Source organism: Sarcophilus harrisii, chromosome 2 (genome assembly GCF_902635505.1).
Source record: "Sarcophilus harrisii chromosome 2, mSarHar1.11, whole genome shotgun sequence".
Classification (NCBI taxonomy): domain Eukaryota; kingdom Metazoa; phylum Chordata; class Mammalia; order Dasyuromorphia; family Dasyuridae; genus Sarcophilus; species Sarcophilus harrisii.
The window spans coordinates 125438520-125715959 of record NC_045427.1 but is presented as its reverse complement, the minus strand read 5'-3'; the positions used below and the strand labels follow the sequence as shown (position 1 = coordinate 125715959).

Here is a 277440-nt window from a genome sequence, read left to right as displayed (position 1 = left end):
TTACAGGTCTATGCAAAATATTATATATCTATATCTATATATAGAGACATATATATAGATATAGATATACATAAATATATTACAAAAAAACAAAAACAACTTTTAATAGTTATTTATTGCTTACTGAATAAAGTAGACATACTTGATCCTGATATTCAGAGCCATCTACAGTTTATCTCCACTTCTTATCCAGATGTATACCTCTCTATTTGTGTAATAGATAGTCTGGACAAAATAGTTTTTTCTTGTTCCCCACCTCATTTGTCACAGGATAAGATTAGAGTCTGAAAAAAAAAAAAGATTAGAGTCTGTACTACATCTATATTTACATGCTTATTTTAATATACCAATGAATCTTCAATTTCATCAATGTAGGAACTTCCTTCAGTGGTTTAAATAGCATCCCATCTATACTTTCTCATCCTGTGCAAACCTTGTCCATGTCCTTCCAAAGCAGAAGTCCCTTCAGTATGCTAGAGACCTCCTTTTGATAGCTCTCTTGACATTTCCTATTTACCAACAAAACAATAGTTTTCCACTGGGAACCAAATCCTTCTGATGCAGTGCTAGCCTTCTCATTTACCTTAACCAAGTAAAGGATTTTATACTTATAAAAAGAAGTGGATTGGTTGGAGTTGGCGTTTACCCAGGCAGTGATCCTTCTAAAAAAAAACAATTTGAAACTCATGGTGTTGACACAGAAGGATGGGGGCTGAAAGATGGCAGGAACACAGGTGAGACTGAACACGACTGACTGACTAACTGTAACATCTACTCATACCTGGAGAGCATCTGAGCAGGAAAAACACCAGAAACCAAGCTTGTGTACTTTCAAACCAACTTATACTTGTGGTAAATAAGGAGAATGTTTGGATAAAGTACAGCAGCAGTCTAGGACTTATAGGAGTGGCACAAGGATAACAGGCAAGAAGCTTCTTGGTATTTCTTTAGCTCTCTGTGTATGGTCAATTGCTGATCCCTGAGCACAGGGGTATATGGAGGTGGAGGAGATAGAGGGAGCATATTTTCTGAATTGTGAATATCATCAGGGTTCCACACCTTTATTTTATATTTTGTAAGATATTAGTATATATTTATTTTATATATTTTATTATATATTTAGATTCTGTTATATATTTTCAACTTTTGTTTTATATTTGTCAGTATGTTGAAGCTTATTTTCCCTTCTCAAAATGTTTTAAAATTCATAAATATATAGGATTATGAAGGAAATTAAATATATTGAAATAAAGATTAATTATTCCCCAAAGTTTATGAAAATTTCAGGAGTATCCATGGATCCCAAGTTAAGAACTCTTTGTTCAGAAGTAAGTCACAAAATGCTAAACAGAACAGGATCCAGGAAAGATCCCTCAGGCCCTTCACTAGAGAACTCCCTCCAATAATATTGCTATTCTTTGAGTCTATTTAATTAGTTCTAATACAATATAATACTAAATTGTTGTCTAGCTCATATTCCTTGACCTGATGTTTAAGGTACTGAATATAGTTTGGAAGACCCACAAAAATTATCTCTAGTACACTTTTTCTTTCTTTTTTTCTTTCTTTGCTGAGGCAATTGGGGTTAAGTGACTTGCCCTGGATTACACAGCTGGGACGTGTTGTTGAGTACTGTTTTTCAAGTGCTAAGAAATGCATTTAGGATTTATATTTAATCTCTGTCTTTTTGACAGTAGAAAAATGTGTGATAAAACTGACTCAGAGTAAGTAACATAGTGATAGCATGATTTGATGAACCATGGAAAATATTGAATTGATTTAAATATAGACTGCTCCTGAGTATAGGCAGCACCTTTAAAATAAAATTTCTCTAACAGGAAAAAAAGAAACCAAACTAAAACTAAACTAAAAACAAAAATAAATATATAAAATTATAGTTAACTAAAAAAAATTATTGTGGAATTAAAAAAAAAAAAAACCAACCTAATACATCAATAGATCTCCTTTCTCACCAAGTGGATATTACTTCCAACAATGCATCTCTCATCTCATATAGAGTTACCCATTCTTTGCAAGCTTCATTGTGTCCCTCTATAAATCCATGAAAAAGAGTTTACTTATTTTGCTGGGGAATCTTCCTCAAGGATTTTCAATATTGTGAAGATATCAATGAGGCACATGGGCTGTCCACCAATCATCTCTCACTCTCAACATATGAACAGTCTCTTCTTTTTCACCCATATGTCTTTGAAGACATACTTTATACTACTTTTGCCTTATTGGGAATGCACTACAGCTTACTTACAACTATATTGAATTTCTGCCTGGTCTTTTGGGTGATCCTTAGCTTCCATTCTTGACAGACTGTAATTTTTAATGACTCATAGCCATGCAACTTTTCTAAAAGAATATTGGTAGGCCTTTGTTTCATGAAAAAGCTTAAAGTTATTAAAAGAACTTTGCAATTTCCCAAAAACCAATTCATCCCACTCATCTCCATTTCAGTTCTCAACCCAAATCATTGTCCATTTGCAGTTTCTGCCATTTACATATACACGTATACACACATATACACATGTATAGGTATATATATACACACATGTATATAGTTGTCCTTTCAGACAATTCTTCACTTACTTGGTTTTTCCTGTGTGGATAGTCAGACCCAACTCTTTAAGTGATTATGACTCACATTTGGGAATCACTTCAATATCCAGAGGCTTACTGTAATCATTATACAGTCATCTGAATAGAAAAGAATCTGGGATTCCTTTGCTTCTTCATGGACTTTCTCAATTCAGCAGTGAATATCTTCAGTGACCATATCTCTTCCTATCAATACCTCCATTCAGGTTAATAATCAGAGGTTTTGGGGCAGCTAGGTGGTATAGTGGATAGAGCACTAATAATAATAATAATAATAATAATAATAATCAGAGGTTTGTTGAACAATGTTGTCTTTATTGTTTTTCTTTCAAGGATTCATAATTTTTACATATGAATAAGAGATGCCTTGTTGGAAGAAGCCTTTAAAGTAGTTTGTTCTACTAAATAAAGGTTATTGTTGTTATTTTAATATATTAAACAAATAACAAACAGATTTTAGATTCTCTTTCAGTAAATTGCATTAAGGTAAAGAAGTGATTTATCATGGAATAATGTTTGCAAAAGCCTGCCTTTTCCTTTCTGATACCCTTATTAAGGATGCCCTCAATGTGAATGTACATTATTCTCATAAAATTTTAATCTATTTCTATTCTAATGAGAAAATTTTTCATTCATATTCATCATCATTGCTCTTTCTACCTGTACCAGAAACAGAGCAATGGTTATTAAAATAAATTAAATGAAGACTGACATTATAGGCCACATTTTGGTTTTATATCAGATGTAGAAGAAAATGCAGCCTCTATTCACACCATCATACCAAGTGGCACGAATGTTGTGTGTTTCTGCCAGACTGTTTCCAAAAACTTGTTGTCAATGTGATCATCTTTTAAATGATTCGTGTTTGAAAAAACATGAGATGCAGAATGCAAATGCTTTCTTAGCAAAGAAACTAATGCAAGAAAATCTTCAACAGCAAAGGGAGCTTATGAATGTATTGGACCATAAGAACACTACTTAGTCTGGGAGAGACACAGACAGACAGATGGACGGACAGACAGACACAGAGACACAAAAAGACAGACTGAGACAGAAAACAGACAAACATAAAGATAGAGAAAAGCACACAGAGAGAGACACAGACAGACACAAAGAGAAAAAACAGAGAAAGACAGAGAGACAGACACAGAGACATAAAGAAGGGAAGACAGAGAAAGACATACAGCGACAGACAGACAGAAACAGAGAAAACAAATATTAAGTGCCTATTATGTGACAGGCACTGTGTTAAGCACTTTAAAAATGTTATCTCATTTAATCATTACAATAGCCCTATGAAGTGGGCACCTGGGCCATATTTACAAATGAAAAAGTTTATTTTGTGTTCAACAAGACAAAGTATTCAAATCAGAAGAACATGGATAAAATGAAAATTTTGTTAAAACGTAAACCATGTTATTGATTATTGTCAGAGCTGGGCTGGAAGGAAGGGTTAATACTCAATTCAAGAACTGATTAGGGAGAAATGTTAAGGGAAGGAGATGAGATTGAGAAATACTATAAGCAACAAAACAACCAACCATGGTTCCAGAGGACCAATGATGAAGCATGTTATCCATCTTCCACAGAGAGATGATAGTCACAGAGTCCAGAATGAGATTTACATTTTTGGGGACATAGCTGATATGTGAATTTGTTTTCCTTGACTAAGCATATTTATTACAAGGGTTTTCTTTTTCTTTTTCCAGTTGTTGGGGGAGGAGGGGAAGAAAAAAATTAATTTTTGTTCTTTGAAAAAAATTTAATTTAAAAAAGAGTGCAAGAAATCTCATAAAAAATCGTTAAATAGAACTATTTACCATATGCAATGGCTCCTTTTAGGAGTCATTCTATATGGTATTTGGTGACACACGGACTGAAATGAAGAAACATATGTGTAAAGTACCAAATAGTGAAGAAGCACCATGGAATTCATTGGGTTCTGGATAGTCCAGGGCTTCTAGCTCAGGTAAAACACACACACACACACACACACACACACACACACACACACCCCATGGGAAGTTAGCAGTTGCAGCAATGACATAATTGCCAGATGGTCCTGCCCTTGTTCTTTGATTAGCTGTTGACATTAGCCAAACCCTTTGGACTAACTTCAATGTTAGCCAGATAACATTGATTTGGGAGGGACCTATCTTTGAATCGTGACACACAAAGTATCCATTAGAAGAGACCAGCAGACTCAGGACCTAAAGCCAAAATTAGTCACACTAGAGTCTAAAAAGATGTGTTCAGATTCCAAATTTATGAGTTGATAGCTCCCACCCCCAAGCTCCCTTTTTTAGAGGGATTTAGGAAGAAGGGGAGATTAGAGTGTATACCAAATGATTCATCCATGTGTCTCTGGAATTTGCCTCTATCAGTGACAGTAAAATTAATCCACCCCCTGTCCTCCCTTCTGTCTGGTTAAAATGCAGAAACCCAACTCAGATGAACATTATTTGTGTGACTATGCTAACACCACACTCCACCTCCTCCTTTATTTAGACATGCAGCTGTTAAGCAACATTGTTCTCACACTAAGTATTATTGTCTTTTCTTAATTATTTGTCAAAAAAAAATTATTTGTCAATTATTTTTTCTTGTCTAGTACCTATGTGCTGGACAGTGCGTAGGATCTCACAGCGGTTAGTATCTAATGATATATATATATATATATATATATATATATATATATATACATATATATATATTAGGGAAATTAGTATCTAATGATATAGATAGATAGATATTAGGGAAAGAGGAAAGTCTCCACTTGGAACAAAGGACCCCTTAAGAAAAGATACTCCGCCCCAAAAAAATTTTAAAATTAAAAAAAAGAAAAAATTCTCCCCCTATCTAACAATTTATCACAAGATATAGTGGAAAGAAGCATCTGACTTAAGTCAAAGGATTCTGTTTCAGATTTAATGCTTCCTAGTCAGATGATCTTGGCTAAGTCATCTCTCCTTCCTCAGTTTCTTCATCCATAAAATTAGATGGATCTCTAATGTCTTTCCAAGCTCCAATTTTTTGTGATTCTTACAATCATTTCCTTATCCTCTTGGTCAAGCTAATATAATCGAATTGTGTAATGAGATACTAAGTATCCTTATTGAAGTAAGCAGGAAGGAACCAGTTTCTTTGTCTGGTAGATGAACCCTGATTTTTAAAAATTTATATTCATGAGATATATGATAAGAGATCTTTCTTTTTTAAGTTTTCATCATCTGTGGTTTTAATTCTGCATTCACTAAGAGACTTGTGAATTTGAGATTTGGTGAGAAATCAATGGAAGAGAGAGAATTGAAGCTGCTCAAAGCTTGAGAGGGATATATGGGGCTACTTGGGCCACCAAATCACAAACACAAGCATAAATGAGTTGTTTGGTGATTCTTTTCACCAAACCCAACAAACATATATTAATTACCAACAGTATTATGTGCCATGCACTGTGCTAAATGCTAGAGATACAAACAAAAATAAAATAGTCCCTGTCCTTAAGGAACTTATATTCTATGAGATTGTTGAGGTCAGGAACCAAATGTTGAGGTGTAGACCACATGTTGAGGTCTACATTTGGGGTACCTAAATGAAATTAGGGTTTAGTTAAGGTCCAGTGGCAGGTTTGGGGTACAGAGAGTCAAACAGAGTTCCCCTGCAACCCCCTTGGATTCGGCGCAAGGATATGGCGGTATAAGGTCTAGTAGCGGATCGGAATTCCCAATAAAAGTATTTATTGGCCCGGAGAGCTAGATTAATAAAAGAGGTTTATTACTGAGTTTAGAAGTAGGAGATAGGTGAAGGTAGAGATAAGGAGGGCACTGGACAGAGGGTCCAGTGGACAGAGGGTCCTCACATGGCAACCACGTTTGGAATCTCTGCAAAGAGGGGGTCCCAGTGTGGTCCTTTTAAGTCGGAGACTTAGCTGGAGGGGCTTTCCCCCAAAGTTGGCTCAGATCCGGTGGGGCTGGGACAGGTCCGGATCTTCTATTGGAATTCAAAGGGACCAGGATTTGTGAGTCAAAGGGTAATTTACATTAGCTGGGGGGGGGGGGGGGGGGGGTGGGGAATCAAAGATTGGAATCTTTCTCGCATCAAGATGGCACAACAAATACACAGATAAAGATATAAAAAGTAATTTCAAGAGTTGTTCTTTACTAACAACAGAAGAATTTCTTTTTTTTTTTTTAAGAGGAGGACACACCTGTGGCACTCCAAGGTTCAATTAATAACGATTCTACAATGCATTAATCTTTGTAAAATATGTTTCCCATAAGTTCCCTGTAAATAAGATCAATGGTTTCATTTTAAAGAAAAAAAAAGCTGGGCTCAAAAAGGTTCTGTTATTAGCCTAGAGCCTCTAGTTTGTATGATTCCAGATTCATAACTCCTTCCACAGTGTCACCACTTATTTACGTTTACCTCAGGTACCTTTTCAATAGGTTTTTCTCTCAAATCTTTTTAATAGGAAATAAGAAAATGAGCTTTCTTTCCCTTCCCCTTTTTCTTTACTGGAGAAGTCCCTTATCAGAGTCTGCTTGTTTCCTTCCTTCCTTCCTTCCTTCCTTCCTTCCTTCCTTCCTTCCTTCCTTCCTTCCTTCCTTCCTTCCTTCCTTCCTTCTTTCCTTCCTTCTTTCCTTCTCTCCTTCTCTTTCCTTCTTTCCTTCATTCCTTTCTTCTCCTTCCTTCCTTTCTTCCTTCCTTCTCTTTCCTTCCTTCCTTCCTTCTCCTTCCTTCCTTCCTTCCTCTCTGTTCTTCTTTTTCCTTTATTCCCTTTCACTCTCCTTGTCAATGACTAAAACATGAAAAAATTTAAGGGTTAGGAAATCTATTATAGGCCTTGTAACTGAGCTGAGTCCTTGGCCTGTAGTGCTCTGCTTCCTCTCAGTTGAGTTGTGTGTATGAAGGGGTAGGAGGAGGGAAAGATGAGGAGAGTGTATCACAGACGAGTGTTTGATTTATTTATAGAATGTGGGCCTCTTGATCTATTTTATTTTTCCTATAGTTGTGTATTTGTGCAGCTGTTGTCACTGTTCTCTGAAATGTCCCCTGGGAAGACACATAATAACCCCGGAAATATTCATATTCATTGGGCACTCACTGCTCCAGGGTCATAAGACCAAAGGGTTGATAGATGGAAGGGACATTAAAAATAGTCCAGTCCACTTCTCTCATTATGTAGTTGAGAGGGGAGAAGCCTAAAAAGGGGATGTATTTTGTTCCCAGATCACCCAAGTAGTTAAATTTCAGAATCAGAATTTGAATTCAGATCTCCCTAATCCAAAGCACAAAAGGTCTGCAAATAAGGTTCCTTCACAAAGGGATGAACTTTAAAGAACAGAGGTTGTTAGACATAATTGAAGCCAAATATGTGACTAAAGCAGCCCTAAAGGGTCAACTAATTTCTCATTCCTGGAGATGTGAGACTCAGACCTAGAAGTTGTGAATTAGGCTTCCCTAAAACCTTGGCTACAGCTCATTAGTACTTGAGATTAAGTGCAGCCTGGCCCAACTTTCCTAAAGGTGAATCCTACCCCAGAGGAAGGTTTGGGGTAGTCATTAAAAAGAAAGCGGCTGTTTCTGGCCAAATTGCAAGAGGACTAGTTACTTTGTACAACTCAGAAATTAATCCCCTCTTTCTGAGAGAAGGAAGGGAGGAAGAGAGAGAAGAAAGAAGAGAATAATAGGGGAAGGAGAGGGACAGTCAAGTCAACAAGCATTTATGAAACACCTATTATGTGTCAGTTACTATGTACTAAGTTCCTGAGGATGCAAAAACATAATACCTTATTTTCAAGGAATTTACAGTCTAATGGTAAAGACAAAATGCAAGTAACAATGTACAAAAAAGTTACATACAAGATAAACTGGAGATAACTGAGGGAAGGAATTAGCATTCAGAGTCATTCTTGTAGAAGGGGGGATTTTAGATGAGATCTGAAGGAAACCAGGGAAGCCAGGTGGTAGAGATAAGAAGGAGAGAATTTCAGGAATGGGGAACTACGAGTGAAAATGCATGGAGGTAGAAAAGGGAGGGTTATGTCTTAGAAGTAATCCACAGGCCAATGTCACTGAACCACAGAATACGTGGAGGCAAGTAAAGTGTAAAAAGACTAGAAAGGTCAGAAGGTGGCAAGTTACATGGGGCTTTATATGCCAAAGAAAAAAATTTATATTTGCTCCTGGAGGCAAAAAGGAGCTACAGTGATTTGCTGAATAGGGAGGTGATGAAACAACTTATATATGATATATATGTCAGTCTTGGATGAGAAGAGCTTGAGTCCATTCTCTCAAAAGTATGAACTTTCATGCTTCACCATAATGCTACCAGGCAGGAGGAAGTCAAATCAGGAGAAAAGACAGGTTCTGATTAACTATTAGTCAGCAACTGATCAACCGTTACTGTATCCCTTATTTGTCTACACAGCTAGTCAAAGAGTTTCGTCACCCCATGATTAATAGTCCGAAAGTGATCACACAGTGTTTGCATGTGTTCCAAAGTTGATATAAGAATTACATCAGCTGAGTATTCTGCTCTTTTTCAGAAAGAGTGAACTCAATGACTAATCAAGAAGGAAGAAAGGAAGGAAAAAAAGAAAAAAGAAAGGAAAAGAAGGAAGGAGGGCAGAAGAGAAGGAAGGAAAGAAATCAGGGATTTAAAAAAATAAAGAAAGTAAAGGCCTCCTGAAATATGAGAGGAATATGCCATATTCTACATGGTCTGTTTAAATGAAGAGAAAGTTTCATCTTTTAAGGGCTGGCCACTTTAGCAATCATCATCATCATAATCGTCATCTTCTTTCTTCTTTTTTCTTTCTTCTCCCTTCTTCTTCATATTCTTTTTCTCTGTCTTCTTTTTCTTTTCTTTCTTCTTTCTTTTTCTTCCTTCTTTCTTCCTCTTCTTTCTTCTTTTCTCTTCCTCTTCTTCTGTCATAGCAATTCATGAAGTCTATTTACTAATATGCAGAGGTATTATGATCTGTGTTGGCATAGACAATACCGACACCGATAAAATCAGAAAGTAATAAAAATCCTCTTTATCATCATTTGTAAGCAGATGAGAAGGAGGTCTCTGTCTCTCCTTTCTGTGGAGGAGACTCAGTAGAATACAATAAAAAGGGTGCTCATGGTTTTGGAAACAGATCTGAGAATATTATATTTACTAGTTGTGTGACTGGGGAAGTCCCTTAAATTGTCTCTGCTTCCTTTGCCTGTTTAATCATTTGAAGAAGTTTGTAAGCAAGTTTAGCCATTGTTTGTATCCCTAGAATGCAATGGTAACATTATTATGCCAATCACACATGTCCATCTGAAACCTTCCAGCTCTACTACTTTTATGGAGTTTTTACAACCCTTTTAAAGATTAGCTTTGGAAACATGTACAGAAAAATTCTAAGTCCCTTAGTGAAGCTGCCAAAGCTTTCTTTTTCCTCCACGGGCCATCTCTTCTATCTGTCCATTGCTCTTACCAAAAAAAGGGATCTAAAGATATCTTTGAGCTTTTTTCCCCCTTGAATTATAAAACTTAACAGCTAACTCCCTCTTTTGGGAGGTAAAGGGAGGGGGAAGACAAGTACACAAAATAACAAAGGTTACCAGAGAGAGTAAAAGAAGAGCAAGAATGATAAATGTGAAAATATGTATAGAAGAATTGCACATGTTTAACATGAATTGGATTACTTGTTGTCTAGGGGAGGAGGCAGAAGGAAGGGAGGGGAAAAATATGTAACACAAGGTTTTGCAAGGGTGAATGTGGAAAACTATGTTTGCATATATTTTGAAAATAAAAAGCTTATTAAAAAAAAAAAAGAAGAGCAAGAGAGACACATAGCAAGGTACTATGCAAAATTTGAGGAAAGAGGCATCATTTTTCTAGTACAGCAGGAACAAAAAAATACTGCTTCCTCAGGGGCTTTAAGTTTTATATTGTTGTTTACTTAGATATATTCATACTTCATGGATGCCTGTGCTACTAACTAGGTAGTGCAAACAGCTTCTTCAAACTACTATCAAACTACTACCCGAGACCTTTTTTCTCAAGTCAAATCATTAGAAAATATCATCCCTCAACATTTCTCTGCCTCCTATCAGCCAGTAAGATATAACAACCAATTAAAACCATAAATGAGTTTTTTTATGCTGATTGGTAGTTCTACCAAACAGTGATATAGATTGAAAGAAAGAAAATTTCTATAATTTTATGTGCCCCAGAAGAACAAAATTTTTGAATAAGTTTCTGATAAAAGCAGTTGGTAAATGGTACAATTTCCTGAATGTATAACATATTGTTGATGATGAAAATTCCAAATTGATGAAAGCATCAATAACTGGAATTTTATATCCCCTCAAATCATAAACTCATATAATCTTAGTACTCAAAGATTTGTTAGAGGTTATGTAGTCCAGTCCTTCATTTGATTTCATAATGTCTCATAGCCAACCAGGGGCAAATCCTGAGGTCATCTGAGTTCCAGATTAAGGCTCTTTCTACATTACACCATACTGCTTCCCATCTTGCTTTATATCATTTTTCTAATAAATATGTTGTTTGTCAAGTGTAAATTTTGGTGTCAAGGATGATGTTATTGATGATAAACACTAATAATAATTTCTGCTGTTTATATAATAGCACCTTCTGACTTTCAGAATGCCTTAGATCCATTATCTCATTTGTGTGCACAGGTGTGAGTGGAATGACAAATGAGCATCATAAAGAAGTGGGAAACCAAGTAAAGCTGGAGTTGCTTCTGGCAAGACAGCAAGTTCTCTCTGGACCTTCAGCTCTCCCCTCTGCCCTCCAGGGACTGCTTGTTTGTTTGGAGTAGCCTCTCTTGCCTCTTGAGTTGGTCATCATTTTGACAGGCATATTTCTGAAGACAGACCTCTTGGGGTTTATTTATGGCATTCTGCAACTGTCCAGGATGGCTGTTTTCCGTTTCTAAGATTGCTGCTCCAAAAACCTTGGAACGACTTACCAAGTTCTTCCAATGATGTCACTCCCTTGTGACCTCAAATGGCTAGTGTGACCCTGTATGTCCCTCCCTTCCCCGACTATGTCTCTCACCTTTCCAACCTTGCCCAATTTCTATGGTGGCCATAGCTATACAACTAATACAACACCTCTTAAAGTTTTTCGGTCCATGGTGACCTCTTCCATTTCTTCTCTGGGCATTTAGCTTTTCAGGTCTTCTAGTAACATCTGCTGAGAATCCTCTCCTGGGACAAGTGCCTGTCCTTTTCCTGGAACCAATTTAAAAATACATTTAATAGTTGGAGAGGATTTCTCTCCTTTTAACTTCTGAGATCATTCCCCTGGGGAACTGAATGACTTTCAGATTCTAGTGTGTAAGTTGTTTTCTTTAGATTAGTTTTTGTGTAAATGTTCTGCTACAAAATTGTTTCCATCCTTTAAGCAAACTTTCTTTAAGTATTCAGTCAAAACGATTTCTACCCACAGTTACCATTACTAACTGTAACCCGACCCTCTTCATACTGTCATCAACTTACTTTCTTCTCAAGAAATCTAATTCAAAATGACTCTCTTGCTCTTAAAATCATTTCCCAACTTTCTGTGAGTCTTCCATTTCCCACCATCTCCCCAGGGCTGAAAGCTAAGCCAACATACCTGGATGGAACCCAGGCAATAATTTTTCTGGGTAGAATTGGATGAGCCAGATGGCACCAAGAGAATGGTGGAAGATAAACAATGCAAAAGAAAGAGGGTGGGTGCTTTAGAAACATTTTAACACTGTGTGATACAATAGCATGGTAATATTTTTATTTTCAGTTTCAAATTCTCTTCTTTACTCTCTTCCTCCCAGACCCATTGAGAAGGAAAGACATTTGATACCCTTAATCTATATGAAGTCAATAGCATAGAATTCTTGTGAGAAGATGATGCAGCTTTTTGTCTTAAATTGAGTTCTCAAGCACTTTTGGTAATAGTACCACATTATTATTTCTCTCTCATTGGTTCACCTCTTCTTTTTGTTCCAAAAACTTGAAAAGATTTCATAGATAATCTAGTACAAGCCTTTCATTGCACAGATGAATTCTAATCCTGTTTCTGTGACTAAGAAACTTTAAGTCTATACCCTTCTTTAGATTGAATTGCCTTACCTCTAAAGTGAGAGGATTGGACAAGATAATATCTAGAGTTTAATGGTAACCTTTCTATTTTATATTGGTGTGTAAACTTCATGCTATCTCTACATCTCTAGGTTATGAAAACTTACCCTAAAGCCTTTAGAGTAAGAGTGAAGCTTATAGACCTTTTCTCAAAATAATGCACAAAATAAAATATGTAAGGTTATTAATAGAAACCAATTATATTGAGATATACTTATCAAAATGTTAAAAACAACAATTTTATAGACCCCAGGTAAAGAACCATTGTTTTACACTAATGCATTGTTGGTAGAGTTGTGAATTAATCCAACTAATCTGAAGAGCAATTTGGAACTAAGCCCAAAGGTCTATAGAACTATGCATATTTTTTTGATCCTGCAATACCACTAGTAGGGCTGTATCCCAAAGAAGTCATAAAAGAGGGAAAAGGACCTAGAGGTGCAAATGTTTGTTGTAACTCTTTTTTGTGATGGCAAAAAAGTGGAAAATGAGTAAATATCTATCAATTGAGGTACAGTTGAATAAGTTATGGTATATGAATGTAATGGAATACTATTATGCTAGAAGAAATGATGAGTAGGTGGATTTCAGAAAATCTTGGGATGACTTACATCTACTGATGTTGAGTGAGATAAGCAGAATCAGTAGAGTTCTGTACACAGTACCAGAAACATTATGTAATGATCTACTCTGATAGACTTAATTCTCCTCAACAATTCAATGATAAAAGATAATTCCAAAAGACCTATGATGGAAAATGTTATCCACATCCAGAGAAAGAGCTTTGTGGAATCTGAATGCAAATTGAAGCATTTTCACTTTTTTTCTTTCTTATTCCTTTTGTTCTGATTCTTCTTTTATAATATTACTAATGTGGAAACATGTTTAAGATGATTATACATGTATAACCTATATCACATTGCTTGCTATCTTGGGAAGGAGCAGGGAAAGAAAGAGGGAGAAAAAACATTGGAACTCAAAATCTCATAAAAATAAAAATTTTTTTTTAAATTTTTAATTATTTTATTTTCCAAATACATGTAAAAATACTTTTCAACATTTAGTTTTGTAAGACTTTGTGTTCCAGGTTTTCTCCCTTCCTCTCTTATCTCTCCCTTCCCCAAGACAGCAAGCAATCTGATATAGGTTAAATATGTGCAATTCTATAAAAGTAAATGTTGAAAATTGTCTTTCCATGTAATTGGAAAAAAAGTAAAATACTATCAAGTGGGGGATGGGGAAAGAATTCCTGTTCTAGATTATGAACCATGACACCTTATTAAATCTTACCTCACACTTTCATCTTTCAACACGTTCTAGTGTTGAAAGCCTGGTTTACAGGACAGAGCACTAGATTAGGACTCAGAAAACTTGGATTCAAGTCATTTCTGATACTTAATAGCTATGTGTTGGTGAGCATGTCAAATCATGATTCTCAGCTCCGTTTCCTTACCTGTAAAAAGAGATAAAAATGTTTGGAATGCCTACCTCATAGGAAAGTTGTTACGAATGCCTTTTGTAAACTGTAATGCACTCTATCAATGTGAGTTACCATTAATCCTTCTCTGACTGTTCCTGGGGCCCCATCCCATCATTTTGTTTTTATTTTGCACATATTCCCTATTTCCAAAGAGTATCCACTCACAAACAGATTTTGAAGGCTTTCTAATCCAATACTTTCATTTTACAGGGATACAGGGTTTGGTAAATGTGCCAAGTGTCTCAGATGGCAACTCTATGTGAAGGATGCTAAAGAGCTTCTTCCAGGAGAATCATGACAATGTGTAAAGGAACTCACTTGGAGAGGCTGATTATGGATAGACACTCCAACACTTGTTCTGGCCCACTAACCACATTTTGAAGAAGAGGCTATTTGATTGTTTTGGGAGGCAATTAAGGTCTGTAAACTTCAGCAATTTTCCCCTTGCTGCCTTCAATTCTAAAGGATCTTGGTGACTCATTAATGACATGTAGTGAAGGGAATGGCATCTTAGCCCTTGGGATTTTGGAAAGGTCAGAAATGCAAATCACAGACATTAGGGAAGAGGAGCCCAAGTCAAGGGCTGCAGCCAGGTTAACATTACTGCCTCAAGGATCATGAAATAGTTTTAAGGAGAAACTTTGGGTTTCTTGCCTACTGGAATCTGAGACAAGGACTCATCCAGTAGAGATGCCATTTTTGCAAATGAACTAGTTTGGACCAACCCTATGTAAGAATTTAGCTAAGCTGAGCATACTGCTCTTGCCATCCCCACTTCAAAACTTTTGCCGGTCTCACCAACTTAGCAAGACTTTGATTATGTGTCCTGTGATTGAATGTCTCTCCTCCAGGAACCAGCCTAGTTAATGTGGAAAGGATCATTTCCAGAAGGTTGGACACTAGCACGTGAATCTCTTTTAGTCACAACAAATATTATGCAACTGTCTCCTAAGAGGTAAAAAAAAAAAGCATAATTTGACTAATATGAAAATATGTTTAACAAGATTGTACATATACAACCTATATCAGATTGATGGCCATTGGGGAGAGGGAAAAGAAGGGAGGAAGGGAAGAAGAAAAGTTTGGAACTCAAAATTTTATAAAAAATGAATGTTGAAAACTAAGAAAAAGAAAAAAGATCATGATCTGTGTTGATGGAGGAAGCCTCTGCAATGATGAAATCATGAATCATTCAAAGCAATACTATAATTAAAAGTAATATGGTATGGTAGAAAGGTCACCAAATCTGAAGTCAAGAGGTCATTCTAATCTTGCTTTTGTCATTAACTAAAGGCAACTGGGTGACGGTGGATAGAGCACTGGAGCTGGAATCAGGAAGACTCATCTTGAATTCAAATCTGGCTTCAGATCCTTCTTAGCTGTGTGATCCTGGGCAAGTTTCTTTACTCTGTTTGACTCAGTTTCCTCATTTGTAAAATGAGCTAGTGGTGATTTACTTCAGTATCTTTGCCAAGAAAACCCCAAATGGGGTCACAAAGAGTTAGACATAACCAAAATAACACAACCACCAAGGTGTAACCTTGGACAGGCACTTTTTTCTCTCAGGATCTTAGTTGATTACATCTATAAAATGAAGGGATTTGACTAATTGTTCTCTGAGGTTCTTTCCAAATGTATCACATTATTTTCTTCATTTAATGGTCTCTTTACCACTCTGATATTCCATGTCCTAAGTTCTTTTGCAGTTCTGAAATCCCATGTTCTCTATTTTAATGTCCATCTTAGCTCTCGCCATTCTATATTCCAAGATCCTAGATCTACCATTCTGTGGTCTGGGGAATCTATAAGAGGAAGTACCTCCTGTCAATAAGTCAGAAATAGGCTCTGTTAACAGAAATAAATTGCCTTATTTTCTGGAGGGAATCTTTTGTCAACATTTCCCTCCTTTCCACTTCTGTGATTTTCACACACTACAACCCCATGTTTTTCCTTAGCTGGGGAGGTGCTAGAGCCATTTCAATTATCTCAGTAGAACTAGCATTAAATTGTCAGTGTGATCATTTGTACCTTAGAAATAGGATTTGAGTTATTTATTGTCTAGATTACAAAAAATGATGTAGAAAAAGTTAATAATACAGATTAAACTTAAAAGTGTATAGTTGGAATATCCCCTCCCAACCCTCCACACCAAGTTGGTTGTTAAATATTTCACGCATTTTGCCCTATTTCTATGACATTCACCAATACCAACAGCAGATATAATTATTTATTCATTCATTTGCTATTTCTATTTATTTAAATTTCATATTTAAATTTATTTTCAACTAATAAAAAAACTCTTTTCCTCCTTCCTATCTTCTCCTCATTAAAAAAGAAAAAGACCTTGTAACAAATATGCACAATCAAAAAAAATTAATTCCTGCATTGTCCATGTCTGAAATATATGTCTACACTCTTGAGTTTACCATCTCTTGCATGAGATGAGGAGAAGCAAATATATTTAAAAGAGAAGTGGTTCTCTTTACTAAAGCCCATTTCACCCATCTTCAATTTTTTTCCTTTCCTTCAACATTAGTGGCAGTAGAACTCATTTGGTCCAGGGACATATGAAGCTTATGTGATGACAACAGCCCCTGAGCCTAGAAGAACAATGTTGTCCAGGAAAAAATTTCCTGTCTGAGTCATGGCACCAATACTATCAACCCTTTTTCAGTGTTCAGTCTAAGAAAGACAGAATTAAGTCAAATGCATATGTTGCAGGCAGACACACATGAGAGCAATAGTTAGAACTGAGTTTGGGGTAGGCTTAGACAGCAGGATTTATAAAGACAAAAACCATAAGTCAGGGGGTTGGGGATAATCACAGAGTGGTTTGATCAGATATGACCATTGGTTCCTTGGGTGTGGTTGTTTCTCAGAAGACACACTGTGACCACTGTACTGGAATGAACAAGAGCAAATTTGAGTTGGTTCTATTGCACATCAAAAAAACTTCCAGATTCAATAACAAAGCACTGCAAAAGATTTCTGACATGTCCAGTTTAAGGGATACTCAGTTTGCCTCCTGCTTAGCTGATTCTGATTCCCAGGTCTTTCTGATCTCTGGATGGTAAGAGAACTTGAGCAAATCAAGGTAGTTAGTAAAGTCATGTACCATTCCATTTTTACAATATCCTACTATGCAACAGGCACTATACTAAGTGCTTTTTTCCCCAAAAAATATTAATTCTAAGCAGGCATTTAACAAATCCTGACTGATGATGACTTCTTCCAAGGGCTGAGGATGTACTAGTTACCTCATTTATGTAAAGACAATATTACTACTTCCATTATCTGCCATGCCATATATTTATGAGGAAAGTGCTTTGTAAGCTTTGAAGTGCTTTAGCAATATGAGTCGGTCAAAAGTATCTAGTCAAGAGATGAGCCCAATTAAGGAGAAGGGATGGAAACAGTAATGAGAAACAAGATGGTATAGGTTAGACAAAAAGAAATTATACAGCCCCTTGAAGGTTAGAGAGAGAAAAATTGGGTTAGATTCAGCAGGTCCTAAATGTTATTGCAGGTTTTTCTTTTCTTTTTTTTTTTTTTTAAATAGATAAGCAACACATTAATTTCAATGAGCTTGTATTTCATTTGTATAATGACTGGAAGGAAAGCTGGTCTCAATCAGGAAATCAGGTCTGAGTACTGTTTCTGACAAATCTTATTGGGTCACCCTTGGCACGTTGCTTAATCTATAAATTGCTGAGAAATTTGCTGAGAAATAACAGCATTGCATTGGAAAGAGAAGGTATAGTCCCGATACCAGTAAAACCTTAGTCCAATCCCTGTTCTCACAAGATGCTTGGGCTATTCTAGATGCTGAGATATTTCTTCAATAGTTAAACATTCTTTGATTCCTTTGGTGTGGGCATCCCTTCTACTGACATAGATTTCAATAGAGTTCGTCTTGATTTAGCAGATGGTATTTGAAAGGGGTTGCGGTTAAAAAAAAAAATCATGACTTTGAGCCCAAGCTAGTGGTGAGCCTCTCCAAACCTAGCTCCATTAGTTCTAGGAACTCTGAAGGCCTATGCAAAAGTTGATCTTTTTGTAATCAGAAATTTTCCTATCCATGAGGAAATGAGCAAACTGCTCCCCCTCAAAAATGCTGAGGAATCAGATTTTTACTGTACAACTGAAAAAGTAGAACTGAGAGATTTGCCACCAAAATTCTACATTGTAGGAAGACCAGAGTTGCTACCAGTAGGGCCTTAAGCTAGAAAAATTCTCTCTTCCCTTCTCTCTCCACCCCCACCCCAAACACACACCCTCCAGGCACTTTCACTCTGAGATGTGAGGCAGGAAGTGCTCTGGAGCGGTTTTGGGTGGGGATTGTGGGCGGTAGACAAACCCAGTCTTTGATCCACCTAAAGAATTTGCATTGGCCTAAAATGAAATCTACCCAAGTCATCTATCTCCTCTCCAACCCAAGAAGTCACTTCCTCTCAGTGGAATATCGCTGGCTAGGAGAAAGAAGAATAGGTTCCCATAAGCATAGATAATAACTGGAGCTCTTAAATGTTCCAAAAATTCTGAAAGCTTTCACCTCCATTATTTCATTCTAGTCTCACAACCATCCTTTGAAGTAGATTATGCAATTATTATGTCTATTTTACAAATTAAGAAAATGGCACTCAAAGGTGAACTGAGTCTTTTTAAATCACATAGCAAGGGCAGCAATATGGCATAAGGGTTTGAGAGCTAGCCCTGAAGTTAGAAAGAGCTGAGTTCAAACTTGACCTTAGACACTTACTAGCTTTATAACTCTGAGCAAGTCACCATAATGGGGTATAGCTTCTAGGAGAGAGGTAGCAATAACCCTAAGGCCCTTTTCCCTCTTATCATTTCTCATATCTCTCTCTTTTTTAAATTTCATTTATTTTTCAAAATACATATTGCTTTATAAATCATATTGGGAGAAAGAAATCAGAATAAAATGGAAAAACCGTGGGAGAGAAAAAAAACAGAAAAAAGAAATTAATATAGCATGTGTTGATTTATATTCAATCTTCATAATTCTTGATGAAGATGAATTTTCTGTCCAAAGTTTATTGGGATTGCTTTGGAGCACTGAACCACTTGAGAAGAACCAAGTCTTTCATAGTTGATCATCACACATTCTTGTTGTTACTATGTATAATGCATTCCTGGTTCTATTTATTTCATTCAGCATTAATTCATGTAAATCTTTCCAGGACTTTCTATAATCGGCTTATTCATCATTATTATAGAATATTAATATTCCATTACCTCCATATACCACAACTTGTTCGGCCATTCCCCAATTGAGGGGCATCTACTCATTTTCCAATTCTTTGCTATCATAAAAAGAAAACACATGGGTCCTTTTCCCTCCTTAATTTCCTTGGGATACAGACCCAGTAATGGCACTGCTGATTCAAAGGGAATGTACAGTTTTATAGCCCTTTGTGCATAGTTCCAGACTGATGAGGGCAGGGTACAGAAGGAGAGGTGTAGCAGGAATAGGTGAGGGTTCCCTTGTTCTCCAAGGTGTGTTTGCAGCCTTCTCTGAACTCAAAGGCTGTGATAAAAAAGCTTTTATTGTTGAAGAGACACCAAGAGAAAGACTCCTTGGTGGGCAATATCATTCTCAAGAGAGAAGTGATTTGCAAAGAGACATTTTCTGAAGACCTATTTTAACAGGAGTCTAAGAATCGACAGTCTGTATGCAAGACTATTTGAATTTGTATATGAAAGGAGACATTTTCTGAAGACTCATCTTCCTGTCTCCAGAGGACGTAAGACCATTTGAGTTTGTATAACTTTTTGTTGGTGATTTTACATAACTTTTCAGGGCTGTCTCAGCTAGTTTTACTCTCATCAAGATTGCTCTCCAGAATGATTGGATCATTTTGTGTGGGACAGGAGCTAGACCCCTTTCTCAAATTAACTAATCAGAGACATCTTCAGGTACAGAGAAAGCATTTATTTAGTCCCTGCAAGGAGAAACCCAGACACACCCACACCTGGGAGCCATCCCAACTCTTCCACATGCTCCTGGAACCTGGAACCAAGTTCTGGCTTGTCTAGGGTTTAAAAGATAGCCAGCGGAGCCTTTTCACTGGATAGACTAACAGGATATAACCATCCTTGACCAATGGTCACCAATGTTGGCTGCCTCCCACAGGTCACGTTACTTCCAGCAACTTCTCTAACTTCCTGCATTCCAGGATTCAAGGTTCATCCCTCCAGAGATCATGTGACACCCTCCTCCACTCAAGATCCCTCTCAGACCCAGAGTCCAAAGCCCAATCTCCTAGCTCTGGGAACAGGAATCATGTGACTTAATACTGAGAAATACTTCATCCAATCAGTCCCATTCAATTTCACAACTCCACCAACAATGCATTAGTGGCCCAGTTTTCCCACATCACCTCCAAAAGTTATTGTTATCTTTTCCTGAAATCTTAGCAAATCTGAGAAATGTGAGATGGTACCTTAGAGTTGTTTTATTTTGCATTTCTCTAATCAACAGTGATGTAGAGCATTTTTTTGGTATGACTACAGATGGCTTTAATTTTGTCATCTGAAAATTGTTCACATACTTTGACCATTTATCAAATGGCATTCCCCATATCCCTTATCTTTTCTTCTCCTATTTCCTATTGAATCAATTAGATTTTTATACCCAACAGAGCGTGTATATATATTCTTCTGTCTTTGAACCAATTGTAATGAGAGGAAGATTTAAATATTTTCTGCCATTCCTCCTCCCCTCTTCCTTGCGGCCTCTTTTATGTGAGAAAAATTCCCCATTCTCTCTCTCCCTTTCCTCTTCTCTCAGTGCATCCCTTTTTCTTGCACTTTTTTTTTGGAAATCATCCCAATATAATCAATTCACACTTATGTCCTTCTGTCCCACCTCTGTCCTTCTGTCCCAATAATGACAAAGTTCTTAGAAGTTACAAGTGTCATCTTCCCAAATAGAAATGTAAATAGTTTAAACATATTAAATCCCTGTGATTTCTCTTTCATGTTTACTTTTTTATGATTTACTTTAATCTTGGGTTTGAAAATCAAATTTTCTATTCAGCTCTAGTCTTTTCATCAGGAATGCTTGAAAATACTCTATTTATTAAATATCAGGTTTTTTCCCCTGAAGGATTATACTCAATTTTGCTGGATGGATTATTCTTAGTTATAATCTAATTACTTTGCCTTACAGATTATCATATTCCAAGCCCTCTGATTCTTTAATGTAGACACTACTAAATCTTATGTGATGCTGACTGTAGCTCCACAATACATTAATTGTTTCCTTGTTACTGCTTGCAATATTTTCTCCTTGACTTGGGAGGGTTGAGATTTGGTTACAATATTCTTGGGAATTTCCATTTTGAGATTTCTTTCAGAAGGTAATTGGTAGATTCTATCTATTTCTATTTTGCCTTTTGGATCTAAGATATAAGGGCAGTTTTCCTTGATAATTTCTTGAATGATAATTTCTTGATAATCTCAGGGTTTTGGTTTGATCATGGCTATTGTGTAGTCCAGTAATTCTAAAATTATCTCTCTTTCCAAACCAGTTGTTTTTGCAATGAGATATTTTTTTCTTCTATATTTTTCATCCTTCAGATTTTAATTGTTTCTTGATATCTTATAAAAATCATTACATTTTACATGCCCAATTCTAATTTTTAAAGAATTATTATCTTATTAAAATCATTTCTAGCCATATGAAAAAATGCTCTAAATTATTATTGATCAGAGAAATGCAAATTAAGACAACTCTGAATTACCACTACACACCTCTCAGATTGGCTAAGATGAAGGAAAAGATAATGATGAATGTTGGAGGGGAAAGTGGGAAAACTGGAATACTAATACATTGTTGGTGGAGTTGTGAAAGGATCCAACGATTCCAGAAGGTAATTTGGAACTATGCCCAAAGAGCTATTAAAATGTGTATACCCTTTGATCCAGCAGTGTGTCTATGGGCTTATATCCTAAAGAGATCTTAAAGAGGGAAAGGGACCCACATGTACAAAAATGTTTGTGGCAGCCCTTTTTGTAGTGGCAAGAAACTAGAAACTGAGTGGATGCCCATCAATTGGAGAATGGCTGAATAAATTGTGGTATATGAATGTTATGGGATATTATTATTCTATAAGAAACTACCAACAGAATGATTTCAGAGAGGCCTGAAGAGACTAACATGAACTGATGCTGAGTGAAATGAGGAGAACCAGGAGATCATTGTACGTGACAACAGCAATATTATATGATGATCAATTCTGATGGACATGGCTCTTTTCAACAGTGGGATAACTGAGGCCAGTTCCAATGATCTTGTGATAAAGAGAGTCATCTGCACTCAGAGAGAGGACTGTGGGAACTGGAAGAGCATTTTCGCTCTTTTTGTTTGTAAAGAACAGAATCATAACCAGAGACCTCTGAAGACCTCAGTATGAAGTAAACTGGGTTAAAGTTTGTTTATACACTGCAAAGGTCAGTGGCCAGAGCATTCTCTAAAGCCCTGGAAATTAGGAGAGACTGGCAATATAAAGAGCTGCAGAGTAAGACTAGGGCATTCACAAATGAAGTGACTGCCCAGGGTTAAGCATTTTGTTCTTTACATTGTTGTTATTTGCTTACATTTTGTTTTCTTTCTCATTTTTTCCCCTTCTTGATTTTATTTTTCTTGTGCAGTAGGATAATTATATAAATATGTAAACATATATTGTATTTAACATATATTTTAATATATTTAATATATATTGGATTACTTGCCATCTAGGGGAGGTGATGGAGGAAGGGAGGGAAAATTTTTAACACAAGGTTTTGCAAATGTCAATGTTGAAAAATTATCCATGCACATATTTTGAAAATAAAAAGCTTTAATTTAAATAAATAAATAAATGTTTTGTTACAGGAGCCACCTGTTAGTGGCTGCTGGGAATCTAATTCTTACCATCATAATAGATCCCTTCATGTGAAAGAATGATAACAATACAAAGAGACTGAGAGGAAGTTGCATTCTCTGACCTCTCTCCTCTTCTTTCTTGCTTCCAATTTATTTCATTCCCAATTCACAAGCAACATCTGGGTCAGTAAAGGTTGATTTGCAATAATTCACATTTGTGGGAGCTTTGGGAGAACCAATCCACCCCTTAATAGTACAGTCCCCTTTAACCCTTTACAGGATTTCTGGGTTTCACACTTAGGTATGGGTCTTAATAATATTTAAATAAACAAAATAAAATAAAATAAAAGAGGAAAAAAAAAAGAATTGTTTTTTCATTGAGTTTATGTACTACCTTTTCCATTTGGCCAATTCTGCTTCATTAAGGAGTTTTTCCCTTCAAAGAATTTTTGTATATCTTTTTCCATTTGGCCTATTTTGTCTTTTAAGGAATTCTTTTCTTCATCAAATATTTGTACTTTTTTTTTTATTATTTTGACTAATTCTATTTTTTTAGATAATAGTTTGTTATTTTCAAAATATACGCAATTTTCAACATTCACTCTTATAAAACCTTGTGTTCCAAATTTTTTCTCCCTTTCTTTCTCCCATACTATCCCCTAGACAGAAAATAATTCAATATATGTTAAATATGTGCAATTCCTCTATACAATTCTTTTTCAAAAAGAGAAAAAAATGAGAAAGAAAACAAAAAGCAAGCAAACAACAAAAAAAGTGAAAATACTATGTTGTGATCCACATCTAGTCCCCACAGTCCTCTCTTTGGATGCAGAAGGCTCTTTCCAGACCAAGTCCATTACAATTGATCTGAGATACCCCATTGTTGAAAAGAGTCACACCCATCAGAATTGATCATCACAAAATCTTCTGGCTGTGTACAATGTTCTCTCACTTCTACTTACTCACTTCCCTTAGCATCAGTCTATATAAATCTCACCAGGCCTCTCTGAAATCATTCTGCTGATCATTTCTTATAGAATATTCCATAACACTCATATAACTTATTCAGCCATTCTCCAACTGATGGGCATCCACCCAATTTCCAGTTTCTTGCCACCACAAAAATACCTGCTACAAACATTTTTGCACATGTGGGTCCTTTCCCCTTTTTTATGATCTCTTTGGGATACAAGTCCAGTAGAGACACTGTTGGATCAAAGGGTATGCACTGTTTGAATTCTATTTTTAAAGATATTTTCTTCATTATTTTTGTATGTATCTCTAACAAAGCTGTGAATTCTCTTTTCACAATTTTCTTGTATCACTCTCATTTCTTTTTAATAATTTTCCCTCTATCACTCATCTCTTTCTTTAACTCTTCTGAGAATTCTTGTTGGGCTTGAAATTCAATTAGCTTTTTTTGGTTTGGTTTTGGTTTTGAGGCTTTGGTTGTAAGGCTTTTTACGTTGTTGTCTTCTTCTAAATTTGTCTTGTTCTTCTCTGCCACCATAATAGTTTTTTATGGCCATTTTCTTTTGTTGTTGTTGTTTGCTCATTTTCCCATCCTATTTCTTGGAGTGGAGATGCAGTGTCCCAAATTCAGGCTTTTTCATGCTACTGTTTCCAAAGCTAATTTGGGAGAACTACAATTTTTCAAGGCTTCCAAAGTGGTGTGATGCAGGGAAAGGTGGGATTACTACTCTCCCAGTCTGAGTTTTAGTCTTTACTCAGGAAGGCCCCCATTCCCTCACAGCAACAAGAGCTAGCTTTCTTCTTAGCCCCACTGACCAGACTGCCATGTGAGTGAGTAGAAACCCTGGCAGTGTGACCCAGAACTGCATGGAAAACAATGCTCCCACTCAGTGCCAGCTGCACCCAATGCAAACAAAAGGTCCCCTGTAATTTCTTTCTGACCATCTGTCTGCCCCCCTTACCATTTCTTGGCTAAAAGCTCCTGAAACTGGCCTGCTGCTGGTGCTGCTGCCATATGCATAGGCTAGGAAGGAACAACCCTCCATGCAGTTGTTACAGATCTCACCTACCAATGTCCTAAGTTGTCTTAGGCTGGAAAAATGTCTCACCTAGATCTTGTTGCCTCTATCACTTCAAAATTAGATTTTAGATAATTTAAAGTTGCTTGGAGGGGAATATGGGGAGAGTTTAATTGGGTTTCTCCCTCTCTTCTGCCATCTTCATTCTACCTCCAAGAAAGTGTTAATAACATAATTTAAATTAAAAATGAGTGTGCACACATTTCCCTTCCCATCTTCTTCCTACTCCCAACCAACTAGTTAAATATTTACCAACATACCCAAACATTTATCAGCACATCCCTTGGATCCCTAAGTTGTAGAGTATTTAATACAAATCATCCAATGTTGGGTTGTCCTGATGGGAGGTAGAATTTTAACTAGAGAGGATTAAAGAACCAAGTAAGAGAAGGAGGAATTTTCCCATCTTCTTCACTCTCCATCTATCTGCCCAACTGTCTCTCCACTTTTCATCATAGAGGCAGAATGAATTTCTAGAAATTAAAGCACATAAGACCTGAAGACCTTAGTTACCATCTAATCATGTTACATACAAATTTACAGAGGGAGAAGAAATGTGTCCACAATTACACAGTTCTTTAGGAAAGAACTATCTTTAAATTATTCATTATTGAATATAGTTTAGGTTTTAATTTTTTTATTTACTTTTTAAAATGACTTTGCACAACTAAATACTCTTGCACTAGCTGCCTGAAAGAAAAAAAAAGATGCTCCACTTCTTTGTGCCTTCTTTTTTCATATGGCTGCTACTAAAAAAAGAAAGAAACAGCAACAAAAAAGTTGCTTTTATTTGCATATGGCCCTAGACTGTTAGCCCTTCAGCACTACCCCCTACTTCATACCCACACACACCCACATGCACATCTCAGTCTCCCTTGACAAAAAGTTATCCTAATCTGTCTGAGCGTCCAGTGTTTATGTTCTGTATAAATTCCTTTCATTAGAACCTGAGACCTGACTGGTCATGAGAGCCCTCTAGTGACTAGCCAGACACTTGTGTTGCAGTGTGTGTTACAGGCAGAGCAATCCCATTTTAACTGTTTTGTTTGCACTTTTTATTTTTTGCTGGAAATTGGTGATGATGCGTTACAAAATCCAGCTGAAAAGAAGGGAGGAAATGAGTGTCTGGAAAAAATCAGAGTTTATTAGGACTAATTACCATCCTTGTCAAGCAATCATGGAACTAGATGGTCAAGTCTCTTCTGCAGTTAGCAGCTTGCTTATATGGGAGCAGGAACTACACTGAAGTCCTAATGATTTTATGGGTGCCCCTGAGTCATCAAAGAAGTCTTGCTGTCAGCATAACTATCTGACCACAAGATCACAACAAGGTATTGAAGACCCAATGATGACTACACTTAAATAAAATCCGCTTTTTCATTATCACAGTATGGCAGTAGCTTAGGGCTCTTAGGACTATAACAGCAGCAGGTCCCAGGGATCTGGCGTATCCTATGAAAATAGACAATCCATGAGTCTGGACTGTCATCAGATTATGTGTTTGTTACCCAGAGATCCCCTCTCTGGAATAAGAAAGGGTTCTCTGCCAGAAGATTGGTCATCATGAAATGAATTTTTTACTCATGTAGACCAGCTATCAAGGCAAAAATGGAGAAATACACACCTGAGTCTGATGGGAGGTAGCAGAGGAAGTGGAAGTCCATTGAGGAGATGGAAATATAGTTTTTGTGGACCAGTCCCTCTGATAGTTTCAGTTTGATAATGAAATGACTCTTATGTTATTCAACAGTGAACAAAAGAAGATTTGTATAGACATAGTAGCAGGATATTTTATTTTAAGACTCCTTGAGTAGATTGACTGAGTGAAGCTCTCTTGCCTAGGTAGCCCATCTTGATTCTTCAGTAATACATCAGAAGATGTTTGAAATTCCTTTTGGCTATTTTGACCTCATATGACCAGGAAGGGATATCAATTTTTTAAAATGTCTTCTGTACCTCAAGCCAATTAAGTCTCAAGGTCAGTGGTTCTCAAAGTCTCATCCAGAGCATCCTGGGAATCTCTGAAATCCTTTCAGAGAGTCTACAAATTCATAATTAGTTTTTATTTTTAATGTGATCAATATCTATAACTATAAACCACATAAACAAAAACTCTTTGGACAGATAATCATTTTAATAGGATAAAGATATTGAGAACAAAAGTCTGAGGACCACTGCATCTAGGATGTTTTTAATACCTTTTATGGGGGAAGGGGAGAGTGCCAGGTCTGGAGTCAGGAGGGCTTGACTTCAAATCTGGTCTCAGATACTTAGTTGTGTGATCCTGGGCAAGTCACTCAGTTTCCTCATCTGTAAAATGTGTTGGATAAGGAAATGACAAACTACTCCATTTTCTTTGCCAAGAAAATCCCTAAGTGGGCTCACAGGAAGTCTGTGAGCTCAACACTAGTAACAACAACATGGAAAAACCAGCCTACTTTGCCTGGGGAGCAGGGATTGCTACATATGGGTAAGCATCAAGAGCTACAGCAGAGCTAGGGTCTCTAAGGTTCCTTCCAGTTGGAGATCCATGATTTTTTTTTTTCTGGTGGTAACTAAAAAATAAATCATAATATCACGAAATTCACCATCTCCTCCTAAACTAACATGAAATAAGTTGGGATTTACGCCAAGAGTTAACATCAGTAGAAGTATCTCTCCCTTGAAACCCCCAATTCAGATTCATTCTCTTCTTTCAAGATGGATCTATCCACCAGAGAGGAGCTGCCTGGTCCAGGGCGGGCATCTCAGGGGAGATGACTTAGACCAGTACCGGGAAGGCAGCATGGATTCCTGTTGCCTCATCCCACAACTAAAAATGGAAATATATTTTTTTTAAAAGTAAATTCAACACTAGCCCTCCCCAGTGTTCCTCCGCACTCCCTTTGCACTGTTCCCTTTAGAACCCTTCTCCGCTGTTCAGTTCTTTTTTCTCAGATGCTCATTGAAACCAACTTTCTCCTGAACACATTCCATCTTTTGCCATTCTTTCTAAGTCTGCTGCTCTTTTTCCCCCCACAGCCACTGATACACAGGGTCAGAAGATGAGTCTACACATCCTAGCTTCCTAATGCTACTTTCAGATCCTCCCTCTATCACTATCACTCAGTAGCAATTGTCTTTCTTTCTTTAAGATTCATTTTTTTCCTCTCAATATTTTAACAATAACAACAAAAGCCAGCATTTATTTAAGGATTGTAAAATGCTTCCATATTTAAGGATTGTAAAATCATTTAACCCTCACAACAACATTGTTGTCTGCTTCTTCATGATTCCATTTGGGGTTTTCCTGGCAAAGATCCTGGATTGATTTGCCATTTTCTTTTCCAACTCATTTTACAGATGAGGAAACTAAGGCAAATAGAGTGAAGTAACTTGCCCAGGGTCATGCAGCTAGGAAGTATCTGAGGCAAGATTTGAACTTTTATCTTTCTGACTTCAAGAATGGTGCTGTATCCTAAATATCATTTGTGGATATTTAGGACATCTAGCTGTTATTTATGCTTTCATCATGGACTTTCAGGTCACTCTTTCTCCTTCCTAATAAGTTCAATACCTGGCTCACAGTATTTACCACAAATCTTATCTTTTTCCATAATTCTAGGCTCCTACTTTGTCAGTTTTTTTTTTCTCTAGGCAAACTTGAGTCTTACATAGGAATGATCCCATGCCTTCTTCACCCTACTATCTTGGGTGCTAGAATACAAACAAGAATTTTAGAAAAGATTCTGGCATAGAACCACAGGGCTCTCCACTTAGAGACCTTTGTACAAGTTGCTGTTGAATTTTAATGACAAAACCACTTGTCATTGGAGTATTGAAATAACCAATATAATTTGTGATGTTATGTGGAAATCCAAACATTATCTGACAGACTGTTAACACTGAAAGAGACTTGGCCTTCAACTAGTCACTTTCATTAAATGATATACTAGCATTTATATAACATTTTAAGTTTGTAAAATACTTTATGTATATAATCTCACAATTATCCTGGGAAGTAAGAGCTATTATCCTCCTTTTACACATGAGGAAATTAAAGTTTTGTGCAACTTGACCAAAATCACATTGCTAGTATCTTAGGCAGGATTTGAACTGAGATTTATTCTTGATTCTAAGTCTAGCACTCTATCCACTGAGCTAAATGACTTGCCCAAAATTTTCCAATGAGTCAAGGGAATCAGTATCTCCTAATTTCCAGACATTTCAGTGCTTCTCTGATTGACTAATCTCTAACTGACTTTCATTTTACGAGAGACCCTAAGCATGCTGACTTGACTTCCAGGTCAATTCACTCTCCTGACTTCTCCAGGCCCTGAATAGCATCCTTACTATTCATTACCCTTTGAGTTCTCCTTTATGTGTGGTCTTCTCCTGTTTGAACATCAGCTTTTGGATTTTACACATAGTAGGTAATAACAATAGTCAACATTTATAATTATGTGTATATACTAGGCAATGTGCTGAATGTTTTACAGTTATTATCTCATACTTAATGAAGATTTATTGATTCACTGTTCAATGAATTTACAGGCATATGCCTTTGTCATTTCTATTAGCGTTCTTTGCCTAAAACAGTATTTTGGCGTTTGTTTTCTTTTTTCGGTTCGGGCCTGTGATTTCATCAATGTGGTGAAGAGGAGGCAATGTGGTTTGATAGTAAGGGCTTTGCAGTAGGAGTCAGGAGATATCGGCTAACTGCTTACTATGAGAACTTGGGAAAATCAATCAATAAACAAGCATGAGACTTGGTTTTATAAACTGAAAGAGTGGACTAAATGAAGATTAAATCCCTTCTAATCTTCAATCTGACAGGTGATATTTGTCATTTGAGCAAATCCATTGTTAAGATCTAATTATCTTGTTGGGTTTTTTAATAAATTTTTCAATCATCAAAAATCTGCTTTTTTGCTTTACTATCCTCCATCATTGGGAAAGAATGAAAAACAAAAGCTTGCAACAAATATGTATAATTGTTTAGTCAAGCAAAGTGAACCCCTGATTGATCTTGTCTGTCTATACACACATATATATGTATGTATATGTATATACCCACACATACATTCATATATATGTGTATGTTGTATGTATATGTATATATTTGAATGCCTGATTTCTGAGTCTATCACATCTCTGTCAGGAGGAAGATAGTATTTTCATCATGAGTCCTCTAGAATCCTGACTAGTCTTTGCACTGATCAGAATTCTTAACTGTTTTCACAAAATTATTGTCATATAAATTATTCTGGTTCTGCTCTCTTTACTCATCCAAGTCTTCTCAGGTTTTTCTATAACTGTCAGAGAACAAATATGCTTCATTTTGAATTCTAAAAACATCAGCTGTCTATGTAAAAGTGAATCACTATCTATCATGAGTTCTTTGGAACTGTTTTTGTCAGTTATTTTTTACATTGATTATCTTTCCAATATTGCTGTTACTGTATAAATTGTTCTCCTGGTTCTGCTCACTTTATTTTGCATCGGTTCAGACAAGTCCTCCTAGACTTTTCTAAAACTATCCCCTTCATCTTTTCTAATAGATCAATAGTATGCCATCACAATCATGTACTATAACTTGTTTAATCATTCCACAATTAATAGGCATCCTTTCAATTTCCATTTCCTTGCTACCACAAAAATAACTGCTTTAACTATTTTTGTACATGAGTCTTTTCCCATTTTCACTGATTTCTTTAGCATATAGAATTATAGCTAGTTCAAAGCATTATATGCTTTGGGGGTACAGTTCTAAATTGCTTTCTAAATAGTTGTGATGCTGTTCTAGTGGTAGAGAACTGAGAATCCCCTCTTTGGTTGGAGGTGCAGGTCCAATGTGAAAAGAATTCATGAACCCAAAAAGTGTGAATGGCAAAAAGGAAGTTTATTGGCACTGAGAAGTCAGCTTTGCTAGGAAGGCAGACCTCTGAGGGCAAAGTCCTGTTAGGGAAATAGAGGTTAGCGCTGAGAAAAGAATGTCTTCACAGTGGGCAAGAGTCCTGGCAGGCAGCTGGGCCAAAAGGAGAGAGCGGTCCCTTGGCAAAAGCATAATTCTACTTCAGACTTCTGCAAGATATGAGTTTAAAATTGTCTTTTTATAACAGTCTGAGGCAAAGGCTCCCAGCTGAAAAGAGAGCCAATGCCTCCAGGCCTAGATACTTATCTTGGTGGGTTCAAGCTACTCAGTATCAGGCTGGGGTCTCCAATTGAATGGAATTCATGAAGATCCGGCTACTCAAAAGATCAGTGGGGGGTGATTTGCCCGAGATCTCCAGTTGAATGAAGCCACTTTTCTTAAGAAAAGGTTTGTCTGAAACAAAACTAATGCAGACAAGATTAGAAGGGAAGCAATAAACTGGGAAAATATTTTTACAGTCAAAGGTTCTGATAAAGGCCTCATTTCCAAAATATATAGAGAATTAACTCTAATTTATAAAAAATCAAGCCATTCTCCAATTGAAAAATGGTCAAAGGATATGAACAGACAATTCTCAGATGAAGAAATTGAAACTATTTCTAGTCATATGAAAAGATGCTCCAAGTCATTATTAATCAGAGAAATGCAAATTAAGACAACTCTAAGATACCACTACACACCTGTCAGATTGGCTAAGATGACAGGAAAAAATAATGATGATTGTTGGAGGGGATGCGGGAAAACTGGGACATTGATGCATTGTTGGTGGAGTTGTGAACGAATCCAACCATTTTGGAGAGTAGTTTGGAACTATGCTCAAAAAGTTATCAAACTGTGCATACCCTTTGATCCAGCAGTGTTACTACTGGGATTATATCCCAAAGAGATTATAAAGAAGGGAAAGGGACCTGTATGTGCACGAATGTTTGTGGCAGCCCTTTTTGTAGTGGCTAGAAACTGGAAACTGAATGGATGTCCATCAGTTGGAGAATGGCTGAATAAATTGTGGTATATGAATATTATGGAATATTACTGTTCTGTAAGAAATGACCAACAGGATGATTTCAGAAAGGCCTGGAGAGACTTACCCGAACTGATGCTGAGTGAAATGAGCAGGACCAGGAGATCATTATATACTTCAACAACAATACTATATGATGACCAGTTCTGATGGACCAGGCCATCCTCAGCAACGAGATCAACCAAATCATTTCCAATGGAGCAGTAATGAACTGAACCAGCTATGCCCAGAAAAAGAACTCTGGGAGATGACTAAAAACCATTACATTGAATTCCCAATCCCTATATTTATGCACACCTGCATTTTTGATTTCCTTCACAAGCTAATTGTACAATATTTCAGAGTCTGATTCTTTTTGTACAGCAAAATAACATTTTGGTCATGTATACTTATTGTGTATCTAATTTATATTTTAATATATTTAACATCTACTGGTCATCCTGCCATCTAGGGGAGGGGGTGGGAGGGTAAGAGGTGAAAAAATTGGAACAAGAGGTTTGGCAATTGTTAATGCTGTAAAGTTACCCATGCATATATCCTGTAAATAAAAGGCTATTAAATAAAAAAAAAAATAAAAAAAAGAAAAGGTTTGTCTGGAAAATATACCTTTTCCTACACTCTCTGGAGTCTGGGAGACCCTGAATCTCCCTTCTTTTACAAATCAAAGAGGACACAATTTCAGAGTGATTCTTTTACAGATTAAAGGGGACACAGTTTTCAGAGTTCATCCTCATCAGTTGGATTAGTTCACAACTCCACCAAAAGCGCACTAATGTTTTGTTTTCCCACAATTCTTTTGGCATTTATCATTTTCCTTTTTTTTGTCATCTTAGCCAATCTAATGGGTGTGAGGTGGTAATGTGAGAGCATGGGGGTGCAGAAGTGCCGAATCCCCAAATAGATGGGGTTCCAGGACTCTTCCACCAAATATTAGAGTGCAGGGTTAAATCCAAAATATATATTGGGGTTTGGGGCCAGTGTCATAAGATGTCTCAAAAGATTTTATAGGTTTACACCATCCACAAATCAAGAGGCAAAGATTTTATTATGCTGTTTAGTGACTAACAAGAGGAAAGATTCGGGCCATTTCCTAGTGGAACTCTCCCTTAACAAGGGGGAAGATGTCATAAAATGGGATTAAGTTTCTAATGAACTAGCAACCATAAGGTGGGCTAAATTCCTAAAGGAGTTAGGGAAGAACTAGGGACTCAGTAGGTTCTTTTGTAGGAGAAAAATAACCTCAGGGATTGATATCTATAACTTGACCTTCTGATTAGATACAATAGCAAAGGGATGTCAATGCAAGGAATTGGACTAGGTCTCCAAGGCCCACTTAAGGATAACAAAGGGACCCACCTAAGGACAAGCTAATCCTGTCCTAAGGGAGTTTGCCTCAGGGAGTAGCTTGGAAATTCAACTAGGACCCACTGCAACAAAGGCCCACTTAAATTCAACAAACCATCTCCAGTCAATTGCCCCTCCTTTTGGCCCACCTAGCTACCAAGAACCAAGGAACCTATCAGTACTATATGAAACTTTAAAGTTATTTTTTGAAGCAATCTTTCATATATTTGCTAATAATTTGAAATTTTTCTTTTGAGACTTGTTCATTCATTCCTTTGGACCTCTTACTGTTGTTCCATAGTTCCCTTTAATTATCCTGCCTCACTTGCCCTGAATTGTCCTGCCTCAGTTTCCTTGAATTGTTCTGCCTTAACCCCCCTGGTTTACAATCCCACCTCCTGATCATTAGGATTGATATAGTTTAAGGCTAGTTAGTCTAAGGTTACAAATTGTAAATGTATAAACTCAAGATAAGGGGGAGTTCAGACTTCCTGGCTCCTAACTCTTCCTAAGTCATCAAGAATTTATGGTCCTATCCCCCTCAACCTGTTAGAACTGGATTGATGGTCCCTGCCTGGAGATTCTGGCTCACCAGAGTTTGGACTCCACCCTACTTTGTGTACCTGAGCTTGGAGCTTGTATATATTTCATTGAGAACTCACATTTGCAGCTGAATGCTTTGGACATCAGCCCCGGGGGTGGCATGCCCCCAGCACACTCTCTCCCCCTCAGAAATCCAAATAAAGTATTAAAAACTCTCTAATCTCTATCTTGCCTCAGTTTCTCCAGTATTACATTACTACTGGGGAATAGCTCTTTCTCTTAGATGTGGTAATTTTCTACATATCTTAGATATCAGACTCTTACATGAGATACTGAAATATGAATTTTTCCCCTTCTAATTTGGTTTTCCTTTTTGCCTTCCCTGTTTTGTTTTACTTCATGCAAGTGTTTTAATTTCATATAGTTTTAATTGTCTATTTTGTCCTCTGTGATTTAATGAAGTTAATATTTTGAAACCAAGCATATTATACTTTAGTTTCATCCTTATTAAGCTAAATAAAGCATCATATTAAGATAGAATTTGGTTTTTCACTGTTTTTTCCAGAATTTCAGTGACTCTGCCTAGCAAGGACCTTTGATATTCAAATCAACTTAGTAGTAGAACTAGAAAAGTAAATCCAGAGATTAGCTTAAGCAGATACTTTAAATATGGAAATCAACTGAATTTCAGGTAAAGGCCCAGAAGGCTTTAAAAGTGAATTGCTAAATGTTGATTAAATGTAAATGCTACTTGGGTGAGGTTGGTTAAGGGAAATTACTAGGGAAACTCTGAAGGAAGCATAGAAATTGACAAAGTTGTTAAAGGTAAGTACTTTCCCCTTAGGAATTCAGGTAAAGCATGAGAGAACTTTCAAATCTTGAATCAATGTTACAAGGAAAAATAATTAGGCTATCCTGTCTTTGAAGATAAGATGATGGCTTTAGGTCACCCGATGGGAGTGGGTAGGAGAACAGGCTTTAGAGTCACTCAGTAAAAACTGAAACAATGATTAAGCTCTTTATTTGTGCCAGGCAATATGCAAGATGCTGTTCTCCAGGAGCTTACTGTCTAATGGGGCAGAAAACATTAAAAAAAAAAAAAGTCCAAACATGATGTGTATACATACATGTATGTGCATGTATCATGTATGTACACACATATACATTCATATATGTCCACATATAATTGGAAATAATCGACAGAAGTAAGACACTAAAAATTAAGGAGGCTGGGAAAAAGGTTTCCTAACTGCTGAGAATTGAAGCCAGGAGACAGAGATGAGAAAGGAGGGAATTCAGGAAGACTTGGATTCAGATTCTGCTCTGACACATATTGAAAGGGACCTCAGAGATCACTTAGTCCATTCTTCTCATTTTACAGATGAAGAAACAAGACCAGAAGGATGAAGTGACTTTGTCCACCGTAACATATGTACTGTCAGAGACAGAATTTAAACCAAAAAGTACTCTGAATCCCTCTCTGAAATCAAGATCATTCTAAAAATTCTTAAGTTTCAGTCTGGTTGTAGAAAACAGTTTCCATATCATAGAGTATGAGAAAACTGAATATTGTCACCTTATTTAATTTATATGCTGTGGACATCATGCAAAAAATGCCAGACTGGTTGAATCGGAATTAAGGCTTCCAAGAGAGAAATAATCTCAGATAAACAGATGAAATAGGAGAGTGTAAAAACTAGTTTGAAGCTTAACAAACAAAACAAGACAAAAAATCCCTCAGAACCTGGCAATTGGTCCCATTAATTCCTGGTAAATAAGAGCAAAAGAAATAGAAGCAGGGTCAGATTTTATATTCTTGGGCTCAAAGATCTTTGCAGATGGCAACTATAGCCATAAAACTTAAAGGTGCTTGCTAGTTGGAAAGACAGCTATGGCAAATTTGGACAGCATACTAAAAAGTAGAAGTATCACGTTGCTGACAAAGGTCCATATACTCAAACCTATGGTTTTTCCAATAGCAATTTACAGCTGTGAGAGTTGGACCATAAGGAAAGCTGAGCATTTCAGAATCAACATTTTTGAATTTGAACTCTGGTACTGGAGAATTTTTTTGAGGGTCCCTTGGACAGCAAGGAAATCAAATCGGTCCTTATTTTAAAAAATTAATATAGGCTATTCATTGAAAGGTCAAATACCGAAGCTGAAGCTTAAGATGGAATTTGAGAAGTTGGAACTCATTGGAAAAGACCCTGATGCTGGGAAATGACTGAAGGCAAAAGGAAAAGGAAATGGCAGAGGATGAGATAGAGTTTCATGGAAACAGTGGACATGAATTTGGACAGATATCAAGAAAACAGTAAAAGACAAAATTGGAGTGCTATGGTCTTCTCATTGCTATCTGTAGCCTCATAGAGCTCAGCACCTTCTCTGATGAAGGTATGCCATGCTGGGCGGTCCTGTGCCAGTGTTCACAAAACCTGACTGAATAGTAGAAAAGTAGTTGAGAAATTTATGACAAGAGACAGGTCAGTGATCATGACTAATGTGAGAATTTCTTCAGAGGTTCTTCTTTTTTTTTTCTTTGAAATACATTTATTTTTTGCATTCCTTTTCTAAAAAAAAATTGATTTTCCCCAGTTATGTGTAAAAAGATTGGGGGGGGGGGGGAAGTTTATACATGTATATTCATTTGTTTTTATATGTTTCCTTATGAATCAGGTTGGGAGAGAAAAATCAGAATAAAAAGGAAAAACCATGAAAAAACAACAACAACATAGGATGTGCTGATTTACATTCAGTCCCCATATTTCTCTCTCGGGATGTGAATGGAATTTTCCATTCAAAGTTTATTGGGACTGCCTTGGATCACTGAACCACTGAAAAGAACCAAGTCTGTCATATTTGATCATCACACAATGTTGCTGTTAATGTGTACAATATTTTCCTGATTCTGCTCACTTCATTCTGCATCAGTTCATGTAAATCTTTCCAGGTCTTTCTAATTTTATAATATCCCATTATTTTCATATACCAGAACTTATTCAGCCATTCTCCAATTGATGGGCATCTACTCATTTTCCATTTTTTTTGTTACCACAAAAAGGGCTGCTACAAACATTTTTGGACATGTGGGTCCTTTCCCTTCTTTTATAATCTCTTTGGAATAGATGTTTGAATTTGAATTCTGGTACTGGAGGTTTTAAAGATTTTTAAGTCCCTTGGACAGCCAAGGGATCTCATTAGTGACACTGTTGAATCAAAAGAATACAGTGTGATAGCCCTTTGGGCATAGTTCCAGATTGTTCTCCAAAATGGGTGGATCAGTTCCCAACTCCACCAACAATGCATCAGTATCCCAATTTTCCCACGTCCCTCCAACATTTATCATTCTTTTCCCATCATAGCCATGGGTGTGAGGTGATATCTCTGAGTTGTTTAAATCTGCATTTCTCTAATTAATAGCGATTCAGAGCATTTTTTCATGACTATAGATGGTTTTAATTTTGTCTGTGCATATCCTTTCACCATTTGTCAATTGGGGAATGATCAAATGAGGTTCTGGGGAGGAACTCGCCTATCAAAGGAGGCAAGCATCAGAAAGTTGGTGGGGCCGAGATGGCCTCTGAGATAAATATAAATCATTTGGCATTTAAAACTCTTTACAATCTGGCTCCAACCCTTCTAAACCCCAAACCCATTATTTCCCTTCACACATTCTATAGTCCAGTCAAACTTGTTGTTCAACCATGTGCGACTCTTTGTGACCCCACTTTCTTGACAAAGAGTGGTTTGCTATTTCCTTCCCTGGCAGACAGAGGTTAAATGACTGCACATGGTCACCCACCCAGTGATTGTCTGAGGCTGGGCTGACCTCGTCTTCCTGACTCTGGGCCCAGTGCTTTCTGCGCTGAGCCATGCATCAGGTAGCCCATCTCCTTAGAACATTTACTCACCATCTCCTGGATTTATGCTGTTCCCAGGCCTGGAATACTTTGTCTTCACCTCTACTACTTGGAACCCCTGGCTCCCTCTAAGGCTCAGAGTAAGCACATTATATTGTGTAGTCTTTCCTGATAACCCAGTCACAAATGCCCTCCCCATCCTCCAACAGCCTTATATTATTTGGTATCTACTTATATATGTACTCTTCTATAGGAGCTCCTAAAGAAACTGGCTCACTTTGTATCTTTAGGGCCTACCCTAGTAGGTTTAATACATTCCTGTGGTTTGGTTTAGCATTTAGGCCAGTCATTTAAACTCTGAACCTGTTTTCCCGCCTCAAAATTCTCTCAGTACTCCAGTTACTTCACAATATGGATTCAGTCTAATTGCATATAAAACTTCCCTTCCCCCGCCTCCAATACAGATTATTACTTTTCCTCTGATGGCTGGTCCTCTCATCTCTGCTTCATCTTGTGCCTTCCCCAAAACCCTTACCTTCTCCACCTCAGTATCCTTCCTTCCTTTCTGCTGGGGCTGTCTCCTTTCTCATGACACATTGCCAGTTCTCTACTTTGCATAGATTACATTTCACCCTCCATTATCCTTTTCTTATTTGAATATGTGTCTCATCTCCCTAGTTTGGCCTCCCACACAGAACTCTGAAGGTGGGAGTAGCCAGAAGAGACTGGTCTTTTCCAGATAGTTAATGAGGGATTTTCCAAACACTCATAAAGTATGAATGTTTCCCTAAATACTATCTTGTGCCATATTCTTCACTGGAAGTTGGGCGCAAAAGCCCTGCAGTAACTGACATTTTTCAGACTTGCCAGCATCTTCAACCAGGATAACCAAAGGCTGCCTTTCCACAGGATAGACAAAAAAGTTTTATTTTTAATATACACTTTATCAGTTAAATATAAAATTCCACAAACTGATGAGAAATAATTCTTCTTTTCATGAAAAGTAGAGTGATATAAGGTAAAAAAAAAACTTACTTTAGAGACATAAAGCATGTGGGTAGGTCACTCAGCAAACTAGTAAGAGCTTACTACATAGGCCAACACTGTGCTAAGTGATGGGGCTACAAAGAAAAACAAAAACAAAAAAAAGGTCTTTTGTAGAAAGTGGTTTATGAAAGTGGACTGTTTCCAGAATAATGGAACTGAAAAGAGCCTTAGAAATTCAGTGAAATTATCTGCTTACAAATGAGCCACATGAGACCAACATCCACCAGTATTTCCTTCACAACATGGATTAAGCCAACTGCCCTTCCTTCTTCCAACATTAATGGCCTTCCTGGGTTATTAATTTTCTTTAAAGGCAACAAAACTGTCCCTGCACCTGGACTGGGCCCTATTCTTTCTGTGAGAGAGCTTCCTGCTGAACTCAGGGAGTTAAGAAATCTTGCTCACGTGAAATGTGGGCCTCTTAGATGTGGTGCATTTCTGGAAACCATACCTGTCATTATACTCTGTCTCTGATGACTCAATTCAGCATCCAAGAAGTGAAGTAGTATGTCTGTTATAAATCTCCTCAGTTAGGGCAAAGTAAACTACCACATTTTGTCTCAACATTGCACCTTAGCTATAAAGTTCTGCTTTTGCCCCACCACTAATAGAACTAAACATATTCCCCAAAGTGAATTAGTCTCAGAGTTAGGCTCTGAACACAGAGGTCTTCTAAATCCAAGATTATTTAAGCCATATGACCCTGAAATCTTTAAAGATCTGAATTTCAGTCTTTTTATTATTTAGCAAAACAGAATAGTGTTATCTAAACTACCTTACCTTTCTGGATATTTGGGAGGAAAGTAGCAATTTATAGTTTTACAGAAATGTGACTTTTGGTGTTCTAATTGGAACTGGAAAACAGAGCTAATTAAAAAATAGAACTACTAACTTTTGTCATATTCTGAGATAAAACAACTTGTAAGCAAAGAAACGACTTTCAACAGTGATAAACAGTTTTTATTCAGGCAATGAAACATGAAAAAAATATATTAGTACTTATTATAATAATTTCATTTGTGTAAGTATAACTCTTACAAATATTTACCTGACATATAAAAAGGGAAATTATTGTACATATAAAATTTATGTAGATGATCATTACATATACAATGCAATCTTGGTAGGAGTCAAGCAGCTTTCACTCCTCCCTATGGGAGGGTAATCAATCACTCACTGTATGGCAGTCACAGGGGCACAGCGGAAGCAGGTGTGCAATTAGGATGGTCACTTATTGGCACATGTTACTATATATGGAAATCTATTGGCAATGTACTCGTGCTGACAGCAACACTGAGGAACATACTGGCACCTTTGAGAATTAAAAGGGGCATCTGTATTCTACCACAAGGAATAAAAGACTCCAGGTTAAATTTAGTTAAGACCTGGGGGTTGGTTTAGAGTTCCAATTCTTAAGTCTACAAGATCATTTGAGTTATCAAATAAATACAGAAGATTACAGTTATTAGCCTGGGAGCTCCATGAGAGCAGGAACTATCTGAATTTTGGATCTTCCCCAGCACTAACACACACTTCATGTTTGTCAAACTGATTTAACGATTTGATGGGCAGAGAACTTTAAACAGATTTTAGATACCACTTCAGGCAGAGGGCAATGCAATCTTTAATAGCTCTAAAAAATAAACACTAATTCAAAATAGAAGAATGGCTTAGCTGCATGCTGGTCTCCATTTACATTTAGATTGTAGGATGCCACAGGTCTAAAATGGTACACTTAGCATCCGTGAGATGAAATGCCCATATAAGCCTGTCAACTTATAGTCACTAAACCATATTATAGATAATAAATCATTCCATAGGAGTCTTGCTTGTCCAAGTCTGACTGCAGGCTGACAAGGTAAAGCAAAAAAGGAATTGCCTCTGGATGACAAGTTATAAACACATAAGACACTGTGATTGGCAGGGAGAGTGCTCACCCATTGCTCAAGGACAATGTCCCTAAAAAGGTCTTTACCAATTCTAGAATATCATTTCTCAAAGCAGACCCTGCAGAAGGGATGGAATTCAACAACAGACTCAGGAAGGGGATTAACCTAAAACTAAAAAACAAAAACAAAAACCAGCATTGTTCCGGGGGACTAGCAAACCTGCCTATACCCAGACTGATCAGAACAGTCATGTGACTGAAGTTGTGTCTGTTAGTGCAGATTCTCCTAGATAGGTGATTATTGCTCTGCTTCTGCAGAGGATGTGAGGTTCTGCTAGATGTGGAAGCCTGTAATTCTGTGACTATTTACTTGTATACAAAGAGAATGGCAAAGTATGTTACTGCCTTTAAGGAAACAATTAAGCTTCAGAACCTATTGTGTATGCATCTTTCTAACCCTGTTAATGGACCCACAGAACAGGCCTTCTACACTCCTTCCTGTAATTACCTGAGGTGGATGTTTGATCCACAAAACATAAAATTGTTACATTGTCAGTTTGAGACAGTCAATGAAAATTTTCTTAATACTGTGAAGGTAAGAGTAATTCTTCAAAAAAAGCTTAAAATTTCATTTTTTAAAAATAAAAAACAAAGAAAAATAGGAAAGGTGAGAAACTTAAATATATGGCACAATCCTGGGTAAGACAAGAGCTATCTCTAGAATCCAGAGGTCACTGTAACCTGCAGCTATTTTAAGGACTTTGTCTTGTGAACCAGTGAAAAGAGAAGAAATGGAAATGTGCTGGGATTCTCTACTCCCCCCCCCCCCCCCCCCCCTCGGGTCACAATGAGTCTAAAGGCCAACTATTCTATTTAAGAGACCTATTCATCAAAACTGAAGATTTGGGCTTAGATTCTGCTATGGGATTTACTTGCACTGTGTCTCAAAAATCTTTATGTCATTCTAAGTTTAAATCAAAGCTTTAATTTAATAGCTATAAAAATATCTAAATATGATTTCATAGCTATTAAAACTTAAAACTGCACTAAGACTTTTGCAACAGCCTGGATTTTCAAAGCAAATGGGAAAGTTTAATACTATTTTTAAGGAAATCATTCAACCCAGTATACCTTTGTGCATCATTTTGAGCCTGTGGATGAACTCAAATCATTAGTATTGGGAATATATAGTTTCTAAATGTCAATGTGGGGGATGAATGACAAAGGTAGGATGGACTAGATGGGAAGGAGACTAGGTTGAATTGAGGAAAAACTCAACCCGAGCCTTCACCCAAAAATAAAATTGAATTCTGCCACACTTTGGGATGCTTCCAAAACCCTCATCATTTTTCACTGTCATGTGTTTCTGAACTTCCTAATTTGGGCCAGGGTTGAAGAGAGCTAGCAATGCATCTCTCAATATTTCCAGGCCAATAGTGCAGAACAAGGAGTTTGAGTACAGGTCAGTCATGCAGCCAGATTTCAAGGCATTTCTCCAAATAAAGCAAAACTCTGGAAAGTTCACCATCACTGACAGCTACTGTCCAAGCTTGACCCCATGGGCAGAAAAAGGCTAATTCCTACCATGAGGCATCAGTTACTCCAACGAAAATAATTTTAGACAAAAATAGCTACACTTTGGCAAAGTCAACTATATATTTCTTAAGAACCAAAGGACAAAGTCCTGCTCCTACTTCCCAAGCATTCTCCAAAACATTCTCAAAGTCTACTGCAAAAGTGTCTCAGGGTGACAGAATAGAGGGGCCTCAGCACTTTTTTTTTCCAACTGGACATTTAAATACTTACAAGAGTATAATTTCTTGAGCTCTCAACTATGCTTAAGGTGAGAGATAGGCTGTTATTACCCTAGGGAGTACACGAGTTGTTTTATGCTCCCAAACTCAATGTACTTCACTTTGCCCAGGCTATCATTTCAAGTTTGGGCAGATGCCTAGGGTACTTAAAGGATTGTCCTACCAAATGTTAACTTTCAGTGCTATTGGGGCATTGGTGAGTATTAGTCAACGGTTGAAATATGACGTCTTTAAGAAAATGGGGCCCTTTCACATTTTCTGCACTGCACCTCTATTTGCTAGAATCTATATACAATGGCAACCAGAGCTGCCTGCTAATTTGTGTCCCAAAAGGGGATTGTCATCATCAATATAACACATAGCACTAGTGCTCTTTGGCTACTAAAAGACCGTGAATACACGATCCAGTTGAAACTGCTACGTGTGCTTCATGTGTAGGACAGACTGAGAGCAAACAAACAGACATAGACACTTTCTATCTACACTTCCTATCTATGTTGGCTAGCAGCAGAAAGGTTCTGTAAACTTTCCCTTTTCCTAAATGCCTAGATTATTTTCACAGAAGGTTTTAGAATAATAGTTCAAAGAAGAAACCACTGCTTGTAATGTGCAACAAAAATCCCTTTAAGCCTCAATAATTGTTTTCAAAAGACTAAATGATTGTCCTAAATTGAGTGATCCAAAATTATTTTTTTCTTTTGTTGTTGTTTTTGTTCTTTAATTTTTTTCCCCTTATTGCTGCACAAAGTGTTATCCTAAAAGCTTTCAAAAGCAACCAATTCCGGGAGTTTTATTAGATTCTCAGTTTTCAAAGAAATATTGAGTTGTGACTGAAGAGTATGGAATTCATGTGAAAGGTGTGTGATAAATAGATATGTAAATTTTGGATTTATGGAAGGCCTCCACTGCTCACTGCAAAAGTTGGATCATGCAACAGCATTAAAATTACAGTATAACAATCACCATATATTCAAAATACTGCACATTATCACTATGAAGTCCTTGAAGGTAATAGGTTCAAGCAAAAACAAGTAATTCCAAAGGGCTACATGGATTTGGCTTAGCTATAAGGAGGAGAATTCACTGGCATTGGATTAAACACTCCCATCCAGCAGCCAATAGGATGAATGGATGTTGACCCTCCTCTTTATATAAAAGGCAATAATAATAATAATAATAATAATTGTCAATACAGATTTTCCCTCTATAATTTTAAAAGTAACATAGAAGTAGTTTTTTTTTCTTCAAACAGTAATACAAAGGGTGCCGAGTCTCAGAGCACTTTATGTATAATTTCTTTTTAACTTCTCTAGTTTTGCTAAAAATCTAGTAATGGAAGTTGTTTGGAACCAGGCATGTCAAATAAAGCAAAACATGCTTGATCCTTCAAGCTACTCTTCAATTCTGGTCTTTCCAGTGTTAAAATTTGGTACAGGGTTTTAGAGAAGAATGTTATATAGATTCTGAAATATTAAAAAATTAGAATGCATTTTTTTCCCCTAATTTCTCTTATGCTTTCCCACAAGATAGTGGTGGTAAGGGAGAGGCTGTAATTATTTTCTAATTGGATTATCTAAATCTTTTCTAAGGGAATTCTATTTGCACAATTCAAGTGAAAATATAATTTCTTTAAATTAAAAAATTAATTTAAAAAAATTAATCATATTTTTATTTCCAGAAAAGGGCCACCCAAGCCTGCACCATGTATATCTATTAAGAAAAACTGGTACCAACTCAAACTAGTACAGTTACTTTGGAAAGAGTAAATCTTCACTCCCGGCAAATCACTGATAGAAGATAGCAATAAAGTAGAATGGTAACAGAAACTACCAAAGAAGGGATTCTGTTCTTAACAGAGCATCTCCTTCCTGCTTCAGTGTGAACTTGAGAAAAGAAAGGAACAGAAGCAACCCAAAAGAAGCCTGTCCCTGCTACAAGACCCTCCCAGGACATCTCCTAGACTCAAAACTTTGTTCTATGGTGTCCCTGAAGTGGGAGCAACTCTAAATCCTTCAGAATATTCAGGTGTACCCTCAGAAAGCAATGAACCAAAACTCTCCTCCTCCTGACCTGAACAACAGATTAGATTTTCCCTTCAAATAAAAAACAATTTCAAAAGAACAAAGCTATGTTATCTTTAAAAAAAAAAAAAAGAAAAGAAAAAAAGAAAAGAATTAATTAGAAGATAATTCCAACTGGAGGCTGCAGAGGTCGTGAAGTCAGGAAATAATACAGACCACAATCACCCACAAACTGGAAAGCCAAACCTACCAGCCAGCCTCCTGGTTTGCTGAACCTGACTACCAACAACTGAAAAAGGACTCCAGGGGTTGTCCTTCTGCCTTTTTTGTCTTTTGAAGGGGCTGTTGGGAGTCTGCAGCAAAGCTGAACAGGGAGCAGTAAGCATGTGCCCTTCTCTGCTATGGGGAGATTAATCTTGGATAAGGCAAAAATACTTGGGAGTCACAAAAAAGCAGCTGAGCGAGGACATGCTGGACTAACAGCCAGTCTTTCCCAGTTTTGCGATCAGCTCATCACAGATCTTTGTCAGTTCTTCAATTTCTTGGTTCTGGAAAAAAAAAAAAAAAAAAAAAAAAAAAGACGGGTATCAGAATATATAGTTGTATGGCTGCTAGGTTGGCTAGGTGGTCCTAGAGAGCCAAACAGGCAGGAGTCAGCAGCAGCCCACCTCTGCAGGCTTCTGGTGAGAGGAAGGGCCTCCCAGATCACCTCCTAGATAATTAGGTGACCGTCATATTTTCATTTAGAGGAAATAGAGGAGGTCTTTTCATTTTTTCTCCCAAATTTAATCTTGGTATCTTCCACAGATGTCCTCCTGCAGTGACCTGCTCTGGGGAGACTGCCAGGGGAAGACAAGCTTTGAGAAGCCCCGCAGGAAAAGTTCCAAGAAAGGAATGATGATGGATCATCTGCCACCCAAGGACCAGCCGAATTAGGTTTGAGAGAAGCTCATCACTAGTACACTGACCACCAAGCACTTAATTTTTTTGTCTTTCTACAGAAACTATTTATCATGGTTTGGTGGGACTGGGAGGTGTGCTGTGATATGCACTGGTAAAGACAAAACACATATAGAAGAAATCTCAGATTCCTGAAATAGTGACATAATTGATACAAAATGGTTAAAGGCGAAGGGTATCTTAACATTATGACTGATCTTTCTTTTAGAAAGAAATTCTAGAATGCATTTGAGAAAATACTTTGAAAACTGTATTTCAACATATTTATTGATTTCCTTTATAATACTATGTATTCTGTATATTTAAAAATATCATCTTGATAATGGGGCATCAGGTTCACTCCTGCTCTAGAACTCCTGGTCTAGACTCTGTATATGCTGAACTGCTAGGGGCCCTACCCAAACCACTGGAAAGGAAACTCCCCCGTCTTGCCAGCAACCCAAAAGAAACCTTTACCTTCTGCTGAAGGGCTCTTTCTAGAGACTCCACTTTCATTTGCTCTTTTCTGAGGCCAGCGTGGAGAGCTGCACTCTCAGCTTTGGCTTTTGTCCGAACCTGAGCGATCTCTTCGTTGGCTCTATGGTGTGGAAATTGAATGAAAAGGGAAAAGAGGGCACAGGGATTAGGCACCAGGGACAGTCAAAGGGCCTCTGTATTAGAAATCAGCCAGCACTCACAGGATATGGAAGAGAACAGACCGAAAACACCAAAACCGAAGCCCTCCTCACTTGGTAAATTCCTACCATAAAATCCCAATTCAAATGCTACCTCCTCCAGTATGATGTCCCTGATTTCCCTGAGGACTTAAAAGTTCAGCATTAAAAGCCATGACCAATCCAAAAATCAATCATAAAAAAAGTGTCCTTGAAATGATAATCTGAGCCAAGGGAAAAATGATTTATATTAAAAAAAATCAATTAATGTACAGCTTCCTTCAAGTAATGATGATTCTATATAAAGCAATAGGCATGGGGACAACAAGAGGGAAGGCTTAGTCATACCCAAAGTTAAATTCTTCCTAATTCACTCTTACTTGTGTGGCCAGAAACTTTTGTAAAGGAGATACTTAGACTGTACTCAGGATGACAGTTATGCTGATGGGACAAAAGAATTCACAACTTAAACCCTTCAGCTACAAAACATTCTTGCTCCTGCCCACCTTTCCCATAACATTCCAAACAAGGAAAGTCATGTTGACAGATTCTCACTTGTCTAGTTTTTCTTCCGCATGGAGTTTCAAGGCCTGATAGCGTTGCTCCTCTTGTCTGACTCGAGTTAAGTAGTCTTGAGCACATTTTTTCAAAGCCTCTTCATTCTGTTCCAAGGTGGGAATTTGAAATCAAAAGAACATGTTACAGCTTCTCTTAGAACCCATAACAGGTTCTTCTTTAAAACTCAGGTAAATGTATAGGACTGCTTGCCATCTGGGGGAGGGGAAAAATCGGAACAGAAGTGAGTGCAAGGGATAATGTAAAAAAATTACCCTGGCATGGGTTCTGTCAATAAAAAGTTATTTAAAAAAAAAATAATAAAAAAAAAAATAAAACTGAGGTGAGTGCCTGGCACTAGGTAAGCATTTAAGAAGTACTTTTTCATTTATTGGGTTAAACTTTATGAATTAAACAAAACTAAGACAAAAGACATTTGAGTGGTCTGTATGTTCAAGATACTTATTCAGTCTCATCACAGATGAGATACATTAGACAAGGCCTCTCTTAAAAGCGTATATACATTTAGTTTTGCTACAGCACAAACTCCGGGATAAGAACTGGAAATCTTAATTTATAATTTATAATATGGTCTTAATTTTTAATTTATAAAGTAATTAAATTTTATTCCGCCTAAAAATATCATACAACATACCCACACACACACTTAAGTACTCCTCTAGCATCTACCTGAGGTGTGGCAATGACTTTGGCCAAGAATATGCCGTAGAATGCCAGTTGTGGTAAGATGGCACAAACCCATAACAAACATGTATTATTTATTATGAACACATACAGTCATTGATGCAAAACAAATTTCCTCATTAGTCATGTCAAAAAAAAAAAAAAACACATCTTGATCTAAGTCAATCACCTCTCAATCAGGCAGTAGGTGGTATGTTTTATCACAAATTCTCTGGAACTGTGGTTGGTTGTTGTACTAATAGTATTCTTAATGCTCAGGAAATATAGAAATTGCTGTTTCTTTTACTAGTAACCAGACTAAATAGGCTCTTGCTCTCATTAGAGATGTTGGTCAGGCATACTCCAAAGAGCATCAAACATCTTTTATTAACTATCCAGGAAGTATTTGTAGTTGCAAACTTGGCCACAACAATGATAGAATAAACGAAAAAAGAACTTAAAGGAAGATTAGAAAAGGCAATTCAAAGACCCAAGTGGATAATCCATCTAAGAGGTTGACCACTTCAAATGGGAAATGAAGGAAACATGAAGGAATAACCAAATAACCCTCCAGGTGTGACAAGGAAGCAGAAAGGAAAAGGCACAGCACCTTCTTAAACCCTTCAAGGACACCCTTGAGGTTCTCATATCTCCGGAATAGATCAGACAGGGATCTCTCCACAGAGTTCAGGTCTGCCAGGGCCTGCTCTTTCTCCATGGTCAGCTGCTGGAGACTCTTTTGAGAGGTCATATTCGTCCTCTGCTCATCCTCTGTAAACATAAAGCAACAAAGTGAGGATGTTGGTGTGACCTCTTGCTTCAAATTAGTCTATAAATCTGATTAACAGGGAAGAAGCACTTCCCACAACTTTTCACAACTGTCAAAAGAGCCATCATGGACTTCCAAGGAAATCATGTAAAACCCTATGTTGGAGTAGGAATCCCTGCTACAATATCCCAACAGACATGGTTATCTCAGACTCCTACTTTACTTGGGGGCAGTTCTAATTGTTTCAAGTTGACTTTTTTCCCCTATGACTTTCACCCTACTGCATATTCTCGCTGGACAAGCTTTTGGAGGCAAGTTCTCAAACTTTTTGTTTCAGGACCACTTTACACTCTTAAAAATGATTGAGGATTGCCACTCCCTGAAAAAAAAAAAGATTTTTGTTTATATGGGTTATGTTATGAATATCATATTGGAAGTCAAATATGTGAATATGACAAAAAAAGTTTTGACTTCTACCTTGTGAAAGTTGTCTCAGGGACCTTTAAGGGGTCCTTAGACCTCACTCTGAGAATTGTTGCCTAAAAACAAGACTAGATGTCTTATCCACATGATAAACACACTGGCAAAAACAGGATGGGAACCATCATTTTTTTTCCTCCAGAAGTCCCTGTTTGCTTTATCTGAGAGCTATGATCTCTTACAACAAGGGCTGAAAGGGGATAAAAGTACAGTACTACTGTTCTTTTGGAGAGCATCAATGAGTTAGGGAAAGGACTTTTTTTTTAAAACTCAATATAAATATTTCAAGTTATTCTTTTTTTTTTTTTTTCTAATTATAGGTTTTTATTTATGAGTTCTATACATGGGTAATTTTAGAGCATTGACAATTGCCAAACCTTTTGTTCCAATTTTTCCCCTCCTTCCCCTCCTCTCCTCCCCCAGATGGCAGATTAATCAATACATGTTAAATATGTTAAAGTATAAATTAAATACAAGTATACATGTCCAAACAGTTATTTTGCTGTACAAAAAGAATCGGACTTTGAAATAGTTTACTATTAGCCTGTGAAAGAAATCAAAAATGCAGGCGGACAAAAATAGAGGGATGGGAAATTGTATGTAATGGTTCATAATCATCTCCCAGAGTTCTTTTGCTGGGTGTAGCTGGTTTAATTCATTACTGCTCTATTGGAACTGATTTGGTTCATCTCATTGCTGGAGACGGCCACTGCATCAGAATTGATCATCATATAGTATTGTTGTTGAAGTATATAATGATCTCCTGGCCCTGCTTGTTTCACTCAGCATCAGTTCATGTAGGTCTCTCCAGGCTTTTCTGAAATCATCCTATTGGTCATTTCTTACCAAACAATAATATTCCATAATATTCAAATACCACAATTTATTCAGCCATTCTCCAATTAATGGGCATCTACTCAGTTTCCAATTTCTGGCCACTACAAAGAGGGCTGCCACAAACATTCTTGCACATACAGGTCCCTTTCCCTTCTTTAAGATCTCTTTGGGATATAAGCCCAGTAGTAACACTGCTGGATCAAAGGGTATGCACAGTTTGATAATTTTTGGGCATAATTCCAGATTGCTCTCCAGAATGGTTGGATGTATTCACAATTCCACCAACAATGTATCAGTGTCCCTGTTTTCCCACATTCTCTCCAACATTCTGCATTATCTTTCCCTGTCATTTTAGCCAGTCTGACAGGTATATAGTGGTATCTCAGAGTTGTCTTAATTTGCATTTCTCCAATTAATAATGACTTGGAGCATCTTTTCATATGGCTAGAAAGTTTCAATTTCTTTGTCTGAGAATTGTCTGTTTATATCCTTTGACCATTTATCAATTGGAGAATAGCTTGATTTCTTATAAATTAGAGTCAATTCTCTATATATTTTGGAAATGAGGCCTTTATCAGAACCTTTGACTGTAAAAATGTTTTCTCAGTTTATTGCTTCTCTTCTAATCTCGTCTGCACTAGTTTTGTTTGTATAAAAGCTTTTCAATTTGATATAATCAAATTTTTCTATTTTGTGATCAATAATGATCTCTAGTTCTTCTTTGGTCATAAATTCCTTCCTCTTCCACAGGTCTGAGAGGTAAACTATCCTGTGTTCCTCTAATTTATTTATAATCTCATTCTTTATGCCTAGGTCATGAACTCATTTTGCCTTTATCTTGGTATAGTGTTAAGTGTGGGTCAATGCCTATTTTCTGCTATCCTAATGGGAAAGGACTTTTGAAAATGTTAATGTAGTGATGAAAAATGTTATTCACCATCAGAGAAAGAACTGACACTGTCTGATTAGAGTGAAGCATGTTATTTTTTCTTTGTTTCAAGTCTTTCTTATTTAAAATGACATGTTTTATATAATTGTACATGTATAACCTATATCAGATTATTTACTTGTCTCAGGGAGATGGAAAGAAGGGAAGGATAGAATTTGGAACTCAACCCCCCCCCCCCCAACAAATGTTTAAAATTGTTTTAACATGTAATTGGGGAAATGTGATATTATTTTTTTAAAAAGAAAAGAAAGAAAACATTTGACAAATGGAACATTTAGTGAAAGGTCACTGTGGAATTAGGTAGTTTCTGTCTCACTTAGCATTCTGGCCTGAAATCCATCCCTGATAGGCTAATGGCTCATATTTGGAAAGCAACTTCCTTCTTACCAATCATTTGGGCAATTGTTTTTTCATATTCAGCCACAATTTTCCTAAATAAAAAGAAAACAGAAATTTATTAGGCGAGTTTTATGTTTCCAAATGTACATTATGTACATCATTCCTAGCACATAATACTCCGTTGTTCCCCATGCCTAGAATCTCTTCCCCTTCTTTATTTCTGCTTTCTGGCTTCCTTCAAGTCTTAGTTAAAATCCTAACTTTCAAGAAATCTTTGCCATTCATCCTTAAGGTGAATGTCTTCTGTCTGACACTATCTTTCATCTATCCTGTATGTAGTTTAACTGTACTTTTTTCAAGCTGTCTCATCTATCTGGATGTGACCCCCCCCCTTGAGAGCAGTCTGTTTTTGTCTTTGAATCCCCACCTCTGCCAACACTTAGCACAAAGTCAGGCACATAGGAAGAATAAATGGTTTTTGAACTGAAATAGTAATCTGCAGATATTGAGTTTCAACTAAGTCACCAGTATGAACCTAATATGATACAAGGTGATTTCAGATTTATGCTGTCAATGTATAACAGCCTTGGTTACAATTTCAGAGTATCACAGAATTTTTTTTACTTATCCATGTTTTCCTCATTGTTGCAAATGGTCTTTCAGTTCTCATTGCACCTTTTCCAGAAAGTGAGGAGATAACAGAAATCAACCTGTTTTGCCCTTTCTTAGCACTTATAGTCAAACTGACTCATGGGGAAGGGATTTGAAGTTAAAGTGAATTCTGAAAATGTTTTTTATGGATTTGATTTATGTTCTCTCTCCCCCACAAGCACAGACATAATAGAGTAGGTCTTATCCTAACAGTTTTCCCTTAGTCTGCATGTCTTTTGCATATGTTTGTATGTAGTGATTCCATTCTGTTTGTACAGAGCTGACTTAACACAAATCACATAGTGCTCCTTGACTACATAATCACCAACTGATGACCAAATGCCATGACAGCCAAGCTCTCATTTTGGAGACAAGGATACAGAGACCCAGGGGCCTAGGAGAGGGAACGAGTCCTCACCAGCTAGTGAATGGCTGAGCCAGGCTGCCTGTCTAGTGTTCTCTTGCTTAATAGAAGCAAAGTTCTTTCCAGCTAGAGTCTAAGCATGGCCCTGAATTTCAGTATATGGCTGTGTATGTAGTAAGGTGAAAAGAAAACTGGCTCTGGCAGCAATATGACTTGGGGTCCCTTGATGCCTCTGGGCAAACTACTTACCTACCACATGCCTTATTATTCTCATATGTATTCTCATTTAAAAATAAGATGTAAAAACATCTTTTCCACTTTTATGTCTAGGAATCTCTTTCTTTTCAAAGAAATTCTAGGAGTGTGGCAGATATTCAGACCAATCCAGCACAGCATCCAGAACCAGAGCTGGCATTCATATCATACACAGCCTTAGGGATTTATATACATTACCTTCTGTGATCTTTGTGACAACTCTAGGAGACAGTTGCTCTATCATCCCCATTTTTATAGATGAGGAAATTAAGACAGAAGATGAGTGACTTACCCAGAATCATGGAGTGCATAAGGTCCACAGTCTCCATTGAGTCCCCCATATCAGAAAAAAAAATCTAAGTGTGTCTAAGACCCTGAGCCACTCATGTGGCCAGATGTATCAGGATCTGAAATTAGATTTAAATTCAGGACTTCCTGACTCTTGGCCATATCCACCGTGCCAGCTGGCAAAAAGCCAGGTTCCTCAATGTTCAAAAAGCACAAAGTCAAGAATTTCAAAGATAAAAGAAACTTCATACAGTGATAGGCCATTCCAATTCACACCTCCAAAAGAATCTCCACTTTGATATACCTAGGCAAGTGGTTATGCAGCCCTCACCTGAAAAGCTCCAGTAAAAGGGCAAACACCCCATTCCATTCTACTTTGGGAGAGGTTTGTTATGGAGCTTTTCCTTATAAACTAATTTAAATCTGCAAATCTCTAGTTCTCGTCAGAAAAACCTGTTAACCTGGGAATTACTAATCCATAAATATGTCCAAAAGTGGTATTACAGAATAGTCTTCCCTAAGAATTCTGCTGAAACTAACCTCATTTCCAAGACTTCTTGTCGGGTCTCTTCATATTTTTTCTTCCATTCATTTGCTTCAATTTCTTTAGTGATTATCTAGAACATTAAAAAACAAAATAAAACGAACAAACAACAAAAAAAAACAAGGCTCTTCTGAGACAACATACTGATAATTTGGGTTTTCAGATTAAAAAGAATGTAAATGGACATAGAGAAATCAAACCCCTTCTGAATTTTTTATCTGTATTAAGAAAAACTCCTCACATTGATAGTGCTTTCTGAAATCTAATATTAAATATTAGTTTTATGGTTATTAATAGTACATGGGGTATGGGTCTACAGAAGCACCGACAACAGACTTCATTAATTACTCTTCTATCTGCCAGAACAATATATGGCCACCAATCAGAATCACTCTCATGAGGAAGTAATCAAAAGATGTCCTGGAATAGAGGACATCTTTGGATGGAATAGAAAATAGCTCTAGTCTTTAAGCTGGGACAGGGGCAAGTAGAAATAATATCACTAAATCGGGTTAAGGCATCAAGGGATACTCTTCTCCTTGGGGAAAATGGAATATGCAGGGATCCAGAGTCAACATCAAGCAAACTACCTCAGTCTCTGTCTCTGAAATGGTCACTGAGCTACTCGTGCCATCAGATGTGAGCTCCACCTATTTTATAATTCAGTCAGACCTATCTTTTGTGCAGCTGGAGGCACACTTGCACTCACTATCTGTCCTCCTAGGTGCCAAAAGGCTGGGGCTTTGAGGGATGTGGATGTCTCGACCTGACTTGGGGCATGGAATGGTCCTATCCTCAGGGCTATGTCTGCCACTGCCAAAAATTGTCAAGGACCATGAACTCATGAACCCAGAGTACTGGGTAGAAAGAAACAGATAGGAAAGGATTAGGTGAAACCCGGGACTAAGATGGATCTTAGGCAGCAAACCCAAGAATAACAAGGTGGGGTTTTAGGGAAATGGGGGGAAGGAAAGCCAAAAGGTTTCCTAACACCTTGGAGGGTAAAGGTTTTTGACAGTCAGGTCTAATCTGGAACCTAAAAGCAACTTTTCTTGGATCAGGTAGTAATTGGTCATCCATTTATATGTTACATATGGACTATTTGTGCCCAACCTGTGATAGAATCTTTCAAGTTATAGTAGTCTCACAAGCCACAGTTGGACATGCTGTAATTTGACCCCAAGATAGTAATGTCATTTTGGTCCTCTTCAAGAACAAGGGACAACAAGCATCCCTGATAATCTTCAGTATGGCCTGTGGCTAAGTTTCTTGTTTTTGCTGAGTTGTTTCACTAATGGATGACTTCATGAGCTTATTTTTCTTGAAAAGCAGTTAAATTTAGGCAGTTTCTAGTTTCCTCAACTAATCATTTATAACAAGACCATGGTTCCCGTGATGGAAGATGAGAACAGAGGACAGATTCAGAAGTTAACAGAAAAGGGAATGTTCCTGTTGGATGAATTAATAAAAAACAGGCGAGAGCATAGTGTGGTCTACTTGTGCTAATAATTTGAATTAATGGCTTTAGAACTAAAGTCTTAGGTTACAATACGTATGTTCCACTTGCCCTCAGACAGGAGGTGGCAGGTGTTGGACAAATGAAATTTAATTTGGATGTGAAAGGAAGAGAATGGTCTGTCCATAAATGCAGTGGCAATTCTCAGTCTGGGTTGATGTGTTAGTCCATGAAGCCAGAATGTCTCTTGTAGGAATAATAAAAAATTATATGATCTCCAGTATGATATCCTGGCCCAACAAGGATGGAAGGTGTGTAGGGGCAGCTAGATGGCACAGTGGATAGAGCTGGTGCCCAGGAGTCAGGTAGATCCGAGTTGAAAATCAGCCTCAGACACTTAACACTTCTTGGCTGTGTGACCCTGGGTAAATCACTTAACTCCAATTGCCTCATCCAAAAAACAAAAACGAGGGAGGAAAAAGAATCTAGAAGGTGTGTGATAAAATACATTGAGAAGGATGATCAGGGACTCAGGTTAAAAGGTAACATACAGTATATAATGGAAGTCCTACTAGTTTTTCAACCCTCCTTTGGCTTGTATTGAAGATACGCACAAACCAAATTATGGCAGACTTCCGGCCACCAAAAGTAGTGGGTAAGCAACTGTAGAATCTTCAACATTCCAACATGCCTGATTATCTACCTGTTGGAGCAGCTTTAGGAGAGCTGAATACTCATTACCTAAAGGGCTAAGTGATGCATGAACAGAAGTTCATCTGAAATGAAGTTTGCAAGGGGAAGTATTGTTGGTATGTAGTAAAATGAACTTGGGTATACAAGTTTTACTCCTTCTTAATGGATAATCTTGATGAGTTCAAGAGGAGGCTGGGACCTTTCATTTCTTGGCTAAACAAAGGTTTGTGAGGATTGTTCTTTTTTAGGGTGCCTGTATTTTGGCTCAAAAATGGAGCACAGTTCACTTCTTTAGGAAAACATTGAATTTTAAAGGGGCTTAAAAGTCCTGGTTTGTTCATGTGATTAGTAGTCCCTTTCAGGTATAACCACATCACTTGCCTATAATATTAGGAGGTTCCCCCCGCCCCCCAAATAACTGATACTGTGGTGTAATGGGCTGAAGCTCGAGTTGATGCACTAAGGTCCCAAGCATGTGAGGCTAAATAGTAATTGAACCATACTCTATTAATATATATGCTTGAAGAAAGAATGGCCCCGCCCACTCTTTGAGCAAGTCCTGATGTGTTGTATAGGAAATGACGATTTTGGTGGGTGGTGGCAGAGGGGTGGAGAGAGGAGCAAATAGAGAAGGCTGGCTGGCTTCTTGTTGCAGCTGCACACATTGCGTGATCCCCCCTTCACCTCTGATCCTTCTTCACCTCTACTGAGAATAAAGATTGAAGATTTTCCCTTAACCTGAATTCCTGACTCCAGCTGATTTTAAAATACGCAGTCATCACACTTGGCACCCAAGCATGGGAACCAAGGACCCTACTTTCACTGAAGAAATCTCCGGTAACCAGGAACTTGGGTGAGTATTTTTAATAGACAAACAGGGAACTTATTTTCTTAAAGACTAAACTAGTAATCTTTTTTGGCTGAAATGGGACAGATGCTAGCTAAAGATTCCCCATCCCCCCCAACCTCTCCATCCCCACCCAGGAGTGGCGCTATAGAAAGCGTGCTTAAGCTGATAGAAGAACAAGGGTTACTTATAATTTGGGAACAGACAGCTAGACTTCTGGGTACATTAAACTGCACCTCCCCTTGGTTCTTAGAGGAAGAGCAAATCTCTCGAGATAATTGGTCTTTGGTTGGACAGCAGCTCTCCACATATTACAGCAAAAACGGTCCTCATTCAATTTCCATCAAGGTATTCTATTTATACAATATAATACAATTAGCACTAAGAAATCCAATAATTAATAAAAGAAAGAAAAAAACTGCTAAAATTGCTAGGCAGATGAGGAAGCCTGATATTAAGGAGGAAGACAATGAAGAGATTAATGACCATATCCCCACAGGGCATGGAGACTTAAGTGAGCTTCAAGGGCTTGGTGAATTTGAGGCAGCTTCAGCTCCACCTGAGGAGCAAGTAATTGACTCTCCTTCATTAACTCTACCCTCCGGGATGGAGGGAGGAGGGGTAGTGGGGGGAGCAGTGACAGCACCAGCACTTCCCCCAGCATCCAACTACTCCTATGACTAGATTGCAACAGGGACTAATTAAGGCCAAAGCAGAAGGGATTGATGTAGCAGAACTCCAACCCCACATTTCCCCCTTAATACAACAGTTTAATTCCTCAGGTCAAGAAAGTAGAAGATATGCTTCTTTTAACATAGAAATCCTCAGAGACCTGAAAAAGGCTTGCACTCTTTATGGGGCTACATCAGCTTATGTTAAGATGTTATTACAGAATTTGGCTTTTAAAATCTTGGCCCCTAATGACTGGAAATCTATAGCAAGGGTATGCCTAGAACCTGGACAAAACTACATGTGGCTTTCTGAATATAGTGAGCTCTGTAGGATACAAGCCCAACAAAACAGTCAAAGTGCAGATCATGCTGCAATCACCTATGACCTACTAACAGGTGTAGGTCCTTATGCAGTCACAGTACAGATTAATTATTCCATAGCAGCATATGAGCAAATTGCTGCTAATGCTATCAAAGTGTGGGCTTTTCTCCACAATAAAGATGACAAGGGTGAGGCCTTCACAAACATAACATAAGGGCCAAATGAACCCTTTGCTGACTTTGTGGGACTTTTACAGACTGCTATCACAAGAACTAATGGTGAAAATGCATCAACAGACGTTTTGATGAGGCAACTTGCTAAGGAAAATGCTAATGAGGTTTGCAGAAGAATTATACTAAGACTGTGCAAGGATGCTCCTTTAGAGGAGTTCATAAGACACTGTGCCACAGTGGGCAAAAATGCCTTTTATAGCCAGGCTATGATGCAGACTTCCCAAGATCCCAACATGGGAAGACAGGGTCTCTTCTGGCAAGGGACTTCCAGAGATACTCGTCAATGCTTTCAGTGTGGTAAAGTAGGGCATCTGAAAGCTCAGTGTTGGTATAGAGACAGAGTGAGAAAATAGGGTGGGAGAACAAGACCCAATACCCCATGTCCAAAATGCAACAGAGCCTTCCATTGGGCCTCCGAATGTAGACAGGTTCAGGGAAACGGGGTGAGGGGCCTAGCCCCAGGGCCCCAGGCAAAAAACACTTGGGGCAAGATGGTAGTCAATGGTGCACCCAGAGAGTGCCTAGAAGTCCAATACCCTGATATGATCAATCAGCCAGGAAGCCATATGATAGGAGAAAAGGATTACACAATCAATCAGCCAGGAAGCAACCTGATGGGAGAAAGGGATTACAATTGGGGAGAATAGAGTTATATGCAGCTGGGACAATCGAGATACCCCCTGGAGAGGTGAAATCTGTTTCTCTCCAGCCTATGGATCCCTTGCCTCCAGGCACAGTAGGCTTGACCATTTCACCTCCTTTTTGTAAGTACAAAACAGCGTCCATCCACATACTGATGTGGGAAACTGGGGAATGTGTAGATGGTATCCCAGTCACTAATACAAAGAGACAATGTGTGACTTATCACCCAGGAGAAGTAGTAGCATCAGGTTTACTCATACAGAATCCTAATAAGCAGCCTGGTGATAGTCACCCAGATTCTGACTCCAAGCAACAAAATCCAGGAATATACTGGATAGCAGCTGTAACAGCTGACTGACCTATGCTCATGATCTATATAAATGGCCTACCATTAGAAGGATTAGACACAGGTGCAGATTGTACAGTCATTAGAGGTGCCGACTGGCCTAGTCAAACACTTACATGTCTGGTGTAGGATGATCAATAGCAGCTGAAGTTAGTGTTGCCCCTATGAGATGGACTTTTGAAGGCAAAACAGGAGTTTTTACTCCTTTTATAGTTGAAAAAATCCCCATCAATCTGTGGGGAAGAGCCGTTTTATAGCAATTAGGGTTAAAAATGAGTACTTCAGTTTTTTAGGCAGAGCTGCTGTTGAAAGCCTACCAACATTTTCACCTGTTCCTATCCAATGGAAAACTGATACACCAGTGTGGATAGAACAGTGGCCTTTAGGTAGCAATAAAATTCAGGCCTTATTAGATATAGTACAGGAGCAGCTTGACCAAGGACACTTACAACCTTCTCTAAGTCCTTGGAATTCCCTTGTATTTGTTGTAAAAAAAAAAAAAAAAAAAAAAAAAAGAAATCTGGAAAATGGAGGATGCTGACAGATTTAAGGAAGGTGAATGAACAGATGGAAATCCAGGCTGAAGAGTTCCCATAGTTTCCATCTCCTACTCAATTGCCTAGAGAATGGCCTCTTTGGGGCATAGATATTAAGGATTGTTTCTATTCTATCCCTCTGGATAAGGAGGATATGAAAAGATATGCCTTTTCATTGCCCAGCGTTAACTTAGCTGAGCCTTATAAAAAGATATGAATGGACAGTTCTGCTACAGGGAATGAAAAACAGCCCCACTATGTGTCAAATGTATGTTGCTGCTGCTCTTGCTGGTCCAGTAAGAAAAGCATTTCCAAAAGTAATGTTATTACATTATATGGATGATATATTGGGATGTGCACCTGAGGAATAAATATTAGAAGCATGTCTACAAAAGATCATAGAAACACTAAGGAATTACAAATTATACATAGTGCCAGAAAAAATTCAAAGATATGCTCCTTTTCAATATTTAGGATATGAAGTATACCCTAAGATGCTTACAGTACAAAAAGTGTTCTTAAGAACAGAGAAGCTAAACACCTTGAACGATTTTCAGAAATTGATAGGAAATATCCAATGGATGTGTCCAGTACTAGGCCCAACTACCTATCAATTGCAACCATTATATGACATTTTAAGGGGAGACAGTGCTTTAAATTCCCCACGCCAGTTTACAAAAGAAGCTCAAGAGGATTTGAGAGAAGTTGAACTGGCTTTATCCAATGTGGTTGAGTCACTCAAAAACCCTTGGAAATATCAGTTTTTGCCACACAAGAGGCACCCATAGCAGTCCTTCATCAAGGAGACAGTGTCATAGAGTGGGTGAACCTCCCAGCACAACCAGAACAAAGCCTTACTCCTTACCCAGTGCTTGAGGCTAGAATTTTATTAAAGGCCATTAAGCGAGCAGTACAATTATCTGGGACAAGACCTGACAAGATATACACCTTTTATACCAATACATAAATTAATGTGTGCTGTGAGACCATCCCAGAGTGGCAAATTTTATTAGCCATAGCTCCAAATTTTATGCATGGGTCTCCATTAAAGATAACCAGACTATTAAATAATTGGCGATGGATTCTTGAAGAAAAAGTTTCTAAAGTTCCTCTTAAAGGACCAATTATCTTCACAATTGCATACAAACATAATATTTGTGCTGTATACTCTCATGATGTAAATATAAAGAGAGTAGTCAGAACTCCCTTTTCAGTCCACTCAGCAGAATGAATTCTATGCGATCATTCTAGCTCTTACTTATTATCCAGGAGACATAAATATAATATCTGATTCGGCCTATTCAGTAGGTGTGGTACAAAGAATTGCCACAGCCCAAATAAAATTTGCAGCCTCTAATATATATATCAGCTCTTTAAGAAACTTCAAGAGCAAGTGAGAAAGCATCCAGGTAAGATTTATATCTTGCATGTCCACTCTCATAGTGGACTTCCAGGTCCCATTTTTGATGGTAATTCAAAAGGCAGATAGCCTTCTAACTATGTTGGTCAATGCTCCTTTATTCCAAGAAGCCCAGGCATCTCATTCTAAATATCATCAGGCTGCTCGAGCTTTACGTTTACAATTTGGAATAACAAGAGAGGAAGCTAGGAGCATAGTAAAAGCCTGTACGGCTTGCCTTCCTTTCCATGCTCCTACACTGCCTCCAGGGAAGAACCCTTGTGGTTTGAGACTCAATGAAATCTGGCAAATGGATGTGACCCATTATAAATCTTTTGGTTGTCTGTCTTTTATCCACGTTGTGGTAGACACCTTTTCAGGATTCACTTTTGCAATACTAGCAGCAAAAGAGACAGCCCGAGTGGTCACTGAATTCCTCACACAAGCATTTGCCATTATGGGTGTGCCACAAGCAATAAAAACAGACAATGGCCCTGCATATACTTCCAAGCATTTTGAACACTTTTGTGCACAGTATAAGATTTTACACACCACTGACATACCTTTTAATCCTCAAGGACAGACAATAGTAGAGAGGAGAAACAGAGACATTAAGATGCTCCTCCAAAAACAAAAGAAAGGGGGAGCCACAGGTAACCCTAGAGAACTTCTAAATCTAGCTCTTTATACTATTAACTTCTTGATTTTTGACAAAGATGCACTGGCTCCGGCAGACAGGTTTTATAACCCATCGGAAGGGCAGTGTCCAGTGCGAGCAGCTCCACTATCTTTAGATAATCGCCAGGTGATGTGGAGAGACCCAGAAAGTGGTGAATGGAAGGGACCATATAGGCTAACTGCTTGGGGGAGAGGGTTTGCTTGTATCCCTATAGGTGGAGAAGGAATCAGATGGGTGCCAATGAGCCGTATCCGCCTTGCCCATCACAGAGAGACAGAGCAGACCACTCTTGAAATGAAGGAGAAGACCCAAGAAATATCGGGTGGTTCTGTTGCTGATTGTGTTCACCATTGAAAGAACGTGGCAGTTATGGCGTTTGACTCATGGACATCGAAAATTGTTGGACTTGAAAACCCTCAGAAATCACTAGATTCTCTGAGAAATGATAAGACTGTTACAGGACTTCAAAATTTGCTGGAATCATTGGATTCCCTAACACATAAAAAGACTTTTGTAGAACTTCAAAAACTTAGGGGGATCAATGGTTCCCTAACATGTGAAGCAATGGACAATAGATTGGTTTTGGACTATCTCTTGGCTGCTGAAAAAGGCGTATGTATGACTGTTGTTTACATACCCTCCTTCTAGGACTTCTGGCGATTTTTTACAACACTATGTTGATTTATATTGTTTGTTATTCCGCTACTTGCGTGTACAATTAATGTTTGTTACACCACTTCGAGCCTGCACTGACTGAGGAGAGGGTCATCACTAATAGCCTCTGTGTTATTGCTATGTGCTTGTGTATAATAAAACCCTTCAGCCCAGCAACCCGCTAGCAACCCCCACTTCCCTTTGGTACTTTTCATCTCCCTTCCTGAGATGTCAGGGAGGGCATGATCATCTCCTTTTTAGTCCTTTCACCTCCCTTCCTGAGAAGTCAGGGAGAGTGTGATCACCTCCCCTTGGGGGCTCTGACCTCCCTGAGGAGTCAGGGATGGCACAACCACCTGTGTTCTAAAACAAAAGAAAGCGGGACTGTGGCATTCTGTTCTCTTAATTCCAGAGAGATGGCGGTTTAGCTTCCAATAGGTTGACTAGTGGATCATTACTGCTACCTCAGAAATGAATTTTCATCAAAAAAATGTATTAAGGGCTGCAGCAAGACAGATGTGCTGAGGAAGTTAATCCTATTTTCTTTCCGTAAATTGGGCAATTAGAGATTCATTATTTAAGTGCTGTAGGACTCTGGACTTGGAAAGCGCCATGTCAGACAGTATGTCTAGTTTCCAAAGTCCATTATGAATACCTTTCAACCCATTAATTTCTCATGGAAATAGTATTTGTGAAGAAGTGTCCAGTGCTATTTGGACATGGTACTTTGGTACCATGGTACATTGGTACTTACCAGTACATTAGCCTGGTAGAACATCACTCTATGAATCTTACAAGTCTTGGAAAGTGGAAGGGACATTATAGAGTCCCAATATATGTCCATATATTCAGACTGACTAAATTTAGTCTATAAGGCCAACTTTCTTTCAAACAATTAACTTTTGCTTTTTATCACCTATATTTCTTAATAAATGCTTTCCTTCTTCTTCCAGAGAAATCAACCTTTGTAACAATGAAGAAAGAGAAGAAAAACTGTTCACCAAAACTAATAAATGCAAGATCTTGAGATCATATGCAACATCATACACCCATAAACCCCATTTCTGCAAAGGTAAAAAAAAATGTAGAAGACTCATTCATTTATCTATAATCACCTTTTATACTCCTTGGAACTGCAGTCTTGGCTACCCCAACTGGGCTACAAAGTAGACAATGACATAGACAATGGTCCCTGGTTATGATGCTGTTGAGCATTGTTATTTGACTGTAAAATCCTCCATTATACCTTGAAAGAGCAGTGAACTAACTCAAAACTGTTAGACAAGATGGCTACCTACGAGTAAAATGTGAATTCTCTTGAGGGCAGGAATTAATTTTTCAGTTTTGTTTTCATATAAGAAATTAGCTCGAAAAAGCTTGTTGAATATAGGATATATAGGAATATAGCTTGTTCACCCAGGAGTTAGCCAGAAAAGCTTACTGAACTAATTCAGATGGTCAGGAAGGAGTACAAGATGGTAGTTGTGGTAAAATAATTTTCAGGCTGTGACTCGTGCTTTAGAACAAGCATGATTATTGATAAAGCTTTAATCATAGACAAAGTAGAAAAAATCAGGATGAAGTAACCTGATTGAAGCAAGATAAGTATGTTGAAAATGCAGTTTGAGTGCTGAACTTTACATTTTATGGGCCAGTTAGGCTGACCTTTTGTTGAGTCGGAGGTACACAGTGATGTGCCTTGCTACAAATATGCTCACTTGCTAAATGAATGGATGGTGTCAGTAAAACAAACAAAAAAATCCCCAGGACAAAAGCACACTAGAGAGAGTAAGAGTGGGTGGTATGAATTACAGCACAGGGCACAAAGCTTGCAATGCCTAACCTTCTCCACTTCCTCTCCTCCAAAAAAGGAAATTTAGGAGCCATGCAGAAACTCTGTTAAGCAGAAAATGTAACATACCATAATTAGCATTTTACATGAGTAATTTTGGTTATTATCCACCTGAGAAAGCAAAAACCTAATCCTTTATCATCTAAAGCCTGGAATTAAAGAAGTCTGTTGCTTCTATTTGTGTTTATGTTTCTATATGTACATGTTCTATATATGTTTCTATATATGCATAAAGCATGTATATATGAATATATATGCTGCTATATAGATATGGATGTGCAATAAAGAATAAACACTGGCTAATGTCCAAAATAACAAAGAAGAATTAGTAAATTGATTGATTGTACTTATAATGTCATACCCATGATTGCGATCAATGGTTCATCTATCTAGAAAGATCTTGGAGATCATCTTGTACAACATTTTCATATTATAAATGAGGGGGAGAGGAGTCACATAGGTAGAAGTAAAGTTTGAACTCCAGTCCTCTGGTAACAGTCACTGTTATTTCTTCTGTATTTTAGTGATTAAAATAGATTATTGGTGGCCAATGATACATGAAAATGTGCTTACAATTTCCAACGTATCTGACGATAACCTAGACAGAATGCTGTGGTACTACAAAAATGGAGAGTTAAGGCAAAGAGGTTATATCATTTTCCCCCAAAGACACAAGGGAATTTCAATTCCAGGAATTTAAACCCATGTGCACTGTTTTTGAATTCAGCATTCTATTGTATTACACAGCAGTTCTTTACAAGTCTAGAGCTTCCACGCACATGTGATTCTGGTCAAAGGGGATGACATTCACCAGCTAGGGATTTTGTGAAGAAAGAGGTCAAAACCCAACCCATTACCTCTTCTCTTATTAAAGTCAGGACGGCGGTCTTATCGGATTCACTGAGACAGATGCTATCCAGGGGACTTTCATCCCCACATGCCACAGACACAGGGGCTTTCTCTGTTGGGCAAAGGTCAAACACACCCTGTGGAAAGAAAAACACTATGATTAAAAGCCCTCGAGCCACTGGCTTCTAGGCAGCAAGCTGCCTCAAAAACTGCCCCATGTTGAGGTTTTCCACCTAATTATGCCTCCCTTTATGAAATTACTAGCAAGGCAACGAGAACACATGGTACAGCCGGTTTTTGACGTAATCTCTCCTTAGAAATAGATACATCAGATGCCAAGAGGATCAGTTCAGATGTTCCCAGCATGTGTGGGCTCAAAGTGCTTAACAAGATGTTCTTCCCCTTGTCTCAATTTTTAGAAAAGTTGTGAAGTCATTTTTAAAGTCACTGAAGGACCAATTCCCAACCACAGCCATGACAACAATGATATATGTTTACCAAAGGTTTTTTTTTATCCATACATGGTGTTATCTGAGCCACACAACAGTACTGCATTATATAATCCTTACTAATTAGATGAGAAAATTCAAGCACAGATTAAGTAACCTGAGCAAAGTTACTGAAATAATAACAATTAAGTTTTTTTATACATACATACATAAATGTATATAAAACTTTACAATTTAAAAATTTTTAAAAATTGTTTTTACATGTAACTGGGGGGGGGGAAAGCAAATATAAATTCTTTTTAAAAAAGCATCTAAATCTCACAACAACCATGAGAAATAATACTAAGGAGATTCTTCTCACATAGAATGTCAGGGATAGTGTAAGAAGCCTTATTTTCCCTAATTCTAAATCCCATAATCCAACTGTTACATCAAGCTGTAATTAAAACACTTAAAATTTTTTCGGACATTGGGGATCCTCTCACTCAGTCAATTATGGGTTCAACCTCACTGATGATCAACATGGAAGCTTTAACCCACTCCTATTTCCAAGCTGGGTTTCAGATTCACCAGCTCTCAGAAACTTACAAGATTGGTGCACTCAGTTCTTTTTAGTGTTTTTGCAATTCAGAGCACTTGAACTCAATCTACCAACCTCAAAATTATACTCATGCACTATTACTCTATAGTCTGGAACATACTTATCAGTCATCATTGAATAATTAACTTTTTTCTGCTTAAATAACTAGATAATAAAAGTTTATTCCTTTAGAGATTAAATGAAAAAATTTGGATAGGAATCTAAAACACAGTGCAATCCAATTATTTATACTAGCTCTACCAAGACCCAGTTCCAGAGTCACCTCCTTCATGAAGATTTCTCTGATCACTTTTCTCTTTGATTTCTCATGTCATTCTGTTTGTATTCAGAACCATAAGATTTTATGAGGATTGTAAAGGACTGGAAACCGTTTAGTCCACTTCTCAGTCCAATTTTACAGACAAAAGGAAATGGCCAACCATTAGCAATCTTTGCTAAGAAAGCCCTACACATGGACAATATGGTCCATGATATCATGAAGAATCAGACATGACTGCATGATTAAACAACTTATGCTGGTTTGGAAGTCCAAGCTTTAATAAGTACTAGAGTGTAAAAAAGGGCAAAAATTAACAACACACACACATTCCTAAAAAGAAACCAAACAAACCCAGTACCTGTCCTGAAGAGGACATACATCGTAAAGAGAGAAACAAGTTGATATCTAGGTACACAGAAGATAGAAAGTTGATGACAGCAGGATGAAATGGACCAGGAAAGTCTCCTGCACAAGGTGACAGGATCGGAGCTGATCCTGAAGGAAGGAGGAAAACTAAGAAATTGAGTGAAATGGAGGAAACATTCTAGGAATTGATTGCAGCCAAGGCAGGCAGTCAAAAAGCATTTATTACTTTTATAGATTATTATTTTTCATTATTATCTTCCATTATTTTAAAAGGAATTTCACTTTTTATGTCTTGCTGCTGGACTTTGTTGCAACAGAAATGTTGATGATTTACATGGGTTTATTTTATATTTTGCTAAAATAAACTGTTTCTAGTAGTTTTTAGTTGATTCTCTAGGATTTTCTCTAGGATCATCTGCAAAGAGTGATAATTTTGTTTCCTAATTACCTACTCTAATTCCTTCAATTTCTTTTCCTTTTCTTTCAATAAGCATCTACTATGTGCTAGGCAGTGTACCACAGTACAAAGACATGGAAAATGAGTATGAGGAACTGAAAGCAAAGAACTGTTATTGAATTATATGGACCATAAAGAAGCAAATAAGGTGCAAAGTAGGGGAGGGAAGGTTCAAGTTGTGAAGGTCTTTAAATGTTAGACAAAATTGCTTATAATTATTCTGACAGTAACAAGAAACCACTGCAGCTCACTAAGAGGTGATATGAGGCTGGGGAGAATGTGGTCTGATATGCTTTAGAATAATCACCTTAGTGGAAAATGGACCTGAGCAGGGAGAGACTTGTGGCAGGCAGACCCACCATCAAGTTACTGCAGCTTCCCAGGCATGAGGTGATAAGGGTTCAAAGGAGGCTTGTAGCTGAGTATAGATAAAGGAGATGCTGTGAATGCAGAAATGACAACACTTGGCAACAGACTGGATGTATGGGGTGAGTTAGGAGTCAAAGATGATGCTGAGATTTTCAGGCTGGGTAACTGGGAAGATAAGCAAAGAAGTTTAGAAGGGGAAAGTCCATGTGTGTGGGAGGCTGCAGAGGAAAAGGAGTTCTGGTTTGGAAGTCCAAGCTTAAGCATCTAGTTTGCAATGTCCAGGAGATTTTTGGAGAGGTGTGACTTATAGCTCACCAGAGAAATCAGGGCCAGTTATATGGAAGTGAGAAACATCTGCACAGAGATGGCAAGCTGGTGGTCATCAGGTGAAACAGTATAGAGGGAAGAGAGGGACTCAGAGCAGAGCCTGGGGGATACCCAAAGTTGGTGAGCATATAACCTATAGTTAGGGATGTGTATGAAAAACCAGCAAAGGAGGTGGAGGAAGAGAGACTGGATAGGCAAGAGAAGAATCAGGAGAGAGGATTGCCAAGAAAACCCAAGGATAGAGGATTCAGAAGGGGCTCATTGACACCAATTGATACAGAGAAGTCAGAGGCTTGGGACTGAGCAAAAGTCTTCAGATTTGGCAATAAATGATTGCCAGTAACCTTTGTGGTGCAGTGGATGGAGTGCCAGGTCTGAAGTCAGGAAGCCCTGAATTCAAACTGAATCTGGGACACCTACAAATGTGACTCTGGACAAGTCGCTTAACTCTGTTTCCCTTAGTTTTATCAACTGGGAAATGAGGAAACCAACAGAACCCACTTCACAGGAAGGATCAAATGAGATCATATTGCCAGTGAAAGGCATGTAGCAGGCCTTATAGAAATACTTTTCCCCTTCCCTTTCTCCCAGTTGCTTTAACCAATTCTTATGGGACAGGAACATCACCATTCCAGTTGCCTGCCTATGAACCCTAGTTTATCAAGACCTTTTTCTAAACTGTGGCAGCTGGGCCTGAAGAACACAGAGAACTGAATTCCTAAGTCAAACCCCACAACCAGGATAATCATCAAGGCCAAATAAATCTCTTTTACAAGACAGACAGAACTGTGTGCAGCTGCTAAAGAAGCAGGGTGAGAATGCTAGCCTAGTCTGTTTTGTTAATGTCCCTAGAGGGAGAAGAATGACGGTCACTCAGTCTGTCCAAGTTCATTCTGCTGACAATGTTTATACTACTGTCAGTTGCCCTTGTGACAAGGGCAGTAGAGATGACTTCAAGCCCCACCCCTCAGCTGTTTTTTTTTCCCCCCTAAACTAGATCATCTGAACCAGCTCCAACCTCAAGAGGGTAAAGAAATTATTGAATACACTTTGCTTCCATAAGGCTAAATGCTAAGAGAGGGCAATGTTGCAATCAAAATGGAAATTGAAAGACAGTACATCCAGCTCAGGCCTATTAATTTTTTTCCACAATCTCTTCTCCATCCCCGAAGTGCTTGCTGGCACTGATCTAAATGTATTTAAAACTGCCATACAGGAAGCTGGGAGAGGAATGAATTTTGCTAGAGACAGAGGTTTTAAAAAAGAGGGGAATGAGTGGGGGAAGGAGCAAATTTTATCTGGGCAAAGCTTTATATGTTGGACTTAAGCCTAAATTTTGTTCTCTTCCACATTCTAGGAACATGGGAATAAACTTCCTTCATGAAATTCATCTCAGGTTTTTTTCCTAAGTTAGTCTGTTCTCAATCACAAATTTAAATTATTCAACAAGCCCCTGTTAAGTGCCATGTGCCAACCACTAATGATAACAAAGACAAAATGTCCCTGTCCACAAGAAACTTGCATTTTATTAACCCCTTTCTCTACATTTCTTTTTCCTTAGGGTCATAACAGGAGTAACCATATGGTGCCTCTGTCTAATCTTTTTTCCAATATAACACATATAGGAACTGCCTGTCTTATAGTATACTAATTAATAATATGACTATCTCTAGAGTGAACATGACCACCGGGATATACTATATTTAGGACTAGCCTGGAAGTGGGGCAAGAAAGAAGCTGAATAATAGCTTCAAAGAAGCATGAAAGGAGACTTACATTTAACACTCATATCAGACTAATCCAGGAACACAAGGAAATTACAGAAATAATTAACTGTCAAGGTCAGTTAATTTGGCCAAGAAAGGCCAAGGAGGGGCTGTGTTCTCAGTTGTGCTGACCAAGCTGTACCATCAGGAGAATTTCTAGCACTGTACACATATGCAGAGAGCACTAGTCTCAGAACAGATGGATTATTAAGTAAAATGTTTTGGGGAAACAGGGTCACAAAATGATCTTGGAGTCAGGAGACCTGGGTTTGAATCCTGTCCCTTCTTCTTATTAGCTGTTGTGGTCTTGGACAAATATGCCACTCTGGGTCTGTATTCCCATCTATAAAAAGGGACAATAATGCTTGTACTCCTGATTGCAATGGAGGTAAAGAAAGTATTTTGTGAGGCAGGTAGAGCCCTGGGCCTAGAGATCAAATCCAACCTCAGGCACTGACTAGCCATGTGACCCTGGGCAAGTCACTTAACTCATCTCAGTTTTTTCATCTGTAAAACGGGGAACAACAGTACCTACTCATACAGCTGTTGCAAAGAACAGATACAATCATATATGAAGCACTCTGTCTTAAAGTACTATATAAATATTGGCTTTTGCTATCAATGAAATGATTATTCTACTGTGGGACACAATAGGTTCTAACATAAATTCATGATATTTGCAAAATAAACAATTGTTGCCTTTTGAGATGGGGATTAAAGGGACTAGGAAAGGTCTCTTGAAGGTGGCCCTTCATCCAGCTAATCTCTAAAGGGTTCTTTCTCTAAAAGAACCTTGGGGTTTCACAAAGCAGAGCTAAGGAAGGAAGGCAAAGAATTTTAGACATGAGAAGGCACAGAGGTGGGAGGGAGCAGAGATAATACATTTGGAGAGACCTCCTTCTCCAGGAGGGAAACACATAACCCTGTCAGAGCTAAGCACACAATGGTTTGGTACCTTAAATCAGTCATACCAAGTGAGTACAAGGCAGTGTCTACTAACCAGTTCTGGAGTTTTGTGGGGAAGTAGGAAGAGCAAAAGATATGACCTCAAACATTGCACTGGATGCTAAGTAGTATTGAGCCCACAAGCAAATTATTTCAGCTTTTAGGGTCTCAGTTTCATCAGTAAGTCAATGGGAAAATAAGAATCACTCAACAACAACAAAAGTGTCTTAACAAATGCTGACATATGACTATTCTGTAATGAAATGCTGCGATTCCCTTTAATTTGGCCATTCTTTCTTCAGCCATCCTGGTTACACATGCCATTAGATTTTGCTTATAAACTGGGCCTAATATTTACTTATTTAATTTACCTCCCACCTTTAAATAATCACTCAACATGTATGACAATAGTAAATTTAGGATAATTATCCCTTGTGTCTCTGTAGAACTCTATGGTTTCTAACAGTCCTCCCCCCAGGGTTACATTTTAGGAAGGACAGAAGGCTTTAAATTATGCTACATGAAGATTGGCCCAAGGAAACAAGAATGAGATAGGTTGAAAATGATGAGGTGACAGCTGTTTTTAAAGTATTTAAAGTAGTGACATGGAAAAAAGGCTCAGACTCATTCTGTTCCTTGTCATTGGATATTTTTAGTTAAAGATGGCTAACCAATGTCAAGTACATTTTGTAGGAGATTCTCAGATATAGGTTGGTTTAAGTGCATTGAGATCCTTTCCAACTCTGACATTCTATGATTCAATGATCCTTGTGAGGACAGCACTGGGCAATCCCTACAACACTACACAAATGTGCACTATTACTGTTATAATGAAAGCTGCCAGAAGGCACTATTCCATTCAAATCGGATGGATATGACTCTTTTCAACAGTAAAGTGATCCAGGCCAAGTCCAATGAAATTGTGGTAGAGAGAGCCATCTGTATCCAGAGAGAGGATGTGGAGACTCGATGTGGATTCACAATATAATTTCAATTTTTTGTTGTTGTTTGCTTGATTTTTTTTCTCATTTTTTCCTTTTGATCTGATTTTTCTTGTGCAGCATAAATATGGAAATATGTATAGAAAAATTGCACATGTTTAAAATATACCGGATTACTTGCTTAGTCTAAGGGAAAGGGAAGGAGAAAAATTTGGAACATAAGGTTTTACAAAAGTGAATGCTGAAAACTATCACTGCATGTATTTTGAAAATAAAAGGCTATTATTAAAAAAAAAAAAAATTCTCTAGCAGTGTTTGTGAAAGGTATTTCCATGCCTATCCTTGAAATATCAGAGTAAAATACATTTTTGTGTTTAAAAAAGGTGGGGGTGGGGGGAAGAAAGAAGGCACTATCCCTCTGGCTCACTTTGCTTGACTTCCAGTTGCATATCATGGGTGAGGGGTGGGGGATTCATCCTGTATGAATATTTTGATTTTGTTCAAGTGTCACAGAGACAGTGGTTTCTTGGCAGGATTCTGTGATTTGGTGAATTCTTTCTTTGGATTTGTCTAGGATGTGTCCTATATGACAAAGATAGCTGGTTCTTTCATTGTATTTCTGTCTATTGTTTAGTAAAAGTGGTCTTTCTTTTACATCATTCTGATTCAGTCAAAAGTCCTAAAGCCACAATGCAACACAGACTACTAACCTATTAATGGCTCTGCTACTAAAAGGAATAGCTATTATTGAAATGATTATTCAAACATAGCAATTAGAAAATGAAAGTAAAGCTATAGTTCTTTGTATTCAGTTAGGGTGCTTAGTGCCACATTCAGTGGCAGACTGATATAATGGCAGTGGGCTAGTGTAAATGCATAAAAACAATTAACTATTTACAAAGTCACAATAAGCTTTCCTCACAATAACTCACTGAGACAGCTAGTGTAAGTATTTTGATTATCATATTATAGATGAGTAAATTGAGGTTTATGGAAAACACAGCAAATAAATTCAGAGCTGAGATTTGAATCCAAGTGTTCCGACATTAAGTTCAGTACCTTCTCCATGTAAATAAGCCAGCTTTTCTAAGATCTCATATCATAAAGCCCACATACTATATCAGCTTTGTTCTGAACCAATTAACCAATCAATAAGCATTTATTAAGTGACTATTGTGTGTTAGGTACTGAAGATACAAATGAAAAGAATAAAAAGATTCCTATTCTGGTACATGATAAAAAACTTCAACCTCCCTTACAAGGGAAGATAGAGCAGGTCCCCCATAACTCTGGAAGGAGCATCCTTTGGGACCTTCAGTTATACAAGACTACTCTACAAAAATAAAAACAAAAGTCTTATTATAATAATAAAAATATGACTCATATGTGCCTGGGGATACTGAGACAGCGAAGTCCAACCTCTTGCTGGATATTCTGCAGTTTGTCTTTCTCTAATAATTATTCCCATTAATGAAACTAATTAGCACAAGCCGTTGTTGATAAGACTTGACTCATTTATGACAGACACATGTGGAATTTGAAATCATAGTTCAAAATACTGTATCTGCCAACTTACTTCAGAATTCGGAGAGTTGCTTAATTCCTGTGTTTCTCAGCTTCTCATCTATAAAATTAAGGGATTGGAATAGACAGACTCTGAAGTCCCTTTCAGGTCTCAATTTAGGGACTGGCAATCTCAGATCTCCATCTCCCAGGTAACTGTCAATAGCAGGGTGGTTACTGGAAGTGTTTTTCTCCACTGAGATGTTTTTGAGGGCCTTCTTAGACAGGATACTGTTAAGATTCTTATAAGGTACTAAGACAGTGGAATTGATAGAGACAATAATTATCGAATTTAGCATGGTTCAATATGATTGATCTGATCCTACAAGGCGATGTTATGGGCCAGAACTTGAAACAAGATACTAAATGGAATTGAGACAATGTTTTAAATCTAGTTTAGAATTGATTTAATCCTACAACAAATAATGGTTTCCTAGTGATATAATGATTGATATATACTCAGTGTACAGCATATAAGTAAGAAGTTCTCAGGGCCAGACACACAAGCCCACTAGAAGCTCATTTAGAGGGAGCTAGAAGCAGAAGCTGGCAGAGGCAAAGGAGCTCTCGGAACCAAGACTACAGAAGGCCTCTAAGAAAGCTAACCAGGCCACAAGAAAGGAGACACGACTTTAAGGAGACAGTAAAGGATTTGGACTTTAATACCTGGCTGCATTCGGGGTGATTACCCTGAAATGAAATGAAGGCTGCCTCCAGAAGCCCCCCAAGAAACTTGCTCCCAGAGAACATTATATTTTAAAGAAGAACATTACATTTTGGTGCCCAAACGTGGGATAGACACAATCCTGATTCCAGTGGAAAAGTCTCCAATCCTAATTTCAGTGGAAAACTCTCCTCGACCCAGGAATTAGGGTGAGTACAAAAATAAACAAGGAAACTTTGTTAAAGGCTTAAAATTGTATTTCAGCTAAAATGAGACAGATGTTTATAAAACAGCCTGCTTTTCCTCTTCAAGGAAAATGTGTAGAGAGCATTGTCAGGCTTATGAAAAGCCAAGGTTTGATTATAATTTGGGAACAGATCACTGAACTTTTAGAAACTGTACAGTACACATCTCCTTGGTTCTCTAAGGAAAAATAATTGAATCTAGACGAGTGGAAATTAGTAGGAGAGCAACTAGGTGAATCCTACAATTCCAATCCAAACTCAATTTCCAAAAATACATTTTATACATATAATTTAATACAACTGGTTTTAAGAAATTATATAAGTATTAGAATAAGGAAAAAGAAGAAAGAGCAGGAGGGGGAAGTGCCAACTAAACTAGGTGAAAAGGATGAAGAATCAGATAAGAATGGAGTTAAGTACAATTTTGAATGTGAAGCTTCACAGCAGGAGAAATTAGGTCATTCCCCATCCCCTGACCTACTTCCCTCAATTAACCCTTCATGGGTGGAAGGAGAAGGAGGAGGGGGAGAGGCAGAAACACAATCAGCAGCACTTATGAAGCAGCCTATGACAACATTACAAAAGGCATTGGTTAAGGCAAAATAAATGCATACCCTGTTATTGAAGAGCTTGACTCTTCAGGTCAACAAAGGAGAAGATACACTCCTTTTGATCTAGAAAAAATTAAGGATTTGAAAAAGGGATGCACTCTTTATGAAGCTACATCATCTTATGTTAAGATGTTACTAGATAATTTGGCTTATGAAATCTTAACCCCGAGTGATTGGAAATCCATAGATGTTTAGAACCTGGACAAAACTTCTTATGGCTTTCGGAGTATCATGAATTATGTAGGATTCAAGCTAGAAGCACACAGGCACACACGAGTTAATGTACAAGTCAATTTTGACCAACTAGCAGGTGAAGGTCAGTATGGAGAGAATTCAAAACAGATTTATTATCCCATAATAGTGTATGAGCAAATTTCTAAGGCTGCTACAAAAGCTTGGGATTCTCTCCCAGAGAAAGATGGAGGTAAAGCCTTTACAAAAATAGAGCAAGGTCCCAATGAACCCTTTGCTGATTTTGTGGGATGTTTGCAAACAGTTGTCACAAGAACTATTGGAGAAAATGCAGCTACAAGAATTATGATAAGACAGTAACTAGCTAAGGAAAATGCCAATGAGGTCTGCAAAAGAATTATATGGGGACTACACAAAGATGCTCCTTTAGAGGAGATCATAAGATGCTGTGCCACAGTGGGCACAAATGCTTATTATGCCCAGACTATGATGAACATGGGAAGACAGGATTCCTCTTGGCAAGGGACTTCTAGAGAAAATTGTCGATGTTTTCAGTGTAGAAAAATAGGACATCTGAGAGCCCAGTGTAAATATAGAGATAAAGTGAGAGGACAAGGGTGAGAGATAACTCAAAACCTCATGTCCAAAATGCAACAGAGGCTTTCACTGGGCCTCAGAATGTAGATTGACCCAGAGAAATGAGAGGCAGGGCCCAGCTCCAAGATATCATACAAAAGACAGGTGGGGCATGATGGCAGCTGAGTTTACACCCAGAGAGTCTTTAGAAGGTCAGGACTCTGATGTGATCTATCAGCCAAAAAGCAATCACATGGCAGAAAGGGATTACATGATCAGTCAGCTAAAAAGCAATCAGATAGCAGAAAGGGATTACAACTGGGGAGAATACAGGCTTTTTAAACCAAAGGACGGTGCTCAGTACAAACAGCTCCAGTGTAATTGCCAGATGATGAGGAGACATCTAGAAAGTGGTAAATGGAAGGGACTAGATAGGTTAACTACCTGGGAGAGAGGGTTTGCTTGTATTCCCACAGATGGAGAAGGAAACAGATGGGTGGCAATGAGCACCTGGAGAGAGACAGAAAAGGAGAAAAACCTCAAAATAAAGGAGAAGACCTAAGAAACATCTGACACTGAAAGAGCATAGCTGATAATGAGACTGTTGCAGGACTTGAAAACCAGCAGGAATCATTGGATTCCCTAACACAAGATGAGACTATTGCAGGACTCCAAAACTTACAGGAATTATTGGATTCCTGGCACATGAACTAATGGACAATAGATTCCTTTTGGACTATTTCTAGGACTTACGGACATGTATAATTCCTCATGCTGATTCATGTTATTTGTTACATCACTACCAGCCTGTGTTACATTACTATGTGCTTATATAATTTATGTAATTATGTGTGATACCTCCCATATTGATGGATTTATGTATACCTTTTTAAGAGTGAGCCCCTTCAGAAATCCACTAATCTAATTTGATTTCCCATTTCCTCTGGTGTTTTCATCTCCCTTCCTGAAATGTCAGGGAGGGCATGACCACCTATGTTCTAAATCAAAAGAAAGTGGGAGATGTTAGGATTTTTACAAGGTGCTAAGTCAGTTATCTAATTTAGCATGGTACTTAACAGTTCTCTAGTTCACTAATGCACTTAGTACTTATTAGAGTTCCACAAGATTCACACCTTTAAGAGAGGATATATAAGGAGGAGCCCACTAAAAGACAAACCCACTCTGGGAGGACAGATTCATTCCATTTTCCACCTTTGTGCTGACTGGAGAGATTTGGAGGGAGCTAGAGGCAGAAGCTGGAAGAGACAAAGGACTAGCAGCAAGAGCTCTTAGAACTAAGAAGAGAGACAGGCCTCTAAGAAAGCTAACTGGGCTATTTTGAAGGAGACAATAAAGGATCTGGACTTAAACTCCTGGGTGCATTTGGGTTGATTACTGAAACTGAAAGGAAGGCTGCTCCCAGAAGCCCCCAAGAAACCTGCTCCCAGAGAACATTCTATTTTAGAGAAGAACATTACAGGATACCTCAAAACATGAGGGTTATTTCTAATCAAGAGGTCATAAATCATCTAGGCCTGAGAGAATTATGTATCTCTATATTAGGAGCACTCTTGTGCTTCTGAGGAATATTTATCTTTCCATCCTCACCTGCCTATACAGAAAAAACTCTGAAAGCTTCCCTCAGGTCTATCTTTCTGCCTTCATTCAGGAAAAAAGTTAAGGACTCCTCTCCCTAACTCATTGTTGTCTGAAAATCTAATATAAGTTTTCAAAATGAAAACAAAAACATGACACAATTCTGAACATACCGGTGCACTGGATCCATCCTTCTCCATCTTCTGGCAGGTATCCTTTTCTAAGCCTAAAACCACAGAAAATCAATGTTATAAATATTTCAGGGAATCTATTCTTTCCATCTTTAAGGGGAATTGCCTTTAAAAATGGGCATTCTAAACATGAGGATTGTTAATTTTAATTGAATTTACTTAATTTAAGAACTCCGCTTTATAAGTATCCCTGATGAAATTCAACAGTTTCATCGGGGTCAGGATATAGTATGATAATATAAAATAAAAAAAATTTGGCTTATAATTGAGTTGTTGATATCTTCCCTCACTACTTTCACAAGCTGAAGGAGGGTAGATATATGTGCCCACAAACGTGTAACACTGTATATATAAAGAGTTCTTGCTTTATCTAGATCTACATAAAGTAATTCTTATATAATACAAATTTGGGAAGAGAGAGAGTCAGTACACAGTTCAAGGAACGTGTTAGCCAGAAACAAAGAAGCAAGAAGGAACACTGGGGAGGCCAGGGGCAGCCACATAGGGAGTAGATGCTCACAGATAGAAGAGGAAGGATAACACATGGGGGTCAAAGACAGATGATATGTGGTACTGAAGGATGAACAGATGGAAGACAGACACTGGATGGAGAAAAGGAGGGGAAGGACACTGAAAATGTAGGGATGGGTAGAATAGGGCAAAGATCTCCTCTGACAGAAGTTTCAAGCCCAGTCTCCAATCCATGCTGGTAGTCTCTCTGTAGTCTGTTCTTCTGCTTTAGCTTGAAGGGGTTTTTGATTTTTTCCAAGTTTGGCAGGGGGTAGGAGGCCTGGAGTGAAGAGCCAAGGGGGGCAGTCATGGAGAGAGAAATTAGAGTACTACAAGCCAACACTGGAGGTTTTTCTTGGAATGCTGATTTCTTTTAGAGTTGTTTATATGAAATTAAATTTGCACAGTGCAAATTTCCATAGTGACAACTGGTCTGTATTATCAATTTTTCTTCTGATGAATCAGTTTTTCTTTTCTCTTTTTGTTTAAAAAAATCTGTTATATGGGATGGCTCTTTGGGAGGATGAGGAAAAGAAAACTTAGGCTAACTAATAACAAAATATGCAAATAATATTTATTTCTAAAAATATGAAGACAGAAAATTGAGTTGTCATCTATTTACAATCCTGCTATTCAGAATGAAAAGTCCAAAAAATTGGTTGCATTGGTTAGCTGAAAACCTTCAGAAGCATCTGCAATGGGGAAAGGCAAGGCTGCCACCTATTGTTGGTCAGGGAAGGTGCATCTTGAGTGTTCACAGCATCAAAAACTGACACAAGCTCAAGAAGAGAGAGGGATGAGTAATTATTGGGTCACTAGCCTCGGTGAATTTTCTAATCTAGGCAGGTCCCCAGAAGTAATGTGAATATAGCTGATCTTGAAAGGAGTCTATATCTAATGAAGAAATAAACACATACAGAAAATATGGTTAAATATTCTCTATTATCCCTCTATTAATATCTAACAGGATGGTATATCCAAGTCTTTTTGGTTTAGGCCTGGGTGGAAACCTATTGCACTGATGTAGATCACTATAGCCTGGGGTTCTGAGAGATTGAGTCAGGAAGCACTGGAGTCCTGGGCTTCTGTAGTCAGTTTGCTCTCTATGCACCATATGCCTGTAACTGCCTCTCGGTTCTCTCTCTAGAAGTCAATGAAGTATGTATAGATATATGGATGTATATTGTATAATTAATTATAACTGCTTCAGGCCTTATGTCTTATAAAGGTAGTCCAGACCTTTCCACAAATACCCCATGAAGAACTGACTCAACTACTGCAGGCTGGCCTTCTGAGGTTTTTTCACCCACATTTCATATCTATTTGTCTACTTATTTAGGACTAAGAAATGAAGAACTTCTATTCTAACACTAACAACAGCTTTCGAAGTGACTCAATCTTAGTGAATGGTCTAAGATGTTGAGAGGTAAGGGACTTACATATCCAGGGTATGTGTTTAAAGACAGGGTTTGAACTTGGGTATTCCTGGTCTATTCAATGGGCTAAAGCTCTCTCTATTCATAGGAAAGAAAAATATTTTTATCTAATACCTATGTGTTTGTGGACATAAAAGTTGCAAAGCAAAGTTATGTTGCTAAATAGGAAATGTGATTTATGCTTATTTCAGTATACAAATAAACAGTTCCAAACTTCATCTGAGAAATGGAATGTAGAATTTTCCTACTAACTTTAAGTAGCAAACAAGTAATAGTGGCTTGAGCTTGATGTGTTTTCTGTAGTACACAAACAAAAGAAGATTTTTAAGATTTTGTACTGAATTACTAAGGCAGTGGACAATTTGGTTCTCCAATGTCTGAAGCAGAACTATTTATAGAAGCCTAGGATCATACCTACCTCCTCCTACACTCACACCAAGATTCAGATGTTTAATGTCAATGCACAGAAGGTGGGAAACAGAACTAGCAGCTTTACTAAGGAGGCAAATGAGATCTCCCATCAGTAAGCTAAGCTTTTAAAGAAACACTTATACAGTATAGGCAAGGGCATGCAACTGAGAATGATATAGAGCAGAACAAAAGAGGTCATGGTTCCCTGGTCAGAAATCTGAATTATTACATCTAATTCTGGGTCCTGCACTTTAAGATATTGACAAATAAACTGTTCCAGAGAAGCAAAACCCAAAAGAGGCAATAGCTATGCCCCATGATAAAAAACTACAAAGTTACTCTAGAGAAGAGAAATTGTGGGGAGAAAGTAGGATATGATCATTGTCTTCAAATATTTGAAGGGGTAATGAATGGAAGAAAGATTAGATTTGTTTTGCTTAACCCTAGAGAGCAGAACCAAGATCAACACATAGTTACAGAGAGGCAGCTCTAACAGTTAGAGCTAGAAATACTTGTGCCTTGGGTAGCATGAGAGAGTGTTATCACCTTTTTTCTACCTCCTCTCCATGCCTATAGAAAGTGGACTGGGAGGGATGGGGAAATCTGTGGTGGTTCCCTTTCCCTTGTAGTTGACTACTGAGTGGACATGTCCATCAGTGTCACAACAGAGGGCCATCCACTTGGAGCTATTCAACACCTACTTCTAAGATTCACATTTTAGCTGAAGGTCCCATCCCTTTAACATCCTCCCATCATTTACATGGAGTGATGAGTGCCAGGGACTGTCCTATGCAAGTGTATGGGAAGTAATGAAAGGTGATGAAGAGATCTCCTTCTTCCTTGACACTCAGGTTTCACCACTATTCCTACAATACAGGACAGATACTATATTTCATTTCTTTCTCTCTTTGCAAAAAAAAAAAAAAAAAACTATGACAAAAATGGGATCAAGAATGGAAGAAGGACAGAATAGGAGGGAAGAAAGCTCACTTGTGTCTAGTGCTAAGTCATATGGTGTCTATGTTGCAGAAGGACCACAATTACTTTTCAACACCCTACAAATTCGGTGACCTAGGACAAAGCTCCAGCTGCCTTATCTCAGTTATGACTTTGAAATTAAGGCTTCGAATAAGGGGGAAATATTTGTTTAGCTCTACAAGAGCCATCCCAAAGTAGGGTGGGCAGGCTTGGGTGGTTGTGAGCTTCTTGTCACCGGTGGTCTAGAAGCAGTAGCTAGATGATCATCACTGCTTGGAATCTTATAAAGGGGATCCATGCCTTGTGTAGGGCCAGATGCACGTGCTTTCTGATATCTCTTCCAATTTTGAGATTCCAAGACCTCTTCTTTACGATAAGAGTCCAGAAGAAAGAGCTGGCCCAAGTGCTCTGGTCCTGTTGTCTCTTCCCCTCACCCCCTCACTTCAATGACTCAATTCTTCTAGCTTTCTCATGAGGCAGCTATTGCGTCAGGCTTTCAGATTGCTCTAAATTATTAAATGTATGAGATAAAAGATATGCTCCCATACCTGCTTCTGAGGATGAAAACGCATGATTTATGGCAGACACAGGAACATTGGAACATTCAAAGTACTCCAGGTCTTCTTCTGGCTCACCTTTCACCTCTGTCTCAGATGGTTTCTGGCTGGATGATGTAGAAGCCAATTTCTCTTCATCAGTGGCATGGCCATCTCTATTTGAAATGTCTGGAATCTGGGAGATAATTGCTCCTTTATCCTATAGAAAGAACAGATGCTTAGCCAGTAATGGCTGATTGTAGAGAACTCAGAAGGACATATTCAGAAAAATGCACACTTCGAGGGGTCTTCCTCAACTAGTGAGAATCATGGTGACGAACCATTTTATACAGGACCTACCCAATTCATCTACATGAATTTTCCTTCACTAGAGACCTTCCTACAACTCTTAAGCCTGTGAGTACCAAACTATTATCCCTTACACTCCCTATATTACCTGCCCACCTCTTCTTTTCCAGTCTATACCTGTACTTGATTATGGCTTATAGGTCACTTTTCTGGTACAAACCATCCTTATTGATAATAGTGCTTAGCATAGTGCCTAGCATCTATCTGATGGCAAATACTTTACGAATGCTTATTGAGAGAAAGGCAGCCTATTTATACCTAATCTGAGTCTTCCAATTCATTACCCTTTGTAGATACTTCAAGTAATGCAGATATCAACTTCAATATTTTGAAAGAATAGGCATATTCTGTATTCTGCCTCAGACCCCAGAATCCTAACTATTACTCCTTAACCACACAAGTTACAAAACAAACAGATTAAATTGGAAAGAATATTCTATTCTGAAAATGAAATGTCTTTTAACTAATTTGTTTCCTTGCTTTCTCCATGTGAAGAGTTGAGGAGGGCAGTAGCAAAAATCAATTTTTTCAATTACGCAGAAAAATATAAACATACACACATACAAAAAAAATAAACACACATATACATATGTGTTTGTTTATATAGAATTTTCTATGTATATATTATATATTTCTATGTATTTATACCTTTTTGAAGACCCAGTTTTCATGACTTAAGTAATTGAAGATAGCAAAAAAATTGCCAATTTTTCCTAATCCCACAATCACAAATAAAAAATTTATGTTCTGTGAACCTCATAAAAAACAGAATTAGACCTACCTGAGAACACATATCCAAAGCAAGGGACTGAGTTTCATACTTCTTTCCTTTACAGCCACTCCTGGAAAGAAAAATAGGCCTATTTAGAATCACCTTCCTAGATTCCTAGGGTGTGAGATAGGGAAGAAAGTGTGTGCAGCAGACACAGGCTAAAGCATATGAGACTGCACAAAGAAAGGTCAGAGATGGAAAACACCTGATTGTTCACAAACTCTGTGTTCTCTCATAGAGAAAGAACAAGAGGCAGAAATTACCAGTGGGTTCATTCTCAAACTCAAAGCATTCTCATGCTTCCATAAACTACAACAAAGACTGAACTCTCAAATGGTGGTAGACTCTGTACTTCATTGGTACATTTCTTAACAGTATAATCTCAGGCCTGGAGAAATTAATTTTTCTAGCTTCTAACATAAGATTTTGACACTGATCAGAAAATATGGCTCTTGAACAAGTTCTATATAAACTACAGTTTAGCAAATTCCTTAGAAGTTAAGTTGAATAAGAAAATTAAGCAGATTTTCACTTTATGATCAAAAAAGGAGAATTATAGTCAACAGACGGCATAACAGCAAAAATATTGGAGTAGCCCGATATAATACTATTCACATTCTATTAGTAACAACAAGACAGATGATGAACACTATGTCCTGTGTACAGCCAGAACTGGGGAAACAAAACAATTTAATATGGCACTTGCTATTCTGAGAAAGCACAGGATTGTGCTGTTGGACAATCTCATTATGTTTCTGTGTTTTTATTTCAGAGGGGAAAAAAGATGCATTTGATTTTTTAAAAAAATGTTATTTCACTTAAGTGATATATCCAATATATACATAATTATTGGAATGTACTTGATTGATGTACAAAATCTGTATTTTCAAAGTTCTGCTCTCATAGTTACTTCAGGTACTGCCTGAAATTGTGAGAGATGTTAAGTTGACTCAGCAGAAATGCATACTTTTAAGATCCAGGACTTTGTTCTCTCACATAAATGCTAGACGGACTCCCAATGTCAGGTAGCAGGTGAGAGGGCCAAACAATGGTCGTTTTTTTCCATCTCAAGGCTAAACGAGAAGCTTTCTGGACCACTTTCTTTACCAATGTCAGGACATATTACAAGGGCCATGCCATGGAAGCAAGCTCACACAGCTAAGGCTAGAAGGTCAAGTTTCCATTCCTTTACATACAGACAATTGCAAGGCTCGGCTTTTTAATGAGGCAGAGTTTGAAATGCAAAGGACACAGTATCAAACTAAAATCAGAGGCGAAAGCCAACATGCTGCAGAAGGACAATGGGAGGAGGGATAAGAGCCAACCCACCCCAGGACCAAAAGAAACCATGGAAGAGTACTTACAACAGAAAACAGAGAAATTTCACTTGTTCAGTAGTCCTGATGCACCAAAAATTTAAATAAAAAAGAAATAGAGATAGGAAAGAGACAGACAGATGGAGAAAAAAAAATCGTGTAAAGACTGGGATATTCTCTCTCGTTTGGTAGATGTAATTCCCTCTATAACAGATATATAGTACAGATAAATAATGCCCAATTTCACAGATGTTAGTTACCACTGGAGAATGATTGAACAAACCTCAATTCTACAAAAACAGAATTGGATGCTGCACAGAAAAATATTAAGAGAGTGTTAGAAAAATCAGGATGTCCACTCTAAAAATGAGTCTAACAAAGATATGAAAATTATTCTGAAAGCTGTGTAACAATAAAGTGACCACTCAAATGACCACACATATTTGAATGCATAGAGCACTGTTAAAAGCCACACTTACATTTCTCAGCTTTGCAGTGCTATATACAATCTCACTGGCTTCTGGTGACAACTCAGTGAGATAGGGTTATTATCACTTCCATTTGCAAATGAAAAACCCAAGATAAGTGACCAGCCCAGGCTCACTCTTCCTGACTCCCAAGTCCAGTGCTCTGTGTACGTGTAGCTATCTTTAACCCTCAGGACCTCAAATAGTGTCACACTGTAGTCCAAGTTTAGATTTGAACCTAAATAACAATACACAAAAATCTAAAATATAATTTCACCTAGCTTATTAAATATCATATCGCAAATGGTCGAAATCTGTAACAAGATGATAATTCACTGTAAACCAGAGAAACAACATAGAAACAAAGATCTTTGTAAACCAGCTCTTTCAGAACAATGTGTGTGTGTGTGTGTGTGTGTGAAGTGAAACATTATGTAAAGGTATGTGAAGACAAATATGATTGTGCCTCAGTCCTTTTACAGATGAGCAAAACTGAGACTATGAGAGGCTAACTCCCATCGACTGTCAAACAGATCTTAAATATCAGAACCGGGACCACCAATTTAACCATTTTTCTAGCAGACTATACTAAGCAAGTACAAAGGTCCCAGACTTGGTGACTGCTCAGGATGTGGAGGAAGGTTTTCTCTACCAGAAATCTCCATGATTATCCACAGAACATGACACTGTCTTTTGCAGAACATGCCAGGAGACTATTAAATAGGATTAATTTCTAAGAAATGATTACTAAGTGTCCTGGATGGGAGAACCATCAGTCAGGAGAGTCGATGAAGAGGTTTATCCACAAAAATAGCCATGGGAAAGCCAATCTAGTGAGTGCAAGAACACAATGACAAGTACTTCTCACTACCTGAAAGTGTATCCTGACTTTTTGAAGAAATACACAGGAAAATGTATGAAGTTTTTTCTCCAATTGGCACAGATCTTTTTGGACTGACCACTCTGAACCAGATATGAAGATTCTTATCTTCCTATCTTTCCTCCTCTTCAGCATAACAATAAATCTTAATAATGCTGACCAACCACTTCTCCACCATTTATTATGGGAATACATATACATATATATATATACATATATTTTTCCTTTCATTCCAGATCTATGATTTCATTAATCTGGAGAAACTCGCAATATAGAAATTCCTTCAACCAATGGATATCAGCAATTCATCAGTAATTTTTGGTACCTGAGAGTTGTCTGGTACCTGAAAAATTTAAGTTTGTGACCTACCCAAGGTCAAAAAGCAAGTAATGTCAGAGACTAGAAGAACACAGATATCCTCATTAACTGACATTTAATAGTTAAAAAAGCACTTTATATACACAGCTTCATTTTGCCTTTGCAAAGATATTGGTACCAGAATTAGAATTCAGAGAAAAGAACTTGCCCAATCCCATCCATGATCACAAAACTAATTAATGTCAGTCAAGAACTCAACCTGTCTCTCCTCTATCTCCTAAGGCCACTGAAATGTCTATTGCATCATCCACTGGAAATAATATCACAAAAGAACCCAAGAAACTAGGCAGATATTTCTAGACATTCAGTTCACTTTTAGCCTAAGTCAGGGTATTTGATCACGTCACTGATTAATTTAGGGAACTCTGGGACTTTTGGACATTTATATGGTTTCTCAGGTTGACTAGCCTTTGTGATTCCTGGACATTGCCACACCCTTCTGCCCTCTTCAAAGCTCTGGAAGCCCATAGAAGTATGGGAATTAGAAGGAATCTTATAGCTCATCTAACTCCAACTCCATACAAATAAGGAAACTGAGACCCATAGAGCTGAAATGTCAAGGTCATACAGCACATCAGTGGGCAAAACCACCCAGTTTTCCCTATTCATTTTCTTATCACGACCACCAACATGAAGTGACTCCTCACTTGATTTCTAATTCTGTTATCCACTTTCTATTTCTTGACTCAAGGGACCAATATATTATCCCTGAAAAACACAACGAAGGCACAAAATGTTGAATTTTTAACCATTACTGGATTTGGACACTGGATATGGCCAGAAATTACATATGCAAAGACTTTAATAATTCAAAAGGTACTTGAAAGGAAGATCCAAGATTCAATAAAGGGGAAAATATACAAGCAAATAAGTTGTAGATCTTTCTGATTTAGATGTAATGATTCATTTTCTAAACTGCTACCTTATAAATCACAAAAATTACAAATTATGGAAGACCACCACGTTACTAATTTTAGCCAGACTTCTATATGGGGTTAATGTAGTACTCTATATTAAGCCAAATGATCTAACTGATGACTTAAGGTTTTGGAGGCCTATCATTGGGGGTTGTTGTTCAATCTCTTAAAAGAATCAAACATATGAGACAAAAAAGTTCATGTAGAACATTCACCAATTTGCCTTTGGTGACTTAATTGTGTACAATAGCTAATCTGTTATATTAGGCAAAATAATGAAAACTTTAGGTTAAAGCTCTATAAGCATCCATCTTTGTTCCTTCTGTATCTCCTCTAAGTTAAATAGGCACCAAGTTATGGCTGTCAGGCCCCACAAACAGAGTGAAGAACAGAACTATCCCAGCATCCACCCTCACTCACGTTATCAAACGCGACTTTGCCTTCTTGGGGGAAGCTGTCCCTTTCTTCACCTCCTCACCCTGTACTTCATACAGCTGAGATTCTAAGATTTCAATAGCTTCATTACCATCTTCTGGTCCACAATTGCTCAGGGTCTTTGTAGGCTTAAAGGGATCCATGGAGTCATCAAAGTTATCTGGATCAAAGTGATAGGACCCCTTGGAGAGGGGTGGGGAGTTCTGCAGAGTAGAGCTGCCCCCAAAGGGGTTAAAGTTGGAGCTGTCTCCCTGATTGGGCTCTAGTTTAGAGGTGGCTTTTTGGAGGGGAATTTCTTCATCTGTGGGGTGTGAAGGCTTTTCCAAGCCTTTGGCAATAACTGGTTTGCTGATTCCATCTTTCTGTGCCCTGATAGCCAGCTTGCTAACCATCTTCCTGCCTCCATGTGCAGGTTTCCTAAGAGGGGGTTTCTTGACACCTGTGCTTTCCATGCCATCTGTGAAATCAAATTCCAGTTTCAGAGATGAGCCCCTGGATTCCTCCAGCAGCTCTACCCCTGAATCACTGGCATCTCCACTGGAAGAACTTAAGGTTTGCTTCACTGCAGGAGGAGAATTGAGGATCTTGGAACCTCCTATCATGAAAGGGTTTGTATTTTCATCAAACTCATCTGGATTGAATTGATAGGATGCTTTGGGGATAGGGTGGTCCTCCACAATGGTATCGGTTTCTGAGAATTCTCCTCCAGTTGCCCTCATCTTTAGAGACACTGGCTTGGGTTTTCTAAGCTTGCTTCTGCTGGACATAGATTCTGGCAGCAAGGTTTTGGCCTTCAACTCAGCATCACTGGAAGCCTCAAGTGTCACTCCCATGTTGTCTTTTGTCACTGAGTCTTCTTGTGGGGCTGATGATTCATTGGAGGACAAATCCTGATCAGCAATCAGCGTAGGGCTCTCCTCAGGCTTCTTGGCCTCCAGCAGCAATGGCATCACTGAGGGAAGCTGACCAGCTTCAAGGTCTTTCTTGTCCGCCGGAGGGGCCAGGAGGTACGATGGCGCCTCATTCTCAGATGACCCAGGACATGCTTCTTGCAGATGTTTTTCAGACACTTCTGCTACCAGCTGTTCATCAAATTCCTGCAATCCTAAAACAAAAATACAAAAGACAGCTTTTTAAATGTGTATCTGCTATCAGCAGAGGTTTTGTGTCATACATGTCATGTATAAAAAGAGACAGGCTCCACCTCCCCACTCTCATCCCCACCCCGTTCTTTTACCTTAGAAAGCAATATCAGGAATATTTCTGTGTGGTGAATGTTATGTTATGGAGGTTGTCATATGCTATCCCAAATGGGGACTGCAGTGTTATAGACACAGAACTGGAAGGGATCTTACAAGGCAACCCAGTCCTACTTACTCCTTTGGCAAGGGAGGCCCAGAGAAATGAAGCAAACCTTTGCCTAAAGCACAGCCTGCAGTTGCTCTAGAATTAATGTTTTTGCACCAAGTGCCCAAATTATATGAATAGTTAAGAAAACGTATCAAGAGTACACTGAAGAGTTCAACAGCAAAGACCATCAAGCATAATGTGAACATTTCCTCCAGCCCTAAAAGTCCTTTAAAAATCATTCTTTCCTTTCTTTAAGAAGCTAATGGCACATAACTGTCAAAGAGAGTTTGCAGGACCTGCTCAAGAATTTTAGGGTCACCAAGTTTTGTCTGAACAGATTTGGAATAATGGATGTTAAAAAACACCAGCATTATATGCTCTACCTACTTTCCTATCCCATATTCTATGTGTTAGCCCAGAGATAATGGGAGCTTCAAAAACTGAAAAGCATACTGATTGCCCTTTCCAATTTAAACATCCCAGAAATTTTTAGGAAATAGATTAAAGGTCATCCCAATAGACTTTGGATAGAAAACGTCATCTGCATCTAGGAAAAAAAAAAAAAAAAACTAAGGAGATTTAATGTAAATCAACACATTCTATGTTCACTTCTGTTTTTTTTCCCTCTCTCCCATGGTTTTCCCCTTTTGTTCTGATTTTTTTCTCCCAACATGATTCATAAAGCAATGTATACTAAAAATAAATTTAAAAAATCAAAGTGTAAAAAAATTTACATTGGGGGCTGAGAGAAGAGGAGGAGCCAATAACAAATGACATAAACAAGAAATATTGATCTATATTTCAGTATATCTTGTGAATTCTATTTTTATTTTAGGACATCTCTGAACTAGGTCAAGGTAACTGATTAATATGTACTCTTATTTATTGGTAATAATTTACAAAAAATCAGATCTTTTTTCTGAGTTCTTATTGTAGCAATGCTGCATATTCTGATGTGTCAACTGAAGGAAATTTAATAAGGAAAACATTTATTATAACCAATACAACATTTCTCTTTGAAATAAATAATGACAAAGAAGAAGAGTATAAGCCATGGCTTAGTAAAAAGGTGAATTTTCTCAATCCAGCTGGATACTGCTTTCTTCCTTCCTGTTAGCTTGGCCATTATTACAGAAGATATCTTTAAGGGGATTAAAAACACAGCAACTCATTAACATCTTTCTAGGGATGGGAGATCTTTTTCTTGAACATATAATCAAGTCCCAGATAGAGAATGGGGCAGAATTTGGGAGGCAAAGGAGTATGATATAAATAGGACTGGAGTGGAGTACCAGATTCCAATTCAAGTATTTACTAGTACTACTTGTGTAAGAGCGGGTTAAACTTATCATCTCAGTTAACCAATGTGTAAAATAGTGACAATAATACACTCCCTACTTGATAAGCTTGTGAAGTGATTGTGCTGTGAATCTGCAAAGCCATGCATAAATGAAAGCTTCTCTTATCTAAGAAACTCATGTTTACAATTTAAGGAAGGCCTCTACACCAAATTCCAGGACTTCTTGTGGTCTTAAAGAACTTTAAGTCAAAATACAAGCTGAACATTCACAAGAACCTTAAACTTCTCCAATTACACACAAACCTTCCTCTGAGACAGCCTCCTTCCCAAATACTCTATTCTAATATTTCAGAAAAGAGAGCAATGTATTAAAATATAAAAAGAGAGCAATTCATTAAACTTGGGTAGAAGAGGTAGAAGAAGATGGTCAAATTTCCATTGTCATAACCAACCTAGATACCTGATCCTGCATCACTGGAGACACTTAACTCCTTCCTGGAAGCCAGATGCTGGTGCCCATGCAAGATAAACAGGAGGATACAAGAATTCATTGTTTAGCTAAACTCAACAGAAAGCTATTTTTACCGTGAGGATCATTTTTTGACCATCACAAAATCATTAATTCTCAGAGCTGGAGATATCTCAGATTGTCTACCCTAGCATAAGTGAGATGTTGTCTTGCTGCTTATAACTATTCGGCTAGAGTCAAAGAGCAAGTCAGTCATTCATGTTTCAATTTCAGCTTGGAAGCATGTATCTAGGGGAGTGCCCTAAGGATCTGTCCTTAGCTCTGTGGGGTTTTTTTTTTTAAACATTTTTTGTTGATTGGATTGAAGGTATATTTAACATCATTATGAAATGTGCAGATGACAGAAAGTTAGAAGGAAATGGTAATAGATAATAGAATCTAAAACAATCTTTGGATCAAAATGGAATTTATTAGATTTAAATGTAAGTTTTAAATGTGGGAGACTAGGAAATTATGGTGCCATTAAAAGAAAAAGGGAAGTTTCTCCAACTGATTAAATGCTCAAAGAATATGATCAGACAGGAAGAATTCAACCTAACAATAGCCATGTGAAAAAAATACCACAAATCTCTATTAGAGAAATGCAAGTAAGACTTCTTTGACATTCTACTTTGCCCTCATTAGATTGACAAAGTTGCCCCAAAAAGAGATAATGATAAACACTGGAGGGACTATAGGAAATCAAAGGTACTAACACAACGCATTGTGAAGCTGTCACTGATTGGTCCAGCCACTCTGGAAAGCAATTTAGAACAACCTTGGCTGTTGTCCTAAAGTCTTGAAGAGGACCAAAATGACATCACTATATTACAGTCAAATTACAGTGTGTCTGACTGACTGATCAGACCAATATGAGCGTAGAGTGCTTTACCATAGTCAGACACAAAATAGTCCCTATGAACATCTGGGGTGAATTCTCTAACTATGCATGTCTCGAGCTTCTTCTGGGCTAATTCACTTGTGCTTTGCTCATGGAGCACCTTCTCTGATGAGGACACGCCATGCTGGGTGGTCCTATGCCAGTGTCTCCCATGTCTTACAATTGATACTAAAGTTAAATGAGACCTTGAACATGTCCTTGTGTCGCTTTTCCTGACCACCTTGTGAGCGCTTGCCCTGTGTGAATTCTCCATAAAATAGTCTTCTTGGCAAGCGTACATTTGGCATTAGAACAATGTGGCCAGGCCAACAGAGCTATCCTCTCTGCAGCAGAGTTGAATGTTTGGCAATTTAGTTCAAGAAAGGACCTCGGTGTCTGGTATCTCATCCTGCTGGTGATCTTCAGAATCTTCCTAAAACATTCAAATGTTAGTGATTCCTGGTAGAGCCTGGTAGACTGTCCAGGTTTCACAGACAATGAGGTCAGCACAATGGTTCTGTAGACTGACCTCAATTCGGTGCTCAGTCTAACACCTCTCCATTTTCCTTTGGAATCTCCCCAACACTGAGACGTGTGTGTCAACCTCATTTTCAGTGTGGACATCCCTGGAAAGTATTCTGCCAAGCTAATCCACAACATTCAAAACTTCTCCATTTGCTGTAACCAAGTGGTTTCACATATGGATGATACGGGACAGGTTGATGGAGGACCTATATCTTCTTCATGTTAACTGCTAGACCAAAATTAGCATAAGCAATAGAGATTTGATCCATACTTTTTTTTTGCATCTCAGCTTCTGAGACTGAGTGGAGTACACAATCGTCTCTAAATAAAAAAATTTAGTTCTGGCTTGCAGCCTTTTCAAGACAAAGAACTTATCAGCATTGTGGTACCTCTGTTCTGTTTCTGGAATTTTTCCTAGAATTGTTGAGCAGCAAATGCCATATCTACTATCCTCAGCCCCTTCTGAAGCCGCACTTGCTCTCAGATGACTTTCTTCCAAATGTAGGATCAGTCTATTAAGGAGGACTCTGACAAGAATCTTGCCACTAATAACTAAGATACCCTTCTGTAATTGTCACAAGACAATCTATTCATTTTACTTTCATATCCCAAAGACATCAAAGCAAGAGGAAAAAGATTTATCTATCTTATCTATAATACACATAAAGCAGCTTTTTGTGATAACAAAGAACTAGAAGGTGTCCATCAACTGGGGAATGGCTAAACAAATTATGGTATAAGAATATTTTGGAATGTTATTGTACTATATGAAATGATAAAAAGGGGAGACAGAAATTTGGGGAGACTTCTATGAATTGAACAGAGTAAAATGAGCACACCCAGAACAACTTATTCCATAACGTAATTTGTTAATATTCTAATCTACCATAAAATTGTAAATTCAAACAACTTTGAAAGACTCGATAACTCTAATCAACACAATGACTAATGACAATTCCATGGTACTGATGAAGCAAATTAACTAAGCAGAGAGGTGATGGACTTAGGGTTCAGAGAGACACAAAGTGTTTGGCTATGGCCAATTTGGGAATTTATTTTGCCTAACTATTTGTTACAAGGGTTTTATTTTATGTTTTTTCCCTTCAATCCCCTCAAAACAGATTTTTATTCATTGAAAAAAAAAATAGATAAAAAAACAGAGGAGTCTGGAAGAATACATTTGGGAAAAAAGATGACTTCTGTTTTTAACATGTTAAATTGGAGGGCATCCACGTGGAAAATGTTCAATCAGCAGTTAAAAAGATGCTGAGCCTGAAGGCCCTGAGAGAGGTCAGTACAACTCAGTAAAATTAAAAGTCATAGAAATACACAAAGTGAATCCTCTGGATTTTCAAAGAGAAGAGCTCTGGTAGAGGGGATAGAAGAATGATCTTAAGAATTAGGAAGATCTGGGTTTATCTGCCTTTGATACATACTAGTGTTGTAAATATCTGTCAGTCATTTTATATCTCAATGTCCCAAATAACTATTTTTCTCCCAGATAGTTTTCAATATGAGTTCTTGAGTTTCTCCCCACATTAAGTTCTTTGTTCATGTGGAATCACAGATTAAGACCAAAAAATAAAAATGTTTAGACTCTATCTCAGGCCTTCTTCTAAATAGATCATAAACAGATGGTTGAGGGCAGAAGGGGCCAATTGGTGTAAACAATTGTCCTATTTACTCTGATTTGGCATTTTAATTGTTAAAAGTATCTCCTGTGACTAATAACTTCACTTACAGTACCACTGAAATTCAAGGCCCATAAAGTCAGGAAGGAAGAGAGAAAATTTAGATGTGAGCCAGAAACCTCAAAACTTTTGGAAAACACATTTACTTTAGGAGATGGAGAAGGGAAATTTGGGTGCTTTGGTTTGCTTGAACATAATTTGTGAAAACTGGTAGAGATTCTGGGCAAAAACAATACAATAACAGCAAGTATATTGCTAAAGCACAGTGTGACTTATGTCTGTCAGAAAACAGCTTTTCCTTTAGTTAGGTTAACTCGCCCTTTTTTGGGCCCTGATGCTTCCTTTATCCAGAAATGCCTGTGTTTACAGGGAGGAAATGCTATAAAATTTGCTTGTTTCTCTAACCAAACATGTTTGTCATAATACTTCTAAGATGTTTTTAATAGTCTTGTATGTTTCAAAACTGTTAATTATGCAAGTACAAAAGTGAAAAATTCTTAAATGTTAAGTTACTACAAGCTCTTATAGGACTTATAGCGCTTATAAGGACTTACATATTGATTATAACAATCCTGAGGTATATGGTGTCTAAGTTACTATTATATCACCATCTAATAGAGAAGGAAGGTGAGTTTCTCTGAAACTCACTGAAAGTGAATTGCTGAAGTTTATACAGCTCAAAAATGTCAGGGCTAGGATTTAAGATGAATCAGCAATTCAACTAAAATTTGATGAAGTCTGAGGCCACATTAAAAGAATCAGCATTTGTGTAATTATGTTAAGCAAACTTAGCCCTGAAAAACATATGAGAACACAATTTTTCTTTTCTTCAATAAAAATGGGGAAACACTAAATATATCTGTTAGACTTGATTCATTTACTGTTTAGTTCAGATGAACTGGGTTTTTAATTCTTTGTTTAAAAAAATAGCTCCCTGGATGGGAGAGAAGAAATACATAGCAAATTCTGTGGTGCAAAAATGAAAGGTATCAATAAAAATTTTTTTAAAATGAGAAAAATAGAATCGGTATTCAAAAGGGAAGTAACTACTTCATTATCTTCTGTTGGCTAGATCACAATACCGCTGGAGTATTGTGTTCAGTTCTGGGAACCTTATTTTAAGAAGACCAGTGAAATATTCCATGTAATAATGTTCCATGCCAATAGTTGCCTCTCCCCCAATTGTCAAAGAAGTAGTGATTGGGAGGAGATGCCTTTTTGTGTCTTGAATGCCTTCCTAGCCTTCTAGTTTTTTTTTTTTTTTTTTTTTAATTTCCAAGTTTGCATTTCATATGAACATAGTTCAGGGCAAGCAGGGGACTATAAAGGGAAACAGAATCAAGAGTCTAAAATTCTGTCCTATAAACAATGGCTGAAGGATTTGGGGAATGTTTAATCTGAAGAAGGGCAGGTTTACTAAGGGCCATGATACTTGAAGTCCTATAATTTGGAAGATGATAGAGTGAAGACCAATGGGTAGAAATCACAAGGATTTAGATTTCAGTTCCAATTCTTTGTAACAATTAGAGTTGTACAAATCCCTTCCCCCCAAAATGGGCTGCCTTGGGGGTGCTTTGAGCTAGTTGTCAATGGAAGTATTCAAACATAAACTGAAGTACCAGTTGTTAAGAGATGTAGGAGAGGAGTCTGATATATGAGTGGGAGATTAGCTTAGATAATTAATTCCCTTTTGGCTTTAAGACATAATGATAATAATAAAAAACCAAAAACTAACAAACAAAATCAAACTTGAAGACTTGCAAAGGGTTTTCCATAAAGGAGGCAAAGTAACTTATCCAAGGTTAGACACAACTAATAATGATAAAGAGCATGTAGTTTTGTCATTGTTCAGTTGTTTCAGACTCTTCACAACTCAATTTGAGGTTTTCTTGGCAAAAAAATCTAGTGGAGTGTTTTGTGATATTCTTTTCCAGCTTATCTAATAGATGAGGAAACTGAGACAAATAGGGTTAAAATTACTTGCCCAGTAAGTGGCCGAGGCTTGCTTTGAATCCATGAAGATGAGTCTTCTGGTTCCATTTTTAACTACTTTAAACTATTCCAACCACAATGCCAATATCTTTTTCCCTTTGTAGTCTCACACTTATCCTGAATTATGTTCATAGGAAATGTAAGCTTAAAATAAAAAAAAACAAGAAGTATGGGAAGGCTTCTAAGACATAAAAAGGCACCTCCTTCCAACCACTACTTCTGTGCACAAGTAGGAGAGGCAACTATTGGCATGGAACATTACATGTACTGTCTGACTTTTTAAATATACTGGTTCAATTTTACTAATTTTAAAAAATATTTTGTTAAAAAAGATGGCACTCTGAGGGGAGATATATTAGGAAATGTATTTTTAAAAATACAAAGAAAAATGGTGGTTACCAGTCAAAAGCCTTTAGAGAATTTACTGCCTTTGGACAAGACTATGGTTTAAAGGATCATAGATTCAGAGACAAAGGGGAATTCAGAAGTTATCCAATTCAACTCTTTGTTTCATAGATGAGGTTGAGTTCCAATAGTAATAGTAGCAAAAAATGGTTAGCTCAAAAGGTCTTTCAAAATGAAAACCCTGAGACAATTTATTCCACCCCACCCCAGGCCAAAGTAAGTGTCTCTAAAGAAGGAAACCTATATTGGTATTCTGAGAATTAGGAGTTGAGTGTTATGGTGATAATCTAGTGGAATGATTTAGGCCTACTGGACACCCAGACTTTAAGGAAAGCTACTATTCATAGTGTAAATGTAAATATATGGATATTTACATGGCTTTGAGAATGAGTGAGACTTCTTTAATCTCCTCTTTCTCCATTCTTAAATTTTGGGAGGAAGTGAGTTAGATGGAAGAATTAATCTAGGATGCTTATAAAGTGATCTTCATTATATATATTTTGCTAATGAGTCCTTGGCAGGTTAATCTCAGCCCCTCAGGCAACTATCTAAGATTTTAAATTGCAAAGCAGGCATAGATCTGCATTGGGAGAAGTCCTTAAACACATTTGGTCCAAAAATAAATAAATAAATAAAAGTAAACATTCCTATATTCAACCGGAGAAGCCATATATACAGTTTTATGAAAAGAAATACTTTCAAGAAAGTTTTAAAGGAAATACAAATTTCTATTTTAAAAACAACAACAAAAAACAACAGAAGATGCTCCTTCTGATGTCAATGAGACCCCTATTTGCCCCTCTCCACCATCATCTTCCTATATACATCTCCCAGGCATGGTCAGAAAACTGCAGTGTCAGTTACCAGAGCCGTTATTTGTCAAACTACTGACATTATCCATTGCTTACATGGTTTCAGCTGGACCAGGAGTCAGCAGACCTGGCTTTGAATCCTTCTCATGTTATTCTTTAGATGAATCAGTGAACTTCTCAGAATCTCCATTTCCTCTATTTACTTCCCTGGGTTGTTGGGAGACTCAAATGAGATCAAGGGGGAAGCAGATCAAGTGGGAACCCATAACAGATCAACATAAAGCATTAGGAGGTACTGAGACCCTTTCTCCTGGAGCTCCCTAGTAAATTAGTAAGCGAAAAGAAAAGGGGATAGTAGATAGGGGTGTTCAGCTTATGGAATATTAATTCATTTATTCACCATTAATTCAAAGGGAATTAAAGAAAAAAGAGTTAAATTGTTATCACCTAAGACCCAATCAGGTATTTAATTAAGCACACTCTACTGCCTCTACCTGTTGGTATGTCCAGGATTGTGCAAAGCAGTGAATCACAAATTTGGTACATCCAGGTATGTTAGGGCTAAAAGGGAGCTTAAGAAGCTAACTAGTTAGTACAGCTTTTATCTCAAAAAAGAAACTGAAGGCGAGAGAAAAGCTCATTCATATAAGTAATATAATCCAGCTAGGTTATAAACCTTGCTTCTGATTCCAAATTCTTCCTTTCAATACACCTGAATGACATCACACAGCAGACATTGGTGTAGTAAGAATCCAAATACAGAAAAAGCTCAGCTTTGCCTTTTTTCCTCACTCCCAATTTTAAGGAGAATTTAAAGCCTCCTACTTTGCAGCTGTAAACTCTTTTTAAAGGTCTGAAAACACCATTATGCAACTCATCCAACTTGATTTCTCCCAGTCTGTCTTGCTCATTCTTAGCCCTTCTCCCTAACACACAGATTTCTTAATTTCCTAAAGGTCCTCTCCCTGAGAATTGTGAAGGACTGAAAATAATGTGATGATTCTCCTGGCTTTGGCAAAATTCTGATAAACTCACCAGTACCTGTAATAATCTTAGCAGAAAGATAATTCTCCCTACCCCCACACTACCCTCCAACTCAGGTGGTTATATTCCTAAGACAAGAAAAAACAGAAATAAAAAAAAAAAGATTAACCTTTCCCATTTGTCCACTATTCTGCTGGTTGTTAAAATATCTTACTTCTGCTTTCAATAAAAGCCTCCCCAAAAGTCAGTGAATAGACAGCAGGGATGTTACCCAATCAATGGCTTTTATTTTCAAAATGGCCACAGTTAATTAATGTATCATCTTATTTCCTGTCTTCAGATAAGATTATTCTCATTATGAAGAATAAAAAGCTCAGGATAACCAAAATCTGTGGCTTTACGTAGTACTCCTAACATTTTTCAATGAGAGAAGACAAACTTGGATAGCCTTAAAATTATCTAAAGACTTGCATTGGCTTCAAATGGAAGTTTATGCAAGCCTTTTCCAGCTTCATTAAAAGCAGGTCACATTTCAGCAAAAAATTCAGGACCTCCTTGGCCTAGTGGCAAACCAAAACTATTTACAGAGGAAGACTGAACACCAGTCACAGGTAAAACAAGATATTTTGCATGTTTTTCAAGTATTTGCACTCTTTCAAAGAATGAATGATCTCTCATCCACATCCAGTACTTGCTGCTTCAGCTATTGGAAGTTCTCTTTTCTTTTTTGGGTCACAGAGAACAAGATTTTAGTGACAAAGGATCAGAGGTAGAGCTGGCAGGAACACTAGGTGAGGAATCAGGCCAGGATATGTCTTGCTCAGAGCCCTACAGTAGTCGTTCTTATATCTCCTTCTTTCCCTATTGTGTCAAGTTGCTTCCAGACAGAATATCTGGCATTCTTTTCTCAGCTCACCTCTCAGCCTCAGTTTCCTTATCTTTAAGATAAGAATGACAATAATAACCTGCACTAGTTGCTTCATATGGTTATTGTGGGTAAAGATAGCATACAAAATTTATTTGGACCTGCTTCATGATTTCACAGGTTATATTAAATTCCTATATTAAAGAAATCCCCTCAACCAACAGAGATCAGCACGGTTCCTATTATTTACAGTCTTAGAAAATTGCCTACGGGCATTAGGCTCACCCAGTCTAGTATATATCACAGACAGAACTTGAATCCAGATCATCCTAATCCCAAGCTGGCCTTCTATCCATTGTCCTTTGCCAATGAAAGTTATTCATTTCATTGAAAGAGTTTTTATTTCTACCTTTAGAGAAAGTGTAGAGAAAGTTAGCACACTTTAAATGAGACTGCTGGTTCTCCATATTTTGCATTGCCACACACTCTCTGTTTATGTGCACTTCTGTCTCTGACCTCAAGATGCAAGAACCGCATTTCATCTTTGAACTAATGGCCATACATTCGCCCAGATACTGTCCCCTGATATTACTCTCTTCTTATTCTCATCTGTAAAATGATGGGGTTGGACTAGATTTGCTTGTAAGATCTGTCAAGTTCCACATCTATGATCCTAAATTCCTTCTACTTTCTGATCACTCTTACTAGATCTGCTCTAATAATGAGTATCTGCTCCCTCAGTGTGGGTATCGCTGAAGGTTTGATCCTCTCCTTTTCTTCTGTTTCATGGCTGCAATTACTATCTCTAGGCATGTGATATATTCTTTCTCTTGAGCAGCAGATACAAATTAACTACTGTCTATTGGACATACTCTTCCTGCCTCCTAAACTTAAGGTTTCAAGTCATCTGGACTATTTTGATAGTCTAAAAATGGGTCTCCTTGCTTCTAGTCTCTTTCCCTTTCCTATTTTTCCTCCTCCCACTGCCATAATAGCCTTCCTCCCTTCTTGAGAATGTCTAATGGCTCCTAACTAGCTCTTAGGTTAAAATGCAAATTCTTTGGTTTAGCAATTAGGAACCATTAACAGTCTCCTCTCAACCTCCCTGTTTGGATTTATTTCATACAATTTCCCCCACTCTTCATTTCAGCCAAACTGGCTTCCTTGCTCTTCTGCTAAGATAGCAGTCTAGCTCTTGACTCCTCATCTTGGAATACACCCTAATGCCAGGAATGCATTTTCTCTTCACCTTTTTCTCTTAAATTTTCAGCTGCCTTAAAGGCTCAGCTCAGGTACCAACTCCTCTGAAGAAACTTTCCTGATACCTCGGCTGTCAGAGCAACCCCCTCCTCAAATTATATTTTATTTACTTACTGTTGTATTCTTCCCATTCAAAATGTAAACTCCCTGAAGACAAGGGCTCCCGAAGATAGCCTTGCCTATAAAACACACTCAACAAATGTTTGTTTATTCTAAGGATCCTGAATTTTTTCCCCTTTGGGTCTACGTTCCCAGAAATTAGTATAATGCCTGGCACATAGTAAGCACTTACTAAATAAATGCTTGTTGATTTGCAGGAATTTAAGATAAAACATCAGATGATATCCTGAATATTTTCAGTGAGGAGGGAAAGCTTGAACATACTAAGTTAAGAATAGGAGAAAGGGATAGAGGCTGAGATTTCTGACCTCATTCACTTAAACAGTTTTTCCTAAGGGGCTCCGAGCTTTCCCTTGTGTTTATATCAAACTTGTAGCTGGGTACAGGTATCAAAACCAGAAAAAGCAAGAATTCTGGTAACAGATGGCTAAGCACCTGATCAATCAATTGGCCTTTATTAACCAGCTACTACTGCCAAGCACTGGGTTAGGAACTATATATGTAAAAATGCCCTCAAGGAGCTTACCATTCCGCAGAGGAAACATATCTCAGGATAGACAAATGCAAAATAGCTAGAGAGTAGATATAACAACTGCAGAGAGCAACAAACTCCTCAAATACAAGGTGGCTCCTGACCTGTGCTCTGAAAGAAACTACAATTTCTAAGAGGCAGAAATAAAGAGGAAGGGCATTCCAAGTTGAAAAGAATAAACACAAATAACACCTTCCTGTTGCCACCATCAAAAGATCTAAATGATAGTCTCTCCTTTAGGCCCCAGGTTACTATGTATTTAGCTGGCCATTTCATTAGTATTATAAAATAATATTGTATTAATTATTAATGATGCCATCATAGTATACATCATTAATTATAGCCATTTGCATATAACTTTATGATTCATAAAACATTTGTTATTTGATGTAAACATAATACTGAGTAAGACCAGCTTAACAATAATGGGAAGGCTCTCAGAGCAGATTATTAGAATTTATATGCCTTCAAGTTTGGGAAGTGCCTTACAAATATTATCCCATTTACTCTAAAACTTAGGAGGTGGGCACTATGATTATCACATTTTACACACAAGTACTACACTACAGAATCCTAAGTCTGACTTCTCTCTATTTCACCTGACTCTATCACTGCACCAAGTAGTGTATCGCTTTTTCTACTCCTATCTGGAGCCCAGGCTGAGATGACATGAGGCCCTTTTGGGCAGGCTCCAAGCAGGTCTGGGCAGATTGCTCTCCCTGCAACCTCCTGACTCTCCAAACTGGTTGTTCTACCACCTCTGGCACCCATCACTGTAAATTCTTTTAACTAGGCTCTATCCCTAGGCATCTGGAGGGAAGAAGGGGGTTTGATTCCCACAGGTGTCCTAGTCAGTGGTCTTATTTAAATACAAATTCACTAGGTTCTCCTTTCTCTTCCCACCTTATCCCTTTGTTAATAGTTCCTTTTTTTCTTATCCTTGTATCCAACCACTAAGTTCAGGTATTTTAGTTTCCCATCAGATCATCTTATCCACCATCACAGAATTTTATGTTGGAGAATGGTTGCTCTAGTTAACAAAAAAGGAGTCTGATACTAATTGGGAAGAGGGATTAGTCATGATAAGGTAAAGGTTCTCAGATCTATTGCTTATATTGCATTTCTGGGGCACTCGTGATAACCTCCATGAAGTGTAGTACAAGTATCATGCCAACTGTAAAGACTATGGGCCACAAAGAAAAGAGCCAAAAAGAGAGGGGCAGATTACATCTTTTTCCTAATGAACTAATTCATATACTGACTGGCAGCTAGTTGATACAGTATAGATAGCTGGACCTAGTCAGGAAGACCTAGATTTAAAAATGTGATCCTTTAAAAAAATGACCTGAGCAAGTCATATAACCTGTTTATCTTGGTTTGCTCTGTAAAATGAGGATAATAACAACAACTACCTCCTAAGATTGTTGTGAGAATAAATGAGAAAAATATTTGTAAAATGCTCACATATCTTAGAAAAATGACATAAATAATAGCTATCATCATTATGTCTCTATATCTCAAAGATATCTTATATAGAGTCTGAATTTATTTCTTAAACCTAAAAGTGTTATTTGATATGATCGCGCAAGTATCATTCACCAGTTGATTTTGTCAGATTGCTTTCCTTTGCTACATGGGAGGCTGGAAGAAGGGAGTGGCTAAGTCTATATAAGCCATGTAGAGATGGACACATCATATATGTAGCTGTATAAGAGGCATATAGGAGATAAAAGGAATCAATAAAAGCCTTAAAAAATATATGTACCAGAAATTCTCCCATATTTCTCTAAGAAATCCCAATTCTTCCTTTCTATTACCTGCCCCACAATTGGCTCTTTTTCTCAACAATTCAATCTTACCTCTAACAAACCGAGGTGTATGATTGTTAAAACAACTGGGAAGTTCATGTCCCAGAAAAGCAAACTGCCAAGAGAGGAGTGGAGTCAACAATCCTAAGGGCAATCCTGCCCTAAATCTGGGTCTGGGAATCCCTTTGAACTACTGGTATGAGGAGAGAGCTTCTCAGGCTGCCACATCTTCTCTGTCTTGTTTCTTCTGAGATGAGTCATTTACTGGCACTAACTTGCTCTGCAACCAAGGAGGTTCCCCAGAAGTGTGCCATGAAGATTTCTGTGCTCCAAAAGACTGAACTCATCATGCTATACTTGAAAGAGAACTTTCTAGAAAAGACCAAGGAGTCACTGAGGAGGTGAGGATGAAGAAGAACTGTTTAAATAGTGGATGGAGCCTGGGAAATGGTCAGTACTAGAGAAAGGCTGGTATTTAATAACCCTCTCAGGAAAATTTCAGCTCTAAGCAGGCAGCATATGAGATCAAAGTCCCAAACAATCTCTCAAATGTACAAGGTCTTCTTGTATCTCTACAGAATGAATGGTAGAGGCAAGAGAGACATGAAATCAATTTAAATTTTCCCACCAAACTGCATTCTATCTTCTTCTGTCAAAGAAGGGAAAAATTTCCTAGCAATACAAGAGAAATAGGAGTTGTTGACTTTTTTTTTTTTAATCAGAAAATACAATTTGGAAAAAGCTAAGCTCCTGCAGGTCTAAGATCAAGCTGACCAGAGAAATAACTTGGATGGGGCAATCTGGATTTTGCTGCAGGGTGCCAAAATTTAGAAGGCTCTGATTATTTGCTATCCATCAATAGCTAGAAATAGATGAATTTTGCACCTAGTTTGCAAGAATAATTATAAGAGGAAGCAAACACCCCCCCATATCTCCCCACCCTTTAAAAATTAATTTGAGAGTATATTTTATGATGCTTGTCCCAGATTCAAAAACTGTTAGTGACAGGTTTGATACTAAGTTTCTATGAAAAAGACGGAGGCAAGAATGGGGAGGCTAATTTTAAGGTCCTTTCTAGCACAAGGAATCTATGATTTTTTTCCCCAGCAAAAAGAATTTTTATTTTGTAATGTGCTTTATATATAGCATTTTTGGTGTGTCACTCTTTAACTATCGAGGGAGGTGTTAGATCTCATTTAGATCCATTTTGGGTTTTTCAGTTTTGTATAAAAGCCCACAACATGCTTAAATAAGTACTGTATGGAAAAGGACTGGCTAATGACATCACCTCTATTTTCTCTCTCTAATAAGGGTGGACAAATGCACTAGCCACATCAACTACATTATTGATCTTCAGATCCCAAATGACTTAATTCCTTTCTTCTTCTATAAACAGAAGGCCAAAGGAAAAGAATTTAACCATTCCTGGTTCTCGGTGTCCACTATCTATTATACCTTTACTTAACTATTCTGAAGAAGCCTCAGATAGAGAACCAACATTCCTTCGAGGTTTCTGAGATTGAGGAGAAGGGGAAGTGGTAAGCTCTGTAAGATAGGGCTAAGAATTAAATCAGAAAATTTAATAAAATAAAATCACAAAATGAGGATTGGAAGGGACCTCATAACACATACCTCCACCCACAGAAAAAGGAATCCTGTCTATCACATCCCCTGTCAAATGGTCACTAGCCACTGCTAGAAGACTCCAACGATAAAGACTTGACTACCTACATGAAAGCAGCTTATGGGATAGATTCCACTTGGCGACCACTCTTATCTAGAGTAACTAGGCAATGCAATAAAGAGATCACTGGACCTACTCACTTACTAGCTGTGACTGTGCCTCAATTTTCTCATCTTTAAAATGGGGATAGTAACCCCTAACTCCTGGGAATTGTTGTGAGGATCAAATGAGACAATGTTTTTTTAAGTGATAAATACAATGCTGGCATATAGTAGATGCTTAATAAATGCTTGTTCCCTCTCTCCCTCCCTCCCCTCTCCTTTTTTATCTATTAGGATTTCTTTTTTTTATATTAAAGCCAAAATTTCTTCTGGATTTAGTACAACAACTTCTTCCTCCTATAGGATCCAAGAGGCAGGTAGGTACCAGTCAGGAAAACCCGAGTTCAAATTTGGCTTCAGACACTGGCTCCACAATCTTGAGCTGGGCATTTAATCTGTGTGTCTCAGCTTCCTCATTTGAAAACTGGGGAGAATAACCTCTCAAGGCTGTTGTGAAAATAAAATGAGATGATATTTATAAAGTGCCTTTGCAAACCTTAAGGTGTTCTATGGATGCTATTATTATTATTAGGTATATCCTCTAGAACTACTCTATTTTGTCTACAATGTCTTTCCTCAAAGAAAGTTTCCTTATATGGACCTGCCTCACCCCACCCTTTCTAACTGCCTCTCAGTGTATATCATCTCCCCATTATAATGTCTTCATTTGCCTCCATTTTCTCATGGGGTATAAGTAACCTCCATGAAGGAAGAGGCTGCTTTACTTGCTTTCAGCCTCCAGGGCTCAGCAGAGCCTGAATAATTTTAAGTGCCATTCAGAGTTCATTCATTCATTCAAGAACTTTTTAACAAGAGATCGGGTTTCCTTGGACCTTTTTGGGTTAAGTCAGTCTGGTTCCACAACCAACAGATGCTACTATGTGCTCTGTGTGTGTATGGCTAGATCAAGTGACAAAACTGAGCCACTATCACAGTTCTCTCAAGGTACTCTTCCTCCTTTGAAACCCTTCCTTCGTCCTCTAGGGGAAGGCTCTTGACTTCTCTTCCTCATTCGAAGGCTGGGTTATCAGAGGGCATTTAGAATGCACATCTATCTGGCTGACCTGCCCGTCTTTCCTGCTAATGTTGTGTATATTAGGGAATAAGCATTTATATAGCACCCATCATGTGCCAGGAATAGTGTACAATATTTTTAAACCAAATTTTATTTTATTATTATTTTAAAATTTCTCATTTTATGAGCAATGAAAGAGGTCTTCAAACTTTTTTTTTCAGGGGGCAGGAGAGGGTTGGAGAGGAGCTTTTGTTCAGGTCAATCAATGGCTTAGACTTTCTGGTGGTTGTGATTCAGCAAAGTCAGGACATATTCCTCAGAAGAAAGGACCAAAAAGAGAAATGGATTTAAAGGCAGAAGCTCTGGTGGCTGGGTTTGAATACAGGCTCTGCTACCCTACTGTATGGTAGTTCCTGTCTCTGTGCCTCAAGTTCCTCATTTGTAAGAGAGGGAGGACCAAGGAGGTAGAGGCCAGACCAAGACCTGTCTAAAGTTTTGTCATTTCATTTCCTCCTGGGTGTCCCTGTAGCTATCTCAGACTCAGCATGTCCAAAACAGAACTTAGATTCTCTTTCCATCTAGACCTTCTTCCTAAATTCCCAGCTTCTGTCAAGGACACCAAATTCCTTCCAGTCACTCCGGGTCCCAATCGAGGTGTCATTCTTGACTCAATCTACCAATACCTGAGCCACTTTATCATTTTATCCCTTCATAATTATTTCTCTTCTGTGCTCTCTTTCTTTCCACTTCCGCAGACACCAGTGCAGATCCTTGTCACCTCCTGTATGGCCTACTGTAATTAGTCAGAGCCAACTAGCATTTGTCAAGCACCCACCAGGTCTGCCAGGCTCTGTGCTAAGCAGAGACAAAGCATAAAACAGCACCTGGCCTCCAGGAGCTCACAGGTGGAGAGGGAGGTGAGGATACATGGGCAGCAAGCTCAGAGAGAGGGCACTAGGGCTAAGGAAGACTGGCAAAGGGTTCTTGTAGAAGGCAGGATGTCAGCCAAGCTGGGAAGGAAGCCAGAGACTCAGGAGGCAGAGAGGAGATGGGGAGAGTCCTGGGCATAGAGGACAGTCTGAAAATGCTCAGAGCTACTAAGCTAGTCTCTCCGACTCGAATCTCTCTTTGTCCAGGTCCATCACGCCACTATCTAAAAGATCTTCCTTAAACCAAAAGTCTAACCAGATCACTGTTCTCCCCTGATGAATAAATTTCAGGAGCTCCCTGTTTCCTCTAAGATCAAGTACTAGGGGCACTTAGGAGGGCACAATGGACAGAGGGCCAGCCCTAGAGTCAGGAGAACCTGAGTTCAAATACAACCTCAGACACTGGATACTTACTGGTTATATGACCCCAGACAAGTCACTTAATTCTGATTGCCTCCCTCACCTCTTTCCCCAAAAGTTAAAATTCCTGTTTGGTCACAACCTGACTCCTTCCTACCTCTTCATTCTTCTTTGCCATCCCTCTTCCCTAATGGACTCCTAAAGCCCTTTTTTGCCAGTTCATTTTCTGCATCTTTGCAATAGATTTCTACCATGCCCTCAACATGCTCCCCTTCACTTCTACCTCCTGGATTAAGCTTCAAGACTCAATCCAAAGCCCTGAAACCTACCTCTCCAGGAGGTTTTTCTTAGTTCTTTCTCCCCCAACCCACCTGCTGCCATCACTAGAGCCTTCCCTCAGAGACTCTCACCCTGTCTCTCTACTCTAGATCTTTAATGTACAGTTATCTGCATGTAGCCTTCCCCTTGAATACAAGGTCCTTGGGGGAAGGAACCCGTTTCTTCCTTTCTTTGTATCCCCAGCACTTAGCACAATGCCAGGCACAGAGTACAATGTTTTATCAGGGACAAGTCCATCCCAGCTCTAAATCTCAGGAAGACTCTCAATGGCGAGCTAGAATGGGCAAGAGCTGCCGCCCTGAGCACGACCCAGCCCAAACTACTCTGGGGCCTTTTCGGCCTAGCCAGGCAGACCCCGTGGGGTGCTGGCTGCGTAGTTAACATTCCCCAGGAGACAACTACTTTAGTGCTTTCCAGGGCACCCTGGGGAGCTCACCTCACCCGGAAAGCAAGGATTTCCAACTAGTACATAGAGGTGGAGGTGACAGTACGGAGAGAAAACCATCTCCAAAGCATTCCAGTATTTCATGTAAGTACTTCAAAAAAAGATGCTCCAGACATCACAGCAGTAAAAAATATATAGGCACAGAGATGTGAGCCTATTGTAAACAATCCTGTAAAAAAAACCTTAAAAAAAAAAAAAAAAAAAAAAAAAAAAAAAAAGACCTCCAAACACCTCTCCTGGGGTCCTTTACCTAATATCAGCTTCCCTGAGTATGAGCATGAGGGGCCAGCAGGAAAACCAAGAGAATGAAGGGCACTATTCTTGGCCAGGTCTGGGGAAAGTGGTAAATGGTTTTCCAAGGAAAGATTCTGGCTTCTAAGTATGGGATCTCAGAAATCTGAATTCTAGAAAAGAAAGAGGAAACCACAGTATAGTATTATGGAAAAAATGCTGAATTTTGGAGTCACATACCCAGGATTCCAGTAATTTAGAATTTAAAAATGTCTCCTCACCTAGGTTTCCTCTATCATTCAGCAGAAAAACAAGAAGCAAGTACCAATTACTTTCTTTCTTTCTTCTTCTTCTTCTTTTTTTTTTGCTGAGACAATTGGGGTTAAGTGACTTGCCCAGGGTCACACAGCTAGGAAGTGCTAAGTGTCTGAGGTCAAATTTGAACTCAGGTCCTCCTGACTTCAGGGCAGGTGCTCTATCCACTGCGCCACCCAGCTGCCCCTGCAAATTACTTTCAGGTCTGACTTTTGTATCTGCAATCTTTTTAAATTAAGGCAAGAACATTTAATTCTCACGGCAACCCAGGGAGGTAGATGCTATTATTATCTCCATTTTATGAATTGAGGCAAACATAAGTTACCTGACTTATTCAAGGCCACACAGCTAATAAATCTTGGACTATTTTTGAATTCAGATCATCCTGACCCCAGGAACTAGAATTCTTATGCACCAGTCACCTAATTGCAAGCCAGGACAACTCTGGCCCTCAGGAAACTTCCATTCTAACAGGGAAATCAACATGCAAATGGGAGCTGACAAGGAGAGTGAAGATAGATAACCTGCTTTTTAGCTCATATAGTTCAAACTTGTTCATCTCATTAGAAGTAATTACCACTAATACAAGAATGACTAACCGCCCACATAAAACTGAAAAGTGAAAGGAAAGAAGAGTAGGGAAGAAGGATCTCTGCCTTAGGAGAAATAAAGAGAAATAGAGGGAAATAGATAAGGTGAGTCTCTGGGCCACAGGTGGCCCAGCTTTATCCTGAGAGCCCTCCATTAATTAATATCCTGCCACACCAGTTCCTGGCACCAAAGAAACAATGGATCTCAAAGGCTCAAAAACAGCCCAGGCTTCCAGTTCCAGGCTTAGAGGCGCCTGCTAAATTCAAGGAGGCTCCCATGGAACTTTAGCTAGGAGGTATTTAAGATTTTTTTTTCAGGCAAACAAAATTCTCAAAAGATGCCCCCCCCCCCCAAAAAAAGCAATCTGATTCAATATGAAATGAAATAAAGGTCTTTTCACTTCCAAAGTTAGCTTTGGGTCTCTTCTTTGCTTGTGTACTCAAGCCTGTGCTTGTTACATAGTATTCAATAAATGCAGTTTTTCACTAATTGACTACAACTTCTTCTCTGCTAATACAGGTCCTCACATTCCTGATTCTTGTTCCCCTGAAAGAACATGGTGTAGTTCAGCAAGACAAGCACTGCATTTGAAGTAAAAAGTCCTGAATTCAAATTTTGGCTGTCATTGACACTTAGCATCTGAGTGATCCTGAAGAATTATTTAACTTTGATAGGCCTCAAATTTCTTTTTGTTTAAAAAAAAAAAAAAGAAAAAAGGTTGAATTAAACTGTGGGTTACAATGCCTCATGGGGACTCATAATTGAATGCAAACCATTAAAATTATGATTTATTATCAATAACTGATATATATATGTGTATATACATATATATATTTTTATATGCCTATATGCCAAAGGTCTCAGGCAAAAAGAGGTCATGAATGGAAAAAACTTAAGAACCCCTGAATTGGACGACCTCTAGAATTAAATTTTTCCAGATATCTGCTACAACTGAATAGGTATCAGACTCTGACATAATTATGAGGCCATAAAATGAGGCCATGGCCAGCATTTTATCTACTACTCCAACTCTTTCTAAAACTGTTTGGCCAGCCTACTTAAAGTACCCAAAATAAGAAAATCATAGATACCTAACCCTTATATTTCTCAAGCGCAACAATTTTGATGAGGAACAGCCCAACTGCTTTTTACCAAGCAGAATATTTATTAAAAATATGGTCAGGAGCAAATGTTCATCTCATCTAAGCACCTGTATTATATCATCCACTCCAAGTGAGTCATAAGTGAAAGTGAGAGTAATGGTTCTTGCATTCTCTCTCAATTATGCTCTCTTTCTCACCCTTCATTCAATGATCTTTCCTAATAAAATCCATAGTTTTTAAAGTAAGTCCGTCTTACTACCTAGGGTCACTGTTTCCCTCACTTACATGGTTTTTAAAGGTCACTCTAAAACTGCAATTCCCTCCTTTTTTTTTTTTTTTTTCCAGAAATGGGCATTATGGGTTTGGAATGAAGCTCAAGTTCTGATGGACTCAATTATCATTTCAAAGCTGAGGATTCTCAAATCTACTCATCCAGCCTCAGATATTCAACTTCTCTGGCTAACTTCTAGTCTTTCATCTCCGACTTCTTTTTTTTTTTTTAATTTCAAACTTTGAAGTTTATTTAATGATTTTTTTCCCCACTTCATATAATAAAAGCACAAAAACAATATCTAAAGTGCTACAAAGGTATGAAACTCAACACAGAACTAGTATTGACTAGTATTGACATCTTAAACTCATCATGGCAAAAACTCACGATCTTTCTCTCCAAATCTCCCTTCTTCCAAACTTCTCTCTTATCGTGTAGAGCTCCACCACCCTCCCTGGCAGGGCCATTCAGTCTCTGCTCCACCCCCTGCCCCCTGCAATCCACACCAAAGCCTGCCCTCTCCTACACAGCATGGACTCTTAACACTGGCACCAACTCCCATGGAGCAGACTCTCCAGACCCATGCCCGGTGGGCCTGTCCCAAGTCTCTCAGATCAATTTGCTCTATTGCTAGTGTTCCTCAGGCATGTCTAGCTCTCTGGACTCCATTTGGGGCTTCCTTGTCACAGACACTGGAGTGGGGTGCCACTTCTTTCTTCAGCTCCCCATACAGATGAGAAAACGGAAACAGGGTTAAGGAGTTTGCCCAGGGTCACATGGCTAGGAAGCGGCTGAGGCCGCATTTGGACGCAGGAAGATGAGTCTTCTTAACTGCCATTTCAGGGCTGTTTCTTCCCTCCCCCCAAAGCTCTTCACTCAGCTGTGAAAGTGTTGGTCCTGAAGGGCAGGTCCGACCACCTCAATAAGGCCCAGTGAGGCTCACCTCCAGGTTAAAATATAAAAACTGGCTTGACATTCAAAGCCCTTCCTAACCTCCTCCTCCTCCCCTTCCTGGTCTTCACACACCTCCCTTCCCTACCAGCATTCTGAGAACAAGTTCCCTAAACAAGACACTCCCATCTTCCATCCCTGGGCACTTTCCCTGCCTGTCTCCCATGTCTCCCTCCTCACCTCTGCCTTCAGGTTTCTCCTGTTTCTTCCAGTCCCAACTAAAACCTCACCTTCCATTATTTGCCTTCGGGATCACCCTTCATCTCTGGGCTTTCCCACTCTAGGTCACTGGTTTGCCTATACCCCCATGAGACTGAGTTTTCTGAGAACAGGGACCATCTTTGACCTTCTCTGTACCCCCAGCACTTACCCTGGCACATAGCAGGGACTCAATATTTAGTGACTGACTTTTTTTTTCTTAGCTTTCTGGAGAGGAGATAGAACAGACAGTTGAAAAATGAAGATGACAAACAACCAAGATACCCAGTAACCCAAGATACCAGTATCTTTTCTCAAGGTTTCAAATCTGGCTAAAAAAGGCCTGGCTCTGTGACCAGTCTGGTGACAAGCCCATTTGCACTTGGCTAGGCTGGATGGTCCCCGACCAAGAGGGATACCCTCTGTCACCAACCTCACATAGAAATCCCTTATTGAACACTTTGGGGGGCCCACCAGTACATGGATTCATTGGTCATAGAGATTATTTCTGTTGTGCCACAGTTCCCTTTTATTGTTCTGCCTCAGTTTCCCTAAAAGGGTCCTGCCTCAGTTCCTTGAATTGTTCTACCTCAATCCCGTTGGTTGCAACCCCCCTTTTTTGATCATTAGGACCGATATAACTTAAGACTGGTTACTCTAAGGTTATAAATTGTAAATGTGTAAACTCAAGATAAGGGGAAGTTCAGACTTCCTGGCTCCTAACTCCTCCTAAGTTATCAAGAATTTATAGTCCTACCCCCCAACCTGTCAAAACCAGATTGATGGTCTGTTTCTGGGAAATTCCTGCTCTCAGTGTTCTGACTCTGCCCCTGCCTTGGTCTACCCTAGTTGCTTAGAGCTACATGTATATATTTCATGGGAAACTCACATTTGCTGCTGGATTCCTTTGAGACAAAAGTCTGATTCAGCCCCTAGAACAAAAAATGGATCCTTTTGGTCCCAAAAAATCTTTCCCTCTCAGAAATCCAAATAAAATATTAAAAACTCTCTAATCTCTATCTTGCCTCAGTTTCTTTGACATTATAATTTCTATACCACAAAGTAGTAGAATTTTAATGGAAATTTATGCATTAAAAAGAAGCAAAGTATTTCCAAATCCAACATATAAGTCTAAATTGCCATTTAACTTACTTTTAGATGATGATGCAAACTTCTAGATCTCAACTGCTACAGATTTCTGGGAAGTGTTTTAGACTTATATCATAACAGCATGAAAAGTTACATCTATGCTGAGTGAAATGAGAAGAACCAGGAGATCATTATATACTTCAACAATACTATATGATGACCAGTTCTGATGGACCTGGCCATCCTCAGCAAGGAGATCAACCAAATCATTTCCAATAGAGCAGTAATGAACTGAACCAGCTACGCCCAGAGAAAGAACTCTGGGTGATGACTAAAAACCATTACATTGAATTCCCAATCCCTATATTTATGCCCACCTGCATTTTTGATTTCCTTCACAAGCTAATTGTACAATATTTCAGAGTCTGATTCTTTTTGTACAGCAAAATAACGGTTTGGTCATGTATACTTATTGTGTATCTAATTTATATTTTAATATATTTAACATCTACTGGTCATCCTGCCATCTAGGGGAGGGGATGGGGGGGTAAAGAGGTGAAAAATTGGAACAAGAGGTTTGGCAATTGTTAATGCTGTAAAGTTACCCATGCATATGACCTGTAAATAAAAGGCTATTAAAAAAAAAAAAAAAAAAAAAAAAAAAAGTTACATCTACTTTTTTGGATTACAAAAATTATCAACATGTATCTGGATAATGATGCTCCATCATTTCAAGTCCTGTTCATAATTATTCAGATTCATAATCCTATACTCTTGTATTAAACAGGGACCAACCCCATTATTTAACAACTGAAGCAACTTAGAGACCCTAAAAGTGAGGAGTTCCTTCAGAGGAAAAGTGACTTGCCCTAAAGTCACACAACTATTAGGATTAGAGTGCATTATATAGGGATTTATCTTGGTATACAATAGGTGCTATATACATGCTTATCCCCTTCTCCCTTTCAGGGAGTCTAAAATGATTTCAAAACAATACTTGGTGTAGTCCTAGCTACAATGGGTCAATCAAAAATAATCTACCAGTTCTCAAACTTCTTGGTCTCAGAACTCCATACTCTAAAGAATTATTAAGGACCACAGCTTTTGATCATGGGATATTAATAAATATCCTCTGATGGAATATGGGAAGGGGGGAGGATGATAAAAGAGAGAACAGAATGGGGGAAGGAATGGCCAGTAACAAAACACTTTTGTGGAGGGGCAGGATGAAAGGAGAGAGAATAAATGAGGAGAAATACAGTTAGCAGTAGTAATTGTAAAAAAAAAAAAAAAAAATTCGAAGCAAGTTTCTCTGATGGAATATTATTGTTCTCTGGGAAATGTTAAGCAGGATGCTCTCAGAAAAAAAGCTCTGGAAAGTCGTCCATAAACAAAGTGAAATATACTGCATACAAAGTAATAGCAATGTCCTGGGAAGACCAGCTGTTGAATGACTTTGTTATTCCCTGTAGTACAATCATCCATACCTACTCTGAAGGACTTATGATGAAAAATACTATCCATACACAAAGAAGGAACTGTTTGTCTGAATACAGATTGAAGCATTCTCTATTTCTCTATTTTTAATTTAATTTTTCTTGAGGATTTGTATTTTCATTAGGGTGAGAGATTTTTTTTTTTTTTAACAACTTGATTTTTTATGGAAATGTTTTGCAAACCTTGCAATAAGGTTTCTTAATTCTGAATGGGGATAAGGAAAAAGAACCTAGAACATAAAAAAATCTTAAAAACAAATGTAAAAAAAATTTGTTTTAAATGTAACCGGGGGAAAATACTAAATATTTTTTTTTAAAGGAAAAGGAATTATATGTAGGAAAAATATTTATAGCAGATTTTTTCTGAGGACAAAGTATTAGAAATTGTGGGGATGTCCCTCAAGTGGAGAATGACTGAACAGATTGTGGTATGTGACCATGATGGGATATTATTGTGGTATAAGAAATGGATTCTCAGAAAAACCTGGAAAATTTCCATGAGATCAGGCAAAGTAAAATGTACTAAATACAAAGTAATCTCAATATTATGTGATTATCAGCTTTGAAAAGTAGCTATTCTCAGCAATATAATGATCTAAAGACAACTCTAAAGGACTTGTGATGAAAACTGGTATCTATCCTCAACCAAAGAACTTATAGTGTCTAAATATAGATTCACAACCAAATCATTTCCAATGGAGCAGTAATGAACTGAACCAGCTACGCCCAGAGAAAGAACTCTGGGTGATAACTAAAAACCATTACATTGAATTCCCAATCCCTATATTTATGCGCACCTGCATTTTTGATTTCCTTCACAAGCTAATTGTACAATATTTCAGAGTCTGATTCTTTTTGTACAGCAAAATAACGGTTTGGTCATGTATACTTATTGTGCACCTAATTTATATTTTAATATATTTAACATCTACTGGTCATCCTGCCATCTGGGGGAGGGGGTGGGGGGGTAAGAGGTGAAAAATTGGAACAAGAGGTTTGGCAATTGTTAATGCTGTAAAGTTACCCATGCATATAACCTGTAAATAAAAGGCTATTAAATTAAAAAAAAAAAAAAAACATAAATACAGATTCAAACATTTTTTTCACTTTAATTTTCTTGAGGTTGATTTTTTTTTTTTGGGGGGGAAACCAATATTTTATCTTACAACATGATTATTATGGAAATGTTTTATGTGACTACATATGTATAACCAATATCAGCTTGCTTTTTCTTCTCAATTAGGAGAAGTGGGGAAGAAGTATAGGAGAGATTTTAGAAATTAGTTTTGTTGTTTTTTTAATATTAAAATTATTTTTACATGTAGCAGAAAATAAAGGACTAAAGTTTTTTTGTTTTTTTTTTTTATTTAATAGCCTTTTATTTACAGGATATATACATGGGTAACTTTACAGCATTAACAATTGCCAAACCTCTTGTTCCAATTTTTCACCTCTTACCCCCCCACCCCCTCCCCTAAATGGCAGGATGACCAGTAGATGTTAAATATATTAAAATATAACTTAGATACATAATAAGTATACATGACCAAAACATTATTTTGCTGTACAAAAAGAATCAGACTCTGAATTATTGTACATTTAGCTTGTGAAGGAAATCAAAAATGCAGGTGTGCATAAATATAGGGATTGGGAATTCAATGTAATGGTTTTTAGTCATCTCCCAGAGTTCTTTTTCTGGGTATTAGCTAGTTCAGTTCATTACTGCTCCATTAGAAATGATTTGGTTGATCTCGTTGCTGAGGATGGCCTGATCCATCAGGAACTGGTCATCATCTAGTATTGTTGTTGAAGTATATAATGATCTCCTGGTCCTGCTCATTTCACTCAGCATCAGTTCGTGTAAGTCTCTCCAGGCCTTTCTGAAATCATCCTGTTGAGGACTAAAGTTTTTTAAAAAGAAAAAAAATTCCCTATTAATATTTGTGGTATTAGAAACAAAAACATCTCAGTAATTGTTTTGAAAAGGGTTTAAACCTTGCAGATTCCCTGAATGGGGCTGGTAAGAAATAAGCATTTATATAGCACCTACCATATGCCAAACACTATGTGAATCACTTAATTAAATATTAACTAATTTGACCTTCACTACAATCTTGTGGGGTAGATGCTATTGTTCCAAAGTGAGACAGAGGGCTTTTCTTGGCAAAGATACTGGAGTGGTTTGCCATCTCCCAAACAGATTTTAAGTGACTTTTCCCAGTGTAAAGCCAGATTTAAATTCTGTACTTCCTGACTTTAGGTTACAAAATGAAGGGCTAGTAAATTCTTCAGAGCTCTAAACCTATAAGCAAGCATTTACTAAGCTCCTATGATGTGCTAGGGATTAAGCTAAGAGAAGAGGCCTCAAATAAAACAGGTCCTAGCCTCAGGGAGTTTGCATTTATGGGGATAACATGCACAAGAAATAAGCATACATAAGATAATTACCATAAATTCAAGGCAAGAGCTGTGTGTTTGGGTGAAGAGGAGAAATAAGGTAATCAGGCCACCAGCAGCTAGAGAAGGACTTCATATAGAGTGTGGTAGAATTTTGAGGAAAACAAAGGATTCTAAGAGGTGGATGTAAGGAACAGTAGGCATGGGAGAACAACTTGTACAAAAAAATGCAAATGGGAAATGAAGTATTATAAGAAGCCCAATTCAGCTGAATCATGGAATGTAGGAAGGTGCTAAAAAATAAGGTTGAAAAGGCTGGTTGGAGATCGGTTGTGAAAGGCTTTAAAAACCAAACAGAACAACTTGTATTTTGTCCTAGAAATAGGAAGTCATTTAGAGATTATTAATAGAGAAATGACTTCTAGGAAAATCACTGGCAGCCATATATAGATTGGACTGAGGAGGTAAGATACTTGAGATAGGAAGACAAATTAGAAGGGTACTGTAAAAAGCAAATGAGAATTAAGGAAAGCTTCAACAAGAGTAGTGGCCATGAGACCAGAGAAGTGAGTGGATGTGAGATGCTATGGTGGTCAAGCCAACAAAACTTGCAAACTAATGGGATTCATAAGGTGAGGGAGACTGAGGGAAGGATAACCCAAAGTTAAGAACCTTGGGAGACTAGAAGGATGACAGTGCACTTGACACAAAGAGAAATTTGAAAAAGAATTTATAATGATAAAAATAATTTTGAACACAGTGAATTTGAGATGTCCATAGGGATCCAGCTTTAAAAAAACCTGGTAAGGATTCGAGATGTGTGAGAGACCAGATTTAGTAGTTATTTGCAGAGGTAAGTAAACCTGACAATAAGGCCTCAATTTACTTCTTTGGAACTTCTGCCCATTGTTCCTGATGTCCCCCCTTCCATAAGACAACCTTTCAAATATTTGAAGATGGTTACCATAACTTCATTGGGTCTTTTTTTCTCTGGGTTATGCTTAAGGTCTTTCAAATGATTGTCATATGGCATGGACTTTACAACAAGCCCTTCACCATCCTGGCCAACCTCCTCTACATATTAAGGAAAAATTTCCTAACAATGAGAAATGTCCTAAAGTGGGATGGGCTGCCTCTGGAAGGCACTTGATCTAGACTCCTTGCAGGAGATGCTGTAATGGTGATTCTTTTCAGCGACTGAGCTGAGGCCAAAGGTATTTTTTTGATTCTTAAATTCTGTGCCTCTAAGTCCACAAGAACAGATGATGTCATCAGATGAGACTATAAAGAGAAGAAGAGGGCCAAGGACAGATAGTGCTCTGGGAATATCCATAGTTAGGGGACTGTAATATGAATCCTCTACTGCATCAGGAGCTAAGGAAGCCGTGGTTGGGGAGCAGAAGCAGGAGAACTGAAGAGTGGTGTCACAACAAGCCCAGAAAGGAGAGAATATTGAATGGTGAGCAGTCAAATACTGAAAAAGCAGTCAGTCAGGAAGAATGAAGCCTGAGAAAGGTAATAGATAATGCTTTTTCATTCATTTATAACATTAAAGTTTCTGTCTCAGAAAGGCCAAATCAAAATAGAATTTTAAAGAAGAGACAATGAGCCAGAAATTAGTTTACAATTGCTAATTTCAAGTCATAGCAAACCACAAGTGGAACCTGCTATTTGCATTGTACTTTACTGAGCTTAAATTCAACTCCTTGAGGTAGTAATATAACCTAGCTCTAGGTTTCAAAGACTGTGTAACCCCAGGGGAAGTAATTGAGCCAAAGATTCCTAATTTATAAAGGGGGTTGATCTCTAAAGTCCCTTCTAGCTCTAAATGCTATGATCCCATATTTGTACCCTAGTGTCTAACATAAACCCTTGCAAAAAAATAAATGCTAAAATAAAGCTGAATAAATCAAACTGAACTAAGGACATAGGGAGAGAACATAGTCTCTGTCCTTAACTTATCTCAAGCAGTTTGGGGTTTGTTTTCTATTATAATCTTTTTAATGAAGTTTCCTTGCAGGAGGAACAAGGAGGATATTCCCAAACCATTCATTCCATGAGTTAAAGATTACCTTACTCAACTGTCTAGTTCCATACTAGGAAAGTAATGCATCACTCACTGATCAGGGGGAATGTTAAATGTATTAAAGACTTAAAGTTCTTGTTTTGTCTTTAACACTATAAAAAGGATGTTCAGGAGAGGATGTTTGTTTTGCTTTTAACGCTTTGAAAAGGATAGTCAGGAGAAGTCTCTAACAACCCCAGAAGTTAGGTCACTAACCTTTTCTCTAAAAACTCCAAAGAAATGACTTGTTAAACTTTCTCGAGATAAGGCAATCCAGGGTCTCCACTGATTCAGTCCCTGAAATTCTTTCAATGTTTGTTAGAATCTAAACCCTTTCTTCTAGTTCTAAATGGAAAAGAATCACAGATCAATGCCTTCTGTTTAGTAATTTCTCAAGGAAATTACTTGTATCTTTTGCCACTAAGTCTGTAAATTTCAAATGTGACATTCTCTTTTTTCAAGAGTAAGTACCTATCTTTGAGATCTTCTAGGCACAGAAAGTTGAAAGGGAGTATATTCCACCGGCTGATGTCTAGTTCCACTTCAGACTTAAAACATTATGAGAAAAGTAGTAAACAAAACCTTGCCAGGAGAAATGAAGCAACACTGTCTTAGTGTAACCACAAAGTACTCTTAATTTACTCTTAATTTTTTATATACATTCGTATATATGTAAGATACTAAGTGTTATTATTCCCACTGATATTCTTACTATAAATACATACACATAATTGAGGATTTGTAATTTCATAGTGTAGGAAGTTCCTCCTGGTAAGAAAAATAGAGGAGACAATCATCAAATTCCTTCCAGCACCTAGCACAGGGCTCTATTAAGAAGCAGGTGCTGGGGCAGATGATCTGAGTTCAAATTTGACCTCAGACACTTAACACTTCCTAGCAATGTCACCCTGGACAAGTCTTTTAAACCCAATTGCATCAGGAAAAAAAAAAAGGCACGTGCTAAGGATGATACAATTTTAGGCAAATTACTTTCATCTCTAGATCTTAGTTTTGTCATCTGCAAAATGAGCTTGATTGGATTAAATGATTTTTAGGTCTTAGTAGTTCCAGCGTGTATGCTCCTAGGATGTCCCATTCTAGATTACTGACAGTGGAAATAGAGGAGAGGGCACATTTTCAGCAGTTATTTTAGAGGTACAATCTGTAAGATGGCACAATCTGTAAGATGGCACAATAGATTGTACAAAGTGAGGAAGAAAGTAGATAAGAGTCCCTCTGTGTCTTCCTTTGGATCTACCATATGCTAACAGGTTCTTCTAGGTACATCTTTCCTCGACTGCCCCCTCACCAAACCTTCCACATACATGGTCGCAAAATCGAAAAAGCTCAAAAAATGGAGTCATTTATTATCCATGTAACCTTGGGCATTTCCAAACCTCTATAAGGAAGGCGCTGAGTTCAAATCACTCCTCAGAGTTTTTTTGACTCTAAATTTATGATTCTAAAATCTATTAGGGCAGAGATTCTATATATGGGAACTGTTTTTAATATCCAGACAAAATTGCATTTCAATACAATTGGTTTCCCTTTGTAATCTTATGCATTTAAAAATTATTTTGATGAGTCCTTAGATTTCATCCAGTAGAAGGCATCCATAACACTAAAAAGGTTCAGAATCCTGGCACTGAAGTATAAACAGGAGATCAGTAATGAGGTCTTAGCTGTCTTTGTATCTCTCAGAGCACTACACTGAATATTATATACACTGTTTTCAGAACTGAGCTCAAGTAGACCTTGGGCTCGGAGGTCTCTCTAGTTCCAGATGGATCAAAGTTCTATACAACCTAACCAGCCCCATCCCACTAGGGTCAACCACTCAGGGAGCAACCCACAACCAACCAAGTAGTCTCATCTCTGCTCCAAAGTTTAACAAAGACTATTCTAGGAAAGGACTAGTCATTCTTAACCAAGACTCCTTAACATAATGAAGAACTTCTCTCAATAAAAGATCCTTGAGGGTAAAAATTGTCTTGGTATTAGCATAGTGCTTGTTGCACAGCCCCCAAAACTTTCTTCATTCATGCATTTATTTCATTGTATAAGAATGAATCATTCCAGCTCTTCAGACAATTAGCACAACAGTTGGTAACTTAATTATCAGAGACTGAGAAAAAGTAAAGGAGTATATACAAATTTATCAAAATTCCAGTTAAATTTGAGAAAATAAATTGAGGTAAGGGCAAGTACTTATTATTCAGAGGCAGAATTACAAGCCCTGCTAGTCTTTTTAAATGTCTTCAGAACTCAGTCGTGGTTTACTAGGGTCTTAAATGATTACTACAAATTACTGAAAGTCTGACAGGTGAGCAGGCTTATATAATCAGAATAAAAACCATTCCCAGCACTTCTAAAACTATACTGCTGATTAACCCTGGAAGGATAGATGTTATTATTATCCCCATTTAACAGATAAGGTAACTGAGGCACAAGGCAGTCCAATGACTGTCACACCATTAGTGCCTGAGGCCACATTTGAACTCAGAATTTTCTGATTGCTAAGTCTAACGCTTTATCCACTGTGCCAGGCTCACAAAAGATGGGAAGCATCAATGTTGAAGGTGCTGTGGAAAGATAGGCACACTAAACTATTGTTAGTAGAGCTCTAAAATTGATAGGACCATTCTGAAAAGCAGTTTGGAATTATGCAAATAAGTCAGCTAAAATGTCCAGTCCTGGAGTTATTGCTAGGCACAGTCCCTTTTCCCAAGCCACCAAAGGAGGTCCTTGACAAAGGTTTCCTTTATACCAAAATGTTTAAAGAATAATAATTATTATTATTTTTTGTGATAGCAAAGAACTAGAAGAGCAACACAGATATCCATCAACTGAGGAATGGCTAAACAAACTGTAGTATATGAATGTCATGGAATATTTTATGCTGTAAAAAATTATGAATAGGGGCAGCTAAGTGGTGCAGGGATGGAGCACCAGCCCTGAAGTCAGGAGGAACCGAGTTCAAATATGGTCTCAGACACTTAACACTTTCCGGCTGTGTGACTCTGACCAAGTCACTTAACCCCAATTGCCTCAGCCAAAAAAAAAAAAAAAGAAAAAAAAGAAAAAGAATGAGGAATACAAAAAATCTATATTTACATAAATTGATATAAAGTAAGCAGTCAGGAAAACAACACACAATGACTACAACAACATTAATAAAAGCAAACACCACAAAACAACTGAAAAAGAATGCTGCCAAAACTAAAAAGAACCAGCTTGTCCCCAAAGTCAAGATTTTAGGAGAGCTTTCTCTCTGACTTTAGAGATGGGGGTGAGGAGAGGGATGGGAAGTAGAGAGGGACATCAGAACATTGCATGTAGTATCAGATTCTTTCAGTGTTAATTGTTTTACACAAAGGCCTCAAATGAGGCCTCATGATGGCATAAGATTGAGCCTGGATTTTTGAAGGCTGTCTCTTAGTCTAGCTGTCCTCTCCAAGATGGAAAATTTTCTTTAAGGAGAAAAAGAATTTAAGTGTTTATAAAGTACCTATTATGTGCCAGGCACTTCACTAAGTGCTTTATAAATATTAGCTCCCATGATAATGATCCGATAACTTACTATGAATGCATTGACACTTCCAGGCAACCATTTCCAAACCCTATGGTAAAGCACATCCTTTTCCCTTCTCAGCTCTCATTCATATGCAGTCTTTTCTCATTAGAATATAAACTTTTCTACGGCAGTAACCATCTTACTTTCTGTAACTTTTCACTGTATCTGAACAGTGCATGGCATTAATTAGCAAGTCCTCAATAATCAATCTACCTAACCTCCCATCCATTTGGACTAGATCACTAAAGTTCATGTTTCATTGCTAAACAGCTGGTCAACAGGTGATTAATTCTTTTGGTAACATCTACTCAAAAAAGATTATCTACTAAACCACAGAATGGTTGCAATCTATAAGGATGGAGAGGGAAGACATACCAATGAAATCATAGATCTTTAAAATATTCAGTTTTTCCTGTGCTTATATCTTATCTCTCCAGTAAGTTTGTGAATTCGTTGGGAGCAAAGAATGTGCCCAAAACTTCTATCTTCCAAATCATCTATGTAATGAATGCATAATAGGGGCTATTTTAAAATTTGACTTAATATTCTCAGTTTTCCGTTTTCTTCTCTGTATAACCTCTTTGTGTAATATGAATTCTCTATACATCTCATTAACACGTAAGAAGTGGGCTTGTTTGTTAACTGAAGTTACTCTAAAGAACTAAGGGTAATCTGAGAACTTCTTAAAGAATTATGTATTTTATATGAGATGGCAATCTGAACAGTCTAATTCTATAATCTAGATTAAAATTCCTGAACAAAAACATGTCTGAATTTCTCTTTTTTAGTTTAGTCATCATGTAAACTTCTGTAATGAGATGGAACACTGAGGAGTATAATTATATGAACTCACTTCTTGGGTAATGCTCCTTCACCAACAACCTCTTTATCAGAGATGACTGGATGCAAGCAGTGATGAAATGAGTATAACTGGGTGGCTGCAAACTATTCAGAACTACATAACTTGGGAAGGGTACAAGATTTGGAGTTAGAAGAAGAGTTGAAATCCCAACTCTACTACTTCGTGTGTGTGTGTATGTGTGATTAACTGTTCAGATTCCTGTTCTGTAAAATACCCAAATGGATCTATAACCTCATGATTTATGTAGGTTTTCACCACCTATTCATGCAGTTCTTGGACACTACGAGTCACACTTTGGGGAGGACATGCTGGATGTTTCCTCACCTCCTGAAATCTCTAGAATACCTTTCAATCTTTCAACATATAAAATAGAGATAATAAATAACTTGCACTCACTACCACAGGAAGACTTAGAATAAGAATATCAAATAAAATAATAGCTGAAAGGTCTGCAACACACTTTACATTTTAATGGAGTAATGATGGATATAAGCACCATATAAATGTAAAAATTTGAGGCTGTCTGACAAAGTGGAGATAGCTGGTCTTATCTGGGATGCACACAAGTCTCTAATGGTCATTTAATTTTTCAGTGCCTGATATCAATTCTGAAAAACTGTAAGTTTTAGCGAGATGCTATTCTGTGGTAGTGGCAGATCTTCTTCACCAAGTATGGACAGCTAGGTGGCACAGTGGATTGAGTGCAGATCTTGAGTCAGGAAGACCTGAGTCCAAATCCAGCCTTAGAAACTCAGACACACTACTGTGTGATCCTGAACCTTTAATCTTTCTTTGTCTGTTTCCCCATTTGTAAAATAAGGATAATAACACCTATCTCCTAAGGCATTGTAAAGACCACAGGAGCCGATGATAATAATAATATTATTAATTATTCTATATACCAGAAGGAGGGTTTGGAAAAGGAAAAGAAGAAAGCAAAATATTTAAGTTACTATTAGGAATTGTCCTGTCTGTAGATACCTTAACCTAGGCATGATGCTTCTGATGCTGCTGCCACAAACCTCTTTGGCTGAAATTTCACTCTAGAACTAAGCTCTCTAGATGCAGTTTCCATGGGAGGGAAAAAAGATAAAATGTTTAAAAACAAATGTTTAGTAAACCACACAAAGCCCCTTGATTTCACCATGTAGATACTTTTTATTGTCTTATTAACAGTTTCTGGAAAACAATAGTACATTATATCCTTGCTTCTGGAAAGTATATACAGAACTTCCCAGAAAATCCTCCTCAAAAATTATTAAGTTAGAAATAAATCAAGTTTTTTCCTAACCCTAAAGAAAATGAGATAACAATTACAATCTCTTATTTATACCATGGGCTACTCTTTTCTAATTAGGGTCTTCCAAGGGAACCTCCTGGGGTATGACTCCTCAGGCAAGTATTTCAAAATTCTAGAACTGAGTTAAGGCGAGTTAAATCTTAATCCAAAGGAGGTCAAATTGAATAAAAGAGTTGCAAGAAAATCCATGCAACCTCAGCAACTGAACTTCAACGTGAAATAATATCCTTTGGCAGTTTTTTTGCTTCTTAATAGTGTCTCCCAAGTTGGAATCTAGGTCCTGGCTGTATTTTGTTGTTTACAATACCTGACAGACCAAACAAACAGAGCTCTGGCCTGTCTTCAGTTCACACTGATTTCTAAGGAGAGAACAGACTTTAAAGGAAGTGAGTACAGCCTATGTTCTGACTCCAGAGAGAAAAAAGAAATCACACATTTCTAAGACACCTCCAGATCTAGAGATTCATTAGTATTTGGTAGCTAGTCTTTCTTCCCTTTCATCTTCCCTGAAAAAACAATATCAACACCCCAACTTTAAACAACTAAAAACCACAGGAGGCGCCCTTTTCTCACCATGCAGAGATGAAAATGAGAGAATGAGAAACCTGTCAAAAATTAAGAAAGACATTTCAGTGGTAGAGGAAAGACCAACAAACATTTGGCTTCTTCAGCAGTGGGCCAACACCTCCATTAAAGAGAATCTGGCAGTGAAGCCGAAATTGGAAGGAATAGCAAGGCAACGAGTCTTCCAAACAGTAGAAGTTCAAAGAGGTTTCCTTCTCTCCTTTCACCTTCCCAGCCCCATCTCCCATTTTTAGATGAATTTAATTTTACCAGGTACTAGCAAACTTCTTAGGGGATACAAAAGGGAACTAGAAAATGCTAAATAACTTCTTCAGGCCCTTCGGGTTTGTTTTGTTTTTGTTTTGCAAGGCTTAATTAACCTAAGAAAGCTCTATCACAGGAATCCTTCTCATGAGGCTGAGTTTTATGATAGTGAAAGCTTTCTGAGATCTGGAAAGAGTGATAAGAGCTGGCTCCATTCCCTAAGGGGCTTGCCCAAAACATGGGTGGAATGAAACAAAAAGGCCGAGGTACCTCCCAAGTCTGAGTTCATGGCAGCCAGCTCTCAACTAGGAATGTTAAGAAATGGAATCCTCAGGTCATTTTATTCAATAATTTATCTACCTACCAATTACCAGGATTTGGAATTGGCCTGGAATAGGCAGCCAGGCTTGGACTTCTCTGTCTCCCAATGGATTAGCACTTTGCCTGGCACATGCTTAAAAACTGACTCAAAGAGGTAATGTACCTGGGTTTGAATCCCAATTGTGAGACTTTGGCCAAATGTTTTCAAGTTTTTTAGAACTTACTTTTCTCATTGGTAAAACTTAAGAGAATGATAGGGTACTACTATGGGTATGGAATCTTGCAAATACACTTAGATACAGTTGATATGTTAGTTTTGCAGAATTTTTCTCTTTTTGTTTAAAGGCTTGCTTGTTTAAAGGGATTTATATCAAGATGATATAAATATTAAATATATCAACAAAATGTCAATAAAATTAATTTTAAACGAGAAGTTTACACTGTATAACACTTCTACCCTTCTAGTTCTAAGGATTTATCTTATATATATATAATATATAATAACCTGGTCTAATTATGAAAGGTGAGAGAAAAAAAAAAAGGGACAGTAAAACCTCATGCCTTCTCCTTACTCCCAAGGTGAATATTGTGATCCCAGAAATAAATACAAAGTTGACAAAGCCAGACACCTTCTGGTGAAAATGAGAAGGATTAAGATGGAAAAATTAAATAAAAGGCTACTTCCATCTGCTTAATATGGATTTTCTTATCCTTAAGAGGGTGTGGGGACTACCTCATATCTCCAAGATTCCCTTCCAGCTTTAAAAGCCCAAGATCCTCGGATGTAAATACCAAAACATTCCAAAAACAGTTTCCACTAATTAGATGGATCAGCAGCGGAAGCAGCTGTAGGTCAAGGATAGTCTCAAGGTGTACTGGTTAAGAATTCTGGGAGCCAGGGAGACAGAGAGACATGATTATTTGTGTCAGATTTTCCTAGGCAAATTGAGGATCTCCCATAATCCTTGAGGAATGAGGGTGAGGTGTGTTACATGTAAGAGAAAAACACTAAGAAATCCTTTAGACTCTTCCAATGATTATTTGTGTTTTTCTAGACAAATTGAGCATCTCCCATAATCCTTGAGGGGTGTAACACACCATGAGGTGTGTTACATGTGAGACAAAAACACTAAGAAACCCTTTACATTCCTCCAAGTCAAAGTAGTTGCAACCGTTGCCTTAATAACACCTTGCTTTCAGCTGTGCCTCTGGGAAAACACTCATCTCCACTGCAGAATTTATGAAAACAGATCAGAATCTATCTGCAGTAAGGTACCACTTACATTTTACATGTCTGAAACAGCAGAGATGGAAAGGGCATGGGCAAGAATGACTTACCAAAGTATATGATAAGCACAAAAAGGATCAGTGTGAAAGGAGATGGAGACTGGCAAAAATACCCTTTTAACTTCACCCACCGCAATACACTTCAATAAACCAGTCCGTTTAAAAATACCTGTCTCCCAAAGTAAATAGATGCTAGCTTCAGCATTACTCCATCCCTGTTTCAGGAATGGATTAATCCAGGGGTTTAAGTCTTGTGGTTAGTGGGGGGTTAGGTTGTGCGATTGTTGTGAGTTTAAATAGTACGTTTTTGGGGTTAATTATATTTTTGATTTATTTGGGAAGAATGTTGGTGGTGTTTGGTTATACTGCTGCTATGGCTACAGAGGAATACCCTGAGAGTTGAGTGGGTAATATGGTGGCTTTTTGTATGTTGTTGCTTAGTTTGTTAATAGAGATAATTCGATAATAGTTTGATAATAGAGATAATTCCCTCCTCCAGAACTAAATCCCCTCCCTCTTTGAAAAGGGCACATGTATCTAAGAAACATTTCCTGTCCCACCTCTTATAGATTTCTTTTAACCAGCCCAGAAAAAAAATAAACAAATAAGCATACTCATATAACAAAAGAGAAAATTTGATGATTGGTCTGTTTCTTTACCTTGAGTTTTGGCCCCAGGTCCTTCTGATCCCAAGGATGGATCACAGAATTCCTTTATAGGTGATCGAATAGGTGTTTCCGCTTCAGGAGTCTCAAAATTACCTTCAGAATCCGAGCTGCCGAGGGGGGAAAAATGAGGAATTACCACTTTCAATCCTATTTTGGACATCCTTCCACAGCCTTTAAATATCCAGACCGCTCAGGGTGCAGCATTTTGTGTGACCGTCCTCCTCCGATAGATCAGGCCATCACAGATTCATAGTAGATATATGCAGCCAGGATTTCAGGATGCTTGGAGCCCCTTTGCTAGGGGCCTTTTTGGAATTCTACCAGAAACCCTTTCGCTGGACACCCTAATCCACGGGAGTTCTATTCTCTTGTCCAGCATCTTCTTTCCCTTATTTAAAAAACAGCAGAGACCTGAAACCTTGCAGTTTCCCGAGGCCAGGCCGGGCTGGAGCCTGGGTGTCTCCCCTAGAGGGCACGGTTACTCATCCGGACCAACACACCAACTGTGCACAGTTCGGACCCCGACCGGGGTCCCTGCTCCAGAACCAGCCCCCTGCCAGCTTCAGGCCGGCCGGATTCTGAGATCACCAGTCAGTCACCTGCTGGGGAGGTGGCAGCGCGGCGGGCGCCCATTTCGGGGCCACCAGCTGGAGCCGCCGGGCCCGCCTCTCGACCCCCGCTGCGTTTTTGGAGACCCCGGGCCCTAACTCCGCCGGGAATGGGGTGGGGAGGGGGTGATCCCTCCCCAGGGAGCGTTCCAGAACGAGAGTCAGGCGCCCTGACTGCCTCCGAGCTCATCAGCGTCTCGGAAGCTCGCAGAAATGAGACATTAACCAGATCTGGAAGGAGGGAGGGGGGGGGGGGGGGGGGGGGGAGGGGAGAGGAAGGATACACAAGCGCTGCAAATTTGGTGGGTCCTCAAGAGCAAGTTGGGGGATGGGGTAAGGAAAGAAACACCCCTGCACAACCACCTACAGAAACGAGAGAGAACAGCGAGCCCAGAGCACCGGGGAGGCTGAGGGGGGAAGGGATGGGGAGAGGGCATGAGAAGAAAAACCCGAAGCGAACGCGGAGCGCACAGCACAGGGAGGCAGGAGGCACGAGTTCGAGTCCAGGGCTTTAGCCAAACTAGGGATGCTGCATACTTGCCTGAAACTCAGAGACTTGTTCTCGGCTTGGGAATCGTCCTCCTCGGCCTCCCCCTCGGGCCCCCGGGCCTCGCCATCCGCAGCCCCTCCGCCGTGCACGGCGGACCAGGTCCACTTGGCCCACTGGACCGGGGACAGGATCTGCCACGGGCTGAAGGCCATGAGCGCGGCTGCCCCCGCCCCGGCCCCGCGAGAGCGCGAAGGCCGGCCGGGAGGGATGCAGTCCTTTTGGGCTTCTTTTTTAATCCCCCGTTTCCTTCAAAATGGAGGGAAACGGTGACAGCCGCCTGTGGATGCGCCTGGCCGGGGCAGCGCGGATGTGGTTAGCCGCGCACGGGCGGATTACCGCCCTCTTCTGTCCCGGAGTTTCCTCCCGCTGCCCCAGCTCCGGGCCGGCTTCTCCCCGCCGCGACCCAATCAGCCCGGAGCTCGGGCGAGCCCGCGCGGCTCCCGCTTCTCAGGGACGCCGGCCGAGGCTGCGGGAGGAAGCCGCCCCCTCACGCATCCTCCTCCTCCTCCTCCTCCTCCTCCCTCCGGCAGCTCCCCGCCCGCCTCAGCCCCGACTGCGGGAGGAATCAGCTGGCTGCCAGAGCGCGGACCCCGCGCGCGCTGGGCGGGGCCGCCCTCCGGGGCGTACCACTCTCACCCCGCAGGGGGGGCCGGCAGAAGCCTTGAACGCTGGTTACAAAGGCCGCAGATCCCCCCTCCCTCGGGCCAGGTGGACTCTTCCGGCCGGGCTCCGATTCGTTCGTGCGAAGAAGTTTGATGGAGGGGTGGAGCTGGGGGGAGACGTCGAGCTTCCACACTCGCCCCCCCTTCCTCCTCCCTAGCAACGGGAAACCTATTTTCTGAGCCTGCTTTTGCCTATTTCCCTGTCCCCACCTTCTCGCCGCTCACTCGGAAGGGTGACTGGCCCTCCCCTCCCCCGCCATTCTGTCAAGCTTTATTAGCAGCCTACTACGTGCCCGGCGGACGGCGGGCGGTGCGATGGACAGGGCGCCTGACCCGGAGTCGGGAAGACCCGAGTTCAGATCCTGTCTCTCACACTCACTAGTTGTGTGATCCTGGGCAAGTCACTTGCCGCCTCTTTCAACACGAGCTGGAGAAGGAAATGGCAAAGCAGCTCACCAAGAGTAGGATAACAAAAGTGCAGAAGCCAGTCCTGCCCTCCAGGAACGTACAGCCTAAAGGGCTAACAAACATATGCAAAGCAGGCTATGAAATAGAACAGAAAAGACGCGGGCATTTAGAGGAACTGGGCAAGGCTTCCCACAGAAGGTGGGAATTTAGGTGGAGAGCAATGGGGAACTAAGCCCAAAGCACTATAAAACTGTGCTTATCCCCCCACCCAGCCACGTCTCTACTAGGTCCGTATCCCACAGATAGCATTAAACAGGATCTATACGTACAGAAATATTTGGATGAGGTGGCAAAGATCTGGAAACTTGGAGCGGTAACGATTCGGAAACCGAGGAAATGCCCATCAATTAGGGAAAGGCTAAACAAGTGGTGACATACGATTATGATGAAAGGCCAAGGAGGATGGTTTCAGAAAATTTCGGGAAGATACATACAAACGGATTCAAAGTGAAATGAGCAGAGCCAGGAGAACATACACATAGTAACGGCTACATTATAACAATGATCAACTCTGAATTCTTGGCTACTCTGGTCGTGACAATGATCCAAGACCAGTCCTACAGACTCGGGTTGAAAAACAGTATCCATCTCCAGGGAGAGAGCTGACGAACTTTGTTTACAGACTGAAGCATGATCTTTTCACTTTATGTTTCTTGCTTTTTTTTTTTTTTCGACATGACTAATATGGAAATGTTTTGCATGACTTCACATTTATAATTGGTATTATGTTGCTTGCTTTATTTATTGAGTGGTAGTGACAAATGGGAGGGAGAGAATTTGGATTCAAATTTTTAAAAATGTAAAAATTTTAAAAAAGAATGTGGGATTTTAATTAATACTTAAAGGAAACCAGGGAGGTCAGTAGTCAGGGAGAGTAATTCAGATAACTGTCGTTAAAGAAAATGCCTGGAGCTGAGAGATGAACAACCAGGAGGTTAATGTCACTGTTTCAAAGAGTATGTTTTGGGGAGTAAGGGGGTCAGGCTTTTAATCACTATCAGTTCATTTATAGTGTTTTATGGTTGGCAAAGATATATAGATATGAGAGAAATTATTATTTCTCTCTTGTATTTAATAACTAATTATTGAATTAGGGCCAAGATTTTTTCCTCTTTTCTCCTTTTTCATCCAGAAATCAACTAGTGTGAGGAATTCTGGGCAAGTAAAACAAAAATCTAATCAAAGATAGTAAAGAAATTCTATGTTTAAGCAAATGGGTAGATTCTCCGGCTCTATGTGTTTATTCAGGTCAGAGAAAAGATGGATTCTTTTGTCAAAGGGTGTTTTGGAAATTGAGAATTTGGTTAAAGGTACTCCAAGTACCCCAAGATCCTCATTGAAATAAACCTAACTCTCATGAATTGTTTGCCACCTTTAGGAGCAACCATTCTTCCAAGGACATATAAACTGTGAGCCTATTTTACGATTTGTACTTTGGCTCAAGAGGAACAGCCAAATGACCATTACTTATATTGGTGACATGCTAGCATTATTAATAAAATGATTAATTACCTAGAAACTACGTCTTGAACTTTTTTAAACATCACAGATATATACATGTTGTTGTTGCTGCATGTGTGTATCCACATGGGGTGTCCCAAAAGTCTTGGGGCAGTTTAAAGTTTTAACAATGTATGTAGTCAAATTTTAAATTATTGAAGCTTTAAACTACCCTAAGACTTTTGGGACACCTTGTGTAATCTCACTTGATCCTCATAACAACCCTGAATATAGGTATTATTATTCTCCTCCATTTTACCAATGAGAAAATTGAGTTGAATGACCTTGCTCAGAATAACACAGCTAGTAGTATCTGAGGCAAAATCCATCTCTAATATTCCTGACTATTAACTCCAGAGCTCAATAGCCTACTCTAATTTAGACTGATTTTGTTTTGTCCAAGGAGACAAATCAGGAGCTGTGGGTGGAAATTTAAAAGGGCAAATTTAAGCTCTGTGTAAGCATAATATAATAAAAGAGAAAAATGCTAGCCATAAGTGGAATAGAAAGTAGGTGGTGCAGTGGATAGAGTGCCTGACTTGGAGTCAGGAATATCTTAGTTCAAATCTAGATTCAGACACTTAGTAGCTTTGTGACCCTAGGCAAGTCACTTAATCCTATTTGCCTCAGTTTCCTCATCTGTAAAATGTACTGGAGATGGAAGTGGCAAACCACTCCAGATCTTTACCAAGAAAACCCCAAACACCATTGAAAACGACTGAACAACAGAGCTGGAATGGGTTGCTTTGAGAAACAGTTCCCCATTCCTGGAATTCTCCAAGCATTACCACTGAAGTATGACTGGAGCATGTTCTGAGCAAGAAATATCTAATAAATTCACTTATTTCCAGCCCCACAACACTCCCATAATTAATAACCTTAATATCCTACAACACATGGCCCAACAGTAAAAAGGCCAATTCCCCATAATGTAGCTATCTCCCATTAAGTTCTAAGTCTAAATGGATAAATCTCTCCTTTCGACAGTTTCTTGTTCCACAAAATAAGTTCTAAGAACAAAAGGAAAGATTTTCACTCTCTACTTCAACCCGGTCACCTAAAGACCCTAAGGACCTTGATTCTCTAATCAAGTTCCAGACCCCCAAAGCTAGAATGAATCCAGGGGGTCAAGGATGGTAATAGGGGAAAAGACCTAAGTTAAGATAGTAGGGCAGGAATCAGATTCCTGAAAATATTCAGTTCTTAAGGGAGGAAGCTTACAGTGTATATTGAGCCAGGCAAGCTTACTGAAATATGCAGGCAGTGCCCACCCTCTTCTAGTCAGGCAAGGAACCCTATTCCCAAAGAAGTCTTCTCCTTGCCTACTACCCTTGGGATTCAGAAGCATTCTCCCAATCTATAAGTAAGGGGTGTTGAACAGGAGGACTCCAGAGACCCTAGAAGTTCTAAAATTCAATTATCCTATAAATGGTGATCTGATGGAAGCTGACATCTCCCCTCTCCCCCATTAAACAAACAAACAAACTGTGAGAAAAACAACAATAAAAAAAGTCTTTAGAGAAAGTCTGAAGTCTTAAGTGAAAGGTGTTGAATTACATAATAGAATCAATATGGTATTCTAGAGCCTCATTAGCTTTACATTTCTCTCACTTAAAAAAAAATATTAATGAGGTTTCTGCCTCATTCCATCACTTTCTTTCTGGCTCATTTAGTTAGCTGCTTCAGGCCTGAGTGAAAGCAGTGTTAAAAATAAAACCCTCTCCATTTCAGGAGACAGAGGAGGAACAGCTGAGCGCCTCAGTTTTCTTCTTGTTTCCATGAGGAGGATTTCCCCACCCCCCCTTTTCACTAACTCCTTTCCGACAAAAGAGTTAAAGAAAAGGGAGTCAGAAGATCACAAAGCACCCAAGAGGCACTAGTTCAAATGTCCATCTTCAATTCAATTCAATAAACATTTTTATGCACCTACTGTTAAGTCAGGTACATACTAAGGGCTGGGGATACAAAAAAAGGCAAAAACAAACAAACAAACAAACAAACAAAATCCTTGCTCTCATTGGATTCACAATGTAATGTGGGAGACAACCTGCAAATAAGTAGGTACAAAGTAAGCTGTACACAGAATTACTAGGAAATAATTAATGGGAAGAGGGAGGCAGCTAGGTGGTGCAATGGATAGAGTAGATAGAGTCAGGAAAAATTTGAATTCAAATATGGCCTCAGATAATTCTAGCTGTGTGACACTGGGCAAGTTACTTAACCTCTATCTGCCTCAGTTTCCTCAACTGTAAAATGCCGATAATAATAGCATGTGCCATCCCAGCTTTTGGGATAAGAACTTACTGTTTGATAAAAATTGCTGGGAAAATTGGAAACTAATATGGCAGAAACTAGGCATTGATCCATACTTAACGCCGTACACCAAGATAAGGTCAAAATGGGTTCAGACCGGCATAAAGAATGAAATTATTAATAAATTAGAGGAACATAGATAGTTTACCCTCTCAGACCTTAAGGGGAAGGTTTTAGACCAAAGAACTAGAGATCATTACTGATCCAAATAGAAAATTTCTTATATAAACTGAAAAGTTTTTGTAAAACAAAACTAATGCAGACAAGATTAGAAGGGAAGCAAAAACTAAAAATATTTTACAGTCAAAGTTCTGATAAAGGCCCATTTCCAAAATATATAGAGAATTAACTTAATTTATAAAAATCAAGCCATTCTCCAATTGAAAATGGTCAAAGGATATGAACAGACAATTTCAGATGAAGAAATTGAAACTATTTCTAGTCATATGAAAAGATGCCCAAGACATTATTAATCAGAGAAATGCAAATTAAGACAATCTAAGATACCACACACACCGTCAGATTGGCAAGATGACAGGAAAAATAATAGACTGTTGGGGGATGGGAAAACTGGGACATTGATTCATTGTTGGTGGAGTTGTGAACAATCCAACCATTTTGGAGAGTAGTTTGAACTATGTCGTTATCAAACTGTATACCCTTTGATCCAAGTGTTACTACTGGGATTATTCCCAAAGAGATTATAAAGAAGGGAAAGGGACCTGTATGTGAGAATGTTTGTGGCAGCCCTTTTTGTGTGGTTAGGACTGAAACTGAATGGATGTCCACAGTTGGAGAATGGCTGAATAAATTGTGGTTATGAAAATTATGGAATATTATGTTCTGTAAGAAATGACCAAAGGATGATTTCAGAAAGGCCTGAGAGACTTACAAACTGATGTATGAAATGAGCAGGACCAGGAGATCATTATACTTAACAACAATATAGATGATACCAGTCCTGATGGATCAGGCCATCCTCAGCAACAGATCAACCAAATCATTTCTAATGGAGCAGTAATGAACTGAACTAGCTATACCCAGAAAAAGAACCTGGGAGATGACAAAAACCATTACATTGAATTCCCAGTCCCTTATTTATGCACACCTGCATCTTTGATTTTTTCACAAGCTAATTTACAAAATTCAAGTCTGATTCTTTTTTGTACAGCAAAATAATGTTTTGGTCATGTATACTTATTGTGTATCTAAGTTATATTTTAATATATTTAACATCTACTGGGTCATCCTGCCAAGGGAGGGGTGGGGGGTAGGAGGTGAAAAATTGGAACAAGAGGTTTGGCAATTGTTGATGCTGTAAGGTTACCCATGTATATATCCTGTAAATTAAAGGCTATTAAATAAAAAAAAAAAAAATAATAATAGCATGTGCCCTTCTAGGATTATTGAGATAATATTTGTAGATTGCTTAGCACAGTGCCTCACACATAATAGGCACATTAAACTCTTGTTTCCTTCTTTACTGAATTGTCACCTCTGCTTCTATAGTCTGTTTATTGCTACATATTGTTTTGATTGAAGCATATGAAGAAAATCTAGCTTTACACAGATATGTAATAAAAAGGATATTTTAATAGGCAAATAATATCTTAACATTATTATGAAAATAAATTTGACTTTGTAGATCCCCTAAAAGAGGACTCCCAAGGGTCTCTGGCTCATACTTTGAGGACAATTGATCTAGTCCAATAGTATTATTTTATAAGTAAGGACAGTATTATATGTTTTATAGATAAGGACACAAGGAGGGAAAATGATTTGCTCAGTGTTATACCCATGGGGTATAACTAATAGGTTTGAATCTAAGCTCTTCCATATTTTTGAATTTAGCAGGTCATTTTGCCCAAGAAACATATGATGAAATAGGAAAAAGCATTGTATCTGAAGTCAGAGGACATCTTCCATCTACATGATCTTTGGCAAGTGACTTAACTGCTTCTGTGCCTCAGTTTCCTTATTTATAAAATTAGGAATATGGACTCAATGACCTCTGTGGTCAGTTCCAGCTATGAATTTTATGATTCTCTGGTTCTAGGGCTCTTGTTTCCTTACCTATAAAAATAAAGAGATTTAAAACAAAAGATCTCTAAGGTCCCTGTCAACTCTAAAGTCCTATTAATTATAGCTGCTGGGCAATTTTGAGAGGTAAGAGGGCTATGAGAGAACACGGAGAAGACATGGATTAAACAATACCAGTTTTGATTATTATTAACTGTGGCAAATTAATTGACCTTTCTGAACCTCAGTTTTCTCATCTGTGAAATAAGGATAATATCTGTCTTCTCAATTTTGTTGTGAGGTTCAAATAATATAATGTGTGTATTGAGGTATTGGATAGGACACTAGGCCTGGAGTAAGGAAGACTCAAGTTCAAATGTGACCCATGATACTTTTTAGCTGACTGCTTCAAGTTCCTCAACTATAAAATGGGATAATAATAACATCTACTTCCCAGGGTTGTTGTGAGGGCAAAATAAGATAATATCTGCAAGCACAGAGCCTGGTACATATTAGGCATTTTATAAATGCTTATTCCCCTTTATGCCACTTTAATGAACTAAAGTTTCCTTCATTCCTTACAAGATATCATTCAACAAACATTTATTAAGTTTTTACTATGTTTACACTTTGCAAACCTTAAAGTACTATATAAATATGAGGTATCATTCTCATTTAAGGAGACTAGAAGATCATTTGTTAGGAATGTTTTAGGAGGATTCTTGCAGATATCCTGCTATTAAAGATTGGGTCTTGGAGTCCTTTAAGAAACTCAGATTTAGAGATAGTCCTCAACAGGTGAGTAAATGTCCTAAAATGACTCTTTCCCCTGATGCTAGAGGATCATTAATAAGGAGACAGTTAATTCCAAATTCATTCACAGATATAAATTAATTTTGCCAGAAGCTAGATAGATCCCATTTACTTTTACAGTCCCATTCTCAGATGGAATTAAAATTAGGAGAAAAGGTGACAAAGCAATGGAGACTAGAAATAACCCCTCCCTGACTCCATTGGAATGATTTGCCTTTTCCTTCTTCAGTTCATTTCACAGATAAGGAAACTAAGGCAAACATGATGAAATGACTTGCCCAGTGTCACAACAATGGAATTGTCTGCTGTCAGATTTGAACTCAGAAAAACTCTGGGCCCAGTACTCCATCCACTAAGTTATCTAGCTGCCCCTTATTTTACAGGCCTAGGAATGATAATGAAGTGCCTAAGATCACAGAGGTGATAAATAAAAGATCTTAGATTTGAAACAGGCACATGTGACTCCAAAAGCAATTTTTTTTTTCTACTTTACCACATGGCCTCCACTGTTTTGGTGAAAAACAAGCAAGGGAAAATGACAAATTGTATTCTCTCATGTGTAAAATGATTAGGATTAGATTATAGCATTTCTAAAATCCTTTACACATTTAAAAGTCTATGAATTTGTAAATTATTCCTCATAACCATTTGGAAACAAGGATCCCTGAAAATACACATAAGATGGTAGCAACTCTCAACTGGAAGGAATGCTGAATCCTAAGCTTGCTGGTAGGCACAAAGAATAATTTTTGGTGTTTTCGTTTTTCAGTTGTGTTCAACCTCATTTGGGATTTTCTTGGCAAAGACACTGGAGTGGTTTGCCATTTCTTTTCCAGCTCATTTTATAGATAAGGAACTGAAGCAAATAGGATTAAATGACTTGTCCAGTTGGTAAGGTCTGAAGCTAGATTTGAACTCAGGAAAGTGAGTTTTCCTGATTCTAAATCCAGTACTCTATCCACTGTGCTACCTAACTGCCTAAGAGTGGCTAGAGAGACTTTAAACAGTGGACAATCACTGCACATAGGATGACCCAAATTTCAAATTTCCCCAGAACGCTTTGTCTGTAAACTACATACCTTCCCACAACTCCCCCACCATTCAAAACTATTCACTTGACCCTGCCATCCCTTCAAGCTAGCTTCATTTCTCTCTCCTCCCCTTCACAGACTTTCCCATCTCCCACTCATTTCTCAACTTCTTGCAAACTGGCTTCCAGGATCACCAGAGCTGAGACAGCTCTTTCCAAGGTTACCAACTATAACTGCTGAATCTCATGGCCTTCATTCAGTTTTCATCTTTCTTGAACTCTTTGTAGCATTTGCCACTGCCAACCAACCCCTCCTCTTAGATAGTCTCTTCTCCCAGAGCTTTCTTAATATAGTCCCCGTCTGGTGCTCCTCCTATTCCTTCTCAGTCATGCTCCTTGTCTGGATCTCATCCAGATCTCCAAAACGCTGCCTTGTACCCCTTTCTCTTTCTATTCTCTCTTGGGGAAGGCTTCCATGAGGTTGAGTAGATCATGTAGGGAGGATTTACAGGAAAGAATCAAAACAAAAAGCTGGCAGATTAAGTTTGTGCCATAAGAATCCAATTATTTACTGTTAAAGGAAACAATGTGTTGAGAGAAGAATTTCATACTTCAATAGTTCTGTGATTTCATCATTTATGGAAAAGAATTCTCAGGAGATACAAGCCAGAACCCCTCTTCTATGATCTTCATTCTATGTGACTCTCATCCATTTTTTCCTTTAAGGGTTTCAATCTTGTTCTTTAACTATCTTGGGTTTTCTATCTGTCCTTTCATTCTTTGCTACATGACTGACCCACCTTCATTGTAAGTCATACATGTCTATTATACATACATACATTGTAAGTCCTCAATTGTGTTTTTAAATAGAATTCCTCCTGCTCAAGTCATAATACATTTTTCTTTTAAGTGAAGCTGTGTAACCGGTCGAGACAAGAAGCATGCAACACAGGTGACCTCCAAAGGTCATCCAAGCACTGGAAATCACTGTCTCAAAGTGTCTACTTTCATTATCTAAGGATAGGTTAATTATTGCAGAACATCTGAAAACTTTCCCTTCCTTCCCCAAAATCAGTCCGGGTCTATATTCACATTTCACTCACTAGTTTCCCTACACATTTCTCCTAGTGCCAAAGGGGGGGAGGGGGGGGGAGTAAACAAAAAATAAAAAACAAACTCAAAGCCCAACCCTCTAACACAAAAATTGTCTTCCCAGATTGTAAAGATTTCTGAAATGAGAGGGAGAATGAAGGAAGATGCAGAAAGGAGTTAGGAGTCCAAAGAGGCAGCTACAAAGTTCCAGTAGAAAGGCAGCACAGAGTGTTACTTAGGGACGCTCCCATCAAGTCAGAAGCAGAGATAGCACTAAGAGTTCTGGGATGAATATAGTCTTGAAACCTAGATGGAAAAAGGTAGGGTGGGGATGAAAAGAAGAGAGAGATAAAAAGGGAACTACTAAGATAATAAAGGAAAGGGTTGGGGAGAAACTCACTTATCTATATGAACTGTAACTGTAAGGACCCCAGAGTAAAACAAACTTTTATCTTATTGAACCAGACCATTTTTGTGGGTTGGTCTTTTTCACAAGGTCCTAAAGAAACACTTCAAATCCTGGTGTTCAACCTTTTGGCAAGGAGTCTTTCTAAACTTAAAAAGACAGTAATTCTCTTATGTCCTTCATGTCTTAGAGCCTCCACTCAAAGCCTTTCTAACTTGACAGATATGGCCATAGCTTGAGTTCCATTAGAAGGAAAAAAGGGCACAGTATTATTAATCACCTACTATCTGCCAAAGTGCTAAGTGCATTGTGAATATCTTATTTGATCCCCATAAGGATCTGATAAGGGAGATGCCATTTTTATCTCCATTGTACTGTTGAGGAAACTAATACAGATAAATGTTAAGTGACTTGCCCAGGGATTAAATAGCTAATAATTGACTGTGAATGGATTTGAAATTAGATCTATTTAACTTCAGGCTCATGATTCTATGGCCATTTAATACTGGTGCAAGAGCTTTGAAAAGGCTGGATTAGCTTCCTCTGCTTCCAGCAGCATATAATACAATAATGTGTACTAGCAGCATACAAACTCAACTTTGTATCACCAGTATTATTCTGATACAATTTATATAGCATAAGTATCATGGACAACCATAATCTGAAAAGAATTCAATTATGAATAGTCCAGCTTAATGGAAAACTAATATTGCTAATTGCTAAAACAGTGGCAAAGTTGATGATTGAAAATGATTAGCTATACAAGATCTAGAGGCAACTGAACATAGTAGTATAATGTTCAGTAAATTCAAGGAAAACAGATCCTGAGGTATGAACTCATTATTTAACAAAAGCTGCTGGAAAAATTGGAAAGGAATCTGGCAAAAATTAGGTGTAGAACAACTTTTTATACCACATGCCACAAGTTTCAAATAGAAACATAATCTTGATAGAAAAAGTCATATGAAAATAGTTTTTTTTTTCAAATAACTCTAAAAGAGTTCTTGATCAAGAACTAAATGGAGAGCATTACATCAGATTTCAATTTCACTTATACAAAATTGAAAAGGATTTACACAAACAAAAGCAATATCTTTTGCCCATGATTCCAAATTTAAAGGGGCCCTATTTAGAATCAGAAAAACATCTAGTCCTCCATTTTATTCATTATGTGACCCAGAAATCACACTAACAACAACAATGCACTTTCAATTAGAAAGGAAACAGGTAACTAGGGAAAAAGTCTTTACTAGCAAATTTTTTTGATATCCAGATTCTATAGGGAATTGATATAAAGATAAAAGCAAGAGCCATTCCCCAATAGATAAATGATCAAAGGATGTACCACACAGTTCTCCAAGGGAAAAAATACATGATATCAACAACCACACCAAAAAGCCAATTATTAATTAGAAAAACTACTAATTTACTGAATTATTAATAAGAAAAATAAATATTTTAAAAACTCAAAGTATTCCTTAAATTCCTCAGATTGGCAAAGATGGTAAAGAAAGAAAAATGACAATGATTGAGATTGAATTAATGAATGGATTAAAAAGTTCTTACTATGTGTCAAGACAATGTTAAATGCTGAGAATAGAGTCTGGACCTGTGATTTCATTAATATAAGGAACTTCTGAGTGAGGAAACTCCCTCTATCAATAAAGATCTGTATCCTTTTCTGTTGCTTACAGAGTTGCCTAGAGAGCACTCAAAGTTGTGTCTTGACCTAAATATGTGTCAGAAGTGGGAGGTCCTTTTGGCTTTGAGGATAGATCAGTATCTGCAGGGCAGGTGGTTATTACCTTGTGACAGGACACTCTGGAGTCCCCAGACCCTTTCAGACCCTTTTGACCTCAAAGTCAAAACTATTTTCATAGTAATATTAAGATTTTAAAATTTCTAATAGGTATGTATATTGGTGGATAGATATAAACTACATAAACAAGAGCTCTTAAGAAGAGCCTCAACCATTTTTATGAGTACAATGAATCCTGAGGCAAAAAAGCATGAAAAGCATTGTGTTAGGCTAAACTACTACAAATAACAAGAGCAAAAAACAAACTCTGCAATAAAAGAACTTCCATTTTGATGGGGAAAAAATATACAAAATGCAGACTGGGAGGGGCACTTTGAAAAGCCCAGGTATAAGGATGGATAGAGCCATAGGGGAATAGATTGACATATTCCATCCTGGAACCGTGACAGAATTGATTTGATCAAGATTTAGGATACTAGAAAGGGGGAATAGAGATGGGAAGTTTCAGAGAGAGGAGGGGGCAGGAGAAATAGATACTCTAGGTCCAGACTTCAGGGTAGCATAGCTGTTAGATAACTAGAGAATAGGAACAGAAAGGACAGATATATTTATACATTCTTAGTGGAGCTGTAAATTGGTCCAACTATTCTGAAAGGCAGTACTCCAAAGTCATTATATTATGTATAGTCTTTGACCCAGCAATACCTCTACAAGGAGATTATATAAATAACCCAAAGAGATTAAACATGAGGAAAAGGATATACATGTGCAAAAATATTTATAGGAGTTTGTTGAAAATATGTTTACACATATTGGATTTAACATATATTTTAACATGTATAACATATATTAGATTGCTTGCCATCTAGAGGAGAGGGTTGGGGGAGAAGGAGGGGAAAATTTGGAACACAAAGCTATGCAAAGGTCAATGTTGAAAAACTATCTGTGCATGTGTTTTGAAAATAAAAAACTTTAATAAAAAAAGAAAGACAGAAAGAAAGAAAAGACAGAAAGAGAAAGAAAGAAAGAAGGAAGGAAGGAAGGAAGGAAGGAAGAAAGGAAGGAAGGAAGGAAAGAAGGAAGGAAAGAAGGAAGGAAGGAAGGAAGGAAGGAAGGAAGGAAGGAAGGAAGGAAGAAAAGAACTAGAAACAAAGTGAGTGCCTACCAGCTAGGAGATGATTGAACATAATGTATGTGAACATAATGTAATGTATTACTGACCTTTAAGAAATGACTCAGAAAGACTCATATGAATTGATACAGAATGAAGGGAGTAGAAACAGAAGTATTTATACAATAACCAAAACATTGTCAAGAAAAACAACTTTGATAGATTTAAGAACTCAGTTCAAAGTAATTTCCTAATGTGATCTCAAAAGAGGGGTAGGTAAGTAATAGAGTGAAAAGGGCATCAAGACCTGGAAACCAGAAGACTCATCTCTCTGAATTCACATCTGGCCTCAGACATTTACTAGTTGTATGACTGGGCAAGTCACTTAATCCCATTCGTTTCAGTTCTTCAGGTGTTAAATGAGTTGGTAAAGAAAATGGCAAACCAGTCCAGTATCTTTGCCAAGAAAATCCCAAATGGAGTTGGAAAAAGTACAGTATGGCTGAACAACACCGCAACAAACTTCAGAAGAATTCAATAAAACATGCCTTCTATCCTCCTGATTGGAGAGGTGATAGAATGTAGGTGCAAATGAGATGTATTTTCAAACAACCATTACAATATATGTGTCATTCTTAATCACACTATTGTTATGAGGGAGAGCTTTTATTTCAGTTAAGAAGGTAATGATAATGATCTCTCCAAAAGAAAAAGAAATTTTAAAATCTATTACAGTATGCAACCAAAAATCCCCACAGAAGAGGGCAAGAAAGTTCAGAAATAAATAACATGTAAGACAATGCTGATGCTGATATGTTAAATTTAATGTCTTTTAAAAATCAAACCATGTTTAATAGCTACAACTTTATATACAACTCCCATTTTCTAGCTTCCTTGGTATGTTTATGCTTACTGATGAATTTCTAGTTCATTAAATAAAAGGGGAATTATAAGGAGGAAAAAAAGAATAATGAGTTCTTATTGGGATAAATGTAGGAGCTTTACATATATAGCATGTGGACTTTGAGATAATCTCTTTTCACCAACCATAGACCTTTTTGTTTCTATTTTCTTGTTGCTTTTCTGAATCAGTGAAATGATACTATAATTTGATTTAAGTCCTTTATCCTCCAACTACTTACTACCTCCACTTGAGATAAAACCCCAGAAAGAGATGGCTTCTTTCTATTCTTTCTTAAATAGGGAAAAAATGGGCTTCTTTTCCACAGTTCAATCCAGTCTTCCCTAGGAAGGTTAACAGATCCTCAAATAGCTATAACAGCTGAGCCTGCTCCCCAGCCACTCCCTACTTAAAGATTCCTCCCTAGAGGCTTAACTTTAATAATCGTTGTCAAAACCCACCCCTCATCCATTTTGCTGTGCATTAAAAATATCAAGTCTGATTTCTTCCAAAAGGTCCCTACCAGAGGCATGCCAAAAACATTTCACTAGGTTGTGAGCCCAGGAAACTTTATTTTAAAGAATACTCAATCATAAAAGACATTATTCACCAAACTCAAAAAGGTTAAAACTTACCTAAATTTAATTAAAAAACAAAACAAGAAAACTATCTTTGCATGTATTTTGAAAATAAAAAAGCTATTTTTTAAAAAAAGTAATTTCCTCAGGGGCAAATGTTGCTTTTGATTTTATATTTATGTCCCTAAAACAAGTGCTTGGCAAATAATACGATAAATGCCAAAAAAAAAAAAAAAAAAAAAAAAAAAAAAATTAACTATTTCTAAAACATAAAAAAAGAAGAAACCAAATAACATCTTTTTAGAGGTAGTAGCATATATCTAAGTATTTCAGACACACTTCGTTCTCACCCAGTCATAAACACAAACTCTCTCCCCAGAAACACACCCACCCACCCCTTCAAGGATTCTTTTTGTGTGTGTGTGCTAGAGACTTCTTTAGCATTTTTATGAAGTCTTCTAAGAATAATGTTTTTTAATGTATAAAATAAAATACATAAGATTACAAAGAAAACCAATTATATTGAATCAAAGCAATTTCCCAAAGACTTCAGAAGACTGTTAATGAAGCATGACTCCCACTTCCTGCTGGAAAAGGGATGGAACTTTGGTGGAGAATGAGATATATCTTTTCAGACAACCATCATACCACAAATGTATTATATTTGATTATCCTCTTGTTATGAAGGAGGGCTTTAACTGGGATAGATATATTTATTAAATACAATTTTTAAAAGTTCTCAGATTTTAGATTAAAAATCTCTGTTCTATTGTTTATCAGCTCAGGAAGTAGGAAGGGAAAAGCAGAATAGAACTTGGAAATCAAAACTAAAAAAAAAATTTTTTTTAATTTTTCTAACATCTAATTAGGTAAAAAAAAATACAATGTTATGCATATAAATATGAACTAAAGAAAAAACCCAAACTTCTATCCTCATCAAATTTTTTTTGTTATCTCGAGGATTAAAAATTGTGGTTCACCAATAGATTTTTGAGGTAGCCTTTCTAGAAATCTAGGAAATCGTTCCATGAAGTTCACAAAAAACAGTTTCCTGTCTACAACTTTCTAACCCATAGATTCAAATCCTAGTAATTCAACTTTGACAATATCTATCATCTTTCTACCTTCCTTTCCCATTGCAACTGCTGAAGCCCCAGTTTATTTAGCTTCCTAATAACCTCTGCTCTGGATAGTGGTAATCACCTTCTAACCTTCCCCAAGCCATTAGTCTAATCCATCTTCCATAAGCTTTCTGATAAATCTTCCTTATCAACATTTCTCTTGATCTTGAGGATTTCTCATGAAGCCATCTCTATGATAGAGATCTTTCAGCCCATTCAATAAATTCCATACTCTTTGGACTGGCATTCAAGACACTCCATGAGTAGATAGCACTCTATCCTCCCAGGCTTATTTCACATAATTCTCTTCCATACACTACATGCTCCAGCCAAATTGAAGGATGGTCCATTTCACCAAAATGACCATTTGCTCAATACCATTCCTATACTTAGAATTCCCTGCAACCTTCCCTCCCCAATACCCATTTATGTTTGTTGACATACTACCCCTTCTTCAAAACCCTGACCAAGAATTACCTCCTCCATGAAACCTTCTCTGACTCCATAGCAAAACCTTTATCTTATCTTCCTAGGAATTCACACAGCACTTTGTCATTGTTCTAGGCACTTAAATTAATTATAAACACTGCCTTTGAATCACTTAAAGACTTCTAAAGTTTAAAAAGCACATTGTAAGCTTTGAGCCTCAAAACAACTCTATTAGGTAAGTATTACTATATACTTTTCATTTTGCAGTTGGGGAACCCAATATCTGGAAGTTTAAGTGATTTTTTTTCATGGTCGCACAGCTATTTGTTAGAAGTGGAAAGTTTTCTTGACTCTAAATCCAGAGATCTATACATATTCTACTTTCTAACATAGCAATTTGTGGAAAAAGCTTGGTGAAAGAGACTTTGTTTTACTTCTCTTTTTATCTTTGTTAACTTAGAGTACAGTGTTTTGCATATACTGATCCCTTGGTAAATTTTGCTTGAAAACCTTAGTTCTAAGGACATAGATTTAGTCTCTTGTGATAAGTAACAAAAGTGCATTTAAAGAGAGAAACTAACTAGACCAGTTGTCCTTAAAGTGTAATCCAAAGAATTGTTGGGGTCTCTGAAACCCTTTCAGAGGATCTACAAATTCAAAATTAATTTTTATTTCTAATTTAGTAAATAGCTATAAATATAACCCATGTGAACAAAAACTCTTTGAACAGATGCTCGATAGTTTTTTTTAACAACATGAAGATACTGAGAACAAAGGTTTGGGAACAACTGAACTAGACAATGGCTTCCTGAAATCCCTATTATTCAGCTGGTAAACTATATGGTATGTTCTCATTTAATGAGTAAAAATTCATGCCAGATAAGGTGTTAGGAAGGGGATCAGCAAGAGGTATACCAATAATTATAATAGCCAACATTTACATAATATTAAATAGTATTTTACCTACTCAATCTTTTCAGTGAGGCGGGGGTGGGGGGGGGAACCTTTTTTTCTGCCAAGAGCAATTCGAATATTTATAATATATTCATCTAGGGCCATACAAAATTATCAATTTAAAAACTCAAGCAGTGAGAGGTTATTGTATAGCTTTCAGTTTGTCATTGCCTGTGGTTGTCTTGGCAGGACCAAATCAAATGATTTTATAGGATTTATGTGGCAGGGGGCCGGACATTCCCTGATGTTCCCCAGTTGCTAGGTAACTTGGTGGATAGAAAACTGGACCTGAAATCAGGAAGATCAAAAATTAAATGATCCTGGTCCCTTGACCTCTGTCTGTCTTAGTTCCTCAACTGCAAAATGGGTATCATAAGAACATCTACTTCACAGCATTCTCTTGAGAATCAAATGAGATACAATTTGTATTTTCTTTGAAATGCTTAAAAGCATCTGTGTAAATAGTAGCAAAGTTTCTTTGAAATGCTTAAAAGCATCTGTGTAAATAGTAGCAAAGTATTTAAAACAACAGTTGAGATCATAATCTGAAAGTAACATTCTTCTCTTTAATCTTCTCATCTCTAATTGTTCATTTCTTTTCCTGCATTGTTTTAAGAGAAAGTGGTGGTGAATCTATTTCCTGCTCTGTAAAATGAAAGTGTTGGAAAAGATGATCTATAAGTTTCTGTCCAGTTATAATTCTCACAATGCTATAATGTTATGTAAAGGTTTCACGAAGTTCTCATTTAAAAATTTTTCTCAATCAAGCATAGTGGTGAAAGTTTGTAATCCCTGATAACCTGGAAGGCGAGGCTGGTGGATTATTTGAACTGCAGCAGAGCTAACGTTTCTCTGTCAACAATTTGGTGCGCCCATGATTTTGCGCAGGAAAAGTGGGGCTGCCAGGAAAGTTAAGGAGAGGATGAACTAACTCAGGCTGTCAGCAGAATTTCTGCCAATTAATAGCAGCCAGTACACTTCCATAATGGGTAAGAGGAGACAGTCTAAAAAACAAGAATAACAACAACAATTTTTCATTTCATAGCACAGGTTTAATTGCTGACTTTCAGTCCCATAGCTATAGGTGTAGAAGGATAATTTTTCATTTAAGCCCCACCCTTAGTCAAAATTAAGCAAAAATTGTCTAGGCACTTTTATTCTGAGAGAAAAGAAGAAACAGAAAATGAGAAAGAAAACTAGGGTTTTTTTTTATTAATTTGAAAAGGGAAGTTCCCACCAATTTGTCATAAAAACCTAGCAACACCTTCAATGTTAACCAAAACTCTCATTGTTTGTTTCCTAGGTTAAAAAGAAAAAAATTAAAAAAATTTAATCTGTGGGTATTGGCAAAAAAGAAAAAACAAACAACTAACTTGTTGCTTTCTAACTCAAAATAGTCTTTTATGAAGTTCACCTAAACTTTTTTACACAATGTGGGGCAAAGTGATGATAGTAACTAACATTAACATAGCGCTTCAAGTGCCCAGAGTTCCTTATACACATTAGCTTATCTGAGTTTTATAATAGCCTGGAGAAAGGAATTGTTAGTAATATATTATCCCCATTTTATAAACAAGGAAACTGAAGCTCAGGGAGGCTGACTTACTCATGGTCACACAGATGTTAAGCATCCAGCTAGGATTTAAAATTATCTTTCCTGATTTCAAACTAAGCACTTACAAAAATTCTAGGATTATTCTGAGTCTGAAAAACATGAGATACTTGGTCTTTTCTGTTGAGGAATTTGCCTGGATTAAAGCACTTCATGGGACTGCTAGATGGTGCAGTTGATAGAGAACTGGGGCTGGGTTCAGGACTATCTGAATTCAAATCTGGCCTCATACACTAGCTATATGGCCTTTGCCAAGCCCAGGTACTTTGAATGTAGGGATTTAATTAAACAATTGTAGGATCAATGGAAATTATAGGGATGTAGATTTTTTTCAGTATAAAGGAAAGTATTCTAATAATCATAACTGAAAAATGGTATGATTCCTTTGAGAAGGAAAAAAAAAAAACTTCATTGAGGCTTATGACCAATTACTAGATATAGCACAGAAAGGATTCCTGCATCATGTAAGGAACTAGTCTAGATTACCTCCAAGATTTATTTAAAATCTAATGATTTAATAACTTATGGACAAAATTGTCATATAATTTATGGCTAGGTGCACAGTGCATAAAGTACTGAGCTTGGAGTCAGGAAAACCCAAGTTCAAATGTGAGCTCAGACACTTATAAGTCTCTGCCTCAGTTTCTTCAACTGTAAAATGGGGATAATAATAGCTTCTACCTCAGGGGGCTGTTATGAGGACCAAAAGAGACATTTGTAAAACAGTACAATACCTGATATATAGTAGGTGCTATATAAATGCTAGTTATAATAATATTGATAAATTATAAAAATATATTGTAGCTCAACTCAATGCAAATCAATTTATTCAGCATCTACTATGTGTAAGAAACTGGAGATTCAAAGACAAAAACCACCTAAACAGTTCCTGCCTTTAAGTTCATCTTCTACTAGACAGTTTGTACAAAGATAAGTAAATTCAGAGCGAAGAGGGTGAAGAAAAAGACCCTCTAGATTCTTAACCCTGGTAAGGTCTTTGATAGCAGAGAGTGGCAAAATAGAAAGTCTGAATTTTATACCCCAAGCTGTTTCTTCAGGCAAGCAGGGAAAAGAAGTGAAGTCTCTTGATTCTTGAAGGACAGTACTGATAATGAGATTGAATTAACTCTCCTCATCCTTCACTCACATTTACAACGAAGTTAATCTAAGGTAAAGCTCATTGTGTTCTACCAAATTTTGGGTGGAGACAGAAAGCCCAAGTCTGGGAGCAGTCTGGGTACAGAGATAATTTCTCTAAGGGTGACTGATATGATCCTCAGCCTGTCATTGAACACTTATATAAACTGTGAGCCCTGCCACTGAGATTGTTTTTGGTCTAAGAGAGATGGTCTTATTTATAAAATGATTAAATTATCCAGAAACTATGTTTCTTGAACTGTTTTAATCATCACAAGGAATACACACCCAATAAGTGTATGAGTCAGTTCTTGAAGTCAGTTTTTCCTAACTGAAGTTCAGAGTTCTATCCATATGGCAACCTGGCTCTTATAAATTTTGGGAGGTCTTAATCAAGCTGAAAAGGCTTTAAGATCCAGTAGTAGAATGTAGATCTGTCACCTAAAGACTTGTCTAGTTAAATTCAGAGAAGCTCAGTGCTATACTGTTCACCCCCCAAGTGATGAATTTTTTTGGCCACAGAAACACAATAAAGAGATCTAATAAAGCCTGAAAAACTGCTTATGCTACTAAAATCACAAATCTTTGATGTTCTGAATATTTTTGCTATAATGGAAGATGAAATATGTTATAGTGGAAAAAACAATGGCATCACAAGAAGTCAGTTGAGTCCTTCACCACTTATTAGTCCTATTACTTGTAGGATTATTCATTTTTTCATCTATAAAATGGAGATACCACATACCCAGCCTGCAAAACACAATTGCTGCATTTAAATAAGATCATGTAAAAGAGTTTGGTAAACTTACAGATTGCTATGCAAATGTTTGTTCAGTCATTTTAATTGTACTAACTCTGCGGACTCCATTTGGGGTTTTCTTGGCAAAGATACTATAGTGGTTTGGTATTTCCTTCTCCAGATTTTTTTACAGAGGAGGAAACTGAGGCAGACAGAGTTAAGAGACTTGCCCAGAGTGACAGAGCTAGTAAGTGTCTGAGGACAGAACTCTGGAAATTCATCTTCATGATTCCAGGCCCCAGGACTCTACCCACTGTACCATGTAGCTGCAAAAGTAGTATACTGTCAAAAATTTCCCCAAATTGTTAAGTAAATTGGCTCACATTTCACAGGTTCTAGATATAATTCTATAAGGCAATTCAGATGTCATCTGCTCAAATCCCCCTCATTTTACAGATAGAGAACTCATTTAACTCTGTAAAGTAGACAGCCACACCTTAACACAACTGTTTTATGTCAAGATATTGTTTTGTTTTATATTTGGGTTTCTTAAAACAGGATACACCTGTAGATTCTTTTGCCTTTCTTCCTTGCACCCTCTACAGGACACAGGTGTCTACAACAATCATACTAGTAGGGGAATATCCTTTGAATTAACAGAAAGTTTAGTGTTTACATCCTAAAACCCTCCTCTGCTTCCGTAATTATGAGGGATTTTCCCCTTTTTTCCACAAACAGCTTGAGTTACCAGACCAAAACACCACCATTAGAACCATGTGTTGTAGAATAACCAAAATTACAAGCAAATGATCTGTGACTATGGCCAACACTAAAGTTCTGGGATTACCAGATTCTCTCTGTTCTTGGGTCCTTATGGCAATATCTGGGTCTGTCACTGTAATACCTGAGATTTTACTCTGAGGACAATCGTATATCATAAATCATAGTTGCATATGCAGTGTAACTACCACCCTGGGCATTTATATGCAATCACAGAATGTCAGAGCAGGAAGGTTCCGGAGTAATTATTTACTCCTAACACTTCATTTTACAGATAAAGAAACAGACTCAGAAAGGGAATAATTTGGCCAAGCTGGTAATAGCAAGGCTGGCAGAAAAACTCAAATGTTTTGGTTTGTGGGTTTTTTTTTTTTTTTTTTAGTTTTTTCTTCTTTTTTTTTCTTTCCAATCCAGGACTCATTCCATTACCACTGTCTCCTCTTCAAAGTTGAGTGATATTTACCATGGAGAGGTAGAGGAGGAGAGGAGCTTTAAGGAAGCATAAACATATACAACACTCCTTGATAGCATCAGGAAGGAAATGCCCCAAACTCATACAAGACAGAAGAAACCTTTCCTAAATCCTACATACAGCAGGAACTCTCAAAATAATATTCTCAAGTCCAAAAATTACATTATGACACAATCCAGTAGGCCTTCTAAAGAATGAGGTTTCCTGTATGAAATCTCTATGGATTCATTTCAGTGATGTCAGTATAGTACATGATGAAAGATGACTCTGTCTAGAATTAAATTAACTGGAAGAGATTTTTCCCCTTTCTTTTTTGAACAGTCACTGGTCTCATTTTAGCAATACTTCTACTTGAGAAGACTCTGGAAGTTTCAGGGAAGGCCAGTTTGTACACATATCCTCTAGGGCCTGCATTTGCTGTGCCAGGAATAGACTTTCTAAGATCATATGACAAAATTCGAAAGCCTCTATTTCTTACTTTATTTGCCTGGAGGAAAGCTACCTATGCATTCCTGAATTATAGGTAAATCATCCAATTATCATCACCCAATTATCAAGACTAAAATCAGTCAATCAACAAACATTTATTAAATGCCTACTATGTGCCAAGCACTTTGCTAAGAACTGAGGGTACAAAAAGAGGCAAAAAAGAATCCTGTCCCTCAAAGAGTTCACAATCTAATGGGGAGATATAAAATAAACAAATAGTCACAAACAGACTATAAGATAAATAGAAAATAAATAAGAAGGAAGGCACTAGAGTTAAGATGGGTTGGGAAAGAATTCCTATAGAAGAGAGGATTTTAGCTGGGACTTGAAGGAAGCCAAGGAAAATAAATAGTAGGTAGACAGGAGAAGGATTTGGGGAAAGGGGAAGCAGGGTGATGTGTGTGAGAGAATGCTAGAAAGAAAGCTTAGAGCTGGGAATGTGAGTGTCTTGTTTGTGGAACAGCAAGAAGGTCACTATCACTGGACTGAAAAGTATATAATGGAGTATATAATAATACTCCATTATTATAATATAATAAAAAGGCAGCTAAGTGATGCCTTAGATTGAGCACTGTGCTCAATTATGAATTATACTCAATTATGAATGAGTCAGGAAGACTCATTCATCTTCCTGAATTCAAATCTGGATTCAGATACTTACTAGCTATGAGATCCTGGAAAGTCATCTAACTCTATTAGTCTCAGTTTCCTCATCTGAAAAACTGAACTGAAGAAGAAAATGGCAAACCTGTTGTTGATGAAGCCATGATGGTTCTTTGTAATCACCTATAGAGATGTTTATCAACTATTTCTTTAATGATTCAATTTGGTTTTTTCCCCGAAATTTAATTCAATTCATTGTCTAGTTTATTTTCTTCCTCTTTTTAAAAAACTAGGACATTTGTCCTTTTTCAGTTTTGTGAAATTTCTCCTGTTTTCTGTAATCTGATAATACTATTATGAGTAGAATCATTTCCCATATCACATAGACAATATTCTTATTTTACTCTTTATTTTAGTAACAACAACAACAACAAAAAACAAGATATGATTTTCCATCAACATATAGTTTTTCAAATCCTTAAATAAATGCCATGGGGATCCAAAGGTGAGTCCCCTCATCACTTACAAGAGTCCTGTGTTTATGTCAGAATTTCAAGGCAAACATTCTAAAGCAAGAAGCCCAAGAATATTCAATATGAACACTGCACAATCATGCATCCCCTTAGGGAATGAACTAAGAGAAGCTTAAGGAAAATATTTTCTTGTTATTCAGGACTTCTATACTGAGGGCATATTCTCTTTCAAGTTATTCTAATAATAATTGAAATTTATAGAGTAATTTTTGAGGCAGCTAGGTGGCTCCAGGACTAGATGACTGGGTCTGGAGACAGGGAAACCTGAATTTAAACCTATTCTCTGATACTTACTAGCTATATTACCCTGAGCAAGTCACTTAATTTCTGTTTTCACTGGGGAAGAAAATGGCAAACTGCTCCTGTATTTTTGCCAGGAAAATTACTATTGATCAGAGAAATGCAAAGTAAGACAACTCTGAGGTACTACTACACACCTGCCAGATTGGCTAACATGACAGGAAAAGATAATGACAAATATTGGAAGGGGTGTGAGAAAACTGGGACACTATGCATTGCTGGCGGAGTAGTGAATTGATTCAAACATTCTGGAGAGCAATTTGAAATTATGCTCAAAAAAGTTATCAGACTGTGAATACCATTTGATCCAACAGTGTTTCTACTGGGCTTATATCCCAAAGAGATACTAAAGAAGGGAAAAGGACCCATATGTGCAAAATGTTTGTGGCAGCCCTGTTTGTAGTGGCTAGAAACTGGAAACTGAGTGGATGCCCATCAATTGGAGAATGGCTGAATAAGTTATGGTATATGAATGTTATGGAATATTATTGTTCTATAAGAAACGACCAGCAGGATGAATACAGAGAGGCTTGGAGAGATTTACATGAACTGAAGCTAAGGGAAATGAGCAGAACCAGGGGATCATTGTACGGGGCAACAAGAAGATTATAAGATGATCAATTCTGATGGATGTGGCTTTTTGCAGTAAAGAGAAGATTCAGGGCAGTTCCAATGATCTTGTGATGAAGAGAGCTATCTACACCCAGACAGAGGACTGTGGGAATTCAATGTGGATCACAACATAGCATTTTCACTCGTTTTGTTGTTTGCTTTCTTTCTCATTTTTTTTCCTTTTTGATTTGATTTTTTTCTTGTACAGCAAAATAATTGTACAAATATGTATACACAGATTGTATTTAACATATACTTTAACATATTTAACATGTATGGGACTACCTGCCATCTAGGGGAAGGGATAGAGGGAAGGAGGGGAAAAGTTGAAACAGAAGTTTTTGCAAGGGTCAATGTTGAAAAATTACCCATGCATATGTTTTGTATATAAAAAGCTATAATAAAAACAAGCAAGCAAACAAACAAAAAAAGAGAAAAAAAGAAAGGAAACAAAAGAAGAAAACCCCATGGACAGCATTAGCATACTATGTTTATGGGGTCTTGAAGTCAGATAAGACTGAACAAAAAATAAAGGCAATTTAGGACTTAAAAAAAGCACTTTTCATATAATCCCTCATTTGATTTTCACAATAACACTGTAAATATTATAACATTACAAGTATTATGCCTATTATAAAAATGAGGAAACTTAAAGATTAAATTGCCATGGTTACAAAGGAAGTAAACAGAAAAGGCTGAATTTGCACCTATATCCTGACTAACTCCAAGTTCAACATTTTTAATTTAAAAATTATTTTTCAATTAACAAAATTATTTTTCTCTCCTTCCTACTCCCTCACCAACAAAAAAGAAAAACAAAAACAAAAATAGGCCCTATAGCATATATACATTCAAGCAAAACAAATTCCCTCATTTTTATTATGTCAAAAAAAAAAAAAAAAGTCTCATTCTGCACCCTGTCAGGAAGTAAGTAGCATATGACTCCTTGTATCTGACCTCTAACTACCCTCCCTATCAGGTTTCTTGGGGTACTCCATGTGGTCATGACTATGCAGCCACTGCATTATTAGTGACTTAGGTTCCAGCCATCCCAGTGGTTCTGAATCCATGCAACTATATTATTGTCCAGTCCATATCTTTACACAAAAATAGCATCTTGCTCCAATTCCTTCTTCAACACAGTATACTTCCTCCTTCCCCCCCAAAAAAGGTATTTTGACTTTGGTAACATTTTAAAATGCATTTTTATTTTCTTACCAAAACAAACATTTGAAAAATCAGTACCTTTTCATGTGACAGTATCCAGCAACAGCCAGTACATTTTCTTATTTATTATACTGGGTCATTTAATGAGATAGCTGCTATACATATGAATTCATGGACCATGTATAATAACTATTACTCATAGGCTGGAAAACACTGGGCTCTATTGTGATAGACACTCCAAACCCTCAGGGAACAGAGATTTTCCTGCCCTTCAGCCAAGAGTATGAGTCTAGTGGAGTTCATAAAATCAGCCTGGAATGTAAGATACTTCAGAGAGTATGAGGTCATTTGTCCTTTTTACCCACTTTGAGAACAGTAAGATTTGAAACTAAAAGGAACCTTGGGATTACCTATTACACTTATCCACCCCCCAATTTATAGATAAGGAAATTGAAGTCTAGAGCAACTAAGTGATTTACTTTATTAAGTGTGACACTAATAGCAAGGGTCAGAGTCAGAATTTGAACCTAGATTTTCTGATAACACATTTAGTATTCTCTCTTATACCATAATGCTTCCCAAAACAGATAAAGGCAAAGGGAGAAAGGCAGAGCAAAGGATGGCACTAAAGCAGATTTAGGATTTACTGGTAGTAGGGAAGAAGGGAGAAGGACAGAGATGGAGTAAAGATGTGGAGGAACAAAAAGAGAAATATAGAGGGATAGAAAGAGGGCAAGCAATGATATAGATTGAGACGGGAGTAAAAATTAGAAAGTTACAGGGATAAGGACTGGGCAGTAATCAGAGATGGCAAAGAGTCCACATCCTAGGAGAGTGACTAACCAAATATGATCCACTCATCTTCAAACCATTCCAGATATTCCCTGTCTACCTAATCACCCTCAGTTAGTCCTCCTATAAGAAAAGTATATAGTTAAATGGGATCTCTTTGAGGACGAAGAGGTTTGGTTAGAGTTCTAAGAAGGATTTCAGCATGGATTGGAAATTGCTAAAAGACAAATTTGGCTTGATAGATGGAAAATTTTGGTAATTAAATGGATCCAAAAATAGAATGGACTTCCTTGGTTGGTGTTGAATTTCCCATCACCGGAGGTCTTGAAGGAAAGACTCCAGGTGGCCATTTGTTAGTGGTATTGCAGAAGGTATTCATTCCCTTTCGAGTTGGGATTGGACCAGATGATAGCCTTTGAGATTCTATAATTTTAGAAAGCCAGGAAACTAAAACTAGAACTCAGGTCGTTTGATCAGAAGTGTATAATATTCTCTCTTACATTAAACTTCTGATATGTCCAACAATTTGTAGAGACATGTCACAATTTTATCAGTCAGTCAGATTGTAATATATGAATGATATTAATGTGAAATCACATTAATCCAGACAAACTTCAATGGGCTTTGCTCACAATTATGTGCATTTGTTCTATTCTCTCTTTTTCCACAAGGGAATGAGGAAAAAAATAAAGGTGGTTAAATATAGCAGGTACTGTTAAAATAAATATAACTGTCTTTTCCCTTATATAAGTTCAACCCCCTTTTTTTCTAATGAGGAATTTATCAATTTTCTTGAATATTAGTCTTATGTCAAAAGAGAAAGGAATTTTATTTTCTGTTACTTTTAGGACTCAAGGGCTACCCTAAACCAGATTCAGAATACCCTGAAGCAATGGGACTAAAAAATAGCAAAGTACTTTGTAGAGTTTCCTGGGGCTAAGTAGGCTAAGTATTTCCCGGAGGGCATTGTTATCCAGTTTTCCTTTCTTTTCCATAAATCCCAACAGGATATCTGCAAACTTCTAGGGAAGGAGAATGAATCCTTCAACTTTATGAACAAAGGTAAAGTCAAGAAATCCTCAGCTTATGTTTCACAAGTATGAGAAATACAGGGTATAGTATAGCCAACTAGAAGATTCTTGCCTCCTCAATGAAAATGGAGTCTGAGATTGTATTATAGGTATTTGGCTGCTACATCCCATTTCTGGTTCATTAGTCAGTTTGCAGTCTACTTACCCTCTAAATATTATTTTTTGTATCTTCTTTACTACTACTGTTTAGTATTTTCCCATCTCCCTTTGTGTGATTACTTTTCAAACCTAAATATAAGACTTTACATTTATCCCTATAAAGTTTCTTTTTGTCAAATGTGGCCCTTTTTTCCCAGCCTTTCAAGGTTTTACCATGTGATTCAGTGTGTTGGTGATTTCTCTCAAGCTTAATATCATCCACCAATGAGATTAACATTCTGCCTATGCCATCTTCCAAGGGACACTAACCCATCAATCACAGTTCTAGAAACACAGCGGCTTCATAAGTTCTGAATTCACCTCAGTGAACTATCATAGAGGCCCTCCCTCTCCTCCCCCCCATCAGAAGAATGTTGTGGAACACTGTCAAATGCCTTTCTGAAACAGGGACATATTGTGTCTTTACATTTCTGTGTTCAGCCTATCTAGTAACTGCTAAAAAAAAAAAAAAAAAAAAAAAAAAAGTGTGAAAATGGTCACTCTGTGAGAGAAGATTTGTGTGAAAGGCAGAGCTGCTGCTAGGGGGATGCATAAATCCAGCAGGCAAGTCTTCTGTCCTTCCTTCCCTTCCTCCTTCCTTCTGTCCTTCCCTCCGTCCTTCTTCCCTTTTTTCCCTCCTTCCTTCCTTCCTTTTTTTTTTCTCTTTCATTTCTTCCTATAACATCATATCATGTACTAGAAATAGCAAGTTGGTCAGTATAGCTGCAAAATAGAGTGTGCAAAGTACAGACCTGGATAGTAAATGTAATAAACTGAAGTTACAAAATACTCTAAGTGCCAAGTACCCAGAGGTAAGAGGAAGCCATGGGAGTTTTTTGAGCAGATGAGTAACATGAGCAAACCTGAGCTTTAAGGCAAAGCTTTTTAAATGGTTTACTGCAACCCCATATAGAGTTAAGAAACTGAATTGGGGGGGGGTCATGAAATTATAATTATCAGTAATTGATTTGTATATCTATACATATCTATATACATATATACCTAGAGCAAAAAGAGGTTCAAGAGTAGAAAAAGTTTAAGAAGCCCTGCTTTAAGGAATATCAATTTGTCAGCTGTATGAAGGATGGATTGAAAAGAAAAGAAACCAATTTCTGTCCAGGACATCAATTAAGAGTCCACTGAAAAAGTCAAGGTGGGGGGAGAGGGAAAAGAGAGGGAAAAGAAGAGAGATAGAGAGATAATTGATGAAGATCTGATTTAAGATATCAGCTATGAATGGGGAAAAGAGAAATAATGAAAGAGATATGAAGGAAAAAATCAACAGAAATTGGTATTTGAATAGATTTGAAGGGAAAAGGAGAGTAAAGAATTGAGAATGACTGAAATTTTGAATTTGGGGAACTGAAAAGATGATGGTTCATTGGTAGAAGTAGAGAAATTAAGAAGTGAAATGTCAGGAGAAAGAAGGTTCTTTTTTTAAACTTTTGAGTATGAAATGCCTCTGAGACATCCATTTAGAGATATCCAATAGACAGTCAGATAGAAAAATAAGAGTTATGATCAGATCAAGGTTATGAATTGAGGGTAGAGATCATAATAATTGAAGAACTGAGAAGTAAGGATGATAAAAGGGAAATCTACATGTAAACCAAAGTCCCAAATATAAGACTAAGATTTGGGATACAAGTACTAAACTCCTTAAAAAAGGAGGGAGAAAGTTCTGGAGATCTATAAAGAACAATCACCAGGATCTGATAGGATGCATAGCTAAATATGGGAGGTTTTGCCTATGTAGAGAATGACCACAAAGTGGCAAAGAAATGCAGGGAAAAACAGACTGTACTCCATAGCAACAGTGGGCAATCAACAAATACAAGAACGGGAACAGAAGGCTTCTTAATAGCAGCTAAGAATTTTGTAATCTGGGAGGTTATGCCTAGTGAGAAAATATACTCTTTCTTTAAGAGGTGAAATCAAATCTTCAACCAACAGAAGGAATGAGAAGTGTGGAGAAAATAAGAACATTTCCCTGCCCTCCCTCCCCCTAAGCCTTATGTTCTTTGTTTTTCTCCAGCAAAGTACCACAGTGGAATACAACTGTATTTAGAATAAGGTAGCCTGGGCTGGATTCCCAGCTCTTACACTTATTAATTATATGATCTTGTACAGAAGGACAAGATGGCAAAGGATGACAGGTTTGGAGTCAGGAGGCTTGGATTCAAATACCAGTTCTGCCACCTCCTATTATATCATTATATATGTGACTCTGGGCTGGACACTTTATTTATGTAGGTCTCAGTTTCCTCACCTATAAAATACATCAGGGACTTGAACTAGATGACAGCATCTATGTGCAAGGATGTGGGTTAGGAGCTGGAGAAATAAAGACAAAAATTAATTAATTATTAGTAACTTAGTGATTAGTAATTCTAGTTTATCTCTAAGCTTCAATTTCCTCATATGTGAACTCTGTACTTTTTACTTCACAGGATTGTTGGGAAGAACCCGTTTGATAATCTATAAAGCACTATAGAAGTATGAACTATTGTTACACATGTGAGGCTTTGCTTCCTTTAGCTCATTACTATTGATTGGGTTGGCTTTCTTTATTGGATCCCAATGCTGAACAATGTCTATTAAGAGTAAGGTGGTAGTCCCTCTGGATGAAATCACAGAGGTCATCCAACTTGAACCTCAAAAGGAATCCCTCCCTACCACCCCCAGAAAGTGGTCAGTTAGCCTTCAGGAACTAATCAGTAAAAGAGCATTTATATGCCAGGGATCATGTTAGCTGCTGGGGGCACTAAAGCAAAGAAAGAAATGATTCCTACTGACTGTAAGTTTATGTTCTAATGGAAGAGATAAAAACATAAAAACACACACAGTATTAAAGTTAATTGGATTTGTTTTGCTTTAGTATAATTAATTATTAATGAGAAAAAAGACTTATTTAGGGGTGAGTTGTTGGAGGAAGAAAATGATTACTGATAATGATGGAAAAAAGGAGAAAAGACAAAAAAGTCAATAAATCATTAAAAATTGATGCGATAAGAAGGAATTTCTGAAGGGGATACAGATAAACAGTGTATTAAATATATACTTTAAAAATGTGCATGGTTTTATATACAACCTTTTTTCTGTTCTTTGTATTTGAAAATGTTCAGGTTTGTCAATGTTTAAATTCATAATGAATATACACACATATGTGTACATATATGTATATACATATTTATAAACTATATGTGTGTGTATTTGTATATAAAAAGCAATCTCAGCTTCTCCTAAGTAGGAAGCAGAGATAGTAGCCAATGCCACTTGAGAAAAAATTTGAGGAAAGATGTAACAAAGATCCTAGGCTTCTTCAGTACCCCTGTCCCTAATCTACCTTTTTTATTTTCATAGTGTGTGGAGAAGGCAGCTTGATACAGTGGACAAAGCACAGAATTTAGAGTTAGAGAATAAATCATCTTTCCAGGTATCAGGGTATTTTTAAAAAATTTAATCTATAGATTTGAACCAGATTAGCTCTAAATCCCTTCCCCATTTAAAACAGCCTAAGAAGTACTACCTTGATGTCAATTGAAGGAGGGACCTTTGAAGGAAATATTTCCTTCCATCCCTTCCCACAAATTTCCCTGGCAAGAAACTCAGAATTTGGCATTCCAACTACACTTACACCCCTCCCCTTTTTATCTTGGATTTTATGCTACTTGTTTCTATTAATTTGTGATTTTTTTCTAAAGTGTCTTCAAACAACTTTATATTAAAAAAAACAAAAAACAAAAAACCAAGTTATACACAATCCTCTTTGCTTCGGATTTTGTAATCTTTCCAGAATTCTTGTTCAATTCGAATAACATTTATTTAAGTGCTCACTCTGTGCCTGGCACTCTGTGGGTCATTCACCCCTTGTGGGGTACAAGGATAGACAGGATACTGTTCCCGATTGCCAGGAGCTCACTCTCTAAAGAGGAGGGGAAGAAATATACAAAATACCTGGAATACCCTGGGAGAGTGATATAAATGCAAGGGAAAGGACAGGGCAAAGTGCTTTGTCCCTGTAATAACCCTAGGAGGAATGTGCTATAATTATTCTACAGCTGAAGAAACTGAGGCAGATAGATTAAATGACTTGTCCATAATAAGTGAATGAAACCACATTTGAATTCAAGTCTTGCTCTCTATCCATTGTACCACCTAGATCTATGACTACATTAGATTATAAGCTCCTTGAGGGAGCACTGTATTGTTACTTTTTTTGGTATCCCTAGTGCTTATCATCCTTAGTAAATGGTTAATAAATATTGATTGACATTTGCCCCTTGAACAGTAAGAATAGTCCAATTTGGCTAAAACAGATAAAAGGAAGGAAATAGTCTGAGACAAGGCTAGAAAAGTAGATCTGACTGGAGCCAGATTATGGGAAACTTTGAATGCCAAAATTGGGAGTAGTACTTTATTTGGCAGGCAATGACCATTCATTGATAATTTTTAAAGTAGAGAAGTAATTGATTAAAGCAATTTGTTATAAAATGTGAAGAGGCAGTGCACTATACTGAAAAGAGCAATAGTTATGTAGTTTATGAAGTAGATTCATTCTCCATAGTGACTCCTTTGTTCCATTGTGAACAAATCATTTACAATCAATTTCAGTTTCTTTATCTATAAAATATAGATAAATGACTAGAAAACTTCTAAGATCCTTATCAGTTCTAAATCTATATTCTTAAGATTACTTGGGAAGTACCAGTCTCTGGTATGAATTAGAAAGGAGAAAGAGACTGGGGTAAGAAAGATTTTTTAAGGGATTTTATAAAAGTAGAGGAAAGAGGTAGTGGTCTTTACAGGAGGGTAACTAGGTGGTGCCATAGTGCACAGAACACCAAGCTTGGAGTCAAAAGGACCTATTCAAATCCTCAATTCAAATCCACTCTCAGATACTTTCTAGCTGTGTGACCCTGGGCAAATCACTTAATCTTACTTGCCTCAGTTTCCTCATAAAATGAGCTGGAGAAGCAAATGGCAAATCACTCCAGTATCTTTGCCAAGAAAACCCCAAATAGGGTCACAAAGAGTCAGATATGACTGAAATGACTTAGCAACAACAACTTTTTAGTAGAAAGGAGGACAGATTTAAGAAATATTATCAAGGTGAAATTATTGAGCCTTGGTGAATGATTGGATTGAAAGTGGGGAAAATGGGGGAGAGGAAATTAAAGATAAATCTGAGGGAGAGCACAGTGAGGGTGGTTTACTGGAAGGACAGTAGTACCATTTAAAAGAAACTGAAAAATTAGGGGGATGGTCAGATTTTGATGGAGAAAATTAGTTCAGTTTGGCCCTTACAGTAAGACATCCCAAGAGGAGAAACTTTATAAGGAGCTGTAAATTCTAAAGAGTATTTCAGGATTAAGATAGATTTGAAAATCATCTGAAAAGAAATGATCATAGAAGCCATAAGAATGGAAAAGAATGAGGAGAGATAAGAGGGCTGAGAATACAACATTGGGGAATTCGCAATCTGAGGATATGGGAAAATGGGCTGTCACAGTAACATGATACAATCCTTTTTTTTTTTTTTTTTTTTAAGTTCTATAGCCACAAATTAATTCAGAGTTTTTTTTTCCTTTTTAATTTGCATTAATTTGTAAAAACCTAAGTCACACATACATCCTTTTTCCCTCAGAATCTATAATATTTTCACATCCTTATTCAATTCAAATAGCCTTTATTTAAGTGCTTACTCTGAGCCTAAACTCTGTAAGTCAGTCACCCCTTGTGGGGTACAAAGATAGACAGGACACAGACTTTTTCACTCTGTGGGATTTTCCCCATAATTCACTCAAAAAAAATTCACTGGATGTGAATCTTGGCTCTGCTTTATCCTACCTTCAAGTCTGGCCTTAGTTTCCTTACTTGTAATATGAGGGGATTTGTCTGGATGATCAAAAATTCCCTCAATGTGTTTTCTCCTTTATTTTTACTCTTTCTGAAGTAACAATAAAGCACCTAAACCTTCTCATATTTCTTAGCAATCTGCACATTTTTTTATTCTTAATGGCTACATAGAATTAAGGATGTCCTTCAGCTTTTTATCAATGTTCTTCTTAAAATATACTGCCCAGAATTGAATATAATATTCCAGATATGGTCATCCCAGGACAGCAGAGAGAGGGACTATTACATCATTCTTTCTGAATATCATCTGCCTCTTATGGGAGCCTGCGATGACAATAGCTTTTTCAGCTACCACATCATACCAACAAGGCAGCATGGATAGGAAGCTGACTTCAGAGACATGAAGACTTGGGGATATACCTCACTTCTAATAAAAAATACTGGCTGTATGATACTCATGGGCAAATCGGATCCCTTTACACTTTTAAAAATTACCCAGGAACTCTTACCCTACTTGTCCATCCCTAAGAGTTTTTGTTTATGTAGGTTACGTCTATAGTCACCACATGAGAAATTAAAACATCTTAGTATTACTATGAAAAAAGTTTTGACTTCTTGAAAGGACCCCTATCGAACCCAGAGCTCCCAATATCATACCTTAAGAATCACGGCACTATATCTTACAGTTATTCTTATTATGAGGGGCAACTAGGTATCTTAAGTGGTACTAGACCCGAAGGCAAGAAATCTCATTTTACTGAGTTCAAATCCAGCCTCAGACACTTACTAGCTGTGTGCTCTAGACAAATTGCTTTAAGTTGTTTGCCTTGGTTTCCTCATCTGTAAAATGAGTTGGAGAAAGAAATTACTTCATTATTTCTGCCAAGAAAATCCCAAATGGGATCACAAAGAGTTGAACATGACTGAAACAACTGAACAATAACAAAAATTTTTACTATGTACAAGGTACTGATCTTTGAATTAAACAAATAAATGATATTTACTATAAGAATTTACATTCTACTGTAATAAGTTTTTCCCCTCAATCTAATCTTTGATATCTTTATGTACTTATCTACAAATTCAATTGGAAAGTAAATAGTACTGTTGTCTTTTATAATTGTTTTGTCCTTAACTGGAACAACATTTCTCTACTCATTTGCTGCTTTTTATTTCTGCCATTAAAGTTTTTATAATTATCCTTTTAAAGATGTGTTGCATATTAATAACCCAACTACTTAATACTTCTTGTCACATTATAAATTGAGTCACGATCTCTTCTCCCTGGTTCTATTTCTAGCATCTAGAGACATGATTAATTTATAAGTATTTATCTTGAGATCTTTTAAGACTTGGCTGAACTGATTTATTACATATCTGGTAATTATTTTGTAAATTTCCTTGGCTTTTTAACCATATGATGATGTCATCTGCAAGGAGAAATATTTTAATTTTTTCTTTTCCAATATTTATCTCATGTTCTTTTTTTTCCTGGCAAACTGTAATCACTAGCATTTCCAAATACTCTATTGAATAGTGGTGCTGATAGGGGGCAGCCTTGATTCACTGTTTTGTTTTGTTGGGTTTTTTTTTTTTGAGGAAAGAATACATTTGAAGGCTTTTCAATGATAATAATACTGCCTCTTGCTTTTAAATAAAGATGACTTGTCATGTTAAGGGAAAAAAACCTCTTTTTATTATATTTGGATTTTTATTAAGAATTGTTATTGAATTTTACCAAATATTTTTGGTATCTACTGATGTGATCTTATGATCTGTTATTTTTCCATCTGAAGTAATCAATAACCTTAATCTATTTCTTTACATTAAGTCCTGGTACTAATGGGATAAGCTCTAGTTGGTGGTAGCAAGTTATTCTTTTAACATATTTCTGATTTGTTTGCCAAGGCTTGATTTAAGAGTTTTATATTTATATATTCATAAGTGAGATTGGTCTGTAATTTTCTTTTTAAATGTACTTTTCATCAGAGTTTAGAATCAAGATTAGATTTGGCTCATAAAGAAAACTGGGTAGCATATTATGTTTGTTTTTTTTCTTTACTTAGAAATAGCTCCTGAAACATAGGAAATATATTTTTTTGGAATTATGAAAAAAGATTTCCATCAAATGCCAGACTGATATCCTTAAAAAAAAAAAAAAAAACCTAATTTCTTTGGTTACTGGTCTTTCCAAGTTGACCTAGTCATCATAATCATCATCACCATTATCATTATCATCAACGCTGAAATTCATATAGTACTTTTGGATAGGGATAATCAATTAATCAATATTTATTACATGCTTATTATGTGCTAGGAACTGTATTAAGCATCAGGATTACAAAAAGAGGCAAAAGACAGCTCCTCAAGGAGCTCACAGTCAAAATGGAGGATACAACAAGGAAACAAGCATGTACAAATAAACTACATATAGGATAAATTGGTAATAAATAGAAGAGGGAAGGCAATAGAATTAAGAGACATTTGGAAAGTTTTCTTGTAGAGGATGGAATTTTGGTTGGGACTTAAGAAAGCCAGGGAAGGCAGTTGACAGAGAAGAGGAAGAGCACATTCTAGCCATGGGAGCCAGCTAGAGAAAATGACCAAAGCTGAGAGAGGGAGTGTCTTATTTATAGAACAGCAAGGAAAAGACTGTCACTGGATCAAAGAGAACAGGTTGAAGAGTAAAGTTTAAGGAGACTGGAAAGAATTTTGAACACCAAACAGTATTTTGTATTTAATTCTGGAGACAATAGGGAGTGGCCAGAGTTTAATGAGTGGGGTGACAAAGGAAGGGAATGACATAACATGGTCCTGGGCTTTGGGGAAATCACTTTGATGGCTGAATGGATGATGGATTGAAGAGATACTGGAGGTAGTCAGGCTACTGCAATAGTCCAGACCAGCACCAGAGGGGAACATTGTCAGAGGAGAGACCCATATTCAAGAGATGTTGCATAGGTGAACTTGACAGGCCCCGGAAAAAGATTGACTATAGGGGGAGAGCGATAGTAAGGATTAGGGTATGAACCTAGGTTTTAAGTCTGAGGGACTGGGAGGATGTAAAAGGGAGGTGCCTTTTACAATAATTGGGAAGGGGATGGTGGGTCTAGGGAGAAAGATAATGAATTCAGTTTTAGACATATTTGGATATACTGCTGTCTACTGGACATCTGCTTCAAGATAACTATTAGTATCAAGCTGGAAAATCAAGATTGGAGTTTAACAGAGAGACTAAAGCAAAATAGTAGATTTGGTATGGAGAGGGTAATCAAATTCATGGGAGTTGATAAAATCATCCAATGAAGTAGCAAGATAGGGTCTAGAGCTGTGGTTTCATATGCACAGGGAATTCCTGAATGAGAAAATGTCTTTTTCCAACATGAATCCATACTTTCTCTGCAGTTTACAGTAGAAAGCATCAGTTATTAAAGCATCTTCAAGAGACCCTAGGAATTTGGAGATACTTTCCGGAGTCTGTGAGATCAAAATTATCAAATAATATCACTTGTAATAAAACATTTAATTTCAAATATGCTAAATATTAACATATGGAACCACATAAATCCAAAACTCTTTGAGTCTTTTCTTTTTCAAAAGTACAAGGGGCAGCAGTAGATAGATAAAGCATCAGTCCTTCAGTCAGAAAGACCTGAGTTCAAATGTGGTCTTAGTCACTTACTAGCCTGGGCAAGTCATTTAACCCTAATTGCCTCTCCCCTCCAAAAAAAGGAAATTCAGTGGGGTCCTAAAACCAAAAAGTTTGAGAATAGCTGAGAAAAGTTAGAAAGTTGCTTAGAACACTGAGGAATTAAGTGATAGCCAGTTTTATATTGAGGCTAAACTGGAACTCAGTGCTTTTCTGTACAAAGTGCTTTTCTGAAAAGCAATTCTTGTGAGTTTTTATGTTACAGATATTATCTCCATTTTCTTGTTGGAAGAAGAGGGGATATCTAAAACCATTGCTTTCCTGCCCACAGTCAAACAACAGGTGCAAGAAAAAATCTGAGTCCAACATTTATTTTACTATCTTTCATCCATCAGCTTCTCTGACTTCAGCTAGATTTATTAATGTATAACAGGTGTCTAGGTTAACTAAATCAGAGAAGCTTATTTGAATTGAATTAATAAACCAAAAGACATGAACAATGTGGAATTTCAGTATGTGTGTGTGTGTGTGTGTGTGTGTGTGTGTGTAATCTTTATCTCTTTTTACATTTCTAATTTTGTGTTTTGCTTTTTTCTTTTTATGATAATTTTTCTCAGTATCCCATCAATTTTATGAACATTTTTTTCAAAACACTTTTAGTTTATTCTCCTTTTTTAGTCTCATTGCTTTCCATCCAATTTCCATTTTATCCCACTTTGATGTTTATTTCCTTTCCTCTACTTTGCTTTGATTTATTTTATGTTCTTGCTGGAGTTTTTAGTTACAGGCATAATTCACTGTATTTACTTTCTTATTTGTAAAATGTAGAAATTGAGTATTATAAATTTTCCTCTAAGAATAGTTTTGCTCATACATTTTCTGAAGTACTGTTTATGTTTTCATCCTTATTTAAACAATGTTATTATTTTCTAAAATTTTCCAGTTCACCAAAGTTACATAGAAAACTATTTTTTAATTTGTCCTTTTGTTGTTCATAGTGTCTGACTTTTTATGACCCCATTTGGAATTTTCTTGGGGGAGATACTATTTCCATCTCTGGCTCATTTTACAGACGAGGAATCTGGGGCTAATAGGGTTAAGTGACTTGTCCAGCATCACATAGCTAGTAAGTATATGAGGCCACATTTGGACTCAGGTCTTCCTGACTTCAGGCCTAGTGCTTTATCCACTACTCTCTATCCACTACCATCACTGCTCTTATTTTGAAAAAAAAAAAATGTGGATTAAATCTATGAAATACAAGCTTAAATATATTAAATTAAATTAATATATTAAATACTCAGTAATTCTTTGGTTTGATTTTTACTTTTATCATGGTCCCAAACTGTAATATGTATACTATCTATTTTTTTAATTACTAAGATTTTCCCTCCACTCAGTTCTTTTTCTAAAACCTCACTGTAGCATAGAGGAGGCAGTGGAGTACAGTACTATGTTTCCATAGTACAATGGATTTAGAGTTAAAGGTTGCAGGTTTAAATGTCAGTTCTGCCACTGAGTATCTGTGTGACCCTGAGCACTCCTGTAACCTCTGGTTTTCAATTTTCTCATTGAAAATAAAAGATTATATTTGATGATCTAAGGTCCCCTTATACCTATGATTCTAGAATGTGGCCCTGGCTTCTCAAAGGCTACAGCAGTAGAAACATGCTCTTGATGGTTCTCTAAAGCTGGAAGTGCTTTGATTAGAGATTTAGCAATGGATAGAGTTATCTTTTTTCTTTTTCTTTTTCCCAGTTACATATAAAAAACTTTTTTGTTATAAATTCATTATTTCTACATATTTCCTTATGAATTGTGCTGGGAGAAAAAAATCAGAATAAAAGGGAAAAACCACGAGAGGGGAAAAAAAAACAGAAGAAAAAGGAAAAAAAAGTAAACATAGCATGTGCTGATTTACATTCAGTTTCCACAGTAAGCTCTCTGGATGTGAATGGTGTTTTCCATCCAGAGTTTATTGGGATTAGCTTGGATCACCAAATCACTGAGAAGAAGCAAGTCTGTCATAGTTGATCACTGAACAAACTTCATATTGCTATGTACAGTGTTTTCCTGGTTCCATTTGTTTCATTCATCATCAATTCATGTAATTTTTTTTTCTTTTTTCCTTTTTTTTTTTTTGCTGAGGCAGTTGGGGTTAAATGACTTGCCCAAGGTCACACAGCTAGGAAGAGTTAAGTGCCTGAGGTCACATTTGAACTCAGGTCCCCCTGATGTCAGGGTTGGTACTCTATCCACTGTGCCACCTAGCTACCCCAGTTCATGTAAATTTTTACAGGCTTTTCTAAAATCAGCCTATTCATCATTTTTTATAGATCAATAATATTCCATTACTCTCATATGCAATAGCTTATTCATCCATTCATTAATTGATGAGTATCTACTCATTTTCTAATTCTTTGCTACTACAAAATGAACTGCTACATTTTTGGACCTGCGAGTCTTTTCCCCTCTTTTATAATTTTTTGGGGATACAGATCCAGTAATGGCACTGCTAGGTCAAAGGGTATGTATGCACAATTTGATAACTCTTGGGGTATAGTTCCAAATCATTCTCTAGAATGGTTGGGTCATTTCACAACTCCACCAACAATGCATCAGTGTCCCAGTTTTCCCACATCCCCTCCAACATTTATGATTATTTTTTCCTATCATTTTAGCCAATCTGACAGGCATGAGGTGGCACCTAAAAGTTGTTTTAATTTGCATTTCTCTAATCAATAATAGATTGTTTTCTAAGGAACTTCAGTAGTATCTCACAGAATCTGAGCAGTAGAAGAGGTCTCAATAGAGCCCTTTCAGGTTTGTAAGATATTCTCCTCATAACATAACTCTGGGGAAGGAGAACAAATATTATTAATACATTTTGGATAAGAGAAAGCTGAGGGTTAGGTGGGTTAAGAGACTTGACCAAAGTCATCCAGCTAGTAAGTTAAGTAGTCAGTATTTAAAATCTGGCTCTGCTGATTTTTATTTGTACTTACTCTTCTGATTCTAAGTATATTATTATTATTATTACAGGTACATTTTTTAAAAGTTTAATTTAATTTATTTCTATGGACAAAAATTTTCCCCCTTTCTTCTCTCCCCTTCCATTAAAAAAAGAACAAAACAAAATAACATTCTTGTAACAAATATGCATAGTCAAGCAAAACAAAACAAATTCCTGAATTGGCAATGCCCAGCTATTTCTCCATGCTTAAACATAGTCAGAAGCTTGGCTACTGACAAGGTGATGAATTTGGGATTTCGGGTGGGGTAATAATAAAGAAACTTCTTCAACAGTCTATCAAATTGCCAGGTCTATAAATGTGGAAGTATGCAAAACAAGAAATTCTAAATCTTTTAAAGCATTAGTATAAGAGCCCTATATAGGACCAATTTGTAAAGAATCTGTGTATACCCTACATATAAAAACTAAAGATTAACTAATTTTTTTCAGAATAGTTCTTTCCATAAAATAGCTTTTTTTAAATCTTATTAACCATATTGTTCAGGTTTCTGGTTTATTATTTCGGTTCAAATGTTAATTTGTAATTTATTCAATACCTGCCAAGCACTTAATTCTGATTAAGGCACCTCTTATTCTGATAATGGAGTATTTTAAGTCCTTTCTGAACAATTAGAGATTTGTCTATTTCATATTTGTCACTTTTTCCTTTATTTCTTTGTTGCTATGCTGTTTGCGGAGATAGATTCAGAGTAGGTACTGCTACTCTGCGCTCTCTCTTGCTCTGTCTCTGTCTCTCTGTCTCTCTGTTTCTCTCTCTTTCTCTGTTTCTCTCTCTCTCTCTTTTCTCACACACACACACACACACACACACACACACACACACATACACACACAGCTTGGAGTCAATAAAGCACCACAGGTAATTTGTTGGGTGATAGCAACTGAATCTAGCCTTCTCATCCAATTGTATACTAAAATCCAATGAATAAAAGTATGCTCTCCCAAGGTTAGTCTTGGCTCCCACACTGCCGCAGCAGGATCACAGTGGTTATCCTTAAGCACTTAACAGGATTGATGAACTCATAATTCCAGTATCCCACAGTCTGGGGGACCCGAGAGGTCATTTAGTACAACCCCTCCCTGAATAAGAATCAGTTCGATAATAAACTTGACAAATGGTCATTTGATTTTTGTTTAAAGACGTCCTGGTAAAGGAGTATCTACTGCCTTTGGGGCAGTTAGGTAGCACCATGGATAGAGGCCTGAGTCTGAAGTCAGGAAGACTCATTTTTATAATTTCAAATCTGGTCTCAGATACTTACTAGCTGTGTGAACCTGGGCAAGTCTCTCAACCTTTGTCTGTCTCAGTTTCTTCAACAGAAAATGAGAATAATAATAGGATCTAACTTGAAGAGTTTTTATAAAGATCAAGTCAGGTAATAATTGTAATTGGCACAATGTCTGGCACAATGTCTGGCACATGATAGGTGCTATTTCATGTAAACTATTATTTAATAGTTTAGAATTTTTTTTCTAAAGTAAGTTTAACTTTACTGATATGCCATTTCTCTTACCCATATTAGTTCTGACTTCTGGAACACAGCAGTAAAAATCTAATTCTTCTTTCATATAATATTTTTCAAGCACTTGAAGACAAATATTACATATCTCCAAAATCTACTCTTCTCTGTTCTCTGAATGATTTCCTTTAAGAGATTCTGGTATGGTCCAAGTTCCAGGCTTTTTATGTTTCTTCAGTCACCTTCTTCTAGATGTCTTCTAATTATCAAGCTCTCCAGTCATTCTATTTTAGGAAGGTGGTTCCCAGAAATGAATACTACACCCAAGATGTGGTAAAACCAGGGCAATACATCAGCTCTCCCATTCATCATAGACTAAAAACACATCAGCTTTGGGAAGCTCTTATTCATATAAGGTCCATGAAGGCAGAGGCTGGGAGGGATGGGGTGGTGATGGGGGGAGGGGCAAAGCCTGAAGTGAGGAAGCTGTTCAGTCATTTTTCAGTCATGTCCAATCCTGTGTAACCCCCATTTGGGGTTTTCTTGGAAAAGATATTGGAATAGTTTGTCATTTCCTTCTCCAGCTCATTTTACAGATGAAGGAACTGAGGCAAACAAAATTAAGTTACTTCACATAGCTAGCAAGTATATTAGGCCAGATTTGAACTCAGGAAGATGAATCTTCTTGAATCCATACCCAGCACTTTGTATACTATGATGCCACCTAAAAGACTTGAAGTCAAATCTGGTCCTAGAACTTACTGGTTATGTGACCTTAGTCACTTAACCTCATTCTGCCTCAATTTCTCAAATGTAAAATAGAGATAACAATAGCACCCCCTCCCAAGCTTGTTGAGAATCAAATGAGATAATGTCTGTGAAGCATTTAGCGTAGTGCATGGCACACAGAAGTACTTAATAAATGCTTATTTCCATCTATCCTTCCATATCACCCTATTAACTCATCTTAAGCATGACTTTTTTTAATCATCATTTTCCAGAAGAAATGCTATAAAGTCACACCTCCTCAGCTCTGTACCTCTGAAGTTTATTTCTTGAACCCATGTGTAATAATTTACATTTATCCAAATTAATTGTATTAGATTTGGCTCAGGAGTCTAGCTTGTCAACATCTTTTAGAATATCATGTTTTTCATTCAATATATTAGTTATTTAATTATCTAGCTTTCTTCTCTTGCCACTAACTGAAGCACAATTTTGATGTAGTCATAGAAACATAATTTTATAATTGTTAGAAGAGCAAACCAGAAAAGCAGGAATAAGCCAAACCAAAAACAATAGAAGAGGAGTTCTCTATTTACTCAGTGTTTTAAACCCTCAATAAACTAGGCATTTAACATATGATAACCTTACACGAACATAATGGACTTGTTTTCTCCAATATTTACATTCTTAGATCCATCTTATCAGCAGGAAAAGGTCATAAAATTTATTTTCTCCTAGAGAACTTTGTCTAAAAAAAAAAATCCACAGAGTCCCACTGGCTAAGAGATTACATTGAGTAGACTAGCTCTGAAAGAGATGTGAAATGTCAGTCTCATTTTGGGGGTTGTGGGAAAAGTGACTTTTATATGAAAAGAACGCTTTAGAGATTACAAAAAAGGGGGGGGGCTGTAAACTGAGGGGGCCAGGAGTACTGGAACCAAAATGGGATTGTATTAAGAAGCCTGGACAATCAAAGGCCATGGGGACAAAGCTCAGCAAGGGGATATCTGAGTGCTGGAATTGAGACAATTTCAAGTATTGAGAAGCCCACAGTACCAGGAAATCTGGCAAAGGGCATTAACTAATTGGAGAATGACAGGTGGGTGTTGATCCTGGTCAGCTCAAAGTGGGGTTAGGGAAGCAGAACTGAACAGAGAATGGGACTTTACAAGGGTTTCTGCAATGCTAACAAGAAACACCTGGCTATAATGAAAGGCATTGTGAAAGAGTCAGGAACAAATGGGTTCAATACCCTGGTCCCCACGTCCCCTAGCTCTATGACAATGGGCAAGTCATTTTGTTTCTGAAACTCTATTTCCTCAACTTTACAATGGGGATAATGCTCCCTGTGTATCTATTTCATAGAATTATTGTGAAAGATGGAACCCCCTCCCCATTCTACCCACATACTACCCCACCATTCACATCTACAATGTCCCAAATGTCTCAGTGTTGTTTTCTGTTATTAAACAGTTTAAATTGCAGTAAAACTTTTGGGACAACAAATATCTATCACTGTGCAAATTTTAAAGCATTGTAATTATTTATATATTATATATGTATATAAGGGTGTGTATATATGGGCATGTATATATATATAGATATAGATATATGGATACATATGTATATATATTTTATAAATGGGTGTATATGTCCACATAAAGGTGTGTCTATATATATAGATAGATAGATGGGTATGTATGTGCATGTATATATAGATGGGTGATATATATAAACACACATATATATGGGTATATACAGATATATATGTAGGTATATATATATATAAATATAGAACTGTATATATACATATATGGGTATGTATATATGAGGATATGGGTATGTATATATGAATGTGTATGTGTATACATACATACATATATATGTGCATATATATATATATATATATATATTTATATATATAGCACACATACACACACACACATACACACACACACATACACACACACACACATATCCCTGAGAGGATCTTCCAAGAGAACCAAGCTTCTCAAGAACAGGGAGCATTCTCTTTTGTCTTTGTATTCTCAGCTCCTATAAGCATATCTGTTTTCTATAATTTTCTATTCCTAGAAGTCTTCCACATGTGAGAGATGTTTCTACTTGAGGAAACAATGGCTCATATCAGGATCTATTAGTGTTAGCATTTAATTTTGTCATTACTAAGCAGAAAAGAGTGCAAAGAAAAACAAAAAGAGGCCAGGTAACATCTATTTAGTAAACCAACTGAACACTTTGCTAATCAAGCTGCACTGATTAGTACTATTTCTTCTTGTAGCAACCTCAGTGATCACCTTGGGTGCCTATCAACTTCAGAAAATCCTTCTCAATCAATAAGCATTTATTAAATGCTCACTGTGCAATAGGCACTGAGCTAAGCACTAGGGATAGGAAGAAAGCAAAAGCTTTCATGTTCTCAAAGAGCTCATAGCCTAATGGAGAAGACAACATGAAAGCAGATATATAAACAAGCCCACATCCAGGATAAATTGGGAATAATCAATAGAGAGAAGACACTAGAATTAAGCAAAATCAGAAAAGGCTTCCTGAAGAAGATGAGATTTTAGTTGAGATTTGAATAATACTGGGAATTTTCCTTATTGTCTAGAACACCTTCTCCATCCTAAATATCCTTCTGAGTATCTAAGACCACAGATAATTAACTTTATTTATTTCAACAACTTTAAAATAAGTTTTTTTTATATCTAACCTAAATATAATTTGGTACCTCAAAAGATCAATGATTTCATGGGTCAAGCTCTCCTATTGACTCATAAAAATCTGGCCCCTGTTCAGTAAATGGTTTTATGATTTGCCATGTTCCCTTCCTTCTTCCATTCATCATTTGGTAGGTAATCTTTGTGAGATACTCATCTCTAAATTTAGAATAGTCTTGAGATGTTCATCCCTTGGCCTGTACTCAAAATCCTTCTAGCTCAGCAGAACCTATACTGTCAATTGTACTTTGAGCCCTCCAGAAACCTCGAGGGGTAAAAGTTACCCCTTGCCACAAGGAGGAACTAAGGTAGAACTTTAGTGGAAAAACTTAAATATTCCTATGTCTCTATCCCAGTCAACCAGTTCAAGTCACCATTCTAATGCAGGTTTTACTGGAAGTGGATTGATACTATTTCCCAATTCTTTCTTTAGCATCTTTCACCTTTACTTAGCAAGCAGGATTTTCAGACACTTTAGATATGCCTCCCTTTTAGTTTAAACAACCCAATTCTTTTCACCCTTCCTCACATGCCTTATTTTCTATGCCTGTTCCAAAAATCTCTTCCCACATTCTCCACATGTCTCTTAATTGCACATCAACAAATTTCAATTCTGCACAACACCCAGAACAAGTGGGATCTTAAATACTTTTTAGTGATGATGAGAACACAGGTGGTGGGAGGAAGAGGGAAATTCACAAAGGAATTGATTTATTTCCTCCAAGCACAGTCTTTCCTTATGAGATTTATGAGATTTAGGTATTTCTTGAAGCCAAATTCTCAAGAGAGTGACTTCACATTGATTACTTTTTCTGAATAGACCACTCTTCCATCTGTCCATCCCACCCCCAATTTTTTTCACTATTGATTTTTTTATACTCAGTATAAATTTTATACACAGTAGATGCTTAATACAAGCTTCTTGATTGGTTGGCATCCACACCTTCCTTCCACCCCCATACCAATACCCATTACCTCTGGAAAGGTCACATCAAGCTTCTCCTCAAATCCCTCACTTAACCATAGCAGCATCCTTCCTTTTCTGCCTACCATATGTCCTATCTATGAATTATTCTTCCCTATTAGAATGTAAATACCTTTTGAACCTTTTTTTATCCTCAGCACTTAGCATGATACTTTTACATGGCCTAAGTGCCTAATAAATGCTTTTTATTAATTGTTATTTAATCGTTCCTTCACTGAAAATATGTGAAAAACACAAAGGTTTTTTTTCCCCCCTCGGACATTTGCCTTCCAAAGTCTTTCTCTCCAAAACTTATAACCACTGCTAATTGTGCTATTCATAACCAAGTACATCCTTATAAGGAGTCAGCATGATATATTGGAAAAGAATATTCTATTATAACCTTGGCTCTAACACTTATGGTGTCATCTTGGAGAAAATCATTTTAAGTCTCATTTTTCTTATCTGTCAAATGGAAACTTAAGATAGGGGAAGGGGAATAGCATCATGCCTTAGCACTTTACAAATATCATGTCATTTAATTCTCACCCTTTAAGATCAGTGCTAATATTATCTCCATTTTACATATGAAGAAACTGAGAGGTTAAGTAATTTGTCTAGGGTCACACAGCTAAATATCTGAGGCTGGATTTGAATTCAAGTCTTCCTGACTCAGGCCCAATCACTCTATTCAACCCACTACCTAGTTACTTGATACATACACATCCTCCTCTATTGAAGACCTTCTCTGATACTTCTTCACAATACAAAGGTATCTCTGGATTTTCAAAGTTTGTGCCTAGTGGGGCACAAACTCTGCCAGATTCTACCAAGCCAAAAAAGCTTCAAGTGTACTAGCAGTTGGACATTTTCACTACTAAAGGATCAACTTCATCTGCATTTGGAGAGACATCCTAAGTAGATTCCTATCTTCTGCTTTCTTCCTTATTTTTAGACTCAGTCCACAACATTCTCAGGAAGTTTTCCTTTAGTGAGATTTAATGCTGTTTACTACCTGGGTGACCTGGGGCAATCTCCCTAGCAGACAGTCAATCAATAAATATTGATTAAGACCATATCATGTACCAACCACTACTAATTCCTAGAGCTACAAGGAAAGGGCAAGGCAGCCCCAACTCACAAGGGGCTCACAAGCTAATGGACTCCTCAACATACAAACAACTATCTACAAACAAGCTATATATAAGAAAAAATTGGAAATACTCAACTGAGAGAAGGTAGTAGAACCAAGAGGGATCAGGAAAAGCTTCCTACAGAAGATTGAATTTCACCTGGGACTTGAAGGAAGCTCAGGAAGCCAGAAGGTAAAGATGAGGATGGAGAAGGTTACCTGAATAAAGGTTGTTCTTGGAGTCTGGAAATGGAAGCTCTTGCTCCAGGAACAATAAGGACACCAATATGACTAGATCACAGAATATATTGTAAGAAAAGGAGGGGATTAAGGTATAAGAGGCTAAAAAAGTTAAAGGAGTGTGTGTGTGTGTGTGTGTGTGTAAGATTATGAAAAACTTTGAACATCAGTCAAAGGATTTTATATTTGAGTCTGGAGGTGATCAGGAACCACTGGAGTTTATTGAGTAGAAGGGTGACATGATCAGATCCAAATTTTAAGATGATTTTGGAGGATGGAATGGAGTGGAAAAGTGGCAAGAAAGCCTTGTGGCAGGTAGACCAAGCATCAGGCTACTACTGTAGTCCAGGTATGAAGTGATGAGGGCCTGCACTAACATGTGGCAGTGTCAGAGAAGAGAAAGGGGGTATGTCTAAAGGTAAAATAGGTGGATCTTGATGATAGATTGGTAAAGAGGAATAAGAAAGAGTGGGGAGTTGAGGATGACATTCAGGCTACAAGCCTGGGTAACTAGGAGGACAGTTATAACCTCAACAGTAACAGGGAAGTTAGGAAGAAGGTTGGGTTTGAGGCAAAAATAATGAGTTCCATTTTGGACACATTGAGTGGGACATTCAGCTCAACATATACACTAAGCAGTTAGGGATGGGAGACTGGAGGTCAGTAGAGAGGTTAAGGCTTTGGTTTCCATTCTAGAAAATGAGAGGTCTCCTCCAGCTCCAAACTTGTGATCTTAAGTCTTCTTGGATAGCTTCTTGGCAATCGCCACTCTGTGTTACAGACATGCCTTTCCACACAAAGTTCAGTAGTTCTGGGAACATGTTTCTTGAAGAGAAAGAGTATTACTTTGGTAACCAATGGATCCAGACTTGGATCCTGGCTGATACTCTCTGTGTGAGACTGGATCAGTAAGTTTCCTTTTCTGGCCTCTATAGTTTTATCTATAAATTAAGGATAAGGGGCTAGATAGCTGCTAGGTCTTGAGTCTTAAGACTCCAAGAAGATTTGAGTTCGAATCCGGCGTCAGATCTCTTGTGATCCTGGGAAAATCATTTTACCACTATTTACCTTAGTTTTCTCAACTATGAAATGGGAATAATAATACTACAAACCTTCCAGGATTATTGTGAGGGCAAAATGACATAAATGCAAAGTGCTTAGCATAGTGTCTCAAACACAGTCAGAATGCTTTCTCTTTCCCTCTATCTCTTCCAGTTTAAAAATTCTAAGACTCTAAAGCATGGCTCATTATATACAATACATTGAGTGAAATGTCACGGTGTTGCACTGAACTCCACAGAGATAATAATATTTGGCCAACATGACAGCCAATTGTAAAACCTTCACAAAAGAGTTTGGTTATAAGGTATTAACAAATGTTGGCCTGGGCAGCTTCAAACTATGCCTGTATAATTAAAGTGTCCTTGTCATAATATAGCTTTTGTTTAAAAAATATTTCTTGAATAAAAACAGAAAGAAAAAGAATGAAAATAAATGCCATTATAATGGCCAGGTTTAGCCATAGGTAAGAGCTGAAAAACATATACATACATACATGTGTATCCCTATATATGTGTGTGTGTGTGTGTATGTGCATGTATATATGCACATGTAGATATATGTATATGTGTATATATAATATCACATACATATAAAGATATAGATAAATTCATATATAAACACATACATATATTTACTTTCCCTCTTTGCAGAGGTGGGGGAATAGGCCTATGGAATATTATCTACACTGTCAGACACAGTTATTGGCTGGTTTTTTTGAACTACTTTTTCCTTCTTTCTTTTTAATCTTTAGGGCAGAGTATGTATCCCTGAGTAAAGGGGGAGGAGTCTGATATAAAACCAAGATATCAATAAAAATATGAGAAAATCTGTTGAATGAAATCTATTCTAGTAGAACAGAAACCACTTGAGGGCAGACACTATTTGTTTGCAGCCCTAGTACCCAGCACGGTGCTTGACACATAGGAGACAATAAATGGTTAAACTGAATTGAATGAATAAATGATGAGCTAATGAACTAGATGAAAAGAAAATATCTTTCTATATTCTACCATGATGGACCTTGATGAGTTACCAATTCTGTAATTCTTTATGTTTGGAGTTGGGAGAGTGGATTAATTTTTAAAAAAATATTTTAAACACTCAGTAATTTCCTATTTGACTATATCTATAGTGACATCTTTTACAAATGAACTTTGGGGAGAGAAAAGTTTTATCTTCTCCTTATTTTTGATATTTGAATAAGCAACATTTTAAAATAAAGATTCTAAATATGCAGGAGCGTCAATAACTTCAACAGCTGCAGGGACTTTGAGTATTATCAACTTGGAAGTCTCAAGAGTGACTTAAAAAAACATTTCACAAAGAAACAATAGATTCTATAGTTCCTTTAGTCTGAGAAGGGGCATTTCCTGGAGATCAGTGTTATCCAGTCTCTCCATGTGTCTCAACAGGATATCAGCAACCTCCTCTGAGAATAGATTAAATCCTTCCACTTTCAGAAATATTTGAAGGCTTGGCCTGCCATATATAGCTAAAAAGGAAAGTATTAAGTAAACCACAAGCCCTCTTTTGTATTTGAATTTGCCTTTTAAACCTCTTTTAATTAACATTGTAGCTTTTAAAGTTATCTTTTTCATACCATATGTCAGGAAGTCATGCATTGAGTAGGAGACTAGAATACTTTCAAGATTTTAAAAATCTTAAAAACTGGTATTTAAGATATGATTTTAAGATGTTTTAAGATCCTCTATAATTCTAAGATTCGTCTCTCAAATTTTTTAGAAGTGAATCTCCATCTCTCATCTGTGTCTTTTTACATTTTAATGTTTTCCTTTCCCCCATTTCTAAGAATCTCTAGCTTCCTTTATAATTCAAATCTAGCACTCCTACCTTCTATGTGACATGTTTTCTGACCCTTCCAGTTTCCAGTGCCAGGGATGTGCTACGGCCAGCTCCAAGAGGAGCCAATTGTTAAATTTTCATTGAGATGTTTTCATGGAAATCTTTAAGATATTGTTTTAGCATTTTAAAAAGAAACTCCTATATGGCAGGCATTGTGCTAAGTGCTTTGTATCTCATATGATCCTCACAACCACCCTGTGATTAAAGGTGCTGTTGTTATCCCCACTTTACAGCGGTTGATACTGAAGTAAACAGAAATTAAGTGATTTGTTCAAAGTCACATAGCTAGTAAGTATTAAAGATTTATTTGAACTCAGAACTCAGGACTCCTGACTCCAGGTCTCATACTCTTTTTCTGTTGAAAATAAATTAGCATAGACGTTGTAAATCCTTTTTATACAGTACACCAAGGCAGAAAGTGCTTTTGTATTATGCAATCTCTTTCTTCATCTTCACCAATAGTTTAGTGTTGGAGGAAGTGAGGTTATAAAAAAAGCAGCTGGGAGTTTATAGTTATTTAATACTTGTAGTTGGGGTCAAACTGTGAAGAGAAGCAACAGGCTACCCATAGCAACAGGCTATATTCAATACAGTCATGTAGAGAAATGTAGTAGGAATAATCCAAAAGAAGTGCCAAACATAGGAGCCTTGCCTGCTAGGGCAACTGCCTTATGAAGGCACTTTCCAATAGTGATCAGCAGGCAGCCTCATGGCCAATTTGGGTAGGCTCTATGACTTTTTTTTGTTTTGTTTTGTGCTTCCAAAGTCTGCTCCAATTCATATTGAAACTGGTCTTGAGCATCATATCCTCTGCAGACCTCATGAATGCTATAATGGTGATGACCCTCTCTCAGACTCTGCTGTAACTGGGGCCTGAGCCAAGGTACCAACTTCCTCAAGCAGCCATATTAAAGAACCAATGGAACTCTTCAAGCAGAGTCTTGTGGCCACATGCTGGGGAATGTTATAAAATGAATTCATATAGGAAAGAGAGTTGATCTTTCAGGTGCCTTTCATTTCTTTTTCTTGGGTTTTGGCAATCACGTCTATACTTTTGAATCTCCTCTCAAACCTAGTTTTGGCACACATCATCCCCTTTTATTTGGACTAGATAGTAAAAAAACTTTACACTTGAACTCCATGTTCAATTTCTTTCTTCAACCCATTTTCTTAAGAGCTGCCAGAAGAGTCTTCCAAAAGCACAGATCTGTTCACATCACTCTATCACTCAAAAAGTTTCTTTGACTTCCTATTGTCTGAGATAAACTATTAACATGTAGTCTGGCATTCCAGGCCTTCCAACACCTCTCATCCTAGCCTTATTTCATATTACCCCTTTTCATGTACCCTACAGTCAAGCTCATTTTGCTTATCAAGTCAACTGAAGTTACTTGAACCATTAATAACCCCAAACTCAATATCCCATCTCCTGCTTTCCTATATTCACATAAGTCTTCTTTTGTATGTGATATATAGTTCTTCAACTTTGTGGTTCAGAATTTTTATCTTCCTTCAAAGGTTATGCTCAGATATAAATATCTTCCTTCCCCATCCCTGGTTCTTGTTACTTCTCTGTTTCTCTCTGTCTGTGTATGTGTGTTTATGTGCCTGTGTATGTGTATGTTTCTCTCTTCTCTCTCTCTCTTTCTCCCTTCCCCCTTTCTTTCTCTCTTTCCTCTTCTTTCTCTTCATATATTCCTAGAGCATTTCAATCAAAAAAGACTTAATAAGCCCCTACTATATGCCAGGCACTGTCCTAGGTGCTGCAGACCCAAAGATAAAGTCTCTGTCCTCAAGGACATTAAATTCTGCTAGATGAAACAAGATGTATATTTTCAAATAGATACAAAATGTGCACAAAGTAAAATTAAGGTAATTTTAGAGTCAGGAAAAAGTTTCTCAAGAGACTAGAGATATGAAGAGGCACAGTGAGAGTGCATTTCAGATATGGAGGAGGACAGTCTACTAAGACACAGAAATGGAACATGAGAAAGATAATAAATGGGGCAATTTGGCTAGAAAATGGAGTCATAGAAGGGGAGGAATATGTCTGAAAAGGCAGTATGTAGCCATAGAGTAATTCTTCCCTTGCACTATATTTATCTGTGTACATCCCACACGCCCTAGCAGTGTCTTCCTTCTGAAACTTTTCCCAAATTATCTTGTATATTAACTAGTTTGTATATAGCTGTTAACATGTTATTTTTTTCTATTAGACTGTGGAGTCTTTGAGGGCAGGCACTGACTTTGGCTTTCTTTGTAATTCTAGCACTTAGCATAATACCTCTTAATAAACATAGTAGCCACTTAATAAATGTTTACTGATAGTTTAATATAAACTGCTGATGACAACTGGTGGTTTTCAGGTTGGTATCCCTATTGGCTAGTATAGTGCCCTGTATATAGCAGATACTTATAAATGTTTGTTAAGTTAAAGAGACCCACTTTGGGATTTTCTGTTCATCATTTCTGAGGCTAGATATGTGCTCTTTGGAGAAGGGGGTTTTCAGAACCATATGAGGGAGGACAATTTTCAATCTACTGTCACAAGATGCTGAAGAACAGATTTTGTAATTAATCACCAAATTCACCAAACTGAGAAACTCCAGCTGACAGCAGTGTGTCTATTTCTGGAGCACTGTAGTGAGAACATGATCTCACTGAATTAATTCAATAGGCTTCAAGATACACAATAAACCCTACCCTTATTTACAAAGAGCAAACAAGGCAGGCTATTTCCCCAAATGAATGTAGCATAATGTCAAAAGTGACACACCCAGAGACAATTTGTAAATAGCAATAGAGTTTTTAAGTCAAAGGATTCTGATGAACCTTAAAATCCTTCCCATCTCTAAATTTTAAGATGATGTATTTTTTTAAATTTCCAGAAATGAGTTTTGGTTTTGGGGTGTAATCAAAACTCATGAGAATTATCTGCCCACATCAATAGTATATGAATCTTAAGGAAACTTTCCTTAGAAAAGATAATTATAAGTTTTCCCACCACAATTTAGGCTGTCTAAATATGATAGTGCAATTTCTCTCCCTCTCTCAAAATATGTTGCATTGCAAAGTCATGAGTTGGGCATGAACCCATTACTTTAGGGCCCATAAAACTTTTCTCCTCAAAATGTTGGAAGAAGTCATTTGTGGAATCAAACTGAAGAATACTGAGGAAGCGTATGTTTCCAAAAACCCAAACTCTACCAAAAATCCCTCGATTCTAACTTATCCTAAAAATAAAAATCCTCCTTGTCAACCTTTTCCTTATGAGTCTTTCCAAGTCTCTCCTTCTTCCTCCCTTTCCCTCCTCTCCCTCCCTTCTTCCTTCTCTCCCTCCTTCCCTCCTCCTCCTCCTTCTTCTCTCTCTCTCTGTCTCTCTCTCTCTCTCCCATTCTTTTCTCTCTTCTCTTCTTTCCCCTCCCTCTTCCCCAATGAGGAGGAATTTTCAGACCAGTTTACTAAATAAGCTGACATTTATGTAATGTCTCAAGGTTTGCTTAGTACTTTACTTCACTTAATCCTTGCAACAACTCTAGAGGTAGACATATGGGAATTATTATGTCTCTTTTACATATGAGGACTCTGAAGGTCAGAAAGAATGGCAGAGTGAAGGAGGCTGCATACAGGCCTTTGCTGACTCCAAAATCACTGGACTTTTCTCTCTACCACATGGCCTCATTTATGCAAAGTCATTTGAATTTTAGCTCTCGGGGTTACTGAAATCATTGCCAAATTAGAACATGAACGGCTAATAAGTCTTCCAACATCATGTTCCCTCTCAAAATGGAACTGCTACAAAACAGCACTCATCTCCTAAGAGAATTCAACTAATCATTAGAAGTTCTTCTAGACTTTCTGATTTAATAGCACCAATTCAGCAAGCCAAGCAAAGGCCTAGTCATCCTTAAGACCACATTATCAGAACTCCGGGCATCTGGAGGGCACAAGGCCCAGAGTCACAATTTGGGGCAGTTAGGTGGCACAATAATTAGAGTACTCTGCCAGGAGTCAGTAGGATTCATCTTCCTAAATTCAAATCCTGCCTCAGACATTTATTAGCTATATGATCCTGGGCAAATCACTGGTCCCTGTATGACTCAGCTTCCTCACCTGTAAAATAATCTGGAGAAGGAAATGATAAACCCACTCCAATGTTTTTGTCAAGAAAACCCCCAAAACTCCAAACATAACTGAACAAAACAGAATTTCAGGTCTTATCAAAAATGAATCTTGTTTAATCTTTAACCAATCCACTCCATCACATCCACAACAAATAAGGCCCCATCCACCTACATAGTGATGGAGAACTCAACCACTCCTTGATCTCTTTGGGAAAGCACATCATATTTTCTGATGCTTTGTTAGGAAAACCTTCTTTCCTATATTGCCTTTCTAGTCAAGGTCATTATGTTGAGGACTTGTGTGGAAACTACCTCCAGCAACTCAGAAATTCCTGAAACCCATTCCAATAATCCATCCTTTAAATTACACAGCCACTATTTTCTAGTCACTTCGTCTAAATCCTTCTGTATAAAATAACAATGGCTCATATTTACATATTGCTTTTCTTTACATGCAAGTTGTTCCAAAAGTTTTAGTGCAGTTTTACTGCAGTACACTGCACTAAGACTTTTGGAATCTTTGGAATAACTGGGATATGAGAAATTGATCCTCACACCCACCCTATGAGGTAGATGAAGAAGATATTGCTGTTCTTCAGTAGCATCCAACTATTTGTGATCCCATTTGAGATTTTCTTGGCAAAGATACTGGAGTGTGTTTACCATTTCCTTTTCTAGCTCACTTTACAAATGAGGAAACTGAGACAAACAGGGTTAAATGACTTGCCCAGCCTCAAGCAACTAGTCATTGTCTAAGCCTACATTTGAAGTCAGGAAGATGAGTCTTCCTAACTCCAGGTGTGGTTCTCTATTCACTGTGCCACCTAGCCTCTCCCCATTTTCTAGATGAAGAAACTGGATTCAAAAAAGTCAAGCCACTTGTTCAAAGAAAGCAACAACAAAGTCATTTCTCAAAACCATTTCCTGTACTTCCAAATCAAGGAAAATCATATTTTAACTCCTTTGGAAATATATGATTCTAGAAAACTGAAGGATGGGGGAGGGTTGGAAAAACAAAAATCAGTAACTATTTCCTCCCCTTTATACCTCCTCCAATTTGTATTAAAGTAATCTTATAAGCATATAGTAGGTTAATAAATATCTGTTGGCTTGGAGTGAATAATTTTATATCAATGTACCTTTTGCACAAGGCATAGAAGCATGCTGCAGTAGTTAAAAGAATTTGAAATTTGGAATCCAACTCTAGTTGCCTCTGTTTCCCCATCTGAGGTCTCCATGTTGGTCTTATAATGAAATGGGGTTATCAAAGATCATTTACAATCAGATCTGTGCCTTCTCTTTGAAAGTCAAGGTCAAGGTTTCTGCTGACCCTCGACCCCCTCACTCATACAACTACACCCACACACAATTATAACTCAGTTTGACCCGAGGATAATTCACATGTAGCTGGTCCACCAACACTAGCAGGACACCAGATCCCCACCAGCACAGACTTCGCAGATCTCTCCTCCAGCCCCAGAGTGAATCGGGAACTCTGCGGGCATTGGGAGCTGCTAAGTCCCCAGACTAGCCTGGAAGCACTGACCAGTGGACCGACTGACTGACGGACTCCCAGTGAGGGCGGGGCGGAGGCAGCTGCAGCTGCCCCAGCTGGGCACGTCCCGGCGCTGCCTGGCTCCTCGGGAACCAGCCCTGGCCACCTTCCTTCCCCTTGAGGCCCCAGAGTGAGGCGGACTCTCGCCACGATCCGGGAAACAGAAAGGGTATTCCGACTCACACAGGCTCCCTGGGTTTCTGGGGCTTCTCCCCAACCGCGTCTTTCGGATTCTGGGAAAAGGAGCCTCCCATCTTTTCTTAACTTAGCGCGGAGTTGGTTCCCGCTCGGCCCCTCGGCTTGCCCTGCAGCAGGCGGGACTGGAGGCAAGAGGGAGGAAGAGGGGGTGGAGCAGGGGGTGGGAAAGTGGGAGGGGGCAGCTGTTCCTCAGGGTCCTGAGCCCTGCCCCAACCCCAGTGAAAGGCTCCCGGGACCTTCCGACTGCCTCGCTCGAGGCAACTGCATTGTCCGGTGGGCGGGAGGTGGCCTGAACCGCTGCCAACTTGCCAGTTGCAGCGTTTAGCCGTCCGAAGACTAGATCACCCAAGACTGGGGTGACAATGCCCAGAGGAGGGAAGGCATCACCAATCCACTAAACAGAGTGGGAGATGTGACTGTTGGGGGGCGGTGTCACATAGATATAGAAAAGTATAGTTTTAAAGTGGGAGTTATTAGCCTGGGATCACTGAAAGACTTCAGAGAACTTGAATGGGCAAAAAAAATTTGCATTTTTATTTTCACTAAGCTCTAACTGAAATTTAGTATTTCCTTCAATTATTTTAAACCACTATTTTGAAGAGGAAAAAAAAAAAAAGAGGGAAAAAAAAGAAAAACTATTCTGAAAGAATAGAATCTATAGGCTTTACCAGATTGCGGTGGCTCGGAGTGGGGAAGAGAAAGCGTCATGATACTTTACTCTCCCCCAAAAGTTAAGAATCCCTGAATTAAAAGCTGGAATGGACTTTGAAAATTATCTAACTTGACTCCCTCATTTGACAAATAAAAAACTAAGGGCCACGTAACTAAAGTGACTTGATCACAGTTATACAGGCAGGAAATAGCAAGGGGAGAGAGTCGAACAAGAAGTCCCAGACTCGGCTACTCCAAGGATCGCAGCTGCGGTGCTTCACAGCTGATCCCCTCATCCAGAGAGAGTTCTCTCTCTGCAACTTTGCTCCTCAAACGTGACAGACGAGGAGGAGTGGAAAGCACAGCTGGAGAGGGAAGGGAGCGGGGGAACAGGGAAGGGAGCGGGGGAACAGGAAAGGGGGAAAATGGGGGAGGGAGGAAAGGTCCTTTCTGGGCTCTGTAGCAGGTCGATGATGCTTGCTCAAGTTCAGGAGCTCTTCTATTGAGTCTCTTTCAGCAACTTGTAGACTCAGAGAGTTGGAAGGTTAATGTGTGCAGCTGGTCCTAGGTAGGCTACCAGAGGCTAATCCTAAAGGGATGTGATACTGTGCAGAGTCACTGAATTTAAAGTTCAGAAGACTATGGACTCTCATTTAGATTTTGTTATTTGATTCCTTTTTAGTGTGGGGAAAGTCACTACACGGAGCTTCAGTTTACCCAGCTGTAAAATGAGAGAGTTGGACTTCCAGATCTCTTCTCCTTTTGCTTTGGCAGCCCTGCCTTTATCCTGGCTCCTGCTCACTGCCATTGCCTCTGAGTTGCCCACCATCATATTTCAGCATAATCATGCTGACTCCAGCTTGACTCAAGAACTCTGCTGTTGTTCAGCAACTGTAGATTGTCTGTTATTATGGACTGCTGTTTCTCACAGGCACCATTCAAAAAGCCTTCCCTTCCCCACTCAGCTGATAGCTAGGTGGCAAAATGGATAAAGTGCCTCACCTAAAGTCTGGAAGATTCATCTTCCTGAATTCAAATATGGCCTCAGACACTGATTGTGTAATCCTGGGCATGTCATATAACCCTGTTTATCTCAGTTTCTTCATTTGTAAAATGAGCTGAGAAAGAAATGGAAGCTATTTCAGTATCTTTGTTAAAAACAAACAAACAAACAAATTCAAATAGGGTCACAAAGAATTGGCCTCAACCACACAACAACATTTTGCATGTAATTCAGGTTGATAGCCTTTTAGAAAAAGGCTACTTGGCTCCTCACTTTGAAAATATGACTCCTTTCAGCTCCTTTTGCATAGTAATTATTCTCTCACACACAGCTAGAAAAGGGAGAGAGGTTGGATTAACTCATATCCATATCAGCACTGTGCCAGGCAATGAAGTCACTATGCTATAGTGGAAGAAATGCTGTATTGGAAAAATCAGATGACCCTGATTGGAATTCTGGATCTTATACTTACCTATAATGGCACAAGTCACTTTATCTCTTTAGGTCTTAGTTTCTCATTTGTAAAATGAATGGATTGAACTAGATTTCTGAGGTCCATTATGAACCTATGATCCTTCTAGTTCCAAATGCTATGATCCTATAATCTTTTAAAGAGATATCCTTGGACAGAAGCTAGTGCTCCCTTTTCTTCTCTGACATTCTACCATCCTGTTTCAGGCCTTTATCACTTTACACCTGGATTATTGCAATAGTCTGTTTGTGGGACTCCTGGCTATAAATCTTTCCTCACTCCAGTCCATCTTCCATCCAATTATCAAAGTGATCTTCCTAAAACTGACTATATCATCCCCTACTCAATAAACAGCAATGGCTCTCTGTCACCTTCAAGATGACATTTTAAAAAATCTTCTAATTGGTTTTAAAGACCTCTTATAACCTCTCCTATCTCCTCATTTTTTGCAGCCTTTTTACACCTTACTCCTTTCCACTACTCTGCAATCCAGTCACACTGGCCTTTTTGCTATCCCTTGAACAAGCCTTCTGACTCCTGCTTGTATTTTCACTGGTTCCTCTACTTCCACTTCCCAGTCATGGTTAGAATTCTACCCCTCCTCATTTTTACCTCCTAGCTTTCTTCAAATTCCAAATAAGATCTCACTTTTCCCCAAATCTCCTTTAATGATAATATCTTTTCTCTGCTAATTACTTTCAATTTATCCTGTATTTATCTTGCTTGTAGAGTTGTTTTCATATTATTTCCTCTGCAAGAGGCAGGTAGTGTTGAAATGGATAGAATGTCAAGCCTGGAATCAGGAAGACTCATCCTCTTGAGTTCAAATCTAGTCCCAGAGACTTACTAGCTGAGTGATCCTGGGTAAATAATTTCACCTTTTTGTCTCAGTTTCCACGTCTGTAAAAATGAGCTGGAGAAAGAAATGGGAAACCACTCCAGTATCTTTGCCAAGAAAATACCAAAGAAGTCCATGAAGAATTGGACATGACTGAAAAATGACCGGATAATGACCACCTCCATTAGACTGTAAGCTTGTTGAAAACATGGACTGTTTTTTGCCTTGTATTCCTAGTACCCAATACAATAGCTGGTACACTGTAGGTACTTAATAAATTTTTATTGACTGGTTGCTGAACTATTAGTCTGTTATAGTGGACTATAGTAGAAAGAATGTTAGACTCAAAGTCAGAACTCCTGGATTTAATTGAATACAAAATCATATTTCAAAAACTTTGTGATTTAATTGATGCTGCTTTAATCCGTAATCTTAAAGAAATCATATAAGTTTTCTGGGTCTTGATTTCTTGCACCCATCCCCTACAGAGACTGGCACATGTGCAGAACATTTCTGATGGAGTCTCTGCAGGTGAAGAGGCTGAAGTGTCTGCTTTCAAGAGAGTGATGATGGTATTAAATGGAAATACTTTTGAAACATTATAGAGTATGCAGAGACATTCTGCAACTAGTTTTGGCCTTTAAACCTCATTATTAAAAGATGCATTTTTGATTGCCTGCATAGCCAGAATTAGGAGGATCTTGAGTCAATCTCCACTAAGGCTACAAACTACATGAACTTCTGGGAATAGCCCTTAGTTCTTTTCTATTTTAGGTGAAAAGATTAGAGACTTTGGCATTGTAGCATTCAGGTTTTGCAGATAGCTCAGCATTTGATGCCTCTTGGAATAAAGAGGTGCTTTCAAAAATGACCTTTGAGACTCAGTCTAGTGGTTACTAAGATAAGGATTTCTCTGACAGTCATGCCACATTTGCATATAAACTTGGTAGGATCAATGCTATGTAAAGCCAAGTTAAGCCTGAGACCACTCTACTCCAGACCAAAAGCGAGATAAAGGAGAACAGCATGTACCTCTGAGATGCTGAGAAGTGTTTGTCCTTTTGTTCTTCCTATATCTTCAAAGCAAATATATTTTATAAGAACTGATAGATATTAAATGGAGTTCAGGCTTTAGTCACTATTCACTTAATGGGAAAAATACAGTTGGTCTGGGCTAAGGATGATAGGATTAGAGCAGAGACACTCCCAAATCTTCAAGGGCAGGTGCAGTTTGCTTGACTTTGGGAGAGTGAACCAAAATATACTTGCTACATATAAAATAAGGTTTCCAACAGAATGAACTCAAAGGCCTAACTCTAAATTTTGGGGTGCTAAAAATAACCGATAATTGTGCCTTCTCATTCCATCCCTTATACATTCTTTAGTCTGTATTTTGACCGACTTCTTTCCTCCTTACCTTTTTTTGATATTTGTCTAATGTTACTTCTATAAAAATGAGAAGAGAGGACCAATTCAATGAGTTTTACTCAGGTCCTTCAACCCTTCCTAATTCTTCTGGATTGCAACCAGCTTCTGATTCGGGGGAAATGAAGTCTCTGACCCCTGTCCTGACTCTACCTCATATACTTGTTTTGGTTCTATCAGGTATCATTATCGAAAGGTGCTAAAAGTCAGACCTATAATATCTGCCTTCTTTAATAGTCCAAATCTGTACCCTTCTGGTATTTCAGTGAGAAAAGAGGAGAATTATAATCAAAACTATTCTACCATACTCCCAAGATCTAATCAATCAATTGATCAACAAACAGTAACCCATGTAAATAAAGTGTTTTCCAAGAAGAATATTACCCTTTAGTGTTTTTCTCTTGCTTCATTCACAGTTTAGTCAGAAAGAAGAATGTTCCACTAGCTAAGGATAATCCCTAGTGTTTAGTTTCTTTATTTATATAATTGGGGGAATTAAATGAGATGCTTTCAAAGATCCTTTCCAACTCTGACAATCCTGTGATTTTATCCTCTGGCCTTGTAACCCATGGGAATGGGAAGAAATGAAATCAGGTAAAATGCACAAATCTATACTTTAATTCAATTGTCTATGCCAAGCCTTCTGCTTGGGGCTAACCTTTAAATTTCCTCTGATAATCTATCCACTAAACCTTCATTCTGGAAAAATGATACCTTGGGACAGCTGAACTACTTTCAGAAAAATGTGATTCAGCTTTCTTTAACCTCGTTATTTTGAGAGTGTGCTGCCAAAACTTGCAAAAAGCAGAAGGGGAAAAAATCAGCAGGACCATTTTCAAGTCAATTTGATTGAACAAGCAATTATTGAGCACTTATTACATATAAACCAAAGTAGGAATTTTGTCTCTATCTTTCATTCAGTTGTATAATAATAGAGATATGTCCTAGTATAAAATGTCATTTTTGAAAACATAACTTCTTGGCCCCAACAAATACCTTACAGATGATGCCCTTGTGATTCTCATAAAAATTGAGGAAGTAGACATAAAGACCGATAATTGCTGATTTTTATCTAGGTCACTCTTTCCCCTCCCCCCAATATTAATAAGGTCCAAGATGTTTTTCCATGAATTTAGTATCTTCCCCTTCTTCAGATATCCTGTGAATCAATGCCCTCAAAATTGGGTCACCTCTAGCCTAGATCTCCTCTATGCACACTTAATCTAATTCAGCTGGGGTTTTTCCTCCCATATTTCTTCCCTTTAGGATCATTCTTAATTCTCTATGAGAGGTTCTTAACCTTTTTTGCATGTGTAACTGCTTTGTCAATCTGGTGAAGCCTGTGTACCTCTTTCCCAATAATATTTTTTAATGCATAAAATACAAAACACAGGGTTACAAAGGAAGGCAATTATATTAAAATCAAACTATATTTTTCCATCCACTGAACCTAGAGTAGACCCTAGGTTTTAAGAACTCCTGTTCTATAGGCATATGCAAGACTAATCATTAGTTATTTGTTTATCTTTAAGGTGGTTATTCAGTAAAGCAAAAGGCTATTTTAAAGTCTCTCTTCAAACAAGATGTCTCTTATCCATATATATTAAAATTATTCAAGATTCCTTGAAAAATGTATATCTCCAGTAGTTACCATGGAAACCCGATGGGCCAGGTACCTTCCTACAGTCAAGCAGACTATCCAGAATTCTCTGTGCTTCGATAGTTTTGTTCTTGACCTCGAATAGACTTCTAAAACTGGGTGAGAAATCTCCACTTTGTCTATGGAACCTCTGAGAAAGGAATGACTACCAAGACATAGTATCTTGTCTATTAAAACAGGAAACAGTATTAATGGATGGTCATTACCTGAGTTTTTAGGGAGACTATAGACTCTAGGTTGGGGAAAGACATAGATCATTCAAAACTTCAATTTGAGTAAGGTAAATTAGCAACAAAGTAGAAACCAGCAAGAATAAGCCACCTTGGGGCTATTAAAGATTACTAATCCCATTTATAACACTTCCTCCTCCAATTTTCCCTCCTTCAACCTTCTCATGAGGGGAAACCACTTTTTCATTTACTAAAAAATCCTTTACTTTTTGCCTTCCTCCTTCTGATTCATGGAGAAGGGCTGGAGAGAAAAAAGCCAATTTTGTCTCCTTTTAGTTCTATTATAAGTGGCAAGTTATATTTTAATGGCCTACTTTCAGTTTTTCTACTATTTAAACTGTTATCATAAAAACGTGATGAATATCACTGGAATTGTTTGTTGAATGTGTGGAATAAGATGGGGTGGGGGTGGTAATGGAGACTTAAAATCCTTAAAGAGGCAGGAGATTATTTTCTTTCAGTGCAAACTGATGATGGGGGTGGAGCAGAGCCAATTAGAGAACATGTAATTTATTAGCAACATATTAGTGATTATTCAAGTCCTTGATATTAGCTTTTTAAAATAATTCTAATGTGAAGAAAAACCAAGCTATGAAGAAAGCAATTACTTTTTGTCTGAGGACACTTTCTGGGCCTGCAGCAGCCTTTATGAAAGCCTGGCCTTAGTAGAAGTGGAGTAATTTGGAGAAATGTATGAATTTTAACTAGGATTGGCTGGCTGCTGTTGCTTTCAATTGGAGAGCTCCTTCTATTGCTCACACATTCCCCCCTAGTGGTTTCAGATGTAACAACAGAGATTGTTCCTTTCAGACTCTTGTGATCCCATTTGGGGTTTTCTTGGCAAAGATAGTAGAATGGTTTGCTATTTCCTCTTTCAGCTCATTTTAAAAATAATGAAACTTAGGCAAACAGGGTTAAGTGACTATACAGATAGTGTTTGAACTCAGGAAAATGAGTCTTCTTAATTCTAGGGCTGGCACTTTATACTAATACTTGGTTGCCCCTAACAAAAGAGATAACTGTTCAATAACCCTCTGACCTTTTTTTTTTTTTTAAAGAAGTCGACTTGGTAGAGCAAAATTATATCTTAACCAAGCTATAAAACAAAAATAATTACTCTCATAAAAGGTATTCATCAGTCATAGAGGAGATCCAGAGCAGAGTTGGTAGAGAGGATAGAGTTTTGGGTCTGGAATCAAGACAACTTGAGTTGAAATGTGACCTCTAACACTAGCTTGTGCAAGTTTGCCTCAATCTCCTTAATTGTAAAATAAGATAATAATAATATCTACCTCCCATGGTTGTAGTGAGGATAAAATAAGATAATATTTGTAAAGTGCTGGTACATAGTAGGTGCTATATAAATGTTAGCTACCATCATCATCATCACCATTATTGTTATCAAGTTGGAGAGGGATTTTCTATGGATGATGAGGTGATATATGTGTTTGTAGATGACATTGTGTTCAGTCCCAAAACATTACAAAGCCTCATGGAAAAGATCCAGAGCCACTGAAAAATCCCTCTCCAACTTGATAACAATAATAAATAAAATAAATAACAATAATAAATAATCTTTTATGAGTGTAATGAGTACAAAATGTGTAATTTTCACAAATTTATAAATTATGTTAATTTATATATTTAATTTACATATAACTTAAAATTCATAAATTATTAATAATATATTTAGAAACAGTATCACAGTGAATGAAAGTTAGCGTCAGTCAGGAAGACCTGGATTCAAGTTCTAATTCCAACACCTATTTCATGATCCTGAGCAAGTCACTTAATCTCTCTATAACCCTCAGCAACACTCTATAAATTACAGTGCATTTAATGATCTACTTTGGTAAAAGGAGTTTCCTCAATCTGCATCAATAAAATTAGGAGTTTATTGTCCTTAAAAAAAAGAATGATAAGAAAGGGGAAAGACTAGAGGTAAGGAGACAGTTGAAGCTAGTATGGAGTCCAGGCAAGAGATAATGAGGGCGCAAACTAGAGTTGTGTGTGAGTGGAGTCAAGGGTTAGATTAAAGAGATATTGTGACGGTAAAATCTACAGGATTTGCCAACTAAATGGATATGAAAGGTAAGGGAGAATAAAGAATAAGGATGATTATGAGACTAAGAATTTAGGGATTGAAAGGAAAATGGTGCCATCAGCACAAATAGGAATATTTATGGGTTTTGGTGAGGGATGATATCAGGATGGAAGGAAGAGAATGAGTTCAGTTTTGGAATTGCCATGGGCTTCCAGGTAGAGATGCTCAATAGTTGGTGATATAGAACTACAATTCAGAAGAGATGAGTGCTGGACATGTAAGATTGATAATTATTGGATTAGAGACAACCCATGGAAACTAAGATCAATGAGAGAGAGCAGTCAGTATAGAAGAGGAAAGGGACAGAGTCCTGGAGTGCCTCTACACCTAAGAATATGGGACATAGGTGGATGGTGATGTAGCGAAAGTATACTGAGTTCTGTTGGTAGGAAGAGAACAGGAGAGAGCAGTGTCATGGAAAGTTGGGGAGATGGTAGGGAGAGTAGTTGGTTATATTAGTCTCTGCTTAAAGAGCAGAAATATGAACTCAGACCCCTCCTCCTTGGCTGAAGTCGGCTGAAGGCAGCACTTGACTAGACTTTAAATGTGTATTCACTGGGAGGAAAAGGAGAACAAGATATTTACTCTGATAATTCACTCATGATAATTCAATAATAATAATTTTTATTTTTGCATAGTGTTTCAGTGATTAAGTGATCTTTGTATATTTTTCATTTAAGTCATTTAAAAAAAAATTTCAGGCCTCAGCCATTCATTGTTAGAATGGAATTTGCCCATAACTCAAACTTTCCTGACTCTGTGGTTAAAGACACCTGTTTTGAATATTATCTGCTTCTGTTTTCTTTAAAATAGCAATGACAGTAACAACAAAACACATCAAAAACTGCTTTTATTTACCTGGTAACCTGAAAGGGACTCATTTTATTTAATGGATATCTCCCACTCTCAGAGCCAGAGAGGAAAACAATTTCCCAGAACACTCCTCTTCCTCACTTTTCTAATTCATTGCTCCCTACCCACTAACCCAAGAGGCTCCTGATTCCTGAGAAAAGACCTGGAATGTCTCTGGTCTGGCAAGAACCCGGGACATGCTTTCATAAGAAATTCTTAAATGGGGCTGGGGAATCTTTGATTTTAAATAACATGTACACTTAAAAATAGAATTCAGGGACATAAAAATTATTGTCATTGTTTTGGAACAATTTGTGTAAGGATTCTGAAATTCAGCAGAGCTAATCAAGTCATCAAGAAACAATTTATTACGCGCCTTCCATGTGTCAGATACTATACTAGGTGCCAGGGATATAGAGAAAACCAAAAAATTATTCTTTCCCTGGAGGAGCAGAGGGAGAGAATATATAAACAACTTTATAAACAAGAGAGGAACAGAATAAATGGGAAGTATTTACAGAGTTGAAGGGAAGGGAAGCATTTATATAGAGTCTATTATGTAACAGAACTATGGTTCTCAAAAACAACTTTGGCAGGTAGATGCTGAACTTTTCTGATTTTACAGTTGAGGAAACACACAAACAAATGTTAAGTGACTTGCCTGGCTAATAAGTGTCTGAGGGTAGCTATGAACTCAGGGCTTTCTGGCCCCAGGTTATATCCTTTATCCACTTGGTTACCTAGCAGCTGCTATTCATACTTTATGTTTTTTGAGCCTGATAACATTATGAGGTAGATACTATAGATATTATATCCATTTTTACAGATGGAGAAAGCAAGGTTCATATAAGTTAATTAACTTGCTCATAATTACATTGTTAATAATTGTCGGGAGTATAAAAATCTAACCTATGTCTTTCTGACTCCCCAATTTTATATCCTATTTGCCACTTAATGTTGCCTCTTAAAATTACCCAATAGTTAGGAATATAGATTTGGTAAAGATTTTATTATTTTTTTAGGGAAAGAAATTAAATCCCCAGAGTCTGAGAATCATAGGATTTATTGCTGAAAATGACCGTGGAAGTCATCTAGTGCAGATTCTTATTTTTTCAGATAAGGAAACTGAGGCCCAGAGAGATTGGATTGCTCAAGGTCATGTAAATGGCAGAGGAAGTCCTCTGGCTACAGATACAGTGCTTTTTTCCTTTGCACCATAGGTTCCTTAGGCAAAATGACCCACTATTCAAAGGGATGGAAGGGCTAGGATTCAACTTCCAGCATTCACCAAAGAAATCCTTTTCCATCTCTGGCCTCAGTTTGGATACTGTGGGTGGGTAGAGAAACCCAAATTAAATTTAACACCTAGCTTGTGAGCTTAGATGACTACAAAGATGTGATTTCTATGATAGAGAAGGTAAGAAGGGGATGAGGTGGTTTGTTTGGTTTTTTGAACCGAGGAGATAATGAAAGGGCAGCTAAATAGCACACTGGATAGAGTAGCAGGCTAGAGTCAGGAAGATTTATCTTCCTGAGTTCAAATATGGCCTCAAACACTTAGTAGTAGTGTGCCTGGGAAAGTCATTTAACTCTGTTTGCCTCAATTTCCTCTTCTGTAAAATGAGCCAAAGAAAAAAATGGTTGCAAACCACTCTAGTATTTTTGCCAAGAAAATCCCAAATAGGGTCACAAAGAATCAGACATGAGTAAAAACTGCTGAACACACAGCAAAGATAATGAACACACAGCAAAGATAATGAGTTCAGTTTTGGACATGTTGAATTCAAAAGAACAGAAGGAAGCATATTTCAAAACTAATGTTTTAAAGAAAGTCAAGGTAAAAATAAATTCTTGATTGTTTGGCATTCTAAGTTGTATTCAAGAGGGCAGGGAGGGGCAGTAGTTATGTATCTTAGCTTTGTGGGAGCCAGAAAGTCCTGCCAAGTCACAAGAACACTGCTTCTAGCTAAAACAAGCATCTGACCTTAAGAAGAAGACTTCTGAACAAAAGCAACATCAAGACTGGATAGAATAGAATAAATAGAGCAGTCCTGACCCCAGCAGGCTGGAACAGTTCAGCCACTCTGCAGATTGAAGCTAGAGTCCACTCTAGAATGATGACTCTGCATTAGCAGATGAAACTGTGGGAGCAAAATGTGATTCCTGGCATTGGAAAATGACAAGTCTAATGGAGTAGAAACCAGAGCCAAAGGCTACTTTGGCAACAGTTGCTCAAGTGTCATCCATGTCTGCATAAGTGCTGCTCTTACAACCTCCCATACTCCCTCCTTGTTCCAATTTGGAGGTACTTTGGATGACTTTTTTATTTTTATTTTTTAACCTGGGCCTGTTATTTGATCAGTTAAGGGAGAGCTTCAGGTAAAGTACTACTCCCCTTGTAGATCAACACCTTCTTTGCAATTTATGGTCTTCGAAGGGCACCTGGGAGAGTCAGAAGTGATTTGGGTCACATAGCTTAGAAGGAATCATGTTTTCTCAAAAGCTGATCACTTACCAACTATGTGATTATGACAAGTGCTCTCATATACAGCACTGCATAAAAGTCAGTTATTTATTTATATATTATTTCCATTGGAGTGACATTGGGGAGTAGTGGCTAGAGAACTGTCCAATGAGCCAGGGAGAGCTGGGTTCAAGTTTTGCCTCTGATCCATACTGGCATTTAACCTCTGAGTGTCCCTGGCAACTTTCTATGATATTTTTCTGCAGTTCTTTTAGTGTTTTAGTCCTGTCTGACTCTTTTTGACCTTTGGGATTTTCTTGGCGAAGATACTGGAATGATTTGCCTTTTACTTCTGGCTCATTTTACAGATGAAGAAACTGAGGCAAGCAAGATTAAATGCCCAAGGTCACATAGACAATAAGTAAGCATCTGAGCCCAGTTTTGAACTCAGAAAGATGAATCTTCCTGATTTCAGTCTGGGTCATCTATCTATTGTATCACCTAACTGCCTACTTCTAAGACTATGAGTTGTCAAGTAGATGCTAGTCCATTGTGGAAGAAGTGAGACATTCCCTAAACCAATGAAATCACAAATATAAAGAAAAATCCATTTTACTTTTGGATAAGGAAACAACCTCATGAAATGGTTACAGAGCTAATAAATGGCCAAGATCAGCACTCAAATCCATAAGTACTAAGTATTCCTCCTTACTATTCTATCTATATTCCTTGGCATTTATTTACTCTGCTCTTATGTGCATTTTTTTTTTTTTTCTGTGATGTTCTGACTTAGGTAAGTACACTAAACCGCTTCCTCTTCTACTTGATAATCCTTCAAATGCTTGAAAAGTGATGCTGAATCTGCAAGGCCAAATTCTAAAAGTTAAACATTCCCAGTTTCGGACTGTGTTTCATCACAACGACAATAATGAGAATAAGTGACATTTATATAACACTTTAAGGCTTGCAAAGCATTATACATGTTTTCTCATTCTAGAGTCTTACTCTGTGAGCTAAGTTCTATTATTATCCTATCCCCATTTTACAGGTAAGGAAACTGAGACTGAGAGGGTCTAAGCAACTTGGTCAGGTTCATATAGCTGAGTGTCTTCCTGATGTCAAGCATATCACTCCAACCACTGCACCAGCTATCTGTCTAAATTTCATCTATAAAATAATACTTGGAAATACTTGAACAACCAAAAAAGCAGGATCGTGTTATTTTGAGAGAGTTTTCTATGGCACAAAATCCTATAGACATTTGACACTCTATGAGTATTAATAGTTTTGTTGTTCATTTAGTCCTGCCAGTTCATGATTTGGTGGATCATAGCATGAAGACTGTCTATGGAGTTTTCTTGGCAAAGTTACTAGAATGATTTGGTATATTATTATTATTTGCTTTTGTGATTCAAAAGGGCAGGAGATCTGTAGACATTCTTTGGGTAATGTTCAACCAGTTGTGAATCCACTTAACCATCTGTTTTCTCATTCAACAGCCCCGTTTCTCCACAATGTTTCTCTGTTGGTGTCATGGCTATTACTGACCACAATACCAATGCCTGTGGTATATCACATGTCATTAAATAGGCCTTGGTGTAAACTATTCATAGTAGGAATCTAGTATCATAAACAGCTTGGTATACTGTGAAGAGCATGGAATTAGAAATATGTGTGACCATGACAATTCATTTTGCCTCTCTGTGCCTCAGTTTCCTCGTCTGTAAAATGTGAGGGGATTGGATTAAGTGATCTCTGAGATCACTTCCAGTTATGACCCTGTTTCTGTTCCTGGTTGTCCCCTTAGCTCAACATATGAGCTCTGATGAATCATTTGGTAGTCCTTAGTTTCTCAACAGTGATGCAAAAGGTTTAAAGTATTTCTTTTTAAAGGTCCTCTGCATCTCCAAAATTGTATGATTCTATTTTTGGAGGTTAGAATGGAGCTAGCCTCAGAATCACAGATTATCAGAGTTCAGAGGGACCTTTGAGGCAATTTAGGCAAATCTGTACCTGAAAAGAAATCCTTCCTACAATATTTCTTATGCTCATCTTGAAGAGTTTTAACATTGGGAAATTCACCATCTACCAAGACAACCCATTCTAGTTTTGGACAGTTTGGGTTGAGTCAAAATTTGCCCCAAGAATTTTTAACTTTTGCTCTCAGTTCTGCCCTTGGGGGCCATGTGGAACAATCTAATCTCCCTGCAGATATCAATCAACTTCTCAAACACTTGAAGAAAAATCTCTGGACTGTATTCTCCAGTTGCTTTTGTGATGATTTCTCACAAAGCAGTCCCATTCCCTACACCATCCTGTTTCCCACAGTGCTTTTCTCACAAGCTCTTGGTGAAAATTTCTTGACAAACCAACATGGTTTCTTTATGGAACTGGTTAAAAAGCTGTCATATTGCCAGACAGAGATCGATAAGATCATTGAGTCAGAGAACCTCAGAATTACAGATGACAATCTAGAAGGGACCTTCTAGGAAACTAAGTACCACAGAAATTAAATATATTCAGGGGTCACACAGATAGTAAACTAGAGTATGAAGTCAGGTTCTTTGACTCAAAATTTCAGAACCCTTCCCTTTGATCACATTGAAGGACACTTTTACAATTTATTATCTCCAAAATTTGGGTATTGCTTTCAAAGAGGAAAGGGAATTTCAAACTATTAACCCCAGGATAATTGTACCCAGGAACTACTCCAGGGTCTACTTGTTCCTTATTTTTCACCAGAATGTCATTCACCAGAAAATTTTCATCTCTTCCCACTAAACCCTGGACAGTATAGCCAAGTACCTATAATACCTTATGGTCTCCAAATTTTCTTTCTTTTCTAGGTCTATGATCCTATGATCTACATATCCCTTTCTTTCTCTGAGTTGGAAAGGATTCCTGAAATGTTTGTTTATTATTCATAAGAGCAAAAAATGCCTTATCAGGATGAGGCTGAAACCTGCTTTCAGCAATAAATAGTCCATTGACTGAATCACACCCTGGATCTCCCTTTCTACATTACATAGCTCTGGCTTGCAGCTGTAAAGGAGGAGCATGCAGTGCATGCTGGTTAGCCTGCTGCTCAAAGGAAAGGAACTGACTGTTCTTTCAGGCATGCCAAAGAACAGAAAGTGAGACTAGAAAACCAGAGTAGAGGATAAGAGCATTAGATGGGAGAACTATGAAAGCGAGTTGCTAGAAAATATACTCACTCAGGAAGCCAGGTAGCAATCTGAACAACAACTCCTTTGCTTCTTCCTTAGAAAAACTGGTGGGTGACAAGCAGCTGGTCACAACTGGTTGCCTTCCTCCTGCATCTCCAGCAAATAAACTCACAAGCTGCCCCTGCAAAGGGTCTGCTGCCCGAAATGAAACAGATGGTAATAATTAGCCAGAAAATCATTGCATGGAAAGTTCCATAGTTTCATATCCAAGGACAGCCCCTGGTGAGCAATGGACACACCAAGGCATGCCCCATTGCCTAAGGGTATTTTACTCTCACCCTCCCCGGGGAGGTGACTCAATATTGTGTCTGCTCCTTATTCCTGTCTGTGCCTCCCTGAAATCGTAAAAAAAATTTTTTTAATTGTAGGTAAGATCAAAAAACAAGGTTTATTTGTTTCTCCACTAGGGCTGTGAAACCCAGAGGGAGCTGAGAGCTGCTTTGAGAATAGTTGACAGAGTTTGGGAGGAAGAGACAGACTTGGAAGAAGGGGACAGAATTTGGGATACTTGTGGAGATAAATAGCAGATAAATAAATTCATAGACATGTCAAAGAGTTTGGGGACAAGTAACAGTTTAGAGAAAAATGACAGAGGTAATTTAGAGATAGGTGAGAGTTTAAGGACTAGAAACAAAGGTGATTTGGAGACAGCAATTTGGAGACAGATTTTCATCTTGCTTTGGATCTGTGTATCTAGATCCACCACAGATTTATTTTGGGAAGTGACCTGTGTTTGTAAGTAAGAATAAAATTTTCTCCTAGTTTGAATTCTTGGTCCATATTCTCTTAAAAGACTCACATGTTATGGAATCAGAGCCTGAATTCTAATTAGGCAGTATAGAAAACATTTATTTTGAACAATGTTGGGGGAACTAGGAAAATTATACTGTCTCCCCTCTCCCCCTGCCATTTTCCTCCAACTGCTAGATAATGCTCAATATTCTTGCTAGAGTTTCACCTCTTTAACTTGGAACCTGGGAAAATATCTGTGGGAGGATTATACTTGTTATCAATCACTTACATCTTAGTATAAATAAAAGTTTCGCTAGAGGAGAACAAATGAACAAAGATTTATTTTATTTTTTTTTCCTGTAAATTATTATTTTTTTTAATTTAATAGTCTTTTATTTACAGGATATATACATGGGTAACTTTACAGCATTAACAATTGCCAAACCTCTTGTGAACAAAGATTTAGAGGGAATTATTGAAGTATTATTATGGTACTTGGAGCATTGAAATGAATGAATTATGGTATAAATTATAATAAATTACTCAAAATTTAAAAAAACAACATGAAATATCAATTCAACAAATTGTTTAGTTGCCTGGAATAATAAGATCATGGATTTGAGATCTGAAAGGAATATCTAGTCTAATCTTTAGAAGATACACTAATCCAATTTCTCACTTTACAAATATTAAATTTTTTTCATATTTGATATTTGATTTTCTAACATTACATATAATAACAATTTTGGGCATTATTTTTAAAAAATTTGAGTTCCAAATTCTCTTTTTTCCTCCCTCCTTTTCTCCTTCTTTGGGAAGGCAAACAATTTGATATAGATTATACATGTATAGTTATTTATGCAGAGCATATTTCCATATTAGTCATGTTGAAAAAGATAGACCACAAAATAAACCTAACAAGAAAAATAAAGTTATTTTTTTAAAAAAGTATGCTTTGAACTGCAGTCAGACTTTATTAGTTTTTTTTTCCTCTGAAGATGGACAGAATTTATCATAATAAGTCTTTTGGATCATTTTATTATTATTTGATCTTTAGATCTTTTTGCTGCTGAGAATAGTTAAGTCATTTACACTGGGATTAGCATACAATGTTGTTGTTACTGTGTACAATGTTCTTTTGATTTTGCTTACTTCATTTTGTGTCAGTTCAGGTAAGTTTTCCCAAGTTTTTCAGAAACTGTCCTGTTCATCACTTCTTATAGCACTATAGTATTACATCACAATCATATACCACAATTTGTTCAGCCATTCTCCAATTGATGGACATGCCCTCGATTTCTTTTTTTTTTCCAATTATCATTTTTATTTGTATTTATCCTCTTTGTATTTATTCTATTTTTTATCTTTTTTTATTATATGGCTTTTAATTTATAAGATATATGCATGGGTAATTTTTCAGCACTGACAGTTGCAAAACCTTTTGTTCCAACTTTTCCCCTCATTTTCCCCACTCTCTCCCCCAGATGGCAGGCTGACCAATACATGTTAAATATGTTAAAGTATAAGTCAAATACAATATATGTATATATGTCCATACAGTTATTTTGCTGTACAAAAAGAATCAGACTTTGAAATAGTGTACAAATAGCCTGTGAAGGAAATAAAAAATGCAGGCGGACAAAAATAGAGGGATTGGGAATTCTATGTAGTTGTTTATAGTCATATCCCAGAGTTCTTTCACTGGGTGAAACTGGTTCAGTTCATTACTGCTCTATTGGAACTGATTTGGTTCATCTCATTGTTGAAGAGGGCTATGTCCATCAGAACTGATCATCATATAGTATTGTTATTGAAGTATATAATGATCTCCTGGTCCTGCTCATTTCACTCAGCATCAGTTCATGCAAGTCTCTCCAGGCCTTTCTGAAATCATCCTGCTGGTCATTTCTTACAGATCAATAATATTCCATAATATTCATATACCAAAATTTATTCAGCCATTCTCCAATTGATGGGCATCCACTCAGTTTCCAGTTTCTGGCCACTACAAAGAGGGCTGCCACAAACATTCTTGCACATAGAGATCCCTTTCCCTTCTTTAAAATCTCTTTGATCCCCTCAATTTCTAATTCTTTGGTACCACAAAAAGAGCTGCCATATGCCATTTTAGCATATTTTTCTTTCTTTCTTTTTCTTTTTTGTTAAGTTTCTTTGGGATACAGTCCTAGTTGTGGTATTGCTAGATCAAAGGGTATGCATAGTTTTATAGTTCTTTTTACTGAACTTTCAAATTATTCTCCCTAATAATCAGATCAGTTCACAACTCCACCAACAGTACATTAGTATCCCAATTTTTTTCCCATCTCTTGCAATATTTGTCATCTTTTTTGTCATATTAACTAAACTAATATGATGGGTATGAGATAGTACCTCAGAATCATTTTAAATTGCATTTCTCCAATCAACAGAGTGATTTAGAGCATTTTTCATATGACTGTAGATAGCTTTGACCATTTATCAATTAGGGGATGACTTGTATATTTTATAAATTTGATTCAGTTCTCTACATGTTTGAGAAATGAAGCCTTTATCAAAGAAACTTGCTATAAAATTTCCCTCCAGTTTTTTTGTTTTTCTTCTATTTTGGCTGTATTGCTTCTGTTTGTGAAAAACCTTTTAAAATTTGTTGTAATCAAAATTATCCATTTTATACCTTGTAATGCTTTCTATTTTTTTGGTCATAAAATCTTCCCTTTATCCATAGATCTTGACAGGTAAAATATTCTATCTTCCCCTAATTTGCTTATAATATCACCTTTTATGTTTAAATTATGTGCTTATTTTGACTTTGTTTTGATATATGGTGTGAGATATTAGTCTATATTTAGTTTCTGCTGAACTGATTTCCAGTTTTCCCAAAAATTTTTGTTAAATTGCTCCAAAAGTTTGGTCCTTTGTATTTATCAAATACTAGATTACTATAATCATTTACTACTGTGTATTTGTATACTAAATCTATGCCACTAATTCACCACTTTCTTTCTTAGTACCAGACTGTTTTGATGATTATAATTTTGTAATACAATTTGAGATCTGGTACTACTAGGCCACCTTCCTTCACATATTCTTTTTATTGATTCCATTGATATTCTTCAGTTTTTGTTCTTCCACATGAATTTGTTATTGGTTTTTTCTAGCTCTATAAAATACCTTTTGGGGTAATTTCATTGGTTTGGTACTAAATAAGTAAATTAATTTGGGTAGAATTGTAATTTTCATTATATTGGTCCAGCCTAACCATGAGCAATTAGTATTCCCTAATTTTTTAGTTTTGATTTTATTTCTGTAGGAAGTATTTTGTAATTGTGTTCATTTAATTCCTGGGCAGGTAGACTCCCAAATATTTTATATTGTCTATAATTATTTTAAATTTAATTTCTCTTTCTATCTCTTCCTATTGGACTTTGTTGGTAACATATAGAAATGCTGATCATTTATGTGAATTTACTTTATATCCTGAAACTTTGATAAAGTTGTTAGTTATTTCAACTAGTTTTTTATTTGATTCTCTGGGCATATCATTATATCATTTGCAAAAAGGAATGGTTTTGTTACCTTATTGCCTATTTCTAGTTTCTCTAATTTCCTTTTCTTTTCTTATTGCAATGACTAGCATTTCTAGTACAACATTAAATTACAGCAGTGACACTGGGCATCTTTACTTCACTTCTGATTTTATTGGGAAGGTTTCTGACTTATCCCCATGTCAGATAATGCTTAGTTTTAGAAAGATACTACTTATCATTTTAAGGAAAGTTCCACTTTACCTATGCTTTTTAATTTATGTGTGCATGTGTATATGTGTTTTAATAAGAACGATTATTGTATTTTGTCAAAAGCTCTTTTTGTATCTATTGAGATGATTATATAATTTTTGTTGTCTTTATTATTGATATGGTCAAGCCTGTTGATAGTTTCCCTAATATTGCAATAGTGCTACATTTTTGGTACAAATCCCATCTGATGGTAATATATGATCTTTGTGATTTGTTAGAATCTCCTTGCTAGTATTTTATTTAAAATTTTTGTATCATTATTCATTAGGGAAATTGGAATATACTTTTTTTTCTGCTTTTGTTCTTCTGATTTAGATATCAGCACCATATTTGTTTTGTAAAAGGAATTATCAGCATTTCTTTACCCATTTTCCCAAATAGTTTAAATGTATTAGAATTAATTGTTCTTTCAATGTTTGGTAAAATTCACTTGTGAATCCATCTGATCCTGGCGATTTTTTTCTTAGGAAGATCATTTGTAGATTGTTCAATTTCTTTTTCTAAGATGAGATTATTTAGATATTTTATTTCTTATTCTATTAATCTGGGCAATTTATATTTTTGCTAATATTCTTCCATTTCACTTAGATTGTTAGAGTTATTGGCATATAATTGGACAAAATAGCTGCTAATAATTGCTTTAATTTCCCTTTCATTCTTAATAAATAACAAAAACTTTTCATTTTTGATACTTGTAAATGATTATTCTCCTTTCTTTTTCAAATCGACCAATGGCTATCTGTTTTATAAAACAAGCTTCTAGTTTTATTATTAGTTCAATGGTTTTCTTTCTTTCAGTTTTCTTAACTTGTCCCTTGATTTTTGGGATTTCCATTTTTCTGTTTAATTGGGAATTTGCATTTTTTTGTTTTTTGTTTTGTTGTTGTTGCATATCCAATTCATCAATCTGCTTGTTCTCTATTTTACTGATATAAGCATTTACAGATATAAAATTTTTTCCTTAAGTATTGCTTTGGTTACATTCCATAAGTTTTGGTATGTCCATGTTAGGTTTTGAATGAAACATTTGGATGCAAAAACAGGTTCTGTCAAGTAGAGAACATTAAGAACATTAAAACCAATAGAGTAACTGAAATGAAACAAGGGCAAAAAGGGCAAAACTTGGGGCTAATTAATGAAAAACAAGTTCTGCTGGTTGGCAATTAGACCTAGGCCTCATCCTGATGCACTGGGAAGAGCAATGGATTTGGAGCTGGTAGATGTTTAACAAACAGATCTTCCCATGTTGCCCAAATATCATATATAGACACACTTTTAAGTTTAATCTTCATTATGAACATTTTCTCTATCACTTTCTTAAGTCTAGAAAATAAACAAAGCAATAAATGAAGTCTTAGTTTGTAGCTTTGATGATTTTAGAGGTGTAAAAGCTCACATTTAACAATTGGCTCTCCTGGTCCTGAGCCGGCTCTAGCACATCACTGATATGTGGTTAGAGAACTTGAATTCGGATCTCACCTGTATGACCAAAGCTAAATCACTTTTGTTTTCTGAGTCTTAAATTCCTCTTTTGTAAAACATAGAGGTTTAATTGAAAAATTTCCTATGAGATATGTAGGTACCAAATATTCTTGAGTGTATAGACAAAAAGGTTTTGAAGAAATCCAGATTCCAAAAAAAAAAGTTTCTGTTTGAAAATATGTCAAAATAGAAGTGCTTGCTCTTAAGATCTTGATTTTTCTTTTATATATATAAAAAGAAAAGTTTCAGTCCAGAAAAAGAAGTCAATGATATTTTGGTACATAGTTATAGGAGAGAGGTGTATTTTAGGCCATGCTAAGGTGTAATCAGCTTTAAATGAGTTAGCAGTGAATGTGATGTTGTAGTCAAAAAAATTTTTTTTTAATTTAGATTACATTAAGAGAGGCACAAATAGCATCCAGAATAAGAGACATTAAAGGATCATAGATATGAACATGGAAGGGAACTTATTTTATAGATGAATATCCCTTAAAGATTGACTTTCCTTTAAAGTTCACAAAAAAAGAACTTTTAATTTTTTTTTTTTTTTTTATTTAAATTTTTTTACAGGATTTTTAATTTAAAATTAAAATTCCCTTTTCCAATTTTTCCCTCCCCCCCCCCCCCCCGATGGGGATGACCAGTAGATGTTAAAATTTTAAATATAACTTAATACAAAAAGTAAAACAAAACATTTTTTTGAAAAAAATTTTAATTATTTAAATTAGCTTTAAGGAAATCAAAATTTTGCATAAATATGGGATTGGGTTCAATGAATGGTTTTGTCTTCCCCAGGTTCTTTTCTGGGATGTATTCATTCATTATGTTTGAAATTTTTTGATCTCTTTTGGGTTTTCTACCATCGCTGGTCTCACTTTTTTTTTTCCCCGCGTATTTCCCCCTTTTTCTTTTCCAGGCCTTAAATCTCCTTTGGCCCCAAACAGTTAAATTCAAATTTATTCCAAATTTTTCAGATTCTCCAATGTGGCTCCTTCTTTATTTTCCCCTTTAAAGTAAAATTGTTACAAGGGTTTTCCCCTTTTTATAACTTTGGGAATAATCCATATAAATGTGATCAAAAAAATTTTTTAAATTTTTAACATAGTTCAAACTCTTTCCAAATGGTTTTTTTCCAAAAAAAAAAATGCATTTTAAGAGCCGCCTTTTTTAAATTTTTTTTTTCTTTTAATTAAATTAATGGAAGGTGTCACTGCCTCCATGATGTTTCTCTGCTCTTAGTTTAAGATAATCCTTCCTCTCTGTTCTGCATTTTGTTATTTTCTATCTTGTACTATAACAGTTTGTGAATGTATCCTCCTCTCTGTTACACTGTAAATTCTCTGAAGGCAAGCACTTAGCAGAATGCAGAGTGTGTAGTGGTGTTAGTTAGAATGGGATTTATGCACCAGAAATGAGCATTAGGGATTCCATCCATATTCAGTGGGCAGGAGCTGGTATTTAATCCAGTTCTGTATTGCTTTATGGCTGAGGTACCCCAGTCAAGACAACCTGACCTCTGTGGCGTTACAGGGAAGTGTGTGAGAGAAATGGAATAAATGGCTGGTGAGTAGATTCTGAAAAATGTGCAGGAATTCATCTGTAATTGGTTTGGGTTTTTGTTCTTCTGTTTTCCCTTTGGGTATTTTACATGAAAATCAGGAGGGAAATCAATAGTATTTATAGTAACACTTTAAGGTTTTCAAAGCATTTATAAATATTATCTCCTTTGTCTTTACAACAATCCTGGGAGGTAGATGCTAATATTATTTCTACTTTACAACTGAGGAAACTGAAGATGAAAGAAGTTAAATGACTCATGCAGAGTCACATAGCCAGCAAATGTGTGGGACAGGATTTGAACTCAGGTCTTTCTGACCTGACCTATCTAGTACTCTGTTACCTACTGTATCTACAGAGTAGTCAATTAGAAACTTATGTGACACATATGAGTTTTCCTCAGGGCCTTGTATGGTCTATGGGTGGATCTTGTATTACTTGAGCAGAAAGTACATTCCATTTGAAATCCAAGTAGTGATGATGTGTCAGAGCTGTGTAAGCTGACCCTTTAAAACTGAATTTGTCTAGTAGTGGACATCTTCAAGAGAGATCATGAGAATAGGCTCTTATTTGATTTTTTTTTATTATTGTTTTGAGTTGAATTCTCAAAGTTTTTCAAAAAAATTTTGTTTTTTCTTTTTGAAACTCCATTCTCTATTGTTCATTTCTTCCCCACCCATCTCCAGGATGATTTATTCACCAAATATGGGAGCAACTACAATTATATTTAGATTTCTTTTTATCGCTAACAAACATGGGAACTCAGACTACAGCTATAATTATTTTAGGGGAGCTTGTTTACCATGCAGTTTAATATTAAAGATAGATTCAGGAAGTGTTTGTTTAGAAGTGGAACATATCATCTCTACCCCTAACTCACAGGGGTCTCTGCTTTGGGGCATTTGTGTCATGCTGAGACCTTACTAGGCTGGAGTATTCAGAGAGGATCTAATAGTGATAATAATACCTCACATTTCTATAGCATTGTAGAAGTTTACAAAAGTATTTTTTTCCATAAAAATTTTGCAAAGTTGATATTATTACTCCTAGTAGTATTTATATATAGCTTTAAGATTTTCAAAATGCTTTACAAATATTATCTCATTTGATCCTCACGACAGTCCCGAAAGATAAGTGATTTGCCCTGGATCACAGAGCTATTAAGTATTTGAGGTAGCATTTGAACTGATTCCAAGAATCCACCTGATTGCTTGTGTTTTAGAGCAAATATTATCAACCCCATTTTGTAGATGAGGAAACAAGAACAAAGAGATTAAGTAGTCAACCAAAAGGTTGTATTATGTATCAGACATTGTGTTACATTGTAATAATGATAGCTAATAGTTCTACAGGACTTTAAAGTTTGCTAACCTTTGTATATACACTTTAGTTCATTTGATCCCCATAACAGTGCTCACAGTACACTCACAGCACAGCACAGACACTACAGGAATTAGTTCCCCCCAACTTTACATCTGTAAAATGAAGAAACTCTTAGTGTAAAGATCTTATGTGATTTGTTCATGGTCAAATAGGTAGTAAGTATGTCAGAAGCAGAATTTAAACCCACATTTGTCTGACTTGAAGCCTAGTATTCTTTTCAAGATTCCATCTTGGAAAGTACACAGCCCAGTTCTGTTCCTTAGCCTGAAAACACATCTTTAACACAGTGTAGATCTAACAGGTATATTGTATATGTTCAACCCCAAAGGATCATTTTTGGTTTTTCATGGGATCATTAATAAGTATTCTTTGGACCTAATCATTTAACCAATTCTATATCCACCTAACTTTACTACTAACTCTACTGTCATCTAGCCCATATTGCTTCATGTCCATGTCTATAAGAATGGCATAGGAGACTTTACAAAGTCTCTAAGATCTATAAAGATCTAAGTAAAGTATATCTACTCCTTTCCTTTTATCTAATGGTCTAATAACAAAAAAGGAAAAGAAGTTATTTTTTCTGAACTGTTCTTAATAAAGTCTTTTGTTATGGGCCAGAACTCTGAACTTGAAACAAGGATGCTTAGGTTGCCCACTGTCACTATTATTCTTCAATATTGTATTAGAAACACTAGCCTCGGCAATAAGAGTCGAGAAAGAGATTAACGGAATCAGAATAGGCAGTGAAGAAACCAAACTATCACTCTTTGCAGATGATATAATGGTATACGTAGAGGACCCCAGAGATTCTACTAAAAAGCTATTAGAAATAATCCATAACTTTAGCAAAGTTGCAGGTTAAAATAAACCCCATAAACCCTGCATCTTTATACATCACCAACAAAATCCAAAAAAAGAATACAAAGAAAATTCCAAGAATAACTGTCAACAATAAAATATTTAAATCATCTCCAAATGAAAGTCAGAATTATAAAGAGCAAAATTAAAAAACTTCCACAAATAAAGTCAGATTAAAACAATTGAAAAATATTAAGGCTCCTGGAAGGTGAAAATATAATAAAGATGACAATACTCCCTAAACTAATCTATTTATTTATCTAAAATCAGACTTCCAAGAAAATATTTTAATGATCTGAAAAAATAAAACAAAATTATATGGAATAAAAAGGTCAAAAATTTCAAGGGAACTAATGAAAAAAAATCAAATAACAGTCTAGCTGTACCTGACTAAAACTATTTAAAAGCAGCAGTCACCAAAACCATTTGGTATTGGCTAAGAAATGATTAGTTGATCAGTGGAACAGGTTAGGTTCACAAGACAGAATAGTCAATATAGCAATTTAGTTTTTGACAAACCCAAAGATCCTAACGGGATAAGAATTCATTTTTTGACAAAAACTTGGGATAACTGGAAATTAGTATGGAGAATAGGGGACCCAAACCTTTAACACCATATACCAAGATAAGATCAAAAGGGTCCAGATTTGGGCAAAAGAAATTAATTATAAATAAATTGAGGAAAAAGGGGATAGTTTATCTATCAGACTTGTGGAGGAAAGAAATTTGTGACTAAAGACAAACTAGAGACCACATTGATCAAAAAAGAAAATTTGATTACTCAAATTAAAAGCTTTGTACAAACAAAACTAATGTAAACAAGATTAGAAGGAAGCAACAAACTGGGAAAAACATCTTCCGTTAAAGGTTCTGATAAACCCTATTTCCAAAATATAAGAACGACTTAATTTATAAGAAACCAAGCCATTCTCCAATTGACAAATGGTCAAAGGATATGAACAGACAATTTTCGAAAAGAAATTGAAATCATTACACTATATGAAAATGTTCCAAATCATTATTAATCAGAGAAATGCAAATTAGACAACTTGAGAACACCCTTTACCTGCGATTGGCTAAGATGACGGAAAAAATAATGATGATTTTGGGGGATGCGGAAAACTGGGGAATTGATACATTGTTTGGGGGCAACCAACCATTCTGGGAGCAACTTATGCCCCAAAAGTTAGAAACTGTATACCCTTTGATTCAAGGTTTACTGGGCAAATTTAAGGAGATACTAAAAGGGAAAGGGACCATATTGGCCAAAATTTTGTGGCACCCTGTTTGTAGTAAAATGGAAAATGAATGGATGCCTATCAATCGGGAGAATGGTTGGGTAAATTGTGGTATAAAATTTATGGAAATTTTGTTCTTAAAATGACCAGAGGCAAACAAGAGGTTGGAGGAATTTAATGAACTGATGCTATGTAAGAACCAAAGATCATTTAACGCCAACAATGATACTGTATGAAGATGTAATCTGATAAGGGATTTTGACAAAAGACCTAATTAGTTTCAATTGTCAAGATGGACAAAAGCTACACCAAAAAAAACACCGGGAAATGAATGTAAACGTTTGCATTTTGTTTTTCTTCCCGGGTTATTTTTTATTCTGAATCCAATTTCCCCTTGAATAAGAAAACTGTTTGGATCTGCCACAACATTGTATCTAGGATATATAGGACATATTCAAATTTTGGACTTTTCCATCTGGGGGGGGTGGAGGGTGGAGGGAAAAATCAGAACAGAAGTGAGTGCAAGAGATAATGCTGTAAAAAAAATTACCCTGGCATGGATTCTGTCAATAAAAAGTTACTATAATAAAAAAAAAGAAAGAAACATAAGAATAAATAGCCTAAATCAAAAAAAAAAAAAAAAAAAAAAAAAAAAAAAGAAAAGAAAAGAAAGCTGATATCAGAGAGATTATGGGAAATTTCCTAGACCCAAATGTCTATAAAAAAATAAAATAAAATATTGCAGGTTAAAAAAAAAACAAAAAACAAGGATACTTTCAATTGATGAGACAATGATTATCTAGTTTATCATGATTCAGAGATTATTTAACTTACAACGAAAATGGTTTCTAGTAATTAAATTGGTTTATACCGTGTGATATAAAAGGACTGAGAGCCACAGAAGACAAGACCACTAGAAGCTCTAGGAACCAAGGAGACAGGGAATTCTTTAACCTTCAGTGGGCCCTGGTGGAAGGCCTTCCTTTTTTCCACTGAAATCAAGTGGGGCCTTTAAGAAAGTTCCGCTTCAGGCAAGGAGACAATAAAGGATTTGGACTTTAACACCTGGCTATTCCTGTGATGATTACTGAACTGAAACGAAGGCTGCTCTCAGAGACCCCAAGAAAAACCAAACCAAAGAACATTACAGTCTTTGCCAACTATTTCTTTTCTTCCTTCCTCTCTTTTCCCCCTCATTTCCTCATTTTCTTCCTTCCTTCCTTTTTTTCTTTTCTTCCTTTCTCTCTTTCCCCTTTTATGGTAGCTCTTTGTGATCACTATTTTTTTTTAAGAAGGAGACTCATTATCCCTTTAATTCTAGAATTTCATTGGGAATTTAAGACTCACTAGTTCACAGTTGACATATTATATATTTTTTTCACTTCTTTTGTACATGGGCACAGATATTTGTCCTTGGATTCTGAAATATCTCCCCCATTCTCCAAATTTCCGGAAAGATTACTTTCAGTAGTTCATTAGTAGAACCCAGTAGTAGATTCCAGTCAGATGACTTAAACTCATCAAAAGAGATAAAACAAAGAGTTTTGCAAATTTGGCCTTATAAAATTGATAATCATTATCATAAGCAGCTAAATGCTCTAATTATCTCCTAATTTATCTTAGGTTCTAACTTCATATTAGCCACTTTTATTATGGGTTTTTCATTGCAGAGATTATTTTCCTAGGAAGAGAAAACAGTACTATAAAAATTGAGTAATTCTGTCTTCTCTTATGTGATAGTTCTCAATCAACCTCATTTTATGCAATTGAAATTATTTATTTTGTCAATCAACTAACAAACATTTATTAAGCACTAAGTGTATTAAAACTTTGCACTCTATTAAAACATTAAAGATTCAAAGACAAAAGTATAACAGTCCCAGCTTTGCCTTTTATAATCACTTTTCTCCCTTGCTTGGTTAAAAACTCTCCCCCTAGATTTATGGTTATGGATAAGGGAAGAATTTAAGTCCAGAGATTTAGAGAGCATTGTGAGATGCAAAATAGTTAATTTTGAGGATCTAAAATTAAAAAGTTTTTGCACAAACAAAACCAATGCAACCAAATTTATAAGGAAAGCAGAAAATGGAAGACTGTTTCAGAAATCAGCTAATCAAAACCCCCTCATTTTATAAAAATAGACAATGTCTAGACAAAAATAGACAAGATACTATTCCAACTTCATTACTATTCTTTTCATTATTTTCCTGAATATCCCAGACCTCTTGTTCCTTTAAATGAATTTTGTTATTGTTTTGCCTAATTCTATAAAATGACCTTTTGGTAGTACTAAATCTGTAAATTAATTCATGTAGTATCATCACTTTTATTATATTGGCATATTCATCAGGCATGAACATTGAATGTCTTTCCAAATGGTTTGTAACTTCTATTTTTTATTAAGTATTTTGTAGTTGCATTTGTATAACTATAACATATATCTTGGAGGGTTAACATCCAAATATTTTATGCATGTTGTAGTTATTTTAAATGCAGTTTCTCTATCTGTTCCTCATGTTTTTTATTAGCAAAATACAAACTATTAATTTATGTGGTTTTAAAAAAATTCTCTTTCCTACAATATAGTTTACTCAAGCCTTGGTTCCAATGAGGCACTCAGTGCAAATAACAGCCATGTTTTTGAGGTAAGGGAATGGAGGCCCACAGAGTCACTTGAAATCACACAGATAACAAGTGGAATGTCCACAACTCAAAGCCAGTTCTTCTAGTTCCAGATTCATCCCTCCTTTCATTTTTCCACAACAATTTATGCTAATAATGATACATTAAATGCCAAATGAGAGAAACATCATGGAACAATGAGAAAAACTCTGGATCTGGGCTTAAATAGCCTGACTTTGAATCTCAATTCTGTTATTTCCTGCCTATGATCTTTAAAAAAAATGAATAAAATTTTATTTTTTTCCAATTACAAGGTAATTACTTTTTAAAAAAAATTTTGAATTCCAAATTTTGAGCAAGTCACAATCTTTCTGCACTTCAGTGTCCTCATCTACAAATAAGGGAGTTAGAAGGTATGGCATTTGAAGTCCTTAGCTCTAAAGTTTTCATTCTATGATCCTGGTTCTGCCATTTACCAGCAATGTGACCTTGAACATTTGTGTAGACCTCATTTTTTTCTTTTTTGTACACAAAATCTTGTGTAAAGAGATTTTGACTAGATGATCTTTAAAAATCTCTACTATTCTGAGTGAATACAAATGCAAATTGTTGTGGGAGCTCAGAGAAATGGGATGTTGCAGTGTGGAATGCTTCAGGAATCTGCCTAAATTCACCTTTGTGCAGGGGCCATGCTAATCTCCACCTCATTTTGGTGGGAGTGTTTGTGTTATGAAGCAAATTCATTCAGTTGTTTAAAGTCCAGTGCTGATGAAATGAAGGCCACAGAGTCAATCTTGCCACAGGTCAGTTAGTCTTGCCCTTTCTCATGCTCACAGTCAGTATCATTCACCCCAGCCAGTTCTTGCTTCTGAGAGACACTGAGTATGAGAGTGGATGGCTCAGTACAGATGTATAATTGTCTTTTCTTGCCCCCTCACTTCCCTATATGGGTCTATTATTTCACTACTGTTGATAATGGGTGAGGAAATTTTTACCAATGGAGCAAGTTACTTTTTAAAATAATTGCTTGAAGTCCCAAGAGGTTAAATGACTTGACCATATGTCAGAGGCAGGGTTTAAAATCATATCTTCCTTACTTTGAGATTGGCTTTTTCTCCATTATAGATTATAACAGAGCAGCTCTCTCTGTCTGATGCTGTGATCAAGAGGGGAATAAAGTTTAGTAACTATAGTTACTAAATTACCACGTTACTGGGTAATCCTTGGACCATGACTATGAGTGGGTTACAGATAAATATCCAAAAGAATAGAAAATATAAATGAAAATACTTTTAGTGATCCCAGACTATTTACTACCACAGCCTAACACTTTTAGAAGGGGGACATACAAAGCCCTCATCCTAGTGATGCTGAGTAAGTAGTATAGTCATATATGAAGTAGGTAGTAGATAGAGTTCTGGTCTTGGAGTCAGGAAAACCTGGGTATGAATCCTGTCACAGACACTTGCTAATTATGGGACCCTGAGCTTTACATTCTGAGCTTCAGTTTTCTCACTTGTAAAATGAGAAAAGTAATTGCATTTATATTAGCGAGTTTTTATGAGGATCAAATGAGATAAAATAGATGTAAAATGTTTTTGCTATATAAATGTCAACTGTTATTACCATTGATGTTGGATGACATGTCAACGACCTAATCAGTTCCCTTCAGATAGCTAGGGTTCCTTAGATCATTAGGATCTTTTCCTGCCCCCCTTTTGGTCCTTTCAAATATTAATGTTAAAATGTTAAAGTTAAAAGGGATCATTTAGTACAAACTTCACATTGTCCAAATGGAGAAATAGAAACACAGAAAGGATGAGTGATTTCACAAAAGTTACATAAATAATGTCTGAACTAAGAGTAGGATACAGGTATCCTATTTTCTAGACTTCTAATTCTCTGTTACATACCATTGTGTCTTTCATTTCACAGACATTCAAAAAGAACATCTGGATTGCCCAACATCACAAACTTGGTTAATGTCATTATTGAGACTCAAAGTCAGGTTTTCTGTATCCTAACACTGTCTGCTGCTTCCACTACACAATCTTAATTCCTTTCCCCTGGTATGAACAGAGTTTACAGTATTTACAAATGCCATTTGACATTTCAGGCAATCAGAAAATCCTATTCTCCTTGACAACATCTGTTTCCCAGAATTCTTCGATAAACACTTCCCACACCAATTCCTAAACAAAAGTTGCATTCCCAGGGACTGAAGCATTAGAATTAAATTGAAAGAAGAAAAATTAAAAAGAGAAAAAAAGAATCCTAGACTAAGTTTTAACACAACCCAGATTCTATCCCACTCCCTGTACCCCTCCCTTAACAGTGAATACACCCACAGTCCAGTGTTAAAGGCTTCTAGTGACACAGTGTTTGCCTAATAGATTGTTGGTTCTCAGGAAGTCAGTGCCAGTAAGAATTTCCCAGTTCTAAACTCCAGTTGGTTTCCTACCTCAGAGACTGCAGCTTTCCCAGGCTGTGTGGGGAGAAGAGAGTGATTTTCTCTCCCCCTTGTGCTACCTGCTACACCAAATTCATTGCTCTTTAGGAAGCAGGGAGATTCTGTGACCAGTGATCGTGAGAAGGTGTCCAGAGGAAGGAGTAGGGAGTGAGAGGCATAGGGAGTGACAGTGGAGGGGCTGGTCTCCAGAGCTGAATTCTTGGCTAGAGGGAAAAGGATGTTTTGTAATATTTGGCTTGTACTTCTAGAGGCCGGACAGGAAGGGAGAGCTCAGTGGCCTCTCTGCAGAGGGGCAGTTCCTGAGTTCTCAAACTTTGGCTTAGCCATTTAAAGCAATCAGGATTCTGATGCTTCACCTCCCCACCTCCCCCGTCTGTCTTCATTCAATTTCCCCCCTTCACTGGTTTTCCCTCCCTTCATTCCTGACATGCTATAAAATTTTTCCCTCTGCCTAAACTTGGCTCAGGAGCTTTTACTCACTGGGAGACAATTTTTCCTGTTACAAAGTTCAGGGTGTTTTTTTGTTTTGTTTTTTTTTAAGCCATCTAGTTTAGTGCTTGGTTTAGTGAATTTTCCCCCCTGAATTTTGGTGACAACATACAAATAATACCATGTTTATCTTGTTATATTTATTTCTCTCTTCCCTTACCCTTCCTCCAGAAGGGTATTAATGGTGGTGAAAAATATAACTTACTTTGATGGATCCTTGATCTCACCAGTATAGGTACTCTCATCTCTGGTACAGATGGGCAACCCATCACAGTTCTCATTCATACCTTTCCATAAAGGAGTCATCTCTGGTCCTTTTAATGTCATGGGCACTAGGTGAGTAGAATACTGGACTTGGAGTCAGGAGGTCAGCTGACATTTTGATTCTACTGACATTGTGGTCTTCCCTGATTTGCCACCATATGGAATCATCAGTAGAAACTTTCTTCTTTTTTTTTTTTTAATTTTATTTATCAAAGCGTTTTATTTACAAAATATATGGATGGGTAATTTTTCAGCATTGACCCTTGAAAAACTTTGTGTTCCACTCTGAGATACTACTACACACCTGTCAGATTGGCTAAGAGGACAGGAGAAGATAATGACAAATATTGGAGGGGATGCAGGAAAACTGAGACACTGATGCATTGTTGGTGGAGTTGTGAACAGATCCAACCATTCTGAAAAGTGATTTGGAACTATGCTAAAAAAATTATCAAACTGTGTATACTCTTTGATCCAAGTGTTACTACTGGGCTTATAACCCAAAGAGATATTAAAGAAGGGAAAGAAACCAGTATGTGCTAAAATGTTTGTTGACAGCCTTCTTTGTAGTGGCTAGAAACTGAAATTGAATGGATGCCCATCAATTGGAGAATGACTGAGTAAATTGTGGAATATGAATGTTATGGAATATTATTGTTCTGCAAGAAATGACCAGTAGGATGAATACAGAGAGGCTTGGAGAGACTCACATGAACTGATGCTAAGTGAAATGAGAAGAACCAGGAGATCATTACACACTTCAACAACAATACTATATAAGGATAAATTCTGATGGAAGTGGATCTCTTTGGCAATGAGAAGATCCAATTCAGTTCCAATTGATCAATGATACACTGAACCAGCTACACCCAGAGAAAGAACACTGGGAAATGAATATGGACTACTTGTATTTTGTTTTTCTTCCCAGGTTATTTTTACCTTTCTGAATCTGATTTTTCTTGTGCAACAAGAGAACTGTACAAATATGTACACATATATTGTATTTAAGATATACTTTAACATGTTTAACATGTATGAGACTACCTGCCTTCTAGGAAAGGGGGTGGAGGGAAGAAAGGGAAAAGTTGGAACAGAGGTGATTGTGGGACAACGTTGAAAAATTACCCATGCATATTTTCTTTAATAAAAAGCTATAATAATAAAAAAAATGGAAAAAAACCCTTTGTGTTCCAAATTTTCCCCTCTTTCCCTCCCCTCCCCTAGATGACAGGTAATTCAATACATGCTAAATATGTTAAAATACATGTTAAATCCAATATATATATATATATATATATATATATATATATATATATATATAAAACACACACACACACACACACACACACACACACACACATATATATATATATACAGTTATCTTACATAAGAAAAATCGGAACAAGAAGGGAAAAAAAACTGAGAAAGAAAACAAAATGCAAGCAAACAACAATAGAAAGAATGAAAATGCTAAGTTGTGGTCCACACTCAGTTCCCACAGTCCTCTTTCTGGGTGTAGATGGTTTTCTTCATCACAAGATTATTGGAACTGATATGAATCATCTCATTGTTGGAAAGAGCCCTGTCCATCAGAATTGATCATCATATAATCTTGTTGTTGCCGTGTACAATGATCTCCTGGTTCTGCTTACTTTACTTAGCATCAATTTGTGTAAGTCTCTCCAGACTTCTTTAAAATCATCCTGCTGATCATTTCTTTTCTTTTCTCTTTTTAATAGCTTTTATATAGCATGGGTAATTTTTCAGCATTGACAATTGCAAAAACTTTTGTTCCAATTTTTCCCCTCCTTCCCTTCATCCCCTCCCCCAGATAGCAGGTTGATCAATACTTGTTAAATATATTAAAGTATAAGTTAAATACAACATATGTATACATGTCCATACAGTTATTTTGCTGTATAAAAAAAATTGGACTTTGAAATAGTGCACAATTAACCTGTGAAGGAAATAAAAAAATGCAGGCGGACAAAAATAGAGAGATTGGGAATTCTATGTAGTGGTTCATAGTCATCTCCCAGAGTTCTTTTGCTGGATGTAGCTGGTTCAATTCATTACTGTTCTATTGGAACTGATTTGGTTCATCTCATTGTTGAAGAAGGCCATGTCCATCAGAATTGATCATCATATAGTATTGTTGTTGAAGTATATAATGATCTCCTGGTGTTGCTCATTTCTGATAGAACAATAATTTTCCATAACATTCATATATCATAATTTATTCAGTCATTCTCCAATTGATGGGCAGCCACTCAGTTTCCATGACAAATTTTCTTCTAAAAAGAAGGCAGCTAGGTGTCTGAGTGGTTGGAGTGCAGAATCAAGAGTCACAATGATCTGAATCTAATGGTTCATTACACATTTACTAGTTTTGTGATTCTAGGCAAACTCTTTATGCTTGTTTCCTTGCCTATAAAATGAAAATTACAATGGAACCTACCTGATAGTATTGTTATGAAGATCACAAATGAAATAATACTTGTGTAATTTCAAGTCCTGCTAACCTTGAAGCATTATGTATATTCTAACTATGATAATAATGATAATGATGTGACAGAGAATGTCTTGGTATCATTTAAAGTACTATCCATGATGTTTTCCATAGGCTCTCCTCTTTTTTTTTTTCATTTTATTGTAGCTTTTTATTGACAAAACATATGCATGGGTAATTTTTTCACATTTCACATTGATCCTTGCAAAAAATTCTGTTCCAATTTTTCCCCTCTTTCCCTCCATTCCCTCCCCTAGATGGCAGGTAGTCCCATACATGTTAAATATGTTAAAGTATATGTTAAACACAATCTATGTATACATATTTATACAGTTATCTTGCTGTACAAAGAAGACTGGATTTAGAAAGAAGACAAAAATAACCTGAGAAGAGCAAGCAAACAATAACAGGAATGAGTGGAAATCTATGTTGTGGTTCATACTCATTTCCCAGTGTTCTTTTGCTGATTCTATCCATAACTGATCAATTGGAACTGATTTGGATCCTCTCATTGTTGAAGATAGCCACTTCCATCAGAATTGATCCTCATATAGTATTGTTGTTGATGTGTATAAAGATCTCCTGATTCTGCTCATTTCACTTAGCATCAGTTCATGTAAGTCTCTCTAAGCTTCTCTGTATTCATCCTGCTGGTCATTTCTTACAGAACAATAATATTCTATAACATTCATATACCACAATTTACTCAGCCATTCTCCAATTGATGGGCATTCATTCAATTTCCAGTTTCTAGCCACTATTAAAAGGGCGGCTACAAATATTTTTGCACATACAGGTTTCTTTCCCTTCTTTAATATCTCTTTGGGATATAAGCCTACTAACACTGCTGGATCAAAGGGTAGGCACAGTTTGATAATTTTTTGAGCATAGCTCCAAATCGCTCTCCAGAATAGTTGGATCTGTTCACAATTTCACCAACAATGCATTAGTGTCCCAGTTTCCCCACATCCCCTCCAACACTCATCATTATCTTTTCCTTTCATCTTAGCTAATTTGAGAGGTGTGTAGTAGTATCTCAGCATTGTCTTAATTTGCATTTCTCTGATCAATAATGATTTGGAATACCTTTTCATATGGGTAGAAATAGTTTCAATTTCATCATCTAAAAATTGTCTGATCATATCCTTTGACCATTTATCAATTTGAGAATGGCTTGATTTCTTATAAATTTGAGTTGATTCTCTATATATTTTGGAAATGAGGCCTTTATCAGAACCTTTGACTGTAAAAATGTTTTTCCCAGTGTATTGCTTCCCTTCTAATCTTGTCTGCATTAGTTTTGTTTGTATAAAAACTTTTAACTCGATATAATCAAAATTTTCTATTTTGTGATCAATAATGATCTCTAGTTCTTCTTTGGTCACAAATTCCTTTCTCCTCCAGAGGTCCGAGAGATAAACTATCCTATGTTCTTCCAATTTATTTATAATCTCATTCTTTATGCCTAGATCATGAGCCCATTTTGATCTTATCTTGGTGTATGGTGTTAAGTGTGGGTCAATGCCTAGTTTCTGCCATACTAATTTCCAATTTTCCAAGCAGTTTTTATCAAATAGTGCATTCTTATCCCAAAAGTTGGGGTCTTTGGGTTTGTCAAATGTTAGATTGCTATGGTAATTGACTATTTTGTCCTATGAACCTAACCTATCCCACTGATCTATTTCTTAGCCAATACCAAATGATTTTGGTGACTGCTGCTTTATAATATAGTTTTAGATCAGGTACAGCTGGACTACTTCATTTGATTTTTTTTCATTAGTTCCCTTGAAATTCTTGACCTTTTATTCTTCCAGATGAATTTTTTTGTTATTTTTTCTAGGTCATTAAAATAGTTTCTTGGGAGTCTGATTGGTATAGCACTAAATAAAGATTAGTTTAGATAGTATTGTCATCTTTATTATATTCGCTCGACCTATCCAAGAGCACTTAATATTTTTCCAATTGTTTAGATCTGACTTTATTTGTGTGGAAAGTGTTTTGTAGTTTTGCTCATATAGTTCCTGACTTTCCCTTGGCATATGATTCCCAAATATTTTATACTATCGATAGTTATTTTAAATGGAATTTCTCTTTGTGTCTTCTGCTGTTGGATTTTGTTAGTGATGTATAAAAATGCTGATGATTTACATGGATTTATTTTGTATCCTGCGACTTTGCTAAATTTGTGGATTATTTCTAATAGCTTTTTACTAGAATCTCTGGGGTTCTCTAAGTATACCATCATATCATCTGAAAAGAGTGATAATTTGGTTTCCTCATTACCTACTTTAATTCCTTTAATCTCTTTTTAATGACTTATTGGTGAAGCTAGCATTTCTAATACAATGTTGAATAGTAATGGTGATAGTGGGCAACTTTGTTTCACTCCTGATCTTGTTGGAAATGGTTCCAGGTTATCACCATTACATATGATGCTTACTAAAGGTTTTAAATAGATGCTACTGACTGTTTTAAGGAAAAGTTCATTTATTCCTATGCTCTCAGTGTCTTTAATAGGAATGAGTGTTGGATTTTATCAAATGCTTTTTCTGCATTCATTGAGATGATCGTATAGTTTTTGTTAATTTGGTTGTTGACATAGTCAATTATGCTAATAGTTTTCCTAATATTGAATCAGCCCTGTATTCCAGGATATAAATCCTACTTGGTCATGGTGTATTATCCTGGAGATGATTTTCTGTAATCTTTTTGCTAATATTTTATTAAAGATTTTTGCATCAATGTTCATCAGGGAGATTGGTCTATAATTTTCTTTCTCTGTTTTTGTCCTGCTTGGTTTAGGTATCAGTGCCATGTCTGTGTCATAAAAGGAATTTGGTAGGACTCCTTCAATCCCTACTTTTTCATATAGTTTATATAGCATTGGAATTAATTATTCTTTAAATGTTTGGTAGAATTCGCATGTAAATCCATCTGGTCCTGGGGATTTTTTCTTGGCAAGTTGATTAGTAGCTTGTTCTATTTCTTTTTCTAAAATTGGTTATTTAACCAATTTACTTCTTCCTCTGTTAATCTGGGCAACCTATATTTTTGAAGGTATTCATCCATTTCACTTAAGTTATCAAATTTATTGGCATAAAGTTGGGCAAAATAACTCCTAGTTATTGCTCTCATTTCTTCTTCATTAGTGGAAACTTCTCCCTTTTCAGTTTTAAGACTAACAATTTGATTTCCTCTTTCCTTTTTCTAATTAAATTTACCAAGGGTTTATCTATTTTGTTGGTTTTTTCATAGAACCAACTCTTAGTTTTATTTATTAATTCAATAGTCTTTTAACTTTCAATTTTATTAATTTCTCCTTTTATTTTTAGAATTTCAAGTTTAGTGTTTGATTGGTTTTTTTTTTTTTATTTGCTCCTTTTCTAGATATTTTAGTTGCAAGACTAATTCATTGATTTTTTCTTTCTCTATTTTGTGCAAGTAGGCCTCTAGAGATATAAAACTTCCCTTATTACCTCTTTGGCTGCATCCCACTCATTTTAGTATGTAGTCTCATGATTGTCATTCTCTTGGGTGAAATTATTAATTGGGTCTATGATTTGCTGTTTCACCCATTCATTCTTTAGGATGAGATTATTTAGTTTCCAATTACTTTTTGGTCTATTTTCCCCTGGTTTTATATTGAATGTAATTTTTATTGTATCATGATTTGAAAAGGATGTATTTACTATTTCTGCTTTTCTGTATTTGAATATGAGGTCTTTATGTTCTAATAGATGGTCAATTTTTGTATAAGTTCCATGAACTGCCTAGAAGAAAGTGTACTTCTTTCTGTCTCCATTTAGTTTTCTCCAAAGATCTATCATACCTAACTTTTCTAGTGTTCTATTTACCTCTTTAACTTCTTTCTTGTTTATTTTGTGGTTTAATTTATCTAGTTTTGAGAGAGCAAGGTTGAAATCTCCCACTATTATTGTCTATTTCTTCTTGCAGCTCTCATAGCTTCTTCTTTAGGAATTTAGAAGCTATACCACTTGGTGCATATATGTTTAGTACTGATATTGCTTCATTATCTATGCTACCCTTTAGCAAGATATAGTTTCCTTCCTTATTTCTTTTAATTAGATCAATTTTGGCTTTTGCTTGATCTGAGATGAGGATGCCTATCCCTGCTTTTTTGACTTCACCTGAAGCATAGTAGATTCTGCTCCAAACTTTTACCTTTACTCTGCATGTATCACCCTGCTTCAAGTGTGTTTCCTGTAAACAACATATTGTAGGATTCTGGCTTTTAATCCAGCCTGCTATCTGCCTCCACTTTATGGGGGAGTTTACCCCATTCACATTTATGCTAAAACTACTAATTCTTTATTTCTCACCATCTTGTTATCTCCAGATTATGCTTTTCTCTTTCCTTTCCCCCTTACCCTCCTCCCAAGTATTAAACTTATAAGCACCACTTGCCTCACAAACCCTCCTTAGAATCCCTCCCTTCCCCTTAGAGTCCCTCCTCTTTTCTTAAACCTTTCCCTTACTATTCCTGTATTCCCTTCTATTTATCCTACCCCTTCCCTTTTCCCTTTTCCCCTCCCACTTTTCAATGAGGTGGGAGAAATTTCTATGTAAACCGAATATGTCTAATATTTTCTCTTTGAGCCAATTCTGATGAGAGTAAGATTCACACTATGTTCATCCCCCTCCCTTCTTTCCCTCAGATATAATAGGTTTCCTTTGCCTCTTCATGAGATGTAGTACCTCCACTTTTCCCTTTTTCTGGTACAATTTCCTTTCCACCTCTAGATCCTTTTTATATTATAACAGTAAAACCAAATTATACATGTACTCTTTATGTATACCCATAATAGAAATATAGATTTCAAGGATTTAGGCTCTCCTCTTGAGGCAAATTTGGTCAATGCTCCATACATACCAATGCTGGTATCATAAACCTTATAACTGCAGGCAGAATCATAATGAATATTTACCCTCCTTGGGTAAGTTTTACAACATAGAACTTGGGAAAGAATATGAAAAACACACATGAATCAACTTCTCAAGACAAATTCACTTGAAGGGAAGGACGGACTAAGGGCATTCAGAACATAGCAAAGGGATGGAGGATGGGGGAACCTGAGAGGAATAGAAAGCATACTCTATCTAGTAACTTTCTATTTGAATAAGGTATTCATGCCAGCCCAATACTAAGCTCATTTGTTTCTACACCAGTGAAGGTTAAGTACTATCAGTGCTTTGTAAAATTTGGCACCCTGGACAAAGCTCAAATCATCCACCCTAGTTATTGTGTTGCCTGTGGGAACAAACCTTTTCCCTTCCTATCATCTCAGACCCTTGTAATAATTTTTGTCTATTTGGGCAGACAACTTTTATATAAACAGATAGATATGCTAGTAGGACTTGCCCTCAGAGATTACCTCCCACTATCATTTACACTATATATATCTTGTAGAGGAATGGTTATTTGTTCTTCCTATTAGAATGTGAATTCTTTGAAGGTAGGGATGACGTTTCCTTTTTGTTGTTTTTTTTGTCTTTGCAGCACATAGCAAACATTTGTTAAATGCTAGTTGACTATTTTAATGGGGGGAGGGAGAATCTTCATATCATCAAATCTCTCAATATTGAATTCTCCTCTTCAAGATAGCTTGAAAAACAGTTCTCAAAAGCTTTTATTTATTTTTTATGTGTGAGGAAATAGGGTGGAGATAGGAAAGGACACCTTTATTGGCAAGGTAGATGGTCAAGCCACAGCAGATACTACATACATCACCCACCTACTCATTGACTAGAGTTCAGAACTTTTGGAAGTGCATCTTTATCCCATCTGCCTCAGTGACCTTTAGTACATTGAACCTTAAGAGTCCTACTTAAGAACCAGCCAAACTCAATGGCTCTGAACACATTGGAAGCAGGGTGACATATTGGAATCTGGGGGTTGATGATTTGGGGGAGATCTACAGTGATATGTCCTGATCAGGGAACTCTATTAGGGATCTCTACAATATTTGCATGTTCTTTCTGAACTCTGAATGTTCTCCTGTGTCCAAAATGTCATCCAAAAGTCACAAAAAGATCACAAGGTTTTATAGTTCCTAGTTCCTAGGCCAGTTTCTAGTTCCTGGAGAGAGAGAAATCAATTGTTTATTTTCATAGACCCCATTTCCTGTCTGTCTCAGACCCCTTCCCTGCTGCTCCTCTTTGTCCAAAATGGTAGTACCATACCTCCCAGCTGCAAATTGCTCAATATTGAGTATTTTTTTTTTTTGGCAAGTGCTGAAGCAATTCTCAGTTCTTTGTCTCTCTATCATCTCTGTCCAAGATGTTGATAATATCCCAATCTAATGATACCTTATCCTTCCTTACCCACTTCCTTCACTTTTGGTAATGCATTTGGGTCTTCTTTTCATGTCTTTGGTGAAATTCCTAATTAGAGAGAATATAGGGACAAAAGCACTAGATTTGTGATCAGATAAAGTGGGTTCAAACACCAGCACTGTAATTTATTAGCCATGTGGCCCTGGACAAGTTACATAGCCCTTCAGTCTATAAAATGAAGATAAACATAACACTTATCTTGCAGGATTGTTTTGAGGATGAATTAATGCATCAAAATGTTTTATGAACTTTAGACCTAGCTATTATTAGTTATTATTGTGATCTTCCAATTTTCTTCTGGGTAAGATCCTGCAATGTTCATACCTCATATTTATCTCCCAATCCTATTTGCAAGGAAGGAGATGAATTATTTCTGATCTTGCTGTAAGAGTTCAAGGAGTGTGTTAGCTTGAGATTTGAAATGTGAAAAATTGGGTGAATTTTCTAGATCCATGATAATTATGACTTATCAATCACTGGGTTCAGTCATCAAGTGATGGAAAGTAGCCCTGAATATTAATCATATAAAATCCAGAAATGTCTACATACTGAAAGGTGTGCATGAATTACTAAGACTTGATCTCCAGGTTCTCACATCAGGGATTTTTTTCTCCCTTAGCCTCCTTGTCAATTTTGCTATTTCTGTGTCCACTTTAAAGCCTGATAAATTAGCTGTATTCCCCTCTGAATGTATTGTGTTCATAGAAATAGTGATTTTCCAAGGTCAGAGTATATTATTTTCTTGTCAAACTCTGCCATTGACAGTAAATGGATCCCAGTCTTAGATTAGCTATTTATTATAATATTTTAAAATTTGTAAAGCTCTATACATGTTATTTTATTAGATTTTCACAACAACCCCATTTTGCAGGTAAGGAAACTGAGGCATAGAAAGGTGAAGAGACTTACCCAGTGTCAGACAACAAGCATCTGGGGCATTATTTGATCTCAAGTATTCCTGACTCCAACTCTAGGATTCTATCCACTTTACTTCAACCTTACTTCAAATATGTAATACAACTCTCTCTCCTCTCCCCCCCCCCCCAGTCTCCCTCTCTCTCTTTCTCCCTCTCTCTCTCTCTCTCTGTCTCTGTTTCTCTGTCTGTCTGTCTCTCTGTTTCTGTCTCTGTCTCTTTCTCTGTCTGTCTCTCTCTCTCTGTCTCTGTCTCTCTCCCCTCTCTCTTTCCACAACTACACATATATACACATACACACATACATATACATATGCACACAAATATACATACAGACAATTTAATGGTAAATTTGCTTTTCCCCCTTTACTCTATTATGTCCATTGGGTTTTGTAAGTAGATAGTGATGAATAACAATTAGATTCTTAGATTCTTTTGAATCCCTCTCAAGAACTTAAGAATGAACTATAGATCTCAACTGAAGAAACTACATATAGTTTCATAGAACACCCATGTCCCCAGAAACCTCCAGTAAGAAACACAATGTCATCTGAGGAGCAGAAGGCAAATTGGTTTGTGGGACTCAAATGCTCATGCTAGAAAAATGAATGATTTATGCAGTGGTGTCAAATTTAAATAGAAATGGATTAGAAACCCCACAAATTAACATTATTTACTACATATATAATAATATTTTATTTTTATTTATGCTGTTAAGCAATTACATTTTAATCTGGTCGGGTCCCCACAGTTTTGCAGTTTGACACTTCTGATATAAAACTACTAGTATGACAATGTTCTCTTGGGAAGGAGATAAATCTGTTATAAGATCAAACTTCACACAATACCATGGTTGAGAAAGCTTTATGAATTAATGTAAGAATACTTTTGGCTTCCTATTTGGATGTAACAACAACAATAATAACACATTTACATAGTGCTTTAAGGCTTGGTAGGCATTTTGCAAGTATTATTTCTTTTGGGGGCAGCTAGGTAGCACAGTGGATAGGACACCAGCCCTGAAGTCAGGAGGTTCTGAGTTCAAATTTGACCTCAGACACTTAACACTTCCTAGCTGTGTGATCCTGGGGCAAATCACTTGACTCCAATTGCCTCAGCAAAAATTAAATAAATAAAATAAAATATTATCTCCTTTAGTTCTCACAAAAACCCTGTGAAATAGGTGCTGATATTGTCCCATTTTGTAGATGAGGAAACTGAGGCCGACAGGTGAAGTGGATTTGCTCAGGGTCACACAGATAGTTGTGTCTAAAGTAGGATTCAAACTCAGGCCTTCCTAACTCCTAACTTCCTAATTAGACATTCCATCCACTGAGTCACTAAGTTGCCTTATATATTTTTGTGTACATTGAATACAACCTTTGAATGTAACAGTGGATATCTTGTAGCTAGTCAGGCAGTCAATCATACTGCTGGATGAAATTCTTGAGCCTACTTTTCCCTTGATGACTGGCTGACAAGTTGTCATGATAAATCCAAAAGACCTTCTCTGTACTGGCCTTTGAAAGCACTATAGTCCAACCTACCTCCTTTTATTTATAATTTCTTTGTCTATATCAGGGGACCAAAAAATGATTCTATCCAGGCATCTTCTTTCTTTAATTCTAAATTTTGTGACTGTGCATTATTTTTTTTTTTTTTTATTTAATAGCCTTTAATTTACAGGATATATACATGGGTAACTTTACAGCATTAACAATTGCCAAACCTCTTGTTCCAATTTTTCACCTCTTACCCCCCCCCACCCCCTCCCCTAAATGGCAGGATGACCAGTAGATGTTAAATATATTAAAATATAACTTAGATACACAATAAGTATACATGACCAAAACATTATTTTGCTGTACAAAAAGAATCAGACTCTGAATTATTGTACAATTAGCTTGTGAAGGAAATCAAAGATGCAGGTGTGCATAAATATAGGGACTGGGAATTCAATGTAATGGTTTTTAGTGTGACTGTGCATTAAAGAAAAATATTTATCATTCAGATCCTGAATCTTATCAGGTTATAAGATTCAGGCCTTCTTACTGAATATTAAATTCTTGTGGTCTTTTATGATGGATGTCTTGCAGGTGATAGGGCCAGGTGTTTAGGGCAGTCTTGATGATTAACAACCTCCAGTTTATCATGCTATAATTCTATTCCACTAGAGTTAACTGGCAAGAATAATGCATGACCATGAGGTATGGACCTCAGACTCTGATCCATCTTCCCTTTCTTGATTGCTTATGAGTCAAATCTGTCCTATTAATCTTTGCTAAAGGATCTATTTCTACAAATTATGGACAGTTAGCATTTGAAGGTCATAGCAAAGAAGCTCTTATAAAAGTTCTCTTCAGCCCTAACAAGGACCTTCCTACAGTATTCTTGACCTATATAATACCCCCTTTCCCCCTCTCCCCCCCCTTTTTGGGTGAAAAGGAAGTTAGCCATTGGATCGACCTGCAGCACAATTGAGATAAATTGTTTCTAAATGTTCACCACCAGTAAGAAACACTTCAGACCAATTGGTGGAACCCAGTCCTGTATGACTATACATGTTGGATCAATTTGTAACCCTTTTGGCTATAGCATAAATCCTAGGAAGATTACTTAGTTTTGATGGAAAACAGTAAAAAACCATTGCAGAGATATTTATAAGTACTTCAAGAACCTATGGGATGTGCTTTTGTTCACACTGGAAAGAGATACAATGTCTTCTTGAGTAAGTTATAGCATGTTGACAGAAGATCCACTAACATGTCATTAATTAAATGCTAGAAGATTGCAGGTGTGTGAGCTAATTCAAAGGGCAGAACCATGTACTCATAGAGTCTGAACCATGTCCAAAAATCTGTCTTTCACTCATCACTGGCTCTAATTCTAAGGAAGTTTTAGGACTCTGCAAATGTAGCTTAGTGAGGTTTTTTGTTACATATTAAAAAAAAAAAACTTTTATTTTTGGTAATACATGTGCATTCTTTTTTTTTTTTTTTTTTTTACATATTTCCTTATGAATCATATTGGAAGAGAAAAATCAGAACAAAAGGAAAAAACCACGAGAGAATAAAAAACAAAAGAAAAAGAAAAAAAAGTGAACACAGCATGTGTTGATTTATATTCAGTTTCCATATTTCTTTCTCTGGAAGAAAAGGGCGTTTTCCAACCAAAGTTTATTGTGATTTCCTTGAATCATTGAACTGTGGAGACCAGATCTGTCATAGTTGATTATCGCATAAACTTGCTGTTGTGTATACAATGTTTTCCTGATTCTACTTGTTTTGCTTAGTATCAGTTCATGTAAATCTTTCCAGACCTTCCTAAAATCAACTTGTTCATAATTTTTATAGAACAATAACATTCTTTCATATATCATAACTTATTCAGCTGTACCTCAATTGATGGGTATCTAGTCATTTTCCAATTTTTTGCCACCATAAAAAGAGCTTCTAAAAATATTTTTGTACATGTAGGTCCTTTTCCCTCTTTTATTACTTCTTTGGGATGCAGACCCAGTAGTGGTACTTCTGGATCATAGGATATATGTGTGTAGTTTGATAGCCCTTTAGGCATAGTTCCAAACTGTTTTCCAGAATGGTTGGATCATTTCACAACTCCACCAACAATATATTAATGTCCCAGTATTCCTACATTCTCTCCAACACTTATCATTGTATTTTCCTATCATTTTAGCCAATTTGAGAATTGTTTTAATTTGCATTTCTCTAATCAACAGTGAGATAGAGTGTTTTTTCATATGCATATAGATGGCTTTAATTTTTTCATCTGAAAATTGTCTGTTCATAACCTTTGACCATTTATCAATTGGGGAATGACTTGTATTCTTATAAATTTTGACTTAGCTCTTTATAAATTTTAGAAATAAATCTAACAGTGTAAATTGTGAATCCAGGCCCAAAATATCAGTAATCAATGCAAAGAGGTAATGGAAGTGGATGGTGGTTTCATTCAGTCCCCAGAAGCCAATGTATCTTACAATTTGGGAGCAATCACAGAAGATCCTGCAAGTGTTGGGAAAGAATAGATGAGCCCTTTTTGGGGATTCTTTGAATGTTTTCCTAAACTTGTGAATTTCTCAACCAATAAATAAACTCTGGAAGGAGATGTGACTGCTCAGAACTGATTCTGAAATTATTCTCACCTCAGTAATCAGTCATTTCCTCTTTATTGAGATATAATTAGTTTCACTCTTTGTGATACTTTTTTTCGAGTTTACCAAGTCCAGTGCTTTCCAGATTCTCTTCCAGAAGTAAGTATTCATGTTTTGCGATCTTTCTTGATCTTAAACTATATTATTTTTAAAAAAAGTCAATTTTCAGATCTGAATTCTCTTACTCCCACATCTTCTGCCCCTCTAGAAAGCAAGAAAAACAAAACTCTTTTACAAATATGCATAGCCAAGCAAAACAAATTTATGCATTGATAGTGTCAACTCCATCTGCACTCTGTCTGAGTCTGTCATCTCACTATCTGGAGATGAGATAGCATTTAAATTCTATTTTCCATTGGAAAATATCTGCCTTTTTATCCATCTTGCAGGCAATGAAAGACAAGGTACATATTGGCTTCATTTGGAGGAGTTTACAGAATTCTTCATAGAATCTCCCTACTTCATTCTCTTTTAACATGTATATGTTAACACACAAGCTGTAACCATCTTCATAGAAGTTGGTTTTCTTTTGCGTCATGACTGCCCAAATAAAGATGACAAGTGTCCCATGAAATAATTTTTCTTTCTGCTTTTATGGTTTATGATAAAATAAAAAGCTTGACCTACTCCCCAAGAATGTGTTCAGATGGAGTTGATGGGAGGATTCTGGATTCATTATATGTTCATTCTTGGAATGATATCAACTTTCTCTAGCTGACAAAAATCAGACTATTCTTGGTCCACTACATCCATTTTGTATGTTCATGCCCCAAATCATAAAATCTGTACTTGAACTTAAATCTCCTCTATAGATTATTCTGCCTATACTTGAATTTCCACAATGGAGAATTCATGATTTCTCAAGGCAGACCATTCTACTTATGATTAAGAAGCTTTCTCCTTTTACAGAACTATTTCTATATAATGTTTCAGAAACTTCTATACAATGTTCTTAGTTCTGCCTTTTGGAGTTGAGTGAACCAAGTTTAAGACTTGTCCTTCTTCCACATGCTGGACAGTTGTCTTCCACATTGTCATGAATGTCTTTTTTTTCTCTCTTTGTCCCTTGAATTTTTAATCAGCCTCTAACATCTAAGTAAAATACCATGCCTTCCATATGTTTAATGTATTATTATATGGATTACATTACTATATGGATTACATCCTCCTAATAAACTGTTAAATCTATGAGACCAGGACTAAATCTAATCCAAATTTTGTTACTTTCCCAGGGTCTAACATACTTGTCTAAATTTAGTGACACTTAATAAATATTTATTGAATTAATCATTATGTATGTCCTCAGCTAATCTATCTAATATTCCCATTCTGCTTTATACTTTCAGTCAGTTAACAAACATTTTTTTAAATTATTTAATAGCCTTTTATTTACAGGATATATGCATGGGTAACTTTACAGCATTAACAATTGCCAAACCTCTTGTTCCAATTTTTCACCTCTTACCCCCCATCCCCTCCCCCAGATGGCAGGATGACCAGTAGATGTTAAGTACATTAAAATATAAATTAGATACACAATAAGTATACATGACCAAAACGTTATTTTGCTGTACAAAAAGAATCAGACTCTGAAATATTGTACAGTTAGCTTGTGAAGGAAATAAAAAATGCAGGTGGGCATAAATATAGGGATTGGGAATTCAATGTAATGGTTTTTAGTCATCTCCCAGAGTTCTTTAACAAACATTTTTTAAGGAAATAATTAAAAAATTTTAATAGTATTTTATTTTTCTAAAATACATACAAAGACTTTTTTAGGTTTGCAAATTGAATATCATTTTATTAAGTATCAATTTTAATAGTATTTTAGCTTTCCAAATACATGTAAAGATTCAATTTTTTCCCTTCTCTTCCTCCCTCCTCCCTTCCCAAAACAATAAACAATCTGATATAGGTTAAATATGTGCAGCTCTTCTAAATATATTTCCATATTTGTCATTCTGTGCAAGAAAAATCAGATTAAAAGGGGGAAAATTGAGAAATAAAAAAAAAAAAAGACAAGCAAACAACCAACAATGACAAAAAAGGTAAAAATACTGTGCTTTGGTCCACATCAAAATTCCATAGTTTTTCGGGATTGCAGATACCTTTTGCCATCACAAGTCTATTGGAAATATTTTCAATCACCTCATTGTTGAAAAGAGCCAAGTCCATCACAGTTGATCATCACATAACATTATTACTATGTACAATACTCTCTTGGTTCTGCTTACTTCACTTAACATCAGTTCACATAATTTTTTCCAGGCTTTTCTGAAATCATTCTGCTCATCATTTCTTATAGAACAAAAATATTCCATTACATTCATATACCATAATTTATTCAGCCATTCCCCAGGTGATGGGCATCCACTCATTTTCCAGTTCCTTGTTAATAAATATTTATTAAGTACTTATTGTATTCCAGGACCTCTGTTAAGCATTAGGAATACAAATATAAAAAAGAAAGACAGGTCCCTGTCTTCAAGGAGCTTTCAATCTAATAAGGAAAAACAATTCTTAAAAGTAAGCTGAAGGAGGGGGAAGGAGAAATGAGGAAGGTATCCATCACGGAGGAGGTGACATGGTGGAGTCCAGTCCAAATATGGTAGAAGGTGAAGAGATGATTGTTTTAGGAACTCTCTTTAAATATATGCTTTGGGAGTAGTTTTTTTTTTTTTTTTTTCTCCACTCACCTTCTAACCTTCAGATTATAGGGGCAGAAAGTATTGAGTGTGTTAATAAAAAAAAGTGTTAGAATTTTTACAAGATGCTAAGACAGTGGAATTGATAGAGACAATAATTATCTAATTTAGCATGGCTTACTATGATTGATCTGATCCTACAAGGAGATGTTACGGGCCAAAACTTGAAACAAGGTACTAAGTGGAATTGAGGAGGCAGTGGTTAAATCTAGTTTAGAATTGATTTAATCCTACAACAAATAATGGTTTCCTAGTGATATAATGATTGGTGTATATGCAGTGTGGGATATATAAGGAGGAGGTCTCAGGGATAGGAAGGATAAGCCCACTAGAGGACAAGCCCATTAGTAGCTCTTGGAGGAGGAGACAGATTCATTCCATCTTCCACTTTTGTGCTGGCTGGAGGCTGAAGCTGGCAGAGGCAAAGGACTAGCAACAGGAACTCTCAGAACCAAGGAGAGAGATACTAACCAGGCCCAAGGAAGGGAGACAATAAAGGACACAATAAAGGATTTGGACTTTAACTCCTGGCTGCATTTGAGGTGATTATTACACACTGAAACAAAGGCTGCCTCCAGAAGCTCCCCCCCCCCCCCCCCCCCCCCCCCCCCCCCCCCCCCCCCCCCCGCCCAAGAAACTTGCTCTCAGAGAACATTATATTATATTTTATTTTTTAAAATAGCTTTTTATTTACAAGTTATATGCATGGGTAATTTTACAGCATTGACAATTGCCAAACCTATTGTTCCAATTTTTCCCCTCCTTCCCCCCATCACCTCCCCTAGATGGCAGGTTGACCAATACATGTTAAATATGTTAAAGTATAAATTAAATCCAAAATAAGTATATATGTACAAACCGTTATTTTGCTGTACAAAAAGAATTGGACTCTGAAATAGTGTACAATTAGCCTGTGAAGGAAATCAAAAATGCAGGTGGACAAAAATATAGGAATTGGGAATTCAATGTAATGGTTCTTAGTCATCTCCCAGAGTTCTTTTGCTGGGTGTAGTTGATTCAATTCATTACTGCTCCATTGGAACTTGATTTGGTTCATCTCATTGTTGAAGATGGCCAGGTCCATCAGAATTGATCATCATATAGTATTGTTGTTGAAGTATATAATGATCTCCTGGTCCTGCTCATTTCACTCAGCATCAATTCATGCAATTCTCTCCAGGCCTTTCTGAAATCATCCTGCTCGTCATTTCTTACAGAACAATAATATTCCATAATATTCATATTCCACAATTTATTCAGCCATTCTCCAATTGATAGGCATCCATTCAGTTTCCAGTTTCTTGCCCCTACAAAGAGGGCTGCCACAAACATTCTTGCACATACAGGTCCCTTTCCCTTTTTTAAAATCTCTTTGGGATATAAGCCCTGTAGTAACACTGCTGGATTAAAGGGTATGCACTTTGATAACTTTTTGAGCATAGGAGAACATTGTATTTTAGAGAATATTACAAAAAAGTACCAAAGCTGAAGCAATCATGCAATCTGTCCTACTCCCACGTTCTCTCTTGATGTCCTCCATATGTTTTTTAGAAATTGGCTATTTCATTCCTTTTGTCCCTCTACTCCAAAGAACTGCAACTATCCTCATCTGCTCCCAGTTTTTCTTCTTGGGATATATTTTGAGAGCTGGTTCAAATAGCTCATGGGCTAACTGTCTCTTGACCCTCAGTTGCCCTCTAGTGGAAATTTGCAGCATTACCCTACCAGAACTAGTACCAGAATAAACGTGTCCCAAATATTAGGCTAGTTCTGAAAACAAGCTCTTGTTTCTGCTTTCTGGGGTTAAATTAAATAATTCTTCCACATGATGACTCTTCAAGTATTTGAAGACAGTTTTCATGATCCCAGTGTTTGCATCTCCATTAAGCCCAAGTCAAATGCTATAGTTTGCTTGAATTCTTCTCTGATTCCAATTGATAATGACTTTTTGTCCCTGGAACTTAAAAGAAAAATTTGTACGAAGCTTTCTAGAGCAATTATGATCATGTATTAGAACTAGAAGGGGAAGCAGATAAAACATTAGGCCTAGAGTCAGAAAGACTTGAGTCTCACACTTAATAGTTGTGTGACCTTGAACAAGATATTTAATCTCTCTTTGCCTCAGTTTCTTTAACTGTGCAAATGGTATCTATCAGATTGTTGGGAGGATCAAGTGAAATAAAACACTTATAAAGTACTTAGCACAATGCCTGGAACATTGTAGACTTTTAGTAATTATTTTCTTCCTATGCCCACCAAAAAAATTGAAAGAAAAAAATAGATATTCACTGAAAAACAACAACAACAAACCTTTTAAAATGATCACATTAAAAGTGCACATTTACTGTGAAAGTTTATTTTCCATTTTTCTCATTCAAATAAAGATTTTCCTTTTCTCATTGCTATTGTCTTTATTTTTTTATCACTTTCACTTTTCAAATCAGACCCAGACTTTGATTGATTAATTTCTGGCATTTAAAATATTCTTTGATGATATTTTTGGCCTGAGGTTCCTTGGATCCTTCTTAACAACAAAGCAACTATAGCCAGCCACTTATGGAGCTTTCCTTCTTTGCCAGTTTTGCAAAGGCCTACCCATTCACTCAGCAACTTGTTATCACCAACCTAGATCAAGCTGATTTAGTACTTAGCATATAGGACCTCACCCAACTTTACATATATGGGTTCATCACTGTTGGAAGCAAGAACACAAAGACATGTTTGGTCCTAGGTTTTAGCAACTTAATGAATTCCATGAATTCCAATAGCTATCTTGAATTAGAAGAGTCTTTAGCATTTCTAGTGTTAATGTCTATTATACTTCTTGAAGTAATGCCTTCTTTAGCTATGGAACCAGTTCTCCCTGTCAAGCTGAATTTTGAATGCACCAGGAACCTCCACCTTCTATTCAACTTGATAGTAACAGAAAAATATTTTTTTCTTTACTTTTTCTGACCTCACATTATAGCACTTCCCTTATCTAGATACTAAAAAAGGATGCAGCTAGTAAGTATGGTGGATCAACAATGAGCCTGGAATCAGGAAATCCTGAGTTTAAATATGACTTTAGACATTTATTAGTTGTGTGATTCTGGGCAAGCCACTTAACTTCTGTCTGACTCAGTTTCCTTATCTGTAAAGTTGGGATAATAATAATAATAATACCTAACTTTAAGGGTTATTGTAAGGATCAAGAAGATAATACTTGTAAAGCATAGTATCTGGTACATAGTTGGAATTTAATAAATGCTTATTTTCTTCTTTCTTTCCCTTCTTCCATGAAAAATTCTGACTTCCATGAAGTCAAATTTAAACTCAGTTCAGACCTACCTTCTATCCATTAATCAACCTATACAGAATGCCGTGGGTGCTACATGCTTTAGTAACCCATCTCTTAGGAAAGTAATTTAGAATTCACCTTAGCTAAAAAAAAAAAAAATGCAGATGAGCAATACCAGGCCAAATTTAATTGCAGTTTTCATCCTTTTGTAAGAGATTGACCAATTTAACTGCCAAATTATAAAACCAATAATTGTTTGGAGACTATGTGAAGATTGTTTTAGGACTTTGGTTCTTATCTGATAGGAAGATGGATTTTTTATCTCAAAAAGGAAAATGAGTCACTGATCATCAGGAGGTTCAGATTAGGGGCATTGGAAGAAAAAAAAAAAAAGAAGAAGCTGTAGGAGGAAACCAGCAGAAAATGAAGGGAAAGGGAGAAACAGAAAAAGATGGGCACTGGAGAAATTGGAGACAGAAGAAGTAAGAGGTGCTAAGGAAACATGCTTTATGGAAGACTAAAGTTAGTAAATTGACAGGTGATGAGCCAATGGCCTGAAAGTTGATAGATTCTACAACTTGTGGAAACTCATTGGAAGGGGTCAGGATCCTGCTGCTTTTGAGAAGTTATTTGGGCTCAATTCTCTTTACTGTCATGTATGGACTGAAAATGGTGGAATCTCTCAGAAATGCAGGTATTTCCCTCTTCTGCTTTCTCTGATTCAAGAATCTTTGCCTTTTTTTTTTCTTTGTGAGCTGTGCTTTGCATTTATAAAATGGTTTGGGATTGAATGGACAAAGAAGAATCCCCTGCTAATTGCAGATCTGAGGAGACCAACAGTTTTTCACTACTATGGTTTAACACTTTCAGAAAGCCCTGTTAAGAGTAGCTGTAAACAAAAAGAACTTGACATTTCTTCATTGGCTTGAGAGGAGAGGAATGTCTTTTTTTGTTTCCCCAGCAGAAGTAGTGAGTATATAAAAAGGAACAAATAGCTCACAGAGAAGTGGCTTGAAAAGTATTATAGATTGCCCCTGAATAAATTTAGGATATCAAGCAGTCCAGAGATATAAATTACCCCACCTACATTTATTTCTCCACTTATCATCCTTGTGAAGTTTCTCTAAGTATCTGTATATTCTCCTTTATGGATACTGTGTGCATTGGATACTGTGAAGGAGAATGTGACTCAGGTTTGTATATAGCCAGTAAGGTTCAACTCTCCTTGCTTTTGCCTTCTAGGGGGTAAAAGTTTTGATGATTTCTGTTTTTGACTTATATTAAATAAAAATCATGATACTTCCCTTTTCTATCTTATCATTATTAAGAATTAATAATTCTTATTAATAATTCTGTTGTGATGGATTTCAAGAAAATGTGAAGCTCAGTGGTTTGGGAACAGAAACCAAAATGAAGTAGGGGTATATCTCTCATATACTCGAGTTGCCCGTTGAGAGTGTTTTAAGTTTTAGGGAAGAAGAGGAACAACCATATATTAAACACTTACTGTGTGCCAAGTGCTATCCTAATTGCTTTACAAATATTATCTCATTTGAGTTTTACAGTCACTTGGTGAAGTAGTTGCTATTATTATGTCCATTTTAGAGTTGAGAAGACTTTACATTTACAGCAAGATGACATAGCCTTCCCTGGAAATGCCAAACCTGCCAGTTCAAGTTTAGGTTAGGGAAACAGCTTAGGGAAAGAATTGGGGATCTTATATTATGCCTGAGGTGTTTGGTATGATTTTGGAGAAGAAGGTACTAATAGCTGAGGTCCAGTTGAGGAGGGAATACCTTGCAGACAGGGGATAAGAGATATTACAATAAGACAAAAATAGGAGATGGGTCATAAAGTGCATAGAAGAAACTAATGTGTAAGAAGTTTGGAAAGGCAGGAAGGAGGCTATGTTTAAATAACTTTAAATGCCAAAGAGAGAGCTTTATATATAATCTTAGAGGTAAAGTGTAGTTTATTGGGTAGAGTGGTAACATAGTTAAATTTGCACACTAGGAAAATCACTTTGGTGAATGTGTGGGAAAATGGACTGAAATAGAAAGAGATGAATCCAAGGAGAACAAGTAGAAATCTATTGCCCTAGTTCAGGTGGAAGATAATGAGGGCCTGAACAAGGATGATGGTTGTATGAAGAAAGAGGAGATGGATGTAAGAGATTTGGAGATAAAAATGACAATGTTGGGATCCAAAGGAGACTCCAAAAAGGTTGGGTTGCAGACCATTGTCATGAGGTATCTCAAAAGAATTTGCATTCTTAGACTTATCTCCAAATCAAGAGGCAAAATTTACTATAATTGTAACATCAATTAAAGAAGGTTAAGTTCCAAAAGAATTTAGCAAAGAATCAGGAGCAAGAAGATAAATTTATAGGAAAAAGTAAGAGACTGAGTGCTTCATGTTACTGATATGCTAATTTTATGGCTTAGAGATGGAGTTGAGGAATAGTCTGGTATGTGTCTCATTATTGTCTCAGAAACTATCACAGACAACAGATTGTTATCTGACAGTCAGCAATGTTTGTGGAACAATAGCACTCCCAAGGCCAGGGAACTTTAGGATTACAAGTTACTCTTCTCCTAGAAACTAGAAACATTTCCCTTAGAAGCTGCACCCCATCAACAAGACTTAGTAACTCATTGGATATGTGGAATGAATGAGAATAAGTGAATAACAATGACACTGAGATTGCATACCTGGGAGACTGGAAAGATAGTGGTATCCTTAATAGAAAGTGGAATTCAGAAAAGGGATGAGCAAAAGAAATATAACATAAAAAAAGAAAGATGATGAGTTTTTCTTTAGGATATGTTGAATTTGATTTTCCTAGAAGATATTTAATTTGAAATTTCCATTTCAATGTCTAATAGCTAAAGGACTAGTGTTCGGTATACAAAGTCTGAATATATAGATTTGGGAGTCATTAAAAGGGATTAAAATTAAACCTACTGGAGCTGATAAGATTATAAAATTAAAGTACAGAGGGAAAAGAAATGAGGATCAGTCCAGAGTCCTGGGAGACTTTGCTAGTTTGCAGATCTGAATGGATGATGATCCAGTAAAGGAAACTAAGACATCGTTAGAAAGTTAAGAAGAGAACCAAGAGAGAGCAGTGCTATGAAAATTCAAAGAAGATGGAATGTTTAGGAAGAGAAGGTGGCCAACAGCATCAAATAATGCAGAGAAGACCAGAAATGTGAGGGATGAAAAAAGGTTCATTAGATTTGGCAAATTAGAAATCATTGGTAACTTTGGAGACAGCAGTCTCAGTTGACAGAATGCCAGATTGAAGAAATTGATATAATTGTAATATTTATAACAAAATAATAACAAAAATAATATTCTAAGTGTGATAGATAGGCTTTTATTAGGCATAAAGTTTTCAAAACCCACTCTTTTAATCTGACTCTTTTAGTGATTTAAGAAGAGAGCTCTGTGAAGTTCAAGGAATCCAGGTATATCCTAATTCCTAAACTAAACATTCCAAATTCTTTTAATCTCATTATGCATTTAACCATTCATTCACTGATTGACTATCCATCCAATATCTATTAAACTTCCACCATTGTATATAGCACTGTGTTAGACCCTAGGGGAATATAATGAAATGCTATGTAAGAATATCTAAGTGCTGAATATCTAGGCCACTATCCTAAAATGAGATGTCTTTGAAAGAGAAAAAAATTAAATATTCACAGAAAAGACAATTACATTGATTGGTATATTCAGATCTACATAGTAGCTAAAACTTTTTAAAACATTTCTTTCCATTAAAATAAAGATGTTTATTTCATCACTATCTTTTCCTATTTATCATTTTTTGTTATCTTCTCTACTGAAACACTAAGAATTCAAGTATAATCTGAATTTAGATTTCATACATGTAGATTTTGCAGAGAAAGGACAGCTTATATTTCAGCCCATTATAGGCCTTGATTTCAAGAATCTAACAGTTTAGGTTAGAAACAAGAGTGTCCATGGGAAGATAATATCTGTGTGTATATGTGTAACCTTACTTCTAAAACTCATATATAAGATGCTAAAAATTGGAGTAAATCCAAATTAATTTTGATTTTTTAGGTAATTAAAATAAGAATTTTTGAGATAATTAAGAACACCAATGGATTTTCCAAAACCATTTCTGGGAAAATCTCCATTTTATAGATGAGGAAGGTTATTTTGACAAAACATATTAAAATTAGTTAAAGAGAGAGAATATCTAGAGTTAAGGCAATCAATTAAAAGATTGTCACAATAATACAAGGGTAACCTGAATTAGGAGTAGCCACAGGCTTGGAAAGGAGGGGGCAGAAGAAAGAAAATATAATCCACAGGACTTTTTTCAAAGGATACTTAGGCCATCTTTTAAGTGATTTGCTATTCTATGTCTTCTATTTGTCTTTGTGTCATCTTGCCTTCCCTCACAAAATACTATGTATTGTATTAAACCCATTTTATTTTTGGAATTTTTTTTAGAAACAATTACTACCAGTTACTCTGTGGGGAACAATACATAATCAGGGTTGGAGATCACTGGTTTAGGAGATCAAACACTAATAATAGGAAATTGTAATAGAACATTGGAACTAGATTCTCTGAAAGCTTTTGTCTTGGGTCCAATCCTAGCTCTTGCTTCTTGCTCCCCATGTGATCTGGGACAAATTACTTAACCTCTTGGTAGTCTCAGTTTTCACGGTTGTAAAATAAAAGTATTGGGCCCAGATGAGAGCTCCAAGGTCCTTTTCATCACCTAATTTTTGTGATCTTAAAAGGACATGTAATCTAACCTTCCTTTTAAAAATTGAAAACAACTCCAATAGGTTTCCTTTCCAGGCTGGATACTATTCTGGTATCTGACCAGTAGATGGAGGTGTTGATGTTCCAAGACTGACATTCCCATCTGACTCAGAACCAACCACCAGATCTCCTTTCTCCTCACCATGATTTATGGAAGCACTGTACCTCAGCAGAGAGGGGTTTTAGGAGACCAACAAGATTTTCTTTTCTTCCTGTGGATCAGAATGTCACCCTGATGGTTAAAACAGTTTCCAAACTTTAAAAACTTCTGAAGAACTAGAGGAACAATCTTCCTTGACAGAACATTCTGCTCATAATCAAACCTCATGGGTAAGAGAGACTTGGTTTTGTCTCTACTCTTCCCAAATCTAAAAGTTACACCCTATTTTCAGCATCTTAGTCATTATAATCACTGCATTTTCTTTAGCCATACTCATTCATAGCGAGCAATTCTCCAATGTTAACAATAATACTTCAAGCATCCATCTATTCAACAAGCAGTGCTCACATCCTGCCTAAACTTAATCATCTCCAAGTTAAAAATCCCCAATTCCTTCAACTATTTTTATGTCCTACTTTCTAGTCCCCTCGATGTCCTTGCTTTCCTTTTCTATACCCACTCCAATTTATCAATAGCTCTCCTAAATTGAGGTAATTCAATGTTCCAGTTATGTTGTAATAAGAGCAGAGAACATCTGACCGGCTATCATCTACCTTGTTATAGACACATTTCTGTGAACAAAGCTGAAGATCACATTTTCCCCCTTAAATCTGTTAAATCTCATAGAAATGTCAAACTTTGTACTGACAAAACCCAAATCTGACAGATCCTACCAAGATGAAAAGACTTCAGGTATAGATGACGGACTTTATGTGAACAGAGAAACTCACTTAAAGAAGGCAAGTCTCCAAGTGTTGATTTGGGGCATAGAAACTAATGATGATTAATTAATGTGAAGGACACATGATTGGATCAAGTATTGAAGACAACTATATTAGTTTTTCCTCTTGCCCTGTTCTACTAAGCTTTTAGCCCATTTAACTGATCCTTTAGTTTAGTTTTTTTTTTTAAATATTAACTGTATTCTAGACTTATCCCTACATAGTCCTGTATCTATTTGGATATACTCCATCTCTTAATTTCTTAAAATCTGAACTTTAAAAATCTTATAAAGCCATCATTTCATATTTTGTACAGGAAACAATCTCAATTACATATAAATTGCTTTTTTTAGTGTGTAAAAAATTTCAACATATAACTTATAAATCTGTCATGTTTGCTTTTCCTTCTGTTTATTTTTCCTGTGTATTTTAAAGAATGTTTCAATGAACCACAAAGTAGAACTTAGACCATTAGCTTTTTAACTTTAGACATGAATTTTATGGAGAAATTTCTAAAATTATACCAGCTGATTAAAGATGAGTGTCATTGACATTTAAAAAAAATATATTTCAATGGTTCTCTTTTTTTTGAGAAGGTGAGAAGCATCATTATTATTATCACTACTTCTAGTCCCTGTTTATTCATCTCCCTGGCTTCTGTTAAGTCCCAACTAAAAACTCATCTTCCAGTGCTTTCCCCTTTTAATTATTTCCTATTTGTCCTGTATATAGCTTGTTTTGTATATATTTGATTCCATGTTTTCTATTAGATTTCTATTAAATTGTAAGCTCCTTGAGAACAGGGACTATCTTTTATTTCTTTTTGTATCTCCAACACTTAGCACTGTGTGTAGCATATAATGGTGCTTAATAAATATTTAGTGATTGATTGGTTGATTCCTCCAAGTATCCTGACCCACCATTCCCCCTTCCCCAATTAAAAAAAAAAAGAGAACAAAAGGAAACCCCTGAAACTCATAGGTATAATACAAAAAAGTAATCCACAAAATGATTATATCTGAAATGTTTCTGTACTTTGTGAGTCCCTCGCCTTTTTGTCAGGAGACAGGTAATTGCCTTCATCCAAAGTCTTTTGGAGTCCTCATTGATCTTTACTTTGATCAGGGTTATTAGGCCTTTCAAGCCTGTTTTTGTGTAAATTGTTTTTCAGATTCTGTTTACTCCACTCTACACAAATTCATACAAATTTGTCTGAAACCATTTCTTTTGTCATTTCTCTGAGCACCATAATATTCCATTACATTATTTACTTTTTCTCCAATTGATGGCCATCCTCTTATTACCTAGTTTTTTCTTTTTTTAATCACCTTTTTGTTTTATTTTTTTAATTAAAGCTATTTATTTTCAAAATGTATACACTGATAATTTTTGACATTTCCCCTACAAAACCCAGTGTTCTAATTTTTTCCCTCCCTTCCCTCCACCCCCTCCTCCAGTCAGCAAGTGAATCCAATATATGTTAAACATGTACAATTCTTCTAAACAAATTTCCACAATTATGCTGCACAAGAAAAATCAGATTAAAAAGGGAAAAAAAGAGAAAGAAAACAAAACGCAAGCAAGCAACAACAAAAAGAGTGAAAATTATGTTGTTGTCCCCATTCAGTTCCCACTGTCCTCTCTCTGAGTGCAGATGGCTCTCTTCATCACAAGACCATTGGAACTAGCCTCAATTATCCTACTATTGAAAAAAGCTATGTCCATCAGAATTGATCATCATATAATCTTGTTGCTATGTACAATGATCTCCTGGTTCTGCTCACTTCATTCAGCATCAGTTCATGTAAGTCTCTCCGGGCTTCTCTGAAATCATCCTGCTGATCGTTTCTTACAGAAAATAATATTCTATAATATTCATATATCATAACTAATTCAACCATTCTCTAATTGATGGGCATCCATTCAGTTTCCAGGTCCCCGCCACTACAAAAAGAGCTGCCACAAAAATTTTTGCACCTGTGGGTCCCTTCCCCTCCTTTAAGATCTTTTTAGGCCCAGTAGAAACACTGCTGGATCAACAGGTATATATACAGTTCCAGATTGCTCTCCAGAATGGTTGGATCAGTTTACAACTCCATCAACAATGTATTAGTGTCCCAGTTTTCACACATCTCCTCCAACATTCGTTAACTTTTCTTGTTATTGTAGCCAATCTGAGAGGTGTGTAATGGTACTTCAGAGTTGTCTTAATTTACATTTCTCTGATCAACAATGATTTAGAGCACCTTTTCATATGACTAGAAATGGTTTTAATTTCTTCATCTGAATATTGTTCATATCCTTTGACCATTTATCAATTGGAGAATGGTTTGAATTCTTATAAGTTTGAGTCAAATCTCTATATGTTTTAGAAATGAGGCCTTTATCAGAAGCCTTGAATGTAAAAAATTTTCTCCAATTTATTGTTTCCCTTCTAATTTTGCCTGGATTGTTTTGTTTGTACAAAAATTTTTTACCTTAATATAATCAAAATTATCCATTTTGGATTCAAAAATGTACTCAAGTTCTTCTTTGGCCACAAATTCCTTCATTCCCCACAGATCTGAGAGGTAAACTACCCTTTGTTCTTCTAATTTGCTTATGATTTCACTCTTTATGTCTAAATTTTGAATCCATTTAGATCTTATCTTGGTATAGGATGTTAGGTGTGGGTCAATGCCTAATTTCTGCCATATTAATTTTCAATTTTTTTCAGCGGTTTTTGTTAAATAGTGAGTTCTTATCCCAAAAGCTGGGATTTTGGGTTTGTTAAACATTATATTACTATAGTTATTTATTATTTTGTCCTGTGAACCTAACATATTCCACTGATCAACCACTTTATTTCTTAGCCAATACCAAATGGTTTTGATGACTGCTGCTTTATAATATAGTTTTAGGTATCAGGCTTTTTTCTATTAAAATAAGAGTTCCTATAAATATTTTTCTACACATAGACCCTTCTCCTCTTTAAAAAAAAAAAATCTCTTTGGGGGTATAAGCCTAGCATTGGGATTGCTGCATCAAAGGGTATGCACAGTTTAGTGAATTTTTGAGTATCGTTCCAAAATGTTTTTTCAGAATGGCTGAACCAGTTCTTATTCCACCAATAATGTGATTTTTTTTCCTGTATCTACTTAAATGATTGTCATTTTCCTTTATTTTTAAGTCATCTTTGTCAATATATTGGGTATGAAGCATAAATTAAAAGTTATCTTACTTTGTATTTTTCCAATTACTAGTGATATGGAACTTTTTTTTCTATCTATGGGTTAAAGTTCTTCCTTTGACAACTGCCTTTGACCATTTAGCTGTTGGGGAATGAATGATTCTTCTTCCTATAAATTTAAATCAAGTTTTATATATACACCTTCTGAGGTATTTATTAGAAAAACTTATTGTAAAGAGTTTTCCCCAGTTGACTGTCCCTTTTGATTTTAGCTACCTTGGTTAAAACCTGTGTAAAACCTTTTAAATTTAAGCTTTAGGCAATTAAAATCATCTACTTTATCTTTGATTCTCTCTATCCCTTGTTGGTCATGAATGCCTCCCTTATCCAAGGTTCTAAAAGCATTTCCTTCTTGATCCTCTGATTTATTTGATGTTTATATGTTTAAGTCATGTCTCCATTTAGAGCTTTTCTTGGCATATAGTGTATTTGTTGGTCTTTACCTCATTTCTGACAAAATTCTTTCTACTTTTCCCATTGGGATCTTAGACTTTATCAAACATTATATTTCTATGTTTATTTGCTTTTGTATTTTATATATTTAATTTGTTCTTCTGATCAACCTATATTTTTACCTAGAACTAATATAATTACTGTTTTGTAGTATATTATGAGATATGATACTGCTAGGTCTCCTTCGTCCCCATTTAAAAAATTATTTTCTTTTTTATTTTGCTACATGTATTTCATTCTTATTTTTCCTCTTCTAGTTCTCTAAAGCATTTTTTTTTGATTATTTGATTGGTATGAAAATAAATAAGTTAATTTTGGTAGTATCATCATTTAAAAAATTATATTGGCATTGACTAGCATGAACAATTAATATTTCTTTAATTATTTAGGTCTGTCTTCATTTTTGTAAAGAATGTTTTGTACTTGTGTTCATATAGTTTCCAGGTCTATATCAGTAGGTTGGTTCTGAAATATTTTTACATCCCATAGTTATTTTGAATAAAATTTCTCTATTTCTTCTTGCTGGATTGTTTTGGTAAGATATTGAAATGCTCATAATTTATGTGAGTTTATTTTAAATTCTACAATTTGGCTAAAGTCATCATTTCAATTAAATTTTAAATTTAATTTTAGGGTTCTTTATGTAGACTATCATCTCTATAAAATATAATTTTATTTCATCTTTATCTGTGCTTCTTCCCTTCTTTTTTTCTTATCACTTCTCTAGCTATCATTTCTACACTTATATCAAATAATAGCAGTGATAAAAATGGATATCCTTTCTTTATCCCTGATTTTATTAGAAAAGGCCTTTAGTCTTGCTCTAATACAGATGACATTCACTCTTAGGGCAACTAGATGGCACAGAGGATAAAGCTCTGGGTCTGGAATTAGTAAGACTCTTCTTCATGAGTTCAAATCTAACTTTGCATGTTGATTAGCTATGTGACTATGCAAATCACTTTACCTCAGTTTCCTCAGCTGTAAAATGGAGATAATTATAGCATCTACCTTTCAGGGTTGTTGTGAGGACCATGTGAGAAAATATTTGAAATAGGTTTAGCTCAGTGCCTGGCACATAGTAGGTACTATGTAAATGCTTAGTTCTTTCCTGCATCATTATTTTTAGATTGATACTACTAATAATAGTACTAATATTTTCACTACTAATATGTTACTATTAAAGAAAAGGTCTATTTATTCCCATGCATTTTGGTATTTTTAACAGAAGTGTTGAATTATATCATAAGCTTTTTTGCATCTATTGATATAATCACATGGCTTTTTATTATTTTTGTTATTTATACAGCAATATGCATGCTAGTTTGGGCCTTTCTTCTTCTATGGGTCCAGGCTGATTGCCTACATGTTTTCTCCTACTGCAAGTTCCTGGGAGTGTTCTAGTGTAGTCTTGTACTGGATAAAGGGGCTTGTTGACATTTCTCTTTCATTATCTTTCTTATTGTTCCTTCTAGTGTATTTTTATAGCTTTGGGTGAGATCTAAATTTATTTGGAGTCTAACATACTGCCATCTTAGCTGGCAGTCTAAATTTAACTTAGGATCATCCCCATGCTAGTCTCATCTCAATTCAATCCAATAAATATTTATTAGGTATCTACTATGTGCAAGGCAAGGAATACAGATTTTTCTATTGTCTTATCAGCAGTGTTTTCACTCTGGAGATTCCTCCACTCTGCAGCTACTCTTCTGATTGATGAATCCCTTGTCTGAACTTTCATTTTGTAAAGTGTCCGGGTCATACTCAGTTCACTCCCAATTCTCTTCCATATTCTTGAAATTTTTCTACTTTCTTCCCAAAAGCCTTGCCGAAGAGTATCTTCCTTTTTCTCTCTCTTCTTCCCCTTTTATAGCTCTCTTTTATTTGTTGTCTTCCCCATTAGAATGCAAGGTCCTTGAGGGTAAGGTCTGTACTTTTTTTGCTTAAATTTATATCCCTAGTGTTCAGTAAAGTCCTCAGCATATAGAAAGTATTTAAACACTCTATGTATATATGTATGTAACTATTTATTATCTATCTGTTTTTATTCTATATATCTAGTTATCTGCATTTTGTCATCTCTGTCTATCCATCTATCCATTGTTGTTATTGTATGTCCTTTATTCTCGAAGATGACCATGACATCAAGGAGATGATGGCATGAGATGCAAGTGAATTGGATTTAAGTGAGGGAGGACAAAGCAAGGTCACCTACTCTATCATGTCTATATCTATCACTTATCAATCTATTATCTATCTTCTATATATCTATCTATAGCTATCTCTATCATCTGTCTAAATCTATCACCTATCAATCTATTATCTATCTTTTATTTATGTCTATAGCTATCTCTATTTTGTCTATATCACCTATCAATCCATTATCTATCTTTTATTTATGCCTATAGCTATCTCTATCATGTCTACATCTATCACCTATCAATCTATTATCTATCTTCTATTTATCTGTCTATAGCTATCTCTATTACATTTATATCTATCACCTATTAATTTATTATCTATCATCTACTTATCTTTCTATAGCTATCTCTATCATTTGTATCAATCATCTATCATGTGTCTATTATTAACTATCACCTATCAATCCAACAACTATCTATCATCTCTATCATCTGTCTCTCTTCTGTCTATGCAAAGACAAAAACATGAAACAGTTCTTGTTCATATTTTATTGGGAGGAATATATATATATATACATATGTATATATAAATATATATATATGTGAAAAAATACAAAATCATTTTTAGCAAGACAAGAGGACTGACTATGGAAGAGGAAATCAGGAAAAGAACTAGTGTACTACGAATGTTTGTGGCAGCCCTTTTTGTAGTGGCTAGAAACTGGAAATTGAGTGGATGCCCATCAGTTGGAGAATGGCTGAATAAATTGTGGTATATGAATATTATGGAATATTACTGTTCTGTAAGAAATGACCAACAGGATGATTTCAGAAAGGCCTGGAGAGACTTACACGAACTGATGCTGAGTGAAATGAGCAGGACCAGGAGATCATTATATACTTCAACAACAATACTATATGATGACCAGTTCTGATAGACCTGGCCATCCTCAGCAACGAGATCAACCAAATCATTTCCAATGGAGCAGTAATGAACTGAACCAGCTACACCCAGAGAAAGAACTCTGGGTGATGACTAAAAACCATTACATTGAATTCCCAACCCCTATATTTATGCCCACCTGCATTTTTGATTTCCTTCACAAGCTAATTGTACAACATTTCAGAGTCTGATTCTTTTTGTACAGCAAAATAACGGTTTGGTCAGGTATACTTATTGTGTATTTAATTTATATTTTAATATATTTAACATCTACTGGTCATCCTGCCATCTAGGGGAGGGGGTGGGGGGGTAAGAGGTGAAAAATTGGAACAAGAGGTTTGGCAATTGTTAATGCTGTAAAGTTACCCATACATATAACCTGTAAATAAAAGGCTATTAAAAAAAAAAAAAAGAACTAGTGTACTAGTGCACAGATGTTACTGTTTTGTACTTTGAAAGAAGCAATGGACTGAGAGGTGAAAGTGAGGAGTGCATTTCAGAATTGGGAGATCAACTGTGTAAAAACCCTGAGGTAGAGGCCAGAGACTTGGAGTTGAATTAAGAGGCTACTGCAGTAGCCCAGGTGAGAAAATGACTAGCTTGCAGTGTGACAGTAGAATACACCATGTCACAATCCGAGCTCCCACCTGCTTACACCAAAGGAATGGCGCAGACCTAACAGACCTGAGAAAGGACTTACTTGAGGCAATTCCTGGGGCAGCAGTGGCAAACTGGGCACATTTCTTCCCCCAGAGGGCAGTAGCAGCCTGTATAACATGACCTGCCTGCCAGCTCCATGGAGACAGTGCTATGTAATAAACCCCATCTTCCTTCAGCACAGAGTGCTGCCCACCTCAAGCTGGGGCATCCTGACCCACTCTCTGTTTACAGTGTGCCTGAAACTTCCTGTATTTATGCCCTTTGCCTTCTTCTTCCAAGGAAAAAGTCAGCGCCTAAAATCCATAGGTTAGCAGTCTCCCCGCCCTCCCTAGGGCCAATCCAGGAGATTCAGGGTTGCTACAAATTTTAGGGTTTAGAGAGGACACGCCCCTTGTGTCACCAGGGGGCTGGGACCACTCTGACAAAGCACAGACAAGAGAATCCAGTTTGGGGTCCTTTTTTTTCGGGGGAGGAGGGGAGATCTTAACAAAGATTTCTTCCAGCTGTATTTCAGTGGCTTCAGCTCTGGATCCCACCCCCTGCCAGCATTTAATTGTTTATTATCTCCAGTGACAATGATTTGGAAAAATTAAGTGGTGTTTATGCTCCCAGCAATGGACCGCTTCTCTTCACTATCCAAACTCCCCTGGAGTCGTTTGTCTCCATTTTCTTGTTGTTTCCCATTTTTCCCATCCCCAGACAGGCTTAATAACTGGCAATCATCACATCTCAGGGTGAAACAATCTGCATGCCGCCCTCTCCCACTGGAGGAGTCACATGTTCTCTGGAGCTGGGCTCATTATGGGAGCCATTGGGCCTTTTGTTTTCCCAGGTCAGCTCCAGCTCCATCTCGGAGCTGTCCCTGACTTAGCAGGACCTTTACATCACGTGGCTGAAAGTGGCCCTGTGTAGGTTGGAGGGAACAGTAAACAGGAAATGCACGGTTTAGGGAGGAACACTGTTGATCACTCAATTAGGCTGTTAGAACTACTTAAATCCCCTATAGGCATCTTTAGGGAAAGCCCCTGCCACTTTAATCAGGCCTGGGCTGAGGCTTATAAACTCACAAGAGAACAGTCGGGGAAGATCTGCAGGGAGCCAACAGGGCTGTGTGTGCCAGCATTCACCCTGAGCCAAAGACCTTGCCAGGGGAGGCAGTACAATGTGGACCACTGATGAAAAAGCCCAGGCATGCGCCTGCGTGGAAATCCTCAAGGCTAAGTTCCAGAACTGACATGACTTTTTTCTTCTTAATTCTTTCCTGGCCTTGGATGAAAAAAGGCTGTTCTCTGAGCACAGAGCTCTGTCGCCTTTGCCTTCAGTCCCCACATCTCTCTGTTCTTGTAGCCCAGGCTCCCTCTCACCAAGGGACAACCTTCACTGTCCTGGAAGCTGGACACTGAGTTCTCAGTTGTGTCTCTGACTCCACCTCCTCTGGAATAGATGAGATTCCAAAAGCAATTCAAGTTCAAATCCTAATTCAACAGCCATTTGTTGAGGGCTTGCTGTGCCGTGGAACACAGTGCTAAACAATGGAAAAAACCAGGAAAAACCTAGTTGAGATACAGTCCCTGCCCTCATGGAGTTTATAGTAAATTAAGGGGATAAGGCTCTAACAGAGATAAGGCAATATCCAATATTATTTGATAAAAGCCTCAAATCAAATGATGAGCAATGTCTAAAGGGAAAGATTATAACTGATAGGAGGGGTTGGGGTAACATGAATTTTTGGAGGGAATTTAGTAGTGGAAAAGGAAGATTCAGGGCTGAGGGAACAATGTGAATTAAAGTATGGAGGCAGAAAAATATAGAATCTGTTGTTGGTGGGGAGTACTTGGGTGAGATTGGAATATATGTGTAGAGAAGGATCTTATGAGAGAAGAATAGAACTGCAAAATGGTATTAGGTCATGGAGGGTCTTCCATGTGGGACAAGGACTTTGAATTTTATTAGTGATGCAATAGAGAGCCAGTGAAGATTTTTTGAGCAAGTGACTAGCTGTCTATGCAAGAAAGGATAAAGGATGAACTGGAAGTGGAGAAACATCAGCCCAGAATCTGATGTCAGTGGCTGACTTAGAAGAGGAAATGGTAGATGCTGGCTTTGGAGTGGGATTGATGGGAGAGCAGGGAATGCTAGTAGCCAACATAAAAGAACTGATGCTTTGGAGAAACATAAAATCTCAGATTGTAGCAGACTTTAGAGATCATCTAGCTCAACCCCCTTAGTTTTATAGGTGTCCAGAAAGGTTAAAAGGCTTGCTCAAATGTGTCTGAACTTAAAAACATTTTTGATAACTATATTTCAATTCATTTGGATTCCTTTGTAATGGTGTCTATTTTATCATTTTAAAATGTTATTCTGAAAAGAGATTCATAGGCTTTACCAGACTGTTAAAGGAGGCTACAACATCAAAAAAGGTTAAAAATCCCTGTTTTACATCATTGTCTTAGTCAGACAAATAGATGGTGGCTCCTGGGCACTCCTTATACTTTGCCTTTTTACACATCAGGAGATTCCACTTGAGTCTCTACTACTATAATTTTTTTTCCTTGTTCATCTCAGCCTTTTGTATTTCAGCAATCTCTAGATATCTCTGTACCAACTCAGCCTGGCTCCTGGCCTCATTATCCCTAGATGAGGCTTTCCTTTTGCTTCTCCCTTGTATTTGCCTAATCACCCAGACCTGTACAACAGGAGGCAGGAAGCACTTTCCCCAGGCTTTTGGAATTGAACAGGCAGGTGGGCAATGAGGTCTGTGCTAAGGAAGAAATGGGGGTTGGGGGAAGAACCACGTGCAAGAGATGCCCTGGGGGTAGAATCCACAATATTTGGCAGCTAACTGTATTTGGAAGGTTAAAGAGAAGGAAGAGACAATGATAACTCCTAGTTTCCCTGTATTTTCACACAGCACCTATTACTATGGTATCCAGGAATCTGGAGCAAATGTGACTCTTCCATAACCCTCATTTGATATACTGAGAAACTAAGAATATAAGATCAATATGAATAGTTGCATTGGGCTTTAGCCAGGATCTAGTCAGCCAGGAGTCTATCTTTGACAATAGCTTCAGTGGATGAGGTGGTGGGAAGCCAGTGTTGCTCTCCTCACAGGTTTGGAATGGTCCCCAAAACCGAGTGAGGAGGAAGTTTACTATCTTGGGTTGCTGGATAAAGTCAGACAGCAGATTTTAATGTGTTACAATTTAGGGAGCTGCTAATTTGGATCACCAGAAGACTTGAGCTAGCCCAAGACCATAAAAGTCTCTCAAGGCAGTCCAGGAAACAGAAGGGGAATAGAAGGCAACACAATGGAGTCCAAAAGGTTTTGAGCAAATTTATGAGTGACAGAGATCCCAAATGTCTACTGAGAGAAGCTAGGTAGTCTATTACCATTAGATTGCTTTCAAGAAGGATGATGACTCTACCCATAGTATATTCCTTGGAGCTTCTTTGAGTCAACAAAATACTGAGTTAGAAGGACCATTAAGACTGAGGCAGTATTATAGTTCCTATGTTTTTGCTTTCTTTCCTCCAACCCAATCCTTATTCATGACAGTTCCTTTAGAGGTGAGGGGATGGCTAATATTTAACTAATCTAAATATGACATTTTTTGCTTTTGCAAAGCAATCGATATAATCTGTTCTCATTTGAGCTCCCCAGCAATCCAGTGAGGGAGGTAGTGGAATTTATAGCTAAAGAAACTGAAATGAAATGACTTGGCCAAAGTGATACAAGTAACAGGTGTTAGACGAAAGATTCAAACCCATGTATTCCAGATTTCCAGTCTAGAACTCGGTGTAGCACGTTGTGCTTCCTCTTTTTTCTTAGATCACTCTGATCACTCCTCCAGAGCTAAATGATCTTTTGCTCCTTTTCTCTTGCGTCTTTGCCAGGAATCTCATAATTCCAAGGATGCTATACCATTGTATGCCCTATTATTTCCCTGGGATTTCTGGGAGACTTTCTATAAAGAATACTAGGTCTATTGAAGGAACTGAGGCAAATCAAAGTTAAGTGACTTTTCTAAAATTACATAATTGGTAAGTGTTTGATGCTGAATTTGAATTCAGATTTTCTTGAGCCTAGTGAAGCATCCACCATGCTACTTTCGGCTTAATAAAGCAAATTCAAATTCTAGCTCTGCTATTTATTTTTACTGTTTTATTTTTAATTTTTGCTACTTTCTACCCATAGGATCATGAGCAAATCACTTAACTGCTCATAGCTTCAGTAAAATGAAATGTTTAGTTGTATTCCCAAATCTTAGTATATTGTATCTTAAGTGTTTTTTTAAAATTCATTCATTCATTCATTTCTGCCACTAATTCTATAAGGACGAGGTGTAAATGACCAATTGTATTAATTAATGCTAGAATTTTTAATAATTTAATATAATATCTCTCTATTTTTACAAATATACTTTACAAATAACTGCAAGCAAAATCATAATTTCACTTTGAAATAAAAATTTTCATCCTACTATCTCTTATCTGTACAAATGTATTTCTGGAGTCAAGAAGGCTTGAGTTCAAATATGATCTTAGACACTAGTTGTGTAACCCTTAGCAAGTCACCAACCTTATTTGCCTCAGTTTCCTCATCTGTACAAAGGTCTGGAGAAAGAAATGGCAAGTTATTCCAGTATCTTTGCCAAGGAAAACCCAAATAGGGTCAAAAAGAGCTGGACATGACTGAAATAACTGAACAAAAACAAACACTTCTGATTGCAGTTCAGTAGTAAAAATAGGTGTGGCAAAGTCCAAGCACTTTACTCATAGAAAAAGCCCTGAGGCCCTCAGTTAAAATTTATTTTAGTATAGTTCTAATAAGCAGCATCTCAAGTCCAACCATATCCATAAACAGAACTTGTCATCATTGGAGAGTGAAGAGATCATCCCAGAACATCCATTGAAGGAGGGTGCCCAGGCCAGCCATCTCTGCATTTCCCACCAGGCTGTATTCCTCTGGCCTTCTCCATCACCGTGCAGAAACTTGCTCATGCAGGAAGATCATGCAACCCTGGATCCCAAGTGTCCTCTTGAGGTTCCTCCCTCTAACTGAAGGGTAGAAGAATCTTCCCAGAATCTCCATTGAAGGAGGGAGCTGGGCCAGACTGTACAACCTTAGACTTCTTCATCATGGTAACCATCACTCTTATTCAGTTTCCTTTTATATGCTGTCTTCCCCATTAGAATGTAAGTTCCTTATTGTGAACTGATCCAACCAGTAGGAAGAGTAATTTGGAACTATGCCCAAAGAGCTATTAAACTGTGAATCTCTTTGATCCAGCAATACCACTATGAGGTCTGTAAACCAAAGAGATTTTTTTTTTTAAAAAAGGAAAAGGACTTATAAATACAAAAATATTTGTAGCAACTCTTTGTGATGGCAAAGAATTGGAAATTGATAAGGTCATTTGGAGAATAGCAAAACAAGTTATGGTATGATTGTGATGGGCTATTATTATGCTATAAGAAATGATGAACAAGATGTTTTCAGAAAAACCTGGATTTACATGAACTGATACAAAGTGAAGTGAACTGGACCAGAACTCAGTACACAGTAATAGCAATATTGTACTATGATCTACAGTGAATGATTTAGCAATTCTCAACAATATCCAAGAGAATTCTGAAAACTTATGATGAAAAATGCCAATCTATCTCCAGAGAAAGAACTGATGAATTCTGAATGCGGTTCAAAGCATAGGTTTTTTAAAATTTTTCTTTCTTTTTATGTCTGTGTTTTCAAGATGGCTAATATGGAAATACATTTTGCATGACTGCACGTGTATAATCTATATCAAATTGCTTGCCTTCTCAAGAAAGGGGGAAAAGGGAAAGAGGAAAGGGAAAAAAGAATGAAGAGTATTTGAAACTTAACATTTTAAAGAAAGGATTTTACAAATTGTTTTTACATGTAATTAGAAAAATTAAATATAATTTTTAAAAGAATAAACTCACTAAGGATAGGAATTATTTTTCTTTTTGCTTGAATTTGTATTCCCAACAACATAGTGGCTGCCACATGGTAAGTGCTTAATAAATGTTTGTTGACTGGCTGATTGAATTCCCACACCCAATCAGTTACCTTCAAAAAAACTTATGATGCCTTGTCATTCTTTTTACTCATACTTCCCACTGACTTCCTTCCCATCCACCTGGAGTATTATAAGCCAACCCAGAATGGCTTCATCAAGAACAAGTCATGCCAGATTAATCTTCTTTCTGTCTTCTTTTCTTTCTTTTTTTTGACAGTTACCAGACTGCTACATCAGGGGAATGTAATGTAAGTAATACTCCTAGATTTTGGCAAAGCATTTTATAGTCTCTCACAATATTCTTGTGGGTGAGATGGAGGGATGTAGGCTAAACAGGAGTACAATTAAATGGATTTGGAACTGACTGAGTGAATGAACCAAAAGAATGGTGTTGACCACTTCATTCATTCTGGGAAAGTTATTTTCTTTCTTTGGACTTCAGTTTCTTTATCTATAAAATGAAGGGGTGGGTCTAGATGATCTCTAAGTTCTTTTTCAGCTTGAAATCTGTGTTCCTATAAATAAAACAATGTCAGCTTTGGTGGAGGCTTGGTCTCAGTCTTTGTTCTGCTCAAAATCTTTATCATGGATTTAGTCATAAATACTATTCTTATAAAACTTCTTGAATGATTCAGTTTATGAGGAAAGCTTAATATATTAGATTTTAGGAACTGGTATCCCAAAAGGGCTCAATAAGATATAACTATGATTAAAAGTTTAATAAGATAAAATTTAAGGGAAAATGTAAATCTTATACTTGGTTTTAAAAAATTCGTTGAACAAATGTAGGATGAGTATGAGAAGGACAAAACTAGATATAAATCCACATGAAACAGATCTTGGAGTATTAGTGGACTGGAAGCCTGATATCATCATAAGAGCTGGCATTTATATAGTGTTTTAAGATTTACAAAGCATCTGGCATTTATTATCTCATTTGAGCCTCATGATAACTATGTGAGGTAGATACTACAAATGCTATTACCAAATTTTTCAAAGTAAACTCACCTATGGTCTCATAACTACTAAGTTTTGGAGTTACTATTTGAACCTAGATTTTTTTCTGGTTCAAACTTCAGTTCTTAGAGATTTAGAACTAGAAGGAACATGATGGATGACATTATAAGCTATTCCCCTCATTTTACAAATGAGGAATGGAAGCCTAAAGATCAACCAAGTTACTCAACATTATTCAGTGTAAGAACTGGAATTCAGACTTAGGTCCTTCTTCCTCTGATTTCAAATTAAGGATTTTCATAGATCACAATGCAAAGAGCAAAGGGTCAGTTTTACTCTCCAATAAGGACCTTTCTGCTAAGCCCTACTACCTCTACCATGGCATTAGTGTGACATGACAGACAAAAAAACCTAATGTGATCTATGCTAAAATGCTAAAAATCATCATGTTTAGAACACAGGAAGTTATGGTTCTACTGTACTCTTGCCTGCTTAGACCACATTTAATTCCTGTTCTTAGTTTCTGGCAAAACAGCCTAGAAGGACATTAACAAGTTGGAACATACACAGCAAAAGAAGACCAGAACAGTCAAATCTTGCCACATGAGAGGTGAATGAAGAAACTGAGATGTTTAGAGAGAAGAGATGATATAAGGAGAACATGATAGGATTTGAAGACCTGTCATGTGGATAAGGGATTAGACTTGTTGTTTTTGGCCTTGGGGGATAGAACTGAGAGTAATGGATGACAATTGCAGAGCAAAAGAGTTCAGCTTGATATTAGGAAAATGTTCTTAACAATTTGTTCAGTTGCTTTTTCCCCCCAGCTGTGTCTGTCTTCAATCTGAGATTTTCTTGGCAGAGATTTTTTTTCAGTTCATTTTAGAGATGAGGAAACTTAGATAAACAGGGTCAAATGATTTGTCCAGGTTCACACAGCTAGTAAGTAACTGAGGCAGGTTTGAACTTGGTCTTCCTGACTTCAGAAATACATTTTCATATATGAGAGATAGTAGGATAAACATTTGTTTCAAAGTGAAATTATGAGTTTTACTTGCAATTATTTTTATTTAAAGTAAATTTGCACAAATAGGAGAAATTATACTAAACTATAAAACAAAAATTTGAGTGTTAATTGACACAATTGGTCAATTGTATCTAGTCCTTCTAGTATTAATGATGGCTGGGATGAACGAATGAACAAGTGCTCTACTCACTGTGCTCCCAGACACTTTCTAAACAATTAGTGCTATCCAAAAATGGAATGGATTGCTTCCAAAGGTAGTGAGTTCCACATCACTGAGGAATCTCTGCCCATGTCATTTCACCTTACATGGAGTATCATGATTAGTCCTGGGCATCATGTTTTAGAAAGGATATTGACAAGCTGATAATCATCCAAAAGAGAGCAATCAGCATGTGAAAGGCTTCAAGATCATGCCATATCATGATTGCTTGGAGATTTCAGGATTTTTAGCTAGATGGAGAGAAGACATGATGGCTGCTGTCTCTCTGTATTTGAAGGGTTGTCATGTGAAGGAAAGGTGAGAGTTGTTCTATGAGGTCCCAGAAAGAAAAATTAGGGGCAATGGAGAGGAGTCATAGAAAGGCAGATTTAGGAAAAAATTATTAATAGAGCCAACCTTAAGTGGAATGACCTGTAGGTGTGGGGGGTGAGGAGAGGTGAGAAGCCAGATGTACTGATGGTGGTGGTGGTGTTCACCATCAATAGAAGGCTTTTTAAAAAAAGGTTGGATAAACAAATCCTGGGGAGGTATGTTGCTCATATGTATGTTGTTCAGATACATATATATATATATATATATATATATATATATATATATATACACATACATATTGTGTGTATGTGTGTGTGCGTGTGTGTGTATACATATACATATCTTGTTCCAATATAGATTGGACCAGATTGCAAAGGAGAGGTGCTAGGTGTTATTGTGGATAGAACTCTGGGTTGGCAGTAGAAAGAGCAAAGTTCAAATCCAGACACAAATATTTAACTAGTTGTATGACCCTGGACAAATCACTTCACCCCTGTTTGCCTCAGTTGCCTCATCTGCAAAATGGGGATAATAATACTTTATCTCTCAGGATTGTTTTGGGGATTAAGTGAAATAATATTTGTAAGGCACTTACCTTAGAACTTGATACATAATAAGTTCTAAATAAATTTTAGTTATTTTTAACTGCTTGTCAGGGGATTCTTGTTCAGATATGGTTTGGACTAGATAGGACCTCTGAGGTCCCTTTCAACTTAAGAGATTCTTTGGATTGGTATTTAGTAGAATTATCTCCTTTATTCTCTCCTCCTGATCATTCATTCATTCATTTATTAGGTAATTAATTAATTAGGTTTATTGATCTAGTCTTTCATAGAGAAATGAAATTAGATAAGACACAATTCTTGCCTTCTTGTAGTTTATAGTCTACTAAGGGGATAACTCAACTTTACTTAGATTTTAAAAATACACCATATGTACAAATCATGGTAATTTGGGGAGGGAGATTCAGGGAAGCACAAACAGCTAGGGAGATTGGCTCTATATGACAAGTAGAAAAGGGGAAGAGAGCACACATTTGTATAGTGTCTACTATGAAAAGACAACCTGGGTAGGTAGAAGGCACATGGGTAGGCAGCCTAAATCCACAGCAGGAGAAAGGGTCAGACTAGTACCCAGATAGTTACGTTAATGACAAAAATAATAAAAATCACATTATTATGTCAATAGGTACTGAAAAACTCATGGCAAAATTCACAGAAATAAACAGGCCCTTTCCTTAATATGGCAAGCAATATCAATAAGGGAGAGGGGAAAAGAGTAAGCATTAATTATACAGCACCTATTATGTACCAGACACTGTACTAAGCCTGTTATAAACATTATCTTATTTGATCCTCATGGCAAGATAGTTTCTGTATTGAGTTGAGGAAGCAAACAAAAGTTGCCCCTAGTCACAATTTGTTAAAGGGCTGTGGCTGAGTTTGAACTCAGGCCTCCTGCCTCCAGGTCTAGCCTTGTGTGTTAAAGCTCCACCTAGTGGTTCACAAGTCTGCCTCTCAGTGACACATTTATTTACTTACTCATTTATTCATCCATCCATCCATCCATCCATCCATCCATCTATCTATCTATCTATCTATCTATTTGTTTATTTACTAGGTGTAAGAGGATATTTTTTGCCTCAGTTGCTATCTTAAGGACCGAATGGGTGTGACTTCAGTCAAACTCAGACCTGTCTCCCATTGCATCCAGGGATGTTTCAGTCGTTCTGATTTATATCTGGCCAATGAACTCAGATGGTTCTGGAGGGGAAAGTGAGCAGGAGACCTTGCCCAGCTTCCTTCACTTAAATCCAGTTCATTTGCATGTCACATCATCTCCTCCCTGATGTCCTGGTCCTCTTCAATAACGAAGAACAAACAAGTCGAGCCTCGAAGAGTTTCCTTATCTCATGATAACCCTGTAAAATGGTTAGTACTAGCCATTATTATCATTTTCCTATGAGGAAACAGAGGATCTGAGAGGTAAAGTGATTTGTTACACAGTAAAATTCTAGTAGAAACTGAGCTCAGGTGTTCCGACTCCAATTCCAATGCCTTTCCCACTAAGTTAGACTATGATCCCACGGCTGGGATCCACCTGAAGAAGATGAAGAAGATGGAAGAAGATTCCACTCAAAGGAATGTTATATGGCTTACTTGAGACATACAAGTGTTAGATCACACAGTGAGGGATACAGGGACAATAAGAGAAATTAAAAACAGATTCTGTCCCTCTCCAAATAGAATAGAAAATGGTACCTCCAAATTAGAGTAGTACCCAATCTCCAAATTAGGATCATAGTGACATGGAGATACCTCAAGTCAAATTTGTAAGCATTTATGAAGTACCTACTATGTGCCTAAACCTGGACTAGGTATTGAAGGGAAAAAGGCAGTTTTTGCCTTCAAGGATTTTACAGTGTATATAATTAGAAAGATAAGACTAAGACAAATATACCATCTAGAGAAAAAGACCCGTAGAAGTCCAGAAGAGAGAGTGATCCCCGTAGGGTAAAACAATTGTGGAAAGTTCCACAGTTAATATAGGACTTTAGCTGAACCCTGGAGAATGGAGAGATTCGGTTAGGCAAAAGAGAAGAAGGAAAGCATTCCTTAGGCAGGGCTGAGGAAAGGGGGTGGTAGAGAGGAGGAGAGGCAGAACTCCCTGAGTGGAAATGAAAATTGGTATGTATGTGGAAGAAGCTCTTCCTTCTCTATCTAACTGGAATAAGAAATACATATGGAAGAGCAGTGGAAAATATTTGTTTAAGTAACATGGGGTCAAATTACCTGAGCCCTTGAGAAAGCTTCCTCATTAAATTGCAAATTCCTTATCAGGAGGGGTTTTTAAAAAACTTTTCTTTATATCCTTACCACCTAGCATAGTACCTTACACATAGTAGGTGCTTAATAAGTACTTGTAAACTTAATGACTTGACTATGAGCAACAGTATACATTATGGATTCTTAAGCAGAATGGTTTAATGAAAAAGATCATAGCATTATAGAATTTCAATTTGGAAGGGACCTAAGACATCATCTAGTATAACTTCCTTGTTTAATAGATAGATAACTAAAATCTGAATCTTATCTTTTGACTTTCAATCCAATGTTCTTTCTAAATCTCAGCATCCCTACCATATAAGAAGATTAGTCTGGCAGTGAAATGTACTGACAAATAAGGAGATAAGAGTCAGAGAGATCTGTTAGAGATCTGTGGTAACAATCTAAGTATGAGGTGATGAGAATGACAGTGAAAATGGAAAAGAAGAGACAAATGTGAAAGACAGAAGAATCAATAATGGGACTGGATGATTAATTGCATCTCATGGGAGAAGGAAAGGAAAGAGAAAAAAAATCATTCTAAGATGTAACATCTGTGAAAATGGGAAAATGTTAATGGTTGCTGCCATGAACATCAGATATGGGGAATATGGGAAGTTGAGTTTTTTGTGGGGAAATGTTGACTTCATTTCTGGAATTAGGATTATCCCAGTTAGTTTCAATTTCTTAGGAATATAAAGGAGCTTTTAAGAAGGATTAGATTGGTCGTGATCTCAATCAATAGACCTTTATATGAAATATTTAAACTTACTCAAGGAGTGAGAACCTTCAAGGATCTTCCACTCAAGGGAATGTTATATGGCTTATTTTGAGACATACAAATGTTAGATAACACAGTGAGGGATACAGGGACAATAAGAGAAATTAAAAACAGATTCTGTCCCTCTCCAAATAGAATAGAAACTGGTATCTCCAAATTAGAGTAGCACCTAATTCCAAATTAGGACATTATATCCTTTCTGCCATTGGAGCAAATGAGATCTCTAAAATGGGACAGGGAATGTCAGGGGAAAAATACAACTAAGGATTATTTCCAGAGCTTCCAATGATATTCGGATCACAGTAGGACAAGAACACAATGAATTCACAACAGATAGTTCCAAGTCTTACCATAGCCTCTGGGTTGGATTCATGGGATTCTGAATTTGACATCATTCCATATATGTTAAGATGTAGATGAGCTTTAGGGGTTTTATAGGAAAGAGCAGGATTTTGAACAATTTGCTTGGTGGCTAGAAGTTTCTAACGTGGATGGTACCAGGCGTAAAAAGGATTCAGAAGAGAGAAAGGTAGGAAATGGTAGGGGAGAGTATATCTAAAGCAGAGACAGCCTGTCACACACACACACACACACACACAAAAGTTAAAGAATACCAGAGAAGTTTTCTGAAACAGCACAAAAATCATATGTTGTTAGGTACTAGGAATTCTTAATTTTTTTGTGTGTGTTGCATACTCCCTTTGATCATGTACCTCTTCTCAGAATAATATTTTAAATGCAAAAATTGATGCATAATATTATAAAAGAAACCAATTATACTGAAATAGTTATTAAAATATATATTTTTAAAACAAGTTCCCGGTTCTCAGATTAAGAAACTGGTCTAGAATGATTTAAGGATTTTTGACCTTGACTATGAAAACTTGGTTAAAAAATATTTCTATAATTGTATTTTAATATCATTTTTTTCCCTTGTAATCCTATGTATTTTCTCCCCAGTTCTCAGGTTAAGAAACTCTGGTCTAGAATGATTTAAGGATTTTTAACCTTGAATATAAAAATTTGGTGTAAAAATATTTCTATAATTGTATTTTAATATTTTTCTTTGTGATCCTATGTATTTTATACATTTAAAAACATGCTTCTGAAGCTTCCCTACACTGCCAAAAGGGTATGGTCCACAAAAAGGTTAAGAAACTTCATATTTGGAAAATATGGTAATATGAAGGTATCCAAAATTGTTTATTTTTTCCTATGTTTATAGTTATTTTATACCATCTGCTTGTAAAATTGAGGGTTTTTTGGTTGTTGTTTTTTTCAACCAGAGAAGTCACCAGCTTAATTGAAAAAGATATGTCAACTTCAAAGAATCTTCATAAAAGCTCTTCTGAGGTCTCATAAACAAATAACATGACTCTGCCTTTCTTGAAGACTATGTTATAGAAATGTAATTTCTGGATAGATTTGACCAAGTTGGAAAGATTTAGAATATGGGCAAAATTCCATGGAGTGTATTTATTCTTTGAGAAACAATTCAGTTAGAAGAAGTTCACCTCCAAGATTACCAGATCATTTTTGGGGAGAATGAGGGCGGTCATTGTAAATGATGATGATTTGCTAGTCATGACATGCTTTGGTAGAGGAAAAACCCACTAGAGATGGGTGGTTTCATGTGTCCTTTGAAGTAAAGAATTATTGATAATAGAACAAAATTTCAATCAACATTTATTAAGCACTTACTATATGTCAGGAACTGTGCTAATGTAAAGACTAAAATATAACAGTCTATGTCTTCAAGAGGCATTTATTCTAATGGTAAGATACTACATGTATGCACATGTAGCATAATTGAATTCACACTGGCAGATTGGGTCCCTGAAGGGCAGCTGTTTATTCTCTCTTTAGGATCCTAAGAGTAATTCTGAAGGACAAGGGTTTCTTGTAATATGTTTCCTAAGCCCCCATCATCAAAATATCCTTTAATAATTAGGGAATAGATTGTTTTTGTTCATTTAACCAATAACATATTAGAAACAGTAGCTAAAAAAACATTTTCCCCTAATCTAGGATACACTATTTCACAAAATACATTGTGTGTGTGTGTGTGTGTGTGTGTGTGTGTGTGTGTGAGTGAATAGGCACAAATTTATACAATTATAGTGAGACATTTAGTAGGGAACTCATGGGACCCTGGCAACTCAACACTTTGAAACTGCAGGATTTTGATGCTCTTTCTTTTTCTGGAGAGTCCTTGTGAAATTTAATGTGGAATATGACATTGGAGATGGATAAATTGCTTCACTGGATTTGACTGCTTTATTGTCTCCTCATTGGGTTCAACCACTGCTGGCTAGGTTTAGCAGCCATCTTGTAATCTTAATAGACCTAGAAGTTCTCTAAAGGTCACTGATTGATCAAATTCATCTTAAGATTGCTGTTTGCTGAATCTTGTGGCCACTACTACTGGCTCATATAGATTCTAGTGCCAAATTCACAAGGTCACTTCCTTCACCTGAGAATAAGCTCAAAAAGACAGAGTAGTCATGGATTTATAACTATTCTGGTTGGGTGGGACGCAGGACTGAACCTCCTTCTCCACCTGACCGTTGAGACTAGTTCTAAGCAATCTTGTCTCTTAACAGCCATAACAGAAACTGAGAGACAGGTGGGTCTTCTCTTTTGTGTGCACACTCAATTTAAGCTCAACAGCTCCTGAATCACAAGTTCCAGCCTATTAAACTCTTGGTCATCACATAGGCAAACTCCTGAGTTACTCATAACCTGAAGCCTGCTCTCCAAAGTTACCTTGTAGTTGCAAAGGAAATGGGTAGAGAATATTTGTGGATGTGTCAAGGATTGTCCCTCGTCAGCCAGTCCGCTTGTACTGCACATACAAGTATATACAGAATATATTCAAGACAAATAAAAAGTAGATTTGGGAGAAAAAGCATTAGTAGCAAGGGAGATCAGGAAACATTTCATGTAGAAGTCAGTGTTTGAGCTAAGGCTGAGGAAGACCAGGGATTCTAAGAAGTGATAAGGGAATGTGTTTTGGGTATGAAGGAGAACACATAGAAAGAAGGCCTATAGATGGGAGATGGATAATTTTTCTGAATCCCTCTATCCTCATGGGCATTTCAATCGAATGGAGGAACTGATACATTCACAAATAACCAAAATACAAAATAAAACAAGATAAGGATATTAGAGAGCTACAAGGGAAGATTCTATAGTTGAGAAAATCAGAGAAGGTTTTTTGGAGGAAGTGGCATTTGAGATGAGCTTTATAAGCTGGAAAGAAATTCGGTATTGCTGGGGGAGGGCATTTCAGACATAAGGAATAATATGATCAAAGAAAGAGCCAGAAAATATGGGTATGGTATATAGGAGTGTATGAATATAGTTGAGCTAGATAGTAGAATTTTTGGAGAGCAATTTTAAAAGATAAGACTAAAAAAGTAATGTGGTATCAAGAAGTGGAATTCTTTGAATGCTAGGAGCAAGTGCAAACTTTACTTAGTGGGTAAAAGGGAGCCACTAAATAATTAATATCATGGAAACTAAGTTAAGAAAGAAAATCAAGGAATGGGTGTCATTAATGTTCAATAATTTTAAGAAATAACAGCTAGCATTTAAATACTGCTTTAAGATTTACCAAGTGCTTTATATATAATTTCATTTTATCTACATTATAAGGCCAGTGCTATTATTATCCATGTTTTATGAATAAGGAAACTGAAGCAGAAGAAAGAACGAAAAATGGAAAAGAAGCATTTATTAAGCACCAGGCACTGTGAAAAGTGCTTCACATATATTTTACCTCATTTGATCCTCACAACAATCCTGTGAAGTGGATGCTCCTATTAATCCCACTTTACAACTGCGGTAACTGAGTCAAAGGTTAGTGACTTTTCCAGGGTCTCAGAGTTAGTAAGTATCTGAGGCAGGACTAGATTATCTTTGTGACTCCCAGGTCTAACATTCCACTACACCAAAGAAGAGAGAGTCAAAGATCAATACTTTAAGAAAGATGTTTCAGCTGAGTCAAAGGAGATTATAGTGAGTTAAGAAAGGAATAGATGACTGGAAAGTGAAAACAGTCCATGGAGATTAAATTTTTGAATATTTGGCAGAAAAAAAGAAGAAATATTGAATGGCCGTTAGAAGGGATAGAAAGAAATTCTTTTTTTTTTTTTTTTTTTTTAAATGGCTGTGTGTCTTGATGAAATTCCAACTTTAGAAGTGTTTTTCAGCCTTTCTATTTTCCTCACCACAGTTCCTTGGGTTATTTCTCAATCCTAAATATTTCTCAACCCTTGGGGATCCATCGTGGTTCAAATGCTTCCTCAAGTTCAAAAGATAGAATCAGGAGGGAAGGAATCTATGCCTGAGATGAAGAGGGATAAGGCAGGAGGCCGGGAGGAGTTATTTTGAGGAGAAAGAGTTTCCTTTTCAACAGAAATGAAGAAATTGCCATTGGATTATCTCTCAGGTCCTTTCCAGCCTTAAATCCTATGATCAACTGAAACAGGATGTCATTGTTATGAAGTAGGAGGTGGAAGGAAATGAGAGTAAGAGTGTGGGCCTGGAAAGATCGAAAGTAAACCTGAATAGCTGTGGGGCACGAAGGAGAAAATATTGATGAGAAATTCTGAAGTTAGATCTTTGGAACAAAACAATTCTTTCTTTTTTAATGGACAAAAATCTACTGTCTCTTCTGCCCCTTCCCCCCAATGAAAAAGAAAGAAAAACAAAACTCTTATAACAAATATACAGTTGATCTTTATTATTCAGAGATTCCATATTTACTGATTTGCCTAGTCATTAAAATTTCTTTGTAACCCTCAAATCAACACTTGTGGCTATGAGCAAAAAATTTGAGTTGCCGAAGGCAGATGTTCCCAGCTGAGATTGAACAAGGCAATGTTTTTCTTTCTTGCTTCAGCTCTCATACTGTAAAGAAGAATCTTTTTGCATTTTTTTCACATTTTTATTGGTGATTTTGCTCTTTAAAATGGCCCCAAATGCTGTGTAATGTTTCTAAAAGTAAGAAAACTTCGATATAACTTACAGAGAAAATATGTGCATAAATAAGCTTTGTTTAGGCATGAGTTATAACATTGTTGGCTATGAGTTCAATGTTAATGAATCAACAAAATGGTATATTTAGAAAAAGGAAAAGGAAATTCACTAATCTATATGTGAGTCCCCTCCAAAAAGTGCTAAATATAGTGATCAAAGGCTTGCAGGAACCTAATTCTGAATATCCTTTAGGTCCAATGGCTTAATATGTACTAAGTAAGTGTTCGTAGAGATGAAATGTATATAAATATATACACACGTCTTTATATACATTGAATACATTACATATGCATATATGTAAGTTTGTTTAACTTAACCATGTTATGTGTATATACATGCATATATGTCTACATTTATGTTATTGAGTAATTTTTCAGTCATGTCTACTCTTCATGACCCTCTTTGGGGTTTTCTTATTAAAAACACTGGAGTAGTTCACCATTTCCTTCTTCAGTTCATTTTATAGATGAGAAACCTGAGGCAGTTAAGTGATTTTCCCAGTCACACAGCTAGCAAGTGTCTGAGGCCAGATATGAATGCAGGAAAAGGAATCTTCCTGACTCCAGGCTGGACACTCTATCCACTGTGCTACCTTGCTGTATGTATATATACATACATTATGTGTGTCTATTTATATATGTCTGTTCATACATATTAAATCTATTTTATAAAAATGTGTATGTTTATAAAAAAATTCTGTTTAATCTGTACTCTGAATTCATCTATTTATTTCATAACTTTAATCCTGGAGTAACTTTAACCAATGGTAGCAGCTACCTATGTATGACACCCCAAAGGAGGTGGAGTTTTGTTTTTAAAGGTCCCTTTTTGCACAGATAGTCTGTATACAGTTGGTGATGGAGGCAGTATGGCAAAGATCATTGAGAATGAACTGGCAGAATTATAGGATCTCAAAGATGGAAGGAATTTTGGATGCCTTCTTATTCAATCTGTTGCAAGTCCACATATTTGGTACTGCAGCATGGCAGTACCATTCTGTGCTGCAAAAGATTTCTGTAGGAGAGCAGAGGAACACAGAAAAGGAGGCAGCAGCCTGGAAAAGAACTCAACCCCACATTCCATATCATTCTTTTCCAGAACCTCAGAAACTCAAACCAGAGACACGAGCTGCATAGTTAGTACCAGCACAATAGCCATTGAATGCTGGGTCTGGAGTCAGGAAGTTTCATTTTCATGAATTCAAATCCGGCCTCAGACACTTCCTAGCTGTTTGATCTTGGGCAAGTCCCTTAACCCTGTTTGTCTCGGTTTCCTCATCTGTAAAATGAACTAGAGAAGGAAATGGCAAACCACCCCAGTATCTTTGTCAAAAAAAAAAAAAAAAAAAAAAACAAAACCCAACTGGGGTCATGAAGGGCTGGACATGACTGAAATGACTGAACAACAAACATTGTCACTCTCTGAACAACTGGTGTAGGACCAGATAGCTGAGGAATAGAGATGTAGTTAAAGAACAGCATACCGTGTATGTGGAAGGGGGAAAAAGTCAGGAACAACACCTTATAGTACTCCACTAAGCCTGAAGGAAAGAGTCTATCATCCAGCTGGAGCCAGCTGTGTCCCCCCCAAAATCACTTGAGGCAGAGAGTTAGGCTAGTGAACCCTGAATTGCCCAGTGTGGGAGGAGACTGAAACTTTTTGAGATCCAGTGGATAAGGAAAACACCATCAGAGAGAAAAGAGTCAGAAAGTAAACAATAGGGGAAATAAAGGAGGTATCTGGAGAATGAAATTACCAGATTCCAGAAAAAGGAAAATTCAAAGACTATGAAATTTTTTTGCTGGGCTATTGAGTTAGAATGAAATCCTCATCTAGGACCTCTTTCCACTTTACTATGTTGTCAATCAATGTTCTTCCTAAAAATGTGTTCACTTCTAAGAACTGAATACAATATGTGTTCTGGCCAGAGTACAATGAGACTATCACCCCTTCCATTGTAGCCACTATATTTTTGCTAATGAAGTTTGAGAAATTATTAGAGTTTTTTTGGTTGCTATGTCATTCTATTGAAATCGCCACTAAAATCTTTAAATCTTTTACCTAAATTACCTATTGTCTTGCCCTATGTTACAATTGATTTTTTTTTATCCCAAATATGGAACTTTTACATTTATCTTAATTACATTTCATCATAATAGGTTCAGCCCATGATTTTTTCTAGACTGTTGAGATATACAATACTGCCAAAACCAATTTAAAATGAAATTTTAAAGTTCAGCCAATTCAACATCCTTCTTTTTTTTCCCCTAGAGTTTTTTGTCATAGAACTGATTGATTCTTCTTTAACTACATTGGCAAAATTGCCCAGTTTCAACTAAGTTGGGAAAGGAAAATTCAAAGACCATCAAACTTTCTTGCTGGGCTATTGAGTTAAAATGGGGTCCTCATCCAGGACCTCTAACTCAAAAGTTCTTTTCACTTGATTGTGTTGTTAATATTCTCCCTAAAAAACTGAATACAATGTGTTCTGGTCAGGGTACAGTACAATGATATGATCATCCCTTTCATTGTAGCCACTATATTTTTACTAATGCAGTTTGCGAAATTAAGTTTTTTTTTTTTAAAAATTATCATGTCATACTATTGATTTACAATGAATTGTCAGTCAACTCTCCACTAAAATCTTTAAATCTCTTTGATCTAAATTACCTATTGTCTTGCCCTATATTACAATTGTTTTTTACCCCAAATATAGAACTTTTTACATTTATCTCCATTACATTTCATCTTAATATATTCAGCCCACGATTTGTTCTATACTGTTGAGATATACAATATTACCAAAGCCAATTAAAAATAAAAATTTAAAATTCAGCCAACTTACCATGCTCTTTTTTTCCCTAGAGTTTTTTTTCCCTATAATTGATTGATTCTTTTTTAACTACATTGGCTAAATTGCCCTGTTTCAACTAAGCTGAATGGGAAGCGGAAATAATGGTATGCCATTGGCCTTTTATTCCAAACTCTGGTTCCAAACTCAGAGTGCTTAAGGACTCATGGAAAGTGTTACATATGGAAACTACCTTGGCTACAGGGAAAAAATGGTGCCAAAAAAGAAACTCTTCAGTTCCTGGCTTTTGATGGAACCAAAGTGCCATGTGCACATGAGTTAAAACATATTCCTTGAATGAAGATGTCCTTAGACAATGAAAGTATTTATCTGACAAATAGAAAAGATGAGTATTAGCCATTGCCTAGAGAGAGAAGAATTGCTGCTGAAAATGAAGTAGTTGGGGAGTGGGAAATAGGAACAATCTTTGTAAAACAAAATGCAGGCACAATCTGCCATCAGACCCAGAACATCATTGAGTTTAGGAGGGAAAGGAAAAAACAAAATTTAAAACCATTAAATCAGGGAACATTTCCTTTCAGAAGACTCTGACAAAGCCCTAAGACATAAACAAGTATTTAGAGAAATTGATATCATGAACATGAAAGAGATAATACCACACCGCAGGCTAAGAAATACTAATGAACAGTCTTCATCTTCCCTTCTGTAGTCCTCATACTGATGAGGACAACTGAGACTTAGTGTATGACAGCTCAATGAAGACTGGGGCAACACATTTTAAAGGTTGTCACTGGTTAGCTATGAACTTCTAAAGCAATCATATCTCACATTTGCACAGCACTTTTCATTTAATGTCTTTGTAGAATAAGTAGCACAATAATTATTAATCCCTATTTTACAGATAAGAAATCTGAGGATCTGGGAATTTAAATGGTTTGCTCATAATTACATGGCTAGGAAACATCAGAATCAAGGATTAAACCCAAGCTCTCTTTTCCAGGTCCATCCTTTATTCTATTGCTTTTATTTTATTGTCATTCTTCAAATACCTGAGTTTAATCATCAGCATGCTTCGTCTTTTTGTCCAGGATCCCATGCCTTGATTTGGTCCCCTGCTTACCTAATCTTGGCACTCTTTCCCCATCTTTTGGCCATACCACCATATACTAAAGAGTGATTAGAGGACCAGACTTGGAGTCAGGAGGATTCATCTCCCTAAATTCAAATTTGTTCACAGAAACTTACTAGCTGTGTGACTCAGAGCAAATGACTTAATGCTACCTCAGTTTCCTTATCTGTAAAATGAAATGGAGAAGGAAATAGCAAACTATCCCACTATGTTTGCCAAGAAAACTCCAAATTGGGGGATGAAGAGTTGGACAGAACTGAAAAATGACTGAAAACCAACAATAACAACAATAATGATAATTATAATAACTAACATTTATATGGTGCTTACTATGTACCAACCCCTATGCTAAGCTCTTTATAATTATCATCTCATTTGAGATCCTGGGAGCTAAGTGCAATTATTATCTCTATAGTATAATTGAGGGAACTGAGGTAAATAAGTTAAGTGACTTGCCTAAAGTCACACATCTAGTAAAGATCAGAGGTCAAATTTGAACTCAGGTCTTATTGACTTTATTATACCTTTGCCAGGGCTTTTCCCATCTTCATCTGAATTTAAATCCCTTGTACATTGACTGGCCTAATTACCTCTTCCCCAACTGTTTGAATCTTAACAGGGACATTTGGAAAATAATGATCTTAGACTTAAAAGAGTCACCCTAATGATGCTGATTTTGGGCACTCAGGCAGACCAATGGGGGAGATATTTTGAGGTAGACCCTACCTCTTGGGTGCCTCTCAAAGCATACCGGGAGATAGCCGCCTACATGCAAGCATTCCCTGGTTTGAGGCTTGGCAAGTTGGTTTTTTGCAACTTCCTTTGGCTGGACTGTTCCCTCCCATATCCTGGCAGGTGTGACTGTGGGTGTCTATGAATGCCTGTGCATTCCTGTTCAGCCCAAGGCATGAATAGTTCTCTGTTGTTGGCTGATGACTACTAGTGCAGGTTTCCCTAGGCAACTGAATGGAAAAGGGAAAAAAAAAAAAGCCACACATACACACACGCACACACATACACATAAATGGGACTGTCTATGAAACCCTGGAAGCAGTTCCTTGGTGTTTGAGATTATTTTATAGGATTTAGAGCTGGAAAGTAATTTTGAAATCTTGCTGTCCAACACTCTCATTTTATAGATAGGAAATTAAATTCTGGAGATTATTTTTTCCAAGGCACACAATCATTAGAGGTAGGATTGGAATCTAGATCTACTGATTTTTTCACTGATTTCCAGTTCGCTGCTCATTCTGTTACATCATGTTGATGAGCTATGGCTAGCCATTTTTGTGCCTGGGACAGGTGATAAAGGGATGTGTGGGTGCTGATAAAAAAAGAAGCCACCTTGGGACCCAAGAGGTTTTTAGGCCATTGAATGATTAACAAGGGAGGTTGTGGTAAGGAGAACTGCTCCTTTCCTAGAACACTAATAGGTTTCTAAGTTGCTGAAAAGGGCAGATTCATATCCAGGGTGTGATGCCAGTAGTTAGTGAATAAACAGTAAGTGCCTACTAGATGTCTAGTACTACATGTTCTAAGTTCTGGGGATAAAAGAAAAATAAAAGATAATCCCTATTCTTCAACCACTTATAGGGGATGGGGTAATGGGCTGGAGGGGGAGACTGTTTGCAAGTAACTATATATTTTACAGAATATATAAGCTCTCTACAGAATAAATAACAAATAATCAGCACAGGGAAGGTACTGGAACCAAGAAGAGTAGTCAGGTGGCACAGTGGAGAGAGTACTGGCCTTAGAATCGGGAAGACTTATCTTCCTGAGTTCAAATTTGGCCTCAGATACTTAACTAGCTGATTGATTCTGGGCAAATTGCTTCACCCCATTTGCCTCAGTTTCCTCATCTGTAAAATAACTGGAAAAGGAAATGGCAAACCATCCCAGTATTCTTGCCAAGAAAATCCCAACTGGGGTCTCAATGAGTCCAACACAACTAAACAACAATTGGAATGAAGGATTTGGAAAGATTTCCTATACAAAGTGGGATTTTCCACCCTGGTACAATGACCTCGTAGTCCCATTAGAGTTATAGTTTTGTAATACAGACAGTTCTTTACACAAATTTCCAAAAGAAATCTGCATTAAAAAACTCTACCCACTAATTTTACTATACACTACTCTGCATTCTCTTTGCTCCTGCCCTCCCCGACCACCCTTCATGCGGCAAAATAAAAGAAAACAAACAAAAAATTCTATAAGTGAAAGCAGGACAACTGACGCTAAGAGAAATTGCCACCGCAGCCACCAGAGCTTGGTGGGAGGGGGCGTCCTTGGTAGAAACCTCCTGCTCTGAGAGAAACCTTTGCCCCCCTCTGCCCACCCACCAGTGTTAGGACCTCGTGTCTGACTTGGGTCTGTCTTCCCTGCGTCCCTCTTCTGTCCCGTTCTCTTCTAGAGTACCGTTTGTCTACCTCCGTTCCCCCTATCGCCTTTCCTCTACTGCCTGAGTCTACATGGGGCCCCCACTGAGGACTCTTCCAAACCCCATCTCCGCTCCCCTTCTTCCTCTCGGATCCGTCCCCACGTGGGTGGCCCCGACCCTGCGTGTTCCTCCTCCTGTTCTAGCTTCTCTGTCCCCGGCCCCCACACGTCCTTGAGCTGTGTGCGGGCCCCCTCCCTCTACAGGCGGTCCCCTTCCTACTTCCCTCCCTCCCTCCCTTCCCTACTTCCCTGGACAAATTCGCATTACGTAAATAGGTCTGTGGAAGCATCCACTTATAACCACTTATGTAAGCAAGAACTGTCTGTACAGGCTTTCTCTCTTTACAAATGAATACTCCAAAGCTAAGGCTGGAGGCTTTGAGACAGCAATGTCTGTTCTTTTCTCAGTCCAGGCTCAAAGGGGGGACTCTGAAGCTTACAAACTTTATAAGAACAATAATAAAAGCTGTTATTTGTGTTGGACTATGGATCCACAGAGAGACAAAATGCTGTATGGATAGAGAGGAGGACTCAAAGTCAGAACCATATAGATTCAAGGGTTGCCTTTGGCAATTAGCAGCTTTGTGAATCTGGACAGATCAGCTAAAGCAAAGGGCCACAGGCAGCTAGCTCTAAAGACTCTGAGCCGAAGAACAACCATCAATCTGCTTTGAGAGCAAAAGATTCCTCATTGGATTGTTCTGTATACCAGCTGTTGTTTAGTGTCTGACTCTTCCTTCACCCTTGGACCATAGCATACTAATACTGTCCAAGGGGTTTTCTTGGCAAAGAAACTGGATATATTTGCTATTTCCTTCTCCAGTGGATTAAAATATACAGGTTAAGTGACTTGCCCAGGGACACACAGCTAGTCACATTTGAACTTAGGTCTTCCAGACTCCAGGTCTAGGGCTCTATCTACCCAGCTGCCTCTCTATACCAATGAACAATGTTTAATGAGAAAAAAAATCTGTTTTTAAATATATCATATACTGATTATATCTAGGATATATCCATTATGTATCATTACAGCCTAGATATTTAACATATAATATGTATATATGTATATATATACCTTCATTGCTTTTCCTTTATATCTATCATAAACATATATCCATTACATATCCCATATATTTTATATATATACATATATGTACATATATCTTCACTATTGAATTTGGTCCCTACAACAACTGCTTTTATATTTATTTGACACAGAAGGAAATTGAGGTCCAGAAAAGAAAAGTGAATTGTCCCATGTAATTGACAGAATCAGAATTTGAAATTAGAGCCCCCAGCTGCCTCCCTCACTCTCCTTTCAGAGATGCAGTAAGTGTCTAGATCCCAGCAGACTGTGCTTTTATGACACCTCTGGGGAAGGTCACAGCTTTGCTAGTCAGATGGAAGGAGAAGGCAAGTCATGAAATAAAATGTTCCTAGAAAGAAAGAGACAGGTTCAGATGTCAGCAAGTTTTCAGCCATCTCCCTTTCCTGTTTCTTGGGACAGCAATTCTGAATGATTTGGAGGATTCAAATGACCTGCCAAGGTGTGGGCCAAGATGTCTGGTAATATAGCAGCTTTAGGGTTATGAGGCACCGACCCCTTTGCTTCTCAAGGAGGGGTTTCTGGAAGTTCTGAATCACGATGACTAGAATGGTTCTCTAACCATTTTGAGCAAAGAGCTTTTACCCTCTGATTTCACAACTTATACCAGGTAGCTAGAGTAGCTTCCCAAGTGAATGGAGAATAATGAGAAAGTATGCTGAATAATGAGAATGAGAAGCAGCTGGGGAAAGAGGAGAAAGAGTCTGTCTCATAGTCAGAAACACCTGTATTCAAGTTCCACCACTGGCTGTAGTGACTCTGTAATTCTGGGCAAATCACTTAGACTCTTGGTGCCCCAGACAACATTCGAAGACTTCAGAGCATATATATATATATATATATATGGATATATATGGATATATATATATATATATATATGGATATCCATATAGTCAATGTGCTATAGCAGAGGGAATTTCCTTGAGAATTCCTGATACTGACCTAGAAAAAATAACAACAAAGTTCATATGGAAAAACAAAAGGTCAAGAATTTCAAGGGAATTAATGAAAAAAAAATCAAATGATGGTGGCTTAGCGGTACCAGATCTAAAATTATATTATAGAGCAGCAGTTACCAAAACTATTTGGTATTGGCTAAGGAATAGATTAGTTGATCAGTGGAATAGGTTAGGTTCAAGGGATAAAACAGTCAACAAATATAGCAACCTAGTCTTTGACAAACCCAAAGATCCCAGCTTTTGGGATAAGAACTTACTGTTTGATAAAAATTGCTGGGAAAATTGGAAACTAATATGGCAGAAACTAGGCATTGATCCATACTTAATGCCGTACAAAGATAAGGTCAAAATGGGTTCATGACCTAGGCATAAAGAATGAAATTATTAATAAATTAGAGGAACATAGGATAGTTTACCTCTCAGACCTGTGGAAGGGGAAGGTCTTTATGACCAAAGCAGAACTAGAGATCATTACTGATCACAAAATAGAAAATTTCGATTATACCAAACTGAAAAGTTTTTGTACAAACAAAACTAATGCAGACAAGATTAGAAGGGAAGCAATAAACTGGGAAAATATTTTTACAGTCAAAGGTTCTGATAAAGGCCTCATTTCCAAAATATATAGAGAATTAACTCTAATTTATAAAAAATCAAGCCATTCTCCAATTGAAAAATGGTCAAAGGATATGAACAGACAATTCTCAGATGAAGAAATTGAAACTATTTCTAGTCATATGAAAAGATGCTCCAAGTCATTATTAATCAGAGAAATGCAAATTAAGACAACTCTAAGATACCACTACACACCTGTCAGATTGGCTAAGATGACAGGAAAAAATAATGATGATTGTTGGAGGGGATGCGGGAAAACTGGGACATTGATGCATTGTTGGTGGAGTTGTGAACGAATCCAACCATTTTGGAGAGTAGTTTGGAACTATGCTCAAAAAGTTATCAAACTGTGCATACCCTTTGATCCAGCAGTGTTACTACTGGGATTATATCCCAAAGAGATTATAAAGAAGGGAAAGGGACCTGTATGTGCACGAATGTTTGTGGCAGCCCTTTTTGTAGTGGCTAGAAACTGGAAACTGAATGGATGTCCATCAGTTGGAGAATGGCTGAATAAATTGTGGTATATGAAAATTATGGAATATTACTGTTCTGTAAGAAATGACCAACAGGATGATTTCAGAAAGGCCTGGAGAGACTTACACGAACTGATGCTGAGTGAAATGAGCAGGACCAGGAGATCATTATATACTTCAACAACAATACTAGATGATGACCAGTTCTGATGGATCAGGCCCTCCTCAGCAACGAGATCAACCAAATCATTTCTAATGGAGCAGTAATGAACTGAACTAGCTATGCCCAGAAAAAGAACTCTGGGAGATGACTAAAAACCATTACATTGAATTCCCAATCCCTATATTTATGCACACATGCATTTTTGATTTCCTTCACAAGCTAATTGTACAATAATTCAGAGTCTGATTCTTTTTGTACAGCAAAATAATGTTTTGGTCATGTATACTTATTGTGTATATAAGTTATATTTTAATATATTTAACATCTACTGGTCATCCTGCCATCTAGGGGAGGGGGTGGGGTGGGGTAAGAGGTGAAAAATTGGAACAAGAGGTTTGGCAATTGTTAATCCTGTAAAGTTACCCATGTATATATCCTGTAAATAAAAGGCTATTAAATTTAAAAAAAAAAAAAGAGAGAGAATTCCTGATACTAAAGAGTCCAAGAAACAAAAACCCAGAATAAGAATTGATTTTAATATAATATTTAATGGTTTACAAAGAATTCTATATACAATTGTTCCTTTGAAGCTCAACTGTACAAGTCTTTTCTTTCCAGTTTGGCAAATAAAAAACTGAGGGGAAATGATATATCTAAGGCAATTAATTAGTCTCACAGCCAGAGCTAAGTCAGGTCATCTGATCCCTTCTACCGCACCATGATGCTTTTTATCTTCATGATTATTACTACAAATGTCTCACATTTCTATAGCCCTTTTAATATGTCCATGATGCTTTTGCTTGACAAGCCTGCATATTCTGCATGTGCTCATATGTGAACAATTTAGAATGTAAGCTCTTTTAGGGATGGTATTGTTTCACCTTCTTTTTATAGTTAGTATTCAACACAGTGCATGACATACGGTAGGGTCACACAGCTAGGACAGGTTAAGTGTCTGAAATTAGATTTGAACTCAGGACTTCTTGACTTCAGGGCTGACTTCAGCTGCCCCTAATAAATCCTTTTTGATTAACAAATAAGAGTATAATTATTTCTGTTTTGCAGATGAGAAAACTAGAGAAGTTAATGACTATGCAGAACATAGGAAAATGACTCTCCTTTTTTTTTTTTTTTTTTTTTTTTTTTTGGACCTATCAGGCAAAAGCACCCATTAACTCTCTTAAAAATGTTCTTTGCTGAAGGTAAAAGTTTCTTTCCAACTACGGGGTGTTCACTCTCCCCCAAAATTCACATATCCATAGGATAATCTTCTTTGAAATCAAGACCTGCATCACAGACCAATCTATTGCTTCTCTAACCTTGAACTTCATTGCTTCTCTGACCATGAAAATATTCAGCTTGTTCAATTTGTTGCCCCAAAAGTGAAGTAGCACAGATGTATGTCATTGCCCTACACAAAAAAAAACATGTAGAACAAGTTGAAAATGTCTTTATGGGATAACTGAGCAAAGACTCAATTTATGAAAGTCTTAAACTGCTAGATCATGTGAGCAACAAGTTGGCAGACTAGACATTTTTTTCTCATTCCCACAACCCTTCAGACCTTTCCAAAGCAGAAATTATATGCCAAAGATAAAACACCTTCATCCATCTTCATGATCTAGGACACACAGGAATCCAAAAGATTAAAAAAAAAAAAGCACTAAATGTAAATCAACACTCAGACCTGAAGTTCCCAAACATTGGCTTTTAACAAAATCTGAACCCCATATTCTGGTCTTTCCAGCACCCTAAAAAACCTGGTTCTAAGCTTTGGGAATTTGCTTCAGGACAGCTGGCACTATGACAATCCTTCAGGAGCATAAGTATTTTGGGGATTGTGAAAGATAGCCTGCACTTTGATAGATAACCCTGAAACACCAGTGCTACAAAACTCTGAACTGTCAGTGCTGCGGGAGACAAATCTATAGCAGCTCCATAGCGGCACTCTGAACAGTTTGGTGACAGTCAGTCCACAGAACTGAGGATGAAGGAGTAAGACAAGATACTGTATGTGTTTGAGGGGGATTGTTATGTGGCACACCACAGAAGGAAAAAGTCCAGGATCCAGCTGGGTCACTTCTGCCCTTCTTCTCCCTTCCTCTTCACCAAATCACTTGGCGCCGAGAACTAGGTTGGTGAATTATGAGTTGCTTGGATGGAAAAAGGATGAGATGCTTTGAGACTTGACCCTCAAGAAAACCATCATCAGAGAGCAGGTAGAATGCAAACAATAGTAGAAAATAAAAGGGGAAAAAAGACTGAAATTACCAAAGGTCTCAGAAAGAAAAAACTCAAATACCTTAAACATAGATGAATTACTAGGGAAAATGCTAATAACAGAAAAAAATATGGTCTCAAGTACATGAGTTCAGACATCTATGAAAAATATTTAATGAAAAAGAAAAATGATATAGCACTTGATTAGACAAAGAATCCTGAGGAATGTGAGGAAAACATGGAACCACAATGTACTGTTCTGGAGTGGTTCAAAAGAGAAATGAGAATTATGAGAGCAGAATTTATGATGTGCATAGCAAAAACAATGGACAGAATAGAAAAACTGGAATTTGTGACGGCAAGTCTCAGCATGGAAAAAAAGAAGAAAATTATTAATAGATTTGGAATGCAAATATACAGAAATATAGAACAATCTAGAAAAGAAAAAAAAACAATAACATTAAAAGGAAATGTGCTCACTGTGCAAGCAAAACATTATGTTCTCAAAGACTATTTAAAAGAGTAAAAAGAGAGAGAAAGGAAGGAGGCTTTCTTTTGGTAGTGGGGAGAAGGTCCCACTGATGAATGTATTAGGGGACAGAGGCCTCCAATCTAGGCAACCTGTATATCTTCCAAACTTCCCTCCAGTCCTTCTTAAGATAAACTAGGCATGTTCATATCAGTCCAGGTTACACATGAAATTGAAAAGCTTCTACATAGACAAAATTAATGCACCTGAGATAGGAAGGGAAGTGGTTGAATAGGGAAAAAATTTTTATATCAAATTTCTCTGATAAAGGTTTAGTATCCAAGGAAAACATACATACATATATATATATATATGCATATGTGTATGTATGTAGATATAAACTGTATATATGCATACACACATATTTGTATAACAGCCATTTCCAAATAGATAAGTGGTTAAAGGATATGAACAAACAGTTCTCAAAA

General features: G+C 37.0%; 1 protein-coding gene across 8 annotated transcripts; it reads right to left on the bottom strand.

Annotated features, from left to right (window-relative positions):
• Positions 1–39835: 39835 nt before the first annotated feature.
• On the bottom strand, positions 39836–197410 carry TACC1 (transforming acidic coiled-coil containing protein 1). 8 transcript variants are annotated; one of them, XM_031950726.1, is made up of 14 exons: positions 197394–197410; positions 125088–125203; positions 85630–86749; positions 82616–82651; positions 81261–81321; positions 80123–80330; positions 76222–76274; positions 64130–64258; positions 52939–53015; positions 50889–50932; positions 48077–48237; positions 46783–46889; positions 46031–46151; positions 39836–45162 (listed from the first exon to the last, which is right to left on the bottom strand). In XM_031950726.1, exons 3-14 carry the CDS (start codon positions 86592–86594, stop codon positions 45091–45093), a joined length of 2034 nt encoding a protein of 677 aa, XP_031806586.1. In that variant the 5' UTR covers positions 86595–86749; positions 125088–125203; positions 197394–197410; the 3' UTR covers positions 39836–45090. The 8 variants fall into 8 exon arrangements, with proteins under 8 accessions (XP_031806586.1, XP_031806584.1, XP_031806581.1 ...); XM_031950724.1 differs by lacking the exon at positions 197394–197410 and adding an exon at positions 182465–182610; XM_031950721.1 differs by lacking the exon at positions 197394–197410 and adding an exon at positions 126246–126820.
• Between the last annotated feature and the right edge of the window lie 80030 nt (positions 197411–277440).

Excerpts from the sequence above, each read along its gene's own strand:
- TACC1 (XM_031950721.1), bottom strand. The coding sequence starts at position 126,406 with ATGGCCTTCAGCCCGTGGCAGATCCTGTCCCCGGTCCAGTGGGCCAAG. Across the intron at positions 125,204-126,245 it reads AACAAGTCTCTGAGTTTCAG|CTCGGATTCTGAAGGTAATT; the intron begins GCAAGTATGCAG and ends CCCCCTCGGCAG. Across the intron at positions 48,238-50,888 it reads AACAATTGCCCAAATGATTG|AGGATGAGCAGAGGACGAAT; the intron begins GTAAGAAGGAAG and ends TTATGTTTACAG.